General features: G+C 46.3%; 6 protein-coding genes and 1 long non-coding RNA gene across 42 annotated transcripts; 4 read left to right on the top strand and 3 right to left on the bottom strand.

Moving 5' to 3' along the window:
• Positions 1 to 5,542: 5,542 nt before the first annotated feature.
• Strc (stereocilin) lies at positions 5,543 to 26,354 on the top strand. Its single transcript, XM_070005676.1, has 29 exons — positions 5,543 to 5,594; positions 6,026 to 6,811; positions 6,901 to 6,925; positions 8,514 to 9,762; positions 11,281 to 11,343; positions 11,444 to 11,554; positions 11,723 to 11,889; positions 11,998 to 12,184; positions 12,308 to 12,423; positions 12,896 to 13,028; positions 13,277 to 13,459; positions 13,735 to 13,773; positions 13,966 to 14,133; positions 14,278 to 14,343; positions 14,762 to 14,887; positions 15,107 to 15,165; positions 16,675 to 16,798; positions 16,888 to 17,000; positions 18,931 to 19,066; positions 20,153 to 20,349; positions 20,546 to 20,636; positions 20,844 to 21,000; positions 22,391 to 22,560; positions 24,087 to 24,242; positions 24,902 to 25,044; positions 25,216 to 25,364; positions 25,702 to 25,799; positions 25,880 to 26,027; positions 26,226 to 26,354. Exons 1-29 carry the CDS (start codon positions 5,543 to 5,545, stop codon positions 26,312 to 26,314), a joined length of 5,301 nt encoding a protein of 1,766 aa, XP_069861777.1. The 3' UTR covers positions 26,315 to 26,354.
• Positions 26,355 to 26,612: 258 nt separating this feature from the next.
• On the bottom strand, positions 26,613 to 34,230 carry LOC138816280 (creatine kinase U-type, mitochondrial). The gene is made up of 10 exons (XM_070005971.1): positions 34,122 to 34,230; positions 32,896 to 33,115; positions 31,997 to 32,195; positions 31,688 to 31,783; positions 31,015 to 31,236; positions 30,773 to 30,858; positions 30,508 to 30,631; positions 27,368 to 27,502; positions 27,045 to 27,170; positions 26,613 to 26,883 (listed from the first exon to the last, which is right to left on the bottom strand). Exons 2-10 carry the CDS (start codon positions 33,042 to 33,044, stop codon positions 26,767 to 26,769), a joined length of 1,254 nt encoding a protein of 417 aa, XP_069862072.1. The 5' UTR covers positions 33,045 to 33,115; positions 34,122 to 34,230; the 3' UTR covers positions 26,613 to 26,766.
• Positions 33,345 to 77,437, top strand: Ppip5k1 (diphosphoinositol pentakisphosphate kinase 1). 23 transcript variants are annotated; one of them, XM_070005957.1, is made up of 36 exons: positions 33,345 to 33,363; positions 33,703 to 33,857; positions 34,477 to 34,579; positions 35,630 to 35,833; positions 36,987 to 37,243; positions 40,903 to 40,998; positions 41,171 to 41,431; positions 42,115 to 42,310; positions 43,118 to 43,208; positions 43,420 to 43,505; positions 43,814 to 43,968; positions 44,394 to 44,495; positions 45,928 to 46,089; positions 46,180 to 46,301; positions 47,264 to 47,365; positions 47,617 to 47,703; positions 47,855 to 47,930; positions 48,065 to 48,174; positions 48,258 to 48,340; positions 48,937 to 49,068; positions 49,279 to 49,400; positions 49,678 to 49,860; positions 51,406 to 51,547; positions 51,737 to 51,960; positions 52,292 to 52,395; positions 52,622 to 52,736; positions 52,910 to 53,017; positions 54,095 to 54,211; positions 54,352 to 54,516; positions 56,250 to 56,399; positions 57,365 to 57,455; positions 60,847 to 60,972; positions 61,664 to 61,726; positions 67,622 to 67,759; positions 70,436 to 70,549; positions 75,636 to 77,437. In XM_070005957.1, exons 7-36 carry the CDS (start codon positions 41,285 to 41,287, stop codon positions 76,352 to 76,354), a joined length of 4,332 nt encoding a protein of 1,443 aa, XP_069862058.1. In that variant the 5' UTR covers positions 33,345 to 33,363; positions 33,703 to 33,857; positions 34,477 to 34,579; positions 35,630 to 35,833; positions 36,987 to 37,243; positions 40,903 to 40,998; positions 41,171 to 41,284; the 3' UTR covers positions 76,355 to 77,437. The 23 variants fall into 23 exon arrangements, with proteins under 23 accessions (XP_069862058.1, XP_069862070.1, XP_069862060.1 ...); XM_070005969.1 differs by lacking the exon at positions 75,636 to 77,437 and adding an exon at positions 74,473 to 74,569 and having other exon boundaries at positions 52,292 to 52,419; XM_070005955.1 differs by having other exon boundaries at positions 33,346 to 33,363; positions 41,257 to 41,431; positions 52,292 to 52,419.
• Positions 77,438 to 78,248: 811 nt separating this feature from the next.
• Map1a (microtubule associated protein 1A) lies at positions 78,249 to 101,527 on the bottom strand. Of its 2 annotated transcripts, XM_070005932.1 has the most exons (7): positions 101,272 to 101,527; positions 100,160 to 100,261; positions 89,157 to 89,239; positions 88,742 to 88,882; positions 80,400 to 88,557; positions 80,000 to 80,220; positions 78,249 to 79,804 (listed from the first exon to the last, which is right to left on the bottom strand). In XM_070005932.1, the coding sequence occupies exons 1-7, from the start codon at positions 101,507 to 101,509 to the stop codon at positions 79,649 to 79,651; spliced, it is 9,099 nt and encodes a 3,032-aa protein (XP_069862033.1). In that variant the 5' UTR covers positions 101,510 to 101,527; the 3' UTR covers positions 78,249 to 79,648. The 2 variants fall into 2 exon arrangements, with proteins under 2 accessions (XP_069862033.1, XP_069862034.1); XM_070005933.1 differs by lacking the exons at positions 100,160 to 100,261; positions 101,272 to 101,527 and adding an exon at positions 94,468 to 94,535.
• Positions 93,664 to 100,898, top strand: LOC138816277 (uncharacterized). Its single transcript, XR_011368601.1, has 3 exons — positions 93,664 to 93,723; positions 99,535 to 99,767; positions 100,789 to 100,898. It is a non-coding gene; the product is annotated as an uncharacterized lncRNA (long non-coding RNA).
• A 582-nt stretch (positions 101,528 to 102,109) lies between the features above and the next one.
• On the top strand, positions 102,110 to 182,287 carry Tp53bp1 (tumor protein p53 binding protein 1). 12 transcript variants are annotated; one of them, XM_070005938.1, is made up of 28 exons: positions 102,110 to 102,166; positions 114,900 to 115,084; positions 115,304 to 115,397; positions 115,648 to 115,732; positions 122,034 to 122,161; positions 124,779 to 124,934; positions 126,498 to 126,627; positions 129,909 to 130,075; positions 131,616 to 131,748; positions 133,035 to 133,129; positions 139,391 to 139,599; positions 141,315 to 142,638; positions 149,467 to 149,586; positions 150,330 to 150,533; positions 152,880 to 152,937; positions 156,013 to 156,105; positions 156,874 to 157,354; positions 162,444 to 162,596; positions 166,986 to 167,257; positions 167,853 to 167,993; positions 168,286 to 168,716; positions 171,717 to 171,908; positions 172,514 to 172,732; positions 174,705 to 174,920; positions 179,971 to 180,065; positions 180,476 to 180,675; positions 181,162 to 181,307; positions 181,881 to 182,287. In XM_070005938.1, the coding sequence occupies exons 2-28, from the start codon at positions 114,908 to 114,910 to the stop codon at positions 182,066 to 182,068; spliced, it is 5,907 nt and encodes a 1,968-aa protein (XP_069862039.1). In that variant the 5' UTR covers positions 102,110 to 102,166; positions 114,900 to 114,907; the 3' UTR covers positions 182,069 to 182,287. The 12 variants fall into 12 exon arrangements, 11 of the variants coding, with proteins under 11 accessions (XP_069862039.1, XP_069862037.1, XP_069862044.1 ...); XM_070005936.1 differs by lacking the exon at positions 102,110 to 102,166 and adding an exon at positions 114,163 to 114,274 and having other exon boundaries at positions 126,501 to 126,627; XM_070005943.1 differs by lacking the exon at positions 102,110 to 102,166 and adding an exon at positions 114,163 to 114,274 and having other exon boundaries at positions 131,619 to 131,748; positions 174,711 to 174,920.
• Positions 182,288 to 182,375: 88 nt separating this feature from the next.
• On the bottom strand, positions 182,376 to 208,116 carry Tubgcp4 (tubulin gamma complex component 4). Of its 2 annotated transcripts, XM_070005946.1 has the most exons (20): positions 207,915 to 208,116; positions 203,392 to 203,520; positions 200,737 to 200,859; positions 200,168 to 200,221; positions 199,753 to 199,809; positions 198,029 to 198,108; positions 194,298 to 194,499; positions 193,414 to 193,579; positions 193,138 to 193,262; positions 192,049 to 192,099; positions 190,992 to 191,097; positions 189,199 to 189,306; positions 188,117 to 188,258; positions 187,024 to 187,201; positions 185,942 to 186,076; positions 185,011 to 185,127; positions 184,348 to 184,487; positions 183,686 to 183,805; positions 183,212 to 183,281; positions 182,376 to 182,738 (listed from the first exon to the last, which is right to left on the bottom strand). In XM_070005946.1, exons 1-18 carry the CDS (start codon positions 207,990 to 207,992, stop codon positions 183,793 to 183,795), a joined length of 2,004 nt encoding a protein of 667 aa, XP_069862047.1. In that variant the 5' UTR covers positions 207,993 to 208,116; the 3' UTR covers positions 182,376 to 182,738; positions 183,212 to 183,281; positions 183,686 to 183,792. The 2 variants fall into 2 exon arrangements, with proteins under 2 accessions (XP_069862047.1, XP_069862046.1); XM_070005945.1 differs by having other exon boundaries at positions 182,376 to 183,281.
• Positions 208,117 to 212,659: the final 4,543 nt, after the last annotated feature.

Raw genomic sequence — 212,659 nt, 5'->3', positions numbered from 1 at the left:
ACCCCTTGGCCATAGTGCCACTTCAGGCTCTTTCTGTTTATGTGATACTGAGGAATGACTACCACATTCCCAGCCCGGAGCTGGAGTCTTACATACTTTTTTGCTCAAGTGAGTCTAGACCGTGAGCCCTTTGATTCCAGCCTTCTACATATCTGGAATGACAGGTGTGCACCACAGTACCCAGCTATTGGTTGAGAAAAGAGGCTTGAAAACTCTTCTACCTGGGCTTGATGCCTTTAACTGCCATCCTCTTGTGTTCAGCCTCTTAAGTACACAGGATTACAGCTGTGAACCACCAGCCCGTCTTGTACTGGTTATTTTTCTGATGCTCTACCATTTAAGCCACAGGCTTCTTGTGCTAGTTTTTTTTTTTTTTTTTTTTTTTTTGAGATACGGTCTTCCTTTTTGCCCTGGGCTAACCTGGACCTTGATTCTCTTATTATGTACCATAACTTGGATAACAGGCTTACACCACTATGACACTGTTTTTATTGGTTGAGACAGAGTCTTGCAAACTTTTTTTGGGAGGGCCTGGGCTGGCCAGGAGCAACAATCGTCCTGATTTTTTTTTTTTTTTTTGGTCAGTCATGGGGCTTGAACTCTGGGCTTAGGCACTGTCTGGGCTTGGACACTATCTCAAGGTGAGCGCTCTGCCGCTTGAGCCACAGCGCCACTTCCAGTTTTTTTTTCCTAGTGGTTTATTGGAGATGAGAGTCTCAGACTTTTCTGCCTGGGCTGTCTTTGAACTGTGATCCTCAGATTTCAGCCTCCTCCGTAGCTAGGATTACAGGCCTGAGTCACCAGCACCTGGCAATCCTCCTGATCTTTTCTTCCTGAGTAATCTGGATTTCAGATGTGAGCCACTGTTCTTGGCTCTCTCATTACTTTTTGAATGCTTGATATGTACAAAAATATTTTATATGTAGCACATATGTACACATACCATAAATATAATGTGTATACATGAAGAATTATATATTCCATAAAATTACCTTTTTTAATGATCAAAAAATCGAGACTTAAAAATATTAAGTAACTTTCCCAAGGGCGCATACCAAGTAAGAAGCTAAGCTAAGAATCTGACCGAGCCAGTGGCTCATGCCTGTAATCCTAGCTACTCAGGAGGCTGAGATATGAGGATCACAGTTCTAAGCCAACCTGGGCATGAAAGTCCCATCTCTAATTAACACCCCAAAAAGCCAAAAGTGAGGCTGTGGCTCAACTGGTAGAGCATTAGCCTTGAGCAAAAGAAACTCAGGGACAGTGCCCAGGCCCTGAATTAAAACCCCAGGACTAGCATACAAAAAAAATTCTAAGATTCTAATGCAGATGAAAGAATCAGAGTTGAGAAAAATTAAACTTAAAAACCACTTAAACAATAAAGTAACTTATTATACATGTTATTTGTCTTTTTCTTATTTTGGGGTTTCTTTTTTTTGGGGGGGGTCTGGTAGTGGAGCCTGAACTCTGGGCCTGGACACTGTCCCTTAGCTCTTCAGCTCAAGGCTAGTGCTCTACCACTTGAGTCACAGCACCACTTCTGGCTTTTTTTCTTTCTGCTTATGTGGTGCTAAGGAATCAAACCCAGGGCCTCATGCATGCAAGGCAAGCGTTCTACAACTGAGCCACCTTGCAGCCCATTATTTTGGGGTTTCTTGAGGTGATAAAAATGTTCTAGAATTACCAGGTGCTGGTGGCTCACGCCTGTAATCCTGAGCTCTGAGATCTGAGGATCTGAGGAGCCTGAGATCTGAGGATCACGGTTCAAAGCCAGCCCAGGCAGGAAAGTCTGTGTGACTCTTATCTCCAATAAACCACTAGAAAAATGGAAGTGGTGCTGTGGCACAAGCTGTAGAGTGTTCACCTTGAGCTGAAGAGCGCAGGGACAGCGCCCAAGCCCAGAGTTCAAGCCCCATGACCGACCAAAAAAAAAATGTTCTAGAATTAATAATGATAGTTATACAATATAATGAATATATTAAAGTACACTGAATTATGTTTTGAAATGGTGTTTTTATTATGTGATTTAGATCTAAAATGAAGCATATAAAGATTATCTAAAATTCAAGAGGCAATATTATATATCAAGGAAAACGGTCATTCTTCATAATATGAGGAATACAGAAAAAATGTAAATGAAAATCAAGCTGGGGCTGGGAATGTGGTTAGGCAGTAGAATGATTGCCTAGCATGCACGAAGTCCCTGGGTTCACCGGAAGTGGTGCTGTGGCTCACGTGGTAGAGTATTATCCTTGAGCAAGCCTCAGGACTGGCTTAAAAAACAAAAACAAGCTGAACTGGTGCTAATGGCTCATGCCTGTAATCCCAGCTACTCAGGAAGCTGCGATATGAGGATCACAATTTGAAGCCAGCCTGGGCATGACAGTTTGTCAAAATCTTACCTCCAAAACAGTGCAGGAATTGGAGCTTGACTCAAGAGGTAGAGTGCTAGCCTTGAGCAAAAAAAGCTCAGGGGCAGTCCCAGGCCCTGAGTTTAAACACACAAAAAATCAAGCCAGGCTTTGGAGGCTTATGCTGGTAATCCTAGCTACTCAGGAGGCTGAGTTCTGAGGATCATGGTTCAGAGCCAGCCTGGGCAGGAAAGTGGATAAGACTCTTTATTTCCAATTAACTACCAAAAAGCCAAAACTAGAGCTATGGTTGAAATGGTAGAGTGTTAGCCTTGGACAAACAAATTCAGGGACAGTGCCCAGGCCCTGAGTTCGACCCCCAGGACCAGCATAAGAAAATAAAATCTGCATAAAATGGTATTAGAGGTCTCCCTATCGAAAGGGGAGAAAGGAGACATGGAGAATGCTAAGTGGGGATGTGATTGGTTGGAACATACTGTAAACATGTGTGGAAATGTAACAACAAAATCCCCATTTGTATATATAATGTAAGCTAAAAGAAAACGTTTCCCTATCATAAGAAATATATGGGACTGGGAAGGTGGCTCAGTGGTAGAACGCTTGCCTTGCATGCATGAGGCCCTGGGTTTGATTCCTCAGCACCACATAAGCAAAAAGAAAAGCCGGAAGTGGTGCTGTGACTCAAATGGTAGAGCGCTAGCCTTGAGCTGAAGAGCTGAGAGATAGCACCCAGGCCCAGAGTTCAGGCCCCATGACCAGACCCCCCCCCCCAAAAAAATAAATATGATATATATTTGGAAAAGTGAACTAAAATATACAAATATGATACAATATGTAATATAGGTTAATATATTATATATATAGTCGTGAGGCTTGAACTCAGAGCCTGGGCACTGTCCCTGAGCTCTTTTGCTCAAGGATTGCACTCTATCACTTTGAACCACAACTCTACTTCCAGTTTTCTGGTGGTTAATTGGAGGTAAGAGTCTCAGAGACTTTCCTGCCCTGGCTGACTTTGAACTATGATCCTCAGAGCTTAGTCTCCTGAGTAGCTAGGATTATAGGCCTGAGCTACCAGTGCCCAGCTGCATTTTCTTTCATAGTAGTATTGGGGTTTGAACTCACACTTGGTATAACTTGAGCTACAACCTCATCCCTTTTTGTTTTAGTTGTTCTTTTTTATCAAATAGGGTCTTGTTTTTGCCTGGGGCTGGCCTCAGATTGTAGTCTTTCTATATCTCCTCTACCTCCTGAGTAGCTGGAATTACAGGCATTTACATGACATCTTGCCAGCTCTTACTTTTTTAAAAAATTTTTTGCTGGTCCTGGAGCTTGAACTCTGGGCCTGGGCGCTGTCTCTGAGCTCTTCAGCTCAAGGGGAGCACTCTACCACTTAAGGCACAGCGCCACTTCCCGTTCTCTGGTAGTTAATTGGAAATGAGAGTCCACGGGCAGGTTTGGAGAGAAAGCAGTGCTGCATCGAAGAGTGTCAGTTGCCCCCTCATTCTCCCTAGGTTCCTGACACTGTTTTCCTTTCTCTTGTTTTTTCCCCTCCCCCATCAGGGGTACCTTGTCTATGTATAGATACTTTGTAATATATTAAATTTTTTCAGTTAAAAAAATGGAAAGTGGAGATTGGAAAATTAAATATTTCCTGTTTAGGGCTGGGGAGGTGGCTCAGTGGTAGAGCGCTTGCCTTGCATGCCTGAGGCCCTGGGTTCGATTCCTCAGCACCACATAAGCAAAAAGAAAAAGCCGGAAGTGGCGCTGTGGCTCAAGTGGTAGAGCGCTAGCCTTGAGCTGAAGAGCTGAGGGATAGCGCCCAGGCCCAGAGTTCAGGCCCCACAACTGGACCCAAAAAAAAAAAAAAAAATTCCTGTTTAAAAAAAAAGTCTCGGGCTGGGAAGATAGCTCAGTGGTAGAGCGCTTGCCTTGCATGCCTGAGGCCCTGGGTTTGATTCCTCAGCACCACATAAGCAAAAAGAAAAAAGCCGGAAGTGGCGTGGCTCAAATGGTAGAGCGCTAGCCTTGAGCTGAAGAGCTGAGGGACAGCGCCCAGGCCCAGAGTTCAGGCCCCACGACCGGACCCAAAAAAAAAAAAAAAAAAAAAAAAAAGTCTCGCCGGGCGCTGGTGGCTCACGCCTGTAATCCTAGCTACTCAGGAGGCTGAGATCTGAGGATCGCGGTTCAAAGCCAGCCCGGGCAGGAGAGACCGTGAGACTCCTATCTCCAATAAACCACCAGAAAACCGGAAGTGGCGCTGTAGCTCAAGTGGTAGAGTGCTTGCCTTGAGCTGAAGAGCTGAGGGACAGCGCCCAGGCCCAGAGTTCAAGCCCCATGACCGACAAAAAAAAAAAAAAGTCTCACAGGTCTGGGAAGATGGCTCAATGGTAGAGCGCTTGCCTTGCAAGCATGAGGCCCTGGGTTCGATTCCTCAGCACCACATACCAAGAAAAAGCCAGAAGTGGGCACTGTGGCTCAAGTGATAGAGCACTAGCCTTGAGCTGAAGAGCTCAGAGACAGTGCCCGGGCCCAGAGTTCAATCTCCATGACTAACCAAAAAAAAAAAAAGAGTCTCATGGACTTTCCTGCCTGGGCTGGCTTTGAACCACGATCCTCTGATCTCAGCCTCCTGAGTAGCTAGGATTACAGGTGTGAGCCCCTGGCACCCAGCTTTACCTTTTTATTTTCTAGTTAATTTTTGTGGTGCTTGGGTTCAAACCCCTGTCCTTATGCATGCTAAGCAAGCTCTCCACCACTGAGTTACATCCACAGCCTGCTACGGTGTGTTTCCTTGTGTACAGTTTTCTGCCGACCCCCAAATAATGCCTCAGGTCTTCAGTTCTCCATCTCTGTGTTTGCCTACTTCTCTTTCATGCCTGGCTTCTAACCCATCTGGCTCCTTGAGTTCCTCCGAGGCCCCCCTGGGATCCCCTATCGTTAGTCCCCCTTACAGAAAAACACCAAATTTCCAGAGCCAAAGGATCAGGTATTCAGTGGCTCAGGTGACAAACCTGCTGTCAGGTTACAGATATTGTTTCCTGAAAGACCGCACCACAGTGTCAGTGGAGCCTCAGGCTGCCTGCACTGCCCTGCCCTCCTCTGGTTATCCACACATAGTGAGTGAGAATAACCCAGCTCACCTCCAGAACCAGTGCGCACCTGGAAACATGGCTCTGAGCTTCTGGCCCATGCTGCTGTTGCTGCTGCTGACCTGTGCAGGTAAGAAGAACAGTGAGCAAGGCTGGGGAGAAGGGTGGGTGGGCGGGGGAGGGGTTTGATTGAAAGAGACTTAAGAATGTGGAGGTTAGCCAGTGCACACCTGCCATCCCAGTACTTGGAAGGCGAAAGCAGGAGGATTGCAAGTTTGCAATCACCCTGGGCTACGTAGTAAGACCTTGTCTCAAAGTATACTAATAAAGTAGAAGTTAGTCAGTTAGATAAAAGCTAAAGGGATAAGGAAGAGAGGGGCAGAGATGATACTCTGGGTTACAATGAGGATGAAGAAAGCAGGCCAAGACTTCCTGCTCCTGATGAAAGGGGCTGAACTCACCACGCATGCCCTGACTTCCTCCTCAGATCCAGGCAGGGAAATGTGCTCAGGGGCTTCTAGGTTCCTCCCTTTTTGTGACCTCCGGCTTCTCTCTTTACAGTGACTCTAGCCCCTCCTGGGCCTCAGTCCCTGGATCATGGTCTCTCCCTCCTGAAGTCATTCCTCTCTTCTCTGGACCAGTCTCCTCAGGGTTCTCTCAGCCGCTCTCGGTTCTCTGCCTTCTTGGCCAACATTTCATCTTCCTTTGAGCGTGGGAGGACGGGGGAGGGACCAGTGGGAGAGCCCCCACCTCTCCAGCCCCCTGCCCTCCGCCTGCATGATTTTCTAGTGACACTAAGAGGCAGCCCAGACTGGGAGCCAATGCTAGGGCTACTGGGGGATGTGCTGGCACTGCTGGGCCAGGAGCAAACTCCCCGGGACTTCTTGGTGCACCAGGCAGCTGTGCTAGGTGGACTGGTGGAGGTGCTGCTGGGAGCCTTAGTGCCTGGGGGGCCTCCTGCCCCTACACGGCCCCCGTGCACCCGCGATGGGCCCTCGGACTGCGTCCTCGCTGCTGACTGGTTGCCTTCTCTGCTGCTGCTGTTAGAGGGCACACGCTGGCAGGCCCTGGTGCAGGTGCAGCCCGCTGTGGACCTCATCAATGCCACAGGTCTCGATGGAAGGGAGCCAGGCCCCCATCTGCTGCAGGGTCTGCTGGGCTTGCTTACCCCAACAGGGGAGCTGGGCTCTGATGAGGCCCTTTGGGGTGGTCTGCTGCGCACAGTGGGGGCCCCCCTCTATGCTGCTTTCCAGGAGGGGCTGCTTCGTATCACTCATTCCCTCCAGGACGAAGTCTTTTCCCTTCTGGGCCAGCCAGAGCCTGATGCCACTGGGCAGTGTCAGGGAGGTGAGCGCTGCCAGGGCTGGGGCTGGGAGGCAGCAGGGAGAGAAGGCAGGATTTGGGCCTTCTCTTTCCCGGTCTCCTTTTCCTCCTAGGTAACCTTCGGCAGCTGCTGCTGTGGTAAGTAGTAGGGGTTGTAAGGATTCTGAGGGGTTGAGCCTGGGAAATGTGGAGGTGGAAAGCTGAAGACATCAGCCCTCGGAGCCAAGGAGAACAGTGGCGGGAGGAGCATGGCTTAGTCATTGTGGAGTGGGACTCTCTGGGTTGGCGTCCCAGCTCCCTTTCACTCTAGCCTTGCCTCCTTGGGCGCATCACCTGCACTTTTTCTATGCCTCAGTTTCCCCATTTGTAAAACTAGAATGGTCCTATTAGCTAATGCAGAGCTGTCGTAAAGAATCAAATGGTTTGAAACCAATGTGTTAACTGTTTAGAAGAGTGCTCGGCCTGTAGTGTAAGCTAATAAATATGGGGTGGATGGGAAGAAAGAACAAGACTAGACTCTTCTACCCTCTTATTAATTCAGTACAACAGTGCCAGAACACAGTTACACATATTCAGTTGCCGGGCAGATTTCCTGATATGAGCCAAGGGTTGTATTTAAGCTACCTAAAACCAGAGGAAGAAAGTGCGAGGAGAGGGCAAGGTGGACACAAGGGACTTCAGCTGGGATTACACAGGCTGATTCTGTGCCTTGGGAGCGCGTCCTACTCCTCCCTCCCCCACCCCCACTCAGTGGTGGGGAATCTTTTTTTTTTGCCAAGGGGCACTTGGATATTCATAACACCATACAAAATTACCAGTAGAGGCGGACTGTCCATGGGTAGCCAATGAGAAGCCTCAGGTATCTGTCCCATAGCATGTCCTGTCACTATCTCATGGACCTTATATGGAGGTCAGATGTTCCCCATCCCTGAAACTAGCAGCACCTTTACTCTTAGGAACCTGACTTTTGCAAGGCCTACGCTTATGTTGGCCAGGTTCTGGGCCGGGGTCAAAATCTGTAGCTGAAGGGCTGGGAAGGTGGCTCAGTGGTAGAGCGCTTGCCTTGCTATGCATGAGGCCCTAGGTTCGATTCCTCAGCACCACATAAGCAGAAAAAGCCAGAAGTGGCCCTGTGGCTCAAGTGGTAGAGTGCTTAAGAGCTGAGGGACAGTGCATGGGCCCAGAGTTCAGGCCCCAAACCGATAACAACAACAACAAAAAATCTATAGCTGAAGAAAATGTGAACAGGCTGAGAATGTGGCTTAATGTTAGAGTGTTTGCCTATAATGCATGAAGACCTGGGTTTGATTCTTCAGTACCACATTCACAGAAAAAGCCAGAAGTGGTGCTGTGGCTCAAGTGGTAGGATGATAGCCTTGAGCAAAAGAGGCTTAGGGACAGTGCCCAGGCCCGGGGTTCAAGCAAAGAAAAAAAAAGAAAATGTGAGCCAGGCGTTGGTGGTTCACATCTAGCTACTCAGGAGGCTGAGATACGAGGATCATAGTTCAAAGCCAGCCCGAGCAAGAAAGTCCACGAGACTTAATTGCCAATAAACCACTCAGAAAACGGGAAGTGGCACTGTGGCTCAAATGGTAGAGTGCTCGCCTTGAGCTGGAGTGCAAGAGCAGCACCCAGGCCCAGAGTTCAAGCCCCATGACTGACACAACAACCAACCAAAGAAAATGTGAACTAACCAGACTGTGCCTACTCCTCCCTCTGCACCCAGGGGCATCCGGCACAACCTTTCCTGGGATGTCCAGGCGCTGGGCTTTCTGTCTGGATCACCACCCCCACCCCCTGCCCTCCTGCACTGCCTGAGCTCGGGCGTGCCTCTGCCCAGGGCCTTCCAGCCCTCGGCCCACGTCAGCCCTCGCCAACGGCGAGCCATCTCTGTGGAGGCCATCTGTGAGAACCATTCAGGTCCAGTTCCACCCTACAGCATTTCCAACTTCTCCATCCACTTGCTCTGCCAGTATACCAGGCCTATGACCCCACAGCCACCTCCAAGCACCGCTGCCGTCTGCCAGACAGCTGTGTGGTATGCAGTCTCATGGGCACCAGGTGCCCAAAGCTGGCTACAGGCTTGCCACGACCAGTTTCCTGATCAGTTTCTGGATGCAATCTGTAGCAACCTCTCCTTTTCCACCCTGTCTGGTCCTAACCGCCGCCTGGTAAAGCGGCTCTGTGCTGGCCTGCTCCCACCCCCCACCAGCTGTCCTGACGGCCTGGTCCCTGTACCCCTCACCCCAGAGGTTTTCTGGGGCTGCTTCTTGGAGAATGAGACTCTGTGGGCTGAGCGGCTATGTGTAGAGGCGAGTCTGCAGGCTGTGCCCCCAAGCAACCAGGCCTGGGTACAGCATGTATGCCAGGGTCCCACCATAGATGCCACTGCCTTCCCACCCTGCCACATTGGACCCTGCGGGGAGCGCTGCCCAGATGGGGGTGGCTTCTTACTGATGGTCTGTGCCAATGACACCATGTATGAAGCCCTGGTGCCTTTCTGGCCTTGGCTAGCAGGCCAGTGCAGGATAAGTCGTGGGGGGAATGACACTTGTTTTCTAGAAGGGCTGCTGAGTCCCCTTCTGCCTTCTCTGCCACCTCTGGGACCATCCCCACTCTGTCTGGCCCCTGGCCCCTTCCTTCTTGGCATGCTGTCCCAGTTACCACGCTGCCAGTCCTCTGTGCCCACCCTTGCCCACCCCACACGCCTACACTATCTCTTGCGCCTGTTGACTTTCCTTCTGGGTCCAGGGACTGGAGGGGCTGAGGCCCAAGGGTTGCTGGGTCAGGCCCTGCTGCTCTCCAGTCTCCCAGACAACTGCTCCTTCTGGGATGCCTTCCGCCCAGAGGGTCGGCGCAGTGTGTTACGGACAGTTGGGGAGTACCTGGAACAGGAACAGCCAACCCCACCAGGCTTCGAACCCACGAGCCTCGGCTCTGGTATGAGCAAGATGGAGCTGCTATCCTGTTTCAGCGTAAGTGATCTGCCTGGGTAGAAACTCAGACGAGGGAAGGGGAATGTCTCCCAATACTGGGCAGTAGTTTTTGTTTTGTTTTGTTTTTTTTAACATACAGATCTAGAGTCTGACAGGTGGGGTTCACATTTATTTTTTTGGGGGGGGGTCTGGTCATGGGGCCTGAACTCTGGGCCTGGGCGCTGTCCCTCAGCTCTTCAGCTCAAGGCTAGCACTCTACCACTTGAGCCATAGTGCCACTTCCGGCTTTTTTTTATTTTCTGCTGAGGAATCGAACCCAGGGCCTCATGCATGCAAGGTAAGCCCTCTACTACTGCGTCACCTTCCCAGCCCTGGGTTCACATTTTAGTTCTGTGATCAACCTTGGACAAGTTACTTAGCCTTTGAGAAACATTTTTTCTCATCTGTAAACTCAGGGTAATAATGGTACCAAACTTTCAGTGATTGTAAAGATGATATGAGATAATGTATGCTGTGGGCTTAGGCCAGAACATAAATACGCAATAAATACTACCTCAGTGACTCTCCCACTTTCTGCCTTTTTTATTTCTGAAAGAAAAGGGATCCAGTTAGGGGGTTTAAATTCTCTCCCTAATAAGTAAAAATTAGGTACTGTAAGAATACAGGAAAGTAAGGCAGGAATGAGGAAGATTCAGGGAAACTACAAATCACACTTTGGTTAGATTCAGCTATACTGTAATTTGGTTGGTTGTGGGGCCTGAAGTCTGGGCCTGGGCGCTGTCCCTCAGCAATTCAGCTCAGGGCTAGCGCTCTACCACTTGAGCCACAGCACCACTTCCAGCTTTTCTGTTTATGTGGTGTTGAGGAATCGAACCCGGGGCCTCATGCATGCAAAGCAAGCACTCTACCACTGAGCCATCTTCCCAGCCCTATTCTGTAAATTATTGCCATCGCAGGAAAGTAATTCCATTTTTTTGGTCAGTCCTGGGGCTTGAACTCAGGGCCTGGGCACTGTCTCTGTACTTCTTTGGCTGAAGGCTAGCATTCTACCACTTGAGCCACAGGATCACTTCTGGCTTTTTCTATTTATGTGGTACTGAGGAATTGAACCCACAGCTTCATGCTTGCTACCACTAAACCACATCCCCAGCACATTTTTTTTTTTCTGGGCTTTAGTTTCTTCCTTGCAAACTGAAGGAGCTTAAAATACGTTGTTTTCCATAATTCATACACTAAGAGTCTGATGTTCAAGGCACTTTGCTAGGTTCTTTTGGGTATACAAAGATTCCTTACTCCATTTTAGGCCCCATTTTTTTTTTCATAGTAATTTGGCCCAGATCTACAAGTATTTGCTGAGCTGTCTATAGACCTAGCATGGGAAAGGATATAATAGAACTCAGAGACAGGGTCTCAGACCTAAAGAGGCTTAATATCTGAATATACTCATATGAGCTTCAGACGAAGGACAGGCAGCCCCTCAAGTTGAATTGAAAGTCCTGGGAAATTGTAGGACTGAGAAGACAGCTCTCTTGGCATCTTGTCTTTCTCCCCTGCCAGCCTGTGCTGTGGGATCTGCTCCAGAGAGAGAAGAGTGTTTGGGCTCTGAAGATTCTAGTGCAGGTAATGGGTGGAAGGGAACATGGGTGGGCTGAGTGATAGCCACGGCCCGAGGGTCCTGTATGATAGTCAGATCATGCTCACCATGACCTCTTATTCTTAGGCATACCTGCATATGCCCCCAGAAAATCTCCAGCAGCTGGTGCTCTCTGCAGAGACGGAGGCTGCACAGGGCTTCCTGACACTCATGCATCGTTCCTGGGCCCAGTTACACGTGAGCATGAAGGGAGAAGGGAGCAAGAGTGGAGGGGCATCTAGAGGTCGAAGGCACCTGGTACCTGTTGTTTAGAGGGCTTGCCTTAGTGAGAGGAAGAACTCCAAAGAGAAGATGGCCAGGATACCAAGCATCTCCAGAACCAGCATCCATTTCTGTACCTCTCAGGTACCACCATCTGAGGAAGAGGCCATGGGTCGCCTGACAGCCCTCTTGCTACAGCGGTACCCACGCCTCACATCCCAGCTCTTCATTGACTTGTCACCACTCATTCCCTTCTTGGCTGTCTCTGACCTGATGCGCTTCCCACCATCGCTGTTGGCCAATGATACTGTGTAAGCTCCTGTCTGGAGTAGGCTAATCCCATCTGTTAAACCTGGCCATGACAGGAAGATACCAGTTTGGAACAAGATGAAGGGGTTATGACCTGTTGCTCTCCCCAGCCTAGCTGCCATCCGGGATCACAGCTCAGGAATGAGACCCGAGCAGAAGGAGGCATTGGCAAAGCGACTGTTAGCCCCTGAGCTGTTTGGGGAAGTGGCTGCCTGGCCCCAGGAGCTGCTGTGGGCTGCGCTGCCCCTGCTTCCTCACCTCCCTCTAGAGAACTTCCTGCAGCTTAGCCCTCACCAGGTACTCGAGTTATCTTCACTTGCCTGGCCCTTCCTCTTATTAAATGGGATGGGAGTCGGTGACACATCTAGTGGGCTCCTGTCCCACGGTGATCCCAACACAAATTGACTCTCCCCATTTCAGATCCAGGCCCTGGAGGATAGCTGGCCAGCAGCAGGTCTTGGGCCGGGTCATGCCCGACATGTGCTCCGTAGCCTGGTGAACCAGAGTGTTGGGGATGGTGAAGAGCAAGTGCGCAAGTGAGTGGTTGTGGGTTCTTTTTTTTTTTTTGGGTCCGGTCGTGGGGCCTGAACTCTGGGCCTGGGCGCTGTCCCTCAGCTCTTCAGCTCAAGGCTAGCACTCTACCACTTGAGCCACAGCACCACTTCCGGCTTTTATCTTTTTGCTTATGTGGTGCTGAAGAATCAAACCCAGGGCCTCAGGCATGCAAGGCAAGCGCTCTACCACTGAGCCACCTTCCCAGCCCATTGGTTGTGGGTTCTATGACAATGGCCAGTCAGAGATGCAGAAGAGAGGCCCTATTCTATAACTAATATAAGCAGAGAGAAAGAAAGCATGAGCACAGGCCAAGTAGGATAATATAGAGGTCCAGGAGAGAGGCTTACATATGGTAGTTACATTTTCTAGTTTAGGGATCAGAGAATGCCCATAGTCCCTGCGTGACTATAAACCTCAAGGATCACATGAAGGCCAGCTTCATTTTCTCCTTAGGCTTGGATCTCTCGCCTGTTTCCTGACCCCCGAGGAACTGCAGAGCATGGTGCCCTTGAGTGATCCAACGGGACCTGTAGAACAGGGACTGCTAGAATGTGCGGCCAACGGGACCCTCAGCCCAGAAGGCAGGGTGAGCTCCTTGGCACAGGCCTACAAGACTCTGGAAGCATGTGGAGACTTGTCTAATTATACCTACCAATTTAGCACCTCTGAGACCAGGGTTCTTCCTAGCCTTTCCCTATGGACATCCCAAACACCATTTATGATCTTAAACCTAATCCACTCTGGTCCTACCCGTGGTTCTGAGTCTTAGCCCAGGCCCTTGGTTTGGAGTGGAAATCCAAGCTTCCCCAGTCCCCAAAACTTCTTTGGTTACAGGTGGCGTATGAACTTCTAGGGGTGTTGCGTTCATCTGGAGGAGCTGTGCTAAGCCCCCGGGAGCTGCAGGTCTGGGCCCCTCTTTTCCCTCAGCTAGGCCTCCGCTTCCTGCAGGAACTGTCAGAGCCCCAGCTTAGAGCCATGCTTCCTGCCCTACGTGGAACCAATGTCACACCTGCCCAGGTGGGCCTGGCTTACTCCCTGGAACCTCAGTGGAGAGAATCACATGTAGGGATACCACCAGCCCCTCTTTTCTTTGGGTGAGCGCTAGAGGTGAAGCCTGTCCCACTGAGGTCGCCTTCATTTCCCTCCCTCAGCCCACTAAGGACCCTCGTTCAGGCTGGTCAGTGGGGTTGGTTGAGAGGGAGCTGCAGTTTTGGAGGGCAGGCCCTGGGGCCTGTTTGAGGCTTGGCTGCTGGGGCCTGAGAGCTGTTGTTTCCTGTCCAATCCCATCATAGGCTGCTCTGCTGCTTGGACGGCTCCTCCCTAGGCATGAGGTGAGTAGCAGCAACTTCTCCACACGCCCCTGAAGGCCTCTGTTCCCTTTTACCCTGACTCTTGGATCTTCCCTACTTCCTCTCAGCCACCCCCCTCTGCACCCCCCAAAAAAAATTACCCATGGATCCACTGGATTGGATTATTATTGTCTAGCTCCTGTGTTCAGACCGCTTGTCTTTCTTACTCTTCAGCTGTCCCTGGAGGAACTCTGCTCCTTGCACCCTCTGCTGCCAGGCCTCAGCCCCCAGACACTCCAGGCCATCCCTAGACGAGTTCTAGTTGGGGCCTGTTCCTGCCTGGTCCCTGAGCTGTCGCGTCTCTCAGCCTGCCAGACCGCGGCACTACTGCAGACCTTTCGGGTATGAGAATAGCGGGGAAGATGCAACCATTGGGGATATGGGCACTGTGGCCAGGGGAGGTTCCCTTCTAAGTCCCTATTCCTTTACACACACACACACACACACACACACACACACACACACACACTGCCAATTCTTGTGCAGGTGAAGACTGGTATTAAAAATACGGGTACAACAGGTGCTGGTGCAGCTGTGTGCATTCCTGGTCAGGTATGCGTGGGATTCCACTCTAGGCAGCTTCATCTGGCTGGTGCTGCCAAGCACACACTCCCCCCCGCCCCCCGCCCCTGCAATGACCTGGCCCTGAAAGTTCAGGTCAGCTCTGCTCTCCCCAGGATTAGTAGTTCTCCCCAGTTCTAGATGCATGCCCCATACTTCCTACAATGTCAAACCAGAAAGGCCTAAGAAATGGTCCAGACCAGCCATCCCACATTCAGATGGGAAGACCAATGCCTCAGAGATCTTAGGGAACTTCAGTCTATCAGGTGCTTAACTAGTAGAGTAGCCAGTATCACCCCACCCATATCCTAGTTTTGATCCCTTCCCACCCCACGGCTCCCCTTCTCTGAGGGCTGAGAGCAGACCCTCTCTCCTATCACTACACTGCTATACCCATCACTGCCAGCAGCCCATTCCCACTACTTGGCCAGACTGCCTGCTCCCCCTGCTCCCATTAAAGCTGCTACAACTGGATACTGCGGCTCTGCTGGCAAATCGAAGGCGCTATCGAGGGCTGCCTTGGTCTGAGCAGCAGGTAATTCTCTTGTTTTTTTTTTTCTTCCAGAATTCTTTATCTCTTTCACTTCCTGGAGCTGCCCCTTGCCTAATTGTTACCTTATCACTAGGATCTCTTACACTTCATTCCCTACCCTTCCCCCCTCAGATAAGCATCATTTGGGATTTTCCAAGTCCAAGGCACTTTAGGTCCTTGGGACAATATTTCTGCAGGAAGCAGCCCTTTTTTCTCTTATAGGCACAGTTTCTCTGGAAGAAGATGCAGTTACCCACCAACCTGACGCTCAGAAATCTGCAGTGAGTAACTTAACATTGAACAGTTAGTCTAATTTAATGGACATCTGTTTATTTATTTAGCAGTTCTGGAGATCGAACCCACCCAAGGCCTTACAAAATATAGGCAAGTGTTCTACCACTGACCGGTTACTACCCCAACCGTCAACTAGCATATTTTGGTGATTATCATATACCAGGCACCATATGATACACAATAGGAGATACAGGAATGGATGATGTCTAGTTCCAGCCTTGTCAACATTCTCATGGCTCACCTTCTTCTTACCTTCTTGACCCTCCACAGTGCCACACCTATCTTGATTAGAGTCATATAATCTGAAAGTCATATAATCTCTCTTAATTTGTTTCTCTTCTGTGGAATAAGAGTTAAAACAGTACTTACCTCAAAGGTAGTTACAGTGAGGATTAAATAAGATAAGGCATATGAGGTATTTAACCCAGTGCCTAGCCCAGTGTGAACTCTCAATAAACAGTTGCTCTTTTTAATTTAATTCAAGGTGATTTATAGCTACTGGAGGAGTAACTACCACCTTGCCTGCACACGCAGTAAAAGAATCAGGAGTTTAGGGCTGGGAAGGTAGCTCAGTGGTAGAATGCTTACCTGGCATGCATGAGGTCCTGGATTCGATTCCTCAGAAAAAAGCCAGAAGAGCTGGGCGCCGGTGGCTCAGGCCTGTAATCCTAGCTACTTAGGAGATCTGAGGATCACAGTTCAAAGCCAGCCTGGGCAGGAAAGTCCCTGAGACTCTTTTTTTTTTTTTTTTTTTTGTCGGTCGTGGGGCTTGAACTCTGGGCCTGGGCACTGTCCCTCAGCTCAAGGCGAGCGCTCTACCACTTGAGCCACAGCGCCACTTCCAAATAATCTTGTTTTTTTTTTTTTTTTAACTTTTTTGTTTGTTTGTTTTGGTCGGTCGTGGGGCTTGAACTCTGGGCCTGGGTGCTGTCCCTCAGCTCTTCAGCTCAAGGCTAGCGCTCTACCACTTGAGCTACAGCGCCACTGTCCCTGAGACTCTTATCTCCAATAAACCACCAGAAAACCAGAAGTGGTGCTGTAGCTCAGTGGTAGAGCGCTAGCCTTGAGCTGAAGAGCTGAGGGACAGCGCTGAGGCCCAGAGTTCAAGCCCCATGACCGACCAAAAAAAAAAAAAAAAGCCAGAAGTGGCACTGTGGCTCCAGTGGTAGAGCGCTATCCTTGAGCAGAAGAGTTGAGGGACAGCACCCAGGCCCAGAGTTCAGACTCCAGGACCAAAAAAAAAAAGAATCAGAAGTTTCAAAATCTGAGACTACAGCTCTAGTCTTAGTTTACCTGTAGCAGAATATCACCTGACCTCTGTGAATCTTTAGTTCCTCTTTGATAAACAATGAGACTGTCTATGTACAAACATTTTTCCACTGTTATGACCATAAATGAACATCTTGTCCTTGTGTTGAGAACATGGATAATGATATCAAGGAGCACACAAGCTGTGACATGTGTTAAAAAGAGCATCTACCCACTCACACCCACAGGGCTCTGGGAAACCTGGCAGGGGGCATGTCCTGTGAATTTCTGCAGCAGATCAACTCAATGGCAGACTTCCTTGATGTGATACACATGCTATATCGACTGCCCACTGGGGTCCGAGGGAGCCTGGTAAGAGGGGCGCATGGGCGTTAGTAGTGGCAAGAAGGCTATAAACCCAGTCCCCATCTTGACCCTGCTTCTCCAACCCTGTACCACAGAGGGCCTGTATCTGGGCAGAACTACAGCGAAGGATGACAATGCCTGAGCCAGAGTTGACCAATCTGGGGCCGGAACTGAGTGAACTCGACACTAAGCTACTCCTGGATTTACCGTAAGTACACAGCTAGAGATTCTGGGTCCTCCAAAAGCTCAGCTTGGAATAGAAGAACGGTCTTTAGACAGAGCAGTTTTGTCTCTGGAGGTTTCCTGACATTCATAGCCTAAAGCGGAGGATTCTATTCAGGAGCTCCCAGAGCACAGGACAGCTGAGTGTTTCAACAATGTTGTGGCTGTCAAGTAATCCTAAGGTAACCTAGACCACATTAATAGCAATAGAGTTTGTAAAATGAGAGAGGCAGTGGTCACTTCTGCTGTAGAGGTTTAGGACACTGTGTTTTCAGTTGTTCAGAGGAGTAGATTAAGAGAAAATAAAAGAAAACTGTGATAAATGACTTCATATCTCTGAGGGGTTATCAAGAAGGAAGTATATGGGGATTTTTTTAATAGTTCCATGGGGGCCAGGACTATAATTAGTTAAAAATCAGATTTTTTGATCCAGGCTCTGGTAGCTCATGCCTGTAATCCTAGCTACTTAGGAAGCTGAGATCTGATGATCACAGTTCAAAGCCAGTCTGGGCAGGAAAGTCTAAGAGACTCTTATCTCCAATTAAGCACCAGAAAAACAGAAGTGAAGCTGTTGCTTAACATAGTAGAGCACTAGCCTTGAGCAAAAAAGCTCAGGGATAGTGCCCAGGCCCTGAGTTCAAGCCCCAGGACTGGCAAAAGAGAGAGGAAAAAAAAAAAAGGAAACCTGAAGCAGTAAGCACGTGATCATTGGCCTTATCCCAGGTCAAACTGGATGGCCCCATGGAAAGAATGTTATCGAACAGATTCACGTATAAACTGGAGAGAAACAAGATAAACCCTATTTCCTCCATCTCAGAGATTCTAGTTTATGAGTATTTCCCTCCATGTGCTTCTTTTTCTCATTTTACCTCCCTGCAGCTCCTTACTAGCTGAACTACAGGTCAGAGAAGGGAAGGGTTTAGGGTTGCAGTATAACTGGAGATGTGAGGATGGTAAAAGCAGATGGCTTCATTCTTACAATTTTATAGGCCTTTCCACAGATTTTAGTTCTTGTACAACTTGGCCCAGTCCCAGGAATTTGCAATTCTATATAGAATATAGGATGTCATTTCTGATTTCTGGTTTTTTTTTTGTTTTGTTTTGTTGGTTGTGGTCCTTGAACTCTGGGCCTGGGTGCTGTCCCTCATCTCTTCAGCTCAAGGCTAGTGCTCTACCACTTGAGCTACAGCGCCACTTCTGGTTTTCTGGTGGTTTATTGGAGATAAGAGCTTCAGGGACTTTCCTGCCCGGGCTGGCTTTGAACCTTGATCCTCAGATCTCAGCCTCCTGAGTAGCTAGGATTACAGAAGTGAGCCACTAACACCCGGCTTTGATTTCTGTCTTTTCAATCTACTTAAATATGTTAGTTCTCTGAGATAATGTAGAACCAAGGGCCTGGATGAGGTGAAAGATCTTGGGCCAGCAATCAGAAAATCTGTGTTCCTCATTTGTGAAGAAGGCTAGGGAACTGGGAATGTGGCTTAGTGGTAGAGTGCTTGCCTAACATGCATGAAGCCCTGGGGTTCTATTCCTCAGTACCACATAAACAGAAAAAGCCAGAAGTGGTGTTCTGGCTCAAGTGGTAGAGTGCAGGCCTTAAGCAAAAGATCAGGGACAGTGCCCAGATCCTGAGTTCAAGTCCCAGGACTGGCCAAAAAAAAAAAAGAGGGAAAGGAAAAAAATTAATGGTGTTGAATGTCTGGGGCTCTTGAGTCCATCAGGAGCACTAGCATATGTCATTCTTTGTGTTCTCTTCCTCCTAGCAAATGATGGCAATTGCCTGAGAGCTGTTTAATATCAGTTTCTGTTCAGGTCACAGAGTTTCATTTGGTGTTACATCTTGTCTGAGGGATGTGGGTTCTATGCTTCCTTCTCAGTTGTAACTGAGTAACCCTATTGTCAAATTGTAATAATAGGATCCAGCTGATGGACAGATTGTCCAATGAATCTATTATGTTGGTGGTGGAGTTGGTACAAGGAGCTCCAGAGCAGCTGCTGGCGCTGACTCCACTCCATCAGACGGCCCTGGCAGAAAAAGCATTACTAAATCTGGTAAGAGTCCACCCTGCTGCCCAATGGCAATGCTTGTCTGTCAAACAGTGCTCTCTGACTTCTAGCAGCCCAGCTCTCATGTTCTTGCTGTCAAATAGATTGCTATCTACAAGACCTTGTCTATGGCCATACCACCCTGAACACACCGGATTTCATCTACAAGACCATAGCCCCTAGGTCTACCTCAGGATTCTATTCCTAGATAACTCCCTTCATGGTTCTTTGTTCTGTTTTATTTTATTTTACTTTATTTTGGCATTACTGGGGTTTGAACTCAGAGCCCTGTGCTTGCTAGGCAGGCATTCTTATAATTTAAGCCAGGCCCCCAAGCCCTTTGTGATTGAGTAGCTTTTCAGGTAGGATCTGGCTTTTTGCCCAGGCTGGCCTAGATTATAATCATCCTATTTAGGCTTCCCATGTATCTGGGATCAGACAACACGCACACACACACACACACACACACACACACACACACACACACTCACACTATATCCAGCTTTTTTAATTGGTAGAAATGGCTCCTGATCTCAGCCTCCCAAGTATCTAAGATTACAAGTGTGAGACACCTGTAAGGTAGCTTCCCTGTTTCATGTTTTTTGTCCATACCACTGAGTCCAAGAAATCCTTGGAATTCCACCTCTCAAGCTTTCTGCTTTCTCCTGTCTGGGTCCATTAACTGTTTAAGGAAGTAGGCAAAGACAATGACTTTCAAAATTGAGAGTAGGAAGCTAGCTGTCAGTGGCTCAGGCCTGTAATCCTAACTACTCAGGAGGCTGAGATCTAAGAATCATGGTTCAAAGCCAGCCTGGGTAGGAACGTCCGTGAGACTCTTATCTAAAAAAAAACAACAACCAACAAACCGCCCCCTCCCACCCCCCCAAAAAAATCACAAGTGATGTGGTAGCTCAAGTGGTAGAGCGCTTGCCTTGAAGGACAGCACCCAGGCCCAGAGTTCAAGTCCCATAACTGAAAAAAAAAAAAAAATGAGAGTAGGAGGAAAGAAAAGGTCCAAGAATTTGTTGTCTTGAGGAAAGAGTCTGATATCTCAGTCAGATGCATTGTCCAAGGCCTAATGCCCTTCTCCAGGCTCCAAAGCAGACCCCAATCTCTGAGGAAGTGCTGGAGACACTGGGCCCCTTGGTCGGATTCCTGGGGATAGAGAGCACTCGACGGATCCCCTTACCGATCCTGCTGTCCCATCTCAGTCAGCTGCAGGGCTTCTGCCTAGGAGAGACATTTGCTGCAGAGCTGGGACGGCTGCTGTTGAAGGAGCCCGTACTTGGGTATGGACCTCTGGGAATTTCAGATTCTAAACCCTACACCTAGGCCCCTCCCACCCCTCAACCACCATCATTACGATAGTCCATCCTATATATTTAAAGGTTCTTTGAGCCCTGAGTTCCCGATCCTACCGTGTCCTCCTCTTTTCCTCCCAGTTCCCTCAGCTCACCAGCCCATGATCTCTCTCTTGTCCCACAGGAAACCAGAGTTATGGAGCCAGGATGAAGTAGAACAAGTTGGACGCCTGGTGTTCACTTTGTCTACTGAGGCTATTTCCTTGATCCCCAGAGTGAGGAACAAGGGAGGGAGTAAATGCATGGAGGGAGGGGACTGGTGAACTGGTTATGGGGAATCTCAAGCTAAGAAGGGCAGAAGAAGTAAAGCCTGGATCTATGGGAGATAATTCAGCAGAGACAGGACTTTAGAAAATCAGCTACAACAGTTAGTCCTGACTCTGTCCAGGTCTCTCCACCACTCCCTCCATTTTCTCATACAGGAGGCTTTGGGCCCAGAGACTCTAGAGCGGCTCCTAGAAAAGCAGCAGAGCTGGGAGCAGAGCCAAGTTGGACAGCTGTGTGTGGAGCCACAGCTTGCTCCCAAGAAAGAAGCTCTGGTAGCAGGGATTGTGCAGCCAGCTGCTGAAGGCCTCCCAGGTAAAGCTACCCAAGTATTCACACATCTAGGAGAATGTGCAGGAGAGAGGGTATCATAACTATGCAAATAACACAATCAGATGCCTGGATTCTAGGGCAGTGGTCGGGTGCTCACCTAACATGTGTACCTGGTATCCATCCCATCATCACAAACAGAAAATAGAAAATGTCTGGGCTCTAGGTATGCTGTGTCTTTTGAGCAGATTTACAAACCTTCTTCCCTCTGGGCTTTGGCAATCTGTAAAGCAGCAGGGATACAGGATGATCTTTGTCTCTTCTAGTACTAGCAATCTATAATTCTGGGAGTTTATTACCCATTAAATCTTTAGCCCATCAACTATACAACTTGGGGGTGGAGATGGGAGGAAAAAACTAGGCGAGAGTGAGGGAAGGGGTAACATTGTCCTAAAAGAAATGTACTCTTGGGGCTGGGAAGGTGGCTCAGTGGTAGAGTGCTTGCCTTGCATGCATGAGACCCTGGGTTCGAGTCCTCAGCACCACATAAGAAAAAAGCTGGAAGTGGCACTGTGAAGTGGTAGAGCACTAGCCTTGAGCGGAAGAGCTGAGGGACAGCGTCCAGGCCCAGAGTTCAGGCCCCACAACCGGACGCCCCCCCCCCAAAAAAAGAAATGTGCTCTTTACCGGACTTATGTACTGTAACCCCTCTGTAAATCACCTTTCTAACGATAATAAAAAAAATTTAAAAAATCTTTAGCTCAGAGCCAGGCACTAGTAGCTCACACTTGTAGTCCTGGCTGAGATCTGGAGCATGATGGTTCAATTACAGCCCAGGTAGAAAAGTCCACAAGACTCCAGCTTCAAAATTACCAGCAATATGCCAGGCTGGAGATGTTGATCAAATGGTAGAGTATCAGCTGAGCAAGTGTGAAGTCCTGAGTTCAAACCCTTGTACTAGGAAAAAAAAATTTTTTTTTGCCAGTCCTGGATCTTACACTCAGGGCTTGGGCACTGTCCTTGAGCCTCTTTGTGCTCAAGGCTAGCGCTCTACCAATTGAGCCACAGTGCCACTTCTAGCTTTTTCTGTGTATGTGGTGCTGAGGAATCAAACCCAGGGCTTCATGCATGCAAGGCAAGCGCTCTACCACTAAGCCACATTCCCAGCCCCCAAAAATATATTTTTTAAGCCTAAGACTTGACCTAGGAGTAGTGAGGCTAAATGTGGAGCTTCCTTAATCTCCCATCTATGAAACAAGGACCTTGTTCTATCCAGGCACTGTGTGTTCTAATGCTCTCTCAGACCTATAAATCTTACCCTGTCATCATCCTGTGACCCACACTGCCTTGTCTTTCAAAGTCATTCCCTCTATAGTTAACTCTCTAGGCATATCTTAGTACTTCACTGACTGTGGACCCTGCCTTTCCCTTTCAGAGCCAATACCAAATTGCGCAGACATACGAGGAACCTTCCCAGCAGCCTGGTCTGCAATGCAGATTTTGGAAATGGAACTCTCAGACTTTGAGGACTGCTTGACGCTATTTGCAGGAGATCCAGGACTTGGGCCCGAACAATTACGGGCAGCTATGGGCAAGGCAAAGCAGGTCAGGGATAGAGAGCTAATAGAGGGTGGAGGAGGAAAAACCTGAGGATGTTGGTTGGGTGTGGTGTAGGATATAAGAATATGAGCATTGGGGCTGGGAAGGTGGCTCAGTGGTAGAGCGCTTGCCTTGCATGCCTGAGGCCCTGGGTTCGATTCCTCAGCACCACATAAGCAAAAAAAGAAAAAAGCCAGAAGTGGTGCTGTGGCTCAAGTGGTAGAGTGTTAGCCTTGAGCTGAAGAGCTGAGGGACAGCGCCCAGGCCCAGAGTTCAGGCCCCAGGACGCCCCCCCCCCAAAAAAAAAGAATATGAGCATTGGAGGGGGTAGGGAAGGGAGGCAGGGAAACAGGAGATAATAATAACTAGAGGGTTTATATCAACAAATAAGGCATCCAAGGGGATCAATATTGAGGAAAAACAGCGAGTTCAATATATAGAAGGACTAGAGCAGTGCATTCCAAATTTTATTGTATATTAAAATCATCTTAGAGGGCACTGGTGGCCCACACCTGTAATCTTAGCTACTCAGGAGGCTGAGATCTGAGGATTGTGGTTCAAAGCCAGCACAGGCAGGAAAGTCTGTGAGACTGTTATCTCCAATTAAACTGAAAATGGCTCTGTGGCTCAAACTGATAGAGCCTTGAGCAAGAAATAGCTCAGGGATAATGCCCAGACCCCAAATTCAAGCCCTGTGACTGACAAAAATAAATAAATAAACATATACCTTGGGGGAAGATTTTCAAATGCTATTTTTGAGGTACCATGCCATATTGACTGAAGAATCTCTAGGGTCTGGGTTGGGTCTAAGCACCTATCTATATTTTAATAGACACCTCAGTGAGTCTGGTGCACTGAAATTCTAGGGTCTTTCAATAACCCCTAAGTGAGAAGAAACTTTTTTTTTTTTTTTTTTTTTGTCGGTCGTGGGGCTTGAACTCTGGGCCTGGGTGCTGTCCCTCAGCTCTTCAGCTCAAGGCGAGCACTCTACCACTTGAGCTACAGCGCCACTTCCGGTTTTCTGGTGGTTTATTGGAGATAGGAGTCTCATGGTCTCTCCTGCCCAGGCTGGCTTTGAACCTCGATCCTCAGATCTCAGCCTCCTGAGTAGCTAGGATTACAGGCGTGAGCCACCAGCGCCCGGCTGAGAAGAATCTTTTCATGTTACTATTGAGAAAACTCAGGAAGAGGCAAGTGATGTCCAAAGTGCCACCATTAGTCAGCAAGTCTAAGATGCAAAGCATCCTGATTTCCTCCTCCTCCTCCTCCTCTTCCTCCTTCTTTGCCAGTCCTGGGGGCTTAAACTCAGAGCCTGGGCACTGTCCCTGAGCTTCTTTTGCTCAAAGCTAGCACCCTCCCACTTAAGCCACAGTGCCACTTCCAGCTTTTTCTCTTTATGTGATACTGAAGAATCAGACCCAGGTCTTCATGCATGCTAGGCAAGCACTCTACCACTGAGCCACATTCCCAGCCAGCGTTCTGATTTCTTGTCCAGTGCTTTTTCTATCTCATTGTTTTTCTCTTCCTTCTAGTTGTGGGGTCCTCCTCGTGGATTTCGTCCTGAGCAGATTCTGCAGCTGGGCCGGCTCTTAATAGGCCTGGGAGAGCAGGAGCTGCGGGAGCTCATCCTGGTAGACTGGGGAGTACTAAGCACCCTGGGACAGATAGATGGCTGGAGCTCTGTCCAGGTAACACCTTCTCTCATTGTCACTCTCCAAACACCCAGCCCAAGCCCCAGTCCTCCAAATTACCCGAAGCCCAAGGAAATTTTTTTTTTCCTGTAACCCTGTCACCTCCCTGGCCGTTATTCCTATTTTTTCTTTAACAATCCATACTAAGACTTCAAGGACTTTGATTTATTTGGACTGAAGCCCTAGACACATAATATTCTCTCTTGCTTCTTTTTCTTTCTTTCTTTTTTTTTTTTTTTTTTTGTCGGTCATGGGGCTTGAACTCTGGGCCTGGGCGCTGTCCTTCAGCTCTTCAGCTCCAGACGAGCGCTCTACCACTTGAGCTACAGCGCCACTTCCGGTTTTCTGGTGGTTTATTGGAGATAGGAGTCTCACAGTCTCTCCTGCCCGGGCTGGCTTTGAACCGTGATCCTCAGATCTCAGCCTCCTGAGTAGCTAGGATTACAGGCGTGAGCCACCAGCGCCCGGCTCTCTTGCTTCTTTTTGTCCTATTTTTCTATCCTTCTTTTGAGGGGGATGCCCTAGACCTTCTCCATGGCTTAAATAATAATAAAAAGTAGCACCCCCCACTATCCTAATTCACTTCCCCATCTATTCCTTGCCCATATGGTATGTCTCCTTATTCTGTGCTTCCTCCCTGTCCATCTCCACCTCAGCTCCGGGTTGTGGTCTCCAGTTTCCTCAGGCAGAGTGGTCAGCATGTGAGCCACTTGGATTTCATTCACCTGACAGCACTGGGTTACACGCTTTGTGGACTGCGGCCAGAGGAGCTACAGCATATCAACAGTTGGGAGTTTAGGTCACCTGTGGAGTGATTGTGGGTAGTGGGAGTGTTGAAATGAAGGGGAGCTCATAAAGGGATAGTTCTGTGGAAAAAGGAAGCTTACTTTGAACCCATTCTTCCCTGTCTCATGACCATGGTCTCTTATCACTGAAGCTGAATTTCTCTTCTTTCCTACTTCCTCCACAGCCAAGCAGCTCTATTCCTGGGACACTTGCATCTTCCCTGCTCGGAGGAACAGTTGGAGGTTCTGGCCCACCTCCTTGTGATGCCGGGTGGCTTTGGCCCAGTCAGTAACTGGGGGCCTGAAATTTTCACTGAAATTGGCACGTTAGCAGGTGAGGGCATGGTGGGTGTGGGGACCACTGCTGGAGAGAATTGATGGGGTTTGGTTTCCATACCATGAGTGGATTGGATGGAGGATTATTTTGAACTTCTGAAGGTAGAGCTTAGAGAAAGTGTTGGCTAGAGACATATTAGGGGAAGCCTGTTGTAGTATACTTTGGGAGTAGTTGAAGGAGAAGATCTATAGGGCTGTTTCCTTGCAGTGCTGGGGATTAAACCCAGGGCCTTGAACAGGTTAGGCAAATGCTCTTGGCATTGAGCTGTATCCCACCACTATAGGTTTGAAGAACAGTCTATGACATTGAGATACTTCTTGCTTCCTTCAAACAGCTGGCATTCCAGACCTGGCTCTTTCAGCACTACTGCAGGGACAGATCCAGGGCTTGACCCCTCTTGCCATTTCCGTCATCCCTGCTCCTAAGTTTGCTGTAAGTTTTGATGCAGTTATAGAAGAGCCAGGGCCCAACAGAGGCTACGTGGATACTCCAAGTCTTGTCTCCACCCCCAGGTTGTGTTCAACCCCACCCAACTATCTAGTCTCACCAGTGTTCAGGCTGTGGCTGTCACTCCTGAGCAAATGGCCTTCCTGAGTCCTGAGCAACGACAAGCAGTTGCATGGGCCCAGCATGAGGGGAAGGAGAACCTAGAACAGCTGGGTGAGTTCCCAACTGAGCACCTTGATTTTTCTATCTTGATTCAGAATCTAATCCTGACATCGGTGCTGGATAACCCTTAAATCCTACTCAGGGAGACCCCTGGAGTGAAGGGGTCTAGAGGCAGAAAACTAGTTTCCAAATATTGATGGCTCCTGGGGAGAATTTTGATGCTCTTCCCATTCTTTTTTCTTATTTTAGGTCGAAGCTCGGCCTGTGGCCTCCAGGACTGGTCACAAATTTCCTGGGCACTGGCATTGACCATCAGCTTTGTTGGCCACCATCTTTGATCCTGTCTCTTCAATTCAGGGCGATTGTTGTGGGGAAGGGGACCCTTATCATGAATAAATACAAGTGCAAATGCATCCTAATTATTCTCAGAAAGTTGATGAGCATTATGGATAAAATGCTAATGTTTTCCACCCACCTGAGAATCAATGTTCCTGGCATGTCATATCTGGAATCTCTTTCCAACATAAATAACCCGACTGCATTTCATTTCCTGCATAAATAACCCGACTGCATTTCATTTCCTGGAGACTTCTCCCTCCTCTTCTCACCAACAGAAATAACACAGGAACACAGGAACATAGCATAGAGTCTTTACTAGGATGGAGGTGGGGGAGTGAAGGAAGAAGAGATAGGCTCAGGGCAAGTAGAATGGGGCCACTATTAAATGAGCAGAAGTCCTGAGGATCTTGAGTCATCTTCTGGGGATGAGGAATTGATGTTTGTTGTGCAGCTAATGTTTGCTGTGGACAAGAGGTGGAGGGATGCGAATATCTTGGCCTCTTTCCAGACGCCGTTCACAGTCAATCAAATAGTTTACTCCATCGATGACCAGTTGTACCAGCTCCACCTAAAGGATACTAATCCTTGGTGTCTGCACACTTTCAGTTGCCTCCATGTTCACCCTGATTTTCCTTACAGAATCTATTACATTCCTGAGGCTCACTCACTATACCATTTCAACCCCCACAAACCTGTACTTTTCCTCAGCTTCAACCCTTAGGATCTCACCTCTGACTTGCCAAGTCGATCCAAATTAGAGATGTCAAAGACACTGCCTGTGGCAGCAGTGTCTACCCCTCCAGTGCCACGTTTTTGGAGTCTCAGATTCTCCAGGATCTTAGGAAAGCGGCTATCCTAGAGGGGAGGTAGGGATCAGAGGCAGGGTAATTAGAGGCAGAGACTTTTCCTTCCTACCTGCCCAGAGCTTTTGCCCCTTTAGTCACAATTATGTCTGGCTCCTCTCAAAGTGCTCACCCCCCCTCCCCCCCCTCCAGCTACAAACCTCCTAACTCACACACACACACAGTCCTCTCTAACCCCAGGTCCTTTACTTTGCTTAGCAGTGGCAGTTTGATGTGCACTCCTGCCCGAAGTCCAGTGCCCAGGTTAGATGGACAGGTCAAGATGTATCCCAATCGCTCATTCCACATGAACTCCCAGCCACGTTCTTGGATCAGCCGCTCCACCTGGTCCACAAAGGATCTGTTAGTGAAAAAGCAGGACTATGGCCCCTCCCTTAGCTAACCCAGAGGAACTCTAGAAATACTGCTAGTACTGGAAACTTGGCTTTTTTCTGTAAAAAAGTTAGATAATTTTTATTATCATCATGTACGTAAGGTAACTTTGATGTTGCCAAATTATGATGCACTTATGTGCACAGTTATAAGATTACAGAAAATCCCTTTTTTTGCATACTAGGGTTTAAACTCAGGGCCTTGTGTTCACTTAGCTGGTGATCTAGCACTTGAATCACACCTCCATCCTGGCTTTTTGCTAGTTATTTTGGAGTTGGTAAGGGGTGTCTCATGAGTATTTCTGCCTGGGCTGGCTCTGAATCAAAATTCTCCAGATCTCAGCCTCCTGAGTAGTTAGGATTATGGGCAAGATCCTCAAGCATCCAGCTGAGATTGTGGAAAATTATCTTGTGTGTAGAAGGAAAGAAACTTGAAGGAGTGATGCATTAGAATGATCTAGGGAGATGAACAGAGGTACAAACTGAACTGAGAAAACACTGATTATTCCATCAGTTTTTCATGCATCAATTTTCTCTGCTAATGAGCAGAGGGTACTTGCAGACAGAAACAAAGATGTAAGCTTTGTAACAGGAAGAGGCAAGAGGGCCTTCTGTTAGCCATGGCAGAAACACATAAGAAAGCAGAGAAAATAGAGCAGAAGAGCCAGATTCATAGAGATAAAGGTTTTGGAGGCATGGCTCATTGGGCAGAGTGATAGCAAATGAGCAAAAGTGTCAGGTACTGAATTCAAGTCCTAGTCTCAGACCCCAATCAAAAAATAAAAAAGAGACATAGGAGTATGTAAAGAGCAAGAGAAAGCATGGATAGGATGGTCTTGCTTTATTTACTTCATCATCCTAATCATAATTACTAGAACTGAAGAGACAGGATCTGCCCGAGCAATCAACATGAAGACCACTAAAAAAGCAAAGAGGACCCTGTTTATTCTTAAGAAAGAATCATGACATGAGAGATTCTTAAGTGATGAGTGTGGGAAAGCCCTTCCATCAAAAATAATAACAAAAGGGGCTGGGAAGGTGGCTCAGTGGTAGAGTGCTTGCCTTGTATGCATGAGCCCCTGGGTTCGATTCCTCAGCACCACATAAGCAAAAAGAAAAAAAAAGCCAGAAGAGGCGCTGTGGCTCAAGTGGTAGAGTGCTAGCCTTGAGCTGAAGAACTGAGGAACAGCGCCCAGGCCCAGAGTTCAGGCCCCATGACCGGACTCAAAAAAAAAAAAAAAAGGAATAATAACACAAGCTGGGCCCTGGTAGCTCATGCTTGTAATCCAAGCTACTCAGGAGGCTGAGATCTGAGGATCAAGGTTCAAAACCAGCCCAGACAGGGAAGTTGATGAGATTATCTCCAATTAATCACAGGAAAAGTCAGAAGCAACGCTGTGGCTCAAGTGGTAGAGTGCTAGCCTTGTGCAGAAGAGCTCAGGGACCATGCCTAGGCCCAGAGTTCAAGTCCCAGGACTGTCAAAAAAAAAAATAACACTGGCTGGGAACCAGTGGTGTACACCTGTAATTCTAGCTATCCGGGAAGCTGGGATCTAGAGTATCACAGTTGAGGCCAGCCAAAACCTAGCACTAGACTCCATCTCCAAAATAACCAGCGTAAAACCTAAGCTGAAGGTATGAGTAAAGTAAATTCAAATCTCAGTACTGCCACAGGAGGGATTAGGGAAGGGAACCCATAGCTAGTACTTACTGAGCACATACTATGGATCAATTAATTTACCTGCATTATTTAATCCATATTAAAACCTAAAATGCAGGCAAATCTTATTGTCTCAATTTCACTGATTAGAAAACTGAGTTATATAGAGTTACTTCAGTATTCTCTTTTTTATTTTGTTTATTTTTTTGTTGGTTGTGAGGCTTGAACTCTGGGCTTGGGCGCTGTCCCTCAGCTCTTCAGCTCAAGGCTAGCGCTCTACCACTTGAGCCATAGTGCCACTTGCGGTTTTCTGGTGGCTTATTGGAGATAAGAGTCTCACGGACTGGGGGGGGGAGGGGGGAGGCTAGGAAGGGATGTGAAGGATAAACAAAGGAGGAGGCTGCAATGCTTGGTAAGAAATGTATGCATTCCTGCCCATGTAATTGTAACTCCTCTGTACAGTATGTTCACAAATAAAATAAAATTAAAAAAAAAAAAAAGAGTCTCACCGACTTTCCTGCCTGGGCTGGCTTTGAACTATGATCCTCAAATCTCAGCCTCCTGAGTAGCTAGGATTACAGGTGTGAGCCACCAGCGCCTGGCCCACTTCCCTACTTGCCCCAAATACTATAAAGTCAGAATCTAAAAAGGGAGCTCTTTTTTTTTCAAATGCAGAATAAAACTGCATATATGAGAACATTTAATAAGACTTGGGCTTCATGGCAGTGTCTACTGTAGAATAAAGATACATCATCTACATAGGACTCACTCCTCATCTACATTCTGGAACTTGAGTCATCTTCCCCAGTCTCTCACACTCTAGCTTAATTCCTAGATAAGATATTTTAGCAAGAATGATAGAATCCACAGCCAAGGCCTACTTTGGCTTAGAGTTATGGGAATACTTTAATATCACAAACATAGCTGTCTCTCACCCCATTCATTAAACTAGGCTCAAACATTTTTCCTTACTTGCACATACCATACCACACACCTCTAGCACTGACTTGCTGTTACTTTCTTTTTCATTACCTGGCAACTGTTTCGTTTACTTTCTTAAGGTTACTGACAATCTTTCTCTCTATTTTTAGGGTGAACATAGGACTTGGTTTCCTCAGAAGAGCCCTGGTGTATACTTATTATTTTGGAGTGATTCATGGTGACTTTTTTTTTTTAACTGTGTCAGAAATGTCCTGGGCTGGTGGATAAATGACATAGTCAATGTATGTATGCTACTCTTTGGTTTTCCTTATTTCCTCCCACCCAGCTGCCGCCTTCTCCCACCCTTCTTCTCCAACCTCTTTCAGGCCCCGGCAGAATCTTTCAAACACTTTCTTCATGTTGCCACCTTTCTCCATAGAGATGACCCGTGTATGATCCTCCTCATTCACCCAGATCAAGAAGCTCTTCTCATTGTTGTGCCTGGAGGCAGGAGGTAAAGGGATCAAGACACAAGACATTTTAGAAGGGAGAGAGGGAAAAAAAGCACTTTTGTGGGCATGGCGGTGGGGCCAGGGGTGGGGGAGGGAAAGGAGGCAAAGGAGGTAAGGAACTGCCCCATACCAGATTCCACGAGCATCTGGCCAGTCTCGAGCCATTCCTGCTGCAGTGAGCAATGGGGACACGGGCTTATCAAATAGAAAGTGGTCCTGGGGAGAGGCAAGGGATCTGGGTTAGAAATTCTCACAGTAGTCCCTGGGCCTCTCAGAGCCCATCTCCCTAGTCTGTCCCAACCCAACCGCCCCTCTGGTTTAGTTTTCCCCTTGTTCCCATTGCCCAGCGCTCTCCCTCAAAAGCCCCCTCACATCAATAAGCTGCTGCTGTTCAGTCTCTGTCATCTCACTGAGCCTATAGTAACGTCCGGCCAGGTCACCCTTCAGGCCGCTCAGAGCCTCCACCACAACACGTTCTACCTCTCGTCGCTCTGCCCGAGTGCAGGCTGGAGGCAGACTGAGTCCTCGGATACTCCGGCCAGTTCTGACTCTCGAGGACAATACATACCTCTCATCGAAGTAGCCAGAACGGATCTAATGGATAAGGGAAACGGATATAAGTCATAGAAACACAATGGATGGGGAATGAAGGTTCTTGGGGGAAGGAGTAGAGGGATCACTCGGCATTCCTACAGCATGTTTTGGGAAGGAGTGGTCCATTAGAGGAAGCATGCTTATAGAAGTGGACATTGTGAGCTCTTCCTCTCTGCCTTGGGCCTGGTCTTGGGTATTAGGAGTTTGAACTCGGCTTTATGCTTGTGGGGAGAGCAGACAGGCATTCACATCACTGACTGAGCTGCACCTGCAGCTAGGGCATGGTCTTCTCCTATCTGGTACTCCTTTAAGCTATAATTATTTCTCCATATCAAGATTAAAAGCTCAGCAGTATAATAGCCATGAGTCAGGAAAGAGTCAAGGTGAAGAGATTGGAGAGCCAGTGTTGGCCACAAAGCAACACAAACCAGAAATGGAGTATCTGGCCTACCTTACTAGCATCAAGGTCAGTGGTATGTTTCATTGTCCGGGGGTCATATCCATTGTGTCGCTCTTGGATCACAGGATCAAACAGTTCAGCAAATACCTGAAGGGAAGGGAAGAGGGTAAGGCGGTTACACAGAGGAAATCCCTCCCTAGACCTCAATGGCAGATTGACTTCACTGGGTCAGAAAACTTGAGTATGGACAATCCAGCATCGTGAAGGAAAATGAGGAGAGGGTTTGATTATAGGGGGAAGGAGCTGGGATGACTGGGAGGATGACTGATTTCCCAGGGAGACTCTTGGGGACCCCCCTACCTCATAGGTCTCCTCATCTCCAGCCACCATGCCCACAGTCTTGATGAAGGGGTGACCAGGATTGTCCACGCCAGTCTGGATACACTGATCTAGCGTCCAACCAGTGGGTGTGGTCTTGTCGCAGAGCCGTGCATAGACTGCTGGGGTCAGGTGACTAGCCATGCAGTTGTTGTGCTTTCGGAGGTCTGGGTACTCAGCGCTGGGGAGGGGTGGGGGTACCCAGTAACCATGGAGAGAGGGCACAGGAGACCAGACTAGACACACTGTTGTCTGCTGGGAGCTGTCCAGCCATATCTGGCTTTGCTCCTCAGGAGGAGGAGGAATTAGAGGTAGGCTAAGCTTTGATAATCTCTTTAGGGACTTTCAGGGTCTATTCGTTCCCAATAGTCCTAGCTGCCTGTGGCTGGCTGATTTCTCTCCCCCCCCCCCAGCCCTGCACAGCTCTTTTCTCCCATGAACACATTAGAGGTGGGGGAGGGGGGAGGACTCAGGAGAATTCAGAAAAAGAGATGGGGGGGGATGGAGAGAAAAGCAGGAAAAGGAGATGGAGAGCAAAATATGATGGTTCCCCTAACCTTTTGATTAGGGATTGGGACAGGGGTAGGGGCGGGGGGAGTGCATCTGGAGTTTGTTAGAGCCAGGGATGATTTGGGGGATGGATGGATGGATGCCTGGGGTGTACAGCTTTCCAGAAATGTTCCGGCTTGATGAATTTGGCCCCCCTGCACCTAGAACTCGGGGATCTCCAAATGGTACAGCGTCCCTGTCCCAGCTCTAGGGGCTTTCTTGTTGGTTGCCCTGGTCCTCTTCCTCTGTATCCCCCCCTTCTATCTCCATTCCATCCATCACCCCCTCTTCCATCCCCCCCACTCCACCCGATGCATCTTCAGCACTGATACCTCGGGGGATACAGCCTCCTGCGTTCACTGGCAGCTCGTACAGGTTCCGGACGGAGCAGAAGCCCGGCAGCTACAGACCCAGCTCCAGCCAAAGCCAGGAGCCTGAGCCCCGGGCGGGTAGACAGCAGACGGGAGAAGGGGCCAGCCATGGTGTAGATCGAGGTCGGGGATGGTGGTGCAGCTACGGAATCTTGGAGCAGGATCTGGCACCCGTCAGGATCTGGCGGGAGGAGAAGGGAGAAAAGGATGCGACTGGACAGACAGAGGGACTGCAGCTCGGGTCCGATGGCTGTCACCAAAAGAGGGGGGATGTAGGGGGGGGGAGTCCAGGGGGGGATGGAGGTTGAAGCTGGAGAGGGGAGCCCAGAGCCTCGCAGGCTGCAGGAGAGGCGCAATGAGAGGCGGGAGGGGAGGAGGAGGGGAGGGGCTTCCTGAGGCCACGCCCTCCCCGGCCTGCCACCGAGCTAGGTGTGCAAGGGAGGGGGGTGGGGGGAGGGAGGGTCAGGGGGTGGGTGGGCAGCGCCAGCCGGGAGATCTCAGACGCTTAGGGGGTGGGGGTGAGGGGAGGGGGTGTGGGAGGCCCACCGGGGCGGCGAGGCCTTCCAGATTTCAGCACCAAGTGGAGGACAGCACCCACCGGCGCTAGCCAAACCCCGAGCACCCTCCCCCCCTCCCTTCCCCTCCCCCTCCACTTTCCTTTTAATCCGAAACCTGAGCCAGAGGGGGTGACTTTGCCCCACCTCGGCTCTTCGTCTGACAACAGCCACCTCCCCATCTTTCTTCCCCCCCCCTTGCCCCCCCCCCCAGGGGAGGAGGCCTCCGAGGGAAACAGCGAAATAAACAGAAGATACACCCAGGAAGACCTGGGAAGCTCAGAGCAGGATTAGAGGCAAGCCAGTCACAAAGACACCCGCGGCTTCAAGGTCACCTTTCCCTAAGAACCAGGAAGAAGAAAGACCAAGGTGCCTCCCCGATTCCCTGGAGCTCTCCTAACCAGGTTGAGAAAGGAAGGATTCCCTGAATCTAGACTGTGTGTCCCATCCAACTCTGTGGCCCCCACCTCCCCATCTGCAGCCCTGGATATCTTACGCCTCTCCAGTGGTCCCCTACTCCGTTTGCCCCCTCTTTTAGCTTCCTCCCCATCCCCTACTTCACCCTTGATCCTTTACTTTACTTCCCCCCCCCCCTCTCTTTCCTGTTTTCTTTTCCCAGGACTCCTTGCCTACCTGTGGATTGCTCAGGGTGTAGGGCTGGGGTTGGGCAGGGAATTATGTTTCCTCTTCCTTCTCTGTCTTCACGGTAGCCCCGAGTTCCTGGACTGAAGGGAATATAAAGACTGGAGAAGGGTGTGGTGAGATGACTGGGTGTGGAACAGAACAAGCAGGCACAGGTCTCCCGGCTCCACGTGGGTTTCCTTTCTGGCCTGCTTAATGCTGTTTAATCCAGAGTATAAAGGCAAGTGGAGTCCAAGGGCATAAGGTCATCAGAGAAGCTGCTTTCTTCCAGGTCCCTTCTCTTCCTTCCTCTCTAAGCATATTCACAGCTCCAAAGGTAACATGAGTGTGACTTTTGTCTTAGCAGAAAGAGCAAAGACCGACTTGAAATAGGAATGTGGAGCTTCTGTGTGGAGTGTCAGTTAAGATGGCGTGAACATTGACTTTGCTCTCTTCCCTCAGCTCTCCAAGTAAGTGTGCCTATGAGAGAGAATATTTGGGAAAGAGAACTTCCCTTCATATTGTCTTCATGCCCAAACTCTTACTCTCCTCATTCACTTCAGGCCTCCTTCATGTGCTTTTCCTCAACTGGCCCATTTGTGGGTATCCGTAGAAGTGATCACTCTCTCTTTTGGGGTGTATCTCACTTAGCTCTTCCTCCTGATAAGACATCAGTTATCTTAGAAGAGGTAGAGTTCTGCAGTTGGAATGTGGTCATCCTTGGAGAGAAGAAAAATGTTACCTGTGCTATTACGTTAAAGAGTAGCTATGAGTAAGGAAATATAATTGCTAGGAATGATGTATATTTAGCCAGGTAAGAGAGGGAGATAATCTTCCAGAACAGCAGGGCTGTTATTTGACTGACGGTGTATTAAGGCAATTGGGGCTGGGGGTGGGAAGAGGGAATTACAAGAGAAATAAGCCAGCCAGAAGAGTAGAGAAATTACTCAAATTTGGAGAGGAGCTGCTCACATTTGAATAATAACTGTGGGCCTTACTGTGGACCTCTGATAGGCATATATTAATACTCATTTAAAACGTTATCCTGCAGTATAGGGGAAGTATAATTAATATTTATTTATATATTTAATCAGTCGTGAGGCTTGAACTCAGGGCCTGGACGCTATCCCTGAGCCTTTTTGTGCTCAAGACTAGTGTTCTACCATATGAGCCACAGCACCACTTCCAGTTTTTGAGCAGTTAATTGGAGATGAGTTTCATTAGGACTTTTCTGCCTGGGCTGGCTTCAAACCATGATGCTCAGATCTTGGCCTCCTGAGTGGCTAGGATTACAGGCATGAACCACCAATGCCCGGCTTATTCTACTTTATTTAATAGAATTTAGTATTGCCAATAGTATTTAATATTTAATTAATTGAGCTGGTCCTGAGGCCTGGGCACTGTCCCTGATGCATCTTGCCCCTTACCCCTTCCTTTCTCTTTGTTTCCTGTTTATCATGAATGAACTGCTTTGCTGTATCATAATTCTGATACCATGATAATGTTCTGCCTTATTTCAGGCTTAAAGCAATGGAGCTTAGAGAATATAGACTAAAAACTCTGAAACTGTAAACCAAAATAAATCTTCCCTCCTTTAAGTTGCTCTTCTCAGAGGTATTAGTTTCACAGTGACAAAAAAAAAGCTAACAGCACCTTACAAATTAATTTCACGCTAATAGAAGAGAAAATGGAGGCTCATTCATAAAGCTGTACAACTATTAAAGGTAAGTACAAGGTTCAAAAACAGCTTTGCAGGGGCTGGGAAGGTGGCTCAGTGGTAGAGCGCTTGCCTCGCATGCCTGAGGCCCTGGGTTCGATTCCTCAGCACCACATAAGCAAAAAAAAAAAAAAGCCAGAAGTGGCGCTGTGGCTCAAGTGGTAGAGCACTAGCCTTGAGCTGAAGAGCTGAGGGACAGCGCCCAGGCCCAGAGTTCAGGCCCCATAACCGGACCCCCCCCCCAAAAAAAAAAAAAAAAAAGCTTTGTAGCTTCCAAGTCTAGAGGATAGAGAAGAAGCAGAGTATGGAGATAGGCATTAACTTGCCCAGTCTGGGCTGTGAGGGGATAGCTCAAATTGTTGCGTGCCTGCTTAGGAAGCATGAGGCCAGAAGTTCAAACAAAAAGGGGGAAAAAATCTAATCATCTTGTCCATCTATTTTCCTCACAATACAGTTTATCAGTTCTTCCCTTTAACTTTTTTTTTTTTTTGGTCAGTTATTGGGCTTGAACTCAGAGCCTGGGCACTATCCTTGAGCTCTTTTGCTCAAGGCTAGTGCTCTACCACTTTGAGACAATTCCGGTTTTCTGGTGGTTTATTGGTTTATTGGTGATAAGAGTCTCACAGACTCTCCTGCCCAGGCTGGCTATGAACCCTGATCCTCAGATCTCAGCCTCCTGAGTCGCTAGGATTATAAGAGTGAGCCACCAGTGTCTGGCTTTCCTTCTATCTTTTTTTTTTTTAATATCTTTTTTTTTTAAGCATTACTAGCTTACTTTGGTTATGTAAAGAGGGATTTCATTATTAACATTTATTTCTACACTGTATGTATTCCCATCAACTCCCCTTTCTCTATCACTTCCCATTCCCCTCCAATTTCAACAGGTTTCATCGCTTTTATTTTCATAGTTGCATGCACCCTATTTTGACCATATTCATCTTCTTTCAAAGTCCTCTTTGTATCTTATATTTTCTGCTTATCTCTAGCAAATAAACGTTTATTGGATCTCTAACCAATAAACGTTTATCTCACCCTCTTATTTGTCATACAAAAGACCTAGGTTTGCCCTCCAGGAGGTTGCAGTGGTACAAACCCTGCCTCCTCCTCTGGAACTCGCTTGTTCCTCGCCATTGGTCTCACTGGAATGTATCTCTGTCTAGACCACGCATCTGGATTGTCTCGACGCAGTTCAGAAATCCGAGGCCCGAGCACAGCATCAGGTTGCATTCCCGCTCAGAACCACTAGGAGTTCCCTTCCCCCGAGCGCGCGCGCTGGAACGCCGGCCAACGCAGCCTGACTGTGTTGCTCGGTGCGCGCCCTCCGCTGATTGGTAGCTCCGCAAACAGTCGCGCTCTGATTGGTTCGCTGTCAGGTGTCGCTGCCGGCAGGTTCGGCTGTGCGAGCGGAGGGAGGCGGGTGAGTGCGGGCCGGGGGCGGTGGGGGAGTGGCTGGGGGAGTGTGTGTGGGGGGAGCTGGGGGCGGTATCGGAGCGGGTGGGGTGGGCTCGGCGGAGTGGGCTCGGTCTCTGCTCTGGGAGCCGTGGTTAGCAAACCGGTGGGGACGGCTTCGGGAGGCCCTGCGGGAGAGGCCTCCATGTCCGCGTCGGGAGAGTGAGGCGGGGACGGCGCGGGGCGGGGCGGGGGGGGGCGGGGAGGCGGGCAAAGGCTATAGCGAAGTCAAGAGGGGAGGGCGGTATTCGTGACCCGGCGCCGGGTGAGGAGGAGAGGACAGAGCGGGGACTGGCTCTGCGTGATCGGAAAAGGTCTGCGTGAGGAAGAAGAGGGTCCTGCGTGGGGGCTGGGGGGGGAGGATGGAAGAAGTGGAGGGGGTCTGCGGGAGAAGTGGAAGGACTGGGATGGACAGGGGAGAGTCCGGGTGGAGGGGGTGGGGTGGGGGGGCGGTGTCTGGGAGAGGAGGGAAGGGGTGAAGTGTCCCAGGGCGGGGGGGGGGGGCAGGACACCCATTCGAGGGTGGTTTGTGGAGGAGAAGGGGATGTTCAGCTCCAGAGAGACACCGGTGAGGGAAAGAATGGATGGATCTCTGGGCAAGTCCTGTGGGGGGGGGGGGGGGAAATCGTTCAAGAGTTCACTGTAAAGCTGAGACCAAGGTAGGAAGGAGGATTTGGAGTTCAAGGTCAGCCTGCGCTTACAGAGACCCTGTCAAAAAGAAAGAAAAAGGAGAGGGGAAAAAAAAAGTTATCAGTATTGATGATTCATAAGGGTTTGAAGGACTGTTTCATACAGGGAAATCGTGAGTGGGAGGATATTAGCTGGCTTCACTGGACAAGTTGACCAATGATGGGGGCTGGGGTGGGGTGGGAGGAGGGACCTGCAGTCAGTGTGGGGAGTGGTTAGGGGAGTCAACCATGAGTCTTCTTAGCATGCTGGGGAATGTAGGAGGCTTGAGACTTGAGAACCAGGCATCGGTGTGGTTGTCAGAATGATCCGTGTCAGAATAAGCAATGTGCATGAAGTATTAAAAAAAAAAAATTAGCCGGGCTCCTGTGGCTCAGGCCTGTAATCCTAGCTACTCAGGAGGCTGAGATAAGAGGATCGAGGTTCAAAGCCAGCCCGGGGCAGGAAAATCCGTGAGATTCTTATCTCCAACAAACCACTAGAAAACCGGAAGTGGTGCTGTAGCTCAAGTGGTAGAGCACTGGCCTTGAGCTGAAGAGCTGAGGGACAGCGCTCAGGCCCAGAGTTCAAGCCCCATGACCGACCCCCCCAAAAAAAATTACATAAAGAATTAAGTGAGGGGATCCATTTTTGGAAGTAGGAAGATATTGGTGGCCTGAAGAGTCCCTCCACGCAGTGAAAGTAAGTATTCCTTTACCACTGATGAACCCTCCATCAAGGCCCTAAGTTCTAAGGGTTAAAAACAGTTCCATGGCTTAGCCTCCTCTCTACTTTTCTCTAGATTTAACATAGATGTTCCCAAATTGCCTTCCTGGATGCCTCTCCCTCCCTGCTTGCCTTCCTTACCTATTTACTCTCTTCCTTTTTTCTTGCTTTCTTTCGTCCCTTCCTCCTTCCTTCTTTTCATACTGATTTTGGCCATAGTAAGATTGCCCTTTAACCTAATGCAGAGTTCAAAATTGTCTTACATAATGACGTTTGGGGAAGAGATGAAGGGGAAGGAGCTAGAAAACAGGAAAGTGGTTTCAGGAACACTACATTAAACCCTAGCTTCTTGCAGAGGTACTTCTAAATAAATCCTGGCTTGTTTCATGGCTATTTCTGTCAGGTTTCTATTTTTTGCTTTGTTAACTATGAATTTGGACCTTCATCTCTCTTCAGTACCTACTTGTGAATGCTTCTTCTTCCCATTCTATTACTTACCACTGTGAAAGAGATTCAAAAACATGACTGTATGCTCAGTGAAAAAAACAAGAAAGACTTAGCAGAAGAAAGGACAAAGGATTAGGAATCTTAGACAAGAAAGAAAGCCCCTACTTCAGAGAAAGGGTAAAGAGTATGATAAAATTCTAATTGCTTAAAGTGTACAGGAACCTTGGGAATGCCACAAGTCATAGAAATTGGGTCAGGTTACTAAAGAAGAGTTCAAAGGAACACCAATGAATTAGGAGGGGTAGTGCATTTATGAGACTACCACAAAACTGGAAATGTTAAGGATAAAGATATTGTGTTACTAGTCACCGGTGGCTTACACCTGTAACCTTAGCTACTCAAGGAGGCTGGGATGTAAAGGATTATAGTTTGAAGCCCACCAAGGCAGAAAAGTCAGAGTGATTCTACTTCCAAAATAACCAGCCAGACTTGGAGGTATGGTTCAGGTGGTAGAACACCAACCATGAGTAAGGACCCCAGTGAATGTGAAGCCATAAATTCAAACTAGCTTGTGCACATACACAGACATCAAAAAAGAAAAAGAGTGAACCTCATGGTAGTTAAACAGCAGGTAAGCAGATAATGAATACTGGAAAAGTTTAGCTCTACACAACATTGTCTGTAACTTTCAAATTAAAGCTGCAACCACAGTTGTAATGAATGACATAAAAATAGAGAAGGTAATTATGGAAAACTAAAAAGTCCATACCAAAAAATTAATCTACTCATGCAGGGATGTTTGTGGCTTTCATTAGAATTGTCTGTCAGTGTCTGAGAACTTACAGAGACCGTGGAAAATTTCTGATGTGTGACTCAATTTTATTTTTGGAAAATAATGACATGATCATATTCCTCCAGTTCACTACTAACAAATGTTATCCTTTGGTGTATTCACTTTAGCTCTTTTCAACATTGAAATAGATGGTATAGGCAAGATTATAAAGTATCATTTGAATCTTCAGTTCCATTCTTCTTTCTCGTCAGAGCTAAGCACTATCAGTGTCTTACTTTCAGTCCAACTTCAGTACTTCTGCTAATTATATATACAATCATAAAAATATTGCTTACTCATAAAAACAGAATTATCCCTGCAGCTTGCACTTGGAAACTGTCCATTCATTACATGTAACTTTTTTTTTTTTTATTTTAGGAGTCTGATCATAAAGCTTACACTTACCTGGGATTTACAATCTTTACACCTCAGCCTCCCAAGTGCTGGGATTACAGGCATATCCCACCACTTCCAACTACGTATAACTCTATATTTTTGGGGGGTGGAGTGAGGTGGTTGTGGGGCTTGAACTCTGGGTCTGGGCATTGTCCCTGAGCTCTTCAGCTCAAGGCTAGTAGTCTACCACTTGAGCCACAGCACCACTTCTGGTTTTCTGGTGGTTCATTGGTTAAAGTCTCACTGACATTCCTGCCCAGGCTGGCTTTGAACCTCGATTGATCATCAGATCTCAGCCTCCTAAATAACTTAGGATTACAGGCTTGAGACACCAGTGCCCAGCTAACTCTATTCTTCTGTTTTTGTAAACTGCTGTTAGTGCGATGTTTCTTGAGTTAATGTTTATAGGAATAAAGATGGAGTTTAAGAGCAAAGCCAGCTGAGTTATCTTGCTCTTGAGTCCTTAAGTTTAGCCCTGCTATGGGGAGGTAGAGAGGGCTAAGAACTTGGTGAAAAGAATCCAAAGTTTAACATGTTGCTCTGATCTTCTCTTCTGGTAGAAATCAGCTATAGCCTTCCTTGAAGAACTGCCTTTCCCATTCACTGGCTGGAGTTACATTGTTTCCTGCTGGCAGAACCAGGGACATGCCAGCACTGTAAGGCTTCATCTCTTGATCCTCTTACCAATTTCGTGGTTGGGTGGGGTAAGGAGGGAAGGAAAAAGGAGTCTTGCCTTTTTTTTTAATGGCTCTTGAGTTATTCAAATCATAGCCCATACATAGCCTCCTTTCTTAATGATCCTTCTTCACTTCCTGTTCTCCTTTGTAGTTCTTTCTTTTCCAGTTCTCTAGACTCCATCCTCACCCACTGCCAAGGGGCTTGGATCTGAGCTGATGGGATACCTTCCTCTGCAGAGCGGGATGAGTGGGTGTTCCAGCGGGGATGTGGTCATTGACGGCCAGTGAGGACGAAAGCACCACGGCCCACTTCTTCCTTGGAGCTGGAGATGAGGGGCTGGGAACCCATGGAATAGGCATGAGGACAGAAGAGAGTGACAGCGAGCTCCTTGAGGATGAGGAGGACGAAGTGGTAAGACTAGGGAGAAGGAGGTGACTTGGCATTGGGACTCCGGTTGTAGAGAGTTGGGATTTCACTGAACGGAGATAACCTCTCTGTTCTTCCCAGATGCATAAAGCAGACGCTATCCTGACTAGAAAAGAGGCACTAGAAACCGATAGATTGCCCCTCTTTGAAACCCCTGTTCCTCAGTGTGCCTATAGCTCACACCTGTAATCCTAGCCCCTCTGGAGGCTGCCATCTGAAGATTGAGATTCGAAGCTAGCTGAACCAGAATAGTTCATTAGATGCTTACCTTCAGTTAACCAGCAAAAATGCCAGATATAGAAGCATGCCTCAGGTGGTAGAGCGCCAACCCTGAATGAAATAAGCCAAGTAGTATGAGGTCCTGAGTTCAAGCCCTGGTACCAGCAGAAAATAAAAGAGAAAGACACTCCTGCTCTGTTACCGTCCTCCTGTTATCTCATGATCATTGGTTCTCTGGTTCTGCTTTAGCACACATTTCCCACCATGGGAAGACTTCTGTCCTTTATAGAAATCCATAAACTGTGCTCCAACCTAGACCAAAGTTAGGAGGTACCCTTTACCTCAAAGGGCCAAAGAACCTGTGCCCTTAAAGAGAAGAGACTGTTCTCTGGTGAGGCTGATAAAGGTGGGGAAGTTCTCAAATTCTGATAGTATTTTTCTGTATGTAGCCTCCAGAACCTCAGATCATTGTTGGCATCTGTGCCATGACCAAGAAGTCCAAGTCCAAACCAATGACCCAAATCCTAGAGCGACTCTGCCGATTTGACTACCTGACTGTCATCATCCTGGGAGAAGATGTCATCCTCAATGAACCTGTGGAAAACTGGCCATCCTGCCACTGCCTCATCTCTTTCCACTCCAAAGGTTAGGGTCTGAAAAGGAAAGTGGGGAGAAGGGTAGTGAAAATGCTGGATTCAGAATCAGGGTCTTATTAGAAAGGAGGCCGAAGTGGCAGAGTACTAGCCTTGAGCAAAAGAAGCTCAGGAACAGTGCCCAGGCCCTGAGTTCAAGCCCCAGGACTGGCAATGAAAAAAGAAAAAGAAAAAAAAAAAAAGGAAAGAAGGAAGGAAGGAAAGGAGGGAGGGAGGGCGGGCAGGCCATCAGCTCTTCCAGCACACTAGAGAACACTACAAAGGAAGTTTGTTTTCCCCAGATTGAATATTTTAAGGGCCATATTCTTTTATTTTTTTTTATTTTTTTTATTTTTTGGGTCCGGTCGTGGGGCCTGAACTCTGGGCCTGGGCGCTGTCCCTCAGCTCTTCAGCTCAAGGCTAGTGCTCTACCACTTGAGCCACAGCGCCACTTCCAGCTTTTTTCTTTTTGCTTATGTGGTGTTGGGAATCGAACCCAGGGCCTTAGGCATGCAAGGCAAGCGCTCTACCACTGAGCCACCTTCCCAGCCCCAAGGGCCATATTCTATCTTCAAGGTAACTCTAAAGATTTTTGACAGCATTTGGTTCCTGGAGGACCCTCAATATAATTAATGTTTTTCCACACCTCCCTGCCTCCTTCTTCCCCTCCCCCATGAATATCTTAGACTTGGGAATGGACAGAAGGATTAATGATGGGTTGGATTGGGTAGAGCTCAGTGGCAGCTACCAGGTTTAATGTGTCTCTCTTGTTTTCTCACCCTGTCTCTTTGACTTTCTCTGTTTCATTTCTTCATCCCAGGTTTTCCTCTGGACAAAGCTGTGGCTTACTCTAAGCTTCGAAATCCCTTTCTTATCAATGATTTGGCCATGCAGTATTACATCCAAGATAGGTATAGCTTCCTGTGGGCCAGGGGTGGGTGACTCTTTATGCCCATTTAGCAAATACATTCTGGGAGGGGTTGGGTTAAACAGACACGCTTAATTTTTGTACCCTGTTGAGTTCTGAGGTCCGGAGCCTGCTAATCCCTGTATGAATTAAATCCTTAGCTTCTCTCCCTAGTGACCTCCACCCCTCCCAGTTTATTTATTTGTGTGGGACAGGAGGGAGGTATACCGGATCCTGAAAGAGGAGGGTATTGATCTGCCTCGCTATGCTGTGCTCAACCGTGACCCTGCCCGACCCGAGGGTGAGTACCTGACCTTGCCTAGTCCTTCCCTGTTTTGCTTTCCAATGACTGAACTCTGTGACCACCCTCTAGACATCTCCGACATGCCACCTAACTGTGGGGCTCTGAGTATTGGATTATGGATAGGGTGAGAGCCACAATCTTTAGACAGAACCTTTGACCTGTTATATAGCTATTATTATCTCTATATGCCATATGCAAATATTACTGCATCTTTTATTAAGATAGAGATGGTCATAAAAATTTGAGAATTATAGGGATGGGGAAAGTGAGAGTTGGAAGTATGTTACAACCTTAACCCCTCTCAGAGTGCAACCTGATAGAAGGTGAAGACCAAGTAGAGGTCAATGGAGCTGTGTTTCCTAAGCCCTTTGTGGAGAAGCCCGTGAGTGCCGAAGACCACAACGTTTACATCTACTACCCCAGCTCAGCTGGAGGAGGAAGCCAGCGACTCTTCCGTAAGGTGTGGGAGACAGTTTGTGCATCTGGGGAGTTAGAGTGGTAGAAGGGAAAGAATGATATATATTTTTTTGTTTTTGCTTTTGTTTTTTGTTGTTGTTGGTCGTGGGGCTTGAATTCTGGGCCTGGGCGCTGTCCCTCAGCTCTTCAGCTCAAGGCTAGCGCTCTGCCACTTGAGCCACACTGCCACTTTCTGGTGGTTTATTGGAGATAAGAGTCTCAGGGACTTTCCTGCCCGGGCTGGCTCTGAACTGTGATCCTCAGATCTCAGCCTCCTGAATAGCTAGGATTACAGGTGTGAGCCACCGGCGCCCAGGGAAAGAATGATATTGTTGGGAGAGGAGCTGGGAGATTTAGGAACAAATCTTGGGGTTGAGGCAACTGTTTTCCTTTTTTTTTTCTTTTTCTTTCTTTCTTTTCTTCCTGAAGATTGGCAGCCGGAGCAGTGTTTACTCTCCTGAGAGCAGTGTCCGAAAGACAGGGTCATACATCTATGAGGAGTTTATGCCGACAGATGGCACAGATGTCAAGGTTATGGTGGATACAGGGATTTAAGACATCGTTAATGTCTGGGTGGGAATGGGGTGCTTGGGAAGCCGGTGGAAGTGTATGGGCAGGGGAATGAGTCCTAGACAATAAAGTGTACCTACAATTGGCTTTTTGTGTGCATGGTTGCCAATACTGGGACTTGAACTCAGAGCCTGGGTGCAGCCCCTTAACTTTTTTGCTCATGGCTTAGCATTCTATCACCTGAGCCACAGCTCCAATTTTGGCTTTTTTTTTTTTTTGGCGGGGGGGGGGGGTGTCAGTGTTGGGGCTTGAACTCAGGGGCTGGCTGTTGTCCCTGAAATTCCATGCTCAAAGCTAGCACTCTACCACTTGAACCAGCACCACTTCGAGTTTTTTTTGAGTGGTTAGTTGAGGAATCTCAAAGGGACTTTCTTGCCCAGGCTGGCTTTGAACTGCAATTCTCAGATCTCAGCCTTCTGTATAGCTAGGATTATAGGCGTGAGCCACTGGTGCCCGGTTCACTTTTGGCTTTTTGAAGGTTAACTGGAGATAAGTGTCTCACAGGCTTTCCTGCCTCAGTTGTTTCAAATTGATCCTCAGATTTAAGCCTCCTGATTAGCTAGGATTTCAGACCAGCACCCAGTTTACAATTGGCTTTCATAGGAAGATAACAAACGAAACCTTAAGACTCATTTTCACCATTAGAGCAAGGACAAAGTAGAATGGGGAATGAATGATAGAATATTGACAAACCTTTTTTTTTTTTTTTTGGTGCTATTCTTGGGGCTTGAACTCAATGCTTGGGCACTGTTCCTGAGACTTTATACTCAAGGCTAGCATTCTACGCCTTGAGTCACAGTTTCACTTCCAGCTTTTTTTTTTGGGTCCTGTCATGGGGCCTGAACTCTGGGCGTGGGCACTGTCCCTCAGCTCTTCAGCACAAGGCTAGCGCTCTATCACTTGAGCCACAGTGCCACTTCCGGCTCTTTTCTTTTTGCTTATGTGGTGCTGAGGAATCGAACCCAGGGCCTCAGGCATGCAAGGCAAGCGCTCTACTACTGAGCCACCTTCCCAGCCCCTCACTTCCAGCTTTTTGTAGTTAATTGAACATAAAAGTCGCTTAGACTTTCCTGCCTGAGCTAGCTTTGAACCTCAATCCTTAGACCTCAGCCTCTTGAATAGGATTACCTAGGTGAGCCACTGGCATCTGGCAGCAAACTCTTTTATAATGAAGACTAGTAGTTCCAGAGTCCCAGAGTAAAGCCTTCATAATGACACCGCAGTAGGGCTCAGGAACAAAAATGTCATGCTCCTTACTCTTAATACTCAAAGTTTGTTGGTTTGGATTGGTTTGGTTTTTACTCTGAATCTAGTCTACAGACCTAGTGCTCATATTGTCTTCTCATATACAGGGTGAGCTGTGGGCATACTCAGTGATGCTATGTACCTGCAGGTATATACAGTGGGGCCAGATTATGCCCATGCTGAAGCTAGAAAATCTCCAGCTTTGGATGGGAAGGTTGAACGAGACAGTGAGGGAAAAGAGGTTCGCTATCCAGTCATGCTGACTGCCATGGAAAAGCTGGTGGCAAGGAAGGTCTGCGTAGCTTTTAAGGTAGGTGAGGGTCCCGGGGTACCATGGAATGAGCGCGAGAGATGGGAGCCAAGAATGATGCTATTCCATATTTTCTTTCTTCCCCTACAGCAAACAGTTTGTGGATTTGACCTTCTTCGGGCCAATGGTCACTCCTTTGTGTGTGATGTCAATGGCTTCAGTTTTGTCAAGAACTCTATGAAATACTATGATGACTGTGCCAAGATTCTGGGGTAAGAAACAGAGGGTCTGGACAGGGGAGGGAGGGAGGGCTTAGATTACAGGCTCACACCTGTAATCCTAGATATTCAGGAGGCTGACATCTGAGGATCACAGTTCAAAACCAGCCGGGGCAGGAAAGACTGTGAGACTCTTACTTCCAATAAACCACTCAAAAAACCAGAAGTCGTACTGTGGCTCAATTGGTAGAGCACTAGCTGAAGAGCTGAGGGACAGCGCCCAGGCCCAGATTTCAAGCCCCATGACTGACAAAAAAAAAAAAATGTGTGTGTCTGTGTGTGTGTCTGTGTGTGTGTCTGTGTGTGTGTGTGTGTGTGTATCTCCAATTAACCATCAGAAAAATGGAAGTGGTTCTGTGGCTGAAGAGCTCAGGTACAGTGCCTGGGCCTAGAGTTCAAGCCCCATAACAAACAAAAATAAATGAATAAATAAAGTAAATGGAAATCAAATAAATACTCTATTTAGATTATAGGTCTGGTTACCAAGTCCCTGAATTCAAACACTAGTGCCACAAAAAAAAAGAGAATATAGTAGAAGCCTCTGATTCTATGCATTCTCTCTTCTCCACCCAGAAAGAACTATAACCCTTAATTTGGTGTTTATCACACTCATGCATTTACTTATGTATCTACCATATATGAATGGGTATGTGGTTACATGTTTTTGAACTTCATATTAATGTTTTCAGCATGTTTTGTTGTTGTGTTTTTGGCGGTGGTACTGGAGTTTGAATTCAGGGCCTCATGCTTGCCAGAGCCCATACCTCTAAACAGTGGAGATGGAGTTGAATAAACTTTTCTGCCTGGGTTGGACTCAAACTGTGGAGCCTCAAAATGTTAGCTTCCTATATATTTAAAAGATTACAGGTGTGTGCCCCCATTACATAGTGTGAGCTTGACTCACATGTGTAGTTCTGGTTCATTTATTTTCATATAAATCTTCATGATTCTTCTAGAAATACCATTATGCGGGAGCTTGCCCCACAGTTCCAGATCCCGTGGTCCATCCCCACAGAGGCTGAGGACATTCCCATTGTTCCTACCACATCTGGCACTATGTAAGCAAAAGTAAAAGCCCTGGAGCGATCTGTGTAAGATGCGGGGTTTCTTAAATCAGACCAGTGGTTGCTTCCTGACTCTCTGCTATCTAACTAGTAAAACCTGGGCCTCTTCTAGATGGTCCCCTTAAATGCAACTTCAGTTCCTAATCTCAGATCGCTGTTCTTTGACATATCAAGTAGGAGGTGGTGATGGGTCATGGGTAAGGTTTGGGGTAGGAGAAAGGTTCTGAAAAGATTCCTAATCTTAGGATGGAACTTCGTTGTGTCATTGCAATTATCCGTCATGGGGATCGTACCCCCAAACAGAAGATGAAGATGGAGGTGACACACCCAAGGTAGGAAGAATATCCTAATTTAGACAAATAAGGATTTTTTTCCACTTTTTTGTTGTTGGTGTTGGTGGTGGTTGTGGGGCTTGAACTTGAGGAAGATTGGATGGAAAACAGCTTTCAGAAGCTTTGATTATCTCACTCCTTACTTCTTCAGGTTTTTTACTCTGTTTGAGAAACATGGTGGATATAAAACAGGGAAATTAAAACTCAAGCGACCTGAGCAACTGCAGGTGAGGTGGTGAATTGGGTCAGGTGTACTAGGGCTAGAAAAGAGAGGAGTGGGATCTGAGAGAGGGGAGGGGCAGGTGGAAGGATAGCTAGCCAGGACCTCATCTCCTGCATACATATCCTTTTATAACTGTAGGAAGTGCTGGACATTACAAGGCTGCTGCTTGCTGAACTGGAGAAAGAACCAAGTGGTGAGATCGAAGAAAAGACTGGGAAGTTAGAGCAGCTGAAGTCTGTGTTGGAAATGTGAGAAAAGGGGTCAGCAAAAGGGATTCATTAGTGAGAATGGGGTTCTGGGACAGGAAGTAAACTGCGGCTTTGTCCTACAGGTACGGTCACTTCTCAGGTATCAACAGGAAGGTGCAGTTGACTTATTACCCTCATGGAGTAAAAGCTTCTAATGACAGGCAAGGTAAGATCTTGTCTCTGATTCTTGAATCTAAAGGTGGCCCTTATCTCAAAAGTTTTTTTTTTTTTTTTTTTTTTTTTTTGCCAGTCCTGGGGCTTGAACTCAGGGCCTAGGCACTGTCCCTGAACATTTCTGTACTCAAGGCTAGTGCTCTACCACTTGAGCCACAGCGCCACTTCCAGCTTTTTCTGTTTATGTGTGGTACTGAGGAATCGAACCCAGGGCTTCATGCATGCAAGGCAAGCACTCTACCACTAAGCCACTTTCTCATCTTTTTTTATTTTTTTTAATTTATATTTGTATTAGTCGTGGGGCTTGAACTCAAGGCTTGGGCTCTGTGCCTGAGCTCTTTTGCTCAAGGCTAGCACTCTACCACCTGAGCCACACCTCCACTCTGGTTTTCAGTGGTTCATTGAAAATAAGAGTTTCACAGACTTTCCTACCTGGATTGGCTTCAAACTGCAGTCCTCAGATCTCAGCTTCCTGAGTAGCTAGGATTATAGGCATGAGCCACCAGTGCCTGGCAGAAAACCTAATGTTGTGATATTTTCATCATATTGCTTAGATCTGAGCCTGCCTACCGCCCCTTCTTTCCTCAGATGTCCAGCAGGAGACTCTGTCACCATCTCTATTGCTGGTTCTGAAGTGGGGTGGAGAACTGACACCCGCTGGCCGTGTTCAGGCTGAGGAGCTGGGGCGAGCTTTTCGCTGCATGTACCCTGGAGGCCAGGGTGAGTGTTCAGTGGTGGTGGTGGTATGAATACCTAGAAGGGCTAAGGTAAGATTCATGAGAGAATAATAATAATATAATAATATCATATAATAATAAAAATAATAATTAGAGAATAATAAAAAAAGAGACAGAGGGGAAAATTAATATTCTTTGATGTGGATTCAGTCCTGATCCTCTCCTCTGCCCTGCCCCCCCCTTCCCCCTCCAGGTGACTATGCTGGATTTCCTGGTTGTGGGCTACTTCGTCTCCATAGCACTTTCCGCCATGACCTCAAGATCTATGCCTCTGATGAAGGCCGTGTCCAGATGACTGCAGCTGCCTTTGCCAAGGTACACCCTACCGTTCTTCTTACAGCAGTCCCACCTGCCATTAGGTAGAAAAACAGAGTTTGGAGCGCTAGAGGGGAAATGTCAAGATGTTGGTCTGTCAACTCAAAGCTTGCTTCCATACTACCAAGAAGGACTTGAGACTAACTGGTGGGAGATGGCCCCTTCACCTGTACCCCAGCTCTTCAAGCCAGCTCCTGTTTGATCTCTGGGACCACCTAAGCCTAAGACAACTGCTATCCAGGAAGAGAAACTAAAGGACTTTATGCTTCCCCTCCAGGGCCTCTTGGCTCTAGAAGGAGAACTGACACCCATTTTAGTACAAATGGTGAAGAGTGCCAACATGAATGGGCTCCTGGACAGTGACAGTGACTCCTTGAGCAGCTGCCAGCACCGGGTGAAGGCTCGGCTGCACCACATTTTGCAGCAGGATGCACCCTTTGGCCCCGAGGACTATGATCAGGTCAGTTTCTTTTTATCTCTCTGCCCCCAGATACCCTGGATCCCAAATTCCTAAGGTTCTAAATAATAGCAGTCAATATAGCAGTACATATTACATGCCAGGGACTATTTTAGGGGATATATATATATGATATATGCAGTATATACACACTGTACGTAATATATATTCACTATGTGTTATATATAAAAATATAATTATATAGTATATATACACTATATAATATATGACCTCAATCCTTGCAACAACTCTTTCAGATAAGTATACATCCATACTTCTCCTATCTGCACTTTTTTTTTTTTTTTTTGTCGGTCGTGGGGCTTGAACTCTGGGCTTGGGCGCTGTCCCTCAGCTCTTCAGCTCAAGGCCAGCACTCTACCACTTGAGCTACAGAGCCACTTCCGGTTTTCTGGTGGTTTTATTGGAGATAGGAGTCTCACGGTCTCTCCTGCCCGGGCTAGCTTTGAACCGAGATCCTCAGATCTCAGCCTCCTGAGTAGCTAGGATTACAGGTGTGAGCCACCAGCACCCGGCTATCCTATCTGCACTTTTAAAAATTGAAAAGACATTTGTATAAGTTTGTCATCAAGTTTAATTTGGCAGCCAAATCTGACACAAACTGTCATAAGACTAAACCACTATGCCTGGCTCACTTAAGCCTTTTTTTTTTTTTGCCAGTCCTGGGGCTTTAATCCATGGTCTGGACTCTGTCCTAGAGCTTCTTTTGCTCAAGGCTAGCACTCTTTATCACTTGAGCCACAGACCACTTCCGGCTTTTTCTGTTTACTCGGTACTGAGGAATCAAACCCAGGGCGTCATGCGTGCTATGCAAGCACTGTACCACTAAGCCACATTCCCAGCCTCTAAGCCATTTTTTTTTTGGTCCGGTCATGGGGCCTGAACTCTGGGCATGAGCACTGTCCCTCAGCTCTTCAGCTCAAGGCTAGTGCCCTACCACTTGAGCCACAGCGCCACTTCCGGGTTTTTTTCTTTTTGCTTATGTGGTGCTGAGGAATCGAACCCAGGGCCTCAGGCATGCAAGGCAAGCGCTCTACCACTGAGCCACCTTCCCAGCCCCTAAGCCATTTTTTTAAATACACTGTTTGGTGGCATTATGTACATTCATCTAACTATTTCTGATAGGTTCCTAAATGAGCTAGTAGCTGAGCTCATTACCTGCATTTGCTATGTTTTCCCCTGACCTCCTATTCTAGGACCAGGCAGGGTAATATTATTTGTAATATTTATTCATCAAAATATTCTAGAGATTTTTTTTTGGTTTAATCTAGAGTATTTTCATGTCTATTTAGCATCTCCAAGAGATGAGCTTAGGTATGTTTTATTTTTTCTGCACCCCAAGGCTTTTAGATCAGACCCTCTTAGATGACTATGTGCTAGCACACATATGTATAGAAGGTCCCAGAACTAGTATGTCCATTAGCCTAAGAATATTCATTGAAGTGAGCCAAAAAAAATAGACCTATAATAAGCTCACAGGCATCTGGGCAATTGGATCAGTATCTATTTTCTTCTCTCTCTTCCCCACAGCTGGCTCCCACTGGAAGCACTTCCCTGCTCAACTCCATGAGTATCATCCAGAATCCTGTGAAGGTCTGTGATCAGGTATTTTCCCTGATTGAAAACCTCACCCACCAGATCCGGGAACGGATGCAGGATCCCAAGTCTGTAGGTGGGTCTGAGCACTACTGTCTTCCCCGTAAGGTCTCAGGTATTGATGCATTTCTTATGCACTCCTGGGTGCTTTCCTAAATGTCTGAAATAAGGCATCCCTGTCCCCCTGGTTCTTCTCCAGAGTTCCCAGGGTCTGTTGTTGGAGGTCAAATCTTTGCCTTTATCTGACTGCCCATTTTCCTCCCAGACTTACAACTTTACCACAGCGAGACACTAGAATTAATGCTACAACGTTGGAGCAAGCTGGAGCGTGACTTTCGACAGAAGAGTGGGCGCTATGATATCAGTAAGATCCCTGATATCTATGACTGTGTCAAGTATGATGTGCAGCACAATGCGAGTCTGGGACTTCAAGGCACAGCAGAGTTGCTCCGTCTGTCTAAAGCACTGGCTGATGTAGTCATTCCGCAGGTGTGTCTCACATGGGGCATCTACTTAGGGAGAAGGGTATTGGGGAAAGAATCAAGAGGGAAGGTGGAAAGGAGAGGTGTTTGGAGAACAGAGAAAGGAAATTTAGAGAGGCAATTAATTAAGTTGCTATAATTCTCAGAATCCACTCTGGCTCTGGATTAAGTACTTGAGGTGAATTGCCTAGACGTGTGGAGAGGAGGAATGTAATAGATAGGAAAGAAGCCCTAGACCTAAGGTGAAGATGGGCATGATTTTGGTGGGGCTGGGAATACAAAGAAAGAGAAAAAACAAGACTCATTGAGTTACTTATTCCTGGCCTACGGCCCCTTAGGAGTACGGGATCAGTCGGGAGGAGAAACTGGAAATTGCTGTGGGCTTCTGTCTTCCACTGTTGCGGAAGATACTACTTGACCTGCAGAGAACTCACGAGGATGAGTCTGTCAACAAGCTGCATCCCCTGTGAGGGAGGGCTGGGAGGGGTGCTGGATGGAGGGAGGGGCATGTTGGAAACTGGGAAATCAAGACTGGGACAGCCTGGGGAACCAGGAAGGGGGGGGGGATCTTGGGATGAAGAGGAGAGTCTTTTTTTTTGTGGGAGGAGGGAGTTTGCAGAAGGGTGGGAAAAGGATTATTTGACTCTGTCATTTCACGGTTACCTCAGGTACTCCAGAGGAGTGCTCTCCCCAGGCCGCCACGTTCGAACACGTCTGTATTTCACCAGTGAGAGTCACGTCCACTCCCTCCTCAGTGTCTTCCGTTATGGGGGACTTCTTGATGTAAGGATGCTCCTTCTTTCCTCTGAGCCCATGAACATCTTTTCTTAGCATTCTTCTACCCACCCACCCCCCAACTTCTGTGTTTCTGCAAGTTTTCTTTTTTTCTCCTTAGCTCCCTGCCCATCCCCTGACTCGCTTTGGCCGTTTGGCTTACCTCTTTTTGTGTTTGGTAGGAAACCAAGGATGCACAATGGCAGCGAGCTTTGGCTTATCTTAGTGCCATCTCAGAGCTCAACTACATGACCCAGATTGTTATCATGCTTTATGAGGACAACACAAGGGTGAGGAGCAAAAAGGGCGGGATGAGGAGAGGTCCCCTTCTTTCTACCTCCATTAAAGAAAAAGAGAGAGGCCTGGCGCTGGTGGCTTACACCTGTAATCCTAACTATTCAGGGGGCTGAGATCTGAGGATCACAGTTCAAAACCAGCCCAGGCAGGAAAGTCCAGGAGACTCACCTCCAATAAACCACCAGAAAACAGGGGCGCTGTGGCTCAAGTGGTAGAATGCTAGCCTTGAGCTGAAAAGCTGAAGGACAGCACCCAGGCTCAGAGTTCAAGCCCCACAACCGCCAAAAGAGAGACGGGATGGGGGAGGGTTCTTGGTGGCTCACATTTGTAATCCTAGCTACTCAGGAGGCTGAGAACTGAAGATCGTGGTTTGAAGCCAGCCTGGGGCAGGGAAGTCTGTGAGACCTAATCTCCAATTAACTACAAAAAAAAAAAAAAAGTTGAAGTGGAACTGTGACTCAAAGTAGTAGAATGCTAGCCTTGAACAAAAAAAGCTCAGGGACAGCACCCAGGCCCTGAGTTCAAGCCCTATGACCAGAGAAAGAGAGACAGAGGAGAACTTTCTTACCCTTAAAGTTTGTAGAGTCTAGCTTGATGGAGCACTTCAACACAGCACAACATCCAGAAGGTTCTTTTTGGAATAGAAAAATATGTTTTGGAGTGATGTTGAGCCAGAGAGATAAGCTAGAACACAGCTCTGATGTGAGGGAGAGGACAGAATTTGGGATGATGTTGGGAGTCTTTTCTCCCTCAAATATGTTCCCTCTGCACCTGGCTCCACAAAGATGTCTTCACAGAGTGCTGCTGTATGTATTTGTACCAGAGCAAAGCTGAATTATAAGAGGTGGGTGGGACGGTTTATAGACCTCCAAAATTTGAAAGTCAAGTGGAGTGATGAATTATGCATAGTGAGAAACAAAGGAACGAGGATCCTATACCAGATCAGCCCCAGCTGGGGTAAGCCCCTCTGGGAGGATGTATCCTCTGGAGTTCCTCTCTGTTGCCTCTGCCTGTTCTACCACCACATCCAGCTTCTCCCAACTGCCCCTCCATCTGGTGATACCCCTTAGGATCCCTTATCAGAGGAGCGGTTCCATGTGGAGCTGCATTTCAGCCCTGGAGTGAAAGGCGTTGAGGAAGACGGCACTGCCCCAGCCGGCTGTGGATTCCGTCCAGCCTCTTCTGAGGTAGGTCCAAGGGCTGGGATTGGGGAGTAAAGACATCTAAGAATCAAGTGAGAGGAAATTGATTGGAAAAAGGTTAGGGAGTTTGGTATTAGGAGGCTGGAAATCATTCACGCCTCTCCTTTCTGCCCATGACTGAACAGAATGAGGAGATAAAAACAGATCAAGGCAGCATGGAGAACCTGTGCCCAGGGAAGGCATCAGATGAGCCAGACCGGGCATTGCAGACTTCACCACAGCCTTCCGAGGGCCCGGGCCTCCCAAGGAGATCACCCCTCATTCGTAACCGGAAAGCTGGGTCCATGGAGGTAAGGAGAGGGGCTTGGGAAGACATAAATGGGTGAGAGCAGTCGTAGCAATATCCATGTATTCCCTAACTCCCTTGGAGTCTCCCTTGCCCCTGACCTGATACGTGTTACTTATTCTCTCTTTTACAACTGGCCTCTCAGTAGAACTTCTTAAAGCTAGTTGAATCTTCTGATATTAAAGACTTGCCAGTAAGGGTGTCTGAGAGAGAAAGGTTTTAAGGGATGAGCGAGGCGACCTCCAGATGGATTTGAAAAGGCAGTTCTTCAGAAAGATATATGGTAAAAGAGCATGAATTCTGGGTTAACTTACTAGTCTGGCTCCTAGGAGCTGTGTGACCTTGCCTAGGTAACTTCTTTAAGCCTCACATTTTTTTTTCCTCCATAAAATATGAGTGGTGACCATTTTACAGACACTCATTAACTAACTATAGTAACTATAATTGATTTTAAAGACTGGTCTTTCTCTTTTTGGTGCCTTGGGTAAAAAAATAAGCAAATACCTGACATTTTAACCCTTTTAGGGCTATGGCTACTATTGTTCCAGAAAGGGATCAGTCTAGAGGTCTGTCTGTCCTTCTCTCCTAACGAGGAGGCTTACCGCTGGGGCCTGTGTTCTGCTATTCTTGGATTCATTTCTAGTTCTGGTTCTAGCTTTCAGATCTAGAGGAAGGAACTGTCATTGATCTCCCATTACATCGACCTAACTATTCTGAGGTTTTCGTCCTGGTCTCTTCCCTGTTTCCTTCTTTGGCCCAGAGATACCCTTTTTGCTGCTGTGTCTCGGAGACTCTGACTTTGTGAGTTGGATGCTGCTGTGAAGCCATGACTGTTCACCTGGCGCTGTGACAATTCTCTGTCTTATAGCTGGGTTTTTCCATTTTAGGGATATCTCAGAAGACTCTGTAATGAGTTTTTATAGATTTCAGCCAGAAATTTACAGATTGGATTTTAGAGGAAGCTAAGAAGACAAACTGACAGTCTCCTTTCTGGACTCATCTTTTACTTTGCTGATGGTTTGAAGGTGATATGATAAATGTGCATAGTTTCTTCAGTTGGTATAGGCACTGTTTTCTGTAGAGGTGTTGATGTAACTGGGTAACCCTAGCGTTCTGCATACTCCACAGACTCATGGGAAATAGATCAAGTGGCCTGAATAACACCTTATCTTCCATCAACAATCTGCCTCTCCCCATTCACACAGTCTTCTTACACCCTTGTGCTGAAACCCTTTCTCCTTTGGTTTAAATGCAGGAGACATAGGCAAAAGAGAGCTTTCTGCATCTTCTCTCAGACTTGATGAGATTGACTTCTTTCAGGAAGCTTCCTATTGTAATCATATTCCTTCCTTTCAGCGACTCAAGTTGCTTAGACCCTGGCTCAACCAGGATGATGGCTGCCCAGGATATGTTCCTCAGCCTTGTAAGAAAATCTCTCTCTCTCTCTCCTTGGTCACACAGCCTTATAATATTAATTGTAATATTAATATTTCCTCTCCTGGCTCTTTAGGCATTGGACTATCTTATCCTTTCAATGACATCTTCTCTCTCCTCTTTTCATCTCATATTTTTGAACTGTTTTAGATTATGTACAAAGCTTGTGACCTTCATAGAAGCTGTGCCCTAGCTGGTCACCCTCTCCAGCTCTCTAATTAGCTCTGCCCGATGGGCACTGGGGCTTTGGGAGCCTGGGAGTTAAAGGAGCCTTGACCGGCTTTCCACCCGGTCTAATTGCAGGTTATGAACATGCAGTGCACGGGGAACCTGGACCTGATCCCCTTGAGGGGACGGCGCCGCCGGAGGTCAGGAGACCTCCCCCGGCCTTCCCCAGCCATCGGCCTACAGCCCCGGGCTGTGTCCACCACTCACCTGGCATCCTGCACACAGGTGTCCCTCCCTGCCTCACCTTCTTTTGGGGGATCCTGCCTCTGCCTCTGCCTTTTCAGATCTAGAGATCTAGAGCACTAGCTATATGGGGTGTGTGTGTGTGTGTGTGTGTGTGTGTGTGTGTGTGTGTGTGTGTGTGTGTGTGTGTGTGTGTGTGTGTGTGTGTGTGTGTGTGTGTGTGTGTGTGTGTGTGTGTGTGTGTGTGGTTGTGTGATTGCCCTCGTGGGCATTTGGCAAAATCAGGTCTGCCTTTTCAGATCTAGAGATCTAGAGCACTAGCTATATGGTGTGTGTGTGTGTGTGTGTGTGTGTGTGTGTGTGTGTGTGTGTGTGTGTGTGTGTGTGTGTGTGTGTGTGTGTGTGTGTGTGTGTGTGTGTGTGTGTGTGTGTGTGTGTGTGTGTGTGTGTGTGTGTGTGTGGTTGTGTGATTGCCCTCGTGGGCATTTGGCAAAATCAGGAATGTCCAGGAGTTGTTACAGTTGGATGGCAGGGAGTTGGGGGTGTGGGGGTGAAGGGGTGGGTGGAGTAAGCTTCTTGGTTTAACTAAAAGACACAGTATGCTCAGTAATCACAGATGCCCCATGGAAAGAAGAGAGAGTAGCAAGATTTATTTGTGACTGAGCCCTTAAGATTGGTTTTTTTCTGTGTCTTAGGGTAGGACAGATAAGCATAGGGAATCTGAGAATTGGGAATAATCAAGTAATGATTGCTCAGATTGGAGTGGGAGGGCTGTGAGGGCAGACATCTCAGAAACAGAAGTAGCATCTAGCAAGGAAGGATTCCCTGAACAGTTCCCTCTGCAAATACACTCTGTTTCCTTTTCATTCTCTTCCCCCATAAGAAGCCTGTGGTTCTTCCAAACTTTCTGACATTGCTTGGCTTTATAGGGGCAAGAATGCAGGACCTTGGTTTTATACTTCTGGGATGAGGTGGCTAAATGGTAATATGGAGTCCTTTTTCTGCAGGTGCTTTCTGAGACTTCATCCTCAAGACCTGGTGGCTACCGGCTCTTTTCTTCTTCACGGCCACCAACAGAGATAAAACAGAGTGGCCTAGGTACGGTTTTCCAGCATCTCACACCTGTTGTTGGAAAGGGTTGTCTGTCTGTTTATTTTCTACTGTAGGAAACCTTTGTCAGGGGAATTGGGACAATCTAGTCAGTGGAGTTGTCTGGTGGGGCAGGGAGGATAAAGTGGGAGAAGCAATAGTTAGATGTGAACATGGATCTCAGATGGTTGTCTATGTCCCAGGAAGGTGTTATCTTTTGTTTTCTCCACCAAGCCCCAGATCCCTGAATGAGGGGGATTTTTCTGGCTTTCCCTCTCATTCCTTATCTGTCCCTCTAGCCAAGACCTTAAGGGCCCATGGAGACTCTGAACCCTCAGAGTTAACAGTGACAGAGCTCTAAATAGAGGTACTTGTGACCCCATAATTGTCATATTCCTCGTATGGAGAATTTGTCTTCCTATAAAACCTTTGTTTTTCATGTCCCTGCTCTGGCCCCTCCTACCTCCATGACCTCTCCTCCATCCTGTCCTAATCCTGTAACTTTTTTCCTTTCCTTCCGAAAGATTGAGGGACAAATCTGAGACTGGTGTAGTGGCAGAGGCCTCTCTCAGGACTTTGAGGGAGTGACTCTTTGATTTTTTGATCCCTGCAAAGGGATGGGAGAGCATCATTCAACCTTTTCTAAGAACACAGACTGCAGGAAGGACCAAGCCTCAGAGGGTATTGTATTCTTTGGGAGGGGGAGGTGGTCTTTGGGAGGGGTTATCTCTAAACATAATGGCTAAGTGAGCCAGTAATTAGAACTGGAGGTCAGAGATGACTGTGTGCGGTCTGAACTTGTTCCCTGGCTCTCTTAGTTTAAAAAACAAACAAACAAACACAAAACTTGTCCTATTATTCTCTCTGTTAAGCTTTTATCACTTAGACCAGTAAGGAGATTAAATGCCTTGGTAACTTTGCAGACTAATTTTCTGAATGTAGGTTTCCTTCTAGACCCCTGAACTAAGTTACATGGTTTGAGGCCTGAGAAACAAATGGCAAATATATAGGTCTGTGATACAGACTTTTCTCCTCAGAAGTCCCAGTAAAAAATAGTTTTCAGAGAGGCAGGAGACGTGGCAAGGTATATCTGGTCCCGTGAAGTGGGAGTTATGTTAAGGATAATGTAGAAGAAGCTGGGGACCATGGCACATACCTGTAATCCCAGGTACTTGAGGACTGGAGGCAGAAAGATTCCTTGAACCCAGGAGTTCAGGGATCATCTGGGCAACATAGTGAGAACCCCATCTGAAAAACAAACAAAAAGAATGAGGCAAAAGATGCAGGGACACAGAACTGGTTAACAGATGGTGGTGGTAAGGTAGAGGCAACCCTCGGAGATGATCTGAGGACTGGGAAGCGCTGTGTTGGCATGATTGCACCAGAAAATTGTTTAGTAGAGGTAGCAAATATAGGACAGCTTGGGGTGGTCTGGGATGCAGCCAGCTAGTTTTGGCTTCTCTGAGAGAAAGCAGACATATTTAGCAATGCTTATTACTCTCTGGATCCCATTCTAGAGCCTTTGAGCATGAAAGGTGGGATAAGTGACTGTCTAGAAAAGTCTTGAAATCATTTGTCACCTGAGTTTTCTGTTTTCCCTATTGACTGTAAAATCCAAGGACCCTTAAAATCATGATCTTTTCTTTGTGGGATCCAGAAAAACTGGCTTCCTCTACACTCTATCCAGCTCTCTCTGTAGAGTTTTGGCTAAGGTGTAATTTGGAAGTGGAGGACAAATCTCTTCATGACCTCTTTGTCTTTGTGAACTATAGTGGTAGCACACATGGAGTGAATCTGATGCTAGGTCAGATACTGGGGTTCAGTGACTGGCTTTGATTCATTCTTTTTAGATAGTCTTCAAGTTCTATTCACTCCCCTGACTGATCCCCAATAGAATCTCTTTGGTTTCTTTGAACTTATGTGTATGGGCATCTGGTTTTGATCATAGGGCTTACAAAACAATAAAGTTTTTTTTTAACAATAAAGTTTTGAGAACAGAAAATATATATGTCATTCTGTTACTGTTTCCTGCTTTCTTCTTAGAAGAGTGACTAGCACAATAGGCATACTTTGCATATACTCGGCTGACTTTTGCCTTCCAATTTGTGTCCATCTTGACTTCAGAAATGCTGTTTTCTCTTTGGGAAAAAAAAATATTTTTTTTTAATTTTATTTTTTTGTCGGTCATGGGGCCTGAACTCTGGGCCTGGACACTGTCCCTCAGCTCTTCAGCTCAAGGCTAATGCTCAACTACTCGAGCCACAGCGCCATTTCAAGCTTTTTCTGCTTATGTGCTGCTGAGGAATTGAACCCAGGGCCTCATGCATGCAAGGCAAGCACTCTACCACTGAGCCACCTTCCCACCCCCTATTATTTCTTTTTATTTATTTATTTATTCATTCATTTATTTTTTGGTCAGTCGTGGGGCTTGAACTCTGGGCTTGGGTGCTATCCCTCAGCTCTTCAGCTCAAGGCGAGTGCTCTGCTGCTGGAGCCACAAAGCCGCTTCTGGTTTTCTAGTGGTTTATTGGAGATAAGAGTCTCATGGAGTTTCCTGGCCGGGCTGGCTTTGAACTGCAATCCTCAGATCTCAGCTGCCTGAGTAGTTAAGATTACAGGCGTGAGCCACCAGCGCCCAGTTTTTCTTTTTTAATTGAGCAAATATAGTTGATCCTCAGAGTAGAGACCTAGATTCAAGATTTCCTTCAGTCTTTATAAAACTGTTTGACGTTGAACAAAGGAAACATTTTTGGATGTGTATTTCTTTGTCCCTAAAGAGAAAAACGTTAAGTGTTCTCTGAGTTCTTGCAACAAGTCTCATACTCTCATTCTTGAGGATGGTCAAAAAAAAGGGCTTAAGAAAGAAGATGATGGATGGAAAACTTAGAAACAGTTGGAAGGGTTCCAATCATGTGCTCAAAACCCAGCCCAGAGTTTCGATCAAAGCTTTTCCTTTCAGATCTACAAGGGAATAGGTTTCTGGGTTTTCAGATCCTATATTCGTAATAAAAGGCACTAAATTAAATCTAAGTCAATCTAGAGGGATTTATTTATTCCTTTAGCAATTCTGAGAGCCACCTAGAAACCACAGTCTTAATCTCTTTCAGTAGCTTTGAATTCCCTAATACGACTAACACTGTTTCCGCAGCAGCCTCTTGTTTCTACCACATAGATCTTCAGGAGAATCCTGACTTTGCTTGCCCTGTGTGGCTCTGGGCGGTAGTGAATGCTGTCTGTCATTATGTGGAAGAGCCATGTGGTTGTGGTGCTGAATGGTTGTGTGTGTGTGTGTGTGTGTGTGTGTGTGTGTGTGTGTGTGTGTCTTGATGTTTTCCTGTGAAGTTGTGTGTACTTCTGTATGCAGCTTTGCGTGGCTACTAATACACTCCCGGCCTTGCAGGCTCACAGTGCACAGGGCTATTCAGCACCACAGTGCTGGGCGGCTCCTCCAGCGCCCCGAATCTTCAGGACTACGCCCGCAGCCATGGCAAAAAGCTACCACCTGCCAGTCTGAAGCATCGAGATGGTATGTGGGTGGGTTTGGGGGGGGCAACTCTTTTTTTTTTCTTTTCATTTGCCTCCCAGCAAGGACACAGCTCCAGATATATTCATGCTCAAGATGGCACTGGCAATGGCCTTATAACCAGTTTTCTCATCAATACATGGGAGAAGGAATCAAGATCCCTTCCACCCTTCCATTTGCATTTGCTGTCACCATACAAATACTACTTATTTATGCTTATCCCTTCATAATCTCCCACATACAGCCTTGCTGCATCAACTCGTAATCTTTCCTGGATTCTGGTCTGTAGGGGTGAGGAGGACCAAAAGGACGGCCCATGGTCAGGATGAATGCAGTGGAGCATTGATTAACATTCAGGAAATCAGGGATGGGGGAAGTTGCTAGGTGAAGGTAGAAAGAGATTCGGGAAAGGAAGGGAAGTTTCTCCACAGATTTTATTTCCGAATGACTAGAGAGACATGATGGCAAAAATTATGATTGTTGTGGGCCAGTAGTGGTAGGGACGATGGAGATTACTAAGAGTTTCCATCCAAAGGAAAAGATTGGAAGGTGGTAGTCAGGAATCTTAAGGGGTGAGAATGGGTCCAGGTCCGGTAATGGACTAAAGAACAGAATATACTGACGGTGGGCAAATTCCAAAGCAGAGGGTGGGCACAGGGGTGGGTGTAATCCCCATGATGTCTTTTCTCCCCAGAGCTCTTGTTTGTCCCGGCCGTAAAACGATTTTCTGTGTCGTTTGCAAAGCATCCGACTAACGGTACGTTTGCTTCTGACTCAAAACCATCCTTCCTCACCATGTCACCTCCAGACACTTAACCTCTGAGTTCCGACACTGACTTTGCCTCTCCTCCCACTGTGTTGACACCCTGCTTTCTCACTCAACTAAGTGTCCCTCCTGGGACATTTCCCTTGAGACAACTTTAGCCTTGGCTGCAGCCTGGCTGACCTATCCCTGTGGCAACTCAGGGTCTGACTTCCATAATCATCATCGTCATCACCATTATGTCACTTTTGTCTACGTCACCACCAAAACATTGATTTTTTTTTTTCACTGTCCCTTTCCTATCACATGACTGCCAGGCGGTATACAGAGGTGATAATGATCCCTTTTTTAGAAAGAGAATAGTATTGCCTAGATTGGGCTCATTTCTTCTCTTCTCCCTTCCTCAGCGTATATAATGTTACCTTCCTATTTTTCTCTAACTCTTTCCATGGGGGTGGATGATAATTTGTTCATCTTCTGAAGAAATGCTGTAATTCCCGGTTCCCAAACTTACTTGTAAGGGAACGGGTCTTGAATATCTAGTTTCCCATCTCCATATGCCTATCTCCTGCCATTTTTGTGTACTTTGTGTGGCTCTTGTGCTCCTGACATCTGCTTTATGTCACTACTAACCTAGTACCTGGGCCTAGAAAATAAGAGCCCAGCTTCTTTTGGGATAAAGAGGAAAAGGAGTAGAAGATCATAGGGAAAGAAGAAAGAACCATACTTGTTTTTCTTCCTGTTGTATTTGGGATTAATTTGGTGCTGGGGATTGAGCCCAGGATCTCATGTGTAATATTTATGTGTTGTACCAGTGAGCTATACCATCAGCCCCTGTACCTTGAGTGTTTAAATGAAGTTTTTCAGTGAGGTTCTCGCTTATCAATGACAAAACTGTCTCAGAGAAGCTGAAAGTGAAGATTTGAGCTGTCTGCTGGGGATTCTGGGAAGGCCTAGGAATGAGTACATTGCAAGGACATTGAAGAATTAGATAAGCCCTCACTAAGGTAGAGAGTTTGGAGATTTGTGTTTAAAAAAAAAAAAAAATACTGGCCAGACACTGGTGGCTCAGACCTGAAATCCTAGCTATTTATGAAGCTGAGATCGTAGGTCAAAGCCAGCCTGGGCAGGAAAGTCTGTGAGACTCTTACCTCCAATTAACCACCAGAAAATGGGAAAGAAACACTGTGGCTTAAAGTGGCAGAGTGCTAACCTTGAGCAAAAGAATTCAGGGACAGTGCCCAGGCCCTGAGTTCAAGTACTATGACCGAAAAAGAAAAAACACAAAAACTGAAGAGTTCCAGAGGCCAGTGCTCATGTCTGTAATTCTAGCTTCTCAGAAGGCTGAGCTCTTAGGATCAGAATTCAAAGGCAGCTCAGGCAGGAAAGTCTGTGCCTGTGAGACTCTTTTATCTCTAGTTAACCACCAAAAAGCCAGAAGCTGTGGCTTAAATGGTAGAACACTAGCCTTGAGCAAAAAAGCTCAGGGTCAGCCGCAGGTCCTGAGTTCAAGCCCCAGACTGGGAGGGAGGGAGGGAGAGAGAGAGAAGAGCAAGAGAGAGGGGAGGGAGGGAGAGAACCAAACTTGAAGAATTCTGATCTCTGTAAGTTTGGCAGAAGAACCCTAGGCTCACTCCCTGTTGAACTTCTTTTCTTTTGTATCACACTTTGGGTTTTATTCTTCCTTGTCTCTCATCCTCAAGATAAATCCGGTTTTGCTATATATAAATTTCTTTTGTCCAAGAGTTAAGACTCTGAGGAAGGTAGAATTAACTTGACTTTCTCCCTGAAAAAAAACCTCCCCCTGCTGATCTCCTGTTGTCTAGCCAGTGGGAGGTTCTAGATTTTAGCCCTATCAGGCCCTATCTCTCTGTTAGGCGCTGCTGAAATCTCTCCCTAAGTTGATTAGTCTATGTTTGTTTAGTTTCCCTCTACCCCCTGGCTTTCATTTGTGCTGATGGCAGAGTCCCCATTCAGAGCCATGTGGCTATGCCTGCTCATTTAGCTTCAAGCTTTTCTGGCCATCATGTACTACAGCAATCACCCCCAGAATAAAGCCTTATGTATCAACCCCGAGCTGGGAACTTAAGTTCTATAATTTAGACCCGAAGGCCTTGAAATTCTAGATAAATCACACATCTCCTAGTTTCTTGGGCACCATAAAAAAAAAAGACCTAGGTTTATAAAACAGATCCTCAAACCTATATATCACCAATTCCTCAAAACTCTGGCTGGCAGAACTCACCAGGTGAAGAAAATAACCGATATTCCCATAAGGAGGTGAGAAGAAAGACCTGGACAAGTCAGATATAGTGCAGAAAAAGAAATCCGAGAGCTCTTTGAACACCTTGCATATGTTTCTCGTGTATAAGCTGGGAGACTAAATGTGCTTGTGAAGTCAGGAGCTGGTATCTAACTGTGGTAAGGAAAAATTTGGAGCTCTGTGTCTCTTGCTGAAGAAGATTGATTTGATTTAATTTGATCTTTAAGACTAAATTAAGCTCTACCCCCCTGGCTACAGTCTTGCTCAGCTAGACTCAGTGATTACAGAATAGTTGCTGTCTATAACAGCTTGTGGCAGATTATCAGCAGCAGTGTGCCCACCTACAGTCCCATCAGTACCATCTCCCTGCATGCTATCTGGCTTTGAAACAGCTGAGCAACCTGAATCTGGCTTGGGACAGGCAGCAAGGTCATGCTGTCTCCATTCTTGGATGCAAAAACGGTCCTCAGTTCATCCCTGCCTATTCTTGATAATTTTTTTTGTCATATCCTATGTCTGTATCCAAGAGACAATGGGGATGGCCCATCACTAGTAGCTGTACGCTGACCAAAATAAATAACAGGGCAAGGGAGGGAGGGAAGAGACTGTGGATCCTCCTCATCCAGAATGTCAGAGTGTGCCCAATGGATTGGTCAAGCCCTTATCTTCTAGGGGCCCACACAGCTGTGTGATCCATTGGAATAGTCAGTGTTCACTAAACTAACCTAGGTAGAGCTGAATTCTCTTTCGACATCCACACTAATGTATCTCTGAAGACCATTTGTTCGTGGGACCACTTCTAGCTGGAGAATTCTGAGCAGTCATTCTGAGCTGCCCTGACCCTGCCTTCTCTATACCAGTCTCCTGTACTCATGTTCTTACCCATCCTTATATCTGGTCTTAAGACACACACACACACACACACACACACACACACCAATACCTTTCCACAAGATCTTTCTCAGCTATTCCTCTTACTAACTCCTAGTGCCACTACCATATGCTTTTCACTGCCTTCAACCATTTGTAGCCGAATCTCATGCATCCACAAAGGTTACCAAGAGCTAAAACAGACAGGAGTCAGAATCAAAGCTCTTTCACTCACCAGCTAAAGGAAACCCAGTTGTTCTCATCAGCAGTGGAAACAAAATATAAAATTATCTCATTTTTAGCCTCTGTGATAGATACACAGTGTCATTCCATGTCCTGGAATATTTTTTAGAACAAGAGTAAGAGGATGATTAGCTAAAACTGATACTTTTTAGTGTCATTTTTTACATGCACTGTTTCAAGGGCATTCTACATCTGGTTTCCTGTCTGTCTTTTGTGCCAGCTGCCTGGCACTAGTCCCTGTCTATGGTCATCTTAGGAGTTGCTCCTTAGGGTCTTTCCTGAGCCTTCAAGAGCCTTTTTAGAATTAGATTTATCTTGACACCCAATACCATTCTTACGCCTCTTCTCTGAGTGACTTTGAACTGTTCATCTGTAGCCCAGCCTCATAAATCCAGTCTCCTGAAAATTGGGCTACAGTTAAGTTTGTCCAAGAATGACCAGGAACCCCGGAACCCAAGAAATCCCAGCCACAGAAGTACGAGCTCATTCCTACTCAGAATGGTGTGACTGCTCTCTGCAAGTACTGACCAAGTTGTGCTCAATGAAGAAGGAGAGGGACTTGTATGACGAGGCCTCGTTGGTCCTTTCTTGGAGCCTTACTGGGCGGCGCTCTTCTTCCTTGCAAGGGATGCCAGCGGCTCTGACCATCTCTGCTTCCTTCTTAGCTCACCTTGGATCTGAACGGCCCCCCACCCCCAACGCCCTGTCATGCTCCAAGTCAGTGCCCTCCTCATTCTGTCTCCCTGTTCTCTTTCTTTATCTTTGTGCTTCCTACCGTGATCTCCCCACCCCTCCAGAGCTGCTGGATGACCAGCACCCTGTGGTCCGGTTGCTGCGCAGTTTTTCCTCTGACTGCCCAAGGGGCCGGCCAGTCTCCTTGGATGCCACGCTGGCGCATCACCTGCACCAGTGCTCCTACCACCTACGCCTCTTCCGGAACTGGCTGCGCTCAGGCCAGGATGACCCCGAGTGCCTCTACGGTACCCCCTGTCACAGGCTGGCTGCTGCCACTACCCTGGCTTGGGACTGGTTGCTTTGCTTATTGCACTTCTGGCAGGACAGCCCATCTAGTCCTTTCTCCTATCTGCCCTAAGGTTATGTGACTTGCATTTGGTTGCTTGAATGGGATTGGGGCCAGGCTGCCTGGTAGCTGTAGCATTGGCTGCTCAACCCCTTCCTATTCTCCTTTCTCACTGTCCCCTAATGTCACCCGTCCCCTGATTCTGTTCAGAATAGGAGAGATCTCTTGTCCTGGAATCTGTTCTTACCTCTCTAATAATCCTCTGCGGCCACTATCTTCAAGTCCATATGTTTTTCTAACCACTGTGAGGAGCTGGAGAGTCCTCTGCCCTCCTGCCACTAGATCGTAGAAGGAAGCTGAGGCACTGCAGCCTCAATTATATTTTTGAGGCAAACAAAAGCTAGCATTTAGAAGATGATCAGGTATCATAGTTCAGGATGATGGGCTTTAGTCATTGTTGAATAGGAGCTTTAGGTCTTACGTACATATCGCTGTCCTGCCTACTCATAGTGCCTTTAGAGAGATGTAGAGGAGGCATTGGAAAGATTGAATTCTTAGAATGTGGTTGGGATGGTGTTTCTTGGCCCACCAATTGGGGTATTTTTTTTTCCAACAATAGTCTGTGGGACTAAGTTACTTATTTAGGTTTGCCTCTTACCCTACCCAGCCAGGTAGACCTATCTTGGAATTGTTGGGTTTGGAGGAAGAGAATCAGGATTTCTTCTTTTTCCTGTGAGTTTTGCCTCCTTTTCCTGATGGAGTAGAAAGATCCTTACAAGTCTGTAGCCTTCTAGTACAGCAAAAGGGAAAAGCTTCTTTATGTGATGGAAATGACCAAGAAAGAACTTCCATTCCCCACCCTGTTCATGCATGCAGCTTTCCTCAGCTGAGCGTCATGTGTACGTGCATGTTCTTTCAGTTTGCATCCAAGTATTCTAGCCTTTCTACCCACATCTTAAATTGCATGAACCCCTCTCCTCAGATCCCATGCCCTTTTCCCTAATCTGTTATTTTGATGTTTTCTCTTTTTTCTTTCTTTTTTTTTTTTTTTCATGATACCTGAAATCTGCTGTTTCTTCCCAGCTCCATGGCCTCCCTGCCTCATATTAGAGCTATAACTTCACCTCTGACCTCTGGATCATTGTTTTTATTTCCCTAGAAAGTTGAGAGCAATGTTAGTGTTGACCCTACTGGGATTCTGTTTATTTTTTTCCATGGAACATTTACAGGCTTTCTGTAGATAGGATGACAGATGATTTGATTTGCCTGGAGGCTTTAACAGGTAGACTTTTTAGGAAAGCTGGAGATGATATAAATAGATTTCCTAAGGGGCTCTAAAGAGTTCCCTGTCCTGGAAATCTCAGATACCCCATACTCTACAACGCCACAGACTTTCTCATGGCTCCCAGGGACTCTCCATGCTTCCAAAGGCCAGTTGGGGGGTAGGTCTGGCAGAAATAACATTGACTTTGCTCATCTTTTTTTCCAACAGGATTCGAAGGGTGCTCCATGGTGCCCACTATCTACCCCCTGGAAACACTGCATAATGCCCTCTCCTTACGTCAAGTGAGTGAATTTCTGAGTAATGTCTGCCAACGCCACACTGACGCCCATGTGCAGGCCTCAGCAGGTATGAATAATAATAATAATAATAATCTCATTCTGTACCCCAGCCTCTAACTCCATACCCATGGTTCTTAGTACAGAAGAAATAAATTTAAAAGATAGTTTAGCTGAGTGCTGATGACCCATACCTCAAATCCTAGCCACTCAAGAGGCTGAGAGATGAAGGATCATGATTTGTGGCCAGCCTGGGTAGAACAGTTGTTGAGACTTCATCTCCAAATTGTTCAGCAGAAAGCTGGGTCGGAAGCCTGGCTCAAGTGGTAAAGTACCTGCCCAGCAAGTGGGAGGCCCTGAGTTAAAACATCAGAACCACCAAACAATCACCACAACAAAAACAAACAAAAAACCAGAGATACCTATACATCCACAGAGATCCAAAAGTAGACTTAAAAAATCTATAATCACCAGGTGCTAGTGGCTCACTCATATCTTTAATCCTTGCTACTCAGGAGGCTGAGATCTAAGGATCCAGTTGAAAGCCAGCTTGGAAGCTGGGCACCAGTGGCTCACACCTGTAATCCTAGCTACTCAAGAGGCTGAGATCTGAGGATCACAGTTCAAAACCAGCTCAGGCGACTAACCACCAGAAAACCAGAAGTGGTGCTGTGGCTCAAGTGGTAGAGTACTAGACTTGAACTGAAGAGCTCAGGGACAGTGCCCAGGCCCAAAGCTCAAGCCCCATGACCAATCAAAAAAAAAAAAAAATAGAGAGGGGGGCACTGGGAAGGTGGTTCAGTGGTAGAGCGCTTGCCTTGCATGCATGAGGCCCTGGGTTCAATTCTTCAGTATCACATAAGCAGAAAAAAAAAAGCTGGAAGTGGCGCTGTGGCTCAAGTGGTAGAGCGCTAGCCTTGAGCTGAAGAGCTGAGGGACAGTGCCCAGGTCCAGAGTTCAGGCCCACGACTGGACCCAAAAAAAAAAAAAAAAAAAAGCCGGCTTGGGCAGGAGCTGGAGACTCTTACCCCCAGTTGAATCCATTCCAATATTTTATAAACTTTGAATTAGATTATTCTTATTAATTTTTGAGTGTTTTTCTGAGAACTAATACTTTATAAGATATGTGATATACAAATTGTTGAGCAATGTATGACTTGCATTTTTTGTCTCCTGACAATAATGTTCATGGAGGTAATAATTTTAATTTATTACATCTTTTCTTTCATAGAGTATGCCCATAGACTTTTGTGTCAGAAAACATATTGTCAATATGATCATACAACTTACCTTTTATTGATTTATTTTATTTTATTTTTTGGGGGGGTCCGGTCGTGGGGCCTGAACTCTGGGCCTGGGCGCTGTCCCTCAGCTCTTCAGCTCAAGGCTAGCGCTCTACCACTTGAGCCACAGTGCCACTTCCGGCTTTTTTTCATTTTGCTTATGTGGTGCTAAGGAATCAAACCCAGGGCCTCAGGCATGCAAGGCAAGCACTCTACCACTGAGCCACCTTCCCAGCCCCCAACTTACCTTTTATGTTTTGTACTAAAAGATTTAAATTTCACATTTAAATACATCTCTAATCTATTTTGAGGGTTTTGTTTTGTTTTGTTTTGTTTTTGTCAGTAGTGGGGCTTGAACTCTGGGCCTGGGCGCTGTCCCTCAGCTCTTTAGATCAAGGCAGGCGCTCTACACTTGAGCTACAGCACCACTTCCAGTTTTCTGAGTGTTTATTGGAGATAAGAGTTTCACGGACTTTCTTGCCCTGGCAGGCTTTGAACTGTGATCCTCAGATCTCAGCCTCCTGAGTAGCTAGGATTACAGGCATGAGCCACCAGTGCCCGGCGTATTTTGAGTTGTTTTCTAAGTTGTGAGTTACTCGTTAAGATTGCTTGTTCAGCCGGGCGCTGGTGGCTCACGCCTGGAATCCTAGCTACTCAGGAGGCTGAGATCTGAGGATCGTGGTTCAAAGCCAGCTCGGGCAGGAGAGACCATGAGACTCCTATCTCCAATAAACCACCAGAAAACCGGAAGTGGCGCTGTGGCTCAAGTGGTAGAGCGCCCGCCTTGAGCTGAAGAGCTGAGGGACAGCGCCCAGGCCCAGAGTTCAAGCCCCACGACCTACCAAAAAAAAAAAAAAGGATTGCTTGTTCAATGGGTCTGCCATTCTCCAAGCGGCATTTGTTGAAAAGGTTCTCTTATTAAGCTGCATTTAAGCCTTTGTCAAAGAGAGAGAAAATAAAGAACTTAAGCATGAAGAAATAAATGAAGCAAAAATGGTAAAATCATAATATGTTAAATATAGGAGATAAATGTATGGATATTGGTTGTGTCAGCCTCTCAACTACTTTTTGTTGTTGTTGGTCTTGGGGCTTGAACTCTGGGCCTGGGCAGTATCCCTCAGCTCTTTAGCTCAAGGCTAGCGCTCTACACTTGAGCCACAACGCCACTTCCGGTTTTCTGGTGGTTAATTTGAGATAAGACTCTAACTGACTTTCCTGCCAGGGCTAGCTTTGAACCTCTGATCCTCAGATCTCAGCCTCCTGAGTAGCTAAGATTACAGGTGTGAGCCACCAGCACCCGGCTTGTCAACTACTTTTTTTTTTAAGTTGAAAATAGTTTGGGCAAGGGTCCCCAGGATAAGCTGCTTTCCAGCTGGAGGAAAGGTAGGTTGACTTTGACTTGTCATTGAGAATCTGTAGTTCCTGGATTCTTCTTCATTTGTTTTTGTTCTCTACCTACACAGCCCTCTTTGACTCTATGCACAGCAACCAGGCTTCAGACAGCCCATTTTCCCCACCCCGTACTCTTCATTCACCTCCCCTGCAACTCCGGCAACGCTCAGAGAAGCCCCCTTGGTGTAAGTAATACCTTTGTAACTATCTAGACAAAGATCAAAAGGGATAGAGAGATTGATGGATGAGAGACTTGTTGTATAACGGGAAGGAAAATGAGAGTTAAAAGACGAAGACTTGTCAGTGGTAGCTCATGCCCGTAATTCCAGCACTCAGGAGGCAGAAGCAGGAGGAGCATGAGTTCATAGCCAGTTTGGGTTATGTAGCTGTCAGAGAAATGACCACTCCAGGGAAGAAGAGATACCAGTGGTAATGGGAGGTAGGGATACAGGTGAAGCACTAGTGAGGAAAAATCCTTTCTTTATCACCCTGCTTCTAGGGAAAGACTGAAATCAAACATGCCTTTACTCAGACAGGCCAAAGCAAAGATTCATATTGCAGCATCATGATCAGCTGTTGTACAAGTTTGCTGCCTTCTGGTACTCTACTTGATTCCCAAGGTTTCAGATTGTCCCACATTTACCTGGTCTTTGCGCTTTTGTTTCTCTCCTGGAGTATGTATGAAAAGGCTTACACTTCTCCCTCTTCTGATTCTTTCTGACTCTTTGATTTGCGTGAATGAGACTACCAACTGAATACAAAGACAAATTGTGTATGTATGTATGTGAATGTGTGTGTGTGCTAATCCTGGGGCTTGAACTCAGGGTCTGGGCACTGTCCCCGAGCTTTTTTTGCTCAAGCCTAGAACACTACCACTTGAGCCACAGCACTACTTCCAACCTTTTCTATATATGTGGTACTGAGCAATCGAACCCAGGGCTTCATGCATGCTAGGCAAGCACTCTACTGCTGAGCCACATTCCTGGCCCCATTTGTTTGTTTGTTTGTTTGTTTGTTTGGTGGTTAATTGGAGATAAAAATCTCATAGACTTTCCTGCCTGGGCTGGCTTCAACAGATCCTCAGATCTGTTTCCTGAGTAGTTAGTATTTCAGGCATGAGCCACCTCTGACTCCTAAAGACAAATTTTATAATAGGGAGACAGAGCTTGCAGTTTTTCATTTTCTTTCATTTTTTTTCTCAGCCTTTCATTGGGAAACATTTTCTTTTAGTTGGTCTGTCTATACAAGAAACATTCTCCATGTCTTTTGAATCTGTCAGCCCAAACCATGTTCTTTTCTCTGTTTGAAACATGCCTCTTCTTTCCTTGAAGGGGGAAGGAAAGGGAGAGGGAAATGGAGAAGGAAAGAGAAAGAGAGAAAGAAAGAGAGAGAGAAATTGCAAGTTTAGAAATTGCAACTTTTCTATTTGTCTGTTGTTTTCTAAATTTGTCTTTATTGATACCATAGTACTTTAATATATAGTTAAAATACCATCTATAAATATGACACGTGCACATGGGAAAATAAGGGCATGGTTTGGTAGTATTGTACCAGCTAAGCAAGCAAGAAGTCCTGAGTTCAAATACCCAATGCTGAAAAGAAAAAAGGAGGGAGGGAGGAAACAGACTACTTGCCTACTAGAGGTCAAAGAAGAAGAGACAGGGGTTGGAATTATCCTGTGGTATACAGAAGTTGAACTGTCTAAGATCTTTATTCTTCTTTTATTAGCATATGCCAGTTTGTACAAAGGGGAGGGGCTCATTCCGACCTTTCTACACATGCATACAATGTATTCTGTCATTCTTCCTTACTCGCCCCTCTCCCCCCATTAAAACAATCTCAACAGGTTGGGTTGTTTTTTTCTTTTTTTATTAGAAATTTTATTTTATTAAAAAATATTTTTTTTTGTCTGTTGGGCTTGAACTCAGGGCCTGGGCGCTGTCCCTCAGCTCTTCATCTCAAGGCTAGCGCTCTATCACTTAAGCTACAACACCACTTCCAGTTTTCTGGTGGTTTATTGGAGATAAGAGTCTCACAGATTTTGCTGCCTGGCCTGGCTTTGAACCGTGACCCTCAAATCCCAACCTCCTGAGTAGCTAGGATTACAGGCGTGAGCCATGGGCGCCCGGCTGTTCCTCAATTTTTATGCTCAAAGCTAGTGCTCTACCACTTGAGCCACAGCTCCACCTCCTTTCCAGTAATTCTGTCCTCCAGATCTCAGCCACCTGAGCAGCTGGGATTATAGGCAGGAGCCACCAACACCTATGGAATCTTAGCATGGTTTTGATTTGCATATATGGCTAAAGATGTTGAACATTTCTTCATATTTTTTATTGTTTTATCTTCCTCCCATCCTTTTTTGTGCTAGTATCAGGACTTGAACTCTAGGTCTTTAACACTCAGCTTTCTTTTTCACTAGCCTAGTACTTTACCACTTGAGCCACACCTCTAGTTTAGTATTTTGCTGGTAATTAGAGATGGAGTCTCTCCCAGACTTTTCTACCCAGGTTTGACTTTGTCTGTCCTTCCTTCCTTCCTTCCTTCCTTCCTTCCTTCCTTCCTTCCTTCCTTCCTTCCTTCCTTCCTTCCTTCCTTTCTCTCTCTCTCTTTCTTTCTTTCTTTCTTTCTTTCTTTTTTTCTTTCTTTCTCCCAGTCCTGTGGCTTGAACTCAAGGCCTGGGCACTGTCCCTGAGCCTCTCTGTGCTCAAGGCTAACGCTCTACCACTTGAGCCACAGTGCCACTTCCAGTTCTTTCTGTTTATGTCATACTAAGGAATCGAACTCAGGGCTTCATGCCATGCTAGGCAAGCACTTTACCAAATTCTCAGCCCACTGGTTCATGTTTTGTACATAATATCTGCAGTCCTGAAGCCAGGCGCCGGTGGCTCACGCCTGTAATCCTAGCTACTCAGGAGGCTGAGATCTGAGGATCTCGGTTCAGACCAGCCCAGGCAGAAAAGTCCATGAGACTCTTTTTTTTTTTTTGGTTGGTCGTGGGGCTTGAACTCTGGGCTTGGGCACTGTCCCTGCATGCCTCAGCTCAAGGCGAGCGCTCTACCACTTGAGCCACAGCGCTACTTCCTGTCTTCTGGTGGTTTATTGGAGATAAGAGTCTCACGGATTTTTCTGTCTGGGCTGGCTTTGAACTGCAATCCTCATATCTCAGCCTCCTGAGTAGCTAGGATTACAGGTGTAAGCCACCAGCGCCCGGCAGCATGAGATTCTTATCTCCAGTAAACCACTCAAAAACTGGAAGTGGCGCTGTGGTGCTGTGACTCAAGTGGTAGAGTGCTCGCCTTGAGCTGAAGAGTGCAGGGACAGCACTCAAGCCCAGAGTTCAAGCCCCATGACCAACTAAAAAAAGATATATATGTGTAGTCCTGTAGCACTTTATGTTCTACGATCTAGAGGGCCTAAACCTTAGGTTAACCTTGGGGGTGTGTTTCTGATATAGCCTGTGAAGCTTGGAATCTTATATAAAGATTCGTATGATTATTTTCAATAATTCATGACTTTTACTAGTGTCTCAAAGGGATCAGTAACTTCTCCCCACAGTCTAGTTAAGAACTTCTAACACCAGGTGCCAGTGACTCATGCTACTAGCATGATACTAATACTCAGGAATCTGGGATCTGAGGTTGTGGCTCAAAGCCAGCCAGGGCAGAAAAGTCCATGAGACTCTTACCTCCAATTGACCACCAGAAAACCAGAAGTGGTGCTTTGGCTCGAGTGGTAGAGTGCTAGCCTTGACCTGAAGAACTGAGGGACAGAGCTGAGGCCCAGAGTTCAAGCCCCACAACTGATGGAAAATAAAAACCAAAAACAAACAAAATCTTCTGAGCTGGGGGCTGGGGGCTCACACCTGTATTCCTAGCACTCAGGAGGCCAAGATCTGAGGATTGCAGCTTGAAGCTAGCCAGGACAGGAAACTCCATGAGATTCATTCTTTTCTTTTCTTTTCTTTTTTTTTTTTTTTGTCGGTTGTGGGACTTAAACTCTGGGCCTGGGCGCTGTCCCTCAGCTCTTCAGCTCAAGGCAAGCACTCTACCACTTGAACCACAGCACCACTTCCATTCCATGTGATTCTTTTTTTTTTTTTTTTTGTCAGTTGGCCTGGGCACTGTCCCTCAGCTCAAGGCTCAAGGCTAGCACTCTACCACTTGAACCACAGCACCACTTCTGGATTTTTCTGCTTACGTGGTGCAAAGGAATCGAACCCAGGGCCTCATGCATGCAAGGCAAGCACTCTACCTCTGAACCACCTTCCCAGCCCTATTCCATGAGATTCTTATCTCCAGTATCAACCAAAAAACCTAGAAGTGGCACTGTGGCTCAAAGTGATAGAACAGTAGCCTGGAGCAAAAAAGCTTAGAGAAGGTGCCCAGGCCCTGAGTTCAAGCCCCACGACTGACACCCCCCCCCTATTATTTGGAGAATCCATGACAAGTCTTTTATTTTCAGGTAAACCATTTATTCCCTAGTGTTCTGACTTATCAAGTTTTCCTACATTCTGTGGTTATCTCTTAGAATACAAATAAGAGAAATACACAGATTTCTTTAAAGAATGATGTTGCCCTCATCCTCCTGTCTTCTCATTGCCCTCCCTAAACCTGTAGAATTAGGACCTCCAGAGAAGGAACCTGGTAATTTGATTTAAAAAAAAAAAAAAAAAAAGCCAGGCGCTGGTGGCTCATGTCTGTAATCCTAGCAACTCAGGAGGCTGAGATCTGAGGATTGCAGTTCAAAGCCAGCCCAGACAGAAAAATCCGTGAGACTCTTATCTCCAATAAACCACCAGAAGACAAGTGGTAGAGCGCTCTCATTGAGCTGAAGAGCTTAGGGACAACACCCAAGCCCAGAGTTCAAGCCCTGTGACCCGCCTCCCACCCCCAAAAAAAGCTACAATTTTGTCAGATAGCCCTAATTATGAAATGCTAGGCAATCTTGTTCATATACAGGAAAGTAGGAATCAGGAATCATGGTGGGACAGGAGTATATTTGTGTATGGGGAGGGAGGGGGGAGAATGAAGTAGATCTCACTCCTGAATCTTAGGTGAGCCTTACAACTATTCCTCTTCTATACATGAGGCTAGTGTGACAGTTCCTGAGTTGGGTAAATTCAGGAACCTGCCAAACTCAGAACTAATTCACACCCTTTCCCCCCCAAACCAAGAGCAATACAGACTATCTGTTCTAGCATTTGAGAATTTTGTATAGGCAGAGCCTACTCTTCCAGCTTGTATGACTTGGCCTCCCAACTTTGCTTTACAGATAGCAGTGGCCCCTCCAGCACTGTGTCCAGTGCTGGTCCTTCCTCCCCTACTGCAGTGGATGGCAACTCCCATTTTGTCTTTAGTGATCAAACCTCCCTAAACGCACATGCGACTGAAGAAAACCAAGGCTTTGGGCTGCTCCAGGAGGCCCCTGGGAATGGAATGCAAGAGTTTCCCATGGAAGGACAGCAAGACCTTTTGGAACCAACCCAGTCCCCTCAGGAGCTACCTGTAGAAACGAGCCAGCCAAAAGACCAGAAGGTTGCTGAGGAAATCAGCCAGCCATGCCAGGAGGTCTCTGTGGACGTTAGCATGCTACTCCATGGGTTCCCTGCAGCCGGTGGGGCCCTGGAACATGAAACCCTTGCGGAAGTTAGCAGACCCGCCCAAGAGATCCTTGAAGAGCTCAGCCATCCACAGCAGGCCTTTGCAGTGGAAGTTGGCAGGCTGGCCCAGGAAGCTTCTGCAATCAGTCTGTTATCTCAAGATATCCCTGAGGTTAAAGCTTCCCAAGAACTCCCTGAAGAGAGTGACCAGCAGGCCCAGGCGGTTCCCAAGGAAGTTAATCAGCAGGCTTGGGTGACCCCCGAAGTAACTGATCAGCTGCCTAAAGAGGATGTTCCCCAAGCTCAGTGTGTGCTTAGTGATCCAAACCCTCAAAGCCAGGCTGGAGTCCATGACCAACACTTACCCCTTCCACCAGCAACATGTAATTAATCATTTTCTCACTACGGATGTCACACTATCCCAGTCATTTGAGCCAGCAACCTTTTCTGTTGGCTCACTCACTGGCCAGAGCGAGGCTTTGACTCACACCAGAGGTGTCTGAGGAAGCAGTCCTCTTGGCATGAAGCATACCTGTGCTGTTGGTGCGCTCGGAGGTCGAGCCAGTCTCATGTTCCAAGTTGCCATTGGCTCTTAGCCATTAAACTTGAATAGGGTTTCCTTGGAGTGGTACCGGCCTGCCATTTCCTAACCTACTCTGAGCATCACAGAAATCCTAGATTGTTAAAGGAAATGCCACTTAACTGCTGAAGACACCATTAGGGGTGGACAGCAAAGGCTTAAGAAGAAGGCTTCAAGGTCTTTACCTTTCTGAGACATGTATACAATTTCTCGAGGCCCCTTTTGGATGACCTGTGCATTCAGAAGGCGTTTGTCTTTACTAGCACTCCTCAGGTAGGTCCAAGATGGCCATCAGAAACATCTAGAAAACAGAGATCCCTTCCCAAGCAAACACCACTCTTGCCCACTCGTCTTCAGACTGGACTTATGAGTATTTCCATGTCATGTCCAAGTGCCCCTCTGCCCTAGTCCTGGTCTTCTGGAAAGTTGCTCTAGGGATGAATGGGTATTGGAGTCTGTTGCAACTTCAGAGTAACTACTTATAACTCTCTGGGGTCGGTGTGTGTGAAGTTGGGCCACCTGTTATTGTGAGCAGACTGGCTTAGAAGATGCTGGAAAAAAGAGAATCAGGTTGTTTTAAGCAGTTAGCAGAGATGAATATTGTACAGACATGAATAAAGATTTAATATATATATACATATATATATATATATATATATATATATATTTCTGTAGTTTGCCAGGGACAGACTGGCCAAAGACCAAACACTCCAGAGTCCCCAAGAAATGTGTCCTTTTATCATGTGTCTTTAGGACCAGATATGATTTATGAAGCTTTTCCCAAAGACGTAGGGATGGGAGTAAGGGTAGGTAGGAGGGTTGATACAGTCAGTCATTGGAATCTGGGGCCGGAACGTTATGAGTGCTCAATAAACATGAAATAATGAGAATGACGGTGGTGATGATGTCCTTGTGAATTTAAGAATGACTATAAGTGTGAGCCAGTTGTGTCTGTGACTGACTATAGCTGAGCAGGAATGGGTTATAAAACTATAGCTATATGGCATCCTAGAAGGTACCTCCTATAGCAAAGCACCATCACATATGGTGTTTCTAGTACCAATTATCTCTAGCTCTCTTAGGGCCTGTCAACTCTTTACCTCTTTAGCATCCCCCTCGCCCCTGTCCAGAGTATCATATCCTTTTTTTTTTTTTTTTTGTCGGGGCTTGAACTCTGGGCCTGGGCGCTGTCCCTCAGCTCTTCTGCTCAAGGCGAGCGCTCTACCACTTGAGCTATGCTATAGCGCCACTTCTGGTTTCTAGTGGTTTATTGGAGATAGGAGTCTCACGGTCTTTCCTGTCCAGGGTCTCACGGTCTTTCCTGCCCAGGCTGGCTTTGAACTGCAGTCCTCAGATCTCAGCCTCCTGAGTAGCTAGGATTACAGGCATGAGCCACTGGCGCCTGGCTCATATCCTTTTTATTAGTCCTTAGCTCTTGACTCCTGGAATGCAGGTCCCTTTCCCAGGAGGGTTCTCTTTCCTAAACCAAATGAACATTCCCACTCTAGCTTCCCAGTCATTATACTGTCTGCCGTCTCTCTCCTTTCTCGTATTATCCACCCTGGCTATGTTGTCTGAAACCACTGCTAGTAGCGAAAAGGAGTCTTCCAAGATGACAATGCTGGTTGAAGCAGAGAGGTGGGAGGCAGGGCCCAGCAACTAAGCAATGTGTGGAGTCCAAAAATGCCAACAGTACGACACCATCTGCAATGGATCTGATTTATTGTTAGACTCGGAGGCGGCTCTGTTACAGCAGCTGGGAGCTATAGCAGGGAAGTGTGGGGCGGAGCAGAGCACAGCAGCACGGGAAGGGTGGGAGCTAGGAGGAACACAGGTGGGCTCGTTTGGTTTCCCAGTCAGCTTGGCAGAGAAGGAAAACCCTGAGGTCTTATGAGCGTCTGGGTCTCAGTCCAGCAGTGGTCTGGCGGGGCTGCTCGCTGGCTTGCTTGGGGCGAGGGCCTCTCCTGGAGTGGTGTTTTCAGCACATTTTGCCCTTTGCTCTGTAGGAGTTGAGCTGTAGCTCAACTTCATCTCCCTCTTCTCTTCCTCCCTCTCATTTTTTCCCCAAGTCCTCTGGCCTGGCCTCTTATCTCCCAGATGGTCTGTCCAGGAGTTTGAGTTTGCAGTAGACAGTTTTCCCTTTTCAGCTGCAAGATGGCAGAGGGGAATGTTTGGGGGAGTCACACAAGGCTGAGGTGTCAAATGTTGGGATGTCAGGCAGTGGCTTATTTAACCCATTACACACCAGGCCACAGCAGATGACCACATGCAGAGAAGCCAAGCAGGGGATGAAATGGGATCAAGTTAACTGGAATGGGATGGGTGAAACTCCAGCAGGTCGGGGAACTGGAAAGAGCTCTGGGATTTGGGGCTGGGGTTCTCCTTGCCCTTTGGTGCTGCCCAGTTGGCCTGGTCTGGGCGCCTCTCGGGGATATGAATGGTATGAAGCAGGGTCTGGGAGATTGGAACTCCTTTCTCCTCTCACCAGTCTGTTGGTCTAAAGAGCTTCAAGTTTTGGATCGAGACATTCAGATACCGAGGGAAGCAACAGGACAGCATAGCAGCGGTGTCACCCCCGGGTCCCTACCGGAACCTAGACCCTGGGGATGGGAGATGGAGGAAAGGGTGCAGCTCTGGGCACCTACCTGACAGTATCCTATAACTTACTGACATTCCTTCCCAGGATGCTAAATAAATAGAGATTAAAGGGATTTCTGGGGTGTGTGGGGGATATGGCCTCCCTCCACGAAGAAGGAAGTGGCTTTCTCAGACACACCCTCATTTCTCATCCAGTACCAGCATTTGGCAGTGACAGGAGAGGGTATCACTGCAGGGTTCTCAGGCATCAGATGACCTCCTATCTGAGTTTTATACCCTCTCCCTTATCTTATCCCTGTGACCTTTGGTTTTCAACCCTTTGGGGAACAGATGGGAGAGAGGAACACCACCTCCCATTTAGCCCAGCCCAAATCCCCATAACACCTCACCCACCCCACACCCCCCTCCCCAACCTCTCTTCTCCCTCAACCCCAGAGGACTTCAGCAGTAGCCATTCTCTAAAGGAGCTGGGGGAGCGGATCCTTGGGGGAAGGGAAGTGGGTTCTTTCAGAACTCAATCTTGCAGGCTGGGAAGGACTCGTCCTGCATGACCACAGTGCTGCTGCTAGCCAGGACCAGGACGTTGAGTTGCTGCTGCTGCTCATGAGTCTGCTGGTACCATTCACGAGTCACCTCTGTGTCATGAGTGGGGATCAGAGTCACCTACGGAGGGAGACAAGACAGGCCTAGGTGAGAACATGAAGAAAAGGTAAGCAGGGCACAGGAACAGCAGACCCCGCTGACCCCCCCCAGAAAAGGAGCCCCGTCTTTTCATAGTTATGTGGGCTGTGTCCCACTACTGGCTCTCAGGGAGCTTGGACACAAACCCTTCCTTCCTTGGCATCTCTTGCTACTCACCTGAAGATTCTCCCCCCACTGGGCTTTGCCCTCCAGCAGGGCATCCAGCACAGCCCGGCTTGGCTGGCCATTGGCAGGGTCATTCCCGCTGACCACGTAGTAGGATGCGCGCACTCGGCGGAAGAAGTCAAGGTCAGCCGTCTTGCCGCTGCAGTGATTGGGGATGTAGGCGAGATCCACGTAGACAGGGGGGCCCGAGCCACCCTTGGACCCCAAGGTCACTGGGGAGACCAACCAGGATGCATTGTAAAGGAGGAGAATGCTACTGGCGACGCCCCTCCACCCCCCATCCCTCCACACACCCCCATCCCTCCACACACCCCCCATTCCCCATCCCATTGCTTGTCTTTCAACCAGTCCACATCCAGCCCTCAACTCACAGTCTCTTGGTGACACTTACTCTGTCCCGCCTTGAGTCCGTTGCCCGGGCCTTTGGCCATGGGGCTGTGCCCGTCCTTCTCCTCCGCTGGGGTGACCTGGCTGGTGGCACTGCGCTGCCGGGGCGGGGCCCGGGGTGCTCGGTCGGCGGGCCCTTTGCCCGGTGTGGGGGACCGCTTTCCTCCGCGGAGGTCCAGGCGCCGCGCCGGGGAGGCGGGCTTGGCCCGGCCGGGGGCCCTGCGCCCCACTCGGCCCTGCACCTTCTCCTTCTCCCGCAGCCGCTCCACCCGCCCGGATTCGGAGGCGAGGCCCTCGGGATCGGCCATGCACACGTCGGGGCGGGGCGGGGCGGGGCGCGGGTCGGGCTGCGGGAGCGGGGGCGGGTCGTGGCCCGGCCTGGGGTGGTGCGTCCCGGCGGCGCCCCCGGCCTTGTCCACGGGCAGGAAGTCCCCGTCTTCGTCGGAGTCGAGGGCTGCCTCGGCTGTGATGGACGGGCACTCCTCCGTCTCCGGGGGGACGTCGGAATCCGACTGTGAGGAGCCCGAGTCACTGGCCGAGGTGGGGGGCGTCTCGTCGGCCGCGGGGCCGGGGCCCCCCGCCGCCCCGGGCCCCCCTGCGCGGCGCCGGCCCCCTCGGCCTGCCAGCCGAGCGTCCTCCGCGGGCGGGTCGCTGTCCTCCGCGGGCGGGGGCAGAGGCGGGTTCAGGAAGGACGGGGAGAGCTCCCCGCGGCGGGGCCGGGGCTCCGCGGCGCAGCCCTGGGGCCCAGGCTCGGCTTCCGGGGAGAGGCTGCGCGGGGGGCCGCCGGAGGCCGGCGCCGGGCGCTCGGAGGCGGAGGCGGGCGGCGGGCCGGGCCGGGGGCTCCTCTCCGCCCCCTCGGGCCACGCCCCCCGCTCCCAGGCCCGGCCCTCCTCCTCCTCCACGAGGGCCGGGCCCGGGGGGACGGGGCAGGTCTCACTCAGGCCGTTGGCTGCGCGGTCCCCGGAGGGGCCCGGCTGCTTCTTGGCGGCCTCCCCCGCGCACTCCAGGCGGCAGGGCAGGGTACTGTCATCCATGTCTACCGGCAGACCTGGCGCCGGGGCCGGGGCCGGGGCGGAGTCCAGGGCAGCTGGGGGTGCTGGGCTCAGAGGCGTCAGGTCCCAGAGGCTGTGGGTGGACGGCTGCCCGCCGGGGCCCGGCTCTCCAGACCCCCGGACTGTGGCCTCTAGACCTGGGGGGAAGCGCTCGGCCACGCTGGACATCACCGGGGTGGTAGCCTCGGAAGACGAGCCTTCCGACAGGGCCGGCGAGGCGGGTCGGGTCAGATCGGGGAGGAGAGGGACCCCAGGAGAGCTGGGGGATGGGAGCTGGGGCAAGGAGGAGTCCAGGCTTGGGGCCTTGGTCACTTCTAGGTATTCATCGTGCCGGGCTCTAGCTGGGGGTCCTGGAGCCAGAGCCAGAGCTCGGTCTCCGGAGAAAGCAAGGGAGCCGCAGGGTGCTGAGCGGGGCTCAGCTGGGGAGGGCAGCTGCGGGGGAGCGGGCTGCAGGGAAGAGAAGCCGAAGGCCGAGGCCGGGAAGTCCAGGCTGGGCCGGGAAGGACCCAGGTGTGAGTCCGAGGGAGGGCTGGGAGGCGCCTTGGTTTCAGGCCACAGTGTTGGGGGACCCGCGGGGGCCGGGTGAGGGGGACTTGGGGACTGAAGCTCTTTCTCTGGCTGTTCCCGAGCCCCCTTCTCCAGCTCAGAGTCACTAGTGCTGTCATCCCAGTGACCGGGGCCTGATTCTTTGGGGGACGGGGTCCTCCTGTCTGGGCTGTGGCTGAGAATGTTACCGTTAGGAGGAGGGGAGCGTGGGCCTTTGCTCGGTGGAATAGGAGCTCGGGGAGGAATTGCGGGTGGGGTGAGGCCGCTGGCCTCTGCCACGCCTGGCCCCGGTGGTTCCAGCTCTGGCCTGGGAGGTACAGTGGGTCCAGCCAGGGCTGCGTAGCTAAAGGCTGGGGTGTCCGATTGGAGGCTCTTGGGTGAGACAGGAGAGGAAAGCTCCTTCTCTGCGGAGGTGTTCCAGCCAGCAGCCTCCTCCTTGCTGGACAGGCGCGGGGGCCAGTCCCCAGCTGCTCCCAGCGGTGGCTCCCTGGTGGGGCACGCGGGGCCCAGCCCGCTCAGCATCATCTGCTCATAGATGTCGGCATACTGAAAGCTTCTCTCGTCAGGATAGGGCGTGGGCTCTCTCTGCTCCGGCTCGGTCTGTTCTGGATCTCTGGTGGCCTGGCTGGCACTGGCCTCGGGGACTTTGGAGCCATAGGGGTTGATGGCTGGATCTCCGGGAGCAGTCTCACTTTCTTCTTCCCTTCCCCCTTCGGCCTTGCGGTAGTCCTTCCCCAGTGGGGAGTACGGCCCACCTTCCAGCTCAGCTGCCCCCTCTTGTACTGCGGCCACCACACTGTCATATTCAGCCATGCCCCAGGAGAAGGGCGCCGGGGTCCGCGGTTCTGGAGCGGGTGTGGGGGGAGCTGGAGCTGGAGAGAGGGGTGCAGGGGGCAGAGGCCTGTCCTTAGGCACCCAGGGTGGGATTTCAGCCAGCCACGAGGGGGTGGTGGGTTCGTTCCTCGTGGGGGGCAGAGGCTTGGTCTCTGGGGTGGGGCTCTCTTGTCCTGGGGCTGGAGGAACCCTCTGTCCAACCATCTCAGGTGGAGAGGTGGGAGGGGAGATGATCTCAAAGGGAGAAGGTGTCATTTTGTCCTCTTCTTCGGGTGGCAGCTCTACTGGTGACTCAGCTAGCCAGCGCTCCACCTCTAGCCCCTTCTGCGGGGGGATCTCCTGGAAATCCTTGAAGTCTGAGGCCCAAGGGCTCTGGGGTGTATGTTGCAGTTGGGGTGCTTGTTCGTCTGGGCCTTCGTCGAGGAACGTGCTCTCTCGCTCTTTGGTGTACCGTGGGCTGCCTCCCTGGCCATCCAGCTCATGGGGGAACCAAACCTTCCTCTCACAGCTCAGCTCTCTCCAGTATGCATCCTGGTCCACAGCCACATCTCTGTCCTGCCAATACCTGACCTCTTGCTCGGCAGAGGTGCCTTCCCACGACGGGACGGGCTCTTTCTGCTCTCCAACCGGATCCCCTCTGGTTGGAGTTGTTTCTCGCCACCCCTGGAGCACATCTTGCTCCTTCTGGTACTTCTCTTCCTGTACTTGGGCCTTGCCTTCCTCCATTGGGCTCTCTTCCAGCCTCAGGGCTTTGGTTTTCTCCAGAACAGCTTCTTCTTTTGGCTCCACAGGCTTGGCCTTTTCTGGAGATTTCTCCTCTAGGACTGCTTCCTCTGGTTTCATGGTTTTATCTTCCTGCACAAAGTTCTCCCGCTCCTGAGTTCTGTCCTCCTCCAGAGCTTTGTCTTTCTGTTCAACAGTCTTAGTCTCTTGTTCTAGAACTTGATCCTTCTCTCCTAAGGCCCAGTATTTCTGCTCCAAGGCCTGATCTTTCTTTTCTAAGACTTCATCCCTCTGTTCCTGGACCTTGTCTTTTTGTTCAGGGCTTCTGTCTGCCTGTTCTAGAACTTGACCTTTGAGTTCAAGGACCTTCTCTACTGGAGACTTGTCCTTAGGTTCAAGGTCTTGTTCTTTTTGTTCTAAGGCCTTATCTTTCTGTTCTAGGGTCTGATCTTTCAGTTCCAAGACTTGGTCTTTTTGTTCTGCATCTCTGTGTTTTTCTTCTTTGTCTTTTGGTTCGAGGGTCTGCTCCTGTTTCAGGGCTGTGTCCTTTTGCACTGTGACTTTGTCTTTCTCTTCTAGGATCTTGTCCTTCTGTTCCGGGGCCTTGTCTTTTTGTTCTGAGTCTTTGTCTTTTGATTCCAGAGGCTCATCCTTCTGCTCTAGAACTGCCTCCTTTTGGTCTATGTCTCTGTCTTTTGGTTCTAAGGTCTTATCCTGCTGTCCCACAACCTTGATTTTTTCTTCTACAGCCTCGTCTTTCTGACTTATGGCCGTAGCCTTTTGCTCTACCATGCTCTTCTGCTGCAGAACTTGGTCTTTCTGCTGTAGGACTTCATCCTTTGGCTCAGGTTCCTTGTCCTTCTGCTCCGGAGTTCTGTCTTTCAGCCCAGGAATCTTACCTTCCCATTCCATGGCAATGTCCTCCATCGCAGGGATTGACAAAGACTCAGGACTCTTGGTGAGGGAGCTATGGGGCGTCAGGTGTTCCCTGGGGCTTGTGATCACCTCGGGTGAGCGGTTCCCATCTCCTGACAGTGCAGAGGGAGAGAAGGATCCGGCAGGCCTTTTTCCCTCAGGGCTCTTCTCTGTATAATCAGCCTGTACGGAGGATCCAGTGGTCCCATCTGTGGGAGGGGACATGGTGGCAGCAGGAGCTTGGTAATGAGACGTGTCCTCAGCCTGCATCAGAGGTCCCCTTTCTTCCTTTCCTAGGCTTAGTTCTCCAAACTGGAGGGTGCCAAGGCTCTCTGGAGAGAGTTGTTTTGAAGAGATATCCAACGAGGTCTCCTTACTGGGACTCTCTTCTGAGAAGGAAAGCGATTGGGTGTCTTCTGGAGACGCCTCGGGCCAGAGGCCTTTGTGCCCGGTCAGGCCATAGGGAGCCTTGGGAGTGGCCTCTTGTTTGGCAGTGTCTGGGGAGACCACGCTGAGGACAGACAGGGACTCTGCATCTTCAGGAGAGAGGCTTCGGTCACGCGCCTCATCTTTCTGAGGTTCACCAGGTTCCTGGAGCAATGTCGTCAATTCCCTGGGAAGGGCTTCCGTACCCAGAATTGGGTCTGGGAGCCCAGTTCCTGCTTCCATAGTTTCAAAAACTATGGCTTTGTTCTGTTCTGGTAACAGCTGAATGGTGCAGCCTGCGTGTCCCTCAGCCAGGCCAACAGGTGCTCCCTGGGCCTGGGGGCTCCTGGGAGGAGGTAGCGTCTCCTCCCCTCGTGTGCTGTCTTCGGGCTCTGGCTTGACTGCTTCCTTCGCAGCTTCTTCCTTGCCCACCCCGGGGGTAGGCTTAGTGTCTCCCCAGGAGTCTTCTTGGAAGTCTTGGGGCTCAGACTTGTCTTCCACTGGCGACTGATGGAAGGGTGTGTGGGTGGCACTGGGTGGACCAGATGGCGGAGGAGAAGCCATCTTTACCGTGCTGTCATCTGGGCTAAGGCACCGTTCCTCTACTTCTCCAAGGGCTGGATCCCCTGGCTGTAGGGCTTGCCCGGGGGTACCAAACCCTGGGGTTCCATATGGGCTGTGACGTTTCTCAGAGAGCTGTAGGTCTGCCCGCTCCTCTTCTTCTCCCGCAGCTCTCTCCCCAGTCAAGCGTCTCCCTCCCAGGTCTCCTCTCTTCTCTGACTCTCCGGTGACAGAGAAGTCCTCACAGGGTGGTGATTTGAAGCCTTTGTCTTCTTCCAGCGAAGAGGTCGGTGAGATAGTGCCAGCCGATGGCACGTAGTCCAAGCCCTGTGTGGCCTCAGTGCGGGAGGAGGGGATGCTGGTGACAGTGTCCAGCAGCAGGGAACTCTTGCCTGTCTCCTCTGTCTGGGGCGCTGTGAGCGAGGCCACAGACTGGTCCTCAGCCACCGACGTGGCGAAGGAAGAGAGCTTGTCGCACTCAGTGATGGAAGTGGCGGAGGACACATGCTCCTCTTCAGCCAGAGGGGCAGCCACCATGTTGGGGGGGTAGGTGAGTTCCGTCTCGGGTGCCCCGTAGCCTTTGCTGGGGGCAGCAGGGACGGCACTCTGTGCAGGCTGGCTGGCTTCAAAGGGGCCTGGACCTTCAGGACCAGAGAGGTCGTATATGCTGGTAGGGAATCTGGCTGGCGCCGGGCGCTCCTCTGGCTCATCATGAATCTCTTCATCCGAGATGGTCTGCTCAGTTTCTGAGTAGCCAGGGATCGTCTCATCCTGGATGTAAGAGACATGCTCAGCGGCTCCTGCAGGTGTGGCCAGGCTGCTTAGGAATGATGAGGTCTCTTTCTCAGGGGCTTTCCCCTGGAGTCCCAGGTCCCGGCCCCCAAGAACCTCCCTGCCTTTGGGGATTACCTTCAAGGCTTCCTGCATGTGTTTTTGGTAAAAACTCTCAGCCTTGGTCTCTTCCTCTTCCTCCTCGTCGGAAGGGTGAGCCTCCTCCATTTCTTCCACCTCAGCCTTTTCTATCACATCCTCCTTTACCTCGGGTTCGCTCTCCTCTCTGGCTTCAGCTCTCTCTGGAAGCTTCTCTGTTTCCTTCTGCTTCTTTTCCTCCCAAGTATCTTTTTCTTCCTCTGTTTCAGCCCCAGAGTCTGGGGCTTTGTCCTTGCTGCCTTGTTCCTCGAGGATGTCTGGGGTGATCTCTTTCCCCTTGGTCATGTGCTCTTCCGGGATGGTGGGTTGTGTTCCCTGCACGGCTGGGCTTGGGGGTCCCTCTGCTGTCGTACCTGCGGGCAGTGGTTTCTCTCCTAGTCCCGTGTCCCTCTGTTCGGCCTCCTCCCGCTTCATCTCCTCAAAGTCCTGTGTGAGATCCTCTGGTGAAGAAAGAGCCAGCTCCCTGTGTCCACTGACGGTGGGCGGTGGTGCAGCCCCTTTCTGGGCTGGGGGTGTCCGGGGCTCAGACGACAGATCCTTCTCTCCACGAGAAACTCGGTTCTTGTCTACCTTCATTCTCCCCGGGGCCTTGGCTTTGTAGAGGGTCTTCCGTACCTCAGGTGTGAAGGGCTTCAGGTCCGGTTTGGAGATTTTCTTGATCTCAGGTTTGGCATCTTTCCTCTTCTCCTCCTTCTTGGCATCTTTCTTCTCTTCCTTTTTCCCTTCATCCTTTTTGAGCTCCTTTCTCTCTTTCTTGATCTCTTTTTTCTCCTTGTCTTTCTTCTCTTCCAGCTTGGAGATCTTCTCTTTCAGATGCTTCTTCCCGACCTTGTCCTTGATCAGCTTTCGCTTCTCTGCTTTCAGGGCCTCGCTTGACTCTGTCCGTACCCTCTCTGGCCTGGCAGGCTTCTCTGGGAGCTTCTCTGAGGACTCTTTGGCTTTCTTCTCTGTTTTGGCTAACTCCTTGGCCAGTTCAGAGCGGGCCTCCTTGGCTCCCTCTTCTGCTACTTCCTCCCGCTTGGCCAGCTTGCTCACTGCGGTCTTGGGAGCAGCTTTGAGACTCTCCTTGCTGTCAGCCCGCTGTTTGATTTTGCTGGGTTTCAGGTTGGCGGGCACGGCCCCAGCAGCCAGATCCTTCTGCGTGGCCACAGGGTAACGGAGGAAGTCCAGGTGGCGAAGCTTTTCCAGACCCTCCAAGATCTTGTTCTGAGGTGCGTTTCCTGGAAAGAGCACACGCACGATCTTCTCAGTCGGGTTGGCAGGTAGCCAGACCACCAGAGCAGTGATAGAGGTCAGGTAGGGCACGGAGATCTCAGCCTCCTTCCCATTGGCCAGCACAATGCCTGTCTTGGCCTTGCTATTGCCCGCCCACTTCTGCATGAGGAACTGCATCTCCTTGCTGTCCTTGACGGGGTTGAGGACGTACATGTCCAGCCGGCCCACACCCATTTTGTGGAAGAGGGTCAGTGGTTCAATGGTGTTGCTGACCACCCGGTACAGAGGCTCGGCCTGAATGCCCAAGCGGTTTAAGTGCTGAAGCGTGAGGCAGGCCTCCTCAATGCTGCGCTTGGCCTTTCGGGAGGCATCAGGCAGCCGTAGCTTCTCCGGCACATTGAAGAAGACGACTCCAAGCTCGGGGGAGATGAGGTTCTTCACCCAGTCGCTGTAGCTGCTCGAGCCCTGGGACTGCTCCTCCTCTAGCTCGGCCACTTTGCGCTGCAGGAGTCCATTGATGCCCGGCAGATTGTCTGCCCCAATGTGCGTGAGCAACACCGAGTCGATGCGGTCCAGGTGCCGCACCAGCTTCCAGAAGCAGGACTTGCGATCAGAACCGCCATCCACAAGGATGTTGAAACCATTGACGGCAAAGAGGGCCGAGTCCCCGCGGCCGCCCGGGAAGATGTAGCAGCAAGGCTTAGAGAGCTTGAGGAAGCCCCCCGAGGTGGGGGGTTCCAGCAGGTCGAAGGGGGATGGCACGTCCACCGTCTCGGAAACGTACTCGGAGAACTCAGCCACACCATCCATGGTGGGTAGCATGGGCTCGGGGTTCAGCCGGAGGTGCAGGGTCTCTTGGGAACTGGAGAGTCCCAGATGGCTCCAATCACCCTCCCCTAAGCAGGACACAGTGAGGAAGGCCTGGGTCCCAGGGTCTCTATTGCTGAGCAATTGGGCAATCTAGAGGAATGGGAGATAGATAGATAGATAAAAGCTAATCAGGTCACGGAGGATTGTCTTCGCCTGACTCTTTAATTTGCACCTCTCTTCAAAGTCAACTCCTCTTTTCGGATGGTCAAGCAGTATTAAGACTTTCTCTCCACCGCTCAAGTCCCGATCCTTAGCTCTTTCCTTTGGAACTTACCTCTGGGCTATGAAGGACCTGGGCAAAGTTTTGGTAGGAGTAGGTACCACTCTGGAGAATGAGGTCTCCCCCAGGCTCTAAACTTTGTCCACTTAAGATCAGTAGTTTGTGAGCTGATGGGCTGCTAAGAAGATGGCGAACCTGGAGTGGAAGGAGAGAAGCAGTGTCACGGATGTGGGGGAAAACTCAGGTAAAGGCAAAGACTATTCTTCATCTCCCCCTACCTTGGAAACGTAAGGACAGACTCCCCACTGGCACTTCCCCACAACGCCTCCAAAGTGGGACCAGTGGTGGTCAGTCAGTTTTGATGGTAGACAGGAATTTTGGGTCTTACAATGGTGGCACTTAATACTGTTCTTAAAATTCTAGTGCTTTGAGCAGGCCTCTCAAGCAAGGCCTAGGCCCTTGGCCTTACCTCAGAGCTGATGCTGTCCGCACTGGGGTTGACCAAGATGATGCTCTCTAGGGTCTCACTCTGATGGCAAAGGGTCCTCTGGCCTAAGAGAGAGATGTAGGAAATTGTATGCAAGAGAACAGGTGTCGGGTGCCGGTGGCTCACACCTGTAATCCTAGCTACTCAGGGGGCTGAGATCTGAGGATCACAGTTCAAAGCCAGCCCCAGCAGGAAAGGCCATGAGACTCTTACCTCCAATAAACCACTCAAAACCGGAAGTGGTGGTGTGGCTCAACTGGTAGAGCACTAGCCTTGAGCTGAAGAGCTGAGGGACAGTGCCCAGACCCAGAGTTGAAACCCCAGGACCGACCAAAAAAGAGAGAGAGAGAGAGAGAGAACACATGCTGTGTTGGGTAGGAGAGGAAAGGATACAGGACTAGAAAATGGGGCTTAGGGCCAGGAGTCAGTGGCTCACTCCTGTAATCCTATATACTTGGGAGGCTAAAAAGAGGATGATTGCGCTTTAAGGCCAGCCTAGGCAAAAAGGCTTGTGAGACCCCCGTCCCCCTTTTCAACCCATAACTGGGTGCAGTGGTACATTGCTTGTCATCTAAAACTATATGGGGGCTGGGAAGGTGGCTCAGTGGTAGAGCACTTGCCTTGTATGCCTGAGGCCCTGAGTTCGATTCCTCAGCACCACATAAGCAAAAAGAAAAAAAGCCGGAAGTGGCACTGTGGCTCAAGTGGTAGAGCGCTAGCCTTGAGCTGAAGAGCTGAGGGACAGCACCCAGATCCAGAGTTCAGGCCCCACGACCGGACCCCCCCCCCAAAAAAATAAATAAAAGTAAAACTATATGGGTGGCTGAGATTGGGAAGATCACAGTGATAGGCCAGCCTGGGCGGAAGGGAAGGGTGGTGTAGCCTGAAATCCCAGCCCGAAGTAGGCAGATAGCAGCTCTGTCATGTGCCTGGGTAAGAAGTGGAACCCTGTACTAAAAATAACCAGGAAAAAAAAGAAACCTGGGCTGGGCGCCGGTGCCTCACGCCTGTAATCCTAGTTACTCAGGAGGCTGAGATCTAAGGATCCTGGTTCAAAGCCAGCTCAGGCAAGAAAGTCTGTGAGACTCTTATCTCCAATAAGCCACTAGAAAAACAGAAGTGGTTCAGTGGCTCAAGGGCTTGCCTTGAGCTCAAGAGCACAAGGAAAGTGCTCAGGCCCAAGAGTTCAAGCTCCATGACTGACAAAAACAAAAACAAAAACAAAAAAAACCCTGGAAGCCTTGTGCCATGATTCACGCCTGTAACCCTAGCAACTCAGGATACTGAGATCTGAAGATTGTTGTTCAAAGCCAGCCTGGGAAGGAAGTCTATAAGACTCTTTTTTTGTTTGTTTGTTTGTTGTTTGTTTTTGGTTCCGGTCGTGGGGCCTGAACTCTGGGCCTGGGCGCTGTCCCTAAGCTCTTCAGCTCAAGACTAGCGCTCTACCACTTGAGCCACAGTGCCACTTCCGGCTTTTTGCTTATGTGGTGCTGAGGAATCGAACCCAGGGCCTCATGCATGCAAGGCAAGTGCTCTACCACTGAGCCACCTTCCCAGCCCCAAGACTCTTATCTTTAGTTAATCACCAAAAAGCCTGAAGTGAGCTGCAGCTCCAGTGGTAGAGCATTAGCCTTGTGCAAAAAAGCTCAGGGACAGCACCTGGGCTCTGAGTTCAAGCCCCAGGATTGGCACCAAACAAAGCACAGCTGAAGGCATGGTTTAGTGGTACACCACCAACCTAATAAGCACTAGGTCTCCGTGTTCAAAAACCAGTGTAGGGGCTTGGATGTAGCTCAGTGGCAAAGTGCTTGCCTAGCAAGTGCGACATCCTGGGTTCAATCCCCAGTACCCCAAAAAAAAGTAGTTTAAAAAAAAGCGGGGTGTTGGTGGCTCACACCTATAATCCTGGCTTCTCAGGAGGCTGGGATCTGAGAGTCATAGTTCAAAGCCAGGTGGAGCAGGAAAGTCAGTGAGACTCTTATCTCCAGTTAACCACCAGAAAACTGGAAGTGGTGCTGTAGCTCAAGTGGTAGAGTGCTTGCCTTGAGCTGAAGAGCTCAGGGACAGCACCAAGGCCCAGAGTTCAAGCCCTATGGCTGACAACACACACACACACACACACACACACACACACAAACATATAGTTGTAGAGTGGTAGAGTGCTTGCCTAGCATGCATGAAGCCCTGGGTTCGATTCCATACTACCACATAAACAGAAAAAGCTGGAAGTGGCACTGTGGCTCAAGTGCTAGAGCGTTAGCCTTGAGCACAGAGAGGCTCAGGGACAGGCAGAAAGGAAGGAAGGAAGAAAGAGAGAAAGAAAAAAAAGAGAAAGAAAGAAAGAAAGAAAGAAAGAAAGAAAGAGAAGAAAGAAAGAAAGAAAGAAAGAAAGAAAGAAAAGAAAATAGGACTGAGAGAAAAGAGAAATCAGGTTATCCGTAGACCTGCCTCCTTGGATACTGCTGAGTAAGACCTAGAAATGGGCTCCCTCAGCCCTTCCTTTTAGGGCTTCCGCCTCCCTCTCCTCACTGGCTGTCTTCCTCCCTTCATCTTTGCACCCTCCTCTGCTCAGGCCCCCACCCCTCTGCCTGGAACTCAGTCCGTCCTGTTGACAAGAAGCTTTTGTCCCTCTGGAGCACTAAGCTCCTGGCGCTGCCTGGGGATGGTGGGGGCTCAGCTGGAGAGGACTCCAGGGAGGATGGTTCTTTCTCAGTTTTCTCCTCTCTGGTTTGCCTTTGCCCTAGGCCTTTGAATGAACAGAAAGTCTACAAAATGAGGAGATGGGAAATTCTGCCTGGGGTCTCCAGACTCCCCATCCTCCTTTCCAAACCCTGTCCCCTTTTCAATCCCAAGGATCTACAGGACCGTAACTTCCAGTTTTGCTTTCTGGCTCCTCACTAGCCAAGCCTGCACCCACAGCCTGGCTTACAACCCACTGCCAAAGGTTTCACAGCTGCTCCCACCTTCCCTTCTTCCAGAGAGGCCTGACTCTCTACCTCACATCCCATCCCTTGAGAACAATTTCTCCCTTTATCCTTACCCAACTCTGGATATGGGGAGTAAGGGGCTGGCTCACAAATAAATAACATAAATCAGGAAGGAAAGGATTGGAGTTTTCCACAGACACTGGAGAAAAAGAAGAAGACATCCCCAATCCCCTACTGAGCTATGGGTTGCTTTTATCCAGGCCAGCAAGAAACACGAAGCAGTGCAGCAAAGGAAGTGGAAGGTCAGACAGATGCTGAAGGAGGATGCTGCCTTCCAGGTTTCCGCCCTTCCTCTCATCCCCCTTCCCGATTACAGTCACAGTGGAGACTCCAACGGATGGGCTGGGGAGTGGGCTTTCTGGAAGAGATTGGTGGGAGGGCTCATAATCTGTTCTCTAAGCCCTCTCCTATAACCTACCTCTTTTTTCTTTCTGAGGCTGGGACCAAAGGAGTCCAGAACCAGGGTCTATTGTGAAGAGGAAAGCCATCATGCCAGGACCCCTTAGATAAGACAGGAAAGGCCCCCAGATACAGTTGGTAGACAACGAACTATGGATAATGGTCAGAAGACCAAACCCCATTCATGGTGTGTTAGGCCCAAAGCAGTTCAAGGGTTCTCTTGTATGAACTTGAGAATGGGGGGGGGGGGGGAGGCTGTCCGGGAACTTTGGGGCTAGTCCAAGGGACAAAAGCCACTTCAGTGACTCAGGCAATGCCAGGCCTAGGGCAGCTAGGGAATCTAAGGAGTTACCAGCCTTAAGTAGATTCAGATTTACAAAGGCAAGGATTCTACCCCACCCCAGACACACACACACACACACACACACACACACACACACACACACACACACACACACACACACACACACGAGTGACACTTTTGACAGTGGACAAGAAAGAAAAAGAAATATCCATGGCACAAATTGATCCGCTTTCCATGTACCTCCTTCCCACCCCCACAGACCCACATTCCCCGGGTTTATAACCACAACAACACTTCTGATTCCAGTTACTATCCTGGCACCAGACCCTAGCTCCAGCTCTGTCCTCAAGGACCAGATCTGACTGGCAAGCACAGGGTTTAAAATACTGCGCCCCTCTTTTTCAGACCTTAGGGTTGGGAGAGAACAGATTCCCGCCCCCCCCCTTTCTTTTCTTTTGGAAAGGACTATGTTGTGAGGCGGGACACTTTTTCTTGGCCAGTACTGGGGTTACTGGGGTTACGGGGTGGACAGCGGGAGTGGAGGCTGAGCAGGCAGGAGGGCAGGTGTCTCTGCAGTGTGGCAGGAGGGGATGGGGGGGGTGCTCGGGCAGCTGCATTCTGCCGCAGTGTGTGAGTGTGCGCGCTGAGCTCAGCCTCCAGCTCCGCCTCCACCCCCCCCCACCCCAGCATGACAAGTCATTTTCTTGGCTGGCTCTGCATGGGGATGGGGGTGGGGGGGTGGGGACTGGTGGTGTGTGTTGGGGAGCAGCGGGGGGGGGGGGGAATGCCGAGAAGGAGAAGAAGAAACTGGCTCCTCTGTGCAAGAGCCCCCATCTTGAGAAGAAATGCAAGAGATGAGGTGGGGGTGGGGCTGAGCCAGGGGACCTGTGGGGTGGACAGGATGGGGGAATGCAAGGCAGCTACTGGGGAGAGGCTGGAGGGGGGGAGGCACGGGGGGGGGGGGGAGGCCCTCAGAGCCCCAGACCCAAGCTGATCGTGGAGAATGGGGTGCCAGGGCCTGTTGCAGACTGGTCAGTCTGTAAAGGAGGCGCGTGCCCCGTCTTAATAACCCTCTCCTCCCTCCTTTTATCTTCCCTTACTTGGCAAAAATTCTCCGGCAGGCAGCCTCGCTCACCCCAAGCATGGGGAGCAGCTGGGGACCCAGCAGCTGACACCCCACGGAGCCTCGCGATGGGAGCATTCCCTTAACACCCTCTTTTCTCTCACAGTCTTCACCCAGCCTCTCACCAAAGACACACGACCCCCCCCCACTCCTCCAGCGCCCCCAGGCCGCGGGGCACCACCATCAGCAGCTGGCTGCTGTCTTCCACCCACCCCTGCCCGGCTGGAGAGGTGGCGTCACAGAGCTGGTTTAGTTCTACCTGGCTCTGGCCTGACCCCCCGCCCCCCCCCCCCAGCCAGGAATAACCACTCTCCCTACACCCCGCCACCACCAAAGTCAGCCCACCCAGCTGGGCTACTTCCAGATGCGCTAGATTACCAGGAATCCGCTCCCCCCCCAACCCATACACACACATTCTCTCTCTCCATCACAACACCCCCAGCCCTCGGCCAGGACCAAACCCTTCATTCCGGCTCTTACCCTGGGGTGTGGGAGGGGGCCCCTCATGGAGGCAGTGACTCCCGGCCTCAGCCGGCAGCTTCAGGAAAGAGTCTGCGGCACTTGGGGTGGGAGTGGGGGGTGGGGGGGGCTTGATGGGGAGGGCGGTGCCAGGGCGGGGAAGAGGGGCTGGTTCTGTGACGGCACCAGAGACTTAACTGTTTCTTGGCCTTCCCACAGCAGTGCTGTAATGCTTCTGTGTGTTCCTGGGGGAGGGGAGGTAAGGGGTTGTTTAGAGCCAGCACGGTCTCCTGTGGTCCAGAGGACCGGCTCTAAAACTTGCTTACTTAAAGATTAATCGTTTAGCCCCAACCAAAAGACCAGAGCCTCTGGAGGCGGGGGGGGGGGGGGGGGGAGGGGGGGGTGATACAGGAGGCCTGGGCCGTATGAGCCCTCCCTCCCTTTTCTCTTAGAAACCATCTGCTGCCTCTCCCTCGGATGGACCCAGGCAGTGACCTTCAGTCCCTGCAAGATCAGGAGACAAAGGGACTGGGGACTGGAAAATAGGGGGACGGGGGGGGGGCGGGGAGATGAGAGATGCACTTTGGGAAACACAAGGGAAAGCACCAATGCAGTAAGTACAGCGAGCATCCTTGCAGGCACTGGGGCTTGGGATTCTTGAGTCACTGGGTGTGAGGATGCAGACTTCCAAGGGGCAAGGAAGGGTTTCTGCCTTTCAGTGAAGGCGTTAAGGAGGACCAGGGAATATTATCAGGACCCCAAGCTCTGCAAGGCTCTCTAACTATAGACCAATCATTATTATTACTTGTATTATTGTTATTGTTATTAACATGACTTTATAGAGTAGCTGGGTTCCTGACCTCTTCTTGTCTCTACCTTTCTGTGCCTCTTTGCTGCCTGGGTCATATTCTCTTGATCCTTCTCATGTTGTGTCTGTGTCCTTTAGTCTCTCCCTCTGACTCTGATTTAATGAAGTGTTTCCAGAACTCAATGGAAGAATCTGGAGAGCGCTCCAGCAGCACTCACTTCCAATGGGTGGTACTCTCGCATTCATACCCTGCCTTCTCCCCATTAACCCTCACCAGCCCTGGCTGCCTCCTCTGACCGCTGCACGGAGACTTCCACCCGCGCACACCCCACAAGCCAGCCCCACCCTTGCCCCTGGCTGCCAAGAGCAGCTCTTGAAGGTCAGAGAAGCCAAAATAGTCTCTGCTCTCAGCATCCCCATCCTCCCTTAACTGCAGCCAGAGAAGAGCAGCTGAGTCACCCATACTCCTGGGGGATAGAGGGAGGAATTCTTGCTCAGATCCGGGGATGCAAAGCAGCCACCTGGCAACAGACCCGTTTGGAAAGAAGAGGCCATCTGCAGAGACACGCGATCCAAGCCAGGCTGAATTCCGAGCATCACAAAAAGTGAAGTACTTTCCTTTTACAACTTCTTGGTTCTTAACTCCCTCCCACCTCAAACCTTCTATCTCCTCTCTGCTTTCTAGGGCTTTCGAGAGTGAAGGGAGGGAACCTGAGCAGACTTTTGGCTTGAGAATAAAGTAACATTTTTAGCCAAATGCTAAAAATGCCATACTTCTGGCTGCCACCTTCTAGGGCCACACCTTGGACATAGTTGCAAATCACCGTGAGGTTTTTCGTCAGCCTTCACCCTCTGAGCAGCCAATCATGACAACTGACCCTCAACGCATAGTGTTCCCTAGTCTCTGCAGCAATGACATAGAGGCGAGGCCTGAGCTCAGACACAAAGTGAGATCAGAAACCCCAGACTGGAGCTCTGACTCCTCCATTTTACTAGTCACTCTGACCAAAAAACAAAACAAAAAACCACTTAACCTTTCTCGTGAACTATGAGTATAACATCCCATCTGCCCCACATACCATGAGGATTGACTAACAACAAAGATGCAAAAATTCTTCTCCATTCCTAGAATCCTAAACCTGTGAGATACAAATGCCACGAGAACTTTCTTCCTTTTGTGAAAGATTTCTGAGCAGCAACCTAGATGATCACAAAAATCTAAACTAGGGCCAGGCACTGGTGGCTCATGCCTCTCATCCTAGCTGCTCAGGAAACTGAAAGCTAGGGATTGCAATTCAAAGTCAGCCTAGGCAGGAAAGTTCATGAAACTCATCTCCAATGAACTGCCAAAAAAAGAAGTGGGAGAGCACTAGCCTCAAGAAAAGAAGCTTATCAGGCCCTGTGTTCAAGTTACATACATGCACATAAGTGCACACACAACACACACACACACACACACACACACACACACACTCACACACTCACATATCAACTAACCCTGGAGGACCAGTTTCCAAGTAAACCTAGAGCTGAAAATGTCAGCAGGATGAGACTTGGGAATTTCTATTAATGTTCCTGCCCTCTCATTTCAGACAGCAACATAGACCCCTGAATTCTGATGGCTTTCATGTGGACAGAAGTAACAGGACAATACCTTTGTTGACTATCAGTGGGAATAGAGTTAGACACTGAGAGCCACAAATGGATTCCTCAGTCTGCTAGCCTTAGACTAGCAGTCCTTTTTCTTTTCTTTTCTTTTTCCCTTGGTCGTGGGGCCTGAACTCTGGGCCTGGGCGCTGTCCCTCAGCAATTCAGCTCAAGGCTAGCGCTCTACCACTGGAGCCACAGCACCACTTTTGGCTTTTTCTGCTTATGTGGTGCTGAGGAATCGAACCCAGGGCCTCATGCATGCGAGGCAAGCACTCTACCACTGAGCCACCTTCCCAGCCTCAGTTCTCCTTTTTCTATAGGTGCTCAATAGTACAACAAAATTTATTGACACTGTTTTCTTTCTCTTTGCTTTTTGTGCTACCAGGGTGAACTCAGGGACCTATGCATACCAAAAAGGTGCTCTACCACTGAGCATCTTTTTGTCAACACCCAGGCCAGAAGACTGGTCTTCTGCAGGACTAATTGCTTTTAGGATTGTTTTAGGATGCTAAGAAGCTCCAGATTTTTCTTTCAGGAATTATAAAGGAAGATTCCAACACCCTGCTGGAGATTACTTGGCACAAAAGCCACCTTTGAAAGGTTTTATATTTTGGTTTGTTTTTATTTTATTTTATTTTTTACCATACTTGACCACTAGGAGGAGCTGGGCTACCAACTGTCTATCAGAGGGTAGAGGGTCCCTTCTTTTCTGTGTCTGTCTGAGAGGGTGAATGTGGAGGGGGCGGAGCCTAGGAGTAATTGCACTCCTCCTGTAACATTGTAGGATACATTTCTGTCTCCTTTCTCATCACGTGCCCCCCATGGAGGGGAGAGGTAAGGGGAATGGTGGTCTGGCCTATGGGAGTAGGCAGAAGTACTAGCCTAGCTCTTTGAGCCCATTCTAGAAGCTGGATTCCCTGTGCTACCTATTCAATGGAGGCTGAAGGGAGGGGCAGTGTCTGCAGCTGCTCCGGGCCAGACTGTTGTTTGTGGGGACAGCTGAAAGAGGAGCCAGCCAGGGTGTGGCTGTGGCTGTCTTGAGCTCTGTGTGTGTGTGTGTGTGTGTGTGTGTGTGTGTGTGTGTGTGTGTGTGTGTGTGTGTGTGTGTGTGTGTGTGTGTGTGTGTGTGTGTGTGTGTGTGTGTGTGTGTGTGTGTGTGTGTGTGTGTGTGTGTGTGTGTGTGTGTGTGTGTGTGTGTGTGTGTGTACAGCTGAAAGAGGAGCCAGCCAGGGTGTGGCTGTGGCTGTCTTGAGCTGTGTGTGTGTGTGTGTGTGTGTGTGTGTGTGTTTCCAGGAAATTCTTGTGTGTGTGTGTGTGTGTGTGTGTTTCCAGGAAATTCTTTACTATTCTCCAGGGATAGAGACAGCCCCCCCCCCCCCCAGTAAGATGTTCAAACCAAAAAAAAAAAAAAATCAGTATGCTGACACAAGCATACTGATATTTGGATATGTGGTTCTAAACCCTTTGAGATATTATAGCAAAACTCTCTGAAAAGAGAGTTTTGTGCTTGTTTCTGAGAAGTGCTTCAGTGCTTCAGAATTATTAACAAGCATCTGAAGAATGGCTAGGCACTTTGGTTTGTGTTCTTCCTCTTTCTTTCTTTCTTTCTTTCTTTCTTTTTTGTTGTGGTCATGGGGCCTAACTCAGGGCCTAGGTACTGCCCCTGAGTGCTTTTGCTCAAGGCTACCACTCTACCACTTTGAGCCACAGTGCCACTTCTGGTTTTCTGGTGGTTTATTGGAGATAAGGGTCTCGGGGACTTTCCTGCCTGGGCTGGCTTTGAACCTTGATCCTCAGATCTCAGCCTCCTGAGTAGCTAGGATGACAGGTGTGAGCCACTGGTGCCAGGCTCTGCTTGGTTCTTATATTGTTCCAGAAAACAGCCTACTCTCATCTCTATGTTCAAAAGACAGGGTTAGAAAATTCAGTGTGAATTATCAATATTAGTAGATAATCCTCAAACTTCATTAATTCCATTCTCTGCCATCTCCTTATCTAGTCATATACTAAAGCTTCTAGGAACAAGTGGTAAAATTGTTGGTTTTCAGTCATTGCGAATAATGGAAGATGTCATGACATGAATAATTCTAAACAGAAAGCAATCACAGAAGAGTGAGTGGCTGCTGTTACAGGAAGATGCTAGCCTCATGTTTTTTTTAATTGTTGCACATGTTCCTAGGATAATGAAGCCTTAGTCATATTAACCTTGCTCTCTCCAACTTTCTAGTAGCGTATGTGGAGCAATCAGTGATCAGGAAATAACTAGAGATGTGGACAATTGAGAATTATCATCTATGAGTTCAGTTATTGGGTGGGTGGCAATGATTATTGAGCTGCATAGATTTTCTATTCCATAAAGCTGTCATGGAAGCCAGGCGTGGTAGTTCCATGACTATAATCTCAACACTTGGGAGGCAAAGATGGAAGTTCAAGTCTAGCCTGTGCTGCACGGATCGCTGTGTTATCACTTCTCAATAACATAACCAGATATTTGGCACTTTTTTTTTTTTAAATCACTGGTACAGGACCTTCTGAACTCCCTCACAGGTATCTGTCATGGAATGATAGTTCCTAAAATCTTACCTCAAGTTTCTAACCCTTTCTTTCTTTCTTTTTTTTTTTTTTCCCAGACAGCAGAATGGGAACTTGTATTCTGGGAGCTTTGATCTTGGAGTGTTAATTAGCTCTTTGTAGCAGTCAAATCCAGAAGCCCCGCCTTCCTTCTGACCTCATGATGATGGTGTTCATCAGCCTTTGGTACCAGAATTCTGCTCTGTTCTAGAGATCGGTTGGCTAAGCCAAAGGAGGAAACACAAACCCCGAATCCTGAAGGGTAGGCTGTATAAAGAAAGGGCCTGAGAAGGTGAGTGGGATGTTCTGGGAGCTCTGCAGAGCAGGGGAGGCTGGGGTATGTACAAAGGAGAACACAATCAAAAAAGTAGGTTTGTGCATGGGTCGTGGTTAATGGCTCAAGAGGAGTACCTTATTTCCTTGGTTCTTGGCAACTGCGGTCCTGAACCAACCCTTTTGGAGATGTTATGTTGACCGGGCTCTCTCCACCATCTTGCCATGGGTCTGCAGTGTACTTGGTATGTGCGGATAGCTATGAAGCCCTGCCACTTTCTTGTTAGGAGTCCCCACCTTCTTCCCCCACCCAAACCTCCTACATGGCCAGTTCTGCCAGGGAGACTGGACCTCGCTCTTCTATGACCAGCCCTCACCCAAAGGACTGAGATAAATGACACTAGTCCTAACCTTTGACCTCTGAGGAGAAGTGAGCTAGGTGCCGGGTAATGAAGAGTCTCAACTGTTGGTTCAAGTCAAAGGATGATACGTCAATATTCCAGGACAGAATCCCTGTGAAAGCAAACAGAAAGAAAAGGTTCTAGATAAACTCAGGGAGTAGGATTGCAGAAAGCACCCAGGGGAGGGAGAGGGAGGAAAGGGAGGGGATAAGGATAGCTGCCATCACTCTCCCTGATAAGAGGGGCTAGCCGCCATCTCCTAACCTGATTTTTAAAAAGAAAAAGAAAAAAAGGCCTTGCTACAATCAGGGAAAGGGCAGACTTTAGACTCAGCTTGGTCATTAAGTTTGTAGATAGCTTTTAAAATTTTATTGTTTTGGCAAGGCTACCTAGTTGTGGTTGAACTAATGCCATGGAAGTGTCTATTTCCAGATAGCGTGGGCTGCCTCCTGGCTCCTTACAGATAAGATTCACCTTCCCTTTCCCCTTCCTCGCCTCCCCTCTGCAGCTTGCTTTCCACCCGCAGGTGGCTCCGCAGCACTGCGCCACAGGCACAGAGGAGGGAGTTGAGATGAGGAGCTGGTAGCTACGAAGGTCACTCCTCTCTCTCTCTCTCTCTCTCTCTCTCTCTCTCTCAAGTTGGCTGCTGGCATTCAGAGATCTGAGACTGGTTTGCTGCGTTCAGAAAGCGCCCCCCACCCCCACCCCGGGTTTGATTCAGGGACCTTCCAGAAGAAACTGTGAGGTAGGAACACTTGGGCCCCCTTTCTGGGGATGATCAGGACTTTTGGAGCCTCTCACCCGAGACAGTGCGGCGGGGAGAGGGGTGCGATCAGAAGTGGGGGAGGTGGGGTGGGACGCCCGGGGCGGGGAGGGGGGCCTGTCCGAGAGCTCCCCCTCCTCCTCGGGGAGATGCGGGACACCACGCGGGTGTGCGGGCAGCGAGCTGCCGGGCGGCTCCGGAGGACACGGGACACGTGGCGGCGAAGATGCAGGTGACAGGGGCGGGGGGGGGGGGGGCGGAGGAGGCCGGAGCGCGCGCCGGGAGGTGGGGGATGCGGAGATGGCGGCGGAGCTCGGGGCGGCGGTGCGGAGGCAGGCAGGCAGGGCAGCGGCTCTCACCTTGTTCAAGGTGGGCCCGCACGGCCCGCAGCTGGCTCTCGGTGCCGATGTCGCCGATCACGATGAGCAGAGAGTGTTTCCGTGGATCCCAGTGTGCCGCCGCCGCCGCCCGGGCCTCACACGGCGGCTCCGCGGGGTTCTGAGGCTGCAGCGGCGCGCGGGGCCCCGCGAGCCCCAGCCCTGGAGTTGTCTCCATGGCAACGTCGGGAGGCCGCGCCGGCCGGGCTTCGGTCTCCATGGAAACCTCGGCAGAGTGCTAGGCCGGCAAGCATCCGCCGCAGAGAGAGTGCGCGCGGTTCTTAAAGGCCGGCGGTGAGAGCTGCTCATTGGCTTATGGCTGTCAGGGGGCGGAGCAAAGGCGCCGCAAGGGCGGGGCTGGGAGGGGCGGGCGGGAGGGCGAGCTCGCTCGGGCTCTGCAGTCTTGCTCCGCCCGTCGTGGGGGTGTACTGGACGGTGTGTGGGGTCACCCCCCCCCCCGCACGCACCCCCGACTCAGCCCCCTTTTCTCCCCCCCCCAGGAGGAGTTACCATTCCGACTAGAGCTGGGGTAGGTGGGGGCCGCCTAGTCGATTGCTTTGGCGCCAGGAGATGCTAGTGAGGATGTTGTCCCCAAGTAGCTTCTGGCAATTTCGCAGCCTCACCCCAACTGAGGGGAGCCATCTTGATCTCGTCCCCCACTCTCAAAGTTTGTATCATTGTCTCCATCTGTGTCTGTGCATCCCTAGCGTCAATGGTTTCCCCCCCCCCCCCCCCCCCCCGCCTTGGTTGCTGCCTGCCAGGCTCTTGGTCTCCATCCTGGGTTTTTCTGTCCTTGTCCCCTAGGCCCTGAGTGTGCACAGGAAGACTGCGCAGTATCGGAGGGGACAGAATGACCTTCCGGCCCTGAAGTCCCCGGGTGAGTTGTTATTCCAAAGATAGTGGTTGGCTTGTATCCATCTCTGCTGAGTGCAGTGAGCTCAGACTGCAGCAAGAAGGACTTGAGTAAAACCCAGGAAAAGCTGGCCCCACCACAAGTGATGTGACATGGGTGAAATGGGTAACTGTAGGAGACAATTACTACTGAAACCCAAGGATTCTTAAAGCAGGAAGAGAAATGTTTGGAAAAAAAAATCCACTTCATTCCTCGACGTGTCTTTACCACTTGCTGGGCACTCCACTGTCCTTTACTTAGAAGACCAAATCATTCTGTTCATGTATGTGCAGACAGAAGGGCTGTCTTTTACCCTACGGTTTCAGCCACACTTGCTTGTTGTCCCATTTGCCTTGTACTTTGGGGGTGATACAGAGTAGAAAGCTCAGCAAGGTTGCCAGCGAGCTACATTACTGTCTGGATAGTGTTTGTATGTTAAGTTCCTGTCATGGAACCTGTGTTATAGCAAAACAGTCAGTTCATTCTATAGTCAACTTAGTTACAGCTCTGATAACCTTTCTGTGTCTGAGAATGGGAAATGAGAGTACTGAAACATTAAGAAAATGGGGTTGCTGCCCGGTGCTGGTGGCTACACCTGTAATCCTAGCTACTCAGAAGGCTGAGATCTGAGAATCTCGGTTCAAGGCCAGACCAGGCAGGAAACTCCACGAGACTCTTATCTCCAATTAATCACTAGAAAACCGGAAGTGGTGCTGCCACTCAAACCGTAGAGCACTAGCCTGGAGCTGAAGAGCTGAGGGAGAGCGCCCAGGCCCAGAGTTCAAGCCCATGACCAACAACAACGACAACAACAAAAAGAAAGTGGGGGTTGGTTGCCTCACCCTACACAACACAGGAGACAATGTCCCACTATATCTACCTCACCTCAGCACCACCATTTGCAGATATGAATCTGGGAAACAGCATGGAGAGATGTGTAGGCCTTTTTTTTTCTACAATCAGAAAAGTGCCACATGGAGGCAGAGGGACAGAAAGGGTTGTAGGGAAATGAAAGGGAGCATTTCCATAGCACTATACAGATGAGGCTTTTAACTACCATAGGGTCTCAATATAAGGTTTAACAGCAGTTAACCACAAGCCCTTGATTTCATCAAGTCTAACAAAGAGATTTGACAATAGATCTGAATAATATAGGAAAAATCACACACTGATCAGATAGTAGAACGGGATTCAGGCTTATGATCTCAGGTCCTAATAGAATTGAGATTTATTAGAGAAGCAAATGAAGACTATCATGGTACTAAAATCACATATGTGTGTTGGGTGAGCACTCAATAGGCCCTTTGCCAAAGGTAGACAATGTCATAAAAATGGCTATGGTCACCTCTTAATTACCATCTTCTGTGCTTTGATACCATTATTAGCATTGTAATGATAATCCCAGTATGGTTAGAAAAAAAAAAATATATATATATTTTTTTTTTGGGTCCAGTCGTGGGGCCTGAACTCTGGGCCTGGGTGCTATCCTTCAGCTCTTCAGCTCAAGGCGAGCGCTCTACCACTTGAGCCACCTTCCTAGCCTCTGGTTAGAAAATATTTTTAAAGCCAGGCATAGTCTTACACATTCGTAATCCCAGCACTTGGGAGGGTCCTAAGTTCAAGGTCAGCCTGGACTACATAGTGAGACCCTGTCTCAAAACAAAACAAGAAAGAAAAAGAAACATTATTATTATTATTATTATTTATTTTGTTGGTCCTGGGGCTTGAACTCTGGGCTTGGGCGCTGTCCCTGTGCTCTTCAGCTCAAGGTGAGCACTCTACCGCTTGAGCTACAGCGCCACTTCCAAGAAACATTATTAAAATAATAATTAAGACTATTAAAAGTGACCTCCAGCTAAAACTAAAACTAAAATTTTAAAAAAGACAAAAAAGGTGCATATATGAGTGAGACATGGAAAGCTGAATTTACAACAAAATCAAGAAAATCATACATGAATTGCAAGATATTTATTTTTATAAAATAGCATTTTTTAAACTTATTTTGTGTTTAGGAAGAATGTTCTATGGAAGCCTAGGGGTTGTGATGTACATGCATGTTTGTGAGGTGACTGTGGAGCCCAGAGTTCTGTACTGACCACATGTATGATCTGTAAGAAGCTACCTCATTCTGTAGCCCTTTCTACAGTCTTGTCAAACCAGACTGACAGATATAGTAGCACAGCTAATGCTTTTGACCTGTGTGTGGTAAAAGACTGATTTCTCTGAAGGATTTCTAAGAGCCTACTACTGAAGATACTAGAAGAATTCAGAAGAGGTCTAAGAGGAAGGAAGAGCCTGTAGGTGATTTCCTTGGGTGTGGATTGGAGTGAGCACAAGGCAGAAGACTGTAACTATATATTAGGGAATTCTCAGCTCCAGGTCCTCATCAGTTTGTAATATATAGTGATGAATTATCTAATGGACAAGTTAAATAAGCAAATGCTTTACTTAGTGGGAGGGGCATCTCTAAAACATTTTCTAAAAATGATCTGGTGGCTCACATTTGAAATCTTGACTCCTTGGGAGGCTGAGAACAGGGATTGGGGCTTGAGGCCCCTTTTCAATGAAGGGCTGGACACTGTGGCATATGCCTGTTTTCTTAGCTACAAGGGAAGTCAAAAATAGACATGCCAGTAAGTCAGGGCTGGAGGCGTGGTTCAGTGGTAAAAGGGCCTGTCTTGCAAGTACAGGACAAGAGTTCCAACCCCTGTATGCCCCCAGGAAAAGTAGTGGTTTTTTGTTTTTGTTTTTGTTTTTGTTTTTGTTTTCTGAGCTGGGTGCCAGTGGCTCATGTCTATAATCCTAGCTACTGAAGTGGCTGAGATCTGAGGATAGTGGTTCAAAGCCAGCCTGACAGAAAAGTCTGAGAGGCTTTTTTTTTTTTTTTTTGTCATGGGGTTTGAACTCAGGGCCTAGGCTCTGTTGCTCTTTTAATTCAAGGCTAGCACTTTACCACTTGAGCTACAGCACTCCAGCACTACTTCTGGAGCCCAGACAGGAAAGTCTGTGAGACTCATCTCCAATTAACTACAAGAAAACCAGAAGTGGAGCTGTGGCTCAAAGTGGTAGAGTACCAACTTTGAACAAAAGAGCTCAGGGACAGTGCCCAGGCCCTGAATTGAAGCCCCACGACCAACAAGAAAGGAGAAGACAAGATATTGGAGCTCCTCTTTTTACTTCCGCCTGATGGATGTCATTAGTTTTCCTGAGGGGGATTTAGTTCATTAGGGGGATTTAGTTCATTTGGCTGAACTTCCAGCCTGCTCTGCTGGCTTGCATGGTCTTACTAATCAAAATATCCAAAGAGAGTGTCAGGCAGCTCAGATTCCCACCATATACCCTATTCTGTCTATAAAGCATTCTTTACACTGAGAGAGGCGTGTTGGATTACAGGATTGCTGTGTCAGAAGCTTATCCTGGACTTTGTGGGAAAAATACTATGATCATAATGCATACCAGCATACAGGGTCACCTTTCAGCACCAACAGCTGGCTTATTTGTGACGGCCTGGAATAAAATAACCTCTAAAAAGGGCACCAAATGAAGCAATCTCTAAAAAAGATTGAAATGAGCAGGACATCTGTGGCTCACACCTGAAATCCTAGCTACTCAGGAGGTTGAGATCTGAGGATCACAGTTCAAAGCCAAGCTAGGCAGGAAAGTTCAGGAGACTTTTAATTCTTTTTTTTTTGTTGTTGTTGTTGGTTGTGGGGCCTGAACTCTGGGCCTGGGCGCTGTCCCTCAGCTCTTCAGCTAACACTTTACCACTTCCAGGTTTTTTCTGCTTATGTGGTATTGAGGAATTGAACCCAGGGCCTCATGCATGCAAGGCAAGCACTCTACCACTGAGCCATCTTCCCAGCCCAAGTTCAGGAGACTTTTATCTCCAGTCAACCACCAAGAAGCTGGGAGTAAAGCTGTGGCTAAGATGGTTACAAGCATTAGCCTTGAGTGAAAAAAAAACTAAGATACAGCACCCAAGCCCTGAGTTCAAGCCCCAATACTAGACCAAAAACAAAATAAATAAGTAAAAATAAAAAGAGGGGCTGTACTAAAGATCACAAGTTCAAACACCAGTACAAAAACTTTTTTTTTTTGTCAGTCATGGGGCTTGAACTCTGAGCCTGGGCACTGTCCCTGCACTCTTCAGCTCAAGGCCAGTGCTCTACCGTTTGAGCCACTGTGCCATTTCTGGTGTTCTAGTGGTTTATTAGAGATAAGAGTCTCACAGACTTTCTTGCTTGGGCTGGCTTTAAACCTCAATCCTCAGATCTCAGCCTCCTGAGTAGGTAGGATTATAAGTGTGAGCCACAGGCGCCTGGCTTGAAACAATTTTTTTTTTCACACAAGTGTCTACAACTTGTATGCATTGTATACAGTGATGTATACACAATGCATGTACATACATGCACCAGTTGAAGGTATGGCACTGGGCTGCTCCTTTGTGGGTTGTCTAAGTTCTGGAATTGGCAGGGATCAGCCTCTGGGAAGAGTATCTTGGTGCAAAAGTGTTTGCAGCTCCGGAAGGAATGGAAGCAGGTGGAACCATCATTCTTCAGAGGGATGGGGATACATGTTTGTGGCAGCCACAAGCCCATAGTGCTCGAGTTAAGGTTATATGGAATTCTCAAATGAGCAAAAAATAACCAGCAGTGACAGAAAATAAATAAGTAGTTTGCTTGGGGCTTGGAATTGATTTCAAATGCGGCACAAGGGCACATTTGGGGGGAATGAAAGTATTCTATATTTAGTTGGGATGGCAGTTTCACAGATATGTACACACCCATATGTGTACACACACTGTATAATTCCACTTACATTTAAAAGGAACACTTTCTATTGTACACAGATAGGTGAAATAGACTTAAAAACATAATGAGATACCACTTCAAGCTGACAACAGCAAATGTGAGTGAGAATGTGGACGACCTGAAACTCTCATATGTTGTTAGTTTAAGTATGAAATTATACAACCATTTTATTTTATTTTATTTTATTTATTTTTTTGTCGGTTGTGGGGCTTGAACTCTGGGCTTGGGCGCTGTCCCTCAGCTCTTCAGCTCAAGGCGAGCACTCTACCACTTGAGCTACAGCGCCACTTCCGGTTTTCTGGTGGTTTATTGGAGATAGGAGTCTCACGGTCTTTCCTGCCCGGGCTGGCTTTGAACCGCGATCCTCAGATCTCAGCCTCCTGAGTAGCTAGGATTACAGGCGTGAGCCACCAGCGCCCGGCTATACAACCATTTTAAAATCTGCCTGGCAGTTACTCATAAAGTGAAACAAGCACACATTTTTGACTCAGCAAATCACTTTTACTTACTCGTCCAAGAGAAATGAAAACCTGTGTTCACACACACACACACACACACACACTCACACACACACACACACAAATTGTTTTGGAACATTCATAGCAACTTTATTTTATTTTTTTGGGTCAGTCGTGGAGCTTGAACTCTGGGCTTGGGTGCTGTCCCTGTGCTCTTCAGCTCAAGGCAAGCAATCTATTGCTTGAGCCACAGCACCACTTCTGTTTTCTAGTGGTTTATTGGAGATGAGAGTCCCATGTACTTTCCTGCCCAGGCTGGCTTTGAACCAAGATCCTCAGATCTCAGCCTCCTGAGTAGCTAGGATTACAGGCGTGAGCCACCGGCACCCAGCTGCAACTTTATGTATAATAGCCCAAAGTGGCTCAAATAGTCAAGTGACAGGGAGAACTGATAAAAACAAATTGTGGGCTGGGCACTGGTGGCTCACGCCTGTAATCCTAGCTACTTAGGAAGCTGAGATCTGACAATCGAGGTTCAAAGCCAGCTCAGGCAGTAAAGTCCATGAGACTTATCTCCAACTAAACACCAGAAAACCAGAAGAGGCACTGTGGCTCAAATGGTAGAGCACTAGTCTTGAGGTGAAGAGTTCAGGAACAATGCCCAAGTCCAGAGTTCAAGCCCCACGACCAACAAAACAAAACAACCAAATTGTGACATGAATAGAACTGAATAATAAAAAACAATGAAAGTTGGGCATCTGTGGCTCATGCTTGTAATCTTAGCTGCTCAGGAGGATGAGATCTGAGGATCATAGTTTGAAGCCAACCTGGGCAGGAAAGTCCGTGAGACTCATGTCCAATTAACCACCAAAAAGTTGGAAGTATAACTGTGGCTCAAATAACAGAGCATGGGCCTTGAGTGAAAAAAAGCTCAAGGTCAGTGCCTAGGCCCTGATTTCAAGCTCCAGGACTCATACCAAAACAAACAAACAAAAAGAATGAACTACTAATATATGGCTCAAGTGGTAGAGTACCTAGCTCACTAGTGTGAAGTCCTAAATTTAAACTCCAGTACTTCCAAAGAAAACAAAACAAAATAAAAAGAGCTGTGCATTTCACTCTATTTTAATTTTATCTTTATAGAAAAAGAACAAAATAGATCCTAAAAGTTAAAAAAAAAAGGAATCAACCTAGCTGGTCAAATTATTACTTTGAATAATTTAAAAAATACAACACTGTTAAAATAAAAATAACTGAAATGAAATACAGTAATTTCACATAGCTTTTTGTTTTATGTGGGGTTTTTGTGGGGATAAAACTCAGAAGCTTGAATATGTTAGGTCAGAGCTCTATCACTGAGTTATACTCCTAATCCCTTAATTCTTTTAAATTTTGGTATACATACACATATGTATAGTGTGTGTGTATGTGTAAATACACATGTGTATGCATGCATATGCACAGGCATGCCAGTCCTGGGGCTTGAACTTAGGGCCTGGGCACTTTCCCTGTGCTTCTTTTGGCTCAAGGCTAGCACTCTACCACTTCTAGCCTTTTCTCAGTAGTTTATTGGAGATAAGAGTCAGAGACTTTTCCTGCCTGGGCTGGCTTTAAATGGCAATCCTCCGATCTCAGCCTCCTGTGTAGCTAAGATTACAGGGGTGGGCCACCAGCATCTGGCTTGTATTTATTTTTAAGCCAATGTCTCATTATATAATCTATGCTGGCCTCATAGGCTGTCTTCTCCCTTCAACTCCCAAAGGGTGGAATTACATACAAGAACCATCATGCTCAATTTTTAATTGTACATTTTTTAATGTGTGCCAGTCATGGGGCTTTCTTTGATTAAAGCTAGTACTCTACCACTGCTCCACTTCTGGCTTTTTTAGTAGTTAGTTGAAGATAAGAGCCTCACAGGCTCTCGTGGCTAGGCTGGCTTCAATTGTGATTTTCAGGTCTCAGCCTTTTGAGTAGTTAGGATTATAGGCATGAGCTACTGGCATTAGGGCTAATTGTACTTTTTTTTTTTTTTTTTTTTTTGTCGGTCGTGGGGCTTGAACTCTGGGCCTGGGCGTTGTCCCTTAGCTCTTCAGCTCAAGGTGAGCGCTCTACCACTTGAGCTACAGCGCCACTTCCGGTTTTCTGGTGGTTTTATTGGAGATAGGAGTCTCACGGTCTCTCCTGCCCGGGCTGGCTTTGAACCGTGATCCTCAGATCTCAGCCTCCTGAGTAGCTAGGATTACAGGCGTGAGCCACCAGCGCCCGGCTGTACATTTTTTTTTTTTTTGCCAGTCTTGGGGGGGCTTGAACTCAGAGCCTGGTCTCTGTCCCTGAGCCTCTCTGTGCTCAAGACTAGTGCTCTACCACTTGAGCCACAGCACTGCTTCTGGCTTTTTCTTTTATGTGGTACTGAGGAATGGAACCCAGGGCTTCATGCACGCTAGGCAGGCACTCTACCACTGAGCCACCTTCCCAGCCCTTAATTGTACATTTTTAATGAAATATGCTCTAAGGAAAAAATAATTAACTGCAAAGAATGATAAACTGCTTTCAGAGGTTATCTCATTAGTCATAATATATTTTGTATCCTGAAACTATTATGTATAAGTAAAACAAAAATGAACACTTCTGTTAATGTTATCAAAATATTAAGGGTAATAAAAAAGCTACAACTAGAAAGCCAAAAAATATGGAGTAAAATCCCTGAAATCTTACATTTAATTGGAAAAAAAAAGTTAAACAATGTCCAGTCTAGTAACAATCAGTAAGTATTCTAACCATCCAGCTAGAATCTTTCAGCATAATCTAAAAGTAGATTGGGCACTCGTAGCTCACGCTTGTAATCCATGTACCCAGCTGAGATCTGAGGATCATGGTTGGAAGCCTATCCAGGCAGGAAAGTTCATGGGACTCTTATCTCCAATTATCCACACACACAAAAGCTAGAAGTAGAGCTGCAACTCAAGTGGTAGAGGCTACCCTTGAGCACAAAAGGTCGGGACAGTGCCCAGACCCTGAGTTCAAGCCCCAGGACTGGTACAAATACAACAGCAGCAACAACAAACAAGAACAACAACAAAAACAACACATTCACTGTTATCTCTGGATAATAGATCAGAGCAGGTTCACATTCTGATTATCTCTCTTACATTTTTTTCTTCATTTTCCTAAACTTTGGTTTTCTCATCTGTAGCCTTCATAGAGCGTATCAGGCTATTAATGACAGAGTAAAATAGAATGTAAAACATGTTATTAATGAATTGCATCATTGCTGGCTAGGATTGTATAGGTGCAAGGGCAACAGAAAGCAGCCGGGAGTCAGAATCAGTTACAGACTAAGTGTAAGTCAGCTTGTAATACTCTTTTTTTTTTTTTTTTTTGTCGGTCATGAGGCTTGAACTCTGGGCTTGGGCGCTGTCCCTCAGCTCTTCAGCTCAAGGCAAGCGCTCTACCACTTGAGCTACAGCGCCACTTCCGGTTTTCTAGTGGTTTATTGGAGATAGGAGTCTCATGGTCTTTCCTGCCTGGGCTGGCTTTGAACCGAGATTCTCAGATCTCAGCCTCTTGAGTAGCTAGGATTACAGGCGAGAGCCACTGGTGCCTGGCTAGCTTGTAATACTCTTGCAGCTTAAAAGGGATACACAATTATGCTGCTATCATTAAATTCAGTACTTGTCAGATCCTCAATAGATACCTCTGCCACCAAGCTCCAAAACTATGAGTTTCCAGAGGAAAATGATGAAGCAAAATTTTTTTTTTTTTTTTTTTTTGGCTAGAACTCTGCCTGAACTCTGGGCCTGGGCGCTGTCCCTCAGCTCTTCAACGCAAGGTGAGCACTCTACCACTTGGGTCACAGTGCCACTTCCAGCTTTTTCTGCTTATGTGGTGCTGAGGAATTAAACCCAGGGCCTCATGCGTACAAGGCAAGCACTCTACCACTGAGCCACCTTCCCAGCCCCAGACAAAGCAAATTTAACACCTGGTAAATAGTAGCTTTAATAGCGAATGCAGATTAAGCTGGTTGGGTTATTTTTGTTGTTGTTGTTTGTTTGTTTAGAGAAGCCTAAAAAGAGACCTCTGATAAACTGCTAAGTCATAGTGCATTTACACTTGTTGTTTGTTTGGTTGAAATTTGTTGCAGAATTAGAAGGCCAAATGATATGATCCCATAAGGTGAGAATCTAATCAGGTTATAGATACCAGCTAAAGACAATAGGAAAGGAAATGTGGTTTTGGATCTCAAAGAAAGGACTTAGATTACATGAATAGAAGAAATATTTTGGACAATGAGGTTTGTTAAAGTTTAACACATGTTAACCTAGGATTTGACAAAATTTTCTACTCTGGGGGCACTTTATAAAGAGGTAGATTAGATTTCTCTCTGTGAGAGGTGGCTTAGATAAAGATATATCTTTAGACAGAAGTGCTTATGGATCTTTTGCAGGTTTGGAGTCAATAAAGGCCTTTGGCTCACCTACCTGTAATCAGTCACAGCCTCAGTAGGTAATCATTCTACCTGTGTTTTTTGATCTTTCTATATAAACTTATAATTTAATTGCCACATTGTCTAATAACTAATTCAGTTTCTCTTGTCTTTTTAAAAAATTCTTGATGTATTTATTAATGGGAATTGCTTAGACTCATTTAACTATTTCTGTCATATTTATTGAAATTTAATTTACCCTTTTTAGTTTTATGAGTTTTAACAAACACAATTGTTTGGCAAAGAATCAGAAAAGTCAGGAAGACTTGCTTACATTTCAATGGATGGTTGGGATAATGCAGTTGGAGGAGAATAATAAAAAGATAGTGACTTTTAAAACATTCTTATTTTATTTCATGGGAACCAAAGTCACATTTGACTATGGCAAGATCTGGTACTTTCTCAATTGAGCAGTTGAACTCACTTTGTGTCCCTTACATAGTTAATAATGACCTGACCTGGTTCTTTTAGGATTACATTTATTTGGTCAGTGATATTCTGTAGTCTCAGGAGTGAAAAAAGGCATTCATTATAAATGATTCTAGGATTAACCGGTGAGATGTGTCTCTGGATGATTTCTCTCTCTCTCTCTCTCTCTCTCTCTCTCTCTCTCTCTCTCTCGCTCGCTCGCTCACTCTGTCTGTCCTGGGATTTGAACTCAGGGCCTCACACATACCTGTACCACTTGAGACACATATCCAGTCCTTCCTTTCATATTTGCCCCACAATGAAATATTTCAATTATTTTCTAGTCACAGCATTAATAGAGTCTAGAATTTTCAGGACATTTTCATTTTAGAGTTAGTCTTTTGTTGCCACAAGTAATATATACTCAAGTCAACATGCTTTGATTTTTGGTTTGGAAAGTATAATCACTGTAATTTATTGTATCAGGGAGAAGATTGGTTGGTAGGAAGTTCCACTTAGCTATTTCAAATGTTGAAATAGAGATTTATGATTAACCTGTGCCCAAATAATTCTGAGCCTGAGACGGGAGAAAACAACAACAACCAAAACCAGCCTGGGATTGAATGCTTGCAAAGTATCTTCTTGGGCATTTTGCTAAGTGCTTTCCCTACTGACAGCTGCTCAGGCTAGAATTCTATCCCAGATCCTGCCGCCATTTAAATTAAAATGGCAACAACAACAATAACAACGAAACACATATGCCTCCTGGGGCCTCGTTCATTAATAGCTGCCACAGCTGCCACACCCTCTATAAGAGACCCTAGCACTATAATTGGGATAATTGAATCTGGGGACTTGGATCTTGGAGGTCATCAAGCTTTGAAAGGACGACAGCTGTTCTCTTTACCAGTCGATTGAAAATCACAGTGCTCAAAGAGATGGGCAGAAACATGTCTTGGGGGTACGTAGGCTACAGTCATTGTGTATATATATATCTATATATATACATATATATGTATATATAGATGTGTGTGTAATCTTATATATATGTATATACTTATGAGATGCACAAATGTGAAGCTTCAAATACTTTCCTGCAAAGGGTAATGGAAAGAAATATGGCCTGGGGGGGGTGTCTTCAGACAATGTAAAAATCAGAACAACTCCCCCCCCCATGAGAACAAAGAACAAAACCAGCTATAGACCGACATAAGGGGAGAAGGTAGAGGGAGACCCCTTGAATTCAGGTAGAGGCCCATCAAAAGGAAACCTGATTGATACCGGGGAAACCCTAAAGAGCCTTTATTCCGTTTCCCCAGCTCTGGAGTACCAGCTACCTTTTCAATTCTCCCCTCCTTTTACCCTTTTATTAGAAAAGCCGGGAAACTCCTTTTTTCCGTGGAAGTGGGAGGGAAGGGGCCTTCGGGTGCCTGAACCACTCCCAGCAGGTAGATTAATGTCTGCTGCCGGAATAATAGAAAAATAGCCGGGTCCCGGGGCGAGGGAATCTTATTTCATGCCCTTTCAAGGTCCCTTCGGTTCAAGGATACTGTCATTCTCCAGGCTGCACCGGAGGGAGGGTCTGCAGCCTCCATGCTGCCATGGAAACACGCCGCCGTGTTCCTTTTTCCTTACGTGAGGGGCGGGACGAGCGGGGAGGGGGGGGCGTGCGCTTCTCCTCAGCCACCTATCATTCGCGGGAATTTTTGAGTGGCTGGCGGAGGTAGCGAATGGGAGGTCCGGTAGTGCGTGACGTAACGGGAAAAGGGGTGTGTGGGGAGGGGAAAGCTCGCGGCCCGTGGCGGCGGCGGCGGCGGTAGCGGCGGCGGCAGCGAGAGCGGCGTCCCGGGGACCGAGCTGGAGGGGCTTGGAGAACGGTGCCGAGACCTCTAGCTCGAGGCGCGAGGGGCCTCCCCCCGCGCCGGAATGCCTGGTACTGGCTCGGAGGGAAACAAGCGCGCGCCCCAGTCGGCTCCGGAGGCTGGGGGTTTCCGAGTCTTGAAGGGACGACTGACCGGAGGGGGGCGGGGTGGCAAGCATGGCGGCGGCGGCGGCGGCGGCGGCGGCGGCGCGGGGGGGGGGGGGAAGGGTCTGTGGAGAGGGTGGGGGAGCAGCGGCTGGCAGGACTCGGGGGGTCGTGAGGAAGCGCGCGCGCGCGTGCGTGGGGTGTGTGGGTTTTCCTGCGAACCCGAGCGGACATTACAAAGCAGCCATGGAGGGGGGGGGGCGTGGAGGCGCCCGAAGGACGTTGGGAGACGGGGGTGGGGGGTCGTTGGGAAAAGGGGCGGGGCGGGAAGAGGTTGGGGAGGGGAGGAAAGGCCGCCCGCGGGAAGGGGATGGAAGGGATGACTGGGGGGCGGGAGTGGTGGGGGGGAGAGAACACGCGGGCCTGGGGGGGTGTGAGAGGCTCTTCCCAATAACCACGTCTTAATCAGAGAAGCCCTGGCCCTCCTTCCCCCCCCCACTCCCTGGCCAGCTCCTGGATTTAGGCTCCGATTGTGTGAGGAAGGCATCAAATAAGGTTACCCCAGAACTGATCTTTTGTTATTCCATTCCAGGGGAGCAGATGGACCCTACTGGAAGTCAGTTGGATTCAGATTTCTCTCAGCAAGATACTCCTTGCCTGATAATTGAAGATTCGCAGCCCGAAAGCCAGGTTCTAGATGATGAGTCTGCTTCTCACTTCACTGTGCTGTCCCGACACCTTCCAAATCTACAAATGCACAAAGAGAACCCTGTGTTGGTGAGTGATACCTTGTCTGAAAATGACTGGGCAGAGTTATGGTTTTTTTTTTTTGTTTTGTTTTGTTTTTTAGTCAGCAGACCTCACTGTTTAGAAAACAGTCACTAATCTTTTGCTTAAAGTTGGTTGGAAAAATAAAATCAACATGGCTACCCAAACTACGTCTCCTTCTGGACTATTCAGTGTATAGTGTGGGTATTATCTATGTGTGTTTTCTAGGATGTTGGGTCCAATCCAGAGCAAACATCTGCAGAACCACAAGGAGACAGTAATAGTGGGTTCAGGGAGCAGTTGAGAGAAAACAAATCTGAAGGTAAGAGGTTTAAAGTTCCAGTGTTCTTTGCATTTTTTTTTTTAAGATGGTGTTGGTGGTTTTAAACATTACATGATTGTGGAAATAAATGTAAGATGGTCTTGGGCAGTATCTGGTGCAAAGGAAGTATTTAAGAACTCCTGGAGTTCTAGGGAGGTGTAGTACAGCGGTATTGTCTGTATTCTTGAATTTATATTGATGTTTGGTGGTAAATCTCTTTTGTGCTAATATCTGGTTTTAACTTTTTCAGGCCCTGTGGATTCTACACTTTTAGAAACAAGTGGTTCCATCAGTCAGGTCATTGACCAGTTACCTCAGCCAAATAGGACAAGCAGGTATTATTAATGTTTGAGGTTTTTGTTTTTTAAATTTCTAATGGATGAACTCATCTGTTCCTGTTGCCTCATTCCAGGGATGGGATTTGAGTGCTGATAGGTAGTTACTGTGTTAGGAGTGATAGCTCGTCTCTTTTGTGAAGATAGCTTTTTTTTTTTTTTTGGAACTTGGGGTCTGGGCACTGTCCCTGAGCTATTTTGCCCAAAGATAGCACTCTACTACTTTGAGCCACAGCTCCACTTCTGGCTTTTTGGTAGTTAAGTGTTTCGTGTACTTTCCTGCCCAGGCTGACTTTGAACCATGATTCTCAGATCTCAGCCTCTTCTGATTATTCAGGATTACAGGCACGAGCCACTAGAACCCACTCAGTTCCTCACCATTTAAAAAAAAAATTTATTGTTATTATAGAGATGATGAATCACGTACTGAGTACATTTCCTTTCCCAGTGTCATCTGCTCCCTAATTCTCTCCCATTCCCTCCCTCCCATTTCCACCCATGAGTTGTATAGTTCACTTTCATCAATGTCCATTGTGCTCTACTGCTGTACTTTCTCATCCTTTTTCCTTGAGTTCTGTGCCCTCCTTCCTACCCTCCTGAAGGGTATACATGTGAATACACTGTATATAATGTAAAGAATACAGAATCATCAGAAAAGGAGGAAAAAAAATTAAAATTTTTTGTTCCTGTATCTTAGAAGTTCATTTTAGTATATATAATAATTACTATTATTTTTGTTGTTGTTGTTGTTGGTTGCGGGGCTTGAACTCTGGGCCTGAGTGCTGTCCCTTAGCTCTTCAGCTCAAGTCTAGTGCCCTAACACTTGAGCCACAGTGCTTCCGATTTTCTGAGTGGTTTATTGGAGATAAGAGTCTCACAGACTTTTCCTGCTGGGGCTGGATTTGAATTGCAATTCTCAAATCTCAGCCTCTTGAGTAGCTAGGATTATAGGCGTGAGCCACTGGCGCCCTGACATACATTATTTTATATAATGTGAAGAGGCGCTTAGGCATTACATCTTTGTGATTCTCTTCTGAGGCTATCCTTATTTGATCTCAATGTATAGCTCCTTAACACATTTATATCTAAAATGTTTAGTTCATATCTTAAACTGTATTCAGTTCTTACTCTGTTTTATGTATATCATCAGTGTCCATTTTTTAGTTAAACCTCTGTGTTATGACCAGTATTGGATATTAGATATATTATTTTATTCTACCTCTAAAGCAGCTGTGCAGTGAAGATATTACATTACTTCCATTGTTGTGAAAGCAAAGGCAGTGGGCAAAACAGCTAAATAATTTTCTCTAGAAAACATTAATAGTGAGATCTGGGCTTTCAGTCTGTTCTTTCTAACCCAGATGCTTCGTTTTTCTCACTGTTCAGTAAGAATATTTACTAGTCTTCTGCTTTAATTCTTTTTTATTTTTTGCCAGTCCTAAGGCTTGAGTTCAGTGCATGGGCACTGTCCCTGAGCTGCTTTTGCTCAAGGCTAGCACCCTACCACTTGAGCCACAGTGCAACTTCCGGACTTTTCTGTTTATGTGGTATTGAGGAATGGAACCCAGGGCTTCATGAATGCTAGGCAAGCATTCTACCACTGAGCCACATTCCCAGCCCTCTTCTGCCTTAATTCTTACCCGGTCAAAGAACAACAGAGACAACTTTACGACTCTTGAGGTTCTGGAGTAGAAAGAGGAGATAAGAGAATGTTCCCTTGCTGTGGTTAAAGACTTGGCGTTCTCATTTGTCTTGGTTTTATGTTTGCTGTATTCAATGTTTTGGGTTTGTACATAAATTTGTCTCACATTTAGTAAAAATGAATGACTCAGAATAACCTGTAAACTGGTGGCCTTTTTTTTGGCCAGTAGGTGAGTTTTATTTGGCTGACACCTGATAAAATATACTGGAGTTAGTGACAGAAATTAAAAATGAGAAAATTACTCATAAAACTTGCATTTCTGGCCTCAGGCTTACCAGTCCTTGTAGAGCACAGTTAGTTTGTACTAGCTAGCTTCCATTCATTAGGATTAGGTATGCAAGCTCGGTCCTTTGCTGGAATCCCTGAGGTCCCTACAAAGCTTATCATTGTAGTTGGACCCAGAAGCTCGGTGTTGTTTTGCTGTTTGTCACAGTGTTTGTGCTTCTGTTCCTGTATATAGCACTGTTACCTTCTGGAACCTTTAGCAACCTCTGCCAGACTTACTTGTGTTTTTATGGTGGGAGATGTGTAACTCCATTATGAATGAAACAATATTGTTTGAGAAAGTTCCATGCTATTTCTTTTCCTCAGTGGTTACTCTTTTTCCCTAAAACTTGACTGAATGTTCAGTCCACAGGCAGGCATGGTATGTACTCCAAAGGGGCTTTGTTATCATGGAGTTTATAATTTGTTTTTTTTTTTTTGTCGGTCGTGGGGCTTGAACTTTGGGCTTGGGCGCTGTCCCTCAGCTCTTCAGCTCAAGGCGAGCACTCTACCACTTGAGCTACAGCGCCACTTCCGGTTTTCTGGTGGTTTATTGGAGATAGGAGTCTCACGGTCTCTCCTGCCCGGGCTGGCTTTGAACCGCGATCCTCAGATCTCAGCCTCCTGAGTAGCTAGGATTACAAGCGTGAGCCACCAGCGCCCGGCGGAGTTTATAATTTGATTGGGGGACAGATGTTAAACCTAGTCATCACTTTAGTGGCTATTGAGTTAACAATTGTGATTATGGCAAAGAAGAGAAAAAAATATAAACTCAATCTGGGGCATAGGGAACACCTATGAGATGAAGATAAACAAATAGTAATTTACTAGGTAAAGTTGAAGGATAAGAAGCAGCAGCACAAACTGTGAGAAGAGATTTTTATTTTTTTATTTTTTTTATTTTTGGATCCAGTCGTGGGGCCTGAACTCTGGGCCTGGGCGCTGTCCCTCAGCTCTTCAGCTCAAGGCTAGCGCTCTACCACTTGAGCCACAGCGCCACTTCCGGCTTTTTTCTTTTTGCTGATGTGGTGCTGAGGAATTGAACCCAGGGCCTCATGCATGCAAGGCAAGCACTCTACCACTGCACCACCTTCCCAGCCCGAGAAGAGATGTTTTGCAGACGAGTAAACTGTGTGCCAAGCCATGACTCTGGAGAGAATTACAGGTTGACTTCACAAGAATGCATGTTCTTCAGAGTATTTGTATATAACCTTTATTCCTGCAGATACTCTTTTTTTTTTTAGGGGGGGGCCTGGTCGTGGGGCCTGAACTCTGGGCCTGGGCGCTGTCCCTCAGCTCTTCAGCTCAATGCTAGCGCTCTACCATTTGAGCCACAGCGCCACTTCCAGCTTTTTTCTTTTTTGCTTATGTGGTGCTGAGGAATCGAACCCAGGGCCTCATGCATGCAAGGCAAGCGTCTACCACTGAGCCACCTTCCCAGCCCTTTTTTTTTTTCCTTTTCTGTTGGTTGTGGGACTTGAACTCTGGGTCTGGGTGCCAGTGGTTCACACCTGTAATCCTAGCTACTTAGGAGGCTGAGATCTGAAGATCGCAATTCAAAACCAGCCTGGGCAGGAAAATCTATGAGACTCTTATCTCCCGTTAGCCCCCAGAAAGCCAGAAGTGGTACTGTGGCTCAAAGTGGTAGAGTGTGCTAACCTTGAGCTAAAAATTAGCTCAGGGACAGCATCCAGGCCCAGAGTTCAAGTCCCTTGACACTCCCCTTCCCCCCCCCCAAGCAAAAAAAAATATATAGTCAGGATACTGAGCCATTTTCAACACAATGTCTAATGTATGTTGTTCTCTATGTAGCCTTACCTCCTTTTCTGCACACATTTCTGGCAACCATTAATACACTCCATTTGCAAAATTTTATTTCAGAATATTATATATAAATATATAAAGTTTTGAGATTGTGTGTGTGTGTGTGTGTGTGTGTGTGTGTGCATGTATGCACATGTGCGCGCATACATATGTGCTGGAACTGGGGCTTGAATTCAAGTTCTAACAGTCTTAACAGTCTCACCAGCCTCACCAACTCAAGGCTAGTGCTCTGCTACTAGAGCCATATCTCCACTTCTAGCTTTTTTTCTGGTTAGTTGGAGATAAGAGTCTCATAGACTGGGCTGGCTTTGAACCTTGATTCTCAGATCTCAGCCTCCTGAGTAGCTAGGATCATGGGTGTGAGCCACCAGCTCCAGATTTGAACCTCTTTATTTTTTTACTTGCTCTCTACTTCAGGAGGTTGTTCATGTCTTTTGTTCATTTTCTTTTTTGGTCATGGGGCTTGAACTCTGGGAGCTCAAGGGTAGCACTCTACCATTTGAGCCACAGTGCCACTTCTGGCTTTCTGGTGGTTTATTGGAGATAAGAGTCTCATGGACTTTCCTGCCTGGACTGGCTTTGAATCAAGATCCTCAGATCTCAGCCTCCTGAGTAGCTAGGATTACAGGTGTGAGCCAATGGTGACTAGATTTTTTTTTTTTTTTTTTTTGTGCTCTTTAGCTCAAGGTTAGTGCTCTACCATTTGAGCCACACTGCACCCATCTTGAACCTTAATTTTTCTGCTCTCAATCATTTGAATGTCTAGGATTATAGGCATAGTTACCAGCAACTGGTTAAGACTTTAAAAAACATTCTAAATACTAGTGCATTGTAGAATACGTGGTTTACAATTTTAAAAATTTTTCTTGTTCTTTTTCTTTTTTTGTGGGGGGAGGTCCGGTGTGAGGCCTGAACTGTGGGTCTGGGCGCTGTCCCTCAGCTCTTCAGCTCAAGGCTAGCGCTCTACCACTTGAGCCACAGCGCCACTTCCGGCCTTTTTCTTTTTGCTTATGTGGTGCTGAGGAATTGAACAAGCCACTGGCACCTGGCTAGTTTCTTTTTTGAGATAGACTCTGTATACATAACACAAATGTCCTAGAACTTGGTATGTAGCCAAGGTTGGTATCTAATTAGTGGTCTTCCTGTCTTAGCTTCCCAAGTGCTAGGCTTAGAAGCATGTACCACTTTCGCATGAATTCTTTGCATTTTATATCTTTTTTTTTTTTCCCGTGTGGTACCTGAACTCTGGGCCTCGGCACTTTCCCTCAGCTCTTCAACTCAAGGCTAGTGCTCGACCATGTGAGCCACAGCACCACTCCTAGCTTTTTCTGCTTATGTGGTGCTGAGGAATCAAACCCAGGGCTTCTTGCATGTAAGGCAAGCGCTCTACCACTGAGCTACCTTCCCAGCCCCTGTAATTTATATCTTTTGTTATATTTGTTGCAAACTTTTTTGCTAGTTTTTAGTTTTTATGTTTTTAATGTTATGTATTTTGACTCTAGTGTTAATTTATTTTTAATATATAGATCTCTTAATTTGAATTTTATTTTTATTATTTATGTTTTGTTGGTTGTGGGGCTTGAACTCAAGGGCTAATGTGTTGTCCTTGACCTTTTTTGCTCAGGGTTTGCACTTTACCACTTTGAGCCACAGTGCCACTTCCAGTTTTCTGGTGCTTAATTGGAATTAAGAATCTCATGAACTTTCCTGTCTGGGCTGGGTTTGAAGCAAGATACTCAGATCTCAGCCTGTTGAATAGCTAAGATTACAAGCATGAGCCACTGGTGCCCAGCCTTTAATTTGAATTGTATTTGAACTCTTTGGTTGTATGTATTCTAAGTTGTTGTTTTTTAATCTTTTAATGCTAGAATTATAGATGTGAGCATTAATGTTTTGGTTCTAAGGTTTTTTGTTTTTTTTTTGTCGGTTATGGGGCTTGAACTCTGGGCTCCAATGCTGTCCCTCAGCTCTTCAGTTCAAGGCTAGCGCTCTACCACTTGAGCCACAGTGCCACTTCCGGTTTTCTGAGTTGTTTATTGGAGATAAGAGTCTCATGGACTTTCCTGCCGGGGCTGGCTTTGAACCGTAATCCTCAGATTTCGGCCTCCTGAGTAGCTAGGATTACAGGTGGAGCCACCAGCACCAGGCTTTTTTTTTGAACTAAAATGTTTTTGCTAACTATCCATTTAAATTTTTTTTTTTTTTTGGAACTCTTTCCCTGTTTATCCAATGCATGTCATGTAACAGCTCAGGGATTCTTTTAAATGTAAGATTTTCCTATCTTTGTTTATAAGATAAAATTGATATATATTCTTTTCTGTTGTGTTTTTGTATTGATTAATTCAGAATAATAACCTTTTTGGTACTTTCTCTGAATAGCAATAAAGGAAATGAGGTTTATTTACATGTTCAAGTTGGGTGCGTGTGAGGAGTCAGTAAAGTTCAGGGTGATTTGAACAGAGTGCTGCCCTACCTGAGAACAGAAAATGATTGTGTCCTTCTGCTGTGTAGTGTTCTGGGAATGGCAGTGGAGTCTGGTCCTGCAGTGGAGGAAGAGAAGGAAGAGTTGGAAGACCTGGAGAAAGAAGCGGAGGAAGAACATACTCTGGACCAAACTACACGCTCCCTTTGTGCTGAAGGTAACCCTGTGCCTTTTTCAGGATAGTAGATTCTCTTTAATATTCCCTTACTATGAACATGTAGATATCTAAATTCCACTTTACCAAGTTGGAGGTTTTTCATGATTAAATTGAGGATAATTAAGACATTTTAATTTTAATTAAGACACTTAATTTGGTATTTGGGAATTTGTAGCTCTGTTATTGTTGTTGTTGTTATTTGCCAGTCCTGGGCCTTGAACTGAGGGTCTAGATACAGTCCCTGAGCTGCTTTTGCTCAAGGCTAGCACTCTGCCGCTTGAGCCATGATGCCACTTTTGGCTTTTTCTGTTTATGTGGTACTGAGGAATTGAACCCAGAGCTTTATGCATGCTAGGCAAGCACTCTACCACTAAGCCACATTCCCAGCCCTTATAGCTCTGTTATATTTAATTTTCCATGTTAATGTTCCACTGCTGTGATAAAATACCTAAGAAAACTAACTTAAAGGAGGAAAGCTTTACAGTTTCTAAAAAAATTATTACTTATTGTGCTCAGACCTTGAACTCAAGGTCTGAGCGTTGTCGCTTTACTTTTTTTTTTTTGCCGATTGTGGGGCCTGAACTCTGGGCCTGGGTGCTGTCCCTCAGCTCTTTAGCTCAAGGCTAGCACTCTACCACTTGAGCCACAGCATTTTTCTGCTTATGTGGTGCTGAGGAATCAAACCCAGGGCCTCATGTATACAAGGCAAGCGCTCTACCACTGAGACACCTTCCCAGCCCTCCCCTCACTTTTTTTGTTCACAGTTATCTACAGCTCCACTTTTGGCTTTTTGGTGGTTAATTGCAGATTAGAGTTGTAGACTTCCTTCCTGGACTGGCTTCAGATCTCATCCTACTGTGTAGCTCGGATTGTAGGCATGAATTAGCAGTTCCTGTGCTTATAATACATAGAGTATATAAAATATTCAGGGCTGGGAATGTGGCTTAGTGGTAGAGTGCTTGTCTAGCATGGGTGAAGCTCTGGATTCAATTCCTCTACCACATTTACAGAAAAAGTCAGAAGTGGCACTGAGGTTCAAGTGGTAGAGTGCTAGCCTTGAGAAAAAGAAGCTCAGAGGGCTGGGAAGGTGGCTTAGTGGTAGAGTGCTTGCCTTGCATGCAAGAGGCCCTGGGTTCAATTCCTCAGCACCACATAAGCAGAAAAAGCCAGAAGTGGCACTGTGGCTCAAGTGGTAGAGTGCTAGCCTTGAACTGAAGAGCTGAGGGACAGCACCCATACCCAGAGCTCAGGCCCCATGACTGGCAAAAAAAAAAAAAAAAAAAAGCTCAGAGACAGTGCCCAGGCCCTGAGTTCAAGCTCTACGACTGGCAAAAAAAAATAAAAATAAAAAAAGTTCAAGCTTAGTATCTCGTGTGTGCTAGGCAAGAGACCTCCTGCTGTGCTACATCCTCACCTCTTATTCCTTTTTTTTTTTTTTGAAAAGTATTGTGGATACAACTTTGATAGGATGTGAAAATTTAACATGATCTTATTGGTAAGGGACAACAGGGTGTGTGTGTGTGTGTGTGTGTGTGTGTGTGTGTGTGTGTGTGTGTGTGTGTGTGTGTGTGTGTGTGTGTGTGTGTGTGTGTGTGTGTGTGTGTGTGTGTGTGTGTGTGTGTGTGTGTGTGTGTGTGTGTGTGTGTGTGTGTGTGTGTGTGTGTGTGTGTGTTTCCTTGGTCTTGAATGCAGGTCCTGGGTGCTATCCCTGTGCTTTCTTCCTCAAGGCTAGTGCTCTACTGCTTGAGCCACTGCTGCACTTCTGGCTTTTTGATGGTTAATTGGAGATAAGAATCTTACAGACTTTGCTGCCTGGGCTGGCTTTGAACTGTGATTCTCAGATTTCTGCCTGCTGAGTAGCTAGGATTACAGGTGTGAGCCACCAGTACCCAGCTTCTTTTTTTTTTTTTTTTTTTTTTTTTTTTTGTGGGGGAGGGCTCTGAACTCAAGGCCTTATGTTCTCACTTGGATTTTCTTTGTTTTTTTTTTTTTTTTGGTCCGGTCATGGCGCTTGAACTCTGGGCCTGGGCATTGTCCCTCAGCTCTTCAGCTCAAGGCCAACGCTCTGCCACTAGAGCCCAGCGCCACTTCCAGCTTTTTTCTTTTTGCTTATGTGGTGCTGAGGGCCTCAGGTATGCAAGGCAAACGTTCTACCACTGAGCCACCTTCCTAGCCCCCCTCACTTGGATTTTCTGCTCAAGGTGATGCTCTAACATTTGAGCCACCACTCTACTTCCAGCTTTTTGGTGGTTAATTGGAGATAATAATCTTATATATTTTTCTGCCTGGGCTGTCTTTGGACCACAGTTTTCAGATCTCAGCCTCTTGAGTAGTTAGAAATATAAGTATGAGCCTAGTAGGGACAGCAGTTTTTTTTTTTTTTTTTTGGGGTTTTGGGGTTTGAACACTGGACCTGGGCACTGTCCCTGAACTTCTTTTTGCTCAAGGAGAGTCCTCTACCACTTGAGCCAGAGTGCCACTTCTGGCCTTTTCTGTTTATATGGTACTGAGGAACCCAGGGCTTCATGCATGCTAGTCAAGCACTCTACCACTAAGTCACATTCCCAGCCCCGGGACAGCAGTTTTGATACCAGATTTTTTGGAATATTGCTTCTAGATTCTGCTTCATCACAGATGGGCTTTGGGGTTCTGGAACTCTCCCAGAGTCAGGATGTTGAGGAACAGACCGTCCCATATGAAATAGTCCAAGAGCATCTTCAGCCAATCACTACCAACTCTGGCCACATGCTGTCTGAAGTGGATGCAAATGATGGTATGAAACATGTTTTCTTTTTTGTCAGTTGTGGGGTTTGAACCCAGGGCCTAGACCCTGTCCCTGAGTTCTTTTTGCTCAAGGTTACCACTTTGGGTCACAGTGCCACTTCCGGTTTTGGTGTGGTTAACTTTGGAGATAAGAGTCTCAGTTTTTCCTGTGGGCTGGCTTTGAACCTCGATTCTCTGATATCAGACTCCTGAGTAGCTAGGATTTCAGGCATGAGCCAGCGGTGGCTGGCTAAACCAGTTTTCTTAAATTTGGAATTGGTTATAAGTTGGTTTCTTTCCCTCATAGAAGTAGTTTTTTTTTTTTTTTTTTTTTGTTTTTTTTTTTTTTGCCTGCCCTAGGGCTTGAACTCAGGGCCCTGGGCACTGTTCCTGAGCCTCTTTGTGCTCAAGGCTAGTGCTTTTACCACTTGAGCCACAGAACCACTTGTGGCTTTTTCTGAGTAGTTTATTGGAGGTAAGAATCTCATAGACTTTACTGCCAGGCTGGCTTCAAACTGTGATCCTCAGATCTCAGCTCCTGAGTAGCTAGGATTATAGATGTAGGCCACTGGCTCCTGGGTGAACTAGTTTTTTTCTTTGATAATTTTTGTAGGTATTCAAGTTATAGGTTAAATAGATAAATTGGCTGGTAAATACTTGTTAATTGGTAAGTTATGGATTAAAGTTTTCTGTAAGGTTATTGGGCACTTTCCTCTTGAGAATTGCATCTGTAGTATTTTTTTGTCCCTCATGGGGCCTGAACTCAGGCCCTGGCCACTGTCCCTGAACTCCTTTGCTAAAGGCTATTACTCTTATCACTTGAGCCACAGTGCTAACTTTCAGTTCTTTGGTAGTTAATTGAAGTTAAGATTCTTCCGGTCACCGGTGCCAGTGGCTCATGCCTGTAATCCTAGCTACTCAGGCGGCTGAGATCTGAGGATTGCAGTTCAAAGCCAGCCCGGGCAGGAAAGACCGTGAGACTCCTATCTCCAATAAACCACTAGGAAACCAGAAGTGGCGCTGTGGCTCAAGTGTAGACGTTTGCCTTGAGCTGAAGAGCTGAGAGACAGCGCCCAGGCCCAGAGTTCAAGCCCCATGACCGACAAAAAAAAAAAAAAAAAAAAAGATTCTTTCGGACTTTACTGCCTGGACTGTCTTTGAACCACGATCCTCAAATTTCAGCCTCCTGACTAGGTTGGATTACAGGCGTGAGCCAACAGCATCCGGTTTTATTTTATTTTATTTATTTTTGGGTTTGGTTGTGGGGCCTGAACTCTGGGCCTGGGTGCTGTCCCTCAGCTCTTCAGCTCAAGGCTAGCGCTCTACCACTTGAGCCACTGCGCCACTTCCGGCTTTTTTCTTTTTTGCTTATGTGGTGCTGAGGAATCAAACCCAGGGCCTCAGGCATGGAAGGCAAGCACTCTACCACTGAGCTACCTTCCCAGCCCCAGCATCGGGTTTTAAACTAATCTTATTTCTACTAAAATCTTTGCCTTTTAAGGCTCATTGAGGACTGCTTCTAGTACTTTGAAAAGCTAAATCTCTCTTTTTTGTCTTCTTTGGAAATTTCAAGCAGTTAAACTTGAAGAACAGTCTAGGGAAGAGATTGCCGTGTCAGAGCAGCCCAGCAAAGACATCCTTGTGATTCCACAGCCTAGTAAAAGTGTGTATGCGCTCGAAGAGCACGATTCACCACCTGCCAGGTAAATCTGGTTCTTTCTAAAAAGTGTCTATATGTTTTGTTAAGGGTTTGTACTATTTTTTTTTTTTTTCTGGTTGTGGGGCTTGAACACTGGGCCTAGGCGCTGTCCCTCAGCTGTTTAGCTCAAGGCTAGCGCTCTACCACTTGAGCCTCAGTGCTACTTCCGTTTTTTTCTGCTTATGTGGTGTTGAGGAATTGGAACCAGGGCCTCATGCATGCGAGGCAAACACTCTACCACTGAGCCACCTTCCTAACCTCTGTATTAGTTTTATTTTGCAAGGTGAAAACAGTTTTAGAAATCCCTTCCTCCCTTTGTATTTGGCATATTCCTGGTCCAATAGAAACTCTTGATCATTTATAAACAGTGGCTATTTATACAGTATTATTGTATCCTCACTTTGTGACAAAGTTGATTTATTGCTACTGTAAGCATGACTTAAACTTTGGTTGTAACTCCTCTGTAATCTTTGGCTGAAGAGGCACTATCTCTCTTCAGGCATTTTTAGACTGATGTTGTAAACATATATATATATATATATATATATATATACATATTTATGTATATGTGTGTATATATATACATATTTATGTATATGTGTATATATATATATACATATATATATATATTTTTTTGATCTGGTTGTGGGTTTGAACTCTGGGCTGGGGCGCTGTCCCTGTGCTCTTCAGCTCAAGGTGAGCGTTCTACCGCATGAGCCGGTTTTCTAGTGGTTAATTGGAGGTAAGAGTCTCTAAGACTTTTCTGCCCGGGCTGGCTTTGAACCGTGATCATCAGATCTTAGCCTCCTGAGTAGCTAGGATTACAGGTGTTAGCAATTGGTGTCTGACATGAATATTATATTTGAAAAACCAATTGTTTCTGTACTTGAGCATTTAGATTACTTAGAATTCTTGAGTTTTGTGTATCTGGTAGTTTCTGATATAGGTAATTGTAGGGATTTCCCCGGATATTTTAAGCTCTCAACTTGGTGGGAATTGGGAAATAACTTTTGCTCTAATCTGTGGTGATTATTGTATCCAAACTACACTGCCTGTGGCCAGCAGCCCAACTTTGGATCTCAGAGAAAAACTGATACTTCCTATTTGAGGGATGAAAAAATAATCACTATTTTCTTTTTTTTTTTTTTTTTTTTGTCGGTCGTGGGGCTTGAACTCTGGGCCTGGGCACTGTCCCTCAGTTCTTCAGCTCAAGGTGAGCGCTCTACCACTTGAGCTACAGCGCCACTTCCGGTTTTCTGGTGGTTTATTGGAGATAGGAGTCTCACGGTCTCTCCCGCCCGGGCTGGCTTTGAACCGCGATCCTCAGATCTCAGCCTCCTGAGTAGCTAGGGTTACAGGCGTGAGCCACCAGCGCCCGGCTAATCACTATTTTCTTTAAAAAAAAGTGGGGAGTGAGGTAAATGAACAAAGGTAAATGTCATTAACTGTTGTCCTTCTAAGCTGGGCGCCAGTGGCTCACATCTATAATCCTAGCTACTCAGGAGGCTGAGATCTGAGGATCATGGTTTAAAGCTAGCCGGGCAGGAAGGTCTGTGAGACTCTTATCTCCAATTAGCCACCAAAAAGTGGCGCTGTGGCTCAAGTGGTAGAGCAGTAGCCTTAAACTGAAGAGCTGAGGGACAGTGTTCAAGCCCAGAGTTCAAGCCCCACGACCGACAAAAACAAAGTTGTCCTTCTACTGTAAGATATGTAACAGTGGCTTGCTTTTATTTATTTATTTATTTTTTGGTTGGTCATGGGCCTGAACTCTGGGCCTACGTGCTGTCCCTCAGCTCTTCAGCTCAAGGTTGGCGCTTTACCACTTGAGCCATAGCTCCACTTTCGGCTTTTTCTTTTTTGGGGGTCCGGTAGTGGGGCCTGAACTCTGGGCTTGGGCACTGTCCCTCAGCTCTTCAGCTCAAGGCTAGCGCTCTACCACTTGAGCCACAGCACCACTTGTGGCTTTTTTTTCTTTTTTGCTTATGTGGTGCTGAGGAATCGAACTCAGCCTCAGGCATGCAAGGCAAGCGCTCTATCACTGAGCCACCTTCCCAGCCCCACTTTCGGCTTTTTCTGCTTATGGGGTGGTAAGGAATCAAATCCAGGGCCTCATGCATGCAAGGCAAGCGCTCTACCACTGAGCCACCTTCCCAGCCCGGTGGTTCGCTTTTTGGAAAAGACTTTTCTTGAGGAAGTTCTCCTTCCAGTTAGCTTTGCAATCCTGGAGAGTGATAGAATAGGTGAGAATCTCCAGGAGTGGTTAGAAATGTGTGCTTTACACTGCCATTCAGCCACCTAAGCCACACCTCCAGTTCATCTCTTTTGCAGGTTAATTGATTTTTTTTTTTTTTTTTTTTTGGTTGGTCGTGGGTCTTGAACTCTGGGCCTGGGCGCTGTCTCTCAGGTTTTCAGCTTAAGGCTACTGCTCTACCTCTTGAGCCACAGTGCCACTTCTGGTTTTTCTGGCGGTTAATTGGAGATAAGAGTCTCATGGACTTTCCTGCCTGGGCTTGCTTTGATCCTTAGATCTCCAGATCTCAACCTCCTGAGTAGCTAGGATTAGAGGCATGAGTCACTGTCACCTGGCAGATTGAGTCTTTTGGGCTTTCTGTCCTGGCTGGATTTGAACTGTAAACCTCAGATGTTCGCTTCTTCAGTAGCCAGGATTACAAATATGAGTCTCTGATACTCAGTTCACAATCCTTCCTGCAAGTCTGGATAACAGTTTTTGTACCAGAAATTCCTAAATCACTCATCAGCAATCTTGAAATGCATTCAGCAAAGCAGTGAGCAAAGTTGAAGAGAAGTATGGCTCTCTGACAAACTGAGATAGGCTTTGAAATGCACTGAGGACTTTTAGTAGATATTCTTTACATTGTAGTTGCTAGGGTGTTTGAATGTATTAAAAATGCACAAAATAGAAAAAGCTTTTTTGTTAAAAAATCAAAACCAGCTGGTGCCAGTGTTCCATGCTTGCAATACTAGCTACTCAGAAGGCTGAGATCAAGGAATTTTGATTTGAAGCCAGACAGAGCAGGAAAGCCAGCCTGCAGGACAGCTCCCAAGTCCTGAGTTCAAGAGAGAGAGAGAGAGAGAGAGAGAGAGAGAGAGAGAGAGAGAGAGAGAGAGAGAGAGAGAGAGAGAGACATAGACACACACACACACACACACACGCACACGCGCGGAACAGCTCCCAAGTCCTGAGTTCAAGAGAGAGACACACACACACGTTGAAAGCATTTACACTTAGCCTTTTCTTTTCTCTTGGTTATACAAATTTTTTAGACCAGAAGACATGCCTTCTAGTCCTCAAGTGTCCCTTGCTGCTATAGAAACAAAAGAACATACACCTGCCCAAGAACTTCTACCAAGTGGACTGCAGATTCAGAAGTCACCAGAGCCTGAGATTTTGTCAACTCAGGAAGACTTATTTGACCAGAGCAATAAAACAGGTATAAAGAATGATGAGTTGTTGTGGTTCTTCTTCCTCAAAGATCCTTCCTTGTTTTAATTCTAAGACTACTGCTTCAGTTGGTAATCACTTCAGAGATATGCACACTTATTTGTGATACGGAACAAAAATGCTTTTCTAGCTGTTCATTGAAAAGGACTTGTGGAATGATTGCTATTTAACATTTTAATGTAATTTTCTCTTGGAAATTGAAATATAGAAGAATAGTAGCCAGTAAGGTAATTTGGCATTTGTATTATGGACAGGAGTAGCTGTTTCACCTGTTACCATGCATTCATGTATATTACTGAAGTTTTTTGGTGACACTGAGAATTAAACTCAGTGCCTTGTGTTTACTAGGCAAGTAATCTGCCACTTGAGCCCACATCTCTAGTCTTTTTCAGATAGAGTCCTACCTTTTACTTAAGGCTGGGCTTGGACTGTTAATCTCCTTCCTGTGCCTCCTAGCTGGGGTGACAGGATGTACTACTACACCTGGTTTATTTTATTGAGATGGAATCTTGCCTACTTTTGTGAGATTATTTTACCTGGGATTATTGGCATGAGCTACTACATCTAGTAGTCTTCAAATCTTAAATATGATAAATCTCAAGTGTTTTCATATATGCAGGTATAGCAGTCTACTTACCTAATTCATTAGTTTACCACAATAAGGAGGTTGAGGTCTATCAGAAAGGGCAATATAATGTAGAATAGAATAGTATTTGTTGTACACTTTCTTAAGTTCTCCAGCTCTCCTGTTCTGCAACTTCAGAGAGCAAAGAAAGATTCAATCCAATGTGCTGATTATGAAGAGGAGGAAGGCCGTATTTCTGTACTGTTGAATTATATAGGTTGCTCTGTAAGACATAAAAGAAACCTTTTTTTTTTCTCTCACTAAAGCTATACAGTTGTATCTAAGAAATCTTTACTCTTAAGATGAATATAGTTGATAACTTGCTAAGAAGGGAGCAGTAGGTAACTTCATAATGTAAGTAATGGCTGCTCCTGTATTATTAGTGCATTAGTATTTTCTGTCTCCTTCGAGGAGGCCCCAGTTCTAATTATGAAAATTACTGCATTCGTATCATCAGGTGTCATGCGCATTGTTTTGACTCCTCCCATCTGCATCATGGCATGAGCTTTACTTCACCTTAGGTAGACCTTGGAATAAAAGGCTCGCTTGCTGTTTTATAATAGAAGCATCACAAGAAAGAAGAGCAGCCAAGCAGAGGTATAAGGATTCTGTCTGGCTTTTCCTCTCCAAGTTTAGATTGTGACAGAAAGGTCTAGTGAACTTTTTTTTCATCAGTTCTTTATTAAAGAAACCCATACTTTTGGGGGGGTTAACATCCAGTGAAGAGTCCCATTATATCATTCCATTACTGTAGAATAATTAGAAAATAATTTCTGATCTTCTGAAATATGGTTGAAAATAAAGAGAATACTCTTTTTGCCATACTGTTTATCTTTTTGAGAAGCCAGTATTGTGAATACAAGAAGTAAATACAACCAGAATACCTCTTTTTTTCCCTCCTTAGTAGCTTCTGATGGTTGCTCTACTCCTTCAAGAGAGGAAGCTGGATGTTCTCTGGCTTCCACACCTGCCACCACTCTGCACCTCCTGCAGCTCTCTGGTCAGAGGTCCTCCATTGTTCAGGAGAGTCTTTCCACGTAAGTAAACCTCAAATAGCTCACGTGAAAGCGACATGCCTGACTCTTTTAGGGACAGGTAGAGGTTAGAAGAGTTCAAGTTATCTGCTAGATTAGAAGGTTTTGATAAAGCCAAAAGGGTAGTATGTAGGCTCTACAACTTTGAGGGTTAGAATATAATGGAACTGGTAAAGGCTCATAGAAGTATATTTTCATATTTGGTAATAGTCTTTTCAGTAGTTCCCAAGGTTTGAAGTAGGGAAGAAAATCCCAGGTTATTAGAAATGTTGAGCCGGGTGCTGGTGACTCACACCTATAACCCTAGCTACTCAGGGGCTCAGATCTGAGAATCAAGTTCAAAGCCAGCCTGGGCAGGAAGGTCCATGAGACTCTTACCTCCCGTTAACCACCAGAAAACTGGAAGTGCCATTGTGGTTCAAGTGGTAGAGCCTAGCCTTGAGCAAAAAAAGCTCAGGGACAGTGTCCAGGCCTTGAGTTCTAGCTCTGCAATCCACCAAAAAAAAAAAAAAAAAGGAAATATACATCAACAAGCATTCTACTGAGTATAATCCTAGCTATTCAGAAGGCTGAGATCTGAGGATCACAGTTTGAAACTAGTCCAGGAAAGTCCGTGAGAATCTTACCTCTAATTAAGCACCAAAAAAAGCCAGAAGTGGAGGTATGGCTCAAGTAGAGTGCTAGCCTTGAGATAACAAGCTCAGGGATAGCACCCAGGCCCTGAGTTCATGTTCTAGGACTAGCAAAAGGTTGGACTGATAAGCCCATGCACGCACACATAACACACATACCAATACCAACCTCCCTCCCCCCACGCATTCTGCTCTTCCATTTCACTAGTGTTTCTTTCTATTCAGTGGTATTGGATGGAGAACATAGACTGCTATAGTGGACTGTAGTTGGGTTTCTTTAATGCTGTCAGAGCAAAGAGGGGTTTGCCTTTATCTAAAAATGTGCATGATTTTCCCATTATGCAAAAACAGGAGTAAATTTTTTTTTATGTCTTAAATCTGCAAATCAGTTTATTTTCTAGCACTACTCATTCTAATCAGTCATGATGTCCTATGTCTAGTCATTCACTTTTCCCTTTTTTAAAAAGAAATTCCTATTTTAGTAATGTCTGGTGTGGGAACTACTTAGTGATTCTTCTGCCAGTCTCAGATTGCTGTTTGGGAGAAACACTTTTAAGTATTTATCTGAAAGACTTAAATATTTTTGCTATTAAAAGTAAAAGCATATATAGAAGCTAGCTGTGGTAAAATAACTTGTGGTTCTCTCTTCATGTGAAGGAATTCATCAGATCTTGTTGCTCCTTCCCCCGATGTTTTCCGACCTACCCCTTTGATCGTTCCTAGCAGTCCTACAGAGCAAGAAGGGAGAAAAGGTGAGCTCTTTTAATATGTCTGGTGATCTCAGATTCAAAGGGGAGCAGTGTTTCTTCTGCCTTGCAAATGTCTTATTTCTTTGTACTTGGAAACACAGCCTTACATTGTTTGTTAGGACACAGATCTGCAGCCTTCAGGGATATGGCCTAGTGTAAAGTCCTCTCCTCAGGTCTATGCTCTAGCATGGGTTCTTTTGAAAGTTTTGTACTGTTAACCTAGTTTTTACAAAGACTTTGAAGGGAAATCTTTGATTATTATTATTATTTTGATGGTACTGTGACTTGAAATCAGGACTTCATGCTTGCTAGGCAGGTGCTGTATTATTTGAGCCACACCACTAGTCCCCATTTTTTTGTTGTTGTTGGTTGTGGGGCTTGAACTCTGGGCCTGGGCGCTGTCCCTCAGCTCTTCAGCTCAAGGCTACTGCTTTACCACTTGAGCCACAGCACCACTTCAGGTTTTCTGGTGGTTTATTGGAGATAGGAGTCTCATGAAATTTGCTGCATGGGCTGGCTTTGAACTTCGATCCTCAGATCTCAGTCTCCTGAGTTCCTAGGATTATAGGTGTGAGCCACCAGCACCTGGCTCTAGTCCCTAGTATGGAGAAGAAATGGATTTGTTACTAATGGCCTAGTGTTTACCAGTAACATGCTAGCATGTTTCTGGTGAGAGAACCAACTTTGTGTGTGTATGTATTGGTACTGGAACTTGGTGCTCTTTCTGAGCTTTTGGTAGTTAACTGGAGATAGTTCCATGGACGTTTGTGCTTGCTGACTTTGAATCACAATCCTCAGATTTCACCTTCCTGAGTAGCTAGGATTATAGCTGTGAGACACTGGCACTTGCTTTTTTTTTTTTAATTATATTTTTATTATCTTTAATTGCACCAAGGGGTTATAATTAAACACAGCATTGTGTTTTTGTTTTCTTTATGGGTCATGTGTTTATCAAAACAGTTATGGCTACTGAGTGGCTAGGAGCACTTGGAAGAAAATTTACTCACTTTTTTTCCTTAAGCACTTAGTGATTATTCATAAGAAACTGCTTTACACTTACGTAACATATCTTATCCTCTTTTGATGTGACCTACTCTCCTATCTAAACAACATATATTTCTAAGTTCTTTTTTTTTTTTTTTTTTGGGGTCCGGTCATGGGGCCTGAACTCTGGGCCTGAGCGCTGTCCCTCAGCTCTTCACCTCAAGACTAGCGCTCTAAAACTTGAGCCACAGCGCCACTTCCGGCTTTTTCTTTTTGCTTATGTGGTGCTGAGGAATCGAACCCAGGGCCTCATGCATGCAAGGCAAGCGCTCTACCACCGAGCCACCTTCCCAGCCCTATTTCTAAGTTCTTAATTCTTTTTTTTTTTTTTTTTTTGTCAACCGTGGGGCTTGAACTCTGGGCCTGGGCACTGTCCCTCAGCTCTTCAACTCAAGGCTAGCGCTCTACCACTTGAGCTACAGCGCCACTTCCGGTTTTCTGGTGGTTTATTGGAGATAGGAGTCTCACGGCCTTTCTTGCCCGGACTGGCTTTGAACCGCGATCCTCAGATCTCAGCCTCCTGAGTAGCTAGGATTACAGGCGTGAGCCACCAGCGCCCGGCCGGCTCTAAGTTCTTATTTCTACAAAGCTTTTCTAATAAATTCCATGATTTTCTTCTTTCCATTTGTACATTTTTTTTTTCTTTTTTGAAACAGGGTCTTTCTGTGTAGTCCAGGCTGTCCTTAAATTCAAGATGATCTTGCCTCAGCCTTCCTGAAGGTTGAGATTTCAGGCATGTATGACCACACTTGTCCTTTCTTTTATTTTTTCAAATACCAATAATATTACTGGTTATTGGGTATTTCTTATATGACAGACTGTTTTGGGCCCTTTCCTTGGTTCTAGGTGTTTCTTTGTTTTTCTGTTGAATCCTCACAATAGTACTATGAAGTAGGTGTTACTTTTATCCCTTTCCCCACCTTTTTTTTTTGTTTTGTTTTGTTTTTTGTCGGCCGTGGGGCTTGAACTCTGGGCTTGGGTGCTATTCTTCAGCTCTTCAGCTCAAGGCGAGTGCTCTACCGCTTGAGCCACAGCGCCACTTTCAGTTTTTTAGTGGTTTTATTGGAGATAAGAGTCTCACAGACTTTCCTGCTTGGGCTGGCTTTGAACCTTGATCCTCAGATCTCAGCCTCCTGAGTAGCTAGGATTATAGGCATGAGCCACTGGCGCCCAGCTTCCCCATCTTACAGATAAGGAAATGGAGGCATAGAAGTTTCATAACTAGTAAGATGTGAAGGCAGGACTTGAATTCAGGCAGTTGCCCATGGGACTTAGGATATATATGGGGGTGGGGAGGGGTGGCCTCCTATGACATCCTGTTGTGTTTGTATTAAGATTGTATTGAGACCTATTGAGAACTGTAAATATAGAAATGAATGGTAAACATTTAGATATATTACAATTTATCTTCAAGTTTTTTCTTTTTGATCAGTTTTGGGGCTTGAACTCCAAGCCTGGGCCTGGGTGCTGTCCCTCAGCTCTTCAGCTCAAGGCTAGCGCTCTACCACTTGAGCCACAGCACCACTTCTGGCTTTTTGCTTTTTGCTTATGTGGTGTTGAGGAATCGAACCCAGGGCCTCAGGCATGCAAGGCAAGCGCTCTACCACTGAGCCACCTTCCCAGCCCGCCTGGGCTGCTTTTAAAGCTCAAGGCTAGTGCTCTACCAGTTTGAGCCACAGTTCCACTGCTAGTTTTCTGGTAGTTAGGTGGAGATAAAAGTCTCACAGACTTTCCTCTTGGGACTGGCTTTGAACTCAGATCCTCAGATCTCAGACTCCTGAGTTGCTGGTGTGTGCCACCAGCTCCCGGGTATATCCTCACTTTTTTTTTTTTTTTTTTTTGCTTGGGCTTGAACTCAGGGCTTGGGCACTGTTCCTGAGCTTTTTCTCTCAAAGCTAGCACTCTACCACTTTGAGCCACAGCACCACTTCTGGTTTTCTGGCGGTTAATTGGAGATAAGAGTCTCATGACTTTCCTGCCTGGGCTGGCTTGAGATTTCAAGCCTCAGATCTCAGATCTCAACCTCCTGAGTAGCTAGGATTAAGGCATGAGCTGTATCTTCATTTTTAATCTTGACTTTTTTTTTCTTGCTATAATTTACGTGTTTTTCTTTTGAAATCAGTTGTATTTATTTATTTTTTAAATTTTTTATTGTAAAGATACTATACAGAGGGTTACAGTTATATGAGCAAGGTAATGAGTGCACTTCCTATTGAGCATTGTTACCCCCTCCATTGTTTTCCCCCTTGTTGTAAGTATTTAAAAAGAATAATAATATTCTAAGCATTACATGATTAGTGACACATTCAGTAAAACTGAATCCATTCTACAAAAATCTGTGTTAATGTATATTAAGATAGATTAATTCATAGTAGTTTCTTTTGTCTGTGCTGTGAACATTAAAAACATATAAAAAGAGCCATATTAAAAATTCTTTTTGCCAGGTCCCAGTGGCTCATGCCTGAAATTCTTGCTACTCAGGAGGCTGTGATCTGTGGATCATGGTTCAAACCAGCCCTGGCAGGAAAGTCCGTGAGACTTTTATTTTCAATTAACCACCAGAAAACTGGAAATGGCGCTGTGGCTCAATGGGTAGAGTGCTTGCCTTGAGCTAAAGAGCTCAGGGACAGTGCCCAAACCCAGGCTTGAATTCTGGGCAAAAAAAAAAAAATAAATAAAATGTTCTTTCCTGATTATAAACATAACAATATTCATTGTAGAAAGTTTGGAAAATGTCAGAAGTGAGGGTGTGGCTCAAATGGTGGAGTACCAGCCGTAAGTGAAAAGCCCAAGTATATGATGCTTTTGAGGGTCAAGCCCCAGTACCAGCACCAAAAAAAAAAAAAAAAAAAAGAAAAGTTGGAAATATATAGAAGACAAGTGGGAAGGAAGCAGAATCTCCTATGGTACCACAATCCATATGAGATTACAACTAGTATTTGGATATGCTTTTCAGAGTGATTTTTATGCATTTGGCATGATGTGTATGATTCCTATTTTTTAAAATCATGTAGCATACTGTATTTCCTTTGTCAGCTGTATTTTAGATTTATTGGATTTACTTAATATGTACATTAGCCTGTGAGATTATGTGTGCTTTTCTGTGTTTTCCCATGTATCTTACGTTATTTTCATAAAGAATTTATATATGTAGTGCCTAAGGTAATCGCATGTAAATGTGCTTTGCCAAGGCAAGAAAGGTCAAAAGGTGAAGCAGAGATAGTTATCTTGATTGTGGTAGTATAGTAGAAGCTTCTAGCACCAGATCCTAAATTAGCAAGGTAAGCACAACAGGGGCTTGAGCTTGGGACTGTGGGTAGTGGTTGCATCAGTGGAGCCTGGGAAAAACTATAAACAGTGCTAAGTGGTTTATGAGTAGTCTGGAGAAAGCATGGTTGGGCAAGCTGTAAGGGGGGGAGGGGGAAACAGATGATGAAACAAATAGCTGGTGAGGGGCTGGAAAGGTAGCTTAGTGGTAGAGTGCTTGCCGTGCATGCATGAGGCCCTGGGTTCGATTCCTCAGCAGCATGTAAACAGAAAAAGCCAGAAGTGACGCTGTGGCTCAAGTGGTAGAGCGATAGCCTTGAGCTGAAGAGCTGAGGGACAGTGCCTAGGCCGAGTTCAAGCCCCATGACCAAAAAAATAAAAGCTGGTGAGGCTGCCTCTGAGGAAGGCCCTAGTAGCCTTTGAGAAATGAGTGTTTTGTGTTTTGTTTGTATATTTCCTTCTGAGCAATTTGTATTAGGATTAGTGTCTTCATAATTCTCCCCCCCCCTTTTTTTTTTGTTAGTCATGGGGCTTGGAACTCTGAGCGTGGGTGCTGTCTCTGAGCTCTTCAGTTCAAGGGTTCAAGGGGAGCACTCTACCTTTTGAGCCACAGCACCACTTCTGGTTTTCTGGGTGGTTTAGTCGAGATAGGAGTCTCATGGACTTTCCTGCCCAGGTTGGCTTTGAACTGCGATCCTCAGATCTCAGCCTCCTGAGTAGCTAGGATTACAGGCGTGAGCCACTGGTGCCCGGCAGTAATTCTTGGATAAATCAGTTGTAATTGTCTTCGAAAGATTTTCTTCATAGCTCTGTTTGTACTGGCATCTGTCCCTCTGCACTTAGCAGTTGTTAGCACAGATATAGTGAGTATATAAATCCGTAGCTATTTACTTCACGTGATAAACAAGTTTACTGCCTTTTAATGCGTAGGGCAATACACGTGATGGTTAAGCCAGATGGCATTAATCTGGGCATTCCTACACAAAATGTGAAAAACGAGCCATATATAATTAGGAAAGGCTTAGAGAAGCCAAGTTAATTTAACTTCTTTTTTTAAAACCTTATACCTAAAAATAAGAGCATTTTTACCAGCCAGCACCCCAGGGAAATAAGTATTTGTGAGACCCAGTCTTCCATTATTTCCTAGAAAGTTATCTTTCTGGGAGGTGGGAAGGAGACTAACATTGGGGCTTAAATGCAGGGACTTTGAGCTCTCTCTAGGCTTTTTCCACATACAGCTGGTGCTTGACCATTTGAGCCATATTTCCGTATCCAGGAAATTTACAGAATTGTCTTACAGGACTGGCTTTGACCACAGTTCTCTGTTCTCAGTCTCCTGAGTATTTAGAATTATATGCACGAGCCAGTGGTGCCTGGCAAGTCACCATTTGACTTTGCTGTTTTTTTTTTTTTTTTGCCGGTCCAGGGGTTTGAACTCTGGGCCTGGGCGCTGTCCCTGAGCTCCTTTTGCTCAAGGCTAGTGCTCTACCACTTGAGCTGCAGTGCTACTTCCACTTTTTTCTGAGTAGTTCATTAGAGATAAGTGTCTCACAGACTTTCTTGCCTGGGCTGGCTTTGAACTGCGATCCTCATATCTCAGCCTCCTGAGTAGCTAGGATAATGAGTATGAGCCACCAGCACCTGGCTACTTGGCCACTATTTTCTTTGGAATCCAAATTTTTTTTTTTTTGGCTGGTCCTTGGGCTTGAATTCAGGGCCTGTTCCTGAGCTGTTTTTGCTGAAGGCACTGTGACACTGTGACTTGAGTCACAGTGCCACTTCTGGCTTTTTCTGTTATATGGTACTGAGGAATCAAACCCAGGGCCTCATGCATGTGAGGCAAGCACTCTACCACTGAGCCACCTTTCCAGCTGAATGCAAAGTTTTGTATGGTGTTGGAACATAAATAATATTGAGACATGATTATTTTTTGTTTTTCTTGTTTTAAACAAGATGAACCTATGGATGTGTCAGTGTTACCTGAAGGACGAAGTGAGTCTTTTCAGCAGAAACCTCATCCTGATGAACCAGTAGAAGTAGAAAACCCTCCTCTCCCACTTGAGCCTACAATATCACCACAAGCCTCGACTCCAGTGTGTCAGAGCACACCAGTCTTCACTCCTGGGTCGCTTTCTATTCCATCTCAGCCTGAGTTTTCTCATGTGAGTACTTTGTTGTTGTATGCTTTTAAACCATTTAATCTTTTAGTTTTTCTTTTAAATACTGGGGTTCATCTTCATATTATGCTTCCAAAGTTGTTTAGTATTTCTAAATGGATATACTATAACTAGTTAATTATTTCTGTATGGAGAGCATCAGGATGATTTTTTTCCCGCCCACTATGAGAATTGAACCCAGGATTGCACATGCCAGGCAAGTTCTTTACCTCTGAGCTCTATTTTATATTGACACAAGATTGCTGTAAGAAAAGAAAAAGCAGAAAGACAAATTCAACAGTCCAACAGGTTTTATTTGGAAGGAAAACCTGAGAAGGGCAATCAAATCTACCCAAGCCCGGCTGAAGGGGAAATGCCCCCTGCTCCATTGCCTCTAGGATCTCTTTAAATATTAGTCAGATTGCCGGGCACCTGTGGCTAACACCTGTAATACTAGCTACTCAGGGGCCTGAGATCTGAGGATTAATGTTCAGAGCCAGCCTGGGCAGGAAAATCTGTTAGACTCATATCTCCAATAAACCATCAGAAAACCAGAAGTGGTGCTGTGGCTCAGTGGTAGAGCGCTAGCCTTGAGCTGAAGAGCTGAGGGACAGAGCCCAGGCCCAGAGTTTAAGCCCCACGATTGGCCCCCCTCCCCCCTAAGAAAAAAAAAGGCAGGGCATGGCAGATGGAAGTGGAGTGAGATGGAAGGAGGTTGAGAGAGCAGTGTTTTTTTTTTTTTTCTTTTTCTTTTTTTGTTTTGGTCTGGGCCTGGGTGCTGTCCCAGTGCTCTTCAGCTCAAGGCAAGTGCTCTACCGCTTGAGCCACAGTGCCACTTCCGGTTTTCTGGTGGTTTATTGGAGATGAGTCTCACGGACTTTCCTGCCCGGGCTGGCTTTGAACCATGATCCTCAGATCTCAGCCTCCTGAGTAGCTAGGATTACAGGCGTGAGCCACCGGTGCCCGGCAGCAGTTTATTTTGACTGAGGAGTTTCAAAGTTTCAACAACATTTGTGTCCACCAGGAGTGTCACTGTCACATGTCACCTTGACCTCAGGCTTACTTGTCTAGAGCCAAAGGGTGGGTATGTTCAGGAGTGCGGGGAGGGGCGATGATTCATTGAGGTTAGCAGCATGGACACTTCTAAGATATGGCTGTCAGAGGGAAAGGTGAGTGCTTTCATTTCAAATTTTTCAGTCATTTGCTAAATTGCTCAGGCTGACATTGAACTCAAGCTTCACCTTGCACTATTGAAAATGAACTAAAGAACTTGGTGGGGAAAGGAGAGGTGATATTGTTCAAAAAGAAATATTCCCTATCTGACTTATGTAACTGTAGCCTCTCTGTACAAGACCTTTTCAATAACAATTAAAATAAAAATAAGGTATTTGCATAAAATAAAATTGCCGTTTTAAGTGTATAGGTTGATGAATTTTGATAACATATATACAAAGGTTAACGCACACCACCCTCCAAAATCTTCTGTGGTTGATTTTCCTCCATCTGAATTCTTCCCTCTCCTATGCAATTGTTCTACACTAGATAGGAGTGACTTGTGTGGATGAAAAACTGGTGATTATGGGTTTGTATTTCTAACATTATGGTCCTAGAGTTCTCTAATTCATGAATAATTGATTAAGAAATTTTAGATGAATCTAAAGATAGTTATAAAAGACATATGATAGAGACAAATGGCAGTTTGTCTTCTTATTCTTCATTAGGACATTTTCATTGCATCACCAAGTTTGGAAGAACAAGCAAATGATGGGAAGAAAGGTGGAGATTTGCATAGTTCATCTTTGACTGTTGAATGTTCTAAAACTTCAGAGGAACCAAAGAATTCCACACTGGATCTTGGGCTTTCTTTGACAGGAGAGTCTTGCAAATTGATGCTTTCTACAAGTGAGTGTAGTCAGTCCCCAAAGATGGAGAGCTTGAATTCTCCTAAGATTGATGAAGATGGTGAAAACACTCAGATTGAAGATACTGAACCCTTGTCTCCAGTTCTCAGTTCTAAGCTTGTTCCTGCTGAAAATGATAGTATCTTGATGAATCCAGCACAAGATGGCCAAGTAGAACTGAGTCAGAATGATGACAAAACAAAAGGAGATGACACAGAGAACAGAGATGATATTAGTATATTAGCTGCTGGTTGTAAAGACCGAGAAGAGACCGCAGCAGAGGATGTCTGTATTGATCTCACTTGTGATTCAGGGAGTCAGGCAGTTCCTTCTCCAGCTACTCGATCGGAAGCACTTTCTAGTGTTTTGGATCAGGAGGAAGCTATGGAAATTAAAGACCACCATCCAGAGGAGGGGTCTTCTGGGTCTGAGGTAGAAGAAATTCCTGAGACTCCTTGTGAAAGTCATGGAGAAGGGCCTAAAGAAGAAAACCTGGGGAGTGTCCCATTACACCTTTCTCTGACTGAAACTCAGCCCCAAACGTTGTGTCTTGAAAAGGAAATCTCCAAACCAGAATGTCCAGAAGCTATGGAAATTGAAACCAGTGTGATTAGTATTGATTCTCCCCAAAAATTGCCGGTACTTGACCAAGAATTAGTGCATAAGGATCCGGAAGCTTGGGAAGAAGCTACTTCAGAGGACTCCAGTGTTGTCATCGTAGATGTGAAGGAGCCATCTCCAAGAGGTGATGTTTCTTGTGAACCATTGGAGGGAGTAGAGAAATGTTCAGATTCCCAGTCATGGGAGGATGTTGCTCCAGAGATAGAACCATGTGCTGAGAATAGATTAGATCTCCAGGAAGAAAGGAATATGGAATATGAGTGTGACTTGAAATCAGTGACTGCAGAAAAGGAAGCTGAAGAAGAAAATTCTCCACAGCCTCCCTTGCCTTTAGTGAAAGAAGATGAACCTCCCACAGCTGATCAGGAGTTGCAGCAGCCCCAGCCTCCAGAGAAAGCAGAGAACTCATTAACAGAAGATTTAAAAGTGGCCAATGCCAAGCTGCTAGGCTCAGGTGTAGCAGAGCAGCAGCTTGAAAAGGCCCCTGACCGTGGCTCACAAAGCTTCTGTGAAAGTTCAAGTGGTGAGTGAGTACACTTATTCTGAGTACCCAACAAGATTGTCATTTGGCACGGAAGGTAGGAGCTGCACGGTTTGCTTATGAATAGCCATTAATACTTGGGGAATTTTAAGATTTTGGATTGTATTTTTTTAATGATGGATGTAATTATTCATGGGATTACATATAATAAGTCATTTGTTAGCTTTATAACTCAGGAATTAGGAAGTTAGTGTAAGTATTTAGAAATTGTATCCATCGTCCTTTTTCTTCTTACGCCTTTCAGACTTATTTGTTTGTGGTTTTGAAGTCTAGTGGATTTTTCTGCCCGAACTGGCTTTAAGCTGTGATCCTTTGCATCTCAGCCTTCTAGTGGTTTAGCACTATAGGCATGAGCCACGGTGTCACCCTCCCTTTCCCTTCCCCTCTGTCTTTTCCCCTGTCTTCCCCTTTCCCTTGTGTGTGCCTGTATTTTACACACACACCTCTATACCTGTGATATATTTGTGGCTATGGTAATTGAATGCAGGGTCTCATACATAGTAGGCAAACATTCTACCACTAAGTGCCCTCCCTAGTTCCAACATACATTTATATTTCCATACTTTCTTTGAAGTGCAAATATTCTTTTGAGACATTTTCTTGCATTGTAGCCCAGGCCAACCTTGTGTTCCTCCTGCCTCAGCCTATTAAGTGCTAAAGTTGCAGGTTTATATTACTACACTAGGCAGTAATTAATCTCCCCTTCCTCTTTACCTTCTCATTTCCTATTTCATTAGTTTTTCAGTCTTTACTACTTTTCTCCCTTCCCCAAACAGGTTCAACAGGTCTTAATCATTCTAGTTTCATAGTCTATTTTCACTACATTTAAGACAGGAGTATTTTTTTTTTTTTTTAAATTATTGGTTTCTAGGGCTTGAACTTAGAAGTTGGGCACTGTCCCTGAGTGGTAGAGTGATAGCCTTGAGCTGAAGAGTGCAGGGACTGAGTTCAAGCCCCATGACTGACCAAAAAATAAATAAATAAATAAATAAAAATATATAAATAAATATAAATACATAAAAATATATATAAAGTTGAGTTGTTGAAGCTGAGAGTAGATGAAAGTAATTAAAAAAAAAACCTCTTCAGCCTAAAGAAGAGAGAATAAAAGGTATAAACTGGTTATTCCTAGTACATTATGTTTCTGGTATTTTAGTTAAGATACCTTTTTTTTTTCTTCTGCCGATCCTGAGGCTTGAACTCAGGGCCAAGGTGCTTACTCTGAACTTTGTTGCTCAAAGCTAGTGCTTTTTTTTTTTTTTTTTTTTCATGGGTCTTGAACTCTGGACCTGGCACTTGTCCCTGAGCTCTTCAGCTCAAGAGGAGCACTCTTACTACTCAAGCCACAGTGCTCTTCTGGTTTTCTGGTGGTTTATTGGAGATAAGAGTTTCATGGACTTTCCTGCCCGGGCTGGCTTTAAACCGCAATCCTCAGATCTCAGCCTGTTTAGTAGCTAAGTAGTCACCCACACCTGGCTTACCTTAATTTTTTAGTTGTTTTTAAAATTTAAGATGTACAAAGGTTTCAGTTCACGGCGCTGGTGGTTCACGCCTGTAATCCTAGCTACTCAGGAGGCTGAGATCTGAGGATTGCAGTTCAAAGCCAGCCTGGGCAGAAAAGTCCATGAGACTCTTATCTCCAATAAAGCACCAGAAAAACAAGTGGCGAGTGGCATAGCACTGGCCTTGAGCTGTAGAGCTGAGAGACAGCACCCAGGCCTAGAGTTCCAGTCTCACAACCAGAAAAAAAAAAAGGAAGGGCTGGGAAAGTGGCTCAGTGGTAGAGCGCTTGCCTTGCATGCCTGAGGCCCTGGGTTCGATTCCTCAGCACCACATAAGCAAAAAGAAAAAAGCCGGAAGTGGTGCTGTGGCTCAAGTGGTAGAGTGCTAGCCTTGAGCTGAAGAGCTGAGGGACAGCGCCCAGGCCCAGAGTTCAGGCCCCACGACCGGACCCAAAAAAAAAAAAAAAAAAAAAAAGGAAGATAATGTGGGAGAGATCTTCCTGATAACTAAGTTTTAAGTATTTCTTTGCACTAATGAATTCTGTGTGTTCTTAATAATAAAGAAAAACCTTTTGTGTAGGCTTGACAGTTAAGTTGGCTTTTATTTCTTCATTCAAGTCCCCCCTCCCCCCGACTTTTTAAAAAAATAGTACTATAGTTTGAACTCAGGGCCTTGTTAATAAGTTTTTTATCACCTGAGCCGAGCCATGCCCTCAGCCCTAGATTTTTCTACATTGGTTGGTATGCTGACATCCAACAGGATAATCCCTGATAATCTGGAAAAGCCAGGAGGGAATTGTTACTTTAATGTGCTACATGTTACAGAGTACTGAATATGCAGAAAAGCTCAGTAAATTTAAAAGGATAAAATATGCCAGAATATTTTGCAGGATTTGGTTACCAGACTATATTAGTGATGGCTTTCATATGATTGAACAAGAGCAAAGAAGCTGGGCGCCAATGGTTCATGTCTGTAATCCTAGCTACTCAGGGGTCTGAAATCTAAGAATCATGGTTCAAAGCTTGCCTGGGCAGGAAAGTCTTTGAGACTTGTATCTCCATTTAACTACCAGAAAGCTGGAAGTATAGTGTGGGAGAGTGCTACCCTTGAATGGAAAAACTCGGGGACAGGGCCTAGGCCTCTGAGTTCAAGCCCCACAACTGACCAAAAAATAAATAAAAGGGTAGTGAAAATGTGAAAGTGTTTGGAGAATACTGAATAAAGGCTTTGTGAACATAAGTATTTAAAGCTGGAATTGCCTGCTAGTTGATTGAATGCTATCTAAAGAGTTAAGAATAGTTTTTAGAGGGGCTGGGAAGGTGGCTCAGTGGTAGAGCGCTTGCCTTGCATGCATGAGGCCCTGGGTTCGATTCCTCAGCACCACATAAGCAGAAAAAGCTGGAAGTGGGGCTGAGGCTCAAGTGGTAGAGTACTAGTCTACAGCTGAAGAGCTGAGGGATAGCGCCCAGGCCCAGAGTTCAGGCCCTATGACCGACAAAAAAAAAAATAATAGTTTTTTCAGGGCTGGGAAGGTGTCTCAATGGTAGAGCGCTTGCCTTGCATGCCTGAGGCCCTGGGTTTGATTCCTCAGCACCACATAAGCAAAAAGAAAAAAGCCGGAAGTGGCTCAAGTGGTAGAGCGCTAGCCTTGAGCTGAAGAGCTGAGGGACAGCGCCCAGGCCCAGAGTTCAGGCCTCATGACCAGAACCCCCCCCCCCCCAAAAAAAAAGAGTTTTTTGACCCTAAACCAACATGTTTAAAACCTTTTTTTTGGGGGGGGGTCGGTCGTGGGGCTTAAACTCTGGGCATGGGGGGGCTGGGAAGGTGGCTCAGTGGTAGAGCGCTTGCCTTGCATGCCTGAGGCCCTGGGTTTGATTCCTCAGCACCACATAAACAAACAGAAAAAAGCCGGAAATAGTGCTGTGGCTCAAATGGTAGAGTGCAAGCCTTGAGCTGAAGAGCTGAGGGACAGCGCCCAGGCCCAGAGTTCAGGCCCCGTGACCGGACCCAAAAAACTCTGGGCATGGGGTGCTGTCCCTGAGCTCTTCAGCTCAAAGCAAGCGCTCTACCACTTGAGCCACAGCACCACTTCCTGTTTTCTGGTGGTTAATTGGAGAGAAGAGTCTTCTGACTTTCCTGCCCGGGCTGGCATTGAACCATGAGCCTCAGATCTCAGCCTCCTGAGTAGCTAGGATTACAGGCATGAGCTACCAGTACCCAGCTAAAGCCATTTTTTTTGTTTTTATACAATATTGGGATTAGAACTCAGGTCTCATGCCTGCGTGCTACAAGGGCTTTACCACTGAGCCACAACTCTAGCCATTGAATTACTTGTAAGAAGTTCTGCTTAGTACTGTGCAAAGGGAACTTACTGGAAAATTATTTTCCATAATTAATATTATACATGTTAAATTGGCATATTATAATATATATCATAGGAGGATGCACTTACAGATCTCCACGGATTTTCAGACATATCGATCATCACTTATATATGAAGGATAGGGTCTGCCAAGAGAACTGTGTTTGAGGGGCTGGGAAGGTGGCTCAGTGGTAGAGTGCTTGCCTTGCATGCATGAGGGCCTGGGTTCGATTCCTTAGCTAGCACCACATAAGCAGGAAAAGCCGGAAGTGGCGCTGTGGCTCCAGTGGTATAGCGCTAGCCTTGAGTTGAAGAGCTGAGGGACAGTGCCCAGGCCCAGAGTTCAGGCCCCATAACTGGCAAAAACAAAAAACTGTTTGAAGAGTGAAAGCTGTATAAAATATAGCTTTGGAATGTATGTATGAAGTTTGTCAGTTGTTTTGTTTTTGAAGTTACTACATCTCTTCTAAGTTCTTTGTTAGCCTAAAGACTTGCTTTATAGGCAGTTACTAGAGAATGAATCCTGATCTACCTGACCAGGTGAGTTCAGTGGAAGCTTTTGCCAGAAAGATTCGCTGGTTAGATTCTCCTTTTATACTCTTTTTTTTTTTTTTTTTGTTGGTCGTGGGGCTTGGACTGTAGGCCTGGGCGCTGTCTCTCAGCTCTTCAGCTCAAGGCTAGCGCTCTACCACTTGAGCCACAGTGCCACTTCCAGCTTTTTCTACTTATGTGGTACTGAGGAATAGAACCCAGGGCCTTATGAATACAAGGCAAGCACTCTTACCACTGAGCCACCTTCCCAGCCCTCGTTTTATACTCTTTAAAGTTTCTTTAGCTAAGTTGATTTATTTCCATACTTTATTTCTAAAGACTTTTTATTTTGTTTTTGTGCTGTTCCTGGGGCTTAAAATCAGGGCCTAGGCACTGTCCCTAATTTTTTTTTTTTTTTGTTCAAGGCTAGTGCTTTACCATTTGAGCCTACTTTTGGCCTTTTTGGTGTCAATTTGGAGATGAGTTTCATGGACTTTCTTGCCTGTGCTGGCTTTGAACCGTGATCCTCAGATCTCAGCTTCCTGAGTAGCTAGGATTACAGGTGTGAGTCCTCAATGCTAGCTGGTGTTAGTTTCTTGTGTTCCTTGTATACTTTGGATTTATTAGGCCCTTGTTGGATATATAGCTGGTAAAGATCTTCACCCAGTATGTTGGCTATCTTTTTAGTTTAGTAGCTGTATCCTTTGCGGTGCAGAAACATTGTAGTTTCTCTCAGACATTTTCATTTTACTTAAAAGAGATAATAATTAGGAAACCAGAAAATTCTAGTTACCAAGAATTTGGGACTGTGACCTAGTTAAAAGTCATGCTGGGCACTGGTAGCTCATGCCTGTAATTTTAGCTACTTTAGGAGATTGAGATCAGAGGATCACAGTTTGAAGCCAGCCCACTTTGTCCCAGCAGGAAAAAGTCCAGGAGACTCCTAACTCCAATTAACCACCAGAAAACCAGAAGTAGAGTTGTGGCTCAAAGTGGTAGAACACTAGCCTTGAGAGTAAAAGCTTAGGGACAGTGTCTAGGCCTTGATTTTAAGCCCCACAACCAATGACAACAAATTTTACTCATGTCTTGATTCTCTGCTTGTCTCCGCCCCCCCCCCCCCCCCCAAGTCCTTGAACTTAGGGCCTGGGCACTGTCCCTGAGCTTTTTTTTACTCAAGGTTAGAGCTCTACCACTTGAGCCACAGCCCCACTTCTGGCTTTTTCTGTGTATGAGGTAATGAGGAATTGAACTTAGGGCTTCATGTATGTTAGGCAAGCACTCTACAACTAAGCCACATTCTCAGCCCTTGACATTTTTTAAAATCAGATGTTTTTAATGCTTGTAATAATTTAATAACAACTAAATGTATATACTCAGAATGCTTTAAATGTGGGCTTTATTATTGTACAAAAATTGAGATATGAAGGGCTGGGAAGTTGGCTCAGTGGTAGAGCGCTTTCCTTGCATGCCTGAGGCCCTGGGTTTGATTCCTCAACACCACATAAGCAAAAAGAAAAAAGCCGGAAGTGGTGCTGTGGCTCAAGTGGTAGAGCGCTAGCCTTGAGCTGACGAGCTGAGGGACAGCGCCCAGGCCCAGAGTTCAGGTCCCACAACCAGACCCCCCCCAAAAAGAAAAATTGAGATATGAACATTTACTACTTTGGCAACTAGAGTGAGTTTGATGAGTACTGCTGACCCCAGAAATCTTTATATTTCTGAGGCTGGGAAGGTGACTCAGTGGTAGAGCGCTTGCCTTGCATGCATGAGGCCCTGGGTTCGATTCCTCAGCACCACATAAGCAGGAAAAAAAAAGCCAGAAATTGCACTGTGGCTCAAGTGGTAGAGCGCTAGCCTTGAGCTGAAGAGCTGAGGGACAGCACCCAGGCCCAGAGTTCAGGCCCACGACTGGACCCCCCCCCCAAAAAAAATCTGTATATTTCTGAAAGAATAGTCTGAAGTCCTTTGACCTGTGAGATACATTGTGCTCTTTGAGTAGGTTGCAAATTGTAAGTATTAATAATCAAACTTTTGGAGACTAATGTAGACTTCCAAGACAGGTTAACAGTGGTAAATACCAAATACTACCTAGACTTGAAAGAATCTAAGTTTATATTACTCTTTCCAAAGTACTGCCTCACTGCAGACCTGAGTTTCTCAGGCTCTCCAAACTTTGGGGTATCCTTTGGTTGTGCTCTGGTCATTTCTTTTGTCAGTCCTGTTATTGATGGCTGTAAAGAAAGCAGAACAAGAGTAGGGTGTTGGTTTGGAGGCGTGGTTAAAGTCATAGGAATAAGAGTTTTGGAGCAAAGAGAATTTTTTTTTCGGTTTTCCTCATTTTTGCTTATTTTACACTTCTGTTTGTATTTCTGAGTTTGCTTTTTGTTTATTTTGTTTTTGTTCATTTGTTTCAGAAACCCCATTTCATTTTACTTTGCCTAAAGAAGGTGATATTATTCCACCATTGACTGGCGCAACCCCACCTCTTATTGGGCACCTAAAATTGGAGCCCAAGAGACATAGTACTCCTATTGGTGAGTGAATTGAAAAAAAAGTGGATTTCCAAGATATCATTCTTTATGCAGGTGATAGTTTTAGATCTGAAGAGTTGGGTCTGACTCACTGATAAGGTTTTTGTTTTGAAGACTGGTGCCATGGTATTTGATTCAGAGATTTTTTTACTCCCAGGACATGACAGGTATTGAGAGGAAGGAAAGAAAGGGTGGAGGGAAGGAAGAGGGAAAGTATAAGAATTTTAGCTTGTTACTTGCAAAGTAATAAAATGAGTAGTGGGCAGTGATAAAGAACTGTACTATAAGAAAGAAAGTTGGATGTAAGTACTATTTATTCATTCCCCTAGCTAATCAGTCTGCGGCTTGACAGGGCAAGAAAAACTTAGATCCTCCTCCTCTGAAGCAGCCAGTAGACTTCTACATTAACCTATTTGTTTTCTCTAGTCAGTGCTGGGAGGTAACAGTCATGCCGTCTGGAGTCTCCTGCTACCTTTGCCTGATGCTGGCAGATGTGGGTTGGCTGAGGGCTCATGGAGCATCCTTTGTCCAGATGCAGAAGTGGAACTGAATCCTGTTGCTCCTCTTAAGACCAGGTGTCAATACTAGTTCTTAGTTGTTGATACTTGTGACAGGATCTATCCTAGGAACTCCCTTTAGTACTGCAGAGTGGTGGAGTCATACAGGCAAATTGATGACTTTGATAATGCTGCTTTTTATTTCTGTAATTTAGTGTTCGTTCTTCCTTCTTGCTTCCCTTCTTTCAGATATTAGCAACTATCCAGAAAGCACCATAGCAACCAGTGATGTTATGTCTGAAAGCATGGTGGAGACCAACGATCCCATACTTACAAGTGAAAAAGGGGATTCTGGGTCTGTCCCAGAAATGGATGATAAACTCTGTCTAAGAATGAAACTGGTTAGTCCTGAGACAGAGGCAAGTGAAGAGTCTTTGCAGTTTAGTCTGGAAAGTAAGTTTTCTGTTATATTAATATTGGGTAACTACTAGCTCTAGATCAGCTGGGGAAGTATTAATTATCTTCTGTGTAATGATTGCTATATTTGTAATTATAAATTTTTTTGTAAAGTCTTACAAGATTTCATTCTTCAATTAGTCCCTGTTTACTGTCCTGTGTTACTGAAGAAGCCTCAGTTTATAGATTATGTTGCTTATACCTCTGTTAAACTGGTATCTCTGTTAAGTAATTGCTTTTCATATTCAGAAAGAATTGAAAAGATAGCAGGGAATGTAGGATTATGAGTTTACATTATGAATGTGTGTTTACTACTCTAGTATGAATTTCAGGTTGTTTCATATGGTAGAATACTGAAGAAGTGCTGGGTGCCAATGGCTCACGCCTATAATCCTAGTTACTCAGGAGGCTGAAGGCTAAGGATCAGCCAGGGCAGGAAAGTCCGTGAGAGTTATCTCCAATAAACTACCAGAAAACTGCAAGTGTGGTTCAAGTGTTAGAGCTGAAAAGCTGAGGGACAGCACCTAGGTCCAGAGTTTAAGCCCCACCACCACCAAAAGCAAAAGAAAAGAAAAAAAAACCAAAAAGGATCAGTTATGTTAAAACTTTGTGTCTTTGGGCTGGGAAGGTGGCTCAGTGGTACAGCGCTTGCCTTGCATGCCTGATTCCCTGGGTTCAATTCCTCAGCACCACATAAGCAAAAAGAAAAAAAGCCAGAAGTGGCGCTGTGGCTCAAGTGGTAGAGTGCTAGCCTTGAGCTGAAGAGCTGAGGGACAGCGCCCAGGCTAAGAGTTCAGGCCCATGACCGGACCCTCCCCCCAAAAAAAAAAAAAAAAAAGAAAGAAAAACCGTGAAGTTGGTCTTGTTTTCTCTTCTACATGAGGAAACAGACTCAGAAATAACAAAGTCATTTTTGGACTTACAAGTTCAGGAGCCTGGGCCAGAGCCACATTTCTCTGTACAGGCCAGGACCCTCTCCTCTGAACTTCAGCTGACTCCTATATGGACTCCTGAGATCATATTAAGTCATGAATATTTTAGAAATGTTTTTTTTTTTTTTTTTTTTTTGGTCGGTCGTGGGGCTTGAACTCTGGGCTTGGGCACTGTCCCTCAGATCTTCAGCTCAAGGCGAGCGCTCTACCACTTGAGCTACAGCGCCACTTCCGGTTTTCTGGCGGTTTATTGGAGATAGGAGTCTCACAGTCTCTCCTGCCCGGGCTGGCTTTGAACCACGATCCTCAGATCTCAGCCTCCTGAGTAGCTAGGATTACAGGCGTGAGCCACCAGCGCCCGGCTTAGAAATGTTTAAAAGCAAATTTCAATCCCTTGACATATCTGGTGACATTCTGTGAAAGTATGGGCTTCTTTTCAGTAGCATCTTTAAGCCTTTGCTGCAGTTTTTTCTTGGAAATGCCTTTCACTTACCTGTTCTGAGTATTTTGGAAGTACCTTTTATTTGCAGATATCCCTAAAATAGCACTCTAAATCTGTCTAATAGATTTTGAGTTTTTCTTTGTGTGTGTGTGCTGGTCCTGGGGCTTGAACTCAGGGCCTACATGCTTTCCCAGAGTTGTCTTTTTTTTTTTTTGGCTTAAGACTAGCACTCTACTATTTGAGCCACATGTCCACTTCTTTTTTTGTGTGTATACTTAATTGGAGATGCATCTCATAGACTTTCCTGCCTGGGCTGTCTTTTTTTTTTTTTGCCAGTCTTGGTGCTTGAACTCAGGGCCTGGGCACTGTCCCTGAGCTGCTTTGGCTCAAGGCTAGCACTCTACTACTTGAACCAAGTGCTACTTCTGGCCTTTTCTGTTTATGTGGTACTTAGAAATCAAACCCGGGAAGCAAGCACTCTACTACTAAGCCATGTTCCTAGTCCCCAGGCTGTCTTTGAACTTTTATCTTCAGATCTCAGCCTCCTGAGAAGCTAGGATTACAGACATAAGTCACCCATGCCTAGCAAGTGTTTTTTTTTTTTGGGGGGGGGTTATAATTTTCAATTTATATGAAGTTTTAATTTTTTTCATATATAATTAAATTTCTATGTGAAGGAAGATGAATTTTAATTCAGATGGCTTAATTTTTATTTGAACATGTTAGTTTAATAATTCATTGAATTGTATTTGTTGTCAAATGATTAGTTTTGTATAGAAATTTTGAAAGAATTGGTGCGAATGAACAAAATGTGTGCTATTAAGTGATAAGGCATCATTTATGTTCATTTATTAGTTTTATTTCTGTCTTTTTGTTATTTGCTTCAAATATTAGTTGAGCAGGATAAAGGTTCTTAGGTATGAGTTATATTTCTCTTTCGTTTCTCTCCTTGCATTTGTTTTTATTCAGAGCCAGTAACTAGTGAAAGAAAAAATGGATCTGCTGCTATTGCTGAGGCTGTTGCCAGGTAACTGGAGCTGGTTGCTATTTGGAGAACTTCAATACAAAGCTGCTGGTAATGAGGAGGGGCTGATATATCTCCAGATGAAAAAGTGAAATTCAACTTAATGATTGTAGCAGTGTGTTGAATTTGATCATATGCTTTCTTAATTTTAAGCCAACAATGCTTTTGTTAGATTTAAGGTATGTAAAGGCTTTTCCTCTTTCGCTGTTCTTTTTCTGTTGCCATTGATGAGGAAAAAAATTGAAGAGGGAAGGGATAGCTGCAGACATGTTCCTTCTGTACTTCCATACTCAGCCACAGCCGCCGGCCATTTTCTCTCTTGCCAAATTAGCTACTCTGTTAAGCTGTTATTTTTCCTCTGTTGTGATTGCTGTAATGCTCCCAGTAAAATGTAACCCCTGTTGGTGAACCTTTGCCATCTACTGTCTGAGAATACAGTTGTCATTTGTTTCTGGCATGAGTCACTTGCATAAAATTAGTTGTAGGAGTTGGTGAAGCATAGGTGAGGATTGATCAATCAGATATGAGGCACCTACCCTAAATCAGTAGGGCAGAGTAGGTATACAACTGCTGGAGTGTTAAGGGTGGTGGACTGAATGTATGTCCCACTTAAAAGGGTGCTCAGCTACATTGCAATGGTTGTCACTAGTGCTAATGCAAATTTACTGTTGTCAATCTTCCAGTGTTTTAAAGAGAAATATGGATATTTAAAAATTAAAGCATGGGGCTGGGAAGGTGGCTCAGTGGTAGAGTTCTTGCCTCGCATGTATGAGGCCCTGGGTTCGAGTCCTCAGTACTACATAAGCAGAAAAAGCCGGAAGTAGCACTGTGGCTCAAGTGGTAGAGCGCTAGCTTTGAGCTGAAGAGCTGAGGGACAGCGCTCAGGCCCAGAGTTCAGGTCCCATGATGATCAAAAAAAAAAAAAAAAAGCAAAATAGTTTGAGGACAAACAACCAGCGGGACCTGCTCTGTGGACCACTCGACTGGAGGGGGCAGGACACCAAGAGGCTGATGTCACCGCCCCACCGGGTGAGCTGTCCACAGCTGTCAAGAATGAGTTGTAAGCCAGGCGCCCATGGCTCATGCTTATAATCCTGGCTACTCAGGAAGCTGAGATCATGAGGTTCACGGTTCAAAGCCAGCCCGGGCAAGAAAGTCCGTGAGACACTTTTATCTCCACTAAACCATTAGAAAACCGGAAGTGGTACTGTGATTCAAATTGTAGAGCACTCTCCTTGAGCTTAAGAGCTGAGGGACAGTGCCCAGGTCCTCAGTTCAAGACCCATCACCTACCAAAAAAAAAAAACGATGGGCAGTGGGCAGCTTGGAAGGGGAGTGGCGGCTGAAACTGTTAGACCCGTTGGGGTGGGGGAGGAGCAGAGCCTACATATAGGCTGCGTGTGCTGAGGTGGGGTGCTGGAGAGAGATGGTGGGGAGAAAGAAGGGAAGAGGCACCAACCAGAGCCCCAAAGCAGAGCAGCCTGTGGAGAGGCCTGAGGCCTCTGCCAGGGCAGAGTGGAGAGGCCTGTGGAGAGGAGCCTTTCCCTTTGGAGGTTTGGAGCTTTGGAAGTCTGGGATTGGAGGGGTTTTTTTTTTTTTTTTTTGGTCGGTTGTGGGGCTTGAACTCTGGGCCTGGGCGCTGTCCCTCAGCTCTTCAGCTCAAGGCTAGCACTCTACCACTTGAGCCACACAGTGCCATTTCCAGTTTTCTGAGTGGTTTATTGGAGATGAGTCTCACGGTCTTTCCTGCCCGGGCTGACTTTGAACTGTGATTCTCAGATCTTAGCCTCCTGAGTAGCTAGGATTACCGGTGTGAGCCATCAGCGCCCAGCTAGGTTGGAAGTTTTTAAGACTGAGGTTTGCAAACTGACTAATTAAGGTCGAGGCTGCTGCTTGGAGGCCAAGGCTGCTCTTGGTTCTAGGTAGCTAGCCCAGGACAAGGTAGTTGCAGGCCCCCTTTTCTAGTGCAAGTAGTGTAATTAAAACCCCTTTGTCACTTTTAATCATGCCTAGATGGATTGGCTTGCTCTCAGGTCATAAAAATACTTGACCCTCATTTGTGATTTCTGACCCCTTACATAATCCTATGATGTGTGCTATGTCTTAGATTATTTGCTGCGTGGACTTGTTTTGGCAGCACTGGGATTTGAACTCAGGACCTTGTATTTGCTAGACAGGTGGTTTACTGCTGAGTCATGCCTTTAGTTCTTTTATTGTGCTGGTTATTATTGCATTTATTTATTTGCTGGTCTTAGGGCTTGAACTCTGGGTCTGGGTGCTATTCCTGAGCTGCTTTTTGCTCAAGGAGAATGCTCTACTACTTGAGCCACAGCTCCACTTCCAGTGGTTTGGTTTTTTGGGTTTTTTTTTTGTTATTTTTGTCAGTCAAGGGCTTGAACTCTGGGCTTGGACACTATCCCTCAGTTCTTCAGCTCAAGGCTAGCTCTCTACCACTTGAGCCACAGCAACCACTTCTCGGCTCATGGACTTTCCTTCCTGGGCTGGCTTTGAACCACGGTCCTCAGATCTCAGCCTCCTGAGTAGTTAGGATTACAGGTGTGAACGACCAGTGCCCAGCCCACTTCCAGTGTTTTGAGTGATAAATTGGGGATAAAAGTCTCATAGAGACTTTCGTGTCCAGGCTGGCTTCAAACCGTGATCCTCAGATCTCAGACTCCAGAGTAGCTAGGATTCCAGCCATAAGCCACCAGTGCCTGGCTTTGACTTGTCTTTTGAAATTATAGCATATCAGTCCCTCTTTTTCTGCCCTCTCTTGCAAATTATGTATGGAAGGAACTGGGTTAGTTTGCTGAGTAGTTTTCTACAGTCTGGGCTTTGCTGTCTGTCTTTCTAGTATTTAATGTAGTTCTCTGCCTACCTTGTATCCAGTGACTTTCCTTGAATGGTTTTTTGTTGTATTAGTCTGAAACATATCTGATGACTTGGCAGTTTAGTCTAAGGTAGTTTGGAGATTATGCTGCAGAGGAAGGATTCCTTTTTTTCTCTAAAAAGATAATCTCAAGAGGTTCGTTTCCCTTCAACACTAACATGATGCATCGCTCTACTGTATTACCTTAGTCCCCAGAAGACTATGTCAGTGTTGAGCTGCATCCGTGAAGCCCAGCGAGCGGATGAGGCTGGAGGTGAGGAGGGCCGCGCTGCGCCCGCTGGGTAAGCACTGACTGCTGCCGCCTTTGGACTGTGTCGATTCCTTACATATATTACTATTGTTGTGTGAGTTTATTATTTGTTTTTTTGAGATGGGGTCTTTTGTTTGTGGTTGGTTGTGGGGCTGGAATTCTGGGCCTGGGCGCTGTCCTCAGCTCTTCAGCTCAAGGGGAGCGCTCTACCACTTGAGCCACAGCGCCACTTCTCGTGTTCTGAGTGGGTTATTGAAGATCAGAGTCTCTAAGACTTTCCTGTGTGGGCAGGCTTTGAATGGAGATCCTCAGCTCTCAGCCTCCTGAGTAGCTAGAATCAGTGATGTGAGCCTCTGAGCCTGAGATTGGCTCTTACCCTGTGCTGCCTAGGCTGTCCCTGAGCCTCTTCATTCTTTTGTTAGTAAAATTGTCAAAATAGGCTTTCTCTTGTAGCTAGGATTACAGGCGTGAGCCACCAGATCTTTCTTCTTACAGCGTTGATTACCTTACCTGATCTTAATTACCTCCCGAAGCTCTCAACTTGAAAGTACTGTAGTTGGATTTAGCTTTTACTTTTTTAATACTTCAACAGCACAATGATGGCTTTGGTATATTTTTGTGAAACAGAATTTGCTGCATAACCCGGGTTGTCCTTGAATTCACCCTCTGGTCTCTTGAGTGCTAAAATTATAGGTGTGCATCACCGTGCCTAGCTCTGAAATGAAGTTCTAACATGAGTTTCTAAGGAGACAAGCCATATTAAAAAATCAAACACAGTTTCTTTCTGATTTATTTTCAGGGGGAACTACCTTGATTTTCCTAGTACTCAGGAAGAGGAGAAAAAGAAATTGGATGGTGACCAAAGGACCAGGCAGAGTGAGCAGCCTGTGGGGCCCGTCAGTTCTGTCAAGGCCCCTGCTGCTGCCGCTCCACACCAGAGAGCCGCGCAAGCGCCAGCCAGCCCTCGAGGAGAAGCGATGGAGACAGATGTGCAAGAAGGCCACGGAGAAGGATGGAGTGTCAATCAGGAAAAACCCAGTAAGGTCTTGATTGAAAGGCCTGCCCAAAATAACATAGGAATCCAGACTGTGGAACATTGCCTGTTTGCCCCAGAAACTGTTTCAGCAGCAACGCAGACTGTAAAGAATGTATGTGAGCAAGGGACCAGTACAGTGGACCAGAACTCGGGAAAACAAGATGCCACCGTACAGACTGAGAGGGGGACTGGTGAGAAACCAGCCAGTGCTCCTGGAGATGAAACAGAGTCCCTCCATAGTCAGGTGAGGATGCACTAGGGTGCTTCAGAGCCCTTGCTTTTTTGTTTTTTTGATCGGTTGTGGGGCTTGAGCTCTGGGCCTGGGCGCTGTCCCTCAGCTCTTCAGCTCAAGGCTAGCGCTCTACCACTTGAGCCACAGCGTCACTTCCAGTTTTCTTGTGGTTTATTGGAGTTTCCTGCCTGGGTTGGCTTTGAACCGTGATCCTCAGATCTCAGCCTCCTGAGTAGCTAGGATTACAGGCGTGTGCCACTGGCACCTGGCCTGAGGCCTTGCTTTTGACTGTGTGAATTATTAGAGAATTGAAGTTGTAGAACTTTCAATGACAACTGTTTTTTTGGATTGGTTGTGCATTTTGAACTCTGGGCATAAACGCTGTCCCTGAGCAATTTTGCTTAAGGCTAGCACTCTACCACTTTGACTCACAGTTTTCCTTCTTGTTTTCTGGTGATTAATTAGAGAAGAATCTCATGCACTGTTCTGTCCGGTCTGGCTTTGAACTACAGTCCTTATATTTCAGCCTGCTGAGTAGCAAGGATACAAGTGTGAGCCACCAGGGCCCAGCACTAATGACAACTTTTAACATTTTGGGGTAGGATATTAGTTAAAAGACTGTGGAGGGGCTGGGAAGGTGGCTCAGTGGTAGAGCGCTTGCCTTGCATGCCTGAGGCCCTGGGCTCAATTCCTCAGCACCACATAAACAAAAAGGAAAAAGCCGGAAGTGGCGCTGTGGCTCAAGTGGTAGAGTGCTAGCCTTGAGCTGAAGAGCTGAGGGACAGCACCCAGGCCCAGAGTTCAGGCCCCACGACCAGACCCCAAAAAAAAAAAAAAAAAGACTATGGGGTTTATCTAGGACAGGGATAAGATAGTGAAAAGTATAGTTAGCTGTAAAGTGGAATAGAGCTAGTCTGTCAAGTAGGCCTTCACTGGAAAAGAAAGCCAGGGATAGAGTCCGGGTTGTATAATATTCATGAACATTAAGTCTTTCCCTTCTGTTACTATTCTTACTCTGCTTTCTGTTCTTTTTCCCCAAATCATTTCACCATGGCATCAGAAAGTAAAGGAATTGGGTGGGGGGAGGGGGGTAAAATTGGGTGGGGGGAGGGGGGAGGCGGGGAAGGGAAGTGAAGGGTAAACAAAGGAGGAGGCTGCAATGCTTGGTAAGAAATGTATCCATTATCCTGCCCATGTAATTGTAGCCCCTTTGTACAGTATGTTCTCAAATAAAATAAAATACAATTAAAAAAAAAAAAAAAAAAAAAAAAAGAAAGTAAAGGAATAGGAAAAGCATATGACGACAGTGTGTCACAGTGCTGAGTCAGAAAGAACAGGGATAAGAATGGGTGAGAGCCGGGCGCTGGTGGCTCACGCCTGTAATCCTAGCTACTCAGGAGGCTGAGATCTGAGGATTGTGGTTCAAAGCCAGCCAGGGCAGGAAAGTATGTAAGACTCTTATCTCCAATAAACCACCAGAAAACCAGAAGTGACATTTTGGCTCAAGTGGTAGAGCGCTAGCCTTGAGCTGAAGAGCTGAGGGACAACGCCCAGGCCCAGAGTTCAAGCCCCACGACCGACAAAAAAAAAAGAATGGGTGAGAAAAGGCCTAAGGAGATGGGAAGCCACTAAAGAGAGGCCAAGACCGGAGAAAATGGGACTGGTGAAAATGAGGCTAGCGGAAGACCGACCAGGTTTGGGGATAGAGTGGGGAAAGGATTGGTCTTAGTGAAAATGGAGTAGTGGCGAGGGTAGGGGTGTCGGTGTTAAGCCAGGCATGGTGGTGCCTGACTATAATGTGGAGCGGGGGAGGCTAAGACATCAAAGACATCAGGATTGTGGGTTTGAGCCCAGACAAAACAAAAAAGCAACCAAAACAAAAGGCAAAAAGGTGTTTACAAGTAAGTGCCAGTTTGCAAAGTGTCATGGGTGATGTTCAAGTCCATGGCAGGGCGATTTTGGAAGGTGTTAGTTGGTTACACAGCCTTTTAGCTGCTCTAGTTAGACCACTTTTGCTACCATCAGCTTAGGAAATCTTGTGTTCTGATTGTCCAGATTGTCTGTTTATCAAATGTGGAGTTTCATTGAATGTTTAGTTTAGAATATGCTGTCAGTTTGCTTAAGACCCAACCAGAGGGCCAGACTCAAGGGTGATTAAAAAAAGGATTTGCCATCACTGGTGGCAGACCTGGAATGTGATCCCAGCGAGTCTTTGTTTTTAAATCTGACTTGTTTAGTTTGTTTGCTTCTCCCTTCTCCTCTTCTTCCTCCCTCCCTCCTTCCCTCGTTTCTTCCCTCTCCATCACTCCTCCTCTTCCCTTCTGCCTCCCTTTCTTCTTTTTTTCCTCTTTTTTTTTTTTCCCCTCTTCTCTCCTCTTTCTCTCCTCTCTCCCCCTTGCTCTCCCTCCCCTCTTGTTCTCACTCAGTCTCTCACTTTTTTCTTCCCAGTATCTAGGCTTGAACTCAGGGCCTTGTATTCTTGCATGACTTTCTTGCTTTACCACTTGAGCCATGCTTCCAGTCTGGTATTTTGTTGGTACATTTGAGATTAGTCTCAGACTTTTTCTGCCAGGGCTGATTGAAGCTTCAGTCTTTTAGGTCTCAGACTCCTGAGTAGCTAGGATTACAAGAGTGAGCCACTAGAGTAACAATCTCTGAGAGCGAAGAGCTAAGTTTCTAAGCTAAGCTAAGCTCTACTTTGCTTCTGTTTCTTTCCATTTTTAAAATATTTGTATTCCATATAATAATTGGCTTTATCTGCCTTTGTGTAGAGAATTAAATGTAGAAATCATATGAGAGCCACTAGATGTTAGTTTTTTTTTTTGTCGGTAGTAGGGCTTGAACTCTGGGCCTAGGTGCTGTCCTACAGCTCTTCAGCTCAAGGCTAATGCTCTACCACCTGAGCCATAGCACCACTTCCGGCTTTTTCTGTTTATGTGGTGTTGAGGAATCAAACCCAGGGCCTCATGCAGGGGAGGCAAGCGCTCTACCACTGAGCCACCTTCACAGCCCCATCCTTTATCACTTCATATTCTCCATCCGTCAGAAACGGAAGTTATCTGTGTTCAATCTCATGACAGTGATAAGAGGCAGCAAACACTTGTAGTAAGTGTAGTAAGACCCTGGCTGTGAGGTCACTCCTTCATTAAGATGTGAAGATTAAGACACAAGGCCTCCAGACGCTCAGTACTGAGTTTGGCTGAAGGCCCTGTGTATCATGGATTCATTACATGCTTTTATTTATTTATTTATTTGGGTATTTTAAGTTCAGGATATTGCACTTGCTAGGTACATGCTCTACCACTTGAGCCAATCCTATAGCCATACATGGTTTAGACCAAGCATGATCAGAAAAAGTAATACATTTTAATGAAATCAAGATGTTTCAAGAACAAGATATTTAAATTCTTACATGTGCAGTCTGCAGTTGGGTTATGAGAGAGGCTCTCTCATTCAGTCTCCTGTTACCAGTGTTGTCTTCAGTGTTTTCCTGCCCTTAATTTTGTGAAAATAAGCCTTTTATAAAGCCAGGTAAACATTAAGTTAAAGTGCTTAATTTAAATGGTAAAGTGAAAAGCTTACATTTGTTAGAGGGTGTGTATGGAAGGGAAGTAGGCAGTCTAATGCAGGAAATGGATGAAGCATCCCGGAACTGTGCTGAGCTTTCGGCATTCTGAGCAGGCACAGGCTTTTCTCAGTGGGGTCCTTGGACCCATACCTTCAGGTACAGGATCTCCTATTTATTATTGCTCGTACTATAATTACTAGTACTACTGAATTTCTACAACTTATGGTAATCCTACATACCAGTGTTAGACGGTGTAAAATAGCTAAGAGCTAGCTGTTCCTGCTAGAAGTGCTAGAATAATAGATATTTTTGGATGGGTATGGGATTTATTTGGGAAAGATAAAGTTCTGGAGATGGCTGTTAGTAGTATTCACATTATTTGCATTGTGAATATACTCAAATGTTATAGCACTGTATGCTTAAAAGTGGCACATAGCCTGTATAAATTGTGATTTTCAGCTACTAATACATAGAAAACAGACTGGCTGAGATTCGGACTAACAAATTCCTACATTTTTCTTTTTTCCTATTTTTTTGTCCTGAGGCTTGAACTGTGGGCCTGAGCACTGTTCTGAGCTGTTAAGCTCAAGGTAAGCACTCTACCACTTGAGCCAGGGCGCCACTTCTGATTTTCTGATGGTTAATTGGAGATGAGTCTCACTGACATTCCTATCTGGCTTTGAACGAACTGTGATCCTCAGATCTCAAGTCTCCTGAGTAGCTAGGATTATAGGTGTGAGCCACCAAATGCCCAGCTATTTCTACTTTTCTAAAGAATGGTTACAAATGTAAAATTAATACTCATTGATAAGTCATCAAAATTAGAACGGCTACTCAGTATTGCCCCTCCCTCCAAAATTAGAAGCCCAATACTGGCAAGAAAAAAAGTGGAATTATAATTTAAAAATTATGCACTTTCAGGAAGTGGCGCTGTGGCTCAAGCGGTAGAGCGCTCGCCTTGAGCTGAAGAGCGCAGGGACAGCGCCCAAGCCCAGAGTTCAAGCCCCACAACTGACCCCCCCCCAAAAAAAATTATGCACTTTCAGCTATCAAAGATTCACTTAAATATCCTTTGATATGAGTGGTATATGTGGTTTTGCTTTAGATCTATATCATGTCAAGGCAAGTCATGCTGACATAGATACCTCCTAATCTCTGGTTACATAATGGTTTCCTATTATATAGATGAGTTCATCTGTAAGCCAGTAGAAAACAAAACACCTGGAAAATGTCATCACACTCGATTTGTATATCCTCAGCAGCTACTCAGAAGGCTGAAATTGGAGGATTTTGGTTCAAAACCAGTTTGACAGAAAAGTCTGAGAGATTCTTATCTCCAATTAACCAACAAAAATCTGGAAGTAGTACTGTGGCTCAAAAGTGGTAGAGTACCAGTCTTGAATGAAAAAGCCAAACAAGAGTGAGACCCCCTGAGTTCAAGCCTAGTTAGCCCCTCAAAAACAAACAAAAAAGCAGCTGATGTGTGGTTCTGATAATTTGGTGGGACCTGCTCTTCTGTATCTTCTGTCATAGGGAGAAGAAGAATTTGATATGCCTCAGCCTCCACACGGACATGTCTTGCATCGTCACATGAGAACAATCCGTGAAGTGCGCACACTTGTCACCCGTGTTATCACAGATGTGTATTACGTGGATGGAACAGAAGTAGAAAGGAAAGTAACTGAGGTAATGCCCTTGGTCTATGTGCCAGGTTTTGTTTTGTTTTGTTTTTTGTGGGTCGTGGGGTCTGAACTCCAGATCTGGGCGCTGTCCCTCAGCTCTTCAGCTCAAGGCTAGCACTCTACCACTTGAGCCACGGCACCACTTCCGGCTTTTTTCTTTTTTCTTATATGGTGCTGAGGAATTGAACCCAGGGCCTCATGCATGCAAGGCAAGCCCTCTACCACTGAGACACCTTCCCAGCCCAATGTGCCTGGTTTCTTAGTATGGAAAAAAAATATTAGTATGGAAAAAAAATAATCTTGACCCCGATGCTATGCTACCAGCTTTTTTTTTTTTTTTCTTTTTTGCCTTTGGTGGGTGCCTGAACTCTGGGCTTGGATGCTGACCCTCGAGCCACAGCACCACTTCTGGCTTTTTCTGCTTATGTGGTCCTGAGGAATCGAACCCAGGAATCGAACTCATGCATGCAAGGCAAGCACTCTACCACTGAGCCACCTTCCCAGTCCAGCTTTTTTTTTTTTTTTTTAAGTAGGAAAGATACAAGAATTGTGTTAGAAGAAAGGCCCTGTCTCCTTTCTGTTTCTCCAACTATGAATTCATTGTTTGGTGTTGGGTCAGTCTGATCTTTTCTATAAAAACAACTTGAGGAATCTTTGCTTTCATTTCCTTCATGCTCAGCAGCAAATGTTTTTTTTTTTTTCATCTCTCCCTACTTTATCTTGTTCTAAAATGCTAAAACTGCAGAACAATGGTTACAATTTCTCTTGTATGAAGTTTTTTTTTTTTTGGTCCAGTCGTGGGACCTGAACTCTGGGCCTGGGCGCTGTCCCTCAGCTCTTCAGCTCAAGGCTAGTGCTCTACCACTTGAGCCACAGCGCCACTTCTGGCTTTTTTCTTTTTTGCTTATGTGGTGCTGAGGAATCAAACCCAGGGCCTCATGCATGCAAGGCAAGCGCTCTACCACTGAGCCACCTTCCCAGCCCCATGTATGAAGTTTTTATGTATGATGATATTAAATTCTTGGAATCGCAAATGAAGTTTGGAGCTCCAGTCTAGATTTGTGTGTTTCCTTTTCATGTTGGCTTGTTTTCTCGGCTGACTTTGTGTGGTCATGGAGCTTCTGGAAGAAGATCCACTTCTATTTTTCAGTGGGTTTCTCTGCAGACTTAATTTCTAGTGTCAGTACGTTATTGGTATTTATTGACTTGTTAATGGATGACATCAATGCTGAATTTGTTTAGATCTAATTCTGGCTGAGATTAGATATTCTAGAATTAAAGATCTGGAGTCCTTTTAATACATTTTAAGATCTGGCAAGTATTGGCAAGATATACAACTATTGTCTTCCTTGTCTCATTTTTGTCTGATACTTTAATCCTGTTTGCTAGCCACGTAGGAAGTTGTGCTCAGGAATTAAACTCTGGTCATATAATTTTATCACATGAGACATTTTTATTTCTCATTCAGTAATAGGTCTTTATGGCTTTCATGTTAAATAACACTTGACATTAGTTTGAGAAATTTTTAATTATCAAATCCCAGAAACAGTTCTTTTTAATGATACTTTTTGGGGAGGGTTTAACTCAGAGCGTCTTGCTTACTATGCCGGTGCTCGCCTACTTGAGGTTTTCCCTTTTTTGTCCTGAAATCTCCTGCCAACTAGCATGACAAGCATATACCACTATAACTGGCTTTATTGGTTGAAGTGTCACTTGTTAACTGTTTTGTCAAGTCTGGCCATAAACTGCGATCATCCTTAGGTCTGCTTCGTGGCTCAGGCCTTTTTAAGAAAAAAAGTTTCTAAGACATTTTTGTAGAATTTCTTGATGCTAACTACAATTTTGGAAAAATTAGGAACCTACAGTATAATTTGTAGAAAGTAATTTGGCACAGTGTCAAATCTTAGTATTGGAGGTGGGGTGAAGTCCATCAAAACACATTCTTTTCCTTTCATCCCCCTCAGTAGGAACTTCGGGTACTCTTGTTTATGCTTTCTTTTCTTTCTTTTTTTTTGTCTTGGTGATACCAGGCTTTTAACTTAGGGACTCACATTTGCTAGGTGCTCTACCACTTGAGTCAGGACCATAGATGGATTTGCTTTGATTTTTTTGTTTTTTTAAAATTTATTGTATTAATATTAGTGATACTGGGGGTTTGAATTCAGAGCCGTGAGCTTGCTGGGCAGTGCTCTATCATTGAGGGCTGCCAGCCCTTTTTTTTCACTAATTATTTTCAGTAAATTCTTGCTTCCTGCCTGGCAGTGCACCTGGTCAATAATCTTCCTATTACTCACTTTGCACTGTCACTAGGAAGACAGGCATTTTCTGCCATGCCTAATTTCTTCCTTAGATGGAGTCTCATGGACTCTTCTGCCTAGGTTGGCCTCAAATGGTGGTCCATCCATCTTAACCCCATAAGTAACTAGGAAAACAGGAGTGAGTGTGAGCCATTGGCACCTGATCTTCTCCCTACCTTTATGTGTGGTACTAGGGTTTGAATTAAAGGCCTTTCTCAGATTGCTTGCTCAGGTTGCTCAGGTATGCTCTTACCACTTGAGCTACCAGTTTTGTTTTTTTTTTTGCTGGCTAGAGATGAAGGCTCATCATTTTCTGCCTGAGCTGGCTTCAAACGTTGCTCCTCCAGATCTCAGCTCCTGAGTAGCTAAGATTGCAGGCATGAATCAGCAACACCCAGCTGCTGCACCTGACCCAGTTTAATGGATTTTAGAGGAACAATTTTCTTTTTCTTTTTCTTTTTTTTTGGTCCGGTCGTGGGGCCTGAACTCTGGGCCTGGGTGCTGTCCCTCAGCTCTTCAGCTCAAGGCTAGCGCTCTACCACTTGAGCAACAGCACCACTTCCGGCTTTTTTCCTTTTTGCTTATGTGGTGCTGAGGAATCAAACCCAGGGCCTCAGGCATGCAAGGCAAGCGCTCTACCACTGAGCCACCTTCCCAGCCCCTAGAGGAGCAATTTTCAAGAAGTAAAAATCATTTAGTCATCTGTAGTATTTAAATGTGTGCATTGTACACTGTTTCCTTGGAGAGCTTGTAAACTCATTAATGGAAGACTCTATCTTACACTTCTAAATGTATCATCTCTGTTAGCATAATATGTTTTGAACATTCTAGGCTAGAAAGCTAACAGTGTATCGTGCATGCTGTAGTTTTTCTGCCCTTTTCTATCCTAGAGGACATTGCTGGTTGGTGCTAGAACTTCCCTATTGAGCACGGTTTAGTCTTGGGAGCTTCCTTTAAACTGATAGCCACCAAAGTGAGCATGTAGATGAAGCCCATGCCTACTGCAAATTCACATACTTCAGTGATAAGTTTTTAGGTCTTTATTTTTTCAGCTATTGTATTTGGTCTATTTTTTCCTAATTATTTCTTTGTGATCATTTAGTGAACGATAGCTAATGTCAAAAACCACGTAATGTCGCCCATGGTTAATGAAATATCTAGACATGGGTCCCCCTTCCTCCTTCCCCCTTCCTCCTCCCCCCTCCTCCTCCCCCCTCCTCCTCCCCTCCTCTCCCCTCCTCTCCCCTCCCCTCCTCTCCTGTATTGGGGCTTGAACTCAGGGCCTTGTGCTCTCTTGGCTTTTTCTCACAAGGCTGGTGTCTACCACTGGAGCCACACCTCTGCTTTGCTGGTTAATTGGTGATAGGTCTCAGATTTGTCTGCCTTAGCTGGTTTTTGAACCTTGATCCTCAGATTTCAGCCTCCTGAGTAGCTAGGATTACAGGCGTGAGTCATTGGTGTCCAGTTCTAAACGTACTAACAAACGTGTGCTTTTCTAACCTACCTCCTTACTTCTCTTCACTCAGTAAATACTTGTCGGTTAGAATCTCCTGGCACCTTGAAGTCTGTATACATGAACAATAAAAAGATAATTTATTTCACTATAGATTTTTCTTCCGAAATCTTCTGCCATCTTTATTTTTCCATTAAGATGGCTCCGGTGACTCATGCCTGATCTCAGGAGGCTGAGGTCTGAGAATTGTGGTTCAAAGCCACAATTAACTATTATCTCCAATTAACTAACAAAGATCCAGAAGTAGAGCTGTGGTTCAAGTGATAGAGCACTAGCCTTGAGCAAAAAGCTCAGGGAGTGCCCAGCTCCTGAGTTCAGGCTCCAGGGCCAGCGTACACATACACAAGAAGATGTCCTGTGTTCCCGGTAGAATAAACAGATCCGAAGTGTTCAGTGACTTGCTAATTTTCTATAACCATTGCTCAAAACAGGTACAGAATACTGTCCATATTTTGAAAAGTTCCCTCCTGAGTGCCACCTTTCAGCATGAACACTTCTTGCCACCTCTGGGCTTTTCCCACCGTCACATTAGCTTATATTGCCATGGTTTCTTTTTGCTTCTGTGTCCATTTCGTCACTGCAGGAAACGGAGGAGCCAATTGTAGAATGTCAGGAGTGTGAAGCTGAAGTTTGCCCCTCACACACGGGGGGCTCCTCGGGTGACCTGGGGGACATCAGCTCCTTCTCCTCCAAGGCCTCCAGCTTGCACCGCACATCCAGCGGGACGAGTCTCTCAGCCATGCACAGCAGTGGCAGCTCGGGGAGAGGAGCCGGACCACTCAAAGGGAAAAGCAGTGCGACGGAGCCCACAGATTTTGCCTTCCCCAGCTCCCGAGGAGGCCCAGGAAAACTGAGGTGCCCACAGGGACTCCAGAGACTGAGCCACAGCAGGGGCGTGGTGCTGGGGGCAGTTCTAAATCCCCTCCTTGATCTATGATAAACAACGCCCCTTCCTCCCCGCTTATTTCTCCTCTTTGGGGCTGGTGTGGGAGGAGCACTATTTTTTGGCAAAAAAGTCCCTGAGAGAAAGCAGGTGAAAGGACTTTGGAAATTCTGGGCACATAGTTCTCCCACCCCTGTATTCTATATTCCATGCTTATTTTGGTTAGGAGTACAGGAGCTTTGAAGTAATGTTCCTAACTTGATGAGTCTTAGCCTTTGTTCAGGTGTCCAGAGTGTGAAACAGATGAGAAGGCAGAGCGGAAACAGGTGCACCAATTTTCAGGGCTGCAGTCAGAGGGAATAATAGACTTTCCTACAGGAAATGTCCTTTCCCTGTATCCCACGCCTCGCGCCCCCGGCCGAGGTTGTGGGGTTTGTGTGGACCAGCTTCCTGCTGTCCTGGAGGCCTGCCCCATGGAGCCTGGCATGCACGGGGAGGCCCATGCAGACCTTCCGTGAAGGAAGGCTGTAGTAACGGTTACTACACTAACCTGTCTTCATTTTCCAGCCCTAGAAAAGGGGTCAGTCAGACGGGGGCACCAGTATGCGAGGAGGACGGCGATGGCGTCAGACAGGGAGGGAAGGCTCCGGTCACGCCGCGCGGGCGCGGGCGCAGAGGCCGCCCACCATCTCGGACCACTGGAACCAGGTACCTGGGGACTGTGAGATACATGTAGCCTATGACTTGTTCAGAAAACAAGGGAACAGAAGGAAGAGAAGGGGGATTGAGAGTATGTGGGGTATCAGGAGGGAGAAACGCACCCACACCCGGGGGAGTGGGAAGAGATGAGGGTGAGGCGTGCCGCTCGGTGATGGGGTTAGTACAGAGAGCGCTGGAGAGACCCCTGGAGTGTGGGACACACGGGAGAGGGGAAATGGATAGGTAGATAACACTTTCATTGTCTTCATTTTCATTGTTTTTTCCCATTATTTCTCTTTAGAGAAACAGTTGTGTCTGGCCCACTGGGCATAGAGGATATTTCGCCTAGCATGTCTCCAGATGACAAATCCTTCACCCGAATTGTGTCCCGGGTCCCAGACGCTAATAGAAAAGCAGATGTGGGTGCTAGCACTTTGCGGCGTAGCGACTCTCCAGAGATTCCTTTCCAAACCGCTGCCAGCTCTGCAGATGGCGTCGATGCTTCCTCTCCAGGAAGCAGCTTCGTAGGGCTCCGTGTTGTGGCCAAGTGGTCATCCAATGGCTACTTTTACTCTGGAAAAATTACTCGAGATGTTGGAGCTGGGAAGTATAAATTACTCTTTGACGATGGGTATGAGTGTGATGTGTTGGGCAAAGACATTCTTCTTTGTGATCCCATCCCACTGGATACTGAAGTGACAGCCCTCTCGGAGGATGAGTATTTCAGTGCAGGTAATAAAGAAGCTGAATCTGTGGATTTCTGTGCCCCGGGACCATTGGAGCTCCATCCTGTCAGTCATCACCAGGACTTTCCTCCCTGCCTCAGCTGGCTCTGTCGAGTCAGAGACTGTCCTGTAACACTGCTTGCTTCTGCCACGTCCTTTCCTTTTCTCTGTGTTGGTCCTAGGGCTCGAACTGAGGGCTGGTTACTGACGCTTGGTTTTTTTGCTCAAAGCTGGCACTCTTGTCAGTTGAACCACAGCTCCACTTTCCACTGTTTGGTGATTAATTGATGATAAGAGTCTCATGGAGTTTTCTACCGGTGCTGGCTTTGAACCAAGATCCTCAGATTCTAAGTAGCTAGGATTACAGGTGTGAGCCATCAGTGTTCATTCAGCTACACTTGGGGTCATTTTTCAGAAGGTCTGCAGAGTGTAGAATGCGGCCAGGACAGCCTGCTAGCGTCTTCCTCACCCAGCTTTCCTGTTGTTAAGCTTCCTAAATTTGCAAATAGTTTTCAGAATTAAGAAACCAGTTTTAGTTTCTTTTTTTTTTTTTTATTTTTCAATAAAATTTTTTTTTTATTGTGATGATACTGTACAGAGGGGTTACAATCACATGGGGGCAAGATAGTGAGTACATTTCTTATCAAGCATTGTAGCCTCCTCCTTTGTTTCCCTTTCCCATCCCTTCCCATCCTCCCCCCAACCCAATCCTCTCCACCCCCCCCCCCCCCCAGTTTTAGTTTCTTACTAACTAAACTAGATTCTATTTGGATTTTACCAGCTTTTCTGTAATGTTTTTCTATTCCAGGATCTAGCCAAGGATACCTATACATTTAGCCATCATGTTTACTTTTGGTCGCCTTTAGTGTGTGGTAATTTTTGTCTTTTGTTTTTCATGACTTTTTGAGGAATACTAGTCAGGTATTTTATAAAATATTTCTCAACCTGGATTTGTCTAATGTTATTAGACTAGAGTTAAGATTTTGTTTGTTTGTGATTCCAGTCTCAGGGCTTGGGCACACTGTTCCTGAGCTTTATCTGCTCAAGGCTAGTGTTCTACCAATTGAGCCAGAGCTCCACTTCTGGCTTTTTGGGTGGTTAAGTGGAGATAAGGGGCTTTTGGACTGCCTAAATTGGCTTTAAACTGTGATCCTCAGAGCTCAGCCTCCTGAGTAGCTAGGATTACAGGTGTGAGCCACCAGTGCCCAGCTAGAGTTAAGGATTTTAGAAAAGAATGCCAGTTTGCCAGGCGCCAGTGGCTCACGCCTATAATCCTAGCTATTCAGGAGGCTGAGATCTGAGGATCACAGTTCAAAGCCAGCCCTGGCAGGAAAGTCTGTTGAGATTCCTATCTCCAATAAACCACTAGAAAACCGGAAGTGGTGCTGTGACTCAAGCAGTAGAGCACTTGCTTTGAGCTGAAGAGCTCAGCGATAGTGCCCAGACCCCAGAGTTCAAGCCTCACAACCGACAAAAAAAGAAAAAAAAATGCCAGTGTGGTGAAATTCCATTTCTATTATACCATTTGGGACTGAGGGACGTGTATGACATTGTGCTGATGGCAAACTTGATCACTGGGAAGGGTAGCTGCCAGGTTTCTCCACGTTGAACATGAGTAGTTGCTGCTGTTGTTTTTCCTTTCCGTAGTCTGTGTTCTTTCCTTACTGACTTTTTTATACTTCCTTCTTTGATGGAAACTTAAGAGCTACATATATTTAACTTAGGTGTAAGTTACTGTTTGTGTTTGCATGCCTGTACACCTACTACTTTCTAACTTGAAGAATTTTAGGCTGGATATGGTGGCTCATAGCCGTAATCCCAGATACTTTCAAGGCAGAGATAGGAGGATTGGGGTTCAGCGGGCAAAAGTGTACAATTTTGTCTGAAAATAATTTAAAGCATAAAGGGCAGAATGTGAAGCTAGTGTTAGTGGTGAGGGATTTACTAAGATTCTACTGTTTCAAGAGCTCATTGTTCCTTTTACATGAATGTTCTTGAAGATACCAATTTGTGTTGACTTCATTACTTTAAATCATCCCTTTGAGTTGAACATGGGCTAGGATACAATGGACAGACATGCCTTTCTGTTGGCGTCTTCCTGGCTTTCTTGTATTTGGGATTCTCTTAGCAGTGCTCTTTGGCCCTTGTTTCAGTGTTAAAAGGACACAAACTGGCTGTGTGAGGCAATTTTTTTCTGATCTGATCTGTGATTCAGTTTATATCAAATGTATCTGCTCTTTTTTTGTTGTTACAAATCCACGTTTCCATTGTATTCAGTCAGCCCCACCCCTCCATCACAAAGAACAGGTTTCACTGTTTATTATCATAGTTGGAAAGAGTTTATTTTCACAGTACTGAACACCCTTTATCCTCCCCTCCAGCCCACTCTCCTCTTGCTGGTCCCCCCCCCAAGTCTGTTTCTGTCCCCCATCCCTTGCTGATCAGCAGCTTTCCCTGCTCTGTGCTGCCTTCATGAGCTGCCAGTGTGACTCTTAGAGACAGCTAGATGTCAGCAACAGAGTGAATCATTCCGTCAAGGGGTGATGATTTTGTGTTCCTTTATTGAGGTAGTCTACTAATGTCAATTTTAGATTCTTCTAGTTCTAGCAGCTCTCATTACAAGTGTGTTTTGGTCTTGTGCTTGTTGTGTGTTGGAGAGGTCTTTGTGATTTAGCTTGGTGATAGGATTTAAGCTTGGGTTTGATTGCTCAGTACCACACACACAGAAAAAGCCAGTAGTGTGCTAGCTTTGAGCAAAAGCAGCTCCAGGACAGTGCCTCTGTCCTGAATTTGAACCACAACAAACGAGAAGGCTTGTTTTGAGCAGCTTTATGTGATAACTGAAGGCCACCTTGAGGCAAGAAAGTGTCCTTATTCTGATCTTACAGTAGCTACATGAATGCTAAGTGGTATGACCCCTCTGGGCTGGGTGCCTTCTAGCATGCCCTGTGTTAGGCCGGCTTTGTAAAGAAGGTATGTGTGCCTTTTTTATGTTTTCATGCTCCAGGAGTGGTGAAAGGACATAGGAAGGAGTCTGGGGAGCTGTACTACAGCATTGAAAAAGAAGGCCAAAGGAAGTGGTATAAGCGAATGGCTGTTATCCTGTCCTTGGAGCAAGGAAACAGACTGAGAGAGCAGTATGGGCTTGGTCCTTATGAGGCAGTAACGCCGCTCACAAAGGCAGCAGATATCAGCTTAGGTAAGACCTTGGCCTCCTGAGCTATTCACTGCCTGTGCTCCATCGTGTTGCTTAGAGAGGGGGAGGGGTGACATCTATAGAGCAATTGGTAATGTTTCCCTAAATTTTGCTTCTTTTGCTGTTCCTGGGGCATGAACTCAGGGCCTGGGCGCTGTCCCTGTGTTCAGGGATAGTGCTCTACCACTTGAGCTACAGCTCCACTTGTAACTTTTTGAGTAGTTTGCTGGAGAAAAGATGAGTCCCATGGACTTAACTTCCCAAGCTGGCTTTGAACTGTGATTGTCAGATCTCAGCTAGAATTAGAGGTGTGAACCACTGGTGCCTGGCCTGTCTATTTTTGTATGTGGTCTCTAGGTTGGTATGAGCTGGAGTGACGGCTGTCCATTTCTAGAGTTCTTGTCCTACCTGTTTTTTCCAGTACCAAATAATAAGTCCTTAGGGCTTTTGTGGTCTTTCCTGACTTACAGGAGACTAAACCCATCCCTGTTACAGCAGTGATTGCAGGAAAAAGCGGACCTAAGAGAGGTGGGGAAAGGTACCTGTGTTTAAATCACCATCTCATTAGACCTTGCGATTTGACCAACCTTTGTCTTATCCTACTACAGACAATTTGGTGGAAGGAAAACGGAAACGGCGCAGCAACCTCAGCTCCCCGTCCACCCCCACCGCCTCCGGCAGCAGCAGCAGCACAACCCCTACCCGCAAGGTCGCAGAAAGTCCCAGAGCCTCTTCTGGAGTTCCCTCAGGCAAAAGGAAACTTATTACTTCTGAAGAGGAAAGGTCCCCTGCCAAGCGAGGCCGCAAGTCTACCACTGTGAAGCCTGGTCAGTGTTGCCTTTGCTTCGTTCTTGCTCAGCCCATGGTGGGGTGCAGGGTCAGCTGCTGGAAAGATGGAACCTACTCTATGGCAGTGGCCGCTCTTTACTGGCTATAGAGTCAGAATCTTACTAGCTGCAGGTGGCGCTTGGACAGCTTGCTATGTCTTCTGGCTTTTATCCTCCCAGCAGGGTCCAGATAGGAGGTTGGGACTTGATCTCAAACATTCATTGAACCCTGCATGGATTCTAGGAGGGAAAGAAATAAGGAATTTTAAGCAGAAGGAAAACAGATCAGGCTGCTTGTCTTGGAGCTCTTCCTTTGCCTGCACAATCTTCTGCTTCCCTCTTTATACTGAGGCCTTAATTCCTAATGAAAGGTACTTGAGCCTGTATCTATCTCCCAGCCCTCCCCAGTCACTCATGTTCAAAGTTAAGAGAGGATCAGTTCATCTCTTGTTCGCTGAGTGTCTACAGTGATACAGGTCCAAATTGTGGGTCTTGGTAAAGTCCTTAGTCTCTGTTCTGAGGAGGCTCAGGCTTGGGGCGTAGATGAAATTCTACTGGCATTCCATTGTCCTGGCCCCTTTGGTTTTCTGGTGTTTTGAGTTGTGTCATCTGAGTATCCCCCCAACACTGCTGTTGGGTTGCAGGGTATTCAAAAACGACAAGAGTTAACTTTATTGTGAGGCAAGCTTCATACTTATTACTGCATGTATAATCCCTTGAAGCTGATGTACAAAAATTCATTTTCTAGATATTTGAAGAAAACAGAAAAGTTGGTTAACTTTCTCAGATGACAAAGTAGCCATGCATTGTAGTCTGTCTCGCCTTGTCCACACGACATGGTGTTGCTCTGAGGTCGTTCGCCCTCTGCTGGTTTTGTGTGAAGGAGGCATGCTTCAGGTGTCTGTCATCTTAGCCTTCTATGAGCCTATGGTTCCACTTCTCCAGGTCAGGTATCATTTGCTGTTTTGAGAATGTCCTGGGGCACTTGCAGCATGGGTGTTCTGGGAGTCCTCAGTGATTGGCTCACTTACCTGCCCAGGTGTTGGTGATGGACACTGGACAGCTGATGTTAGTATTTTCATGTGGTTCATGTACATGTAAAAAGTTAATATGAACAATTGTATTTTTTTAAAGGCTACTTCACACTATCACATATCCTGAGGGAAGTCGGAGCACTGAGCTGCAGAAGGGGGCTGAAGACTTCTAAGCATTTTTTTTTGTCGGTCGTGGGGCCTGAACTCGGGGCCGGGGCGCTGTCCCTCAGCTCTTCAGCTCAAGGCTAGTGCTCTATCACTTGAGCTACAGTGCCACTTCCGGTTTTCTGGTGGTTTATTGGAGCTAAGAGTTTCACGGTCTTTCCTCCCCGGGCTGGCTTTGAACCACGATCCTCAGATCTCAGCCTCCTAAGTAGCTAGGATTACAGGCGTGAGCCACCGGTGACTTCTAAGCATTTTGCACTCTTACTTTTTTTTTTTTGTATTAGAACTACTTTAATGGCCTGAGAAGTATTTATTTTGGCTATATAAAAACAGGGCTACTGGGCACTGGTGGCTCATGCCTGTCATCCTAACTGCTCAAGAGGCTGAGACCTGAGGATCATAGTTCAGAGCCAGCCTGGGCAGGAAAACCCGTGAGATGCTTATCTCCAGTTAATCACAGAAAACCAGAAGTAGTGCTGTGCCTCAGAGTGGTAGAGTGCTTGCCTTGAGTGAAAAAGCTGAGGGACAGCAGTGTCCAGGCCCACGATTGACAATAATTATGGTTTTCATTTCTGGTAATGTACTTAAACTTTGACTTTAAAATCTGAATCTACTGCAATTAGATTTCGTTGTATGTTTACTCCTAGGTTGTTAGCCATAGTAATGGTGTGGGTCATAGGTCAGGAAAGTTCATTAGGACGTGGCTTTCCCATCGGATCATTCTTGGTGCTGCATCCTTGTGTATTATTCTAACAAGTGCTCTGTCCGCCCAGGTGCAGTGGGGGCTGGAGAGTTTATGAGCCCCTGTGAGAGTGGAGACAACACAGGTGAACCTTCTGTCCTAGAAGAGCAGAGAGGACCTTTGCCCCTCAACAAAACCTTGTTTCTTGGCTATGCTTTTCTCCTCACTATGGCCACAACCAGTGACAAGTTGGCCAGCCGCTCTAAACTGCCCGATGGTCCCACAGGAAGCAGCGAGGAAGAGGAAGGTAAGTCCCTGAGGCCCTGGCATGCGCAACTCCTTTCCTTCCTTCCACTCTTTTTACAAGCTGGTGGTTCTTTTGCTGAAGCAGGGCAGAGGGCGGGTGATTGGCAAGTAGTATCTTGGTTAAGAACATGAAAACTGTTTTCTTGAGTTCTTCCTCAAAACAATCTATGTAAACAGATAGGAGATAGGTTTTTACCATTCAGTTTCCATAGAAGCAGCAAGCTGAAGGTTTCAGAACTGCTTTATGTCAGTAGTGGCACACTCAACTTAGAACCCAAAGGTGGTTTTCCTTCTAGTCAATCAGGTTTCTTAAGACCTTGCCATCTCCCGTTAGAGGAAACCCACATGGAGGCAGTTGCAGTCTCTTGAGTCTCAGTTAAGACTATGAGTAGCTGGGCGCTGGTGGCTCACACCTGTCATCCTAGCTACTCAGGAGGCTGAGATCTGAGGATCGCGGTTTAAAGCCAGCCCGGGCAGGAAAGTCCGTGAGACTCTTATCTCCAATAAACCACTAGAAAACCAGAAGTGGTGCTGTGGCTCAAGTGGTAGACTGCTTGCCTTGAGCTGAAGAGCTCAGGAACAGCGCCCAGGCCCAGAGTTCAAGCCCCACAACCGACCAAAAAAAAAAAAAAAGAAAATGTGGATGACCAGTGCTCTTACAACTGCATGCACTACATACATTTCTCTGTTGTCTTGTTTCTTTGTTTGAGTGAAGGCTGGTCAGCAGAAGTAAAATTTATTTCAGTGGTCTGAAAAGTATGCGATATGAGATACAAATAATTATAGCACTGTAAGTGATTGACATGTAACGTTCAGATGTGTCTGACAAGGCTAAAAAAATTGATGGGACATTGTTTTGTTATGGACCCGACTGATGTTGAGTTTTGCAGGAGGTAATCAAAATTAGAGAACGTGGTTGTCATAAAAGAGCACCAAAGAAGACGTGTACTAGCTGCTATTTCAGGTGTATGGACAACTCCTAATTAGCCAAACTTCCTCAACTAATTGCAACCAGGTCGAGATGCAAACAGACATGAGCAGAGTGATCAGGGAGATGCTCTTCAGACAGTGTAAAGAATGGCTTTGAGTAAAGATGCTGTAGTCCAGGGCAACTGGGCTATGGAAGCAGGTGGGATTTCCAAGGGCTACTTGTGTTCAAAACCTATTTATTAAATAGAACTGAGACTGGTACAATGGGAGATAAGGTATGTGAGGACTTTCTTAGCCAAGAATTGTTATTTGTTAGGCATATAGGGTCATTCTGTGTAGTGGTATATGTGTGTTATGGCATTAACTCAGTGCTTATATGCTAGGTGTCAGTGGCTCATGCCTGTAAACCTAGCTACCCAGGAGGCTGAGATTTGAAGATCATGGTTCAAAGCCGCCCTGGGCAGTAGAGTCCACAGAACTTTTTTTTTTGTCGGTCATGGGGCTTGAACTCTAGGCCTGGGCGCTGTCCCTGCGCTCTTCAGCTCAAGGCAAGCGCTCTACCGCTTGAGCCACAGCACTAGTTTTCTAGTGGTTTCCAGTTTTCTAGTGGTTTATTGGAGATAAGAGTCTCAAGGACTTTGCTGCCCGGGGCGGCTTTGAATCAGATCTCAGCCTCCTGAGTAGCAAGGATTACAGGCGTGAGCCACCGGTGCCCGGCTCACAAAACTCTTATCTCCAGTTAGCCACCAAAAAGCTAGAAGTAGAGCTGTGGCTGCAGTGATAGAGTGCCACCCTTAAGTGAAAAAGGGACAGTGGCTCTGTGTTCAAGTCCAGTACCAGTTCAGCCCCTCCCCCCCAAAAAAAATTAAAAAACAAACTGTTGTTTAAAGATTGTTCTTCTCTCCCTCGCCACCCCCAAATACTGGAGTTTGTACTCAGGGTCTGAATTGAAGTAGGTGCTCTACCACTTGAGCCATTCTGCCAGTCCTTTGAGGTCTTATTTTCTTTCTGCTTTCACATTCTTGTTCTAATATCCTCAAACCCTTTCCCTAAACCAGGATTCTATAGGTGACTTTGTATGAGATGCTTGTTGTTTAGTCCCTCCCCCCGCCCCCCCCCCCCCCAGTCCGGTCGTGGGGCCTGAACTCTGGGCCTGGGCGCTGTCCCTCAGCTCTTCAGCTCAAGGCTAGCGCTCTACCACTTGAGCCACAGCACCACCTCCAGCTTTTTTCTTTTTGCTTATGTGGTGCTGAGGAATCAAACCCAGGGCCTCAGGCATGCAAGGCAAGCGCTCTACCACTGAGCCACCTTCCCAGCCCCCGTTTAGTTCTTTATCCCCCCCCCAAAAAAAAAAAAAAAAAAAGCAAGGGCTGGGAAGGTGGCTTAGTAGTAGAGTGCTTAACCTTGCATGTGTGAAGCCCTGGGTTCGAGTTCTCAGTACCACACACACAGAAAAAGCTGGAAGGGGTGCTGTGGCTCAAGTGGTAGAGTGCTAGCCTTGAGCAAAAGGAGCTCAGGGACAATGTCCAGGCCCTGAGTTCAAGCTCCAGGACTGGCAAAAAAAAAAACAAAAAAAAAAACACAGGAATTTGGACAGCTTTTTATGAGAACGAAGGCAGTATGGGAGTTTGAAATCTGGATTTTGTACTTGCCCAGCAAGTGTTCTATCGCTTGAGTACTTCTCCAGCCCTTTTTGTTGTAGTTTTTCAGATAATCTCCTGCTTTTGCCTGGGTTCATGTTGTTTCTACCTCTCCCTTCACTTCGCTAGTTAATATATGTGTGATCCAAACACTTGGCTGGATTTTTGAGATAGTGTTTTGCTGACATTCTTCGCCAGGGCTGGCCTTTATCTGCAGTCCTCTTGTCTGACTGTTTTGAAAGGCATTTTGAGGTTTTTTCACTGCAGTTGGTTTCTGTTGGCGTTCTTTCTTTCTTGGATACTGTTGAGATAGCACCAGAGAATCCCTGATAATTTCAGTCCATGAGAGTCGTAAGAGGACGGTGATGACATCTATAAGAAAAACTTGCTTAATCTTAAAAAAATTCACAATTCGGGGTAGGGAAGGTAGTTCAGTGGTAGAGTGCTTGCATGCATGAGGCCCACAAAAGCAGAAAAAGCCAGAAGTGGCGCTGTGGCTCACTTGAGCTGAAGAGCTGAGGGACAGCGCCCAGGCCCCACGACTGACAAAAAAAAAAGGTTCACTATCCTGCAGTTTTTAAGGAACCCTTAGAAAATGTTACCAAGGAATTAGGAACATGGCACTGGGTTTTCTTAGGGACTAGAGCTGGGTTTATTTAATCCTTTCATCTTTGATCGCTTGATGTCAATTAGATGATAGTTAAATAATGGGATAAACTATTGATGTGTCCCTTGGGATGGACAGGGCACTCAGTAAAGACTATAATCCAAACTAACGAGAATGATGAGAAGAATGGGCTGCCTAAACCGTAATATTGACTGTATAAATGTAGTGTTCTTGGGGATTGTGGGGATTGTGGTCATGAGTGACAGCAGCGGTCTCGGATCACGTAGTGAAGTAGACATTTTGAGGACTGCGTTGGCTGTTGGCATGACGCAGCACCATCTTGGTGCTGCAGGTTGTGACTTGAGACAAATTCTGAGTGCAAAAGAATGCCGTGACAAAGCATTCTGCCACCAACGAAGAGTTTCTAGATTGAGTTTTCATTTTAAAAAGAACGTGGAGGGGCTGGGAAGGTGGCTCAGTGGTAGAGCGCATGCCTTGCATGCCAGAGGCCCTGGGTTTGATTCCTCAGCACCACATAAGCAAAAAGAAAAAAGCCAGAAGTGGCGCTGTGGCTCAAGTGGTAGAGTGCTAGCCTTGAGCTGAAGAGCTGAGGGACAGCGCCCAGGCCCAGAGTTCAGGCCCCACAACCGGACCTCCCCCCCACAAAACAAAAAGAAAGTGGAGAACGCCGAGTCAAGCAAAGATGAGAGGAGGGGAAGAGAGGCACTGCCAGAGCAGCTCCTGTGGACAGGGAGGCCACCAAAGCACTGCTCTGCAAGGGCTGCGCTCCACCAGCTTCTACCCGCAGGGGTGGAGGCAGGGAGGTGGTCTCGGCACTAAACTTTATGCACTGGCTTGGGATTTTTATTTGTGATAAGATTTTAATGAATTTAATGAATTTAATTTCCCAGAACTTACCATTAAAATCTCTAATGTCTTGCTTTTCTTCTTTTTTTAATGTGTTATTTATATAAGAGAAGAGCAGATGACCAGAAAACAAGCTCAAATTAGATATTTGGTCAAAAGAAGCAGTTTCAAATTGCCTAGGGTCATTACAGCTTCAGCTTCATCTCTCATACCTTCTACTTCACCCTCAAGACTGTAGAGCAGTCATTGATGTTCAGTGTCCTGAGGTACTTCAAGATCATCAAAGGTAGATAGTTTTCCATGAAAAGATTGAAACAGGATTTTCTGATTAATCAGTTTAAAATTTAAAACCATAGTTCCCTTATCAGTTAAAAAATTTAAAACCATACTTTCTTTGCACATTCTTATCAAGTGTTAGTTGTAAGGGGGTTAAAGATGCTGATCAAGTGGGAATTTGAAGGCAGAGCTAGAGGAAATGGGTGTAAAGCAGCAGAAAAGCTGTAGGGTCGATAAAAGGCCAATTTCCAGATCAGGGTTATTCAGATTTGAATAAGCTTCATGTCCTTTCCTGTGACGGCCCCTGACTGACTTCAGTCTTAGTGCAGGAAACATTGCTGCTCTTAGGTGTAAGAGCAACCTCCACCTCTCATATTCCCAGGCCTCCCTGTTCTTGCTCCATCCTCCTTTTTTAACATGGATTTTCACTATGTTGCCCATGCTGGTTTTGAACTTAGCATCTCAAGTGATCCTCCTTCCTCAGCCTCTAGAACAGTTGGGATTGCAGTTGTGTACCACCACACTTGGCTCTGTCCCTTCTCTCGTAGCATTTTCTAGGTCTCAAATTAGATATTCTGACCCATGGGGAAGTCTCTTGTGGCTTTGGGGACAGACACACTGCTGTGAAGGGAGCTGAAGAGTAGAAAAGGCACAATAAACAGGCATACAGAGTAGCCAGTAGGAATCCACTAGCTCAATAATTATCTTGCTATCTTTTTTTTTAAACATAGAGTTTTTAGAAATTCCACCTTTCAACAAGCAGTACACAGAATCCCAGCTTCGCGCGGGAGCTGGCTATATACTCGAAGACTTCAATGAAGCCCAGGTGAGAGGAGTTTGTGCATCGAGCAAAGGTCTGGGGGCTGGATAAAGTAGCCAGGGGTTTTAGGAACAGGGAACCTGTCAAACTGTTGCTGCATGAAGTAGAATTTTTATCGTATTCAAAAAGAAAAGTTAGAACCTAGGACTACTTGAATTTGATTTTCCATGTTAAGTGGAACTTCCTATATCAGTATTACTGAGGCTGAGCATGACATGGGCCATTGACACTTGGGGATTAGGCCCTCAGAAAGCTGTAGATGAATACAGAGAAATGTCTGTGCAAGTTTGGGCTTCTCAGTGACAGAACTGAAATATGACTCTTATTTTGGTTAGCATTTGGAACTCTTTAGATCTGCTCCTATTTAGGTTTCTGTAGGTATCACCAGAACTATTGGCTCTGTCCTTTTCTTTCAGTGTAACACAGCCTACCAATGTCTCCTAATTGCTGATCAGCATTGTCGAACCCGAAAGTACTTCCTGTGCCTTGCCAGTGGGATTCCGTGTGTGTCTCATGTCTGGGTCCATGACAGTTGCCATGCCAACCAGCTCCAGAACTACCGTAATTATCTCTTGCCAGCTGGTTACAGCCTTGAAGAGCAAAGAATTCTAGATTGGTACGTATTTAAGAGCCTGTCCCACAGTTCCACGACCATCTAGAGCTAAATAGGGAGACAGCAAGCATTTGAAAGGAGAATCTAATTCAGCATGAGCATTTCCAGAAAATAGACTGCAGTAGAATAAATCACAATTTCAAACTATTTTAGCATTTCTAGTTTAGTTAGCTCTATGTTGGTGGATATCCTTTGAAAATATGGGAGGATTTTTATATAGGTTCAGAATTCCCTACCTGAAAGAAGACCTAAGTTTTAAAGCATTGAAGCAAAATTAAACACCTGAGGAGCATGATCTCAGCCCCTGGACAGAGATCTGAAGAGTAGCTTCAGAAAGCCAGGGAACACGATTCACAAAAAGAGAACAGGGACATTTTCCCTAATACAAGGCTCAGTTTTGATACCATTCAGATGTGCTCAAGTCCTTTGTAGAGAAGGGTCTTCGTTGGGTATGTTCTGCTACACTAAGGTCTTCTCACTCCTTCACAGGCAACCCCGTGAAAATCCTTTCCACAATCTGAAGGTACTGTTGGTGTCAGACCAACAGCAGAATTTCCTGGAGCTCTGGTCTGAGATCCTCATGACTGGTGGGGCAGCCTCCGTGAAGCAGCACCATTCAAGTGCCCATAACAAAGGTACTTGGAAAGCATGCATGTCCTTGGTCCAGGAATGTTCTGGGACCATAGCTTAAGGCCACATGGTCCCAGTCTCAGTCGTGGTAGTTGACTGACTTTGTTCCTATTGCTAAAACAGTACCTTTAAGAGGTGAGTGGACATGAGTGCACTAGACTGTTCGTGTCTTTACTAATTTTCTGTGGTATGTCCCATAAACATTTCTATAAGGCCAGTGTATAACTTTTATTTTTGGTTGTGAGCAGCAGGCGTGGTGGGTTTAACAAAATAGGGTTTGGGTTTGGGGAGAGTGGGATCTACCTTTTTGTTTTTGGTTAGTCATGGGGCTTGAACTCTGGGCCTGGGTGCTGCCTACTGCGTTCTTCAGCTCAAGGCGAGCACTCTACCACTTGAGCCACAGCACCACTTCCGTTTTTTTTAGTGGTTTACTGGAGATAGTCTCACAGACTTTCCTGCCCGGGCTGGCTTTGAACTGCAATCCTCAGATGTCAGCCTCCTGAGTAGCTGGGACTATAGGTGTGAACCACCTTTGTAACGGAGGCCTAACATGACTCACGCTTTCCTACTTCTTACAGACATTGCTTTAGGGGTGTTTGATGTGGTAGTGACGGACCCGTCATGTCCAGCCTCGGTGCTGAAATGTGCTGAAGCGTTGCAGCTGCCGGTGGTCTCACAGGAGTGGGTGATCCAGTGCCTCATTGTTGGGGAGAGAATTGGATTCAAGCAGCATCCAAAATATAAACACGATTACGTTTCTCACTGAAGGTATTTGGTCTTACCAGTTTCATTCCTTGCTATTATTGTGAGATTGTCCTTTACCGGGTTTTAAATGTGTCTTTTAATCAGGTTTTAACTGTGTCTTGTGTGTAACTGGATTCTTTGCATGGATCTTGTACATAGTTTTATTTGCTGGACTTTTATGATAAAATAAATGTTGAATCTCTTTGGTTGTAGTAACTGGGATTCCTTCATGTTTCTTTGAGCTTAATTAATCTCAGAACAACAAACATAATACCTTCCTTCTGAGGTTTTCAATAGGCTTGTTCATTTTAGGAGATAGCCAGCAGAAATAATTTAGAAATGAGCTTTATTCTGTGGAATTCTTGTTAAAATTTAGCCCAGGCTGCCTAAAATATCATACTTCTGAAAAACACAATTTCAAGCAGGCGAGAGCCCAGATGAATAGTTGCGCCAAAAGTTGGTTGGGAGAGCTCTAAAGTTTTTGGACCACTACTGATTTGTAAGAAGACTACTAATTTCAGAGCTGAAAGGGAAAAGGACGAATCGCTAAAAATGAACAGAGAGTGACTATAAACTAGTGGGAGTCATTACTATTACTGTATGATGGTAGGCACGGTTGCTGAAGCTGTTCCTTCTCCCCTCTAGCATCATTCCTGCTAATGTCTTCTCATTCTGTAAAGAACACATGCTTTCTGTGAAGATCAAAATAGTGATTATTTAGGCTTGGTGGGTATTCAATCTGTCCACAACTACTGAACTTTGTTGTGAGAAGAGTAAGAACCATAGACAACAGGTAAATGAAGCCAAGTTTCAATATAGTTGTACTTAAAAGATGCACAGCAGGCCAGTTTGTCAACTCCTGCATTATGGGCAGTTAGCAGCTGCAGGAATGAAAGATGTATGTAGTAGGAAATGTGGAGATGAAGACCATACTGGACTAGAAGCAGTCCAGAATACTGTATTCTTTTCCAGTTTGCATCTTGTTTATTTTCTTCATGTTGAAGTGAACCTTAAATGCTTGTCAGGGGTAGTTGGGGGCCATGAGGGAAATACCAATTTCTGTGATTTAAGATAAGACATTTGGAGCTCCAGTGTGACTTCTGGTTTTTCTTAAATGCAGTAGACAGAATTTCCCTTTTACTAGTCTGAAAGAATTGGAACTTACTGGCAAAACTCTTCAGGTTCACAGTTTTGAAGATCCTTAAGAGTGGGTGGATGCTGTCAATCACACATTTCTGAAGGAGGAAAGATAATGTGTGTATATAAATTTCTTTGTGGGCAGAGGGAAAGCCTTTATTTGGTTGGTAAGTAAAATCTAGCGGCTGACTTATTTATAAACAATTTTATTTTTTCATAAACTGAATCAAATATATTTAATTTATTATCTCTACTGTTTATGAAGTACCTTTCACATCTTGAGTGGTAAATTGCTATTGCCTAAAATGAGCATATAGCAGTCTCACTGTAAAGGATCAGGGCCCCTGCATAGTCAGCCAAGGGACAGCTGACTGACCCAGGTTCTCTTGGTGAAAAAGAATCTCTCTAAGGAGCAGCCGTTACCTTCCCCTGGGGAGTGATGGAAGGATTTGTACTTCTGCATGGCTTGCATGGCTTCTAAGAGAAAAGGTAGAACTCTCACCAGGCTGTAGGCATTTGGTGAGTTGCTAGAGATTGAGATGTTTGTTTTGAATCTTCTGTTACAGACTGGGGAATGTGGTGAGACTTCAGTTTATGAACCAGAAATGTTCACATCCCAAAACTATAAAAGAAAACAGATGTATTAAATATTTATCATGCCTCCCCATCTTTACAGCTTTATAAAACACATTCAAAAGAGTTTGGCTTCTGTGAAATCACTTAGAAAGGAAGGCTTTCTTGTACTTTTCTGAGTGGGACTGATTGAAACCAAGTAATCACTGAATCTCAGTGTTAATGATTTTACAAGGTTTAGAATCACCTCTGACACACAAAGAAACCGGGGAGCAGCAAAACTCAGCACCTGTGGCTTCATAGCTAGTGCAAGTCAGAATGAGGTGAAGCATGGCAGCAATATGTATAACTGGCAGAAGACTGAAAGCCTTAAGTAAGAGGGTTTTAAGAATATATTTACTACGGTAATGATTTTTAGTAGAAAATAACCACTAAAATTATTAAAGGTGTTTTGTTTACATATCATCTCTGACCTTGTTATGAGGGCATTTGGAATAGATGCTAGAGTCATCTGGAGTTTTATAAAGAGGCAACCCACCATCCCTCCACACTCATACCCAAAGTCTACAGTTTCCCCATGACTGTTCCTACCTGCCCAGAGTTCCTCCAGCTTGGGTATAGTATTTGTTGTAATCTAATCGTAAGAGTAGTTGAGCCAAATCTGAGTTAATTTGATGATTGCGAACACTGGAGAGAATCTTGAATAGGAGTGAAGACTGGCGGCTGAAGCCCTACAGGAAGAAGTCAAGCAAGCTGTCAATCCATGAACTCACCGACTCTCGATGCCAACAGCTCAGGGTAGAGCGAGTTCTACAGAAGCAGCTTTCTAGTAGCTCCTAAAATGGCTTCTTAGTAACCAGGCCTATAAAATTAATTACTTATTAGCAGGAATTTAGCATCTGGCACTCAGGTTGGGCAGAGAGAACTTGCTTTTGTTACAGGGAGGTAATTGCAGCCCACTAAGAGAGGGACCGCTGAGAAGTGAGGAGGAGGGAATGTGGTGGGGAGCACTACCTGCCTGTGTGGACGTGGTGGGCTGGACACAGTATTCAGGGCTGAGTGGTTTCTGGACATTGTGGTGGCACATTAATCATCTACTTCAAAAATCAAGTGGTACCAACATTTCTATCTTTGTATCTTGCAATTTCAGTGTGTATATACTGGGGAAATGAGTGGACTGAGAGATATAGGAAAGATCATGAGTTGTCTACAGGTAAAACTGCCTCTGTCCTTTAGCCAAGTAGATAGACTCACCTTCACAAGAATGCCCAGTTGCGCAGCCCCGCGCTCATCCAGCGGGCCCAGATTCTGGCTGACCAGCGAACAAAAACTGTGACAGAGATCTAGGATTTCATTCAAGCAGTGAAATACCTATCCAGTAAACAGATGTTGTGGCATTAGGATAATATATACCTGTGCAATTATTTGGAGAGACAGTCTGATAGCTCACTTCCCCTGACTGCCGTCTGCAAGACCAGCTAGCTCTCAAACGCATAACCCTCTTCCTGCACAAAACCTCCACTCTGTTCACATTGTCATCATTTCTTAGATCCTCAGAGTATGAGTATATTTCCCTGGGTCTGTGATGCGCTTCTCCTTATAGCAGTTTAAACAAGCCCGCTCTCGGTGGAATACTTTCCAAGTAGCCTTTAGTGAACTCCCTTCTCTGCCATAGGATCTGTACTGTTGTTCACTTGGCAACTGCGTTGTTATTGACCTTTGTGTGTACATGTCTTCATTTCTCCAACTAGATTGTGAGCTCCTTAAGGGCAGAGCCATGACTTATACCTCTGTAATCCCCAGTGCCTTGCATACAGTAAGCACTCAATAAAGATTTCATGATGACAACCTGCTCTGATATTCTCCTTTTCCCTAAGGATGCAGCAGGCTGTTCAAGGTCAGTGTCTAATCAGTGGTTTGGGTGGTTTTCAATTCACAAAACCATCTGGAGTGGCATCTGTAACTTGTATAGCAAGAGTCACAAACTGAAAGTCAAAACAGAAGTCTAGCACCTTTGGGGTGGCACTTCTGGCTTTTTTCTTTTTGCTTATGTGGTGCTGGGGAATCGAACCCAGGGCCTCAGGCATGCAAGGCAAGCGCTCTACCACTTGAGCCTCCTTCCCAGGCCCATAACTTTGCTTTTATAAGTTAGCTGTGTCTATGAAAGCCAAGCATCCTTACTTACAGGTTTCAGCAAGATAAAGGACTGAGCCAGCAAGTTGCTGAGGAAGTGGTCATGAGCCAGGCGGATGCTTTCAAAGTCTCGGGTAGAGTTGATTTGATGAAGCAACTGTGAGAACTGCGACTCCAGAACATCTACCTGGTACACAGTTACAGAAATAATGCTTTAGTACCTTTCAATCTGAGCACTCTTACCCTGTCAAACAAAAGAATGAAATAGAAAGTTTTTGCCCCTTTCATCTTCCTTCTAACCAAAGCCACTTCCAGCCTGACCAGAAACACTCACACTGCCCAGCCATGCAGAAGTTTTGTTTTTTGAGACTACTGATGACTGAATTCAATGCACTGGCAAGTGCTCTACCCCTTGAACCATAGCCCCAGTCCACTTGTTTTTTTGTAGTACTGGGATTTGAACTGAGGGCCTTACGCAGGATAGGCAGGTGCTCTCCTACTTGAACCATGTCCCAGCCCTTTTTGCTTTATTTAGTTGGTTGTGGGTCTTGAACTCTGGGCCTGGGTGCTTCCCTTGGCTCTAAGGCTCAACATCACTTGAGCTACAGCACCACTTCCAGTTTTCTGGCGGTTAATTGGAAATAAGAGTCCCACAGACATTCCTGCCCAGGCTGGCTTTGAACCGCGATCCTTACATCTCAGCCTCCCGAGTAGCTAGGATTACAGGCGTGAGCCACTAGCACCTGGCTTGCTTGAATTTTTAATATGGTTTTGCATTAATGCCTAAGCCAGCTTACTGATTTTTTGTACCTGAGATGACAGGCTAATGCTTGGCCAGCCTCATTGCCTGAGACTCCTGTCCAGGCTAGGCTGTCCTTAAGAACTGTGATCTTCCTGATCTCTACCTTCTGAGTACCTAAGTCATTGTGCCCCACAAAATAATCTTGACTTTTTTCTAAAACCCCAGCATTTTTGCCAAACACAGAACGTTAAGTCCACTTTAATCCTATTTCCCAGGCATACAGTACTGGGACTTGAACTCTGGGGCTCGTACTTGCTGGTCAACGGGTCCACTGCTGAACCATGCCTTCAACCTCTCCTTAGCCCTCTTTCTGCGCATCCCTTAGAACACACCTGAAGATAGTACTGAAGGTTGTCCACTAAGAAGGCCATGTGGTTCCTTAGGCGCCACTTGACGGCGTCGGTCTGGCTGGACTTGAGGTGCTTGCGCTGCATTTGTACAGCCCAACAGTGCTGCAGTTCAGCCTGGGCCCGGCGCACACTCAGTAAATACTTAAAAACAACATTGTACCTGGGGCAGAGACACCAGGTTAGTCAAGACACAAACCCTACTCCACCCTACTAGGATCCATGACACCCCTAAAGCTCCCCAAAGTGACAGACAGGAAAGACTGGCTAGAGATGTGGACTGATATACTGAAGCTAGTTTTCTTTCTTTTGCCAGTCTTTGGGACTTGAACTCAAGGCTGGGCACTGTACCTGAGGCTCTTTGTGCTCAAGGCTAGTGCTCTACCACTTGAGCCACAATGCTATTCTGGCCTTTTCTGGTAAGTTTATTGGAAGTAAGAATCTCATCAACATTTCTGCCCTGGCTGGCTTGGAACCACGATCCTCAGATCCTAGCCTCCTGAGCTCTTAAGCCGGCGCTCACTTGAAGCTGATTTACACAGTAAAACAGAGTAGCAAAATGTATATCTCATATATATCTATATCGATCTCTCTATATGTATGCATGTATGTATGATACAACGACAGAAAAAGGAAACATGGGATCTGAGCTGGAGGTGCACAGATGATCAGGGAGGACACATCAGTAGATGACATTATCAGTGTTGTGCTTGTGTTAGGAAGTGGTTTTTCTGGTGTGTGTTCAGGCAGGAGGGTCTTGTATGGACAAGTATGTTATGAATCAAGGATTAGGATTCCGAGAAGACACACGTCTTATTTGGCAAATTTAAAAAAGAATCTTGGCTTTGTACAACTATTTAAAACATAGTGAGCTGGGTGCAGTTACACACACTAGAATAGTCCTAGAACGTGGATGTCAGAGGCCAGCCTGGAGGGTTTTATGAGACCTGGTGTCAAATAAGAAACGAAGCCAAATGAATAAAAAGTGTTAAAACTTGTTGGTTGGCTTCTTGCTACTTCCTGTAAATGGCATCCCTTGGAAGTCAGGTGGTGACACTTATGAGAAACAAATACTCACTTTTCTAGGACAGCTGGGGTGAAGAGTATGTGTAGAGGCCACTGTACTTTGTAGGAAAGACCTAGAGCTGCCCAGCCAGATGCAGGAGCTTCCCGGGGGGAGGTTTCTCGAGAAGGGCCTTCTCTTGTCTGAGTAGCATCTCCTATGTTTGATGAAGAAGGAAAGGAAGAAATCCCAACTTTAGCAGTCCAGAGAGCCAACAGAATGGCATTCACGAAATAGTTTCATGGAGTTGACAGTGGCAGAGCATAAGACAGATGCAAATGCAGAGAAGCAAGGAAACCTAGGAGAGAGGCTCTCTTGGAAGGCCTTCTTGAGATGCTTTTATCTTTTTTTTTCAATTTAAAGCCTGGAAGCTGAGCACCAGTGGATCACACCTGTATCCCAGCTACTCAGGAGGCTGAGATCTGAAGGTTGAGGTTCAAAGCCCAAGCCGGGACAGCTAAGTTCATGAGACTCTTATCTCCAATTAATCACAGAAAAAGCCAGAAGTAGAGCTGTGGCTAGCTTTGAACAAAAGCAGCTCAGGGACTGCCCAGGCCCAGAGTTCAATCCCCAGGACCTGTTTTAACAACAAAAAACTAGGGCTGGGAAGGTGGCTCAGTGGTAGAGTGCTTGCCTTGCATGCATGAGATCCTAGGTTCGATTCCTCAGCACCACATAAGCAGAAAAAGCCGGAAGTGGTGCTGAGGCTCAAGTGGTAGAGCGCTAACCTTGAGCTGAAGAGCTGAGGGACAGCGCCCAGGCCCAGAGTTCAGGCCCCATGACCAACAAAAAAAAAAAAAAAAAAGGAAAGAAAAAGAAAAGGGAAAAAAAACAAACTATGGAGCTGGAAGTAAGTATCAGGGACCATTCTGGCAGCTTAAAAAAAAAAAAACCTTGAAAACAAAATTATCAATATGATCTCACTTAACCTTTCTAGACTTAGTAACTTTCCTTTCTCGCTCATGAAATTAAGACTACTGTACTGGGTAGTTTCTAAGGCCCATAAGCTACCTTCATGGTACCTTCATAGTTCTGAAGGGGGATAGAAGCAGAGACAGTAAACAGATGAAGCCTTAAGGGAGGCAGAAATAGCCAACCTTTGTGTTCCTTTCCATGATACTCAATTGTCAAGTGCAGCAGAGGGAGCAAGTTGTCATCATCCAGCAGCACCTTGTGTGCGGACTGTTGAAAGGCCACATTTACATCTGTAAGAAAAAACACACAGGCTAACATGAAAGCTAATAGTAGGGTGCACTGGACATACTAACTTTTGCCTGACTACCATTCGTCCCTCATCCTTTCTTGCTGGTTAACAGCCTCCTTCAAAGAATTCCTGTAGTTCCAGGGGTGATGGCAACGTGGTCTTGGGTAGACAGGTGAGCCACACATGATCAGATGGGCTGCAGTAGTCTGTTACGCAGTTTTATTTAGTGATAGGACTAGACACCGCCAATCCAGAGGCTGTGTTCAGATTTTCAATGAGTTCAGCTGTTTTAACAATAATGAGTTGATTTTATATCCAGCTACTTTCCCATAGGCATTTACCAGCTCTAGGTATTTGATAGTCTCTGAGGCCTCTAAGTAAGATCATCTGCAAAGAGGAATAGTTTATGGTTTCTTCCTTCCCTGTTTGGACCTCTTTATGTCTTTTTCTTGCCTTATTGCTCTAGCGAGGAATTCTAGTTTTGTATTAGAGAGGAGGGGCTGGGAATATGGCTTGCCTAGCATACACGAAGCCCCAGATTAAGAGTGCTAGCCTTGAGCAAAGAGCATCTCAGGGACAGTGCTCAGGCCTGGAGAGTGGACATCCTTGCTTTGTTCTTGATTCTAGAGGAAATGGTTTTAGTTTTTTCCATTTATTGTGATATTGGCTGTAGGTCTTGAGCCGGGGGGGGGGGGGGGGGGGCGGTAAATGGGGAGAATGATAGGAGGGTGATGCACTGTATTCATAATCTGATGTCAACTGAAACCTCTTTGTACAATTTTAAAAAAATCACAAGATAAACAGAAACATAGTTCAGATGTAACTTTGGTATGTTGCTAACACTCCAAACCAGAGTCTGAGAAGAAAGGCAAAGATTGAAGACAGGGAGAGACCAAGTATTACAGCATCATGTGAGCTATCAGATCAAACCTTGCATAAAGCAGTGCCTCTAACCTTTTCGTTAGGAGAACTGACATTCTCCCCTTTTTATTGGCCTTGCTTAAGGGAATCTGAACTGGGTTTTGTGATAGCTGCAACCAAAAAAACAATGTTACTATAGTAGGTGTCTATTATTAAGCCAGAAAAACAAGAACCTTCTTTTTTCTTCCTGGATTATTTTCTTTTTCTTTGATTTTGGCTCTGACCATTACTCAGCTCTCTTTATGTAGTCTGAATGGGAAATAGCCAATGGTCAAACAGTGGACAGTTGACTGAGTTGGTCATTGCCTTGTGTTTAACCTTCTTACACTGATAGGTATGTTACCTAGCTTCCCTTGGAACTCTCTGCTCGTGATGAGACCACTGGAGGGTATGTTTTTCTGAGGTCTTGGAACAACACTCATACCCAAGATACAGGAAGAGGAAGAACGAAAACACTGATAGTTCAAGCCACACCAGTCATAGCCCATGCTACTGAAATTCCAGAGACAAGAGCAGATTCTCCCTCTCTAACTAGACCAGCCCATGCCACGCTGCCCTGATTCAGAACCTAAAGAGTTCCAGTACAACACTACAAGTCACAATAAATCTCAATATGCACTACTATGACAGTGCTAAGGTGAGCTGCCCTGAGAGGCTCCCCCATCTTTTGGAGTACTGTACCCCCAGGCTGCTCCTCTATGGAGCAGCCTAAAACAGCAGCAATAGACAAACACCCCACAGGGTCTCGGGGCCACAGGCAATTACCATGCTCGGTGACTGCGGCAGGTGGTGTCTTCAGCATGTGCTGAGCTGTGTCAATGAAGGCCTGAAACAGTTCTCCTCGTCCCAAAAGGTAAAAGTCTTTAATGATCTGAGGAAAGAATTTCCATTTTTAATTCTGTAAAGCGGGGTCAGAGGTCCTGACAGTTTCACGTAGAATTTCCCAGTCTTCTCAGTCTGAAGGATACAGGCAGAGGCATTTCAAACTGGCATTTTCAGCAGATTCTCGTAAGCAGGACTCATTCCTGTTTGAACACTACACCAGAGACAGTACAGTTGCTGTGTAGGAGGCCCGTTTAAGGGGATGGGATGGACAGAGAAACAGCAAGGTTCAGGGGGAATGGAAGCTAGCCAAGCCCACCAGACAGGCCCTATGGGATGCAGATATGAGAACCAGGCGTGCAAACCCAAGCTCAAAATCTGAACCATGCTCCAAGAAAGAGATGGCCAGTCAAAATGGTGTACAAAAAGAGAAATGGCCAATAGAATAGAATCTAATAGAATCTGCACTAACCCCACAGAAACCTGTCTCTTCATCAAGAACAGTGAAGCAGTAGCAACAGCAGCATTATGCTCTGCTTCCCTGAACATGCATCTGTCATACTGGCATCCTGGTTTTGTTTTGTTTTGTTTTTTGTCTCAGTACATTCTTTCACCAACCCCTGGCTGGGGCTCCAAATACCCATGACAGTTTTCATCAGCGTTAAGAGCAATGAGTCCACTGTGGAAGTCTGGGTATAAACAACCAATGTTTTCAGTTAAAGAATGTAAGTCATGGGCTGGGAAGGTGGCACAGCAGTAGAGTGCTTGCCTCACATGCATGAGGCCCTGGGTTCAATTCCTTAGCACCACATAAACAGAAAAGGCCCAAAGTGGCACTGTGGCTCAAGTGGTAGAGCATTAACCTTGAGCTCAAGAGCTCCGGGATAGTGCTCAGACCTAGAGTTCAAACACCATGACTAAAATAACCAAAAAACCCAAGCATGTAAGTCACTACCCACCCAGTATCATTTTAAGGCTTAAAGGATATCTGAATTATTACCTTCAGTTGACCCAGTAAATCTGACTCTTCTACCATCAGCTTCCAGAGATGCTACAGCAAGAACAACAAAAAAAGTTGATTACAGGACAAACCCAGCAGTTAAAAAATAACCAGAGCTGGGCACCGGTGGCTCACATCTGTAATCCAAGTCGGGAGACTGAGATCTGAGGATCATGGTTAAAAGCTAGCCCAGACAGGAAAGTCTGTGAGACTCTAATCTCTAATTAATAACAGAAAAATAGAAGTGGCGCTGTGGCTCAAGTGGTAGAACACTAGCCTTGAGCTAAAGGAGCTCAGGGACAGCGTCCAGGCCCAGAGTTCAAGCCCCAAGACAGGCAAGAAAAAAAATAATTAACTTCAGTCTGAGCTTCATTCTATTTGTGTCTGGGGCGATGGTGGGAATTAAATCCAGGACCTTGTGGATGATGGGCAAGCGTTTGCTCTCCCAACTGAGCTACATCCCCGATCCCAAAACCCAGTTTTTTGCTTTTCATCTTTGCAAATTGGAAACAGTATGTAGCAATATATTCACTTCAAAATTTCAAAAGTACATTTTCTTCTGTGAATTATATATTCAAAAGGCAGAAATAGAGTCAATGAGAAGAGATGAAGACACCAGCCTCTTTGGAAGAGAGGCTGAGCCAGGTTGTATACATACAGAGGTGAGGTGATCTCTTTTTTTTTTTTTTAAAATGTTGGTCCCCCGGCTTGAACCCTGGGCCTGGGTGCTGTCCATGAGCTCTTTGGTTCAAGGCTAGCACTCTATCACTTGAGCCAGAGTTCCATTTTGATTGTCTAGTGCTTCACTGGAGATAAGAATCTAACAGACTTTCCTGCCTGGGCTGGCTTTGAATTGTGATCCTCAGATCTCAGCCTCCTGAGCAACTAGGATTACAAGTGTAAGCCATTGGTACAGCACCCAGCCAGTTTTGCCTCTTTTTAAAACAGAGTGCTTTTATTTTCTTCTTGCCTTCAATTATGTTCAAGCTAAGCTGTAAACTGGGTTAAAAAGAAAGGAAAGTAGAGCACTCAATTTGTGAGGACCCAACATATTTTCTGTCAGAAACACTGTAAGACAAAAAGACAAACCTCAGCTACAGTACTACGAATACGATCCACCACCTGCTCAAAGTCGACCAGGCTGAAGAGAGGCTGCTGCTTGAGCCGGTGCAACTCTGCTGCAAATGTGTCCTCCTGGTTCTTCAAAATGGATCCTGCAGCACAGGACAGTGCAGTCAGAGGAGGAAGGGCAGTTGGGACAGCAAGGGCTCTGGAGAAGGCAACCGTCAGGACTACCCTCCAGCTACTCAGTACCAGGCAGGCTGTAGGCCACAGGAGCCATGTACGAGGCAAGGAGAATCCTACCTTTTCTAGTGAGGTTCACATTTTGATTCTCAAACATCTGGACAGATTCTCCAACAAAGAGAATTTTTTCAGCAACCCTCACTGGAATGTAGGATGGCAGAATCTCCACCCGCAGGGAAAACTGCTTCAGAGAAGGGGCCAGCATGTTTTCCTCTTCAATCAGACGCTAGTCACGGAAATGACATCAGAGATGATGAAAAGGAGATTTGCACTTATGCACAATTCCTAAATTACCAAATCATGTTTAAAAACTATTGGGTAACTACTACTTGCAGAGACAAGATTACATGTGTATGTGTGCGCATGTGCACACTGGTACTGTGGTTTGAACTTGGGACCTAATGCTATTACTAACTTTTCTGCTCCAGGCTGGAGTTCTACCACTTGAACCACACCTATACTTCTGGGTTTTTTTCTGGTTAATTGGAGATGTGTCTCATGGCCTTTTCTGCCTAGGCTGCCTTCAAAACACAATCCTCAGATCTCAGTCTCCCAAATAGCTAGGATTACAGGTGGGAGCCACCAGTACTTGGCTTCATAATCATTTTCTATTTTGTCATTGCATACTAAAAAGAAAGCAAAGCACTGGTGGCTCATACTTGTGATACTAGTTACTCAGGAGGTTCAGATCAGAGGATCAGGGTTTGAGGGTGGTCCTAGCTAAATTTCATCTCCAAAATAAACAGCAAACAGGGATGGAAGCATGGTTCAAGAGGAAGAGGGCCAGTCTAGAAAGCAAAAGGGGTTTGAGTTCAAACCCCAGTATTGCAAACAAACTATAGGAGGTACCTTGGCTATGAGCTGAGGAGGGATCAACTGACTACGAAGGAGTTGTAAACTGTCGTGCCTCCTGGTAGGATCATTTGGGACTTATGTGCTCTCACCAAGTCTTGGAGTTCTCTTAGTTGTTTTCCTGTCAGTCCTCCAATGCCCAGATCCTCTTCGTCCTCTTCTGGCTGGGCACTGATATTGCCTGAAGAGGGACCCTGCTTGATGAAGAACTCTTCATGCTGGTCCAAGAGGAGACCGTGCAACATCCAGGCTGAGAGCTGTTTATACATGACCCCGTGACACACGGCCAGGATTCTGGAGAGGAGAGGGAAGGAAGAAGCTGGGGAGTGCACGCCCAGACCAGGCCATAGTGCCATGCTCTCTTCTGCTCTGACTGAGCGCGAGCCACAGAGGAAGTGAGTTAAAAAGAATTGTTTTTACTGCTCATGATCGAACAACCTATGTACTTGTCTGAACTGTTCAGTAAAGTTCAGAGATGTTTTTTCTTATGCTGGTTCTGGGACTTGAATGAGCTGTCCCTGAACTTTTGTGCCCAAGGCTAGCTCTACCACTTGAGCCACAGCTCCATTTCCAGCATTTTTGGGGGGGGGTAGTTAACTGGAAATAAGAGTCTCACAAACTTTCCTGCTCAGGCTGGCTTTGAACTGTGATCTTCAGATCTCAGCCTCCTGGGCAGCTAGGATTACAAGCATGAGCCACCGGCACCTGGCTGTAAATTTGTTCTTTTTGGTGTAAGAAGATTTAACATGAGGGGCTGGGAAGGTGGCTCAGTGGTAGAGCGCTTGCCTTGCATGCATGAGGCCCTGGGTTCAATTCCTCAGCACCACATAAGCAGAAAAAGCCGGAAGTGGCGCTGTGGCTCAAGTGGTAGAGCGCTAGCCTGGCGCTGAAGAGCTGAGGGACAACGCCCAGGCCCAGAGTTCTGGCCCCACGACCGGCAAAAAAAAAAAAATTAAAAAAAAAAAAAAAAAAAAAAGATTTAACATGAGGCCAAGTAGACATGAAAATGTATTATGCAACAAAGTGCAGGAACTAAAATAAAATGCAGGGCTGGGAAGGTGGCTCAGTGGTAGAGTGCTTGCCTTGCATACATGAGGCCCTGGGTTCGATTCCTCAGCACCACATAAGCAGAAAAAAAAAAGCCAGATGTGGCACTGTGGCTCAAGTGGTAGAGCGCTAGCCTTGAGCAGAAGAGCTGAGGGACAGTGCCCAGGCCCAGAGTTCAGGCCTCACAATGGACCAAAAACAAAAACAAAAAAACCAAATGCGGTATATAAGCATCAACTGGATTTTCAATTGGGGGGAAATCAGGTACATTGGTCTTTAAGGGAACTGGGAAAATCTGGATATACTCTGGAATAGTATATTGCTGAATTCATGTTAATTTTGGGTGAAATACAGTATTGAAGTTGTATAGGGCAAAGACTGATGTGTTTAGGAGCTGTTATGACATCAACAACCATTTTCTTTCTTTTTTTCTTTTTTTTTTTGCCCCTCAACAACCATGTCTGGGGCATGTCTATGTGTATATGTGTACCACTTAGATATGTACAAAAAAAAAAAAACGAAAAAATGTGGCAAAATGGTAACTTGTAAAACCCCAAGATGCACAAGTATTTCATAGCTTCTATGAAATCTTCTTTGTAAGATTGAAATTTTCAAAAATAAGAGTTGATAGGAAAAGAAACAGGAGTTTGAATCTACTACTTATCGTATACTAACTAGAATCTCTCTTTTCTAACAAAAAATCAAGGCAAGAAATGATAGCTCAAACCTGTAATCCTACCTACTTGGGAGGCAGAAATCTGAGGATTGTGGTTTGAGGCTAGTTCAGGCATACAAGTTCATCTCATCCAGTGGTTGGGTCTGATGCGGCCACCTGTTATCCCAGCTCTAGGTAAGCATCATGGCTGGCATAGAGATGTGTACCTGTCATCTCCATCTATGTGGAGAAGTCTGTAACCTAGGCTGCCCAGACATTAAGTGAGACCCTTCCTCAGCTATAAAACATGGCCAGTGGCTCTCGCCTGTAATCCTAACTACTTATGAGGCTGAGATCTGAGGATCACAGTTTGAAGCTAGAGCAGGCAGGAAAGCCTGTGAGACTCTTCTCCAATTAGCCGTCAGAAAGCCAGAAGGGAGCTCTAGGGCTCAAGTGGCAGGCACAGCATTAGCCTTGAGCAAATAAAGACAGCACTTAACCTGAGGTCAGTAATGGTACCAAATTTTAAAAAAATATTGCCAGAGTGGAGGGAAAGTGGGAAAAAATGAGGGAGGGGGTAATACTGTTCAACAAGAAATGTACTCACAGGCTGGGAAGGTGGCTCAGTGGTAGAGTGCTTGCCTTGAATGCATGAGGCCCTGGGTTCAATTCCTCAGCACCACATAAGCAGAAAAAGTCAGAAGTGGTGCTGTGGCTCAAGTGGTAGAGCACTAGCCTTGAGCTGAAGAGCTGAGGGACAGCACCCAGGCCCAGAGTTCAGGCCCCACTACCAAAAAAAAAAAAAAAAAAAGAAAAAAAAGAAATGTACTCACTACCTTACTTATATAATTGTAACCCCTCTGAACATCACCTTTACAATAAAATAAAATAAAAATTGTAAAATTGGGGCTAAAGGGGAGGCTCAAGTGCTGGGGCTTAGGAAGCATGAGACCAGAGTTCAAGCCCCCGAACCACTAAAAAAAGAAATAAAAATATCAAATGGTAAGTCATTTATGTTTTTATATATATTAGAGTATGTGCTCTGGAGGAAATCTGAGCTCCTGAAAAGATGTAACAAATATGTTTATCATGTAGGGTCTTGGATTCAATTTCTAGCATTGCACACTATAAAATACATATATAGAACAGTAGCTCACGCCTGTAATCCTAGCCACTCAGGAGGCTGAGCGCTGAGTATCACCATTTGAAACCAGCCTACGCAGGAAGGAAAGTCTGAGACTCTTCTCTCCAATTAATCACCAGAAAACCGAAGTGGCACTGTGGCTCAAGTGGTAGAGCGCTAGCCTTGATCTAAAGAGCTCAAGGACCAGTGCCCAGGCCCAGAGTTCAAGCCCCATAACCGACAAAAAAATCTTTTAAAAAGCATCTATCATATATCTATGTAAGATTATATATCTACACCTAAGTATAATAAGCTGTTCTGAAGGTTGACTTGTGTAGTGTAAGTGTTTAAAGGTCTTCAGAGACCATCTGTTTCGATTTTGCAATATGTCACACTGACCTTTTAAAAAAACAAAGAGGGCTGGGAAGGTGGCTCAGTGGTAGAGTGCTTGCCTTGAATACATGAGGCCCTGGTTTCCATTCCTCAGCACCACATAAGCAAAAAGAAAAAAGCTGGAAGTGGCACTGTGGCTCAAATGGTAGAGCACTAGCCTTGAGCTGAAGAGCTGAGAGACAGCGCCCAGGCGGAGTTCAGGTCCCACGACCAGACCAAAAATAAATAAATAAATAAAAAACAAAGAACAGAAAGGTCAAATGGGCAGCATTTAATCGTGTGTGTGTGTGTGTGTGTGTGTGTGTGTGTGTGTGTCAGAGAGAGAGAGAGAGAGAGAGAGAGAGAGACTGGGAATTGAACCCAGAGTATCCTGCACATGATGTGAAGGATCATAATGTGAATCTTGCTAAATCTTGTCTTTCGATTCTTCACTTTACAAAACTCACTTCGCAATGCCTGAGGCATTGTAAGGGTCACACTGACTCCTTTTCTACCCTGGTCATAGCTGGTGGCAGAAGAAAAGCTGAGGTGACCTGCAAACAAACCACAAGAAGTCATCATGACTTTATAATAAATCTACAATCCCTAATAAAGCCACTGCTTACTTTTCTAGTGCACTTCGAACGGGAGGCAAACCACCGCAGCTGTGTTTGTAGACTGTTTCCAGGATTTGACAACCATGAATCTGTGGAAAATACAGCTTGTCAAATAGATTGCTTTTAACAATCATGTAAGACAAACACATTCTATCCTCATCCAAGAGGGCTCAACTGCTCAGAGGTCCAGTAGGGAATGGGGAAACACTGTTACATAACATTTCTACCTCTCAGAGGCAGACTATTACCCGCAGCATTGTCAGCATTACTTGTGGTTTTGATAGAAATGCAAGTCCTCAGATAGGGCCCAGCAGCTAGCAAGCTGAGTTCCAACACACTGCAAGGGCGATTCTATGCACAGAGAAGTTTGAGACCTGGTTCACTGAAGAAATCAGCCATGTAGAGTTGGAATCCCAAAGCCAAGGCCCAGCTCAGATTACTTATAAGGGTAAATCACTGTCTCCATGTCTTTTTTTTTTTTTCCCAACTAATCACTTTGTGGTATAATTTATGTATCTTAAAATCATGTATCTTATGTGTATTACTTAACAACTTTTAGCAAATTTATAGCATTGTGTGATAATCACCATAATCCAGGTTTATAATATCCCACACTATGGAAAGCAATCCCTTTGTGCCTGTCTATAGTCAGTCCCCACCCACCCTCAGCTCCATTACTTCATGGTATAACTAGGAGAGCAGCGCCAGTCTCTCCAGCACATCCCTACAGGAAGGAAGGCATCTGCAGTGCCTTAATTTTCCACTTCCTTCCTTTAGCCAAAGAAAGCTGAGAGTCAACTGAAATGCAGAGCTAGCTGTAGAACCCTGTGCCCTAACCTGTGCCCCGATTCCTCTCCCACAGTGGGAGGTAGCTTAATATAGTAGTTAAGAGCACCTCCTCTGGGGTCAGACCTGGGTCTGTGCCCACCACTGACATGCACCCGCATGACACTGGGCACATTCCTTAACATTTCTAACATTTAATTTGCTGGAGGACTGAGTATAATTATCTATGGAAAGCATTAGTGCACACTGAAAGCTGGATACGGTAGTGCAATGAGGGGAATTAGCTCTGAGGCAACAAAGCACCTCTTTACTGCTGCTTCTGCATGACAAACATAGCAAAGTGTTTAAAACGTGGCAGTGTGACAAACTAGGTGCTTAACTACTGTTTATACGATCAGGTTAATATCATAATAAGCTTAGCCACAATAGAAGAGCTTAAAACACGGAGAACTGAGCTGAGCATGTTGAATCCATCTGTCCATTTGGTCCAATATGGATCAACTCTCAGTAGAGCAGATTCTTTGTCTTATGTGAATCTTAAAGTATTTATTCACTGCTCAGAAGATAATCTGATATTAGGGACTATGAAAATGTTTTTGAGATCAACATGAGTCAAGGGGTAGGAAGCCTATAACAGGAACGTGAGGTGTAGGTTATAAGAACCTCAGGGATGGGCTGGGAAGGTGGCTCAGTGGTAGAGCGCTTGCCTTACATGCCTGAGACCCTGGGTTCGATTCCTCAGTACCACATAAGCAAAAAGAAAAAAGCTGGAAGTGGCGCTGTGGCTCAAGTGGTAGAGCGCTCGCCTTGAGCTGAAGAGCTGAGGGACAGCGCCCAGGCCCAGAGTTCAGGCCCCATGACCGGAGACCCCCCCCCCCAAAAAAAAAAAAATCTAAAAAAAGTGTAAGGCAACACTACTAACATTTCAAAAAAAGGGAACTTCTTACCTTTTGACTCTTAATTTGCTCCACTACAACTGTCACAGAAGGAAAAAGGAGTTGGAACTGCAAAGCAGAGATAAATCGCATGTCACCAGATGCAGGCGAAAAGCCATGAAATGCTTTGCTTTTGAACAACCTAAAACTGCACTACAATAGGACAGTGGAGGTTCAGAATGCTAATGCAGTCTGATGACTAGGTCAGCTGCAGACCGGAAGGTAGCAGCCGGAAGCAGATTCCATTTCAGAGGCTGGTGTAATTGTCAATATTGAAGTCATAGGACAGCATTCTCTGGAGACAGCAGGCATGAACTAAATTGGAACTCTAAGCACCTAGCAAAGCATATAAATTGCAAAAAAATTCTGGACAAAACTGTTCTAACAACAACAGATTCCAGGGCATTTTGTTATTGGGAGAGCATACCTGATCCAAAGAGTAATTGACGTGTGATATGGGGAGATGAGGGTCAGCCAGGAACTACAATGAAACACAAAAGAAGCAAGTGGATGTATGAAAACTGAGACTGACAAGGATGAGTTTTAGGATCTACAGAGCTCAATTTATGATGATTTCTAGATGACAAAGAAACCAAAGGCAAAGACTTTTTTTTTTTTTTTTGCCAGTCCTGGGGCTTGAACTGTCAGGGTCTGGGCACTGTCCCTGAGCTGCTTGCTCAAGGCTTAGCACTCTAACACTTGAGCCACAGCGCCACTTCTGGCTTTTTTCTGTTTATGTGGTACTGAGGAATTGAACCCAAGAATTCATGCAAGCACTCTACCACTAAGCTACAGTTCCAGCCCTGCAAAGGCTCTTTGCCATGACCTATGCATGTGGGTCATGGCTCGGGCAATCACACAGACCCTGCATGTACCAGCCTTATAGAAAATAACTCACTCTTAACCAGCTGTCCTTATCAAAGGCTACTTGAAATTGAAGACATGCTCGAATCTGCAGTCTTAGAAGTATTACTTCCCGTATCTCCTCTTTCTCACCTCTTGCTCCAAATCAAGCAGTGCTTGGCGATAGGGCTGCAAAACTGAATCGAGTCCTGTGCAGAAAGCCCTAAGGTAGATTCCATGTAACCCACCTTGGCCTTGCTGAGATGGATGGTGATCCTGAAACCGAATAAAAAGAAGTCAGCTTCTCAGTTCAGAAGCTGAAATCTGAGGGAGACATTATCCTTTCATTTGTAGTATTATTGTCTTTGCTGAAATGATGCCATTTGAAAGTAGTGCTTCAATGAGAGCAAAACCCAGCTGAAGTTAAACATTTCTAAGGTGTTTAAAAGTTTAATTTTCCAAGCAGTCCCAGATATTACAATCAGCCATGTCTGTGGAGACATTTCATTAACTCAATTTTTTTCTTAGCTCAAAAACCTTTGGCATCTGTCCTTTACCCTGGAATGATATACAAGTTCCTCTATGTGACATACAATCACTTCTGCATTCAGGTCTTTACCAAAACTGTTTCTCCAAAACTGTTTCCTACTGCTTCCAACTACATAGTCTTGTATGTATATCTTCATGGTTCACCAGACATACTCTGCTTCTATCTCATTGGACTTTGGGCCCTCATTACAAATACATACTTCAATATTCTGAAAAAAACACCTCCTACAGGACCTAGCTTAAGCACCTCTTCTCTACAAGGCTTTTCAGAATCTCCTTAGGAATTAATAGTTCCACTTTGTTTTTAACTATACTTATGGCTTGAATTATACTCATCTTTGTAACTCAGCTCCTAATACAGTTCTCTGAAGAGGGTAAATACTGACCAAATAAATAAAATGACCTCAAATCTCCTCTTAACATTCCTTCCCCTGCTTGGCTTGGCAATTCATCAAGAACATGAGTCTGACAGACAACATGGGAGGTTGGGAGACTGTCATTAAAGGGTTAGGTATCAATCGGGTATTCTACTTTGTTTCTAGTGGTACTAGGATTTGAACTCAGGACTTTCCCTTTGTTAAGCAGGTATGTGACCCCTTGAGTCATCTCTCCAGCCCTGCTTTCATTATTTTTGAGATGGGATCTTATTTCCTGCCCAAGACCACACGTGAACCACAATCCCCCTATTTCAGGCTTTATGACAGTTGTCTGTTAGGCATCCAGCTTACCTCCTTTTCTGCCTGGCCTGGAACCCTGGTTCTCCCAATCTTAGCTCCTACCTAGCTTAGGATGATGTGCATGCTACTGCACCCAGCCATAGAGCTGAAAAGGGATCTTGTAAATGTTTCTGCCTGAGCTGGCTGAAAACTACAATCCTCTTATTCTCAGCTTTCCAAGAGCTAGTATTACACGAGTAGCCACTGGTGCCCAGCTAGTTATTTTAATAGGTTCTTGCATTTTTGCCCAGGTTGGCCCAAGTAGTGGGGATGAGAGGTGTACCACACCTAGCTCAGCTTACTGATTGAGATGGGGTCTTGCTAACAATTATCCTGATGTCCACCTCCTGACGAGCTGGGATCATAGGTATGAGCCACTATATCCAGCTCACTTATTTTTCTGTAGAGAACTGTAGTCAACTGACTACAAGCTACAATAGATGACCATCCAGCTTCTCTGGCTATATACTGATCTGGGCGGTCAGGTTCTGATGGTGGTAGGACAGAATAGCAGAATTTAGCAACAAATACAGTAAGAAGTTGGGCTCAGGTTAGATGGCACAGTGTAGCCAGAGGTTGCTGCCAAGGATTCCAGTAGTTCCCAAAGATAACAAGCTACAGTATGTACAGCATGGACACTGGGTAAAACAGAGATACCAGACTGGCTTGCAACCACCCGATTGTTTTTGGTCTTGGATTATTTTATTTTTTTTTGGTCCGGTCGTGGGGCCTGAACTCTGGGCCTGGGCGCTGTCCCTCAGCTCTTCAGCTCAAGGCTAGCGCTCTACCACTTGAGCCACAGCGCCACTTCCGGCTTTTTTCTTTTTGCTTATGTGGTGCTGAGTGATCAAACTCAGAGCCTCAGGCATGCAAGGCAAGCACTCTACCACCGAGCCACCTTCCCAGCCCTGGTCTTGGATTATTTTAAAAGGTGTTTTTTAATTTATCACAAAAATGAAAGAAAAAAGTCTTTTATACTTTTCCAAAAAAGCATTACAGGTATGTTTAGAATCTGAGTAAGAACTTTCCTCCCATAAAAGACAAAATGCACATGGATACATGACTAGAGAACAGGCTTTTTTTTTGTTGGTTGTGGGGCTTGAACTCTGGGCCTGGGCGCTGTCCTCAGCTCTTCAGCTCAAGGCTAGCGCTCTACCACTTGAGCCACAGTGCCACTTCCGTTTTTCTGAGTGACTAATTGGAGACAAGAATCTCACAGACTTTCTTGCCTGGGCTGGCTTTGAACTGTGATCCTCAGATCTCAGCCTCCTAAGTAGTTAGGATTACAGGTGTGAGCCACCAGCACCCGGCTTAGAGGACAGGCTTTTAAAAATGCTTTATACAAGACACTTATTAGAGCCTGGTGCTCTGGCCCAGGTCCAGAGTTCAAGCCCCACGACAGAAAGAAAAAAAAGAAACAAATATTTCCAGTGGTTCATCAATTCAGGAATATTTCCAGAGATCTGCCCCTTACAATACATAATTCACCAGTACTCTAGCTGACAGCACAACACAGAAGTCCCAGAACAGGACCCTACCCTACCTGTTGCTGCACATGGCCTGTGTACTGCTCAATGAACTCGGTGAAGCGAATATAGTCTGTGCCAAGTCGACAGAGGCGATTCAGAACACTGGTCTCACTTGGGTGGAGAAATGGGAAGTCCTGGGACACCTGTAAAAGGAAGCACAGGACAAAAAGCTGATGCCTGAGTCAAGTTCTTTGGGGGACCTCAGATGAGGTGGGACATTTTCTAGTTTCCTTTTCCTTAAGTTGTTCACTTAAAGTTGGTAAATTTTGACAAGGTACTTCCAAAATATTTTTACCGAATTACTTGCTTCTTGAAATAGGTATCATGGCATCATGGCAAAGAATTCATTTTTTAAAAAATTGTTTGTTTCAAGAGTTTTGTTTTTGTTTTTTTTTTTTTGATCAGTCGTGGGCCTTGAACTCTGGGCCTGAGCACTGTCCCTCAGCTCTTCAGCTCAAGGCTAGCACTCTACCACTTGAGCTACAGCGCCACTTCCGGTTTTCTGGTGGTTTATTGGAGATAAGAGTTTCACGGACTTTTCTGCCTGGGCTAGCTTTGAACCTCGATCCTCAGATCTCAGCCTCCTGAGTAGCTAGGATTATAGGCATGAGCCACCAGCGCCCGGCTCAAGAGAATTTTTAAATTTAAAAAATTTTTAAGTTTTAAATTTTTTTAAAATTTTGCTTATTTTATTTTTTGTTTCTGTGGTACCAAGGAAATGAACCGAGGGTCCCATGCATGCTAGGCAAGCATTCTACAACTAAGCAACAATCCCAGCTGGCTGTAAACAATTTAAAAGTGATAAACATTAAGAACAAGTAAACCACACTCTGGGGGTGTGACTCAAGTGTTAAATACTAACAAATGTGAGGTCCTAAGTTCAATCCCTAGCCTTGCAGACAGTTCTTTTTAGTTGTTTCTTATGAAATCTTTACGCGTTTCACTGGGCACTCAGGAAGCTAAGATCTGAGGATCGCTGTTCAAAGCCAGCCCTGGCAGTAAATTCCATGAGACTTTTATCTTCAATCAACCAACAAAAGCCAAAAGTAGAGCTGTGGCTCGAGTGGTAGAGCAAAAAAGGTCAGGGACAGTGCCCAGGCCAGGACCAGTGTTTGTGTACTATGTGTGCACACACACGCACATGCATGCACACGCACGCACGTGTGAGTGTGAGCGCACACACAAAATGTTTCTGTGCTGGTACCAGGGCTTGAACTCAGGACCTTGAGCTGTTGCTCAACTTTTTTGTTCACAAGCTGTGCCTCCAGTTTAACACTTTGCTGTAGATGTAGTCTTAGACTTTTTCTGCCTGGGCTGGCTTCAAATTGAGACCCTCCACATTTCAGCAACTAGAATTATAGGCATGAGATACCATGAGAGTTTTGAGTTGGCCAAAACAAACACTATATGTTTCTTAGACACATTCCAAGAAATTTTAAGACAGGGATTTGCTATGTAGCCCAGACTGGCATTGAACTCATGACCCTACTGCCTCAGCTTCTCAAAAACCATGATGCCTGACTCAAATTCTCTATGATATTTAAAATTTGTTCTTATAAGAATGTAGCTCGCCGGTCGCTGGTGGCTCACACCTGTAATCCTAGCTACTCAGGAGGTTGAAATCTGAGGATCACGGTTCAAAGCCAGCCCGGGCAGGAGAGACCGTGAGACTCCTATCTCCAATAAACCACCAGAAAACCGGAAGTGGCGCTGTAGCTCAAGTGGTAGAGCGCTCGCCTTGAGCTGAAGAGCTGAGGGACAGCGCCCAGGCCCAGAGTTCAAGCCCCACAACCGACCAAAAATAAAGTAAAATAAAAGTAAAACAAAAAAAATAAAAGTGAAAGAATGTAGCTCACTGGTAAAGTGCTTACCAGGCAAAAGCAAAGTGTAATGTCCTGGGTTTGATTCCCAGTACCAAAAAAAAAAAAAAAAAAAAAAAATATATATATATATATATATATATATATATATATATATATATATATATATATATATATAAAACCAATGTAGGGCTGGGAAGGTGGCTCAGTGGTAGAGCACTTGCCTTGCATGCATGAGGCCCTGGGTTTGATTCCTCAGCACCACATAAGCAAAAAAAGAAAAAAGCCGGAAGTGGCACTGTGGCTCAAGTGGTAGAGCACTAGCCTTGAGCTGAAGAGCTGAGGGACAGCTCCCAGGCCCAGAGTTCAGGGCCCATGACTGGACCCAAAAAACAACAACAACAATGTAAACATACTATAACCTATAAAACATAGCCATATATAATTATTTATACATGCATTTTGGGGGGTCTTACTATGTACGCGGGCTGACCCTGAACTTATATAGCCCAAATGTCTTCAAACTCATTAATACCAATTCAAAATGGATCAAAGACTTCAACACCAGACCTGAAACCTCGATACTACTACAGGAAGGAGAAACTCTAGAACTTACTGACATATGCAGAAATTTTCTGAGAATCCCAAGGGCTCAGCAAATTGGAGACTCAACAGCTGTCAATGCATCAAACTAAAATGTTTCTGCACAGCATAGGAGCTTATTAGGCTAAAAAGATAGCCTACAGATTGAGATCTTTTCTAGCTACACATCCAACAAAAGCCTAATGTCCAGAATGTACAAGGAGCTCAAGAGGCCGGGCGCTGGTGGCTCACGCCTGTAATCCTAGCTACTCAGGAGGCTGAGATCTGAGGATCACGGTTCAAAGCCAGCCCGGGCAGGAGAGACCGTGAGACTCCTATCTCCAATAAACCACCAGAAAACCGGAAGTGGCGCTGTAGATCAAGTGGTAGAGCACACATCTTGAGCTGAAGAGCTGAGGGACAGCGCCCAGGCCCAGAGTTCAAGCCCCTCGACCGACAAAAAAAAAAAAAAGGAGCTCAAGAAACAAGCCCTGCCTACCCCCAAGTTAATAACCTGATAATTGGGAACTAAACTAAATAGCCTTCTCAGAAGTAAGAATAGCCAATAAACAAAGGAGTAAATGTTCAACATCTGTGGTTACACAGGAAATAGAAATCAACTGAGATTCTGAAATAGAAATCAACTGAGATTCTATCACGCCTCAGTAAGACTGACCAGCATTGAGAATACAAACAACAAATGTTGGCAGGGACATGAGAGGGAAAAAGAACCCTGTTGGTGGTAATTTAAACTACTACAACTACTCTAGAAGGCTGTTTGGAGATTCTTCAAAAAAACTAAACAGGACTGGGAAGGTGGCTCAGTGGTAGAGCGCTTGCCTTGCATGCATGAGGCCCTGGGTTCAATTCCTCAGCACCACAGAAGCAAAAAGAGAAAAGCCAGAAGTGGTGCTGTGGCTCAAGTGGTAGAGCGCTAGCCTTGAGCTGAGGGACAGCGCCCAGGCCCAGAGTTCAGGCCCCACGACCGGACCCTCCCCCCCCCAAAAAAAACAAAAAACAACTAAACATAGAACTTCCCTATGACTCAGGGCATTAACCGTCAGGCCACAGTGAAGACACTTGCACATCCATGTTCAGTGCCGCACTATTCACAACAGCCATGTTATGCCAACAGCCCAGAGGCCCTACAACGGATGAGTGGATCAAGAAAATGCTGTACACACATACAATGCAATTTTACTCATCAATCAGAAAGAATATTACGCCATTTGCAAGGAAACGGATGGACACAGAAAAAAATGTCAAGTGAAGTCAGTCAGGCTCAGAGACACAAACAGCCCATGTTTACTCTCAAGGTGGAAGCTAGGATCTAAAATACAAACATCCATGATTACATGTACAAGGCTCTAGGCACATACACACGAACTGACGAAAGGATGGTGTATGTACAGAGGCGTAACTCTATACTAAGTTCTACAGGGGAAAAGCAAAAACACCATCAAAGATCTACCCACAAAGAATAACAAATACTGCCAACTCCCAAACGCTAAATTCACCTCCCTAAAGCACAAGGGGAATTCGATACACAGGCTTTGCGAGCAGAGAGCACCAACCTGCTGCTCTCCCTCGGCCTGTGGCTAGGTCTTCTCGGATCAGACTTGACCTGGTGATGAAATTCCTGGCCTGCCATGGTCAGTACCACCCAGCATGAGTTCTCTAAGCTTCAGACTTGCTCGTCTGTAAACACGGGGCTAATAGCTTCTAAAGTTACCGGGAGGAGCATCAGACGCGTCCCCGGTAGTGGAGTCAGGTAACAGCGAGGAAGAGTGGACCTCATAAAGCTCGGGGACCTCAAAAAGCTCGGGGACCCCAATGAAGCCCTGCTGGTGACCAGCCGAGGGCTCGGCTGGAGGATCAGGCCGCCGGGTGCACCTTTTCCCAGGCACGAAGTTCGGTGCCCGCTCCGCAGCAGCCGGCAGGCCTCGGTTTCCCTCAGAACGCCAGCGGGGGGGGGGAGGGACACACAGGGGACGGGGCCCGGCTGGCGTCCCGCCGCGCCCCGCGCGCCACCCCGGCCGGAGCCCCGGCGGCCGGTCCGGACCGGGCCCGACGCGGGGAGCCCCTCCCTCCCCAGGCCCCGGGCCCGGCCCCCCGCGCCCGGCGCCACACCGTACCTGCAGGCCGCTCCGCTTGTTCCAGGCGAAGACGGAGCCCGGGTACCCGCTGAGCGCCAGCAGCAGCTCGTGAATCATCCTCGCGGCCAGCGGGGTCCTCGGCGACGTCACCCCGCCCTCCCGCGCCCCGCGGGGACCGGTGGGCGCCCCGGCCCCGGCGGCTCGCCAGAGCTCGCGAGACGAGCCCGAGGGGAGGCGGGCCGCGTCCCGGAAGTGCGCGGGCGGCGCGCCCACCCCATCCCCTTCGCGTCCGGGCGCTTCCCGCGGCTCCGCTCTCGCGCCAGCGCGCTCCGCGCCCGCTCCGGCTTCCGGTTAAGCAGGTGGGCGGGGCGGCTGCGGAGCCCGCGGGCGGTGGGACAGCTGCTCGCGGGGCCGGGCGGGAGACGGCCTCCGCCCGAGAAAGCGCCCCGGCCGGAGCGAGCGAGGAGCAAGCGCTGTCCGCCGCTCTCGGAGCCCGGCGCCCGGCCCTTGGCCTGCCAGGGGAGAACTTCAGACCGCGTTCAGCTCGTGCCTCGTCCGGGGTGGGAGGCGGTGGCGGCGGCGGGCGGAGGCGCCCGGCCTCGGGGGAGGACGGGGCCGGCCCTTCATCGGAGCCCCCCGGCCCCCGTGGCCTGGCCTGGCCGCCCCGCCGGGAGCCGGGAGCGGGCCGCGCGCCTGCACTCCCCTCCGCAGGCAGCTTCCCGGGGCCGCCCCAGAAACCAGCCGGAGGCACAGTGTCGGAGGGGTTCCCCCTCCTGCCCGTTCGGCTTGCTGCCGGGAAGATGGTCGAGCCCGCCACGTCAGGCCTGCAGGGCTTCAGACCTAAGAATATGCCCCTCGTGGTGTCCTCCCCTACCCTAGGGGGAGACTCCTCTTGCAGAGACTCATCCGCTGGTGCTTCTCCGAAGACGCGGGAAGATGAGTCTGCAAAGCAGACCCTTCGGTGGAGGGGGCTGCTTTCTGCTCTGAAAGATGGCCAAACCTGCGCAGTGCAGGAATGGCACTCTGAATTCTTCACAGCTCTTCAGAAGATTGCATTGCCAGGAGGTGGCTGGGCCCCGGGAGGCTTTCGGCCAACTCTGGGGACATTGCTGTCGGTCATTAAGGCCAGAAGTGGGCACCAAGAGGCAGACTGTAGAACTGTGGGTGCTAGAGCAGTTCTGGATTGTCTTACCAGGAGAGATCCAGAATTGGATCTAGGATCAGTGTCCAGAAAATGGAGAGGAGGCAGTGACTCTGGTGGTAGATTTAGGGGGAAAAAAAAAAAAGCTTGGAAGACCTAGACACTAGACATTCAGTGAGAAGGGAGAGGAACTCAAAAGTGCAATTGGAAGGAGCAAGGGTAGGAGATCAGTTTAATGCATAGACAAGCTTAAAGAGGGACACAGGCTCCCAAGTACTTCTGCTCTCATGATGCTTATGCTTTTGGTCTGTAGTAGGTAACTTTAGAAAACACTTGCCTGGGGCTGGGAATGTGGCTTAGTAGTAGAGTGCTTCCCTAGCATGCATGAAGCCCTGCCTTCGATTCCGAAAAAGCTGGAAGTGGCGCTGTGGGTCAAGTGGTAGAGCACCTGCTTTGAGCGCAGAAAGGCTCAAGGACAGTGCCCAGGCCCTGAGATCAAGCCCCAGGACCGGCAACAAAACAAAAACAAAACAACAAAAACACTTGTCTGGAACTTCTACCATTGTAACAGGACCTGTTACAATGAGTTTTCTAGGTTTTACAGTTTCTTAATAGGAAATTCTTTTTCAGCCTACAGTTGGGTTTATATTTTGGTATCTTCTTTCTTCCCAGAAAGAAAAGTAACTTCTAATATTAATGGAATAAGATCTTTGTTGTAACCACCCCACCCCTACAACCTACTTTTGCCCCAGAAGGATGATCTCTTGGGATATTAAATAAGCTCCTTTGGAAATGAACCTCATTACAACCTTGCAGTGACAATCCGTGGAAGCTGTTTCTAGGTCCCAGCCACTGTGAAGGGACAGGAAGTGTGCTCAGAGAAGACATCACACTTGAAATTCACATGGAAGTTTTTTAAGTGTTCCTCAGGAGTCAATAGAACCCCAACCCAGGGATGTACCCAAGAAAGAGGGCAAGAAGGCCAGACTTGGGACCACAGGAAATAAAGGAGAAACTCAGACCTTTTCAAAGGAGCTAGCAGTGAGGAGGAGGTTCAAATGAGAAAATAAAGAGAGCCATTCTAAGTTGGGAAGTAGGGTTGGAATAGTGGAAAAGGGATTTCAGGGACTTCTTAAAGATACATAGTTTGTCTGATATGGTAAGTACTCTGGTATTTTCTCTTGATAAATCTGCCTAGTTTTTATTAGGACTTGGTGGAACTGTTTTTTCTTGGTAATAAGACAATATTTTCTTGATAGAATTATTTTGTATACTGGATGGTACATCTTTCAGTTACTTTCCTTCTCCAAACTAAACTATTTATTTTGTCATATTTTACCCCATAATATCTATTCTTTAGATTTATGTTTTTGTAATTTTCCCTTTGGAACTCTAAAATTCTTCAGATATATTAATTGTGAAAAACTGAATTATATCTATTTCCCAGTGGGGTCTGTTAAGTAGTGTCTAAGAATTTTACTTTAGAATTTCCCACCATCCTTGTTGCCTGTTTTTATTCAATGATTTTTGTTGACTTGGTAATCCTAAAACTCATAGTTTTTTCCAGTAGCTTTAAACCTAGTCACTTGTCCTTGTACTTGGTTTTGTGGAACTTGTTTTTTCTTCTTTTAACTCTATCAAACTCCGTTTTGTATGTTTTCAGTTCATTTAAAACTTGAATTCTGATCTTATACAAGATCATGGCCCTCTCCAGTTTGATAGTCTGTTTAGTCATCCAGATAAGATCCACAGTACTCACCCATTAACTCACAGAATTAATCAGTTTTGAACACCACCATGTGCTTAACATTTCGCAGGATACTCCAATAAGAAAGGTGCCTCCCTAGGCTGGGAATGTAGCTTAGTGGTAGAGTGCTTGCCTTGCAAGCATGAAGCCCTGGGTTTGATTCCTCAGTACCACCAGATAAATAGAAAAAGCAGGAAGTGGCGCTGTTGCTCAAGTAGAGCGCTAGCCTTGAGCTGAAGAGCTGAGGGACACTGCCCAGGCCCTGAGTTCATGTGCAAGTCTCATAGGGACTTTTCTGCCGGTGATGCCTTCAAACTTCGGTCCTTAGATCTCAGCCTACTGAGTGGCTAGGATTAAGGTGTGAGCCACCGGTGCCTGGCTTAAAATAATAACTATTTGGTCTGTCTCCCAAGCTTTGACATATAAAATGTTATGGGGAATTCTATGGTGCTTAAAGTAACATTTTACATATAGTATATATAATTATTTTATTACAGTTTATTTCTAAAGTAAATGTGAGAAGCTTCCTCCTTTTCTACAATACCCATGGGGCTCTTTCCAAAAAAAAGCCTTTGGAATAACAGCTGGAATTAGAATCCCAAAGCACCTTAGAGTTCAGAAGGGTCCAGCTAGTGTCGCTCCACTATGATCAAGATAAGAGAAGAGCTAGGTATAGCAGGGGGTGAGGGAGGAAGAAAATGAACAAAATACATATAGGGAATCAAGGCACACATGTGTATGCATATATCCATACATATATATGTAATTATATGTATACATATGTATATAGATAGGTCTGTTTATATAGATACATTCCCAGGGGGATTTAGTTCAAACGTCTAACCCAATAGATAATCAGGGAAGTAACTTTACAGTCTTCAAATTATTTTAAATAGAATTCAATTTACAAACATATTTACATATTTGTTGAACATCGTACAGAAGCTAAGGGACATTCACCTCATACTACACAGTAAGGTTTTTATTCTAATATGTTTACTAAGCACCTGAATATTTCTTAGGTCTCACAGATCTCTGGTTACCCAAAGCTGGCATTTGAAAAATTTTAACATTTAAGGAAACAACATTTAAAACACTGGGGTCAAGTTCAGTGAGATAGTGGCCATTTTGTTTCATTTAAGCTATTAGAGACAGGAAGAGCCTCACTAAATAGTCCAGGCTGTTCTAACTCAAGATACTCATGATTTAGTCTCCTGAGTGCTAGAATTACAGAGATGTTTCTCCACCATGTCAAGCTCTTGCCCTAGCCTTTTAAAGTAATTTTTCTTGTTCCATGCTCGGGGTTGAATCCATGGCCTTGCACATGCTAGGCAAGTGCTTTACCACTGAATTACATTCTCAGTCATTGGTTTGAGTCAGGATATTGATATGAAGCTCAGGCTGGCCTTTAAACTGGAGATTTTCCTGCTGGGATTACAGGTGTATACCGCCAGGCTTGGCGCTTTAACTGATTTTCATATATGGAATCCCCTATCTTGTGATCTTATTAACTCATTTTTTAGTTCTAGTAGATTCCTTAGGATTTTCTATGTAAATAAATTATATAGTTAATATGGAATAAAGATATCTTGTACATCTTCCTTTCTAATCTGTACTCTTAATTTTTTTTAGATACTGGCTAGAACTGAAGAGCAGACAGCCTTACTTTACTCACAGTCTGTGGGGGGGAAACATTCAATACTTCTCCTTTAAATCTGATGTTAAGTCAAACTAACTGGGCCTAAAAGTCATGATCCTGCCTCTGTCTCCTGAGTAGCTAGGATTATAGGTGTGCACCACCATGTCCAGCCTAACCTGGCTCTTGAACTGTGAAAACAACTTTACAGTAAGATCAATAAAATCACTCATCCTACTAGCTATTGTATATATATCAAA

Source organism: Dipodomys merriami, unplaced genomic scaffold (genome assembly GCF_024711535.1).
Source record: "Dipodomys merriami isolate MVZ:Mamm:240054 unplaced genomic scaffold, mDipMer1.0.p SCAF_69, whole genome shotgun sequence".
Classification (NCBI taxonomy): domain Eukaryota; kingdom Metazoa; phylum Chordata; class Mammalia; order Rodentia; family Heteromyidae; genus Dipodomys; species Dipodomys merriami.
This window is presented reverse-complemented; position numbering and strand designations above follow the sequence as displayed.

What these genes read in the sequence shown, in the direction of transcription:
- Strc (XM_070005676.1), top strand. Translation starts at nt 5,543, where the DNA reads ATGGCTCTGAGCTTCTGGCCCATGCTGCTGTTGCTGCTGCTGACCTGT. An exon ending in CACTACTGCAGACCTTTCGG is followed by an intron (nt 14,134 to 14,277) that starts GTATGAGAATAG and finishes ATTCTTGTGCAG; the next exon opens with GTGAAGACTGGTATTAAAAA. An exon ending in GGAGAACCTAGAACAGCTGG is followed by an intron (nt 26,028 to 26,225) that starts GTGAGTTCCCAA and finishes TTCTTATTTTAG; the next exon opens with GTCGAAGCTCGGCCTGTGGC.
- LOC138816280 (XM_070005971.1), bottom strand. Translation starts at nt 33,044, where the DNA reads ATGGCTGGCCCCTTCTCCCGTCTGCTGTCTACCCGCCCGGGGCTCAGG. An exon ending in GAGATGAGGAGACCTATGAG is followed by an intron (nt 31,784 to 31,996) that starts GTAGGGGGGTCC and finishes CCTTCCCTTCAG; the next exon opens with GTATTTGCTGAACTGTTTGA. An exon ending in ATCGACTTGGCAAGTCAGAG is followed by an intron (nt 26,884 to 27,044) that starts GTGAGATCCTAA and finishes AGTATCCTTTAG; the next exon opens with GTGGAGCTGGTACAACTGGT.
- Ppip5k1 (XM_070005970.1), top strand. Translation starts at nt 41,285, where the DNA reads ATGTGGTCATTGACGGCCAGTGAGGACGAAAGCACCACGGCCCACTTC. An exon ending in GACTGTGCCAAGATTCTGGG is followed by an intron (nt 46,302 to 47,263) that starts GTAAGAAACAGA and finishes TGATTCTTCTAG; the next exon opens with AAATACCATTATGCGGGAGC. An exon ending in TGACCCCGAGTGCCTCTACG is followed by an intron (nt 66,089 to 67,621) that starts GTACCCCCTGTC and finishes TTTTTCCAACAG; the next exon opens with GATTCGAAGGGTGCTCCATG.
- Map1a (XM_070005932.1), bottom strand. Translation starts at nt 101,509, where the DNA reads ATGGAGACCGAAGCCCGGCCGGCGCGGCCTCCCGACGTTGCCATGGAG. An exon ending in GCGGGCCCACCTTGAACAAG is followed by an intron (nt 100,262 to 101,271) that starts GTGAGAGCCGCT and finishes TTGCTTTCACAG; the next exon opens with GGATTCTGTCCTGGAATATT. An exon ending in CGGACTCAAGGCGGGACAGA is followed by an intron (nt 80,221 to 80,399) that starts GTAAGTGTCACC and finishes TGGTCTCCCCAG; the next exon opens with TGACCTTGGGGTCCAAGGGT.
- Tp53bp1 (XM_070005934.1), top strand. An exon ending in GTTCAGGAGAGTCTTTCCAC is followed by an intron (nt 131,749 to 133,034) that starts GTAAGTAAACCT and finishes CTTCATGTGAAG; the next exon opens with GAATTCATCAGATCTTGTTG. An exon ending in TTCAAGTGCCCATAACAAAG is followed by an intron (nt 181,308 to 181,880) that starts GTACTTGGAAAG and finishes TACTTCTTACAG; the next exon opens with ACATTGCTTTAGGGGTGTTT.
- Tubgcp4 (XM_070005945.1), bottom strand. Translation starts at nt 207,992, where the DNA reads ATGATTCACGAGCTGCTGCTGGCGCTCAGCGGGTACCCGGGCTCCGTC. An exon ending in TCAATTACTCTTTGGATCAG is followed by an intron (nt 199,810 to 200,167) that starts GTATGCTCTCCC and finishes TCTGCTTTGCAG; the next exon opens with TTCCAACTCCTTTTTCCTTC. An exon ending in TCATGGAAAGGAACACAAAG is followed by an intron (nt 188,259 to 189,198) that starts GTTGGCTATTTC and finishes CATCAAACATAG; the next exon opens with GAGATGCTACTCAGACAAGA.